General features: G+C 43.8%; 1 protein-coding gene across 1 annotated transcript; it reads left to right on the forward strand.

The window, feature by feature from the left end:
• Window positions 1–6,533: 6,533 nt before the first annotated feature.
• On the forward strand, window positions 6,534–242,802 carry LOC115472463 (P-selectin-like). Its single transcript, XM_030206753.1, has 31 exons — window positions 6,534–6,723; window positions 18,590–18,683; window positions 23,235–23,621; window positions 28,290–28,397; window positions 34,834–35,016; window positions 36,827–37,009; window positions 43,290–43,475; window positions 48,576–48,695; window positions 61,110–61,125; window positions 78,757–78,763; window positions 94,836–94,940; window positions 121,103–121,187; window positions 121,404–121,793; window positions 131,681–131,788; window positions 137,872–138,057; window positions 151,830–152,015; window positions 153,647–153,832; window positions 165,151–165,336; window positions 168,118–168,303; window positions 171,906–172,091; window positions 173,676–173,861; window positions 184,476–184,661; window positions 186,064–186,249; window positions 189,842–190,027; window positions 192,892–193,077; window positions 194,577–194,762; window positions 195,611–195,796; window positions 232,793–232,915; window positions 234,529–234,559; window positions 236,681–236,736; window positions 242,536–242,802. The coding sequence occupies exons 1-30, from the start codon at window positions 6,676–6,678 to the stop codon at window positions 236,733–236,735; spliced, it is 4,647 nt and encodes a 1,548-aa protein (XP_030062613.1). The 5' UTR covers window positions 6,534–6,675; the 3' UTR covers window position 236,736; window positions 242,536–242,802.
• Window positions 242,803–243,793: the final 991 nt, after the last annotated feature.

Consider the following 243,793-nt stretch of genomic DNA (forward strand, 5'->3'; position numbering starts at 1 on the left):
CCAATATATTAAAAATTTATTTTCACTCGGAGCCAAGAGAGGGAATGTAATGGTATCAGTTTATTACTGAAATATGTAGCATATTTGCTGGATATATATACAGCAATATATTTGTGTATCTTTTAAAAATATATATTTGACACAGCAGCAGAGAGAATAGTTTTATTTCAAGCCTCTCTCTCTCCATTCCTTTTTCTGGGAGCTTCTGAGAGCAGGAATAAGTTAACTACAAACACTTAACAAACACAAAAGAGCTTCCTCTGCCCTCCCACCTAACAAAAGATGGACTAAGGTGGACACCTGAATACTCAGAGGAAGCATAAACAGGACATTTGCTTGTCAAAGGTATATCTGCCCCTCCCATCAGCTTCCAGACATGTGCAGAAAGGAAGGACTTGTAATGTGTATCTGCCCCAGAGACTGAACAGGACATCAAAAGACATTTGCCAGACAGCAAGTCTCGTGATGTCATAACACATGAGACCAACTCAGGGGTCGTGTGCAGACATGAGACTACATTAACCATAATGCCTTGCAAAATATCCAAGACATGCACACACCATGCTTCTCTGCTAACATTATAAAAGGCCTGGAAACAGCCCAGCTCGTCCTCTCTTGGGACCTGCTCCTCTTGGAACCTGCTCCTCTTGGAACCTGCCTCTCTTGGGACCTGCCTCCTCTGGAAACCTGCCTCTCTTGGAAACTGCTGCTCTCTTTGGGGTCCGCTCCGCTGATGCCTTGCTCCTAAAACATGTGCTTACCTAATGCTGTTCATATTGTGTAACAAGGACTTGTGAGTAACATAACTTTTGATCTAGACCTGCTACTTTGTTCTATTTTTATGCACAGATTACCTGTAAAGATTCCCTTTTAAAACCTACCTCTCGTGTGCAATTGTATATTAAATCAACCTTTTTGAAGCTAAAAATACGGTCTCTTTGTGTTCTGAGTATACTTAATTTATTTAATTTATTGCAATTATCACCTTTGGTGATTGGTGGAGAAATCAATATAAATACAGCACCTGCTCTTAAATTATAAGCAGTGGCGAGTTGCTCTCGAGCTATTTTCCCCAAAATAAATCATTTCTTCCAACATATTAATTGCTGGAGAAGTGGGTAGAATTTCTTGTAACACAAGAACCCCAGTCCCCTCCCCACCCGTCCCCTTCTCCCATCCGAGAACTCCCTCCCCAGTCCCCTTCTCCCGTCCAAGAACCCCAGTCCCCTCCCCACCTGTCCCCTCCCCACCTGTCCCCTTCAACCATCCAAGAACCCCTTCTCCCATCCGTGAACCCCCTCCCCACCTCAGCTTTAGAAATGTTAAGTAGTAGTAGTAGTCTCCTTCCTATTTGAGAACCCCCTCCCCACCCTTCCCCCACCCTACACACCCTTCTCCCATCTGAGTCCCCCCCCGACCCACCTACCAGCTCCGTTCTCCTGCCGCCCACCACCCTCACTGCCTTTAAAAAAAGAATTTGGAAGCGCCAGAGGGACAGGCAGAGCCTCGCGTCTGCCCTGCTACTAAAAATATCGTTGACATCATTGGGCCTTCTCACATTCAGTCTCACCCGCCCTCGCGGTAATTGGAAGTTACCTCAGAGGAGGGCAAGACTCAATGTGAGAAGGCCCAACGACGTCGAAGAGATTTTTAGTAGCAGGGCAGACGCGAGGCGCTGCCTGTCACTCCGGCGCTTCCAAATTCTTTTTTTAAAGGTAGGACAGGGCGGGAGCAGCGGGAGCAGGGCACCCCCCCCCCCGACATCTGGGGCGGACCGCCCCACCACGCCGCCATCGCGCGCTGTCCGAGGGAGGGAGGGAGGACTGGAGCTCGGGCGGTCGGGGTGGGGCGACCTCAGGCACACCGCACGGGGCCCCCCTGAGCGCGAGGCCCTATGCAGCCGCCTTGGTCGCCTTGCCTTAAGACCGGCCCTGCAGCTAGACAGGAGACTGAACTGAAAGCTGCAAGCAGCCACTGAAGCAGGGAACAAACACAGATAAACCCAGAACTAGACAAAGACATACAAACAAGATACAAGACTGGGAAACAAGCAATACCCTAAACTAAACGTAGACTAACTAGAACAGGCAAGACTTCAGGCAAGAACTAGAGCAAGGAAACAAACTCAGGCTGAAGTGCAAAAGCACCAACATACCAGGACCTTAGACGCAATGCAAAGGCAAAGCAGAAAGGTTTCAAAATGGCTAATAAGCCCAGCAGCAGCTGAGACTCAGCTGCAACAATCACCAGGCAACTAAGGGTGCTGTGCAGGTTCAAACAAAACAAGCAGGTCTGGCAGTCTGGAAGATCCAGACCGAACTGAGCTGAAATCTGGAACGGGTGACAGCACACAGACAATCTAATGCAGCCAGCACACAGAGACAGAGACAGAACTAACTCACAAAGAACAGACAGAAGCCAGCTCAGAAGCTGACCACAGGAAATAAGGTGAGTCTGAGAGGGGGCACAGCCACAGACGTGACAATACCGAAATAAAAGAAGAAAAATAAAGGTCGAAGGCACTCTAAAAATGTTCTAACCCAGACAAGTGAAGAGAGACCAAAGAATCGCAAGCGGAAAAAACGAAACTGAGGGAACCACGTTCTCCTGGCAAGTGGGAAGGCACTCACATATGCGCAATGGAGTGCGGCTCGAGATTCACAAAGCTCTGTTTTTTTACTTGGCCATAAATGCCGGACCGGATGACGCAGATTGGCATCTACTCACACATGAAAATATGAGAGCCTGCTTGTCCTCGGAGAACATTTTTTCTTCAAGTTGCAATACAAGAGGCTCAATGAGACCATAAAAAAACATAAACAATATTCTAAGCCCTGCCTAACAGTGTCCAGAATGGAAAGAAGGAGGGAATCTGTATTATGTGCTCTCTGAAATATAGTATGGTATGGATCCAGTAGAGTAGGGTAGGAGAAGGGTTTGTTCTTATAAACACACTTTTGAAAATTTGAGCTTGTGCATATCGTTTTATCAAGAAAACTTGTATGTACTAAATTATAGTTCTCCTTAACTTTGAAAATCTGTAAAAGTCCACACAGAAAAAGAATGGGTGTAGTTTTTACCTGTGTGTGCAGTTATAAATTGTAAGGCAGCAGTTAATCTAGCAGTAGGGATGTGTGCTTAGATTTTCATTGCCACTGCTTTAGACAATTCAGTTTTACCTTTTTTCTATCCACAATGTCTGAGCTTAGTGTAAATAGGGTAATAAATAAAAAAAATGACCAGTGCCCCTTTAAAGGGGCTTACCTGCGATCCGGGATGGCCACGGTGTTTTTGAGCCATCCTGGGTCTGCTAGGGCTGCCCTGGGGTCTGCTGGCACTTTGGGGTTTTTACATGAAAATGATGTGAAATGGTGCCTGTTTATGGTTTTAAAAAATATAAAACATGGATGGGATTCAGGAAAATGTGACCTAGATGATGGTATAATTTTTATTAAAGTGTAATGTAATTTACCTTGTATTTTTTATGGAAATCCATTTTCTCCATACACTTTAATGGGAAAATCTGATTTCAAAATGGAGTTTGTGAAAAGTTTACAAACTGTAAAAGTTGGTTCACCTGCCACAAGCTAGCGTCCCATTGGTGCTGCTAGGTCAAATGGCCAAGCTGCAGTCCTGTTGCTAGGGGAGACAGGGCTGGTGACACCGTTGCCAGGTGGGCGGTTTTCCCGCCCAATTGGGCTGTTTTCTACAACCCGCTGCGGGAAATTTTTGTCCGCTGCGGGTCGCGGTTTTTGGGCTATTTTTTGGGTTTTTCAGCTGTTTTTTGTGCGTTTTTTCGGGCTATGGGAGCGGGGCTAATGATGTTTTGGGCGGGGTTGATGACGTTGTGGGCGGGGCTGATGACAGAGGAGGCGGGGCTGATGATGGAGGAGGCGGGGTTGATGACGGCGGGGGTGGAGCTGATGGCGGCAGGGGTGGAGCTGATGACGGCGGAGGCGGGGTTGATGATGGCGGGGGCGGGGTTGATGACGGCATGGCCGGGGGTGTGAACTTTTTGGGCGGGTTTGGGGACCGGGTAACTGGCAACACTGGCTGGTGACAAGGTCAGAGGAACTGAAGAAGCTGAAGGAGCCAGACCTGTGTGATGAGTGTCCTGGTCTGAGAGAGAGAAATTGACTGTAATTCATTGAGAGAGTGTGAGGAAAAAATTGTGTTGCATTGCAGGGCAGCTGATGACTGGAAGGGAGAAATGTCTGATTCCATAGGAAGATTGGTGAGTGCATGTGTATGGTGAATTCCAGACAGGACCCCTAAAAGAGTAACCCAGTTTGGAGAACACTATTGTAAATAATAATATTACACTTAGTGGAGGAAGAAATTATTTCCCTTTTAAGGAAATTTTGGGAGAGAGAGGGTGAAGAGAATAGCTGGTAGGCTCAGGCCTGAATTGGTTCTCAGCTGTACACAACCTATACCGATTTGATATACCTGCTAAAGTCAGTGTCTCCAAAAGTTTTGGAGTAAAGGTTGTCTGACTATAAGAGAGGAACTGAAGACACAGGAGAGGACAGACCTGTGTGTGGAAGGTGCTGTGCCTGTGTGTGTGTGTGAGAATTGATTTATACAGGAGAGAGAGCTTAAATAAAGAGTTGTCTGATACAAGCAGAGGAAGTGAAGACACAGGAGAGGACAGACCTGTGTGGAAGGTGCTGCCTGAATGTGTGTGTAAAACTGATTTGTAGAGCGGGGACTTAAGTAAAGGGGTGCTTGATGAAAGTAGATGAACTAAGGACACAGGAGGAGACAGACCAGTGAAAAAGGGGCTCTGCCTGTGTGATAAAGAACCAGAGCTGAACCAGAGCAGCTGGTGACTTGGAGGGGGTGCATATGTGGTGATTTGCTAAGTGGTTATACAGAAAGGCTTGCCTGAGTTTGAAATAGGCTATAAGCTGTATAATAACCTGCTGGTAACAAGTGAAGGTGGCTAGTGGCAGTGAGTGTGCAGGAAAACTGTTGTGTTTCCACTGATCTGTCACAGAGCAAAGTGGTGGCCACAGTGCATTTGACTGACACTTTGAGTTTATATATGTTAATGGGTGGATGTACTGAGGGGTCTGCCTGAGTTTGGAGTGGGCAACAGGTTGTATAGAACCCTGTTGATAACTGGTGAATGTGGCAAGTGGCAGTGAGTATCATGAACTCTGGTGTGTTTCCATTGACCTGCTGTGGAGTGGGGTTGTGACCACAGTGCACCTGACTGTAGTGAGAATCTATGCTGATTAAGAGATTGGATGAGACTGTTGTCCTTGGCGGAACCACTGCTTAATAGGGCATTGGTGTAAAAGGTGTGGAAAGTGAGAAAGTGAGCTTGACATCAGCGAGGTGTAAGAAATAAAAAACTGAATTTCAGTGAGGTGGAAGTCTCTTGCTGAATGAGTTTGTTTCAAAAGTTTAAAAGAAGTGATTGCCTATAAAGGGGTGTTTATACAAACAGAAGAGTGTTCCTCAGGCAGGGAAAAGTAACAAGGCAGGTTCTGCAATAGGGAACATTAATTATCTATTGATTTAATCTAGATAGGTTGGCCACAGTTTTGAAAATAACAAAAAAATCCTTACAAATTTCCTTCAGGATAGGGAGACAGGGTTTCAATTTATTTTAATTAACTAGAGTACAGGTGCTGAGGCTGTTAAGAGGCAATGCAGGAGAACCAACGCAGGAGCGACAAGTGCACCAACTACCAAGAAAGACCAAAGTTACCATCCTACAAGAAAAGTCTACAGAGCAGCTAAGTGTTCCAGCCACCATCCTTTTAAGTAATTTAAGGGATTATGTATAAATATGGGTACTTACCTGATTGCTGAGAGTAGTCCATAAACCGTCTGAGTCACTTTAAGTAGAAATTTGGGTTCTGAAACAAAGACTTGAACACAAAGAATCAATTCTCTTGCTTAAGTGTATGAAAACTGGTGAACTTTTGGGTAAAGAGAGGAAAAATTGATTAATGTACTTATCTGATGTATTAAGTTGTGGTTTGAACAGAAATTGATCGCTTCACAGCATATGTTTTCCTGAAATTATACAAGACTTGAAAGTTATTGTGTGTTACACTTGCTTATTATTTTGAAACATTCATTGCATTTTAAAACCATCTTGTGCAATAAATTTAAATCCAAAAGTTAGTATGCAATATTGTCATCATTAAAATTTTGTAACATCTAGGGAAATTAGCTTAACATCTTGAATTGCACACTGTATAATATACAGAATACAGAAATTCCCCATCTTTCTTTGTACCTTCCCTAAGTGGTGAGTGTTTAGCGTGGGACCCTACACCGTGATTTTATTATTGTACCACCCTCTTTATAAACCTCACCCATAGGGGATATACATTAGGTCTTAAAATCAACTGTTTTCAGATATCACCTATCCTGGGTGTCACAGTACATCACAGAGCTTCCAAACTCATTTGATTGCAAAAAAACAGAATTAAATAATTGTGTAAAGGCAGGCTGTGGAAATTCTAGGGGAGGAGCTGCTGCTAAGCACTACAGTACTGAATGGAAATATTTAGCAGCATCTTGAGGGACAGACCTCTTTCAGAGTCAAGGTAATTCTGTGACTAGGCACATGGAGACAGGAATCTGAAAAGAGCAAAGAATTTCAAAGCTGTGACAGCAGAACACTCAAAGCAAGCAGGCACTGGAGAAAGAGAGATGGAGCAGTCAAAGAGCATGAGCCACAAAACTGGAGCAACAAAGCAGGTCAGAAAGGCAAAGACTTATGACCAAATTGAGTCAGTCAGAGACAGGGGGAGATGGTGACTCACAGGTAGGCTAAAACTGATTCCATCATAGATCAGAAAGATGGAGAGATTTACAGCCAGGCTGAGATTAAGCTTAGCACAAATTAGGGAGATGGAGGGACTCCCAGCTAGTTTAAGAATGACCCTATTTTAGGTCAGAGAGGTGGACGGACTGCCAGTCTATCTGAAAATGATGCTATAGGCATCTGGGAGAAGGAGGGACTCCAAACCAGGCAAAGATTGAGCTTCTTGTACTGCAACTTGAAGAAAAAATATTCACTTTCTGTATAAATATTTCATTTTCTCTTGACTGTCATAAAGGTATCAAAATATGGAGCTTCATTCTGACAATGTTTTAATTTATTTTTGTACAATCTCCATGATTCTAAATCTATACGTTGTTGTGTTAGAGGGGGTGATATTCAGCTTGCAGTGGTATTTTAAATACTAACCACTGTGGACTTTAGATACTTATTACCCAAATATTCAGGCTATACCCAGATACCAGCACTGAATATTGGGGGTATAAAGCAGCTGGTAGCACTTGTCTAGGTACCGGCAGTATTCAGACCAGTATGCATATAACTTAGAGACTTGCACAGGAACGGGGTTCATGAGAATCTCGCGGAACTTACGGGATTCCTGCGGGGATAGAAGCAGTTCTGCGGGATTCCTGTGGGGACAGAAGCAGTTCTGTGGGGTTCCCATGGGGATGGAAGCAGTTCTGCAGGGTTCCTGTGGGGATGGAAGCAGTTCCTGCAGGGTTCCCATGGGGCCAGAAACAATTTCTGCAGGGTTCCCATGGAAGTGTAAGCAGCACCTGCGCCAGCCTCTCATCTACAGTTCTTTGACTGCTGTCTTCTCCTCCTTGCATTAACAGCACAGATGCGGAAAATCTTCCATTAAGGAGGTGGTAGAGACACATATGATGACGGAATTCAAAAAGGCATGGGATGAACACAGAGGATCTCTAATTAGAAAATGGAAGTTATAAAAACCTAAACTTAAATGGCTGAATGTGTGTGGATGTGTTGAATGATGCTTAGATGGTGACTCCGGCTGTGATAAACTTGGGCCGATACTGGGCAGACTTGTATAGTCTGTGTCTCATATATGGCAATCTGGTTAAGGATGGGCTGGAAAGGGCTTAGACAGCTACTTCAGTGGCTGGAACATGAGGACAGTTCTGGACAGACTTTTATGGTCTGTGTCCCACAAATGAGAAGATGAATAGGCTGGAGTGGGCTTCAACTCCAGCAGCTGGAACATAAGGATAGGGCTGGGGGACTTCTATAGTTTATGTCCCAGAAATGCCAAGGAAAGACCATAATCAAATATATAATATCATGTTCATTGTTTATTTAATCATGAAATGATAATGAGTGTGACTATTGGGCCAGGGGCGTAGCCAAACAACAGATTTTGGGTGGGCCTAGGCAAGAAGTAGGTGGGCACCAAGTGTTCCCCACCTCCCCCCAACCACCACCCCAAAAATATCTCAGCTGGTGAGAAAACACTTCTTTCCATCTTGGCAGTCTGCAGCAGGCATGCATTGAAAACTGAGCATACGCAGGTGCCGTTATCGGGGAGAGTAGCGTTTTCGTTACCATCAGGGGGAAATCTTGAGCTGGCCGAGCTTGAGATTCCCACCAGCTACCACTAAACGTGTGCTACTGTTGGGTGGGCCTGGGCCCTAAGTGGATGGGCCTGGCCCACCCAGGTCCACCTGTGGCTACGCCACTGTATTGGGCAGACTGGATGAACCGTTCAAGTCCTTATCTGTCGTCATTTACTATGTTACTACTAATCCTCTCTGCTCCCAGGCTGATGCGCAGACTCAGCTCTGACACAGGCACGAGCATCAGATGTCACCTGACCTACTGGTGTGTGCATGGGGCGACCTCTCAGCACACAGTGCCAATGAGTTAGAGATGTCTTACATTTACATGTGTGCACCAGAGTGTTCCAAGTTCCAACTTCTGTTCCTTCCTTCCTTGCATGCAGTGCTGCAGCTCAAACCCAGAGAGAGACCGAGAGAGCCGACCAGAATTTTTTTTTATGTATCATTAAATTCTTGCGGGACTGGGTGGGAACAGGTTAAATTCTTGCGGGGATGGGTGGGGACAGGTTAAATTCTTGCGGGGATGGGTTAAACTCTTATGGGGATGGGTAAGATTCCAGCAGAGACAGGCAGGGATGGGTAAGATTTCTGTCCCCGTGCAACTCTCTACATATAACTACCTGGTTAAAGTCAGGACAGCCTTTTTTGCTGTGTATAACTTTATCTGGATAGTACCCAATTAGTGGACAGAATATTGCCACTAACCTGGCAACTTCCAGCTCTGCTTTACCTTCACCCTGAGACAACTCCAGCACTACCCAGATTGTGATTTGGGTATGAACCTGGTGAGTGGGAATTACTTGGGTAGGAGTCATTCCTACCTCAATAAATTTGACTGCATATCAATCCCAAAGTGTTTCACAATGCAGTGGGTGATGCATAAGAGCAAATCCAGGGCTGGCGGGGTCAGTCTAACATTAATAAGCTTCAGATAGTAACACTAGCTAAAAGAAGTTGTAGACTATTATTTCTAACCTCTAATTAAACTTTCCGCCGCAAATCCCAGAAGACTAGGTCAGAGAAAAAAAACTTTGCTGAACAGGGAACAATCTGTCAAACAGATCACTTTATAGTACAACGTGGCTTCCTGTGTGGGATATGTCTGCTGGAAGGCCTGACATGAAGTTACTGCAGGAGAGGTGAAGCTAGATATTAATGATACCTGCAACACATTCTCTCAGAAGACAGGAAGGAGGGTGTTACTGTAGCTGGAAAGTGATGCAGTGCAAGAGGAGGTTGGGAAATAGCTGTAATCAAAAGGGCTTGTATACCACCTGACAGGAAAAACTGAAGCAAGACGTCCTAATGCTATAACTTCTTTTCTGTACAACAGAAAAGGAGGTGTCAACGTTGAGTACAATGTTTTAGTTGTATCTGGGGACCTTATAAGGAAAATTAAGACTGATACAACATAATAATACTACAATTGCAATCCTCTTTGGAGTCAATATTCAGGGGAGGAGCCATTGCTCAAACATAATCAGATCAGTTATTTGGCTTTCTTTGAAGGGATTTTCAGCCAGCCTATCCATTTGTTGGCTCACTGAATATGTGGTCCTAAACTTAAATGCATAAGCCATTTGTTTAAAGATAGGCTTGCTGTTTGAGAGAATTTTATAATAAGTCACCTAAGTTGAGAGGCCAAGTAAGTGCCTATTTTAAGCTATCCCCCAGCTCTCTAAAGTTGCACCCAACTTTACACTTATCCCCAGATTCTATATAGGTTGGCCAAATTTGGGTTGGGATCCTATATCCACATGTAAGCTAATTAGTTAATTAGCCGTGAACACTCAATGTTTGGTGTTAATTGTCACTCATTTGGATTTATGCACAAATCTGCCCTGTGCCCTATTCTATAACATGCGTGCCTGAATTTTATAGCGCACAATTCGAAAGGGAGCATAGCCATGGGCAGGTCAGGGGCATTACACAAAATTAGAGTCTAAAGTAGACTAATAGTGAGCCAATTCACAAAAAGGTTCCAATATAAATGGGGAAAATGACTTCAGCAAACACACAAAGGAGCAGATAATTTAACTTTTAATCTGCATTCAAACAATGGTTCCTTTTTCTTTCTTTGGTCCTAAAAAAAAAACAATTCAACTTTTTACTTTTTTCAGATTTGTTTTTTTTTTGATGCAAACATCTTCAAGTGCAAAACTTAATAGTTCATAAAATATTATATTGTGAAATGAACCACTTATCTTCACTAATTCATAACCCAATGGGGCCCATTTCACCATTCAAATGGCGTCCTCAGGAGTTGCTACTGTAAGTTCAGCTGCTGTTGTAAATTCAGCAAAATTCAGCGGTTCTCCACATTCTCCTAACATTTCCAAACATATATTATATTATAATGGAGCTAACAAATTACAATATACTGCAAAAGCACTGACTTGTATGTCTTTCGGAGCTGCATCTTACTGCAAGCCCACTATTCCCCAAAATGGCATCTGTCTTGAAAGAAAACGCCCATGCATGCGCATTGAACATCAGTGAAATTTTAACATATCACCCGAAGTTTTTCAATGTCCACATTTTGAAAACAATTAGTAAAAGGCATTGCAGTCAATCATATTATTAAGACCTGAAGGTTCTAAGGAGTTTAATTTAAAAATCTATTTTGCCTCCCACTGTTGTAGTTGTAATTGCTTGAGTCTATTTCCAACACGGGTCAGGGGCATTCCCTGAAATTAGGTGGGATATTATAGAATAGGGTCATTTACAAGCTCAACTGCCAGAAGCAATGCAGGCTGCAATAAGTTAAGCTGGTGCTTGCTATAAATGAGGGGACAATCCTTGAAACAACTTCAGTGAAATGTGATCATGTTGAATTAATGGTCCCCAACCCGACTGACACTTTAGATGTCTAAGATGAGAATTTACTTGTTTATAAAATATGTTGTTTATATGAAAAGATTATTTAAACCACAGTTACAATTGTGTTGAGGATCTGTTGAGCTGATAAGAAGGTGGGTGTATAATTCTCACAGAGTGGAGGAGTAGCCTAGTGGCTAGTACAATAGCCTGAGAACCTGGGGAACCAGGTTCAATTTCCACTGCAGATCCTTGTGACTCTAGGCAAGTCACTTAACCCTCCATTGCTCCAGCTACCAAAATAAAATAATAAGTACCTCTATATAATATGTAAACCACTTTGACTGTAACCCACAGGCAGTATAACAAGTCCCTTCCCTTAAAAACGTATTGGCTGATGAGTGACACTGCTGAGGCTTTACAGATTTAAATCTGTGAATTGATGTTTTGTGGAGACATTATTCAGTGACTGATAATTGTATTTAGCTCCATGATAATATTTGCCATTAGAAATTAGAAGAGTGTTTATAGAATACAGTAATACCTCAGTTTTCGTTGACTTCGGTTATCATCAGTTTCAGTTTTCGTAGATTTTTTTCCGTGAGAAATTTGTCTCGGATTTCGTCGGTGTGCCCACGTGACCTCACTGCTAATTTTGCGAAAACTCGTTCTCCTGCTCAGTGTGGCATTGTTTCTTGTTGTGTGAGCATCACCTCACACGTCTAGCCAAACAATTCCATTGCTTTCCACTGTTTTTGTGCTTTTTTTATTCATATGGAAATAATTGCCTCGGTTTTCATTGGTTTCGGATTTCGCCGATTGTTTTCCGATGGATTATCGACGAAAACTGAGGTATTACTGGTACTAACATTTATGTGCCTAATTGTCTGCGGTTAGGCAGAAGCATTTATACGAGCCTTTGACATGGCATAAATGGTCATGCTTAAAATTAGGCACATAAATGTGGATTTACACTAATACTCTGTAACGGCAATTGTGCGTGCTGTATGCCAGCACCTAACTTTAGGTACCCTTTTAAAAATGTAATCCCATGGACTAGATTCTATAAATGGCGCCAAAAACACTGAGCGCTATTCTGTAAGTGTCATCTAATGTTAGGCCCACAAGGATCCCCTCCAGGTCCATGGGATTCCTGCAGGGATGGACACAGGTCCTGTGGGAATCCCATGCAAGTGTAGTGCCAGGTCAGCCTACCTATCCTTTCTTTGTGCCATGGCAAGTATAATAGCATTAAAAAAAAATTAATGGACGTGGTTGATAGTATTGAAACCCCCATAAGCAATGAGAGGGGAAGTTATCAACATGGGGTACTGTTGAGTTATCGGACCATAAGTTGGGTTGTTTTAGCACAGGGGACAGGCGGTAATGGATTCGATTCCAGCAGGGATGGGCGAGGATGGGTGAAATTTCTGTCCCAGTGCATCTCTCTAAAACAGACAGCAGGCTAAAATGTGGCCACATGAATTTACACCAGCTCAGGAACAAGTGCACATGTGACTGAAGTATGCACAAAGGTGTGTATATTATAACCTACACATGTGCTTCATGACTCCACCCATGTTCTGCCCAAACTTTTCCCCCAAACATGACAACACCCAGGTTATATACAAATATACACCTACTTGTCATAGTGCCTACTTCTACATGGGGGAGGGGGGTAATTTACAAGAGGCATTTTACACATGTATACCATTGATATAGTTTGCTACCCTCTGATTTCTAAGGTTTTTCTTCAGTTATTCATCTTATTATCTTGGTATTTCCTTTAGAATTTCCATCCTGTTGTCATCTTTTTTTTGCTTCTGTTATAGGTTCAATTTCTTTTGTTTTCACTTTTTTCTTTGTTTTTCCCTTTATCCTACCTATACTCTAACGTTCTTCTCTCCCCCTCCTGCTGTCACACCCCCTTCACTCCTTGCTTCCCCCACATTCATTCTTCCTCCTCACCTCTCTATAAGTCCTTCACCCCTCCCTCCACTTCCTCCACCCCTCCAGCCTTGCTTTTCTCCTCTACACCACCCTCTTCCTTCTCTCTACTTCTGTCCCTCTTCACCCTTCTCTCAGCTTTTCTTCCTCTCCTCTTTTTCTTTTCCCCCTTCGCTTGATTTAGTCTATCTCTTGCCTCCACCACCCCATCCCTCCTCTCTTATCTCTCTCCAATCTTTCATACTTCCCCTCTCCAGCATATCCACACTTGCTCTCTCCTTTCCCTTTACCTCCTCGCACACTCCCCTCCACCCTTCCCAGCACTCATTCTGTCTTAAATTGCAACCCCTCCTGGCACATTTTCTCTCCTCCCCACTTTTCTTCCTCCTCTTTTTTTCTAGCACTCTTTCAATGTCTCTCTTTTCCTTCCCCCTTTCCCTTCTCCACCCTATATAGTCTCTTTTTGTCTCCACTGCCAGACATTGTGTGAAGTAACACAAAAATCCTAGAAATGGATGCTCAGAAACTTACCATACCATAGCAGCATCGTCTAGGAACTCAAACTGAACCAACCCTACTTATAAAAACACAGCACTGTAAATATTCTAGAACATCAATACAGCTCCAGTTGGGAACAAGCTCAGCTATTACAGATTCCTATACAGAACCTACATGTTAACAGAATCCCTCAGCTTGGTTCAGGGCCATTTTTACCAATGGGCAAAAGGGTTCTTGCAAAAAAGAGAGGCCCAGTCACACAGTTGCCCATTGGTAAATTTAACCCTGTCTCTTTTTCTTCCCCCACTTCCTGGCGAGTCCTGCATCTGTCCGTCTCTCTTCCTACCGCTCCTCTCTTCCCCACGTTCGTCCATATATTTTTTTTTTTTACTGCTGTCAGGGACTCGGCAGCGGTAGCGATTAAGATAGGCTGCCGGCTTTGGGGCCTTCCCTCTGTGTGTCCCGCCTACTCTGGATTCAATTTCTTGTTTCCACATAGATGGGACACACAGAGGGAAGGCTCCAGTGCTGGCAGCCTGTCTTAATTGCAGTAGCTGCCAAGTCACCGATGACAGTAAAAAAAAAAAAAAAATAAAAAATGCAGAGGACTGAGGGAAGGGTTGAGCGGGACGAAGGAAGAGGGGCAGATGCAGGACTCACCAGGGAGTAGGGAAAGAAAGAAAGAAAGAAAGAAAGAAAGAAGAGTGAGAGACCAGAGAGGGGGAAAAATGCCACACCATAGGGGGTGTAGTAGAAAGATGCTGGCTACATGGTGCGGGAATAAAGGAAAATAGAGGGGAGAAACTGAGCATGGGGATAAACAGGGACATAGAAAAGAGAAGGGGCAGGTAGGAACTCTAAGGACAGGGATGCAGAGGAGCAATGCTTAAAGGGGGGGGGGAGAGATAGAGACATAGAGGGGGACAATGTTAAAAGGGAGTTAGATACAAAGGGGGCAAAGCTAAAAGGGGGATAGATAGGGGCACAGAAGGGGTCAGTGCTGAAAGGGGGTAGATAGGGACATGAGGAAGAAATGCTGAAAGAGGACAGGAGAGATTCAGTGGGGGACAATGCTGAAAGGAGAGGTAGATAGGGACACAGAGGGGGGCAATGCTGAAAAAGGGGAGGGGAGATTGGGACATGGAGGGCAATTCTGAAAAAGGGGAGTGGAGATAGGGACATAGAGGAGTAATGCTGAAAAAGGGGGAGATAGGGACAGAGAGGGCAGATGGTGAACATGGGGGGAGGACAGGGGCAGGGACACAAATGAAGATGCTGAAAAAAGGGTGAGATAAGGATATAGAGGGATATATTGAAAAAGGAGTAAAATAAAGACCCAGAGGGTCAATGCTTGAAAATGGGGGGGACGGGACCTAGATGGATGATTCTAGAAAAGAGGTGGAATGGGAACACTGAGAGGGTAGATGCTGAACATGGGGTGAGGATATGCACAAGGACACAGAAGGGAAATGCTGGATAGGATGAATAGGGATGCAGAGGGAAAATGGAAGGTAGATATGGAGAGAGAAGAAATGTCAAACAGAGACTCTTCTGCTTTTCTCAGGTTTTTTCTGTCTTTGCAAAGAGACACTGGAACCACAGTAAGTAGAAAAAAATAAAACGCTCAGACAACAAAGAAAAAAAGTATTCAATTTTGAATTTATTAATTGGAATATGTCATATTTTGGAAATGCACATCTTTGATATCTTGCATTTCAGTTTCTATTTCTCTGTGTTTGCTGTATGCAGAATCTGACTTCTTGAGGTTCTAGTTCAGTCTTTTGCCTTCAACTTTCTATTACTGATCTGCGGTCCCTTGTTTTATATTTGTTGAGGGTCTGTTTGTGCTTGTTCGTGTTAAGAAGGTATGGTATTCTGCTAGTATGTAGTTTTTGTATAGAGATTCACAGCAGTCCCATTTGTTCTATTTTCTCACTAGGTGGTATATTGGTGTTTTAAAGCCCATTGTAATATGTACAGTGCTGTCTTTTCACGGGTAAGGTTTTTGATCTTTGAGTCCTGGGAGTTAGTGCTGTTATTTCTTAGTAAGGTTCTAAATGTGGTTTTTGCACAAGTTTGTGCATAGTGTTTTGCAGTGGAGTGATTGTATGTTGGTCTTACTGAGGGAACATCAAAACTTTAATATAGTTTTAGTTTGTTAAAATATCAGATGGGGTTTTAGAAGATTTTGCAGGATCTGATGTGTGTTGAGATGGTTGTCATCATTGTAGAATTGTGACTGATCAGGTTTCTGCCTCTTGAGGATTCTTTAAATACAGTTGAATTGTTTTCATAGATGTCTGTGTGTGGTTTAGTGTTGGTTAAGTGCTTGAAAAATGAGTTTAAAGTGCCTAACATGTCACCCATAACACAGAAATCCACTTTTAGATTCACATCAAATCATTGCTTGTCAATAAAAGTAGTCAGCAGACCTTCCTCAGGCCTCAGTCCTATCACCTTAGTGCCAAATTTATACCCCAAATGCACCACAAGGAAAACTTCACTCATTGGCCTTCATTCTCACTCTTTGGGATGGACCACTCTAAGTATTTCTGCACTCTGGTAAAGTGGCTTCCTTACCCCCCCCCCCCCCCCCCCCCCCCCTCCCACAAAAATGTGATAAAAGGTGTGGATCTGATGTCTAGATCACACAGCTAATGGCTTTGTTGGTCCTGACTCCTTCTGACATGGACTTCCTGTTTCTGAGGGACAGAACCAGCAGAGCCATGGCCTAGACAATGGCTCTGCGCATTCATGCCATATTTTTTTCCCCACAATTTTAACTGAAGAGAGTAACAAACCACTGTTTGCAAATACAATAACCATAAAAGTGAAGGAAATAATGGATACAGGAACCTGTGTTTCAACAAACTACCCAAGGTAGAGCATAACTAATCACTTCACTTTTAATTTAAATTCCAATGAGAAGAATATCAGAAGCAATAGGCCCGGACTTTATTTTGGGTTATTAGGTCTCTTATGAACTGTCCCATTTCAGGCCTCAACCTCGTCACCACTTCTTCAATCATATATTCTTCTTATGAGGTCAATTAGTTTAAAAATTAAATGAAATACATCCTTCACTGAATATACCAGTCTGGATAACTTATCCGAATAGGAGGTGTTGTTATCCGGATAGCTGTTTTTGAATATTGAGTCATCAAATTGCACTCCTCTTTCTTACCATCTAGTACTTGAGCTCTCTCTTTTTAATGCATCTACCTTCAGGTTTTCATCTCTTTTCCTTACCCCAGCCCACCATTTCCCATCTCTCTTTCCTTCTCCGGCTTTTTATTCCACATTCTTTCAGTAACATTGTCCCTTCTCTCTCCCCCCCCCCCCCATGTGCAGCATCTCTCCCCCTTCTCCTTTATTTATTTGGATTTAGGTCACACTTATTTATTTATTTATTTATTTATTTATTGCATTTGTATCCCACATTTTCCCACCTCTTTGCAGGCTCAATGTGGCTTACAATACATCATGAGTGATGGAAATATATTAGAAAATAGACATTTAGTGTTACAGAAAGATCTTGGGCAACAAGATAATGATAAAAAATAATATTTGAATAAACAAGCAGATATTGTTAGATAGTTCTGAATATTGGGGGGGGGGGAGGTTGTGTATATTCACATTGGTTGGTCTTTGTAGTATGTCTTGTTAAAAAGATGGGTCTTCAGTAGTTTGCGAAAGTTCGTTAGTTCGTAGATCATTTTGAAGTTGCGCGGCAGTGTGTTCCATAACTGTGTGCTTTTCAGTAGTAGCTCTCCTCCTCATCCAGTGTCTCCCCTCCTTACTCTCTTTCTTCCCATTCAGTATCTGTCCCCTCTCATCCCACTTTGCAGCATCTTTCCTTTCTTGCTTTCTCTCTCCCCATATCCAGCATCTCTCTCCTCCTTCCCTGTCCCTATCTCCAGCATCTCCTCTCTCTCTCTCTCTCTTATCTCCTGTCCAGTATCTGCCCTTCATCTCCTTATATTCCTCCCATTCCCAGAATCTTTCCTCCATCTTCCTATTTCCACCCCCCATGTCCCCAGCATCTCCATTTTTTCTCTCTCAATCTCTTCCTGTGCTCAGTATCTCTTTTCAATTTCCCTAAGCTATCCTGTGCCCAGCATCCCTCCCTTCATCTTCTTATGACCTCCCATCTCTCTATGCTTTCTGTGTCCAACATCTCCCATTCATTTTTCTATGCTCCCTTCATGTCTAACAACTCCCTTCTCCGTATGCCACCCTATATACAACATTTTCTTTCCATCTCCCTATATCCTTGCATTATCCCTTCAACCCCCACATCTTGTCCATCATTTCCCCTCCAAATGCTCCTCTTCCTGCTCCCCAGCCGTTACTACTGCTTCATCTCTTCAAATCTGTAGACAGAATGACAATAAAAGAAACAATAAGCATGGAGCCGTTGAGACTCTGGCGTACTTCCAAGGCCTGCCAGTCTCACCCCTTCTGAAGTGAAAAGTGCACGTCAGCGGGAGCAGTGCCTCGGAAGTGCCGAAATTTCAAAAGCCCCATGCTGATTGTTTCTTTTATTGCTGCCATAGCTGCATACTTGGAGCAATATAATTTTGGGCATGAAGGCTGAGGTGAAGGTGGGGGCAGGGGCAGGGAGAAGCTGTCGAGGTGACACTGCCTTTTCTGTTGATAGCCAGAAGCTAAGTGAGGTGGCCACTGCAGTAGTGTTTTGGAGACACTTGCTACTGCCCCCCAAAATTTGCCACCTGAGGCACCTGCCTCACTTTGCCTTATAATAGGGTCACCCTTTCTTCCAAGGCAACCTCATCAATGAGCCACTGGACCAAACTAAACCATTCTAAAGCACTGCTTTTTTTACTTAATTTTTAAATGAGTTAAGAGGGGATAAGGTGCTTTCCTATAAAATGAATTTACAGTCAAATCTCAGACCATGACAGGACCTTTTTCTTTGTAGATTTGCAGGTACAGGGAACATTCTAAAGAATATCGAAACTGCCAGAACCTAGGGCCCAGCATGAAATTTTATTCATCAGCTATCAGCTTTTTGGGTGAGTTAATCTGTTGCACTGAAGACCATTTTACATAGAGATGGAGACTGTGATGGCCAATAAAGATTGCAAGGTTTGTCTAATCTACCCAATTTCCTTACTGTAGCAGAAAACACAGAGTGCACTTGATTTAAGACTATGTCAATAGTGACAATTACAGGTTTGCAATGTAGGTGTGGGTCAGTGGCTGAACCAAGACAACCACTATCCAGGCAGGTTGATTTTGATTTACAAATTTTCCAAAGGTGGGCCTTTATTGAATCATAAAACACTGCTAGACTTTAATCATGATCTGTGAAAAACTAAGTTAAATAAAACTCGATAGCAACTAAAAATATACAGGTCAATTTTCAGTAAAACATTTTAGAAATAACTGGAAACGTCTAATCTACACGTTTCAAATTATTTCTATATTCAATGGCACTAGATGTATAGCTAGTACTACTGAATATGTAATTATAAATAATTGGTCCACCATTCAGCCTGCAGCACTAAGTGGTTTGTAAGCTACTCACAGCTGCGGGGTGACTTAACCACGGATATTAATGGCGCATGATGAGCTTCTGGCATTGAATATCCGCCAGTCAGAACCAAGAAGTTAACTCGGTGGATACATTCAGGACAGCCTTTTTGCTGTCCTAATCTTATCTGCATACTTAACCAGTTAGCGGACTGAATATTGATGCTTACTGCCTAAATCTCAGCTCCTCTCATACTCCGCTCCTGGACAGCCCCTAACCAAGGGGCCCTTTCATAAAGGTGCAGGAGGGCTAACATGCGGGTAGCAAGCACCCAATCGGCACTATCACCAGGATAGCGCGTGCGCCCGGTGGTATTTCAGAGTTTGGCGTGCACTGAATCCCATGAGGGTGTTCCTAGCGGTAGCTGGCAGCGCGCCCACGTTGGTTACATGGTTACTGCACTTGAGCCCTTACTGCTAGGTCGATGGGTGGCAGTATGGGCTCAGGCCATAAATAGGTGTGGGCTAGTTTTAATATTAGTGCAGGCCCATTAAAAAATAGCCTATGTCCCAGCGCAAGCCTAAGAGATGCACTCACACTACTGCAGGCTACGTTTTACCGCAGCTTTCTAAAAGGACCCCCTAGTTTTTTAAGGAATGACTGGTTAGATCCGATATTCAGCGGCACTACCTAGTAAAGTGTTGCTCAATATCAGTGGCTGGCCAGCTCAGTGGGGGTTGACCAGGATTACACTCTGTCCAGACTCTGCCCACGTTTGCCCATGCTAAAAATCAGCTAGCACTAAACGCTGAGATGCTTTAGCACCAGCTGATTTTTAGCACGAGCTAAAAACACTAGTGCAACTTAGTAAAAGACCCCCTAAATAGGTAAAATATTAGGTGAAAAATAGACCAATTAAAAATGAGGTGCCTTTTTATATAATTTTATCCTCTTTGTGCCCAACTTGTAGACCTAAATTTAAGATTTATTTATTTATGTGTTAAAAAAATTTATATTCTATACCATCCTACTATTCTAGGATAAAACATAGACACATTAATACCAATAAATATAACATAAATCAACTCAAAAACAGCACATTAAAACATCTGTAAAACCAAAACATAACTAAGATAATAAAAACACAAATTATAACTGAAAAGCAATTTTGAATACCAAATAAGATTTCAATTGCTTTCTAAATTGAATCGCAGAGCTGATCATATGAATCTGAAAAGGCAGAGTATTTCACAATGTAGTGCCTTCTATTTAAAATACTGAGGAGCAATATTCTCCAAGTTTTAATGGAAAAAAAGGCACTTGAAGTAGCAACAATGGTACCAGGTCAGGCCAGCAGAAAGTTTCCTCTTCTACTCATAAGAACAACAGGGAAAAAGGAAGCAAGTTCAAACTGATTCTGGATTAATGGAAAATGATTTGTCAGTGACCTGGTAGGAAATCACCACGGAGGCTACTCCTCTAAAGTTAGACATGGATTTTCAGCCCACAACTTATATTTCTAAGTTTGACTGATAATTTTCCAAATTTTAGGGTGCTAAAACTGAGATGCCTTTATAAACTGGTCATACTCTTTCAATATCTGCCTTATAGTAACTCCTAATCCAATTGCAGATCATATGACCCCAAAAGACCCACCTGTTACCTGAGACCCCTCTAAAAAAGCATATGTCCTGCAGTTTGTGATCTTAGAGATCAATGTATTAATCCACACAAATAATGCAGATTAGTATTTGTTTTTCATGACGGCTTGCTGTAAATGTAAACTTCCATGAAAAATGTTATGTGTGCTGCCACATTCAGGAATTTCATGTATTCCTGGTGATAGGAATGCACATAAAATTGGTAACTTTCCCTTCACATGGCAGCATGTGATACCCTGCCTCTAGAGCATGAAGTACCATCTTTGCCACCAGACCCTTATATAGCAACTTGACTCCTAGCAGTAGTACCATGAGTCTACCACTAGGGATTGCCAGTGCTATTTAGAACATAGCACAGACAAGGGCTGGAACTAGAGTATGACACGGGGATGGGGAACCGTAGTAACCGCGGGGATGGGGACGGGGACAGAGCTCACGGGGTGGAGATGGGGACAGATCCCACAGGGATGCGGTGGGGACAGGGACAGATCCTACGGGGATGGGGCGGGGATGGGGACAGAGCCCACGGGGACGGGGACAAACTTTGTCCCCGTGTCATTTTCTAGTTGGAAGGGTAGAGGGTGGTGGTGAGAAGGAGGGTTATTATAGCCGCTCATTGTTATTATTATTTTCTATTTGTAATTTATACACAACAGTTGCACAGCATATTGTTCCTTTTTATACTTTATTAAAAAGATTTAAATATAAAATCAGTGTTCAAGGCTTCTGTAGATGAGAACAGAGCCCACGGGGACGGGGCGGGGACAGGAACAGAACCTGTAGGGACGGGGCGGGGATGGAGACAGGGCCTGCTGGGATGGGGCGGGGATGGAGACAGAACCTGCAGGGACGGGGTGGGGACAGAGACAGGACCCAAGGGGATGGGGCGGGGACGGGGACAAACTTTGTCCCCGTCATTCTCTAACTGGAACAACTGGAGATCCCTCCTGCCTAGATACCACTAGACCCCATGGATTTACAAGGAAGGTAGGCCTGGAGGCCCTCTGGGAAGGTGGGAGTATCCTTGACTATTTGAGAGGGGCTTCTAGAGGGGAGGCCTTCCATTGGAGGGTGCTAACTGGCCAGGGGGCTTGATTGGGGGGGGGGACATGGGGACAGCTCAATTTGACTTTGCCTAGCCTCTCAAGATGCTCCTGCAATGGTAACATAACTCCAGCTTTTTCCTGTTGTTATTTTTCTATCTATAATACAACTTATAGTGTTCATTGCAAGCTACGTTATAGAATTCACATAGTTCTGAGGTACTTTGCATACATTTGCATGTTTCCATCTTATTACTATATAACCCACGGCAACTTAAAATACTGTGCATTACAGTAATATAACTTACTCTCATGCCCTTTAAAGGGCAAATAATATGTGTTATAGTTGCACCCCAGCTTGATAACTACCTCCTTAAATCTTATGTGCTTGTGTCTTTTATCACATGAATACCTTTTGAAAAAAAAATGTTGCAGCTTGGTACATCAGCCTCATAATCAGAATGGTCTAAAAGAGACAACTTGGAGCATTTATAAAGCCATACATGTAAACATTTTAGTTGCGTGCAAAAATACAAAATGTTGACAAGAGACTTAGAACTAGACCTGCAATTCTATTGGTTGGACTGAATGAAGTAAGAAAATATTCCTCAAAGGAGTTCCATATACAATGGGCCTTTAAAATCACTTTGGTGGGGCCCTGGAATAGTTTGAAACAGGGGAGAAAGATTTTGTTTAAACAAATATTTGCTTCTTTATACCATGAATGGCAATTTTATTTGAAGTTTTGTGAACATTTATCCAAATTCACTGTGCTTCAACTGGTCTACCAATTGAAAACTTATTTTTTTCAGGAAGCTTTTGAGTTGGTTGGCTTGGATAATAGAGCAGCATGACGGTGGCCTGATACGACTTGAGTGACTGCGCATTCTCTGCGTGTGGTTACTGTCCTATATATTATGGAGTTCTTTTCTTATTTCCTTGCTTGCATTGTAAACCATTCTGATCTTTTTTTTTTTTTTTTGAAAGAGCGGTATATCAAATATCAAGTTTTTAATAAATTATAAAATATAAACTATAACCTGCCTATGGTTGGAAGGACTCTACAATTCCTTTCTGCTCATCGCATCTTCCTACTTTGCATGAAGTCTTTAGACAACATTAGCTAGCTATTTCTCTACTATCCAAGGATGGCAGACATTGAGCACTCAACCTAAGTTTTCTTCCTGCAATATATTTGTGAAGTAAGGCTTTAAATCCTTAAACAGAGATATGAGTTGAAAGTCATAGAACAGAGCAGCCATGTAGAGACAACTTGGCAAGTTATGCATTCAATTCGAGAGGGCCATTTCAGTAAGAATCCACCCAATGTTGTTAGACCAAATGAAAACTTACTAGCCCTATCATATTTTTTCTTTTTTTTTTCAGTTATTCTGACATCAACTGGTGTTGATTGCTGGACATATCACTTCTCTACAAAAGCCATGCCATGGGAGGAGGCAAGAGCCTTCTGCCAGAACAATTACACAGATCTTGTTGCCATACAGAACAAACAAGAAATTAGACATCTTGAGAGCACCCTTCCATTTAATCCTGTTTACTACTGGATTGGAATCCGGAAAATCCAAGGCAACTGGACCTGGGTGGGGACAAAGAAGATGTTGACATCGGAAGCAGAAAACTGGGCCAAGAATGAGCCAAACAACAAGAAAAACAAGGAGGATTGTGTAGAGATCTACATCAAAAGGGAGAGAGATGCAGGCAAATGGAATGATGATTCTTGCATGAAAAATAAAATTGCTTTGTGCTATACAGGTAAGAAGGAACTCTGTGAGTTCATAGGCAAAGGTAGTAGACATTCTCCCACTCCTATCCTATTTTTGCAGCTGCAATCAGTAAAGAGTGACTGTTAAAAGGTAACAGCCTTTTCCTTACATTGTGCATCTTGGTAGGGTCTCCAAACATGCTAGTACTGAAAGGTAGGATTTTGGGTCTGAGTGGAGATCCAGCATGCTGGAGCTGGAACAATAAATGGGAATTTGGAGTTGTAACCAAAACACAGAGCAAGAACTAGCAATATTAATGCTAGAACTCTCGGTGGCCATTTTGTCAGCATCAGGGACATGAGGTGGGAGTGAGTGGGTATCACTTCTGCCCCAGTCCTCACCAAGGATCCTTAATTAGTACAGGGACTGGGTTAGAAGGTGGGGGGTGGGGAGTGAAGGGCCTGCTGGGGGTTGAAATTTAAGGGGTTTTCTCCAGTTGGGGGAAACTGCCACTGCCACATATTGGGCTCTTAAACATAGAAATATAGAAAAACATAGGCAGATAAAGACCATATGGCCTATCCAGTCTGCAGGGATAACAAGGGTAGTCGCACAGGGCTCCACATATAACTGAGTCAGCTTTGCAACTGGCAGTTGACCAAAAGTTAAAGCTTCTTTCCCTTTACAACTCCATCTGCCTTTCTGTCTCTTTCTCTATCACTCTTCTTTCCCTTTGGTAATCGTGCTTCTCAACACTGATCCTCTATACTCCTCCCACCTCACTGCTGGCCAGCCCTTATATATCCTTCCTCTCCCTCTGGTTTCATGCTTCTCAGAGGGATAATGCCATATTGCCTTTTTGGCTTCACCTCTTCACATTATATGGGCAGGCCCTGTAGTAGCACCAACCTTTCCAAGCACAAGCCAGCCAGGACCCCAGGAGACACTCACCTTCACCTTCCCAGCCAGGCGTCATTCAACCTCTGTCACAGTCATATCAGCAGAGCAGAGGTCATAGGAGCCAACTTTTCAAAATTATGGGGGGTGCTAAGCCCAATGAAAATAACCCCTCCCTGGACACATACAAGGAATTTTCTCAATATTAGGGGTGCTCAAGCACCCACAGCACCCACAGAGTTGGCTCCAATGGCAGAGGTGACTGGAAGGATCATTCATTTGAAATCTTAAGTCCCAGATTTGCAGCAGCAAACTGGTTCACACAGGGCCCCACAATTGCTAAGGCTGGTCTTGAAGCTGCTCCCACATCTATATGGTGAAGGAAAGTATGTTTTTTTTTTCTCCTAAGTGCAGGTTTCTAAAATCTCTGCTTCCTCTGGACTTGGAGGGACTGGAACATTCAGCCCTCCTATTTTACAAGAGGATTCACATTTGCAGGGCATCTTCCAAAATAGTGTAGAAATTCTTGGACATTTGAATTCCCCTCCACGTGTCCTTTCTAAAATCTGCCTCTAGATGCGGTAAATATTATAGTGAGTTTAGAAAATATAGCTCCAGATGAAAACAGCAGAATACTAGGCCTGTTTTTCAGTGAAACTGCAGTTGCCAGAGGTACAAAAGATGTCTGTTCTCTGTGAAGTAAATGTCTAAAGCTCATTTTCTGGTTAAACTGAGGTTCTCATTTGGAAGCAGTTTTACTGCAGGCTTGGTACAAGGGTATTAGGAGCTGTAGACAAATCTTCAGCCTTGAAACCCTCTCATTAACTTTCAGTTGCCTAGTCCCTTCCTTCCCCCATACTCCATCCTGAGATTTTGATAATTAAACTTCACCATGATTACCAAATAGCAGCTCTTCCTTCACACTCCTATAAAAGTGGTCCCAAAAACAACAAGGCAGACAATCCGCAAAATCCAATGTGGAGACAAAAAAAGCAGATCAGTCAGTAATATAAATCAATCTTTATTATAGGGTAAACACCCCAATAGAAAATGCCCGACACAGGCTGTGTTTCGCCCAAAGGGGCTCCTATAAAACTGCATAACAAGACATATAAGACCCAATTTACCTAGAACATAGAGCCTTGTAGCGCTATAGAAATGCTAAATAGTAGTAGTAGTAGTAGTAGGATGTGCATTTCAATAGTATTTTAGAGAAAAAGCTCTGCTGACACAGAAACTTTTCTAAAATACCTGCAAGTAGTGTACATGTATTTGCTGGCATGTATGTTGGGAGCAGCTGTTTTAGAAATATATGTGTGGATAAAATAAACAGCACAAACTCAGCAGTTTCCACATGGAAGTGGCGATTTTGCAACTTCCAAGTGTAAATGCTAGCAATTAAGTAATGAGTGAGGTGACAATTTTAATTTGGTTTTATTTTGGAAGCAGAAATAAACAATGGGGGATTAAGGAGAATGACTCCCTTAATCCCTTCTGTAAGGCCCCGGGAGAAACATGCACTTTTTAAAAATATTTTCTTGGCTGTAAGCTGGTGTAAAAACTGACAAGGGTATTTTTGCTTATAGACTTATACTCCTTTTGTGTAATGGAGAATATATGTGTAGATTCACCCAAGCCCTGTCACAGACTGTCACAGAGTCCAGAGTAGTGAGCCCTTGGGCCACTGCCAGTGACCGGCAGCAGCAGGTGAACCACCCAAACAGGAAGCAAGGCTGAACACAGACAGGCTGGTACAAGCAGGACCGGAACTAGCAGGATGGGAACTGAAGATGAGCATAAGCAGGACTGGAACTACCGGACTGGAGCTGAAGCTGTAGATAGGATTCTGGAACGGGCTTAGCTTGGCTTGACTGGAACTGGATTCTGGAATGGGCTTGGCTTGGCTGGAAGCAAGACAATAAACAAGGCAGGAACAGGATTCAGGATTCTCAAACAGGATTCAGGATTCTCAAACAGGCTTGGCTGGAACAGGATTCAGGCAGAGCTGGAATGGAAGCTGAAAGCAGACAGGGCTGGAACAAAGAGTGGAGGAACTGAAGTTGAAGACAAATAGGGCAAACACAAGCAGGATTAGAACTGAAGCTGAAGGTTTGCAGGGCTGGAACAAGCAGGGTTGGAGTAGAAGTTGAAGACTGGCAAGACAAGAACTAGCAGGGCTGGAACTGCAACAAACACACACAGACGACAACTCATCTGAAGACCTCTGTTGCAAAGGCAAACCTGAAAGTTCCCAGGTGCTTAATAAAGGCAATTACAGATGAGGTCACAAGTAAGTCTGGAATGCTGGAACATCAGAATAGGATTGGAATGGGCTTGGCTTGGCTGGAACCGGATGCTGGAATTGGCTTGGCTGGAACTGGATTCTGGAACACGTTTGGGAAACAGGGAGAAGACAGTCCACAGCAGCCATAGGGCCTGGTCACCAGGAGGTGAGGTGAGTGTAGGCATGGGATACAGTCACAACCGTGACAAGCCCTGTCCAAACAATGTCTCCACCACACCCCCTTGGAAATCTCTCCATGGTGTGGACCTCCAAGCGAAAATAGCAGCTTTTTAAAATCAATATTAACACATGTATGCAATCCACATGTGTAAATGCTGCAGTTCAGACAAGAAAATTAAAAAGGGGTCCTGTATAATACAAACTTTGTTGTATAATCTCTCTCTCTCTCTCTCTCTCTATCTATCTATCCATACGTTATGGTAGGTTAGGTTTTTATAAACTGCTTTATCCCCACAAAGAGTTCAGAGCGGTATAACAATTAAAAAAAACTGATTCAATAACTAATCAGGAAGATACAAACAAAAACATAAAAAATATGTTAGGTTAGGTTTTTATAAACTGCTTTATCCTTACAGAGTTCAGAGTGGGATAACAATTAAAAAAACTAATTCAGTAACTAATCAGGAGGCTACAAACAAAAGCATAAAAAATAAAACAATTCCTTAACAAATATTGATAAAAATTTGTAAGAAAAAGTAAGACTTCAACAATTTACGAAGTTGAAGAAAAGAATAAAATGTAAACTTATCTCTAGCAGTAAAGAGTTCCCAGTCTTTGCAGACTGATAGAGAAACGAATGCTCATGAATGAAAACATAGAAGAAAGTGGTCCGTGTTATGACAAAGACCACAGAAACTCAATAATTGGATAAAATAACATATTATCAGGCGAAGGTGCCTCTATGAATTTAAAATTAAGCAACAAATTTTAAAAAGGATACGAACTCTCAAGGGCAATCAATGATGATGTATCAACAATGGAGACACATTATCATATTTTGACTTCCTAAATACTAATCGAGCTGCTGTATTTTGTATTAACTGGATTCAATTCATTAATTTGATCAAGATGCTAGCATAAAGGGCATTACAATAGTTCAGCTGCGAGAGAACCAGCAGTTGGACAACTATAGTGAAATGCTCCCTAATGAAATATTTATTTATTTGTTACATTTGTATCCCACATTTTCCCACCTATTTGCAGGCTCAAGTCCAGTAGAGAAGCAAATACATGGTGATGTTGTGGTCGATTAAGGTTCAGGCACAATGGGGATCGAAGAGAGGAGAGGGTATATAGTGTCCTGAAATATGAATGAATCAAGCAGGTTTTTTTCATCAGGTTATTAATTTGAGATTCCGTACTCAAAGGGGAGTCTAACATCATCTCTAAGATGATGCAGATGATCTGAAAATTATCCACACTGTCATGCAGTATGTTATTGCCTATATAATCTGTCTAGAATTTTATGGTTTGCACATCCTTTTAACAATACATGTTATATGTTCTTTTTGATAGCTTCATGTGCACCTTCATCATGCAGTGACCACGGGGAATGTGTGGAAACAATTAACAACTACACCTGTAAATGTGACGAAGGATTCTATGGGTCAGAGTGCCAGTATGGTAAGATATCAATTATGGTAAGAAACAAATTCTATGCTTGGAGTATTATTATGAGTAAAAGGGATAACACTGCTCTGAAAAGGATTTAATATATTGTTAACTTAAAACAGTGGAAAGAGACAGACTTGTCTGTGACAAGGAGATTCATTGCTTTAGCTCTTACTTTGCTTATATTTTGTGCTTTGAATGTTGCTATCGAATAGAGAATTCTATGGCTCTTATTTAGCTACTACATAGGTGGCCTGTGACTCACTTGATTTGGGGAGGCTGAAGCATTGGGGGGGGGGGGGGGGGGGAGGGAGGGAGGGAGAGGGGAAGGAGACTTAGGCTGCACAGATTTTATCTTTTCTTTCACCATCACCCCCTTCCAAGGGAACTCTCAGATACACATTTACCAATCTTCTTCTCTCTATACCCTTATTTTCATTCACTTATCTTCCCGCCTGCACACAGCACTCTCTTGTACTCTGCACTTTGTGCTCCTCCTCCCTTGTCACTGCATGAGCTGGAGAAAGTGTTCCGTCCACCTGCTTTTGACTGCTGATTGGCTCATTTGGTTAGCCAAGGCAAATCAGTAGCAGAAGGTGGGGGAATTAGCATTAGGAGCTGTAGCAAGTAGAAAGCTTAATTAAATGGAAGTAAAATTAAACTCTCCTTTCATTGGGGCACATGGAATCACATCTTTACTTCATCTCTTTTGTAGAGGTTTACATTTTTGATACACAAATGAATTTTTTTTCTGTTTTGAGCATGTTTTAGGGACAAGTGGTTGTATGTCAAAATAATAAAAATAAATATTTGGTTTCATACAGATCTCTCATTTGTTGAAACATAACTTAAGAGCCCCGTTTACTAAGGCTAGCTAGTGTTTTTAGCGCAAGCTAATGCTAGAGACACCCATATATTCTTAAGGGTGTCTCTAGTGTTAGCATGGGCTACAAAACATTAGCGTGCCTACAGTGCGGCTTAGTAAACAGGGCTCTAAATGGGCTATAATGCAGTCCATTGGTTTTCTGATATTTTGTTTTTGTGATGACTTATACTGTGCCCAAACTAAAAACTCTTATCTCTTCTTTATGGATGATAATAACATCATGGGAGCAAGTTGATGGATATGTCTGAAACATTTAACAATATTGAGATTAGCATATATACCCAACCGTTCAGAAATCATAGCCATAAGTATAGACAGTTATTCAAACATTATCACTTGCCCACACCAGAACAAGCATCCATACATATATTGCAAAAGTAAACATAAATTTCAACAGAGTACAACCAAAGTGTATTTTTTATTTCCTCTTTTCCATCTTCCAAAATTCCACACAACAGATGTACAGATAATTAGGACCCACAGCAGTCCAAAACAAATAAAAAGCCCTGTTTACTAAGCCATGTTGTAGGCATGCTAAAAATTAGCTCACGCTAATGCTAGAGACACCCATATATTCCTATGGGTGTCTCTAGCGTTAGAATGCGCTAATTTTTAGCGCATTCTAAAAACACTAGTGCACCTTAGTAATCAGGGCCCAAAGTCAGAATCAACACAGTTTATACTTAATTGTTCAACCACCCTTAGGTTTTGCCTTTGGGTTTAAAAAGCAATATCATGTTCATTAATGAAACAGTGATGGAATATTCACATAGCAGGCAGCCAACAGATTTATTTTCCATTGAAAATAACCAAGGGCTTCTTTTAATAAACTGTGCTAACGATTCCCATGTGGCTAATGAGATGAAACTCATTCAATTCCTATGGGCTTCTTCTCGATAGTGCAGTTTAGTAAAAGAGGCCCTAACTTTGTATGAACTTGTTGGCTAATAGCATGCTGCTTTCATTTATATCCAAACTGACTAAGTAGAAATAAATATATACAACAGAACTGGCACATTTAGACTGACTCTGGACTTCTGTGTGAAGGTAGCCTTTCCCTCTTTACTCAATACCTCTCTTTTAAATAGTAGCAATAAAAAATATCAAGTGAATTTTTATACTATGCCACTGCAATCCACAAAACAAAAGGAGCAAGTTCCCACATACCATCTTTCTCTTTTGATCTAGCCACAGGGAAAAAAAGATTTTAAATGCTCCCAGGTTTCAACCTAGTTAAGGTTTAAAACAACCTTTGCATTTATAATTAAAAACTCTGAATATTGAGCACCTGATTCTCAGAGCAAGAGGTCTGTTTTGTGGCCCTTTACTAGGTGAAAAAATCTTAGCATCAATACAATGTTTGCTAGGGTGTCCATAAAACCAGCCCCTCGAAATGACACACAGATTACAATTTAGAACAAATTACTACTCTAATTGATGGAAGGTTATTCCGTTCTGATACTACCTCTGTGTGTATGATGCACAAGCTAGAATATTTCTAACTATAAACTGAGATAAAATATCAATGATCAATGATAACGTGGATATAACGGTTGACAGTTTATTTTGATCTGACCAATATGTTGCTGTGAAGAGCCAGAAGAGGCAGAAAGGTGCTATAAGGAGAAGAGAGGCTGTGTAATGGGGACAGAGGCTAGGAATGGAGCTATGGGAGGGGAAAAGAGGGGTCTAGAAGGGGGTTAAGGGAACTGAGAGGGGTTACCAGTTAGAAGACACAATGCTGCTGTAAAGGATTGGAAGGGACAGAAAGAAGCTCTAAAATGAAGAGAGGCTGGATATTAGAGACAGGGACTGAGAGTAGAGCTGTGTGAGAGCAGGAGAAAAAGGCTATGAGGGTGAAAGGAACTGAGAGGAGGGAGAGTAGCTATGTAGGAGTGGGAAAAGAGGGGCTGAGAGAAAGATGAGAGGAAAGATCATAATGGAAAGAAGAGACATGAAAAAGGTGAGAAGTGGCACAAGGGGTGAGACAAGAAGGAAGTGAGATGAGAGAAGGTAGAGAGACCTGCTATAGAGAGACAAACATATGGATAAAAAAGAAATGAAATACATGAGAGGAAAACTGGAAATTTAAGAGAAGACCAATCATCAGCCCAAAGAAATAGCAAGGCAGCAGCATGAAAAGTTGACCGGGGAGATGGGTAGAGTTTGGAAGGGAGCAAGCACAGGCGCCCGGTATAAGAGGCTTGGGGAGGCTAAGCCTCCCCAGCCCAACCGCTGCCCCCACCCTGTGAGCTGCAGACTTCCCCGTCTGCCCTCAGCTGCCATTTCCTGCCTTCTTCCAGCCCCACCGATCCCCTGACCCCCGCTCCCCCCATCGCCGTCGTCAATCATCTGACGTCTGCCCGATGGCCCTCGTTCCCGTCCTGCCCTCGCCCTACCTTAAAATAGTGTAATTCTCCTCGAGCGGGCGGCACCGGCATTGCAAGCAGCAGCAGGCTCCAGCGTTCCCTCGCATGGCTCCGTCCTCTTCTGACGTGTTTCCGCAAGGGAGGGGAGGGGGCTGGAAGAAGGCAGGTAATGGCTGGCAGAAGAGAGATGGTTTACATGGGCTGCTGGATGGAGGGGAGGGCAGGGGGGGAGGAGGGTTGCTGGACATGGGAGGATGGAGGGGAGAGGAGGGTTGCTGGTGCTGGACATGGGTGAATGGAGGGGAGGGGAGAGGAGGGTTGATGGACATGGGTGGATGGAGGGGAGAGGAGGGTTGCTGGTGCTGGACATGGGTGAATGGAGGGGAGGGGAGAGGAGAGTTGATGGACATGGGTGGAGGAGGGGAGAGGAGGGTTGCTGGACATGGTGGATGGAGGGGAGGGCAGGGGGAGAGGAGGGTTACTGGACATGGGTGGATGGAGGGGAGAGGAGGGTTGCTGGACATGGGTGGATGGAGGGGAGGGAAGAGTGAGGAAGAAGATGAGATGAGGGAAAAGGAAGAGAGAAAAACTGCACATGGAGGAAGAAAATAGGCAGAAGCTGAGGACCAGAAATGAAGAAGAAAGGAGGAAAGGAAAGAAATAAATGGAAAGGAAGCCCTGGAAACAGAGTTAAGAGGACAGATAGCAGCAGAATCGGATACTGGGCCAGCATGATCAGAAAAACAAAGTCACCAGACAACAAAGGTAGAAAAGATCATTTTATTTTCATTATAGTGTTTGGAATATGTCCACTTTGAGAATCAGGTGCTCAACATTAAATGTTTATATTTATTTACTTATGTATGGCATTTTATCCCACATTAAACATGAATTAGGATGTTTTGTGGCTCTACATGAGAATTGTGATATTATGATCCTTGTTTCATATTGTTGACGGTCTGCATTTTCCGTATGGGTGGTATATTGGTGTATTAGGTTCTGCCCAGTGTAATATGTATGGTACAGTAAGGTTCTGAGTGTGTTTTTGCACAAAGTTGTGCATAGTGTTTTGTAGTTACGATTGTGGTTAGTATATGCTTTGAGCAACCACTTTATTCTTTGACATATGATACATATCTAATATCTAAATTTAATAAAAGCTATTCATTGTGACTTTTTATGTATTTATTTTTTCTGTGTGTTATCAGACAATTATGGATTTAAGCTCCACCCCTAACCCCACCCTATTTAGCTTTCCCAAACAGTTGGGCCACCGACCGCCTATGGGGGCAAGGGATACACTGCCTCCAAACTATATGTGTTTTTTTGTTTGGTTTCTCTCTTGATGAGCTACTGAGCCCTGGCACTTTATCTTGCTTCTAGCACTACTCTGTTATCAATTCGTGACTCAGCTCAATCAATGTGTGATCAATGTGGCTGCACAGGGCACCATGAATAAGGGCATATTGCTATAGTGGTGCCTGAACTCCATAACCTTATAAATAATGAGGGTAATTCTATAGTAGGGTGTCTAACATAAGAGGGTGAGCAGGCACCTATTTCAAGCCTATTCTATAAAACGGGCACCTATTTTTCTTTACAGAGTATTTATTTATTTATTTATTTTAAAACCTTATAACTCTTGTTAAACCTAAGTGGCTACCATAAAAACATACAGGTGGCAATTATCTCCACAGCGCGGCTTGTGTTGGGCCTTTCACGGTCAGAACATCTGACTGTACTCCTGAGGCATCTGAAATGGTTGCCGATGCATAGTAGAATTTTGTATAAGTTATTAGTAATGCTCCATCAAGCACTTTATCAGGATTCTACATATTATTTGCATCATACTGTAAAATGATATTTACCATCTCGGTCTTTAAGATCTCAGCATAAATGTGAACGTCTTGTTCCTGCACTTCAACAAATTTGATTGGAGGTTACACGGTCTGGTACTTTTTCCATGTGTGGACCTACTGAATGGAACAGACTGCCCTTGCGACTTAAGCATGAAACATCTCTGTCCAGCTTCAAGAAAGGCTTGAGTCACTTTTTGGTATATCAGACTTATCATGACCCTGTTTGAGAGGTAAAATATTGGACAGGTGTTGCTGAAACTGTGTAGTGTTATTATTTTTGTATTTTATATGTATGTTTTGTTTTTATTAATTATGCATGTTTCTTTTGTACCCTGTCCTGGACAAAGGCAGGTTAGAAATAATAAATTTCAATTTCAAAATGTAAAACAATTAAGACAAATGTGCTGCTACAGTTATTTTCTTATGTACCTCCATTAAGCATTAAAAAATGGCTGAACAAAAAGCTGTGTCTTTAGCAGTTTCTTAAATTGCAAAACATTTGAACATAAATGCAGTTGACCAGGAAGAGCATTCCACATCGTGGACCCTGCTATTGAAAACACTGAAGCCCTCATCACAGCATAATGTGAAGTTGTTACCAAATTCAAAACTAATCGCGTTGTAGAGTCAGATCTTAAACCCCTACCAGAAGAAAAGATCCTAATAACAGATAGAACATATCATGGCATAGATTGATGAATAACAGACAAAATGTTGTACTGTATTCTAGATCTTACAAGCACTCAATGAAACTGTTTCAGTACCAGTGTAATATGTTCAAACTTAGAGACTCCTGCAACCACCTTACGGCAAAGTTCTTCACAACTCACTCAATGTGTAATTAAACTCTGGAATTCATTACCAGAAAATGGGGTAAAAGCAAGAACTTTAAACCTTTTACAGTAAAGCTGAAAAAACAAAAGAAAAGGAACATATTATTTTCATAGGGAAAAAAGAAAACAAAAATTAAATTAGTCAGCCCCAGTCCACAAAATTAGAGAAATTCAATACCATAAGGAGGGAAAGGGAAAAACAAAGGACCCCAAGTGATATTACAACAAAACTACTGTTAGGAGTTAACATCATCAATTGACATCTGGATCCAGATGGGGCAGGAGTGGAGAAGACTGCTCCAACTCCATTCCAATATGATGCCAGGAATGGACCCTGGATGAGTCTTGGGGTCGAGGTTTACCCCTAGTGTCCTTTCTAAATGCTGCTTTAGACTACCCTGGCATGAGTTTTATACATGACAGTACATTCATGCTCTTATAATAATACACCAGTGATATTGACATTCTGATAGAGATAACAATACTCATTTTCTCTTTCAGTTATAAAGTGTGACACTCTGTCTGCTCCAGCTCAAGGTTACATGAACTGCTCTCACCCATGGGAAAGCTTCAGTTTTGGCTCCATCTGTGAATCTGGCTGCTTGGAAGGATGGGTGTTGGATGGGCCTCCTCAGATTGACTGCAGAGCTTCAGGGCAGTGGACTGGTATCCCAAAATGTGAAGGTATACTCCTCCACTGAAAACAATGATCTCAGCCTTAAATATTTCACAGTATCTTGACATTTTGGTCATTCTTCCTCTTGACATTATTTTTCCACTCAGATGTTGGGTGATATGGAGAAGGAAGGGAGATATCCATAATACTATTTTAGGGACGTTTTACAAAGTTATTTTTGCACGTATGACCTATTATAAATTTCCAAACAATGTGAAAGCACACACATTGACATGACGGTGAGTACTTTGCTGGTAGTCATGTACAGATGTACAGCGGCAGAGTTTGGGCAGTGTTCGCAAAAATACACATATAAATTATAAAATAGGCAAATATATGTACATATTTAAATGATCTAGGCACAGGTGAAAATGATCAACAAGATCAAAAGTGGAGGATAAATCTAAGGTTACATCTAACCAATCTTACCGTCTTCAAAGGCAGTGTGTAATTTGGTCAGTAGGGACGTGAATATGGTTTAGGTGCTATGACCAAGGGCAAAAACAGATTTTCTAATAAAACACTGGAGCATTCTCTGTGTTGAAAAAGTTGATGGAAGATAGCCTTCTCATTAAGCTTGGAAATGAAAGGGAGATTAGAGACAGGCTAGTAACTAGAAAGGACTGAAGAATCTAAAGAAGACTTCTTAAGGAGAGGATGGACTAGAGTGTATTTCCAGAGGTTAAGAACGAAGCCCATGGCCAAGTTATTGTTGATTATTGAAAGTACTAGATGGAGAAGGCTGTGGTGAGTTAGCGATAACAAGTGAGATGGGATGAGGTCCATTGAACAAGTCATGATCCTCATTGAGGAAAACAATTTTTATAATGAAGACAGGGAGATGTTGTTGATCTAGGCTGACCACTAACCACTAGGGTGAGGAGTAGCCTAGTGGTTAGTGCAATGGACTTTGATCCTGGGGACTGAGTTTGATTCCCACTGCAGCTCCTTGTGACTCTGGGCTAGTCACTTAACCCTCCATTGCCCCTGGTACAAAATAAGTACCTGAATATATGTAAACCGCTTTGAATGTAGTTGCAAAAACCTCAGAAAGGTGGTATATCAAGTCCCATTTCCCTTTCCCCTTATTCCAAGTGTGACTTAGAGAAGGATCAGCAATGATAGTAAGTACCTGAGTAGAAGTAGGTGTTGAAGGGGAAGTCTTAAGGGGAGAGAACTTTATTGAATAAGTAGGTGGCCAACACAGTGGCTAGTGGTGCAGTCAAGGTATGGCCTGGGGGATTAATGGTGATTAGTTCCCTAGAAACAGAGAAGAGTTCCTTGGACATATTAGCAGCTTTATTAAGTCTAGTGGCATAATATTGCTTTGACGTTGGCCTGATGGAAATGAAATGTTTCTCTTGCTGCACGTGAGAGAAAGGTAAATTAAATTTCCTCCAAAACCTTTTGGCACATTGAGCTTGTTATTTCAGGATCCAAAAGCAGGGATGATACCAAATCTCATGAATGAAGGCATGTGGCTGAACAGGTATGAACTTAGATTGTAAACCCTCTGGGGACAAGGAAATAAGAACTGTTCCTGGATGTTACTCATCTTGAGCTACCAATAAAAAGGTGTGAGCTTAGTTTTTGTTTAACGCTTTAGGATAGCTATTCCTGTGGTCCAACTTAACCAGATAGTGCTGAATACTAATACCAGAAGTTTAATCATGCTTCCCTGCACACCCCTCTCCTCTCTCATATCTATTGTCCAGGCAAAATTTGAGCAGTCTGTGGGCAGCAAATTTCAAATGCAAAGATCTGATTGGGTTATACAGACATTCTGATAGAGATAATATTGTTCATTTTATCTTTCAGTTATAAAGTGTGAAACTTTGTCTGCTCCAGCTGAAGGTTACATGAACTGCTTCCACCCATGGGGAAACTTCTGTTTTGGCTCAGTCTGTGAATTTGGCTGCTTGGAAGGATGGGTGTTGGATGGGCCTTCTCATGCTGACTGCAGAGCTCCAGGGGAGTGGACTGAAATCCCAAAATGTGAAGGTACACTCCTCCACTGAAAACAATGGTCTCAATGCTAATTATAAGAACACAACTGAATACTTTTTAGATGCCCAAACTCCTAGTTTCAGAAGATCCTTTTGCAATTCCTCACAATCCCCTGCTATTTTATAGACTTTGAATCACTTGTGTCACCTGCAGATTTGATCAGCTCATTTATTTCTTCTTTCTCCAGATTATTTATGAATATGTTAAACAGCAGAGGCCCCAATACAGACCTTTGGAACTTTCCACCACTGACCTTTTTACATGTGAATAACTGATCATTTAGTCCTATCTTTGTCATGTCTTCTAGCCAGTTTCCAATCCACAGTAAAGCACTGCTTCCTATCCCATGACTTTTTAATTTTCTAAGGAGTCTTTCAAAAGGGACTTTATCACATGACTTCTGAAAATCCAAATATGCTATATCAGCATTGTCCACGTGTCACAGCTTCAAAAAAATCTAATAAATTGGTAAGGCAAGACTTAACTTTGTTGAATCCATGCTAACTCATTCCCAGAAAACCATGTTTGGGATGGTTCTCATCAGTAGAGCAGACCCAGAAGTAGTGAGCAGGCTAGATCTAAGGCCAGGTTCCCCACAGGGTATGGCCCTTGGGTCCAGGGGAAGATAAGGCAGAGTCTTCTGTCTATAGCAACTGCTTTCCCAGGTCTTAGATGCTTGAAACCAAAATGCAGGGAGAGAACCAGAAAACAGGATCCTCAAATGAAACACAAGTACAGGGTATTCACCAATGAGGAGCAAGCCAAGAGTAAGGTGTGGATTGGCGGGAAATGGAACAAAGTCAAGTAACATCCAACAAGATGAATAGGATCCAGCAAGAAGTAGGCAGTCAAAGCATAAGAGAACACCAACAAGTGCAAACCATGCTCTGACAAGGAAACTAAACAGTGACTGGGTTTATAGAAGAGTCCGGACAGAACAAGATGGCTTTTGACAGGAAATAGCAGCCATGGTGTGAACAGACATGGCTACCCTCCCTGGTGAAGCACATTGACACCAAATATTAGGAGGTCAGAAGTTCATCACAGCAAAACTTTCACAGGAGCCGAGCCCCTTGCAGGCTGGTGGTAGAACTTCACACTGTCTACCTATACAGTCAATAATTTCCTAGAATAGTTTCTACTCTTTTGCCTGGCACCGACATTGGACTCACTAGTCTATCATTTCTTGGATCACTCCTGGAGCCCTTTGAATTCAAAATGTTTTAAAATTTAATATAATATGAGCGCATTAAACACTTTCATCCTCTTATCCCAATACAACACGAACAAACCCACCAACATAATCACCCCAGATCACAACCTCCCTATCTCAGACAGCCTGAAAATTCTCGGAGTTACAATTGACCGAAATCTCACACTGGAGAGCCAAGTGAAAGCTACAACAAAGAAAATGTTCCACTCAATGTGGAAGCTCAAACGAGTAAAACCTTTTTTCCCGAGGGAAATATTTCGCAACTTGGTACAATCCGTGGTACTGAGTCATCTAGACTACTGTAATGGAATCTGCGTGGGATGCAAAGAACAAATTCTAAAGAAACTCCAAACTGCTCAAAACACAGCAACCAGGCTTATATTTGAAAAAACGAGATTTGAAAGAGTCAAACCCCTACGAGAAAAACTGCACTGGCTGCCAATCAAAGAACGCATTGCATGCAAAATCTGCACCATGGTTCATAAAATCATCTACGGAGATGCCCCGGGATACACAACAGACCTCATAGACCTACCAACCAGAAACACATCAAGATCAACACGAACATACCTAAATCTCCACCACCCAAGCTGCAAAGGACTCAAATACAAATCAACCTATTCATCCAGCTTTTCCTATATAAGCACACAACTATGGAACGCATTACCAAGCACCGTGAAAACAACAAACAACCACCTAAAATTCCGGAAATTACTAAAAACTAACCTGTTCAAAAAGGCATACCCTAACGATCCAACTTAAAATCTCGTACTGGACATAACTTAACTCTTCGCTTTTACGATTCCCTAATGTGTCTGTAGCACATAAACTGTACTTTACTACAACATCACTCTGTATTTGTTCACAACGATATTGGTGATTGCCAGTTTGGTCTAGTGGCATAATATGTAAGCCACATTGAGCCTGCAAATAGGTGGAAAAATGTGGGATACAAATGTAACAAATAAAAAAAAATAATCTAGCAATAAAGATAAGCAAAAATATAAATAAATAAAACAATTTTTAAAAATCAGAAGAAAACATACTCCATCCTTAGTCCACAAACTGAGGAGATCCAAGAAGAAAGCTATGGAGGAAAGCAAAACACTGGAAATAATTTCCACATGCAAACTCACACAAGGTAACCCTATTAATTTTCGCTTTCAGTTATAAAGTGTGAAACTCTGTTTGCACCAGCTCAAGGTTATATGAACTGCTCCCATCTATGGGGGAACTTCAGCTTTGGCTCTGTCTGTGAATTTGACTGCTTGGAAGGATGGATATTGGGCCTCCTTATGCTGACTGCAGAATTTCAAGGCAGTGGACTAATATCCCAAAATGTGAAGGTACATTCCTCTAATGAAAAAAATTGTCTTAGCTGTAATTATTTCATAAAGGCTTTCTGTCTTGCAGGTATTTTCCCACCACATTTAGGGGGTAAGTTATCAAGGTGCAATAAAAGGCCGGCTTTTATCTTACCTTGATTTACCACAGAAGTCACCAAGCTGCATCTCAGTAGCGCAGGTTGCTGACTTCCTTGGTAAATGAATAATGCTGTTATTCATTCAGCCTAGGAACCAGGCCGTGCCTTAAATGGGCTAGCATCCTTAAATGAAATAAGCTGGCTAAAGCACCCCCCTCCCAAAGCTGTTAGCAACTTTAGGTCCCCTGTCCATATAAAGGTCCTCCCATAGTGGCATACCAACATGACCCTCCACCCAAAGTATTCCCTCTACTAAAACCCCCACCCAGAAGTGCTCCTCCCACAAACACAACCCTCTCCCAGCCCTACCCCCCCAGGCCTACCTGACAAGAAATATTCCTTGCTTCTAGGGTCAGGGAAGGAGCAATCCTGTCACTCCTGCCTTCACCAGAACCATCATCCAAAATGGTGCCAGTGACACCCTAACATTAATTTTGCAGTACTATCGCTAGGGTCAAGTTGCTGATGCTCCCAGGCAGTAAATTTAACTGGGATTATTTTACCAGCAATACTATGGCTTACAGTATGGTACTTACATAGTAATGAGCTGCTTTACAGGCATTTGCATGTTTCACATCTTATTACCATGTATCCTATATTGACTTAAACAATGCAGTGTTAAGACAAGACAACCTGCATTAGTGCCCTTTAAGTTGCACTAAGGCGCAAATAACATAGGTTATTGCCCTAATGCAGCTTGATAATTTCCCCTGCCCCCCAACTGTTACCTCTGAGTCCTTGACTAAGGGGGAGAACTAGCCATTTGTTGATGATAACCTTTCTCTTAAGCCTCTCTCTTAATGCACCTTCTTCCTAGATATATAAGATAACCTTCCTCTTGAGCTTTTGCTGAGTGTTGGCTACCACCCTTTCCTCCAAGTAGGACACTTTGGGATTGATTCATTAAGGGGCCCTTTTACTAAAGCACGAGAGGGCTAACATGCGGGTAGTGTGTGCCAAAGTGGCGCTAGCCCGGCGGTAATTCTGAGTTTGGCATGCGCTGAATCCCACAGTAGAAAATAATTTTCTATTTTCTACCATGGGGAAGTTCCTGGCGGTAATCAGCAGTTGGTGAGTGCTGCATGGTTACCATGTGGGTAGCACGTGATCCCTTACCGCTAGGTTAATGGGTAGTGGTAAGGGCCCAGGCCGTAAATAGGCGCGTGCTAGGTTTAATTTCAGCACATGGCCATTTCCTGGCCCATTAAAAAAGCCCCTTTTCCCAGCCGCTATAAAAAATGGACTATTATGTAACCAAAATACACACCCACAATACCTCAGGCCACTTTTTACCGCGGCTTAGTAAAAGGATCCCTAAGTTCTTTCCACATAGGCACAAAATAGGAGAAAAGCCCCCCCCCCCCCCAAAGGCTCCCACCCCCTCTGGGCCTACCTTTCCTTGTTTCTACTATCTGGGCAGGAGCAATCCTATCACTGCTGTCTTCACTGGAACGATCATCGAAAATGGTGCCAGGACACCCTAGCAATAATCTCACAGTACTGCTGCTAGGGTCAGGTTGCTGATGCTCCCAGGCCATAAAATTTAATTGGAGTTATTTTATCAGCTATACCATGGCTTCTGCTTGCTCTGAGGAAAGGGGTGTTATCAATTGTGTGCCACAGGGATCGGTCCTCAGGCCTGCCTTTTTTAACATCTTTGTGAGTGATATCGCGGAAGGGCTGTCTGGTAAGGTTTATCTCTTTACGGGTGATACCAAACTCTGTAGTAGAGTGGACACCCTGCAGGGTGTGAATGGCATGCAGAAGGATCTAGCGAAGCTTGAAAACCGCTCTGATTATTAGCAACTAAGATTTAGTGCTAAGAAATGTAGGGTCATGCACTTGGGTTACAATAATCCAAGAGAGTGGTACAGTATAGGGGGTGAAGTGCTTCTGTCTATGGAAGAAGAGCGGGACTTGGGGGTGATTGTGGCCAAGCAGGTAGAAAAGGCAACAATCAAAGCCAGAAGGATGCTTGGGTGCATAAGGAGAGAGATGATGAGTAGGAAAAAAGAGGTGATAGTGCACTTGTATAAGCCTCTGGTGAGGCCCCATTTGCAGTACTGCATGCAAATCTGGAGACTGCAGCTATGGAAAAATATAAACAGGATGGAGTTGGTCCAGGGGGCGGCTACCAAGTTGGTAAGTGGTCTCTGTCATAAAACATATGGGGACAGGCTCATGGACCTCAACATGTATATGCTGGAAGAGAGGCGGGAGAGAGGGATATGATAGAGATGTTTAAATACCTCAGTGGCATTAATACACAGGAAGTGAGCCTTTTTCAAATGAAGGAAAACTCTGGAATAAGAGGGCATAGGATGAAGTTAAGAGGAAATAGGCTTAGGAAGAATCTAAGAAAATACTATTTCACAAAAAGGGTGGTGGATGCATGGAATGGCCTCCTGGTGGAGGTCGAGGAGACAAAGACTGTATTGGAATTTAAGAAAGCGTGGGACAGGCACGTGGGATCCCATAGGAAAAGGAGGAGTTACTGGGTATTGAGGAAGGGCAGATTCTATGTTTCTTTAGTAGAGAGATGTGGTAGCCGTGTTAGTCCACTTTTAAAGGTAATCAATAGAAATGAAACAAAATAAAACATGGAAAAGAAAATAAGACGATACCTTTTTTATTGGACATAACTCAATAAATTTTTTGATTAGCTTTCGAAGGTAGCCCTTCTTCGTCAAATCGGATTTTGTACTAAGTTTCTTTAGACTGAGACTGATTCAATAAGTCTTTCTTTTTATTTTACAGTGGTACTTTCATTGATCCTGGCGCTTTTTGTGTAACCAGGAACTGTTACAGGTTTTATTAAAGAGGATGGGAAAGGGAAGGTGATTTCACCTATGAACCTGCTTCAATTGCTTTAGTTAAAATGTAGAAAGTATATAAAAACTTGTATAAATAAAATAAAAACAAGTACAGTGTTACTATACATTGGGAGCGTTTCCTAGCAAATATGATTTTCCTGTTGAAGGCAAACAAGATTTGGGCTCTGCTGTCTTCAGTGACCTTCCTGGGTGGGCATCAGGGGTGGAGAATGTTTTTTGAGACACTTCTCTTTCTTTTGAACATTCACTTTTGCAAAGAAAGCCCAGTCTGCCACTTAATAGATTGAATAAGGCAAATATTTCATTTTGTGGTAGACTGATCCCCAGTGGTGTGTTGCAATGCCTATTTTATAAGTAAAACAAGAGAGGGAGATATGATGGAGATATTTAAATACCTCCATGATATAAATGCAAAGGAGACGGGCCTCTTTCAGTAGGAATGAGGGGATCTTAGGATAAGAGTGAAAGGTGTAGACTCAGGAGTAATCTAAGGAAATATTTCTTTATGGAAAGGGTGATGGGTGCATGGAACAGCCTCGCACTGGAGGTGGTAGAGATAAGGATGGTATCTAAATTCAAGAAATCCTGGAACATGTACAGGGGATCTTTTAGGGAGATGAAGGGGCTTTAGAGTTTAGTAGTTAGTATGGATGGGCAGACTGGATAGGGTGTATAGTCTTTAACTGCTATTATTTTCTCTGTTTCTGTACTTATAGTGGCACTGTGCTTCAATTTCTCTTGTAGTTATACGGTGTGAAACTCTGTCTGCTCCAGCTCATGAATTTATGAACTGCTCCCACCCATGGGGAAACTTCAGCTTTGGCTCTGTCTGTGAGTTCAGCAAATGGGAAGGATCTGGGTTGACTGTGGTCAATAAAATGGAATGTGAAATGAATGGCAAATGGACGACTGGAATGCTTAACTATGAAGGTGTGTTCCAGAACATGTGTTCAGCTGCTTGGATTATCCATTTTTTTCCTTATGTGCCACACTGTCCCACTTTAATTTGTCTCATTACTTCTGTCTCTTGTGCAGTTTTCTCCATATAATTCCTTTTCTCCCTTTGACAACATCCACTATAAAATGTTCCTCTCTTTTACAACACCTTACCACTCTTATAATGTGTCAACCTCCCCCCCCCCCACATACCACTCCTGTTTTATATATATTTGGGGGGGGGGGGGATATATAGCATAAACATACTGGATCAGACCAATGGTCCATCTAGCACAGTATTCTGCTTCCAGCAGTGGCCAATCTAGGTCACAAGTACCTGGCAGAAACCCAATTAGTAGCAACATTCCATACTACTAATCTCAGGGAAGCAGTGACATCCCCCATGTCCATCTCAATAATAGACTATGGGCTTTTCCTCCAGGAACATGTCCAAACCTTTTTTAAACCCAGTATGCCAATTGCCATTACCACATCCTTTAGCAACAAGTTCCAGAGCTTAACTATTCTTTGAGTGAAAAAAAAATTTCCTCCTATTTGTTTTAAAAGTATTTCCACGTAGTTTCATTGACAGTCCCCTGGTCTTTGTACTATTTCAAAGAGTGAAAAATTGATTCACTTTTACCTGTTCTACACCACTCAGGATTTTGCAGACCTCAATCATATCCTTCATCAGCCTTCTCTTTTCCAAGCTGAAGGTCCCTAACCTCTTTAGCATTTCCTCATATGGGAGGTATAGGAGCCAAATTTTCTAAATGATCGTGGGTGCTTAACTTGGCACAAATTACTAAGTCCATATAAAGGAAATTAAAGCATGGTGGGTTGTGAACACAACTGGTCAGGCTGTGTTTAAATGAAGAGCACAGCAGGTGGTGCACACACAGGGAGGACTTGTGGGTAAAAGAAATGCTAGGGGTAGTACTGCAAGTCTCACCATTTTCTCTTCCTCCCCAACCTCAACTCATTGCCACAGTTTACCATCCTATTCCCAACCCATCTACATCACACTATGCATTCTACAACCTATATTATCCCCCTCCCAGCCAGTCCTCAATGGTCCCTCTTCTCTACCTAACCTGTGCACAGAATACACTTCCTTTTCTCTCAGACCATCCCCGTTTTTCAGTTCCTCCTCGCATCTTCTTATTCTGTTTTCCCCTCATTTCTTTCTCCCAGTGTAGTTTGACTTTTGTTTTGGGGTAGGATGCTTAATACCCCCCCCCCCCCTCCCTCCATACCTATACCACTCCCCCATTCTATACTTCTCTGTTCTCTACTTCTCCTGACCTGACCTGCCTTACCCTCTACTAATTCCTCCTCCCATTAGGTTCCCTCTCACTCTACCTTGGTCAATGCTTCTCCCCTGCAGGCTAGGTTCACCCATCACTCACACCTCCTAAGCTGGTTCATTGCACATTTCAAATTTTTTATTCCCATCCTTTCTGGGAAGGATCATATTTATTCCTACTCCCCCTTCTCAAAGCCCCAGACACCATTCATATCTAGAACTCACAGACTGAAATACAATAGCAGTTCCACATCCATAAAGGCCCTTTGAGTGCTCCACTACCTGCAAGCACAAACCTTGGAAACTCAGAAATCAGTTGCTCCATAGCTCTAGGGCCACATTTGCATGTGATGCTTCCTGCCCTCAGACTGAAAATCCCAAAGATCACATGCTGAACAAGAGGAGTAACCTAATGGTTATTGCAGCTAGCTTTGATCCTGGTGACCTGGGTTTAATTCCCACTGCAGCTCCTTGTGATCTTGAGCAAGTCACTTAACCCCCTATTGCCCCAGGTACAAAAGTTAGATTGTGAGCCCTCCAGGGACAGAGAAAGTACCTGTATATAACTTATACAGCGCTGACTATGTCTAGTAGCGCTACAGAAATGATTAGTAGTAGTAGAAATCAGTTAACCTAAAGGCATGCATTAATGTCAACCTACTGTGTGCCAGCCCACTTGCTAAAGCTCTAGTGATCACAGAGTAAGTGTTTGACTTGGGGAGCCGAGTTAGCACTGATTGCAGTGCATTCTTCAAAAATGGAAATTGGTACCTCATTTGGTGGTAATAGCTTTGGCACAATGCCCCCTGCTTTATTAGTCATGACTCCAGCACAACATCCCTATTACTCTCTTACATCTTAGTATTATTGAGTTGTTTAATAAAAACTTCTTAGGGCAGGTGTTCCCAAACGTTTTTGGTTTGTGGCACCCTCGCCGGCTACATGGGTCTCTGCGGCACCCCCCCCAACCACATGGGTCTCCACGGCACCTCCCCAGTCACATGGGTCTCCCTTTCCCTGCAGCCCCCTTCTCTCACACCAGCACACCTCTGCAGCCCCCTCCTCTCATACCAGCACACCTCTGCCTCCCTGCAGTCCTCTCCTCTCATACCAGCACACCTCTGCCTCCCTGCAGCCCTCTCCTCTCATACCAGCACACCTCTGCCTCCCTGCTGCCCCCTCCTCTCATACCAGCACACCTCTGCCTCCCTGAAGCCCACTTCTCTCACACCAGCACACCTCTGCCTCCCTGCAGCCCCCTCTTCTCACACCAGCACACCTCTGCCTTCCCTAAATCTGGCAACGCTTGCTACCTTCCTTCCTACAGGTCCAAGATCACAGCCGCTTTCTTCTCCTTCCCCCGCCACCACTGCAGTTCTTGCAGCTTACATTTTTCGGTCGTCCATGATTCACACAGGTACTCTGGGGCCTTCCCAGTCTGCCGCGACTGGCCCTCTCTGATGCAACTTCCTGGAGCGAGGGCCGGATGCAGCACAGAGAAGTCCACGCAGTGCCTGTGTGAATTGCGGATGGCCCGAAAATGTAAGTTGCAAGCACTGCAGCAGCAGCGGGGGGAGAAGCAGGAAGTGGCAGATGCCAGACCTGTGGGAAGGGGAAGTAGGGAGCGATGTGCCCCGGCACTTCTGAGAGTTCATTGTGGTGCACCAGGGTGCCATGGTGCACAGTTGGGAACCGCTATCTTAGGGTACTAGGGATATTAGATTAATATAAACAGCATTAAGATGATATGGAGGGGCATAATTGAATGAAAACGTCTATCTCCATGGGCGTTTATCTCCGAGAACGGGTCCGTGAAGGGGCGGACCGAACCGTATTTTCGAAAAAAATAGACGTCCATGTTTTATTCGACAATTTGTGAGCTGGGCGTTTTTGTTTTTCAGTGATAATGGAAAATGAAAGCACCCAGCTCAAAAACGAATAAATCCAAGGCATTTGTTCGTGGGAGGGGCCAGGATTCGTAGTGCACTGGTCCCCCTCACATGCCAGGACACCAACCGGGCACCCTAGGGGGCACTTTTACAAAAATAAAAAAAAGGTAAAAGAGCTCCCAGGTGCATAGCACCCTTCCCTTGTGTGTTGAGCCCCCCAAATCCCCCTCAAAACCCACTGCCCACAAGTCTACACCATTACTATAGCCCTAAGGGGTGAAGGGGGGCACCTACATGTGGGTACAGTGGGTTTGGGGGGGTTGGACGACTAAGCATTAAGCAGCATAATTGTAACAGGTAGGGGGGGATGGGCCTGGGTCCACCTGCCTGAAGTCCACTGCACCCCCTAACAACTGCTCCAGGGACCTGCATACTGCTGCCAGGGAGGTGGGTATGACATTTGAGGGTAAAAATAAAAAGTTGTGAAACATCATGTTTTGTGGTGGGAGGGGGTTAGTGACCACTGGGGGAGTCAGGGGAGGTCATCCCCGATTCCCTCTGGTGGTAATCTGGTCATTTAGGGCAATTTTTGGGGCCTTATTCGTGAAAAAACAGGGTCCAGGAAAAGTGCCCTAAATTCTAGCTACAAACGCTTACGTTTTTTCCATTATCGGCGAAAGGCGCCCATCTCTCCTCGGCCGATAACCACGCCCCAGTTCCACCTTCGCCACGCCTCCGACACGCCCCCGTCAACTTTGTACGCTTCCGCGATGGAGTGCAGTTGAAAACGTCCAAAATCGGCTTTCCATTATACCGATTTATTCGTTTTTGTGAAATAAATGTCTATCTCCTGATTTGGGTCGAAATCTAGGCGTTTTTCTCTTTCAATTATAAGGTGGAAGGTATACTGTGTGATTCAGTGTTTGCTTATAAGAAATTAATTAAACGTAATTAAACTCTGCAATGAAAACTCCCCTCTTGTTGTCCTAATTAGAATAATTGACTATCAGATACAATACTATAAAATGAAGAGATGTGCTGGGGTAGGTGGGAATTGGGGAGGGTGGGCGGGAATGAAGACTGAACTAGGCCCTAGTAAAAAGGGCCCTAAGTTTTGTACCTAGGGCAATAGAGGGTTAGGTGACTTGCCCAAGGTCACAGAACTGCAGTGGGAACTGAACCCAGTTCCCCAGGTTCTCAATCTATTACATTAACCATTAGGGTATTCCTCCACTCTTTCTCCCTCCTCCTTTATGTCATTATAGTGTCATTATTAAAGCTGCCCAGGAGATGTTAACTTCCAGCTGCCAGGAGAGTCAGGCTGATTTTTTGGGGTAATTTTATAAAGAATGTTTCATGTTTAAAAACCATCTATTCCCCTGATTCTATAAATGTCACCAAAAATTGTGCACACAAAGTTAGGTGTGTTTCTGATTTGCACATGCAATTTAACAGAATAATGAGCCAATTAGTGCCAATAATTAGCTTTTTTACAAACAATTCTTGGCATTAATTAGGACTAATGCACGTAAATTTAGGTGTGGGTTCCATTGAGCCCAGAATTCTGACTCCAACAGTGACCAGTCCAGATCATAAGTGCCTGACAGGTCCCAAATAATTGACCTTTTTCTGAAAGTTCAATTCAAGGGATAGGCAATGGCTATCCCAAGACTACCTGGATAATATATTAAAGGACTTTTCCTCAAGGAACTTGCCCAAACCTCTTTTGAACCCTTCTGTGTTAGTCACCTTTACTCAGTATGGTTATAACAATCCAAAGTGGGTCTCTGGGGGGGGGGGGTTTCTAGTCTTATCTATCATGGTAATTAAGAAATGTGCTCAGTGGTTTTGGATGAACAGATCTTCTTAGAGTAAATGGTTCTCCTTCATGCTTTTCAGCTTCCACACAGTCTGCACATCCTCGCTATATCTCAGTGGCAACTCTTGTTGTGACATCAACTGCTGCCTTTATGGGTTTTGTGTTGGTAATCTTACTTGTGAGACAGCTACAAAGAAAAGGTACAGTGATTCTCTTTCTTCTGGTGACAGAGGAGCTGGTTGTAACCTACTTTGGTTCTTGAACTGACAAACCCATATCTCTACAGATTTATTGTGTTTTTGACTCAATATTGATTCTGATCTCAACCAGATTGCATGTCAAAGAACATAAGAATGTAGGTCTATCAAACCCATTATCCTGTTTCAGTAGTGGCCAATCCAGGTCACAGAGTACCTGACAGGATTTCAAAAAGTAGCAAGATTCTATACTGCCTACCCTCCAGTTTGTGTCCACTTTCTCTAGGAACTTATCCAAACCTTTTTTGAAACCCAGCTACACAAACTGCTTTTACCACATCCTCCAGCAACAAAAGCATAGCTCCCATGCTGCTCTTATAAAATGCTCATCCTAGCTTTGGAATGACCATCAACAGCTCCCTAAGCTGCTATTTATCCATCAGCACCTTGATGGATAAGTCATGGATTCTGCTTCTGAATTTCACTGCTGAATATATAACATAGGCATCTATTTCTCTATAAATGCCACAACAGAGCATGGGTGAGGAATTTCCACACAAGTTTTCACCCAAGTAAATCTGTACTCACTTGGGTAACTGGCTTTTGAAAGCTACTTCCCCCAAGTATTACCTGACTAATGTGAAACTAATAAAGTTTCTTGAATCTGGATGAGTATTTTCTTGATGTGCATTTTAAGCATTTTAAATGCTCCATACAGTACACAAAGATTGCAGCCTTCTCTTAAATTATAAGCATTCCTTGCTGCATGGAATAACATTTAGAGTTTTGACTGAACTGATCAAGTGAATTTGTGGCAGACCTGGGTTTGAGATTCAGGTCTAGTTTCTGCTGTCTTGGCTGGCTAAGGCCCAGGATAACAGGGAGGAAGCACTCAGACCATTGTTTGGAGGGAATCTCAGCCATTGCTCACTGTCGATACCTATTGGTGAGAACTGCCACTGGGTTTCAAAGAGAGCCATGGTGACTCCTAAGTCTGACTAAAGTTTGTCACAGTAATAACTGGGACAGGGAAGATTATAAGAGGAAATACCTTGGGTAGTTGCAAATGAATGCTCAAAGTGTTGTTGCCCAACAAAAGCCAGTTCCATTTGAGCAGGAAAACCAAAAGGAGCATGAGAAAACTGTAATACCCACAATAAAAGTGGAGAAAGCATGTGAGACATGGCTTATGGAGTTCTTGCTAACCCACCCACACAAGTGTGTTTAAATATAGATCTGTTGTCTGCATGTGTCTTTGACTTAGATAAAAGAGAAGAGGGGCAGGGATAATACTGGGAGTTTAGTTGCGGGGTAGTTATTGGGTATATAGAATAATTGTAGGGGATAGTATTTTGGGGAGCGGGAGTAATTGGAGTGAAGGGGTAGTCATAGGCAGTTTTAGGGGTGGGGATATTTGGGTGGTTTTGAGGACTAGGGTTGTTGGAGGTGATGGGGTAGTTGTATGAGGTACCTTTTTGGAGGTGGAGTTAGTTGTGGGGTGATGGATTAGTTGTAGGGGTAGTTTAGGGGGTAGTTTAGGGGGCTGATGGTTGTTAGGTGGTGAGAGGATAGTTGTGAAGGGATTTAGTTCAGCTATACATTTGCTTTACTGCCTTTAGTCAAAGGACTTCAGAATGGCCTACAAATACAATTATTAGAAGTCAAAAAAGAAAAATTACATTATAAATCCAAAAAGGGGGAAGGGAAGGAAAAGATTATATGTTTGCTAGAAAAGGAAAAGTGAGGAAGAAAGGTAGTTTTGGGGGGGTAGGTGTAGTTGTTGGATGATAAGTTAGTTGCAGGGGGAGGATAATTTAGGGAGAAGGGGTAGATGGGGGGAGGTAGTAGGCTGTTTGAAAGGAACAATTCCCTAACTTCTATGTTTTACTGTAATTACATTTTTATGAGTTGTGATGGAAAGAACAATATAAAAAAGAAATGTGCTTATATTGTGGACGAGTAGCTGATTGAGGGCAGCACAAACAGATGACCCTTAGAATGTGCTTAGGTTACAGTTCAAGGGCCATTCTGACCCCCCCCCAGCATACTTGCAGGCTGGCTGGTACTTCATACTTTTCATATATAAGTACACAACTCTGGAATGCACTCCCAAAGGCTGTGAAAACTATGTATGACCACCTCAACTTCCGGAAATCACTAAAGACTTTCCTGTTCGAAAAAGCATATCCTAATGATCCAACTTAAATACCTGAATCCAACAACTCAAATAGACCCAAATGTGATACGAACTTAATGAACTTTACATAACCTTACTCTATGTTTCCTAATTTGTCTGTACATATCTATTTCATTTAATAACAGCACTCTATATTTGTTCATAACTGGAGGAGGCTTTCGCCCCACGGCGCTGTTTTAAGCCACATTGAGCCTGCAAATAGGTGGGAAAATGTGGGATACAAATGTACACAAATAAATAAATAAATACTTCTGTAACTATATTTTGAAAATGAAGTGGCTGGTTACAGACCTTGCACCCACTTTGCAGGGGAGGAAAAGGCAGCAGCTTTCAAAATAAAATCCCCACTGGTAGTTGTCCATCTGTACCCATCTAAACCCCACATTATCCACAAGAAGGAGACAATTTAAAGGTAATTATATGAAAGACTGCCTGATAAAGGCACTGATTATGGCACTTATGTTAAGCCTGCTTTTGTTAGCACAAGTGGCTGAAAACATGCTTGCATTTAAGATGTGATTGCTTACACCAACCCTACAACTGATGTATATGTCCATGCCTGGATGTTAGCATGAATGACAGACTTCTATAATTTACATGTGTTCTGCCTATGCTCTGCCCAAATTCTACCCATGCGTACACCTACCAGCAATGTGTACACTGCAGTGGCGTAGCCAGACCTGACTTTTTGGGTGAGCCTAGAGCTAATATGGGTGGGCACTATGGGACTGATATTCATTCAGTGGTGGGCAGAATGGTTAAAGCCCGCTGCCAGTGTTGAACTTGTAAACTCAAAGCTACACCATACCCATAAGTACATAAGCATTGCCATACTGGAACAGACTGAAGGTCCATCAAACCCAGTATCCTGTTTCCAACAGTAGCCAATCCCGGTCACAAGTACCTGGCAAGATCCCAAAACAGTACAATATATTTTATGCTGCTTATCCCAGAAATAAGCAGTGGATTTTCCTAAGTCCATTTTAATAATGGCTTATGGACTTTTCTTTTAGGAAGCTATCCAAACCTTTTTTAAACCCCGCTAAGATAACTGTTTTACCACATTCTCTGGCAACGAATTCCAGAGTTTAATTACACGTTGACTGAAGAAATATTTTCTCCGAGTCGTTTTAAATTTACTACTTTGTAGCTTCATTGCATGCCCCCTAGGCCTAGTATTTTTGGAAAGAGTAAACAAGCGACTCACGTCTATCCGTTCCACTCTACTCAGTATTTTATATACCTCTATCATATCCCCCCTCAGCCGTCTTTTCTCCAAGCTGAAGAGCCCAAGCCGTTTCAGCCTTTCCTCATAGTGAAGTCATTCCATCCCCTTTATCATTTTTGTCGCCCTTCTCTGTACCTTTTCTAATTCCACTATATCTTTTTTGAGATGAGGTGACCCGAATTGCACACAGTATTTGAGGTGCAATCACACCATGGAGCGATACAAAGGCATTATAACATCCTCGCTTTTATTTTCCATTCCTTTCCTAATAATACCTAACATTCTATTTCCTTTCTTTGCCGCCACAGCACACTGAGCAGAGGGTTTCAAAGTATCGTCAACGATGACTCCTAGATCATTTTCCTCGTCGGTGACTCCTAACGCGGAACCCATTAATCAGCATTGAATTTCCGGTGTCAGTTTTGACTACCGGAACTTAACCAGTTAAGTCAATATTCAGTGTTAACCGGTTAAGTTCCTAGCAGTTAAAGATATACGTAGTACCGCATAAATAGCAGTACTATTTAAATGCTAAACCCAGTGCTGAATATCAGCACTAACCAGCTATACCGCGTGATATAGCCGGTTAGCTGCTATGAGCTAACTGTGAATATTCAGCAGAGATAACCAGTTATCTTCCGCTGAATATTTGCAGTTAGCCAGTTCAATGATATTTAAGCATTCAGTGGTCGTTGCTGATTGGTTAAATAGTGCTGAATATCAGGGAGTATGCATATAGGTATGAGTAAAGTTTCTTGGGATACTACTAAATAATGCCTTAAAGTACACTTGATGATGGATTTCTAAGGAAACAGTCTGCCCAACAGCTGTACTGCATCAACATAAACCACATACTGTCACACTGTCAACATCAAGATTTTTTTCCCACCTACTGTGGAATCTGTAACAAACAGAACACAACTTTCCACAGAAAAAATGTATTCAAATTCTGGTAGGACCTCAATAATAGCAACTCAGAATCCCTTCACTGCCAGATACGTTGGAGGTCTTTTACTAACAATTAGCTTGTGTTATTTGCCATAGGACCAGGGCTTTTTTTGAGAGGGTAATTGGGGGTACTAAATACTGGCACCCAGTGGCGTAGCAAGGGTGGGGCGGTGGGGGCGGTCCGCCCCGGGTGTCAACGGGTGGGGGGTGCTCCGCTCCGTCCATCCACACCCCCCCTTGGCATGGAACCGCCTCCCCCCCTGATGCAGTCCCCACCTGCCAACCAGGTTCCAGCTCCGTCCACCCCAGCGTGGCGCCTCGCATCTGCAGCGCTGCTGTAAAAAGAAAAAAAATCACTTCGTCGTCGGCCTTTCCCTCACTGTGTCCCGCCCTCTGACATAACTTCCTATTTCCTCGAGAGCGGGACACAGTGAGGGAAGGGCCGACGACGAGGCGATTTTCTTCTTTTTACAGCAGCGCTGCAGATGCGAGGCGCCACGCTGGGATGGTCGGAGCTGGAACTTGGAAGGCAGGTGGAGACTGTGTCATGGGGGGGGGGGGGGGTGCCGTGTTGCCCTGCACCCGGGGGGGGGGGGGTGAGCAGTGGCGATCCGCCCTGGGTGTCAGGCAACCACGGAACGCCACTGCCAGCACCTTTTCCATTGTCTGCTAAAATTGACCCATGGACCCCAAGTTTTAATGAAAAAGCTCAGGCTTTACTCACCAATTCTGCCTTGACATAGGTCCTGTGACTGCTTGCAGGGGGCCTGGCTATTGTGGGGTGGGTCCCTCAGTGATCACCCCACCCTTGAAGGGTGGCCTAGCATTTGCGTACCGGCACCTTTTTATGCTAGAAAAGGTTATCAATAGAAATCAAACAAAATAAAACATGGAAAAGAAAATAAGATGATACCTTTTTTATTGGACATAACTTAATACATTTCTTGATTATCTTTCGAAGGTCGCCCTTCTTCCTCAGATCGGAAATAAGCAAATGTGCTAGCTGACAGTGTATATAAGTGAAAACATTCAAGTATTACTATGATAGAAAAAAAATCACTGCATAGGACTCATTTTATTCCTATGGGCCCTGCAGCAGAAAACATGTGCTATTCATTAGTAAAACACCCGCTTTGTGGAGTAACACTAAATCCCATGAAGAAGTTTCTCAGAGCCTATGCTGCAAACTTTAACACACAAATACCAATAGCAATACTTTTAAAAAGGAAGCAGTGAATATACACAACTGCAATACGTGTCCCTTGGAAAAGGCAGACAATTTAGACTCATATAGATCCCCACACTAACCATGTGACAGAAATCTCTCACCTTGGTAACATGAGGAACACAGACAAATCCTCACCAATTAGAGAATAAAGGACCAAAAATGTATCTTTCCTTGTAGGCCGGCATCAGCCCTGCCCTACTCGCTCCCCATTAGGCTGGCATCAGCCCTGCCCTTCCCAATCCCCATCCTCTACCCAGAAGCACACCAGCATTAAACAAAACTTTTTCTTTTTCTTTTCTGGGCACTGCAGAGCCCATCCCCCACAAAGAAGTCCAATAACATGAATTATAAAACATTTTTTTTAATTTGAGCAGTGCAAGAGCCCACAAGCATGACATTAAAAAAAACAAAAACAAAAAAACCCCCAAAATATTTTTGTGTCATGCTGGCGGTCTCTGCACTGCCCAGATATAAGAAAAAACAAAACAGTTTTTTTTAACCTGATCAGTTAAGAGTCCCTCAGAAACCCACCAGCAAAATTATACAGAAAACATTTTTTTTTTTTAACCTGAGTAGCGTTTCCCTGCAGAAGTCTATAGCAGTGCCTCCCCTGAACAGTGCGGAGGAGAGGAGGCCACGGGAAGAGTAGTAGACTTGACTGGGGGGGGGGGGGGGGGGGGGGGGGGAATGATGCTGCAGTGTCTGGCAGCTGACCCCTGGTTTCTCCAGCAGCATGGGACGTGGAGGGGGGGGGGCAGCCGGCTAAATTTTAAAAAGCAGCACAAGCTGCCACATACCAACTCCCCAGGCTGAGTTTGCCACAGAGCCATGTGTGCCATGCAGTATCTGGTGCATGTGGACTGTGGGGGCAGGCTGAGGAGCAGAGGCTAGAAGAGCTGCAACTATAGAGCAGCAGCCACCTTAGGGAAGTTGAGACAAACTACAGTGCAGAGCAGACTCCGCAAAGCAGTAAACTTGTAGCGAAGGCCCCTGAAGCCTGACTCCAGACCCAAACAGCAGCACACAAGGCAGGCAGGAGGGCGCCTGCTGCTTGCTTGTTGCTTTAGCGCTAAAGCATAGAGGCGCTTTTGTCACATAGCTGAATGTGAGACAAGTAGTACGCCCACCCAGTCTCAGTCTGAGCGCCAATCAGTTGCCTTGTCGTCTTATCCGTCGGCTGTGCAGGGTTACTGATGCATAAGAAGACAAGACACCTGATTGGCGCTCAGACTGAGACTGGGTGGGCCTGAACCAAGACTCGGTGGGGCTGGGGGCCCACCTGTAGCTACGCCCCTGGTACTACACCATCAAATCATGGCACGTACTTGTCCGCTAATCAGCATTCTAGAAGAAATCATTTACATGCATAAGTAGCCATTACCCCCTTAATTCCAGGGCTGTGCCAACACAGTAAGCGAGGTAAGCATGGCAGGAGGACGCCATCCTCTGGGGGGCGCCCCACCGCACCATGCTTACCTCGCCCTCTTCTCCCCAGATCCTTTTCCTTTTTTTTTGTTTAAATTTACCTCTGTCCGGCAGCAGCGTAGCGTTAGTGAGAAGGAGGCAGCGCTCCCCCGCCCCGACGTGTCAGTCTTCCCTTCACTCAGTTCCGCCTTCTTCTGACATCAGAAATGACATCAGAAGAAGGCGGGACACCCCCTCCAAAATCCAGTACTAGGCATATCGAGAATATAAAACACTCAGGACCTATAGAGCAATTCTAGCATACCATAAGCAGTAATTTCTACGAGTCACAGAAGGAAAAGGAAAGCATCTTAAACACTACAGTGAGCACTAGAACATCAATTCACCTATTGTAAAACAAAACCAGACAGAATAGTACAGAACGTTGATCCTGCACAGTCAATGCCAACTGAAAGCCATGTCTTTTTCACAAACACAGATACACCCTAATCCACTATAGAATAAGTAATAATAAACTTTCTATTTAGACAAAAATTAAACTGAAACCCCAAGATGCCAGACTCTGCATACAATGCAACACCACAGAAACAGAAAATGTAAATTTGAAAAAACTAACAAATACCAATCACCACTTTACAAATTAACAAATAGAAATAAAATCAATATAGAAAATAAAATAATACCATTTTATTGGACTAATACATTTAGCTTTCAGAGGCCAAAACCTCCTTCCTCAGGTCAATACAGTATAGTGCTGTTACAGTATCCTATCCTGACCTGAGGAAGGGGGTTTTGTTTCCCGAAAGTTAGTCAAAATGTATTAAAATTAGTCCAATAAAAAGATTACCTTATTTACATGTTCTATTTATAAACATTTATTAACACATCTACAATACTACTTTATCCTAAAGCAAAAAAATAAATATATATATTTTATTTACAGTTTGTTGTCTCTGGTTTCTGCTTTTCTCATCTTCTTTTCACCATCTTCCTTCCATCCAGCATATCTTCGCTCTGTTTCTCTGTCATCCAGTGTCTGCCCTCTCTGACATCCCTTCCATCTAATGTCTGCCCTTTTTCTCTGCCCCTTCAATCCACCATTTGCCCTCCCTCTTGCTGCCCCTTTTTTCGGCCCCCAGTTCCAGCCCATTATCCCACCTGCCCCTAGTTCCAGCCCCAGCCCACATCTCCCACCTGCCCCTCCTTTTCAGCCCCCAGTTTCAGCCCCACTATCCCACCAGTCCCCAGTTTCAGCCCCAGCCCTTTTCTCCCACCAGTCCCGAGCTTCAGCCCCCAGCCACTTCTCCCTTTCCCCTTTTCAGCCCCCATTCCCCAGTTTCAACCCCAGCACTTTTCTCCCACCAGTCCCAAGCTTCAGCCCCCCCCCCACTTCTCCCTGTCCCCTTTTCAGCCCCCAGTTCCAGTACTAGCCCCCTTATCCCACCTACCCTCCTTTTCAGCCTCCAGTTCAAGTCCCCTTTATCCACATGCCTTGCATTAGGGCCCCCCTTTTCAGCCCCAGACCCATTCTCCCACCTGCCCCCTTCTCAGATCCCAGTTTCAACCCCCTTCTCCCATCTGAGCCCACCCCACCCAGACCCAGTCCCCTTCTCCCATCTGAGCTCCCCCAGTCCCAGTCCCTTTCTCCCATCTGAGCCCCCCCACCCAGTCCCCATCCCCTTCTCCCATCTGAGCCCCCCCACCCAGTTCCAGTCCCCTTCTCCCGAGCCCCCCCAGACCCAGTCCCCTTCTCCCATCTGAGCCCCCCTCCACGAAACAGTCCCCACCTGCCCTCCAGCTACTTCGATGGACAGACGACCCTCTTCTCCTGCCACCCAGCCTTAAAAAAAAAATCTGTGAAGCGCCTTGCGTCCGCTCTGCTCTGCTGTAAAGGAGGCAAATCGCTTTGTCGCGTCGGCCCTTCCCTCACTGTGTCCCGCCCTCTGATGTAACTTCCTATTTCCGCGAGGGCAAGACACAGTGAGGGAAGGGCCGTCGTGACGAGGCGATTTGCTTCCTTTACAGCAGACCAGAGCAAACGTGAGGCGCTTCACAGGTTTTTTTTTTTTTAAGGCTGGGTGCCGGGTGGTAGGAGAAGAGGGTCATCTGTTCATTGACAGAGCTAGTAGGCAGGTGGGGACTGCGGCGCCAGTGGAGCACCCCTCCCACCTGCTGACACCCGGGGCGGACCACCCCCACCGCCCCACCCTTGGTACACTACTGTGTGGTGGTGATCCCACATTGTGCTGGAGAGTTTTTGTTCCAGTTTTTTTAACAACGACTGTGAGGTGCCTTACACTGACCTTAACTGTACTGTAACCCTGAAACAGCCCATGTGTGTTTGAAACGTGGACCACGTTTTTTTAATAAAGAAGTTTATTTTGAACAACTTTTAGACCCGCTTTGTTTTTGCATCTTTAAACTTTAGCTACAGTATGTGAATGTGGAGACATCAGGAAACATAACATTTCTACGGCCAAGGACCACACTGGGCCATACTCAAAAGCTGACTACTTAACTGGTTTGCTTTCAACCTTATGACTTATACAGCACATACTACACACTATGTGAATCTCTTATGCACACTTACAACCATTGCGTTTATGCACATGTGCTGAGAGTGAGAGGAAAAAAACTCATACTACTGTGGCTCCACTCGGTTGCTTTTCACCGGAAAATACTGTTGGCTCACAGTGAAAAATAATCATGGGCAAAAAAAAAAAAAACTCTCATTAATCTCTTCTAACAATGTGGTACAATAATCAAAACCACTTATCTTCATTCTGTCTGTGCTCCACCGCTCCGTGAATATTCTCAAAGAGTGAGGTCCTGATGGGCCCGTTTTGCTAATGCTTTTTCAAGGGTCCTCACTATCTGACCCTGGGAGCGGCAGAGCACAAACAGAACGAGGATAAGTGGTTTTGATTATTGTACCACATTGTTAGAAGAGAATAATGAGAGATTAATGAGAGGTTTTTTTGCCCATGATTACTTTTTCCACTGTGAGCCAACAGTATTTTCCGGTTAAAGGCAACCGAGTGAAGCCACAGTAGTATGAGGTTTTTTCCTCTCACTCTCAGCACATGTGCATAAACGCAATGGTTGTAAGTGTGCATAAGAGATTCACATAGTGTGTAGTTTTAGAACGAAGGTGTTGTGAATCAGATCTAACTTTGAAGCGCATTATACAGCACATAACCTTTTGCTGTATGTGATTTCAAGTGGGCAGGGTTTGGAATGGGGCAAGGGTGAAGCAAAAGCATACATGAATACTGGCAATATTCATACATATAACATTATACAGATAAAATTTATGTATACAAGTTATATATTTATATTCAGCGGTGGCACTTGTATATATATTGCTATTGTATAACTTTATCCAGATAGTTGCATAAATGTATATGGCTATCCTTCCATCGAAAATTTGTCTCCTTATTTTCAACACACAAGAACATACTCATAACCTAGGAACCAAATGGTGGAACTCCTTACCACCCAAAATAAGAAATATACAGGAATATACTAGATTCCGCAAAATCCTCAAATTGTTTCTATTCAAACAAACCCTCACAAAGAACAATCATATCTCAACTAAATATTACCTGAATTGTTTATTACTTTATTTACCATTAACCTTCTCTCTGCTTCATGTACAATTTCTCATTCATAATAGATTTTCTAAATGTTAAACATCCATAGCTATCCCAGTATGTTTATGATACTGTATTGTAAAATTGGATTCTTACAACAAATTACTTTCTTATGCATTATTCTTTGTTATATATCCTATACTGTTTATTCTGTTCATTGTAAGCCACATTGAACTCAAACTTGTTTGGGATAATATGGGATATAAATGTCACAAATAAATAAATAAATATTCAGTTTTTATCTGGATGCAGAGCAAATTTCTTTTTTTAAATTTAAGTAGCACCCAAAGTGGTTTACCTAAGCCCACCAGGATAGTAGACCAAGAAACAATGCCGCATTATTTTTAATTAAAGCTAAAAAGCCTCGGTATAGCCATTAAATTTAATTGCAGAAGCCCTTTAAAATGTGTTTAAGTTCCAAAATCTACTGTGCTTTGCAGCCAAGGGTGTTGACTTGTTTTTAACCTATTCTGCATTTCAACAGATTTGTGCTGGTGATAGAAGGCTTGCAGATCCCAGCTGTGTGCAGAAATGTGCATATGGTTAAAGGAAGGAAACAGATAGCACAGATGTTAAAACAGAGATTACAGAAACCTGAACTTTCATTTCCAGCTTGCCACTTCTGGTTAGAAAGTAGTGGTGATAGTCAGATCGATCTCCTGATAGGTTGATACCAGCCATGCCCAATTTATGTGTACAAAAAAAGCAAAAGCAATCAGTCTGCTAGATCTTTGAATGTTTGTGTCATAGCCCCCCTTTCCATTCCTTCTTCTAAAGAGCATAGGACTGACTGATTTTCAGCAGCTGTATAAATTGTCTTCGTGGAGCCTTTCCTGACTGTTTAAATCATTTTGAATATTAACCGATTGTAAACAGCATTCCTCCTCTCTGTGTGATTGTCTATCAGAATTCCCCCAGATTTCTCAAGCACCTTTTCACTCTCAGAGCTCTTGATTTGTCAATGGATTAAACCATCTTTATGTTGAATCACCTTGGGCTCTGCTGTGTCCGCTCCTCTGGCCTTACCTGGAATGAAAAGTAGTTAAACATGAGTCCTGCAATCCTCTGATGTTTTGGTTAGGTCATATGCCTACAGCTAGCCTGGCACCTGCTCCTGGCACACCGCCTCTCCTGTTAGGGTATCAGTAGGACTGAAAGCAAATCCTGATCGTTGGAGTATGAGCGGTTTCCATCTACAATTTGTTAGCACTGAGTAATTGCCTCTCAGTGTGGCTGACTCCCATGACCACAACTGTACACTGAGTTAGCACTGTGCCTGTTACAGCTAGATCCTCTTAAAAGGAAACCTACCTAACATTTGGGATGTTTTTTTCCAAATGGTGTAAGCATCGTGGTAATGGGTGAGGCACAGCACTAATCACAGAGTGGAGAGATGGGATACAGTGTACCTCTCTTTTTTGTTAATAGGAATAATGAATGTTATGTATTAGTTATGTGCTTTCATTTTTTTATCAATAAAAAGAGGAAATCTACCTATGTTGATAAAGTCAAAGAGGGTTACATATGCTCATCTACTTATGATGGTAGAGAATCAATACGGAAGACAATGAAAACTGACTATGATGGCTTGTTCAAGTTTGTACTATAGGCGATGGGAGTATAGGCCAATTGATCTTTATCTACCATTGTCTAATGTGTTACAATATTTTCCATAGACTTTTCTGCTCAGGCTATTTATTGTATGATTTCATAGAGTGTTTCTCTTTTTCTTTTTTAGCCAAGAAGTCTTCTAGGTAAGTCCAGAAGTTAACTGTAAACATTCAGCTGTATAATACCACCCCCTTCAAGATAAGGTAATTAAATGGACTGAGCAAGAGAAGGGAAGGGATCTATTAGACTGGAAGTTCAATAAATGAGCCTTTATTAGCTCTTCATTGAGGCTGTCATCACCTTTAAGAAGGAACTTACCAGTGTGGGCTACCGTTAAGATGTGTTATTTTACTGTTAACCCCAGTTATTAGTAACTGGGTCTCATTACATAACATGGGACCTGTAGTAAAAAAGCATGAGTTACAGGCTTATTTTCAAAAGAGAAGGATGCCTATCTTTCGACACAAATCGCAAGATGGGCGTCTTTCTCACAGGGTCGCCCAAATCAGCATAATCGAAAGCCGAATTTGGGCGTCCCTAACTGCTTTCTGTTGCGGGGATGACCAAAGTTCCTGGGGGCATGTCGGAGGCATAGCGAAGGCGGGAGTTGGCCATGCCTAACACATGGGCATCCTCGACCCATAATTGAAAAAAGAAGGGCGTCCCTGGCGAGCACTTGGACAATGTTACTTGGCCCTTTTTTTTGTTACGACCAAGCCACGAAAAGGTGCCTGAACCGACCAGATGACCACCAGAGCTAGACTTGTCATTGACATCTCCCCCAGCTGCATGACATCCTCTTCCTCGTTGCACTCTCCAGATGCGTGGCTCCTGTTCCATGTTGGGGCAGTCTGGGAGAGTATTAGCCAGCCCAGGGAATCTGAATGCAGGTCTGGAGATGAGGCAGTTTATAAAAAGAACCAGTAGTGTGTGGCTTCTCCCACTTTCACTCTTCAGCTTAGCACCCATCTTGCCTGCTTGTGGCAGCAGTTCTCCTCAGAGTCCCTCTTTTGTGTACCCCCTTCCCCCAGGAGTTGCTTAACCAGGTCACATATCTGTCACCAAGAGTGCATTTTGTTCTGGGTTCAGGAAATACAGCTGCATTTAGAGTAATCAGGGAAAGGCTGAGACCACTGTTCCCTCTAAGCTGAGTGGGTATCCTCCAACTGCATTGCTACCAGTAGTGGTCAATGTTCCCTCTAAGTGGAGTGCATGAACAATTGCTCATACATTTTAGGAGTGTCAGTCACAGATTTTACAAGGTTGCCCACAAAAATGTGGTTTTTTTTGGTGATATACAGTGTATACTGAAATGCATTGCTAATATTGGCACTCAAAAATTGTTGTTTTTTAAAAATCTTGTTGCTCACACAAAATAAAATTAGCACACACCAGGTCCTCCTTAGAAGAAACATTGGTAGTAGGTGGTGTGTTTTCAATTGCTATGGACAGGCAGGTTCCCTGGAATTCTGCAGTACTTGATGGTCCCTCACTACTGAAAATGTGATAATGAAACAGCACCTCCCACTGGCAGAACTGTAGGTGGAGGACTCCCACTCAGCTTAGAGGGAACAGTGACTGAGACCATCCTTGTTTTGTCTTATGGCACCTATAGACTGATAGTAATGCTTTTCTCACAGAACTTTAAACTATAATTGTATCCGTGTAGAGGGTCAAAGTCTGGACTGACTTGGTTTGTCTTTTCATCCTGTAGCCATCTGGAAAATGTATCCAGGGTTTGTGACTTCGCACTGAAGGTCTACCCCTTTGCTATAAGGAGCTGAGACTGGATTAGCAACTGTTGGAAACAGGATACTGGGCTTGATGGGTCTTTGACCTGTCCCAGTATGATAGCGCTTATGTTCTTATGCTCTTATGGACTGTGCCTTCTTACTCATGCTATCCACACAGTATGTGATGCATTGTGTAGCACATATACCCACCTATCTGGATGTATATGTCTGAATCTTGGGTTATTTACCAGCTATACAAGAAGTAGCCCCTACTTGTATAGCTGGTAAATAACCCAAGATTCAGACATATACTTCCAGATAGGTGGGTATATGTGCTATACAATGCATCACATACTGTGTGGATAGCATGGGCTTAGTTTGGGAGGGCGAGGGGGCATGGGCTTAGTTTGGGAGGGCGAGGGGGGCATTGCTCCCCCAAACACAGGGCCGGTGCAACGCTGCAGGCAGCTCTCCCTCCATCCTGCCCTCAGCTCTCTGACCGACAGCCTTCCTCTCCATTCCTCCCCCCCCTGGCGCGTTTAACCTTTTATTTTCAGTGGCAGCGATGGCAGTGAAGAAGAAAGCACTGCAGGCTCGCCTCCAGCTTCTCCCTTCCCTTGCACATTGTCCTGCCTTCTGCGATGATGCATTTCCTGTTTCCATGAGGGCGGGACACTGTGTGAGGGAAGGGAGAAGCTGGAGGCGAGCCCGCAGTGCTTTCTTCTTCACTGCCATCGCTGCCACTGAAAATAAAAAGGTTAAACGTGCCGGGGGTGGGGGGAAGGAACGGAGAGGAGGGGCTGTCGGGGAGCTGAGGGAGGGCAGGGAAAATCACTGGACATGGATGGGAGGGCAGGGGGCGAGAAGAGATTGCTAGACATGGAGAGGAGAGGAGGGCAGGGGAAGAGAAGAGATCGCTGGACATGGAGAGGAGAGGAGGGCAGGGGAAGAGAAGAGATCGCTGGACATGGAGAGGAGAGGAGGGGAGAAGGAAAGAAGAGATCGCTGGATAAGGAGAGGAGGGCAGGGGGAGAGAAGAGATCGCTGGACATGGAGAGGAGGGCAGGGGAGGGCAGGGGGAGAGAAAAGGTCACTGGACATGGAGAGGAGGGCAGGGGAGGGCAGGGGGAGAGAAGAGGTCACTGGACATGGAGAGGAGGGGAGAGGAGGGGAGGGCAGGGGTAAAGAAGAGATCGCTGGACAGGAGAGCAGGGGAGAGAGGAGAATTGCTGGACATGGATGGATGAATGGGGGCAGGGGAGAGAGGAATTTTGCTGGATATGGGTGGATGGAGGAGAGGGCAGGGGAGAATGGAGAGTTGCTGGACATGGATGGATGGAGGGGAGGGAAGTCAGGAAGGAGATGCACATGGATTGAGGGGAGGGAAGAGAGGAGAAATGCTGGACATGGATGGAGGGGAGGGAAGACAAAGAAAGGAGATGCACACGGATGGATGGGAAGGGAGAGAGGAGAAATGCTGGATATGGATGGAGAGGAGGGAAGACAGAGGAAGTAGATGCACATGGATGGATGGAGGGGAGGGGAGTGAGGATAAATGCTAGATATGGATGGAGGGAAAACTGCTGAATTTAAGGGCTGGTTCGGAACACTTTGAGGGCAGATACTGAAACTCGAGGAAGGATAGGGACAGGGCTACAGATGGTAGACAGGACGCATAAGGACACAGGAGGATGGTGGATATGGTGAGTGAAAAAATATCAAATGGAAAGAAGACACTGCATAAAACAGAAGACACTGGGACCAAAGCAAATAGAAAAACTAAATGCTCAGACAACAAAGGTAGAAAAAAGTATTTTATTCAGAATGTATTAATTGAAATATGTCAGCTTTTGGAAATTTACATCTGTGATATTTTGCATGTAAGTTTCAATTTTTCTAGTATTGCTGCATGTCGAGTCTAACTTCTTGAGGTAACTTTCCAGTTCAGTATTTTGCCTTCAGATTTTTTTTATTTCTAGTTCCTTGTGTCATATCTGTTGTCATGTGTTTTTCATGTGTGATCAAGGTGCAGTATTCTGCTAGTGTGTAGTATTTGCAGCCCTTTTTGTTTTGTTTTTCACTAGGTAGTGTACTGGTGTTTTAGAGCCCTGTGTAATTACAGTGCTGCCTTTCCACGCTTAAGGTTATAGCTCGTCCTGTCCTTGGAATTAGTGCTGTTATGGTTTGGCAAGGTTATGGGTGTGCTTTTGTACAAGTTTGTGTACAGTGTTTTGCAGTGAAGAGATTGTGTGTTGGCCTTACTGAGGTGGCACCAAAACATCAGAAAGGGTTTTAGAGCCTAAATCATGACACACTAACTCTTGAAGGATCTACTTATAGAGCTTATCCATTTCTAAGGTCTACACTGGCATGGTATGGGAAAGGGGGTGGGGAAATACTACTGGAGAGGAAGAGGGAGTGCTGGGTAAGGAGGAAAGAAGGAAGGAAGGAAGGAAGGAAGGAAGGGAGAAAGAGCTGGCTTTTTTGGGAATAGCCATAATGTATATGTATGAGATATCTCATACATATTCATTATGGTTATTCCCAAAAAAGCCAGCTCTTTCTCCCTTCCTTCTTTCCTCCATATTAGCATATTCATTTGCATATATATGCAAATGATATGCTAATATGTCCCACCCAATCCTTTGCCCCCCCAAATGAAACAGTCAAACTACGCCCATGAGTAGGGGTGTAAATATTCAGCCAGCGATGGTCAGCAGTTTTTCATTGCTTCTGCCTTTATGCTCAGGTATTCAATGCAGGACCATGTTTGGGAATTGGTATTGAATATCTGGGTATGTGGACCGCCAGCACTTAATCAGTTAGGTGCCAATATTCAGCCTTAACCGGTTACATTAAACTGACCAAAGATAGGACCTGTTTGGCTGGCTAACATAATTGGTTAAGTGTTGAATAATGGCACTTAACCAGTTAAATGCCAACTCTGCCTGAACCCCCCCCCCCCCAAGACTGCTGATTTGAGCTTAGGTAGTTAGTGCTAATATTCAGTGGCATTATCTGATTATGTGCTGCTGAAGATCCATGGATGGCCCCACACAGGCGATTTAACCCTTTAGGAGCCTCTCCTGCCCAGTTAAATAACTTTGAATATTGACCTCAGAATTCTGTATTCTCCGAGGACAAGCAGGCTGCTTGTTCTCACTGATGGGTTGACGTCCTCGGCAGCCCCCTCCATCGGAAAAGTTTACTAGCAAAGGCCTTTGCTAGTCCTCGCGCGCCCATGCGCACTGCGCATGCGCGGCCGTCTTCCCGCCCGAAACCGGCTCGAGCCGGCCAGTCTTCTTTCGTCCGCACTCGGTACGGTCGTGTTACGCCGTTCGTGCCCCAGAGAGTCGACCTCGCGCGTCCTTTTCGACGTGTTTTTGTCCTATTTTCCTTAAAAAAGTTCGGGAAGCGCTCCGGAAGTGTTCCGGAAGACCCTTTTGGGTTTTTTGCCCTTCCCGTATTTCTCAAGTTTTTGCCCCGTAAGTTTTCTTTCGTTGTCGGGGTAGGCCTCTTTTGGCCTCGGTCGAGATTTTCTCCCTCTAAATTTTGGTGCTTCAATTTTCGCCATTTCGGCTTTTGATTTCGCCGGCGTGATTTTTCCGCCCATGACATCGAAGCCTTCCCGCGGCTTCAAGAAGTGCACCCAGTGCGCCCGGGTAATCTCGCTCACTGATAGGCACTCTGTGTGTCTTCAGTGTCTAGGGGCCCAGCACCGCCCTCAGAACTGCAGTCTGTGTTCCCTGTTACAAAGGCGGACTCAGGTAGCGAGATTAGCCCAGTGGAACGTTTTGTTCTCGGGCTCTTCGTCGGCATCGGCACCGGAGGCATCGAGTGCATCGACGTCGTCAGCGTCCGGACCATCTTCCTTGGCTGCCGCTCCATCGACTGCATCGAGGCATCGGACCTCTGCATCGGCGCCGAGGCATCGGGCGACTGTATCGACGTCGGTGGTACCGAGACTTCGTCTGCTGATGTCGTCGGACGGAGGTGCATCGTCAGGAGTGCAGGTGAGGGCTGTCCATTCCCCTGCTGGTGGCGGTGAGCCTTCGGGTGGGTCTCCTCCTACCCTGAGGGCTCCTGCGGTACAGCCCCCCCGGGATCGACCTTCTTCGGTCTCGGCCCCGAGGAAGCGACGGATGGATTCTACGTCCTCCTCGTCGGTGCCGGGGAGCTCCGGTGACATGCTTCGGAAGAAGTCGAAGAAGCATCGACACCGGTCTCCTCCCCATGTCGGCACCGAGAGCTCTGGGTCGCCGAGGGATTCGGCACCCAGCAGGCATCGGCACCGAGAGGACCGCTCACCCTCTGTTCAGGAGGTGTCGATGCGCTCCACTCTGGACAGCCCGGAACAGCCTCCTCGCCCGGAACAGGTTCTGACGTCAATGCCTGCATCGGCCTCTCAGCCCTTTCTCTGCAGCCGCTCTAAACGAGAGCCTCCGGGCCGTTCTCCCAGAGATTCTGGGAGAGCTGTTGCGCCCTACCCCTCCGGTACCGGCGGTGCTTGCGCCTCCGGTACCGTCGAGCGTGGCGCCGGCTGGCCCATCGCCCAGGTTGAGGTCCCCGACGTCGGTACCGCGTGCGGTGCCGACCGCGGCCACCTCCCAGGAAGGCTCCCCGACTACTTCGGCGGAGGGAGCTTCGCCGATGCGGGCAAGGGAGTCTACCTCTCGACGCCCCCACCGTGGACGGGGTTCCACCGAGTCGAGCAGGGCGAGGTTGCAGACACAGGTTCGTGAACTTGTGTCTGACAGCGAGGGTGAGGCCTCGTGGGAGGAAGAGGAGGACCCCAGATATTTCTCTGACGAGGAGTCTGAGGGTCTTCCTTCTGATCCCACTCCCTCTCCTGAGAGACAGCTTTCTCCTCCTGAGAGTCTGTCTTTTGCTTCCTTTGTCCGGGAGATGTCTATGGCCATCCCCTTCCCGGTGGTTGTGGAGGACGAGCCCAGGGCTGAAATGTTTGAGCTCCTGGACTATCCTTCTCCACCTAAGGAAGCGTCCACTGTTCCCTTGCACCATGTCCTGAAAAAGACATTGCTTGCGAACTGGACCAAGCCACTAAGTAATCCCCACATTCCCAAGAAGATTGAGTCCCAGTACCGGATCCATGGGGACCCAGAGCTGATGCGCACTCAGTTGCCTCATGACTCTGGAGTTGTGGATTTGGCCCTAAAGAAGGCTAAGAGTTCTAGGGAGCATGCTTCGGCGCCCCCGGGCAAAGACCCTAGAACCTTAGACTCCTTTGGGAGGAAGGCCTACCATTCTTCTATGCTCGTGGCCAAGATCCAGTCTTACCAGCTCTACACGAGCATACACATGCGGAACAATGTGCGGCAGTTGGCGGGCTTGGTTGATGCTCTTCCCCCTGAGCAAGCCAAACCTTTTCAGGAGGTGGTCAGGCAGCTGAAGGCGTGCAGAAAATTCCTGGCCAGAGGAGTTTATGACACTTTTGATGTTGCGTCCAGGGCCGCTGCTCAAGGTGTGGTGATGCGCAGGCTCTCATTGCTGCGTGCCGCCGACCTGGAGAATAGACTCCAGCAGCAGATTGCGGACTCGCCTTGCCGTGCGGACAACATTTTTGGAGAAAAAGTCGAGCAGGTGGTAGAGTCTCTCCACCAGCGGGACACCGCATTCGACAAGTTCTCCCGCCGGCAGCCTTCAGCCTCTACCTCTACAGGTAGAAGATTTTTCGGGGGAAGGAAGACTGGTCCCTATGCTTCTGGTAAGCGTAGGTACAATCCTCCTTCCCGACAGCCTGCGGCCCAGGCTAAGCCCCAGCGCGCTCGCTCTCGTCAGCAGCGTGCGCCTCAGCAAGGCCCCGCGGCTCCCCAGCAAAAGCAAGGGGCGAGCTTTTGACTGGCTCCAGCAGAGCATAGCCGACATCCAAGTGTCAGTGCCGGGCGACCTGCCGGTCGGGGGGAGGTTGAAAGCTTTTCACCAAAGGTGGCCTCTCATAACCTCCGATCAGTGGGTTCTGCAAATAGTCCGGCAGGGATACACCCTCAATTTGGCATCAAAACCTCCAAATTGTCCGCCGGGGGCTCAGTCTTACAGCTTCCAACACAAGCAGGTACTTGCAGAGGAACTCTCCGCCCTTCTCAGCGCCAATGCGGTCGAGCCCGTGCCATCCGGGCAAGAAGGGCTGGGATTCTATTCCAGGTACTTCCTTGTGGAAAAGAAAACAGGGGGGATGCGTCCCATCCTAGACCTAAGGGCCCTGAACAAATATCTCGTAAAAGAAAAGTTCAGGATGCTTTCCCTGGGCACCCTTCTCCCCATGATTCAGCAAAACGATTGGCTATGCTCTCTGGACTTGAAGGATGCCTACACACACATCCCGATACTGCCAGCTCACAGACAGTATCTGCGATTTCAGTTGGGCACACGCCACTTCCAGTACTGTGTGCTACCCTTTGGGCTCGCCTCTGCGCCCAGGGTGTTCACAAAGTGCCTAGCTGTGGTAGCAGCGGCACTCCGCAGGCTGGGGGTGCACGTGTTCCCATATCTCAACGATTGGCTGGTGAAGAACACATCCGAGGCAGGAGCCCTGCAGTCCATGCAGATGACTATTCGCCTCCTGGAGCTACTGGGGTTTGTGATAAATTACCCAAAGTCCCATCTTCTCCCAGTGCAGAAACTCGAATTCATAGGAGCCCTGCTGGATTCTCGGACGGCTCGCGCCTATCTCCCAGAGGCGAGAGCCAACAACTTGTTGTCCCTCGTCTCGCGGGTGCGAGCGTCCCAGCAGATCACAGCTCGGCAGATGTTGAGATTGCTGGGCCACATGGCCTCCACAGTTCATGTGACTCCCATGGCCCGCCTTCACATGAGATCTGCTCAATGGACCCTAGCCTCCCAGTGGTATCAGGCCGCTGGGGGTCTAGAGGACGTGATCCACCTGTCCACGAGTTTTCTCGAATCCCTGTATTGGTGGACGATTTGGTCCAATTTGACTCTGGGACGTCCCTTCCAAATTCCTCAGCCACAAAAAGTGCTGACCACGGATGCGTCTCTCCTGGGATGGGGAGCTCATGTCGATGGGCTTCACACCCAAGGAAGTTGGTCCCTCCAAGAACGCGATCTACAGATCAATCTTCTGGAGTTGCGAGCGATCTGGAACGCTCTGAAGGCTTTCAGAGATCGGCTGTCCCACCAAATTATCCAAATTCAGACAGACAACCAGGTTGCCATGTACTATGTCAACAAGCAGGGGGGCACCGGATCTCGCCCCCTGTGTCAGGAAGCCGTCAGCATGTGGCTCTGGGCTCGCCGTCAAGGCATGGTGCTCCAAGCCACATATCTGGCAGGCGTAAACAACAGTCTGGCCGACAGGTTGAGCAGGATTATGCAACCTCACGAGTGGTCGCTCAATTCCCGTGTGGTACGACAGATCTTCCAGGCGTGGGGCACCCCCCTGGTGGATCTCTTCGCATCTCGAGTGAACCACAAAGTCCCTCAGTTCTGTTCCAGGCTTCAGGCCCACGGCAGACTGGCATCGGATGCCTTCCTCCTGGATTGGGGGGAGGGCCTCCTGTATGCTTATCCTCCCATCCCTCTGGTGGGGAAGACTTTGTTGAAACTCAAGCAAGACCGAGGCACCATGATTCTGATTGCTCCTTTTTGGCCGCGTCAGATCTGGTTCCCCCTTCTTCTGGAGTTATCCTCCGAAGAACCGTGGAGATTGGAGTGTTTTCCGACCCTCATCACACAGGACGAGGGGGCGCTTCTGCATCCCAACCTCCAGTCTCTGGCTCTCACGGCCTGGATGTTGAGGGCGTAGACTTTGCCTCTTTGGGCCTGTCAGAGGGTGTCTCCCGCATCTTGCTTGCTTCCAGGAAAGATTCTACTAAGAGGAGTTACTTCTTCCATTGGAGGAGGTTTGCCGTCTGGTGTGACAGCAAGGCCCTAGATCCTCGCTCTTGTCCTACACAGACCCTGCTTGAATACCTTCTGCACTTGTCTGAGTCTGGTCTCAAGACCAACTCTGTAAGGGTTCACCTTAGTGCAATCAGTGCATATCATTACCGTGTGGAAGGTAAGCCGATCTCAGGACAGCCTTTAGTTGTTCACTTCATGAGAGGTTTGCTTTTGTCAAAGCCCCCTGTCAAGCCTCCTACTGTGTCATGGGATCTCAATGTCGTTCTCACCCAGCTGATGAAACCTCCTTTCGAGCCACTGAATTCCTGCCATCTGAAGTACTTGACCTGGAAGGTCATTTTCTTGGTGGCAGTTACTTCAGCTCGTAGAGTCAGTGAGCTTCAGGCCCTGGTAGCCCAGGCCCCTTACACCAAATTTCATCATAACAGAGTAGTCCTCCGCACTCACCCTAAGTTCTTGCCAAAGGTTGTGTCGGAGTTCCATCTGAACCAGTCAATTGTCTTGCCAACATTTTTTCCCCGTCCTCATTCCTGCCCTGCTGAACGTCAGCTGCACACATTGGACTGCAAGAGAGCATTGGCCTTCTACCTGGAGCGGACACAGCCCAACAGACAGTCCGCCCAATTGTTTGTTTCTTTTGATCCCAGGAGGGGAGTGGCTGTAGGGAAACGCACCATATCCAATTGGCTAGCAGATTGCATTTCCTTCACTTATGCCCAGGCGGGGCTGGCTCTTGAGGGTCATGTCACGGCTCATAATGTTAGAGCCATGGCTGCGTCGGTAGCCCACTTGAAGTCAGCCTCCATTGAAGAAATTTGCAAAGCTGCGACGTGGTCATCTGTCCACACATTCACATCTCATTACTGCCTGCAGCAGGACACCCGACGCGACAGTCGGTTCGGGCAGTCAGTTCTTCAGAACCTGTTTGGGCTTTAGGATCCAACTCCACCCCCCGAGGGCCCTGTTTGTTCTGTTCCAGGCTACACTCTCAGTTAGTTGGTAAATTTTTTAGGTCAATCTCAGTTATGTCCTCGCCGTTGCGAGGCCCAATTGACCATGGTTGTTGTTTTGAGTGAGCCTGGGGGCTAGGGATACCCCATCAGTGAGAACAAGCAGCCTGCTTGTCCTCGGAGAAAGCGAATGCTACATACCTGTAGAAGGTATTCTCCGAGGACAGCAGGCTGATTGTTCTCACAAACCCGCCCGCCTCCCCTTTGGAGTTGAGTCTTCCCTTGAAGTGTATTGTCTTGCTACATACTGGACTGGCCGGCTCGAGCCGGTTTCGGGCGGGAAGACGGCCGCGCATGCGTGGTGCGCATGGGCGCGCGAGGACTAGCAAAGGCCTTTGCTAGTAAACTTTTCCGATGGAGGGGGCTGCCGAGGACGTCAACCCATCAGTGAGAACAATCAGCCTGCTGTCCTCGGAGAATACCTTCTACAGGTATGTAGCATTCGCTTAATAGTTGTATTACTGTAGAATGTAATAGAACTAATTACAGTTTAGAATCAAATTTCTAATTATGCTGAGTGCTTTAATTTGGAGCTTTATCAAAGAGCCAAATTGAGGCTCTCATTTTCAGTTGAATCAATGCAGGTTTCTTAAGGCCTCTTTTACAAAGCGCTAGCGATTCCTGCACAGTAAATAAGAGGAAGCCCATTCATTTCCTATGGGCTTCCTCTCATTTGCCACATGGGAATCGCTAGCGCAGCTTTGTAAAAGAAGCCATTAATCTTTTGGCTGAAAATAGGCTCCTGAATTCATATTTTGAAGTGCTTAAAACTAGGGGCCCTGTTTACAAAGCTGTGTTAAAGGAGTGGCCTAATGGTTAATGTACCAGGTTGCAGACCTGGGGAGCTGGGTTCAATTCCTGCTTCGGCCTGATAGTTAGCAGTGGGTTGAGATCCTAGCAAACCAGATTCAATTCCCTCTGCAGCTCCATGTGACCCTGGGCAATTCACATAACTGTACATTACCACAGTAGTACAATGTACAGTACTATTTAGATTGTGAGCCCACTAGGAACAGACCCAGCACATGTAAAATGAAAATGCTTAGGTCTAAGTGGTATACTAAATGAATGAATGAATAATTTTAACATCAAGGTAATAATACGTAAATTAAGCATTGAATAGACCTGCCTTGCAAAATAAGAAGGTTTTTTAGGAGTTTTCTAAATTGAAGATATTGGGTGCATGATCTCAAGGATAATGGTAGTTGTTTCCATAGATTGGCTAGCTGGTATTGGATGGATAGAGTAAGATGCTTGATTGCCTTTAGGTTCTTGTGCATTGGAAATTTAAGCTGGATGGAGTTGCGGGTGTTGTGCCTAGAAGAAGGATCACATAACAAGGATACTAAATGTATTCATGAACACCCCCTGCAAGACTTTTAAAGGTAGTAGTACCTAGTTTGAATTGTATTCTCTCAATTGCTAGCCAGTGGGGTTTGGAGTGATAGGTTTGCAGTGGTTCAAACTGCAGTAGTCCAAAGATCAAATGAACTGCGGAATTCTGCGCATGCTGCAATTGACGAATCACTGATTTAAAACAGACTGCTAGTGCTAGGTTGCAGTAATCTAGTCTGGGGAGAAATAAGGATTAGACCAAGAGTCTGAAAGCTTCTAGGTTGAAGTATTTTCTGAATATCCTCAGTTTTCTGAGTGTAGTGAAGGATTGTTTAATAATTGACTGGGTATGGTTCTGCATAGACAGCAGGTGATCTATCTCTACTGCTAAGATTTTTGAGTGAAGATCCAGAGAAAATTGGTTTCCTTCCAATAGTGACTCGGCATATGTAGGGTCTGGTTCAGTGCCCAGACATAAGAACTTGATTTTGCTCTTGTTAAGTTTAAGCCTATGGAAAGCAGTTCAATTTTCTATTGCACAGACACAGGAGCCGGTAAGGGATGCTATGTCAGACCATAGTTGAGAGACAGGGATAATTATGGTGATATCATCCACATAGATAAAATGTTTTATCTTAGCTTTATCAAGAATGATGTCCAGAGATTGCATTAATAAGTTGAAGAGGAAGGGGGTGAGTAGGGAGCCCTGTGGGACCCCACTGGAAGGGCTCCATCTATTAGAAAGAATATCATCTTTCCTCACAATATAGCGGCAAGAGGTTAGAAAACCTTGGAACCAGGGTAACACTGAACCTTGAAAGCCGAAGTGATTCAGAACGTGGGTCATCAGTTCAAAGTCAACTAAATCGAATGCACTGCTTAAGTCAAACTGAATAACAATTGCACAGTGACCTTTACAAAATAGCTCTTTAGCATAAGCTATCAAAGCTGACACCATGGTTTCAGTGTTGTGATTCTTCCTGAACCCAGACTAAGAGGAATGCAAGATGTCAAATTTTTGCAAATAACAGTCCAATTGTTCAGCCATATAGCCCTCCATGATCTTGACAAATAGAGGGGTAGACACAATTGGCTGATAATTGCTCACATCAGACATAGAGGGGCATTTTTGATATAACGTCTAAATCTGAATTTGGATGTTTTACACAAAATGTCCAAATTCTGAACAGGAAAGAAGGTAATTTTCAACAACAAAAAAAGTCTATCTTTTTCTTTTGAAAATACTGTTTTGAAAAATGTTTTGTGATTTGGACATTTTGTTTTTCGGGCCATTTCCAAACACAAAACGTCCAAATGCAAAGCGCACAAAATCAAGCCATTAGGATACAGACTATAAGAAAAGTTTCAGTCACAGGAAAGCATTCATAGAGGATAACAAAGTTCAAACTGCTGTAGAATCAGTCAGTTCTATTAAATCTGAAAAATTATTTTGTAGGAAGACTAATATTTCAAAATATCAAATACATTCAGAAAAATGAGAGACTAGTGCTTGTTCTGACTGTGGTGCTAGCCACACAGGAGTAAAATTATTTACATGTCCTCAGTGTGGTAAAAGATTCACAGGCAAGACATCCCTCATAGTTCACCAGAGAATCCACGCAGGTGTAAAACCATTTGTGTGTTCTGAGTGTGGTAAAAGCTTCAGAAACAAGGCATTGCTTGCAGTGCACCAGAGAATCCACACAGGAGTGAAACCATATATATGTGCAGAGTGTGGTAGAAGCTTCCGCTGGAAGGGAAACCTTACAGTGCACCAGAAAATGCACACAGGAGTGAAACCATTTACATGTTCTGAGTGTGGTAAAAGCTTTGGTTGGAAAGAAAGCCTCATATGGCATCAGACAATCCACACAGGGATGAAACCATTTACATGCACTGAGGAGGTAAAAAGCTTCAATTGCATTGGGACAGGTAATTAGGGAATGTACACTCTTGCTATGAAGTATGGAAAAATAGCACTCTGGTATTTAGATATATGTAATGAGGCCTCCTTTTTTTATCTATAGATCTGAATTCAAAGCCCAAATCTACTGATAAACAATAGAGAAAGGGCTCAGATGTTATACAAAATAGAAAGCTTGGCATCAGGTAGAATAATGGAAAAGTGACATCCCAGGAAAGCAATAGGGTACCCTAGGGGGCACTGCAGTGGACTTCATAAAATGCTCCCAGATACACATCTCACCATTGCTCCCTTTCCTTGTCTTCTAAGCACCCCCAAAACCCACTACCCCCAACTGTGCACCACTTACATAGCCCTTATGGGTGAAGGGAGCATCTATATGTGGGTACAGTGGGTTTCTGGTGAGTTTGGGAGGGTTCACAGTTTCCTCAACAAGTGTAACACGTAGGGGGAGGTAGGAGCCTGGGTCCACCTATCTGCAGTGCACTGCACCACTACTAAACTACTCCTGGTACCTGCATGCTATTCTGATGGACCTGAGTATAACATCTGAGGGTGGCACAGAGGCTGGCAAGTAATGTTTTGCATCACATTTTTGGGGGGGGTGGGAAGGGGTTAGTGACCACTGGTGGAATAAGGGGAGATCATTCCTGATTCCCTCCAGTAGTCATCTGGTTATTTTGGGCACCTTTTTGTGCCTTATTCGTTATAAAAACAGGTCTAACTCACAACGTCTAAGTTTTAGTTGTAGACGGTTTTGTTTTGTTCCATTATGGCTGAAAAACGTCTAGGTATTAGGACACCCAAGTTCCACCCTGAACACACCCCTGGCACTCCCCCTTGAGATTTGGGCTCACTTCTGGTGTACTTCAGAGAAAAACATCTAAAAATAGGCTTTGAAAATGCTGATTTAGACGTTGTTGTGAGAAAAACATCTAAAAATAGGTTTTGAAAATGCCGATTTAGATGTTTTTGCGAGAAAAACGTCCAAATGCAGACATGCCACATTTTGGACGTTTTTCTCTTTTGAAAATGAGCCCAATAGTCAATTTGGGGTTTTTAGGTATGGATATAAGTACAATGTAATTTCCAACAGCGGGAAATTTTTCAAAAAGCAAATAGAAATGTAGCCATTGGTGAGGGCTACAAATAAAGTTGGAGAAGTTGACCTAATTAAATATGGAGGACAGGTATCTATACAGCAGAATGATTTGGCATATTTTGTGAGTAGTCATCTTAGACTTTTATCTCGTCAAACTGCAACCAGATTCCGTCAGCTGGAGTATAAATGGGAATATAGAATGGTGCACTACAGCAGAAATCTGATAGATTAAGCTGGCTTCTGATTCATCGAATCTTGGTTTGAAAGTGGATGGTGAGATCTGCGGCAAGTGGGGAGTGTTGTCCAGTGTATTTACTAGGTGGTTAACATTAGTTAGTTGATCAGGGAGGGAGAGTAGTTTTCTGGCATCGGGTTTGTCATTCTTGACTGTCTTGGAGTAAAAATCTTGTTTCGCCATGCATTCTTAGTTTCTTAGGTACGGGAAACTACTCTAATCTTCTGCAGGAGCATTTTAGAAGTTCCTGGTCAAACCATTTGTCTGAGTTTCTGCGGATTTTCAATTTGCATTTAGTCGGGGCTAAAGTATCAAGAGTTTCACTGCATATAGAATTCCAGTTTTCTAGAAAGCTATCTTCATTAAAGGGAATTGAAAGAATCTGGTTATCAGCTTCTGTTCAAAATTCAACTGGATCAACCTTGTCTCTGTAGTGAGAAAGGTGCTGAGGGATAAATCTTTTTTTACTGCTTCTCTTCAAGATAATGTAAAGTCTAATAGGGAGTGGTTGCACCATGGAGCCAGTGTAGCAGTATTAAAGGATAAAAAGGCACTTCCCTTAAAAGTTGTGGTACATGCTAGCAGATCCAATTGGTGGTCTTTATTGTGAGTAGGAGTATAAAACAGTCGCTGTAATCCAATTGCTTCTAGGGAATAAAAAAATGTCATAATCTGAGGATCAGAGGCCATTTTCAAATAAAGGTTGAGGTGTCCCAATAGGAAAGTAAAGTCATAAAGAACAGAGTATTTGGCAAGAACCTCGAGGAAATTTTCTTCTGCTTCGAGTCGTTTTCCAGGAGGGACATAACACGATACACAGCACAATGAGTCATCAAATTAATTATCCTTAATTTCACAAACTAGAAATTTGAGGGAAGGAGAGCTAATGGACTCTAGGAGATTCACCTTAAAAAAGGATCTGTGTATAATGAGACCTCTATCGCTTTGATTTGACACAGATAAATGCATAAGTTGATATCCTGAGGGACATAGTTGTAGTCATGGATTGTCCTGAAGAGGAAACCAAGTCTCAGTCAGGAATAGAAAACCAAGCTGGTTAATTTCCAGCAAATCTTTAAGGGTTTCGGTCTTGCTGGCAGTTGAGTGGCAGTTAATGTAGCTACAAGGAATGGGGGTAAAAGTTCTGGTGGGTTCTTGGGCACAGGAAATATTGACCAAGTTGGGACGGTTCCTGGGCTTGTGGGTAGAGCTTGCCTTATAAAAATGCTTTTTTTCTACACTGTCTTTAGCCAACTACAATTGGGATTTCCTGTTGCATATGATCAGCACAGTTAAGCAGATAATTATTACTACTTAAAGAGAAGGAAGCAGTTTGAATGTGAGTTCCTGAAGAGGAATGACTAAGGAAAGGTGGATAAATCACTTCTTCTCCACCAAGTATAAGAAAAATAATTTAGAGGTATGGAGTCCACAATCTAATTGTGACTCTACTGAGAGGTGGAAAGTAGATGGAGTTCAAGTTAGCCATAGTTTTAGTGGACAGTATTGGATAATAGTCTATTGCATTACAGGATCACGTTGCCCCTAAGTTGCCCGCAAAGGTGCACATTAAGGTGAGTGACATGCCCCTTAGGTATGCCCCTTTGGTGATGTGCCTGAGGTGGCGCGCGCCTCAGACTAGGCATGCTGTTGTAGCCTGTGAGGAGGGCACGCTGGGATGCAGATGACATCACTGGTGGGCAGGGCTTAGAGCCACTCCACCAGGGCAGAAGGTTGAAAAACAAGAACTCTGGATGGGAGAGATCTTGTAGTGCTGGCGTCTTCCTTTGGATGTTTGAGGCGGCAGTGTAGACGTGCCATCCCAGAACTTATCCAGATAGTGGCATTATTCAGCAAAATGGCTGTCCTAAGTCACATGGATAGGTTAGCTGGATAGCGAAATGAATATTGCGCTATCTGGATAAATTCCAGCAATGACCACATTATTCAGATATTCAGTGCCAGCCATTATGCTGAATATATGGATATTTTTAACTGTTGTGGCCAGTGTTTAAAAAACACTGCATGCACTGCTAAATATTGACCCCTTTAAATTCTACTTAGAAATTCCTACTGATCATATTTCTGGTAACAGAACTGATGTGATCCTGCACCCCAGCACACTGTTCTGCTCTTTGCCATCTTTCCAATTACTCGGATGACACTGGGTGAAGAAACTTCCTTTAAAGTGAAGAGTATAGAAGGTATTCCCCTCACTAGGAATGTCACACAGATTCCTGCCTAGAGCCCCTCATGGTTGCTAGAGGCACCCTGGTGCATAAAAGAGAACCAAGAACTTGCTGCACTTGAATTTCAGGCACTACCCATTGGGACATTTCTCTTGTGCATATTTATTGTGGATATCCTGAAAACCCAACTGGCTAAGGGTCCCACAGAACAGATTGAGAACCACTAAAATACAGAATAAATCAGATATTCTTCACTCAAGGAATTTCTAAGTTTATTATTTGCAGAATAATCTGAGTGTTTCACGTGGTATCTTCATATGTACTGAATCCTAATTCCTTATTCTTTCTTTATTTTTGTTTTATAGGAATGACGTATATTAGGAAATTCCTATGGAGAAGAAACCTGCTTGGCTTAAAAAATGTGCATGGACTTTTCATAATGCCACTTTAAATGTCTATGGTATATAATTTCAGTGCTAATAGAGCCCCTTTTACTCTGTTTTGTAAAGTGTATTTTATAAATGTTTGTATTTCCTGGTTATGACCAGTTATTTTATATTGTGAACCACATTGAACTGTAAGGCTTTTGTGGAATATAGGAATAAACTGTTATGTTATGTTTCAGGGGTTCTTAACCAGTAAAACCCATAACCCAAATGCTACCTTATGCCAAGTTTTAGATTTTTTCTCTTGAAAATGAGCCCCATAGAAAAAGAGGATAGTGTCAGCATGCAGTAGGGTAAAGATGCATTAGAAAACAAAATATGAATGGTGACCAAAACTGGTGGCCAAATAGAAATACAACAAAAAAAAGTGTAACAAAAGAAAGGGAATAATCACGTTTATAGAAAATGCCAATCTGCAAACTGAAATTAGAAAATTGAGCATTTTGAAACATGAAAATTTCATAAAACCAAACATACAGCTCGTGTGGTGAAAACAGTGAACATTTTGAAGCTGGAAGAATACGTGAAACCATCCGCGTAAAACTCATTTGAAAATAGTGACCTCATATGCATCATATACAGGCAGTGACATAACATTATAGATACTAGTCCAACTTCCTTCCAATTAGAACTGACTGCTCTATAAAAATATCAATTATAAATAATACTACAAACATAGGGCCCTGATCATTAAGCCACGCTCGAGGTGCATTAGCATTTTTAGCATGCGCCAAGCATTAGCCTGCGTGTAGATGCCCATAATATTCATATGGGCGTCTACACGGTTAGCGCATGCTAAAAACGCTAGCGCACCTTAGTAAACAGGGCCCATAGTGCATAAGTGCAGATGAACAGTATAGAGGAATGGTCCGTTGCACATTCTTATAGTGATGTAGAACGGAAAAGCAATTATCAATAAAGAGACTCAGAGAGGGGCATTTTCAAAAGAGACATCCACGTTTCGATTTGGACTTCTTTGCAAAACATCCCGATCCAGGGGCAGGGAAAACCGTATTTTTGAAACAAGATGGACGTCCATCTTTCGTTTCGAAAATACCGTCAGGGATGTCCAAATCCTTAAATTTGGTCGTCCTTACAGATGGTCATTTCTGATTTTCAGAGATTTTTGAAACCAAGGACGTCCATGTCAGAAACGACCAAATGCAAGTCATTTGGTCATGGGAGGAGCCAGCATTTGTAGTGCACTGGTCCCCCTGACATGCCAAGACACCAACCGGGCACCCTAGGGGGCACTGCACTGGACTTCATAAATTGCTTCCAGGTACATAGCTCCCTTACTTTCTGCACTGCCCACAGAACTGAAAGAAATGGATTTGTCCTTTCTAAAAAAAAAAAAAAAAGTTAAGGAAGAGTCTTTTGCTAGAATCATATAGCCATTATCTCCATAATTCTATAAACGTCGCTAAAAATTCCATGTGCATATTTGAACAAAAAAAAATCAAAAAGGCAACAGACTACTTGCTAAAGTAGATACAGACTAAAAAAAGCAGACAGATAAAAATATAAAATATACACAAAAAAACTTTATTGAAACAAAACCCAGAGGTAAAAGTAAAAACTTTTACCTCTGGGTTTTGTTTCAATAAAGTTTTTTAAAATATATTTTATATTTTTATCAGTCTGCTTTTTTTTAGTCTGCATGTGCATATTTGGACATGCACCCAATTTGCACGTGCAATTTAATTGAAAAATGAGCTAATTAGCACTAATTGGCCTGTTTACTGATTATTGGCACTAATTAAATTTAATAGGCATTAACGTGCAAGTTGAAAAAGGGGGTGTGGAAATGAGAGGGCCATGGGCGGATTGGGGGTGTTCCTAACATTTACATGTACTGTTATAGAATGAGGGGGATATGCACATATATGTTTAATAGAAGGGTGGTTGTGGTCTTATGCCTAAAAAAGTTAATCAAAGAAATGTTAACTGCTTCTCCATGGCCAGTCGAAACAGTAGGCAAAGTAGGCTTTTACCTAGAGCAGCAGCTTCTGGGGAGGATGGCAAAGAGCAGAAGCAGTCAAAACATAGTAACATAGTAGATGACGGCAGAAAAAGACCTGCACGGTCCATCCAGTCTGCCCAACAAGATAAATTCATATGTGCTACTTTTTATTTGTATCTGTCCTCTTCAGGGCACAGACCGTATAAGTCTGGCCAGCACTATCCCCACCTCCCAACCACCAGCCCCGCCTCCCACCACCAGCTCTGGCACAGACCGTATAAGTCTGCCCAGCACTATCCCTGCCTCCCAACCACTAGCCCCGCCTCCCACCACCGGCTCTGGCACAGACCGTATAAGTCTGCCCAGCACTATCCCCACCTCCCAACTACCAGTCTCGCCTCCCACCACCAGCTCTGGCACAGACCGTATAAGTCTGCCCAGCACTATCCCTGCCTCCCAACTACCAGTCCCACCTCCCACCACCAGCTCTGGCACAGACCGTAAAAAATCTGCCCAGCACTATCTCCGCCTCCCAACCACCAGCCCCGCCTTCAACTACCAGCTCTGGCACAGATCGTATAAGTCTGCCCAGCACTATCCCCGCCTCCCAACCACTAGCCCCGCCTCCCACCACCGGCTCTGCCACCTAAACAAAATAATAGATTCTGACAGACAACTCAAAGAACCATTGGAAAATACCTTTACCCACAGGGTGGTGGATAATTTCCAAAAAGCCCATTAGCTGCATAACCATTTACCTGGGTAAATAACTTGTGGAAATTGCCCTAATTATGTAATTTAATACAGTATATAAAATTGTGATGTCTATCTCTGTTTTTTTTATAAGATTGTTTTGTGATGGATGACTAATATTAGGATAATCATGATTGTTGAGTTCAATAATAAAAATCAGTGTGGGGGGAGCTCTAGGGGGAAAAAGATGATGTGTGTGGGAGGGGTGAGGGGATTAATAAAGCTGAAAGTTTGCCTAGAGGGGGTCTTTTACGTAGTCATGCTGGCGTTTTTAGCACGCGTTAAAAATAGGCTCGCACTAAACGCTAAAGACGCCTATGTATTCCTATGGGCATCTTTAGCATTTAGTGCATGCCTATTTTTAACGCGCGCTAAAAATGCAAGCGCACCTTAGTAAAAGACCCCCTCGTGTCTAACACTCTTTGCACTGGCCCTGTGTTCCACGTGCTGTTTTATTATTTTTGGGTTTGCCTGTGGTCTGCTGTCTTGTTGTTTTGTGCCATGTAGGTACTCAGAGTTATTTTATGTTTTTTTTACTGCTGTAATCGGCCTGCAGAATATGCTCATACATATAACCAGGGATCAATAATTACAAAACTCAAACACTAAATAAAAAAATAGATAAAAATATATATATGTGAATGTGGTGTGCTCAGAATTCAAACGTGACTACCATGTGAAAAATCACAGTCACTGGCATCTATCATTGCACATCCAAGTTCTTCCCTAAATGCAGCCAGTCAATATAAATCACATCTTGTCCATGATTGCATCCTTTCAAAAAATTATATGGGAATACTTATCTGTTAATTTGCTCTTATCTCAAAGTTCAATCTCCATGTTAAACTGTAGTTCTCTTTACCGCCTGCTGATGCCGATTGAAAGACCCGGGACTGTGTTCCTCTTAAACAAAAACCAAATAAAATAAATGTAGACAGAGACAGAAATACATTTATAGAAAAGCCAAAATATTCCTATCTTAATTCTGGAAAGGCATTTTAGTGAGTTGTGTTAGTAATAGCAGGTACACAGTAATTTTGCTGTTCCAGATTTTTACTTGGGAACAGGCATGTACAGAATTTGTTCCTACTGGAGAAGTGAGGAAGTCAGAATATTTCCTTTAATTGCTGGTTTTATAATAGGAATTTCATTGTGGTGAACAGTGAGTGACCAAAGAACACTTTGGCCCTGATTAAAAAGGTCACTGACTACGTCCTGACCTTCCCTGTTAATTTGAACTGTCACCGTGACTCACTTTTGGTGAAGTAAGTTTACTATGTCCATTACACAACACAGGAGGAATGGTTAACCACAGTGATTCTGCAAAAGAAAGATACTCAGAAAGAAAATAGTAAAAAAAAAAAACCTCTTTGCTTTTTTAATTGCACTTACTGGAAGTTGTAATATCATGTATCAAGGATTTGCTGTGAATTGTGATCATTTTATTAAGGAAGAAAAAGTGTCTTACCTGGACCAAAGAGGAGCACAAAGAGAAAATGAGAAGAAACAAAACTAATCAAATAAAATATTCTAAGAAAATTATATGTATAAAATATTTAAAAATAACTAAAAATTATCCAAAATGATGTTCATGAGTTTTTGGGGGAGTATGTGGTCTTGAAAGCTTGTCTTAGGGATCTGCATGAACAAAAGGTTCTTCTATGCTGTTATTTTGTTTACATTCTTGTATTGTGTTCTTTCATTAGTGTTTCTGTCTTTTCCATACACCCCAATGGAGGGATGAATGCAGGTGCTATTTTTGTGTATTACATTGTGGTCCTTCACTCAGTTTTTCAAACTTGCAAGCCTTGATGCCCCTTCTCACAGATCACCCTAGGCATGATTTGAGGGACAGAGCAAAGAGCAAAGGTTGAATGGAAGAAGCTGCCAGAGCAAAACAGCAGCAAGAAAGTAAACTTAATAGCAACATCAGGAAATATTTTTATCACAAAAAGGGTGATGGATGCCTAGAATGCCTTCCCAGTGGAGGTGGTGCAGACAAACTCAGTGATGGAACTGAAAAACGGGCAGGATAAACACAGAGGATCCCTATATAGCAAGAGGATGGAATCCAAGTGTAGAGCATTTTCACTCAAGGCAAATGTTAAATTACTTTTCTGTACTTTATAGAAGACACGGTGGAGTGAGGGGAGGGAGGTAGCCTACACAGAGTGACAGTTACAGTCTTAATCACTTTGGCCCCGATGCTCAGAAGCAAATGTGGATGCTAGAGGCCATTAGTGCTGGACTAGCCCCTGCATTTATTTATTTGTAACATTTATACCCCGCGTTTCCCCACTTATTAGCACTTATTAGAAAGAATATGGCTGTAATATAGTAGATAAAGAGGTGATTGTTTAGATGAGGGTAGGTAAGGTGGGTAAGGGAGGAGGATGGTAGAGGTAGGGGAGTGAGAGGAGGGTGTGTATTGGGATTAGCGCAGGAAATAATGAGCTTGCCCACGTTCAGTGCAAATAGCATACTAATGTAGTCCGAATGATGTAAATGAGGTCATTTCCCCTTCCTCCCGATGCTCAGAGAACAACATAGTAACATAGTAGGTAACGGCAGAAAAAGACCTGCACGGTCCATCCAGTCTGCCCAACAAGATATATTCCTATGTGCTACTTTTTGTGTATACCCTACCTTGATTTGTACCTGTCCTCTTCAGTGAACAGACCGTTTAAGTCTGCCCAGCACTATCCCCGCCTCCCAACCACCAGCCCCGCCTCCCACCACCGGCTCTGGCACAGACCGTATAAGTCTGCCCAGCACTACCCCCGCTTCCCAACCACCAGCCCCGCCTCCCACCACCGGCTTTGCCACCCAATCTCGGCTAAGCTCCTGAGGATCCATTCCTTCTGAACAGGATATGTTTATCCCACGCATGTTTGAATTCCGTTACCATTTTCATTTCCACCACCTCCTGTGGGAGGGCATTCCAACAAGGGTGTTCATACCGCTGCAAACTTATACCAGCTCAAGGGCTGGCGTTAGGGTGTCTGTGTCATGATCTACTAGCATCTGACAACAGCAAACCAGCAGCTGTCTCACGTTGATCTCAATTGGTAATGAAGGACAAAGAGGGAAGAATATGAAACAGCGGTAGGAACACTAATGTAATGAGGGCCCCCCCCCCCATTTCATTACCGTAGCCAGTCCCATTGTAGCAATTATGAAAAATGACATGGAGGGGCATTTTTGATATGACGTCTAAGTCTGACTTTGGACATTTTGTAAAAAACGTCAAAAATCCAAATAGGAAAGAAAGTCATTTTCAAAACAAGAAAAACGTCTATCTTTTGTTTTCGAAAATACTGTTCCGAACAACGTTTTGTGATCTGGACATTTTGTTTTTTTGGTCCATTTTCGAAAAAAAAAAAAAAAAAAAAAAAAAAGTCCAAGTGCAAAACGCACAAAATCAAGCCATTGGGATGTAGGACGAGCCAACATTTTTAGTAGACTGGTCCCCCTGACATCCCAGGACAGCAAGAGGGCACCCTTGGGGGCACTGCAGTGGAATTCATAAAATGTTCCCAGGTACACATCTGACCATTGCTCCCTTACCTTGTGTGCTGAGCCCCCCCCCAAAATATACCCACTACCTCCAACTGTACACCACAACCATAGCCCTTACAGGTGAAGGGGGCACCTACATGTGGATACAGTGGGTTTCTGGTGAGTTTTGGAGGGCTCACAGTTTCCTCCACAAGTGTAACAGGTAGGGGGAGGTAGGAGCCTGGGTCCACCTGTCTGCAGTGCACTGCACCAAACACTAGACTACTCCAGGGATCTGCATGCTGTTCTAGGCTGGTATAGAGGTTGGTAAGGAGGTTAGTGACCACTGGGAGAATAAGGGGAGGTCATTCCTGATTCCCTCCAGTGGTCATCTGGTTATTTAGGGCACCTTTTTGTGGCTTATTTATAATAAAAACAGGTCTAGCTCAAAACATCTAAGTTTTATTCCTGGACGGTTTTGTTTTGTTCCATTATGGCTGAAAAACATCTAAGTCTTAGGAACGCCCAAGTTCCGCCCTGAACATGCCCCTGGCATTCCCCCTTGAGATTTGGATGCACTTCTGGCGGACGTCAGAGAAAAACGTCTAAAAATAGGTTTTGAAAATGCTGATTTGGACGTTTTTGTGAGAAAAACATCCAAATGCAGACTTATGCCACTTTTTGGATGTTTTTCTCTTTTGAAAATGAGCCCAGTGGTCACACATCCCTCTATCATATATTGTTTAACTATGAGCACAATCTCTGTTTTCTAAAAGATTGTACTTTATGCACACACGCAGTGCACACATCCCTAATCTGATAGTCACTACATGCCATATGTAAAAGCCATCAGTTCCCTCACCAGAGGCAGCCCTAGCCATTCTTGCTCCCTTCCACAATATGAAGTCTTTGCCAATTGCAAAGCCCTATCTCTGCTAGCAGCCAATCCTCTGCACTGTACGGAGGAAGAGGGTGTATATGAAAAGAGCTTGCTCCAGTCTTGTGCGCATGCCTGGCAGAGAGAGGTTTTGTGCTCATGCGGCATGCACAATCCTCCCCTTACCTTCTTAATGCCCATTGCTAACAGTGCACCTATATTTGCATACGTTTAATGTTGAGAATTAGGAACTTGTTTTGCTGTACTGTTCCGGTGCTATTTTTCCAGCGCTGTTCTGTATGGCGTTGGAGTTTTGAGCATCGGGGTCTTTACTGGGCAGACTGGATGGACTATGCTGCTATTTATCTTCCATCATTTACTATGTTACTGTAGTGCTAATTTTTGAAGCATATGGATGTCTCAAAAGACCAAAATAGACATCCATGTGCTCAGGGGCAGCCCAACCATTAGGCTACCTGAGGCGGGGGCCTCAAGTGGCACTGTTCAGGAGTGGCATCTCAGGGGCAGTTTCACGGCATTTTACCTCATCACGGTGACTTTCCAAACCCGGCAGTGACAGCGATTCCCATACGCTGCCCTGCCGCCAGTGGCACCCACCTCTTTCCTTTACTGAGGTTGCCTGAAGTAACTTTCTGTTTCGCTCAGGCAGAAGCAGTAAAGGGAAGTGGCAAGTGCCAGCAGCAGCAGGGCAGTATATGGGAATCGCTGCTGCTGCCGGGTTTGGAATGTCTCCATGATGAGGTAAAATGCCCTGGGGGGGGGGGGGGGGGGGGGGGGATGGCATCTTGGCTTGGGGGGGAGGGCGGCAAGTAAGCTCCGCCTCAGACGGCATCTTGCCTTGGGCCAGCCCTGCATGTGCTTGAAACATCCAAATCCCAATTTTGAAAAGGCAGAATAGGGATGTCCAACACTGCAGCAGGTCCAAATAGCAAGGGGGTGGGGGGTGGGGGGGTTGTGAGCGGGACAAGGAGGGCCTGAAATCTGGAGGTCCGACTATCAAAGGAGAAGAAAAGTCCATGTCTAAAAAGAAGGATGTCCATATTTAGATCCGTTTCAGAAACGTCCAGGTTACAGAAAGGTGCTCTAATTGAGTAGCCATCTACTGGAGGGATTAAGGCATGACACCTCCTTAATCTCCCAGTGGCTGCTGTCCCCCTTCCTCTCCCCTGAAAGTGAAACCAGAAGGGGATACCAGGCTCTTTAACAACTTCAGGTATTATGGGGATTCTCAACAGAGCAGGAGGAAGGTCTGAAGAATAGCCTAGTGGTTAATGCAGTGGACTATACATCAAGGGACCCAGCTTCATGTTCCAGTTCAACTTTTCTTTTTTTTTTTTTTTAGATTGTGAGCCTTCCAGAAACAAATGGGGCCTTAGTGCACCCTTAGGTGGGTCTTTCTCATGCACTAAGGCCATTTTTACTGCTAGGCTACAATGGCCGATTCTCCTATTTTTTATTTATTTATTTTATTTATTTGTTACATTTGTATCCCACATTTTCCCACCTATTTGCAGGCTCAATGTGGCTTACATTGTACCATAGAGGTGTTCGCCATCTCCGGTAGAGAAACAAATACAAGGAGTTGATGTGGTCGGATAAGGTTCATGTGTTAGAGACACACTGGGGAATCATAGAGAGGAAGAGTTAAGCATAGTCTATTACAAGCCCTGGTTTCGTTGTGTTGCAGGGTTTAGTCACTTAAGTTGGGTCAATGGGGTATGCCTTTTTGGTTGGTTTTTAATGATTTCTGGACATTTAGGTGGTCGTACATTGTTTTCACGACTTTTGGTAGTGCGTTCCACAGTTGATATTAATGGACTAATTTTGCCATTAGCGCGAGGCCATTAAAACAGATTTGCACGCCCTTATTGCCACTTGTTTTGTAAGAGCTCAAGTGCTAATCCTGCGCTAATCGGTTAGCACAATTAGCACAGAACATACCTACTCTCTGCCCCCAGATATGCCCCACCACAAAATAATAAATATTTTTTAGCACATGGGTAGCAGGCACATCCTGAAATTACCATAGGATGCCTCAGCTCGCCCCATGGTACTCCATTTTTTGCTGCGGTAAGCATGCATTAGTGCTTGCTGCAGCTTTGTAAAAGGGCCCCCGTGTGCGTACTGTGTGTATTTGACCACACAATTTTATAAAAGCCCTCTTCTGCACATATACAATTCCGCTCATAATACTTAGCCTGCTTATTTTCGAAGGAGATCGCCGGCCATCTTCCGACACAAATCGGGAGATGGCCAGCCATCTCCTAAACCCGGCCAAATCGGTATAATCGAAAGCCGATTTTGGCCGTCTCCAACTGCTTTCTGTCGCAGAGCTGGCCAAAGTTCAAGGGGGCGTGTCGGCAGGGTATGGAAGGCGGGACGGGAGGCGTGGTTAAGACATGGCTGGTTTCGACCAATAATGGAAAAAAGAAGGCCGGCTCAGATGAGCACTTGGCCGGCTTCACTTGGTCCATTTATTTTTAGGGCCAAGTCTCCAAAAAGTGCCCCAACTGACCAGAGGACCACCGGAGGGAATCGGGGATCACCTCCCCTTACTCCCCCAGTCGTCATCAACCCCTTCCCACCAGCTGGCTACCTTATTTCGATAATACGGTCGCGACGCCGCTTTACGGGGCTGGCCTTGAACATGGCCGGCCCCGTTCGATTATGCCCCTCTATGTCATTTAGGGGCCCCTTTTCCTAAAGGGCAGTGGAATCTGAGACTTTCCCGCATGCTAAGCCCAGATTTAACACGCCACAACTGAATAAATTTTTCAAACTTTTTTTTCAGGTTGTGCACTAATGTTTACATTAGCACGTATTAATCTGTAAAAAAGTTAATGTGGAAGCACTTGCCGCCTCCTATTTAGGAGGCACTATGTGCTCCCACGTTAATGCAGTGTTAGCTAATTAGCATGCACTAATGCAAACACGCTAGCTAGTTAACACTTTCACGTCCATTCTCCTCACACACGAGATAGTGCAAGCTAACAGGCACAATACCACAAAATGCTTTATTTTATTTATTTATGTTACATTTGTACCCCGTGCTTTCCCACTCATGGCAGGCTCAATGCAGCTTACATATTGTATACAGGTACTTATACCTGGGACAAAGGAGGGTTAAGTAACTTGCCCAGAGTCACAAGGAGCTGCCTGTGCCTGAGAATTGAACTCAGTTCCCCAGGACCAAAGTCCACCACCCTAACCACTAGGCCACTCCTCCAATGTGCTTTGTAGTAGCCTGCTTTTCTTGTGCTAAAGAGTGCATTAAGGCTTAACACTCTTTAGATAAAGGGCCCCTTAAAAAGTAAAATGTAAGTTCATACAAAATTAGTTCAGCTCTCTTTAAAACTATTATGGATTTGCAGCACTATCACTGGGGGGGGGAGGGGGGAAACCTAATATTTACCTTAAAAGACTCAATAAAAGATGTATTTTTTTTTTTTTGTTACATTTGTATCCCGTGCTTTCCCACTCATGGCAGGCTCAATGTGGCAGGCAATGGAGGGTTAAGTGACTTGCCCAGAGTCACAGGGAGCTGCCTGTGCCAGGAATTGAACTCAGTTCCTCAATTCTCCAGGACCAAAGTCCACCACCCTAACCACTAGGCCACTCTGTATGAAACCCATTCCTCAATTTTGAAGGAAAAAATAGATTTTTTCCAGAATTAATATGTGCTGTACTGTAACATTCCCATATTGTTCTGATATGTATTGATGTTTTTATTTATTGTCTAATTTGTGCAAATAAAATTTTGAAATACAGAAAAAAATATCAGTTCTATATGCACACTTTGATGTTGGTCCTGAGTTCTTAAATGAACATAATCTACAATTACTGTCCATAATTTGTAAAGATTAATATTACCTTATTATGTGTAAGCTATTCTCAGAACATTGTAATATTATAAATATAAAAACTAGTGTCTCTGTCACATACACACATTCTGTTTTCACAAATGTCAAGTGTGTTATGTTGCCACCTAGTGTTTGTATTGCAAGTTTGCATTTACGAAGATAACAGAAAATGAGGGTAAATCAGGAGCACATGGCAGTGGTTCTCAAACCTGGTCCTGATTCTGTATTGCTCCATTGTATGACCTCACCTTCAATATTGTGTGAAATTCTGGTTGCCATATCTAAAAAAAAAAGTATTGTGAAATTAGAAAAGATTCAAAGGAGGGCAAAATTTTTAAGGGGATGGAACTTCTCTCGTATGAGGAAAGGCTTAAGAGGTCAGGGCTCTTCAGCTTGGAAAAGAGATGGCTGAGGGGGATATGATAGAGATCTACAAAATTCTGAGAGGAGTAGAATAGGTAAATGCAAATCAAATTGTTTACTCATTCAAAAGTACTACTAATAGGAAGTTACATGGTAATACTTTTAAAATTAATAGTAGAAAAATGTAAAACATGTTTTGGTTTTTTTTTTTACTCAATAAATAGTTAAGCTCTCGAACTTGTTGCTGGAAGAAAAGTCTATAATCTGCTGTTGACATGGGAAAGGCCACTACTTATCCCCAGGATTGATAGAATGAAATCTTCCTACTCTTTGGGATTCTGCCAGGTACTTGTGACTTGAATTGGCCACTGTTGGAAACAGAATACTGGGCTAGCTGGAACATCGGCCTGACCCAGTATGGCAATTCTTATGTTAAATATGTAGCAGAATGGTAAGGCAAGACTTCCCTCTGCTAAATCCATATTGGCTTTATCCCATTAAATCCTGTTTAACTACGTGGCCAGTACTTTTGTTCTTAGAATAATTTGTTCCGTTTTGTCTGGCACTGATGTTAGGCTGACTGGTCTATAGTTTTCTGGATTGCCTCTGGAGCCCTTCTTGCTCTCTCAACTATTTGTCCCTTCCACACTTAAACACGGCACACAACACAGATACACACACAAACACACTTGCTTTCTGTGTCCCCACCCTCATTCACTCTCTTGCTTTTTGCTTTCTCTGCCCCTTTTGCTCACACTCTTGCTATCCCCCAGTAATCTCCCCTTACACATGTATAACTATAACCTCATTATATGGGTATTATTAGAACAGTGGTGATAGATTTTTCCAGAGGACCTGGTGGGAGAGAGAGGTCCATGCTAGTTTGGGAGGCCTGCCCAGGAAAAGGGTTGGCAGAACAGTACCGAGATAAAGTGGTTCCCTGTATAGAGTAATCAAATATCGAGATATCTACAAATGTCGATGTTTAATGTTGTTAGTATCGGAGGAAAAGCCTCAAATAAATGCTGGGACACTCCTTTGTCAATTTTTAAATCAAAGATTGACAAAGGAGTGTCCCAGCATTTATTTGAGGCTTTTCCTCTGATACTAACAACATTAAACATCGACATTTGTAGATATCTCGATATTTGAATAGTTGATGAACAGAGCTACAAGCTTCAGTTTGTTATTTAGAATAATCCCTGTATAGAGTGACAGCAAGGGTGGAGTTTGAAAATAATAAAAGGGATTGTAGTAGGGAACAAGAGGTCTTTGGTTGCCTATACCCCCACCAGGACCTTTGGGAGTATTGGGGGGGATTCTGGAGTGCAGAATAAACTTGGGCTGGAAGTTGCTGCCCCTATAAGCAGTAACTGAGAAGATGTAAGAATTTCAGGTGGACAAGGGGAGTCCAGCCTGAATGCAGGTTCTAGGATAGGAGGCTGTTCAAGGCTGGGGTGCAGCCTGCGAGGTGCATTTGCCAGAAGGGGGACAGCCAAAAAGGGTCTGTGCCTGAGGGAGTTGGAGTGATATCAGAAGTAATGGGAGAAACCTTTGATTATTCTTGACCCAACAGGATAGGTAGATGGACTGGATCAGATCCAGAGCAGAATACGCTTGGTCTTCTCTGACCAATACCCTGGACTATACAATTTACTTATCAGATTTATATCTTGCCTATCCAGGCAATCTAAGGGGGTCTTTTACTAAATCAGGAGCATAGCCAGCTGGCAAATTTAGGGTGGGTCTGAGCCCAAAGAAGGTGGGCCCGAAAACTCATTTCTTCCCTGCCCTCCTCAGCCCCTCTCCAGTGCTCTCCCTGCCCTCCTTCTCCCCCTCCGGTGCTCTCCTGCTCTCCTGAGCCTCCCTCTGGTTCTCTCCTCCCCCCCCAATAAAACCAAAAGAAATACCTGAGCTGGCAGGGGATCCACAAGCCCTGTCAGCAGAAGATCTCCTCCTAGCAGAAAGAACACTTACACCGGGGCCAGCTTCGGCTTTAAATCTTTTTTACCTCCGTCGAAGTGGCTGCGTCATTGAAAGCCCTGCCCATCAAGCCTTCCCTTTGGGATTTCGTTCCCTCAGAGTCCCGCCCTCGCAGGAAGAGGAAATGACGTCAGAAGGCGGGACTCACGAAGGGAAGGCTTGACGGGCAGGGCTTTCAATGATGCAGTCGCTTCGACGGAGGTAAAAAAAAGATTTAAACCCCGGGCCAGGGGCCTGGAGGGAAAGTGGCTGCGCCCCTGCACAGCTTAGCTCGAGTAATCTGCAACAGGGCCCATAGAAATAAAATGGACCCTGCTGCAGATAACTCGAGCTAAGCTTTAGTAAAAGACCCCCTAAGTGGGTTACAACTGATAAAACCAAACACATAACATACAATAAAACATACTACATAAAAACAGCAAAAAAAAAATCAAACTGTGGTTTGATTAAAATCTATAACAAAAACTTTAACCAAAAGCCTCATGAAACAAATATGTTTTCAAACATTACTTAAACATCGGCAACAAACAATTTGGCACATTTCTAAAGGGACAGCATTCCACAAAGTAGGCCCAGCCACAATGAACATATACACAAAATCTTTTTTAAGATGAACCTGACAAAACGAAGAAACATCCAAAAGACACCCACTCTGTGATCTGAAATCCTTCAAAGGATGATAAGCCTTCAGTCCCCTCACAATGGCCACAGGAGCATCATCATGCAGGGCCTTGAAGACCAACAACAAAATTTTAAACTTAATGTGCCAAACTACTGGAAGCCAATGCAACTTAATCCATTGTGGACACTGCTTAATGGGCATGTCATAGCAAACAGTTCTGTCCACCAGTTACACTGGCAACCACAATTCTATAAGGAGCCCCCTAGATTTAGGTAGCAAGAAAGCACATAAATTCTGATATTCTAGTCATTTGCACATTTATATGGACACATGCATATAAATGGCAATATTCTGGCTAGACACTATTCTGTAATCATGTGACAATCTTTGATGGAACATAATTTGGAGGTGGATGTTCTCATGGGTGGAGTTCAAGTGGAGAATGTGCAGGGTGCACAATTACTACGCTCCTTCACAATCTAGGTACAAACATTTACCCTAGAGCTCTATGGCTGGTATAAGTGGACATGCCTAAAATATAGGCACATATTTTACTTATTACAATAGCACTGTATAAAGAGAAGTAGATGCCTACTTTTCTTGATAGCATATTGGCTCCCAATAGGCCTTCTTGACACCTAAAAAGGTGCCTCTTTATAGAATTGCCCTCAATATATCCTCTGCTGGGAGGAGTACAGAGCTTAGTAAAAGGGTCCATAGATTTATTTACAATAACATGGGACATGCACATGGACTATCTTGGTTGAACAGAAAGGAGGGAAACATCAGAGATCGACTATGGCATATTGCATTGGAAAAGGAAGCAAATTATGCAGATTAGATGGCTGTTATGGGCCTTTCCCCCTGGATTCTATAAAGGTTACTCAAATTTGCATGCCAAAATTTGGGCATGATTCTGAGATGCACATTCACCTTAATTAATTAAAGAGTCAATGAATGGCAATAATTGTGCATTATCAATTATTGGTGTTAATTTGCACAAATTAGGATTTGCCCACACATTTGACTGCATGGTATTCTATACCACTGGGTGACCAAATCCCATAGCATGCAACCCAAAATGGGGCATGGTTATAGGAGGGGCATGGGTGGGTCAGGCGCATTCTGAAAGTTTGCACGCAGTGTTATAGAATACCAGGGATGTGCACCCAAATTGTGGGCCAGGAATTACACCTGGTTTCAGCAAGCGTAATTTCTTGGGCATGGGAATTGGCACTACCTGCTATTCTCTAAAGGGTGCTTAACCCGGCGCAACCTTTATAGACTAGCGTTGAGCACCAACTTTTTTCCGGCACCAAGTTTTGAGCACCATTGACTGAATCCAGTCCTTTCTGTATTCATTTTCTATGTTAGATGCTCTTAAACATGCCCTCTCTGTATTACACACACACACACATGTAGAGTGCCTCCCCCCCACACACATACACAGAGTCAGAGTGTGTCACGGTGCCAGACTTTTCCAAAGCTCACAGCAAAGTCACAGACTGCTCTAGAAATTACTGGTAGATTGACTGCTGTGGGATATTCCATTTATGCTCTTATTTCAGATGACAATATGAAAATCCAGAAGTGTCACTCCAGAGAACAGATGAGTGGCTTAGTGGTTAGTGCAGTGAACTTTAAATCAAGGGACACAAGCTTAAATCCCACTGTAACTTTTTTTTTTTTACCTGGATTGGCCACTGTTGGAAACAGGATACTGGGCTAGATGGACCATTGGTCTGACCCAGTATGTTTATTCTTAAGTTATGTTAGTAATGGTTCGTATTGCACAATCTGCCTTTCTGCAGAGAAGTGAGTTTAATACATGTGTGACAAGGAAAGGAGACAGTGTCACAAGCTTCCTCCTAATTTAATTCTGCCTTTTGTTTGCCGTGGCTTTAATTTGGTATTTTAGAACAAATCTTATTCAATGCATTAAGGGGTGTTCTCACAAATTCTCACTCTTCAGTTGCTTAAAAGCCAAACCAGAGACATTGTAAATGGTTAATGGAGGCTTAACAGAATCCTGATCAACAGGAAAAAGTCTGAAATTAGTATGAAGTGTTGAAAGGAAGTGCCACAGAGTACAGCAGAGACGGGAAAACCTACAACTCGCAATCTGGGGACAGAACAGCGTCTGCAGACATTGACAGAGAAATGGTGAGTCCAGTTTTTCTCCTCTTATGACTGAACAGGGCTCATAGATAGTAGCAAGAACTGAAGCTGATTGCCAAGGGTCACAAATTAGAGCTAGATGATGCTCTAATTCTTGAGAAGCCCTGAATCCTGCATTTCCCCTGAAGTGTTACAGTGCCTGTCTAGAACTCTTATCTTCCAACACCAAGGTATCTTGTATCTTACAGATATGTTTTGCTTGCTTTATTGAAAGACAGTAGAAATTACATAAAATTGCTCTATTGCTAATGAAACGTCTAATGAGGGATCTTTTTTAAAATGTAAAATGTCTTATATACTGCCTGCAAACCATTGAAGCAGTGTACATTCGGGGTACAGCAAGTATTTTTCTGTCTCTGGTGGGTTCACAATTTGAGTTTGTACCTAAGGTAATGGAGGGTTAACGGGTCCTTTTACTAAGGTGCGCCAAAAAATGACCTGTGGTAGTGTAGGTGCGTGTTTTGGGCACACGCAGATCCATTTTCAACGCACCTGCAAAAAATGCTTTTTTTAAATTTTTGCCAAAAATGGACATGTGGCAAAATCAAAATTGGTGCACGTCCATTTTGGGTCTAAGACCTTACTGCCAGCTACTGACCTAGCGGTAAAGTTTCACGCAGTAACAGGGCGGTAATAACCTACACGAGTCAAATGCCACTTAGCGCGCGTCCGATACGTGCATCCGAAAATAAAAATTATTTTTCAGACGTGCATATCAGACGTATGCCAAAAATAAAATTACCACAAGAGCCATGTGGTAACTCCATTTTGAGACACGTTGGGCGCGTGTAGACACTTATGCAGCTTAGTAAAAGGGCCCCTAAGTGACTTATCCAAGATTACAGGGAGTTGCAGTGGGATTTGAACTGGACTCTGCTGGTTCTCAGCCCACTGGTCTAGCTATTAGATTACTCCTCCATGCATCCACAAAAAAAGGAAACAGAATGGGACATTATTGCATCATCAATGTGCGACTTGTGTACATAGCACAGTATGGAGTGTAGGAAGAATGTAAGTAGAGCTCCCAATTTTTTGGTCAGATTTTGAACACATTTCTCTATGTGACTGCATTTGTTTAATTCCTTTTTTTAATCTTCCACCTCCATTTCCCCAGGTACAAAATAAGTATCTGCATACATAGGAGCCAGCCTTGTGGGTGCTCGACCACCCCCGATATTGACAAAAGTCCTTGACAGTGTCCAGGGAAGGATAATTTCCTTCAGGTTTAGCATTCCAAAATATTTTGAAAAGTTGGCTCCTATGCCTCTATATAATATGTAAACCACTTTGATTGTAACCACAGTAAGGCGGTATATCAAATCCCATTACCTTTACTATGACTGTTATTTTTGCATATGTAATACGTATATTAAAACTTTAAAAGTAACATATTCCAATCAAACTGAAAATAAGATTGTTTGGTTTACTGTTTATTATCTGAGGGATTTTTTTTCTACATATTGTCTTCCATTTACTTTCTGCTGATGCTTGTTTCTGTTTCTCTATATTGCCCAATTTTGTTATCTATCCCTTATGTTTTACATCTCTGTGGGACCGGCATTAGGTATTATTATTGTGCACCTAATGCATCAAAAATGGCCTTTAAAGCATTCCACATTAGTTTTGTCATCTGTGTGCAGGCTAACTGTGTGGACATTTTTTGTTACACTTTATGGAGTGCGTGTGTCAGGGCAGAGATTGGATGTGGATGTGCTATTCAGCTAGCGTACTGACATTAGCATGTGCTAACTGAATAATGCAGACCTACTACTACTACTACTATTTAGCATTTCTATAGCGCTGCACAAACATAGAAGAAAGACAGTCCCTGCTCAAAGAGCTTACAATCTAATAGACAAAAAAAACAAAAAAACAAAAAAGTAAGCAAATCAAATCAATTAATGTGTACAGGAAGGAGGAGAGGAGGGTAGGTGGAGGCGAGTGGTTACGAGTCAAAAGCAATGTTAAATAGGTGGGCTTTCAGTCTAGATTTAAAGGTGGCCAAGGATGGGGCAAGACGTAGGGGCTCAGGAAGTTTATTCCAGGCGTAGGGTGCAGCGAGACAGAAGGCGCGAAGTCTGGAGTTGGCAGTAGTGGAGAAGGGAACAGATAAGAAGGATTTATCCATGGAGCAGAGTGCACGGGAAGGGGTGTAGGGAAGGACGAGAGATACTGGGGAGCAGCAGAGTGAGTACATTTATAGGTTAGTAGAAGAAGTTTGAACAGGATGCGAAAATGGATAGGGAGCCAGTGAAGTGACTTGAGGAGAGGGGTAGTACGAGTAAAGCGACCCTGGCGGAAGACGAGACGGGCAGCAGAGTTTTGAACCGATTGGAGAGGAGAGAGGTGACTAAGTGGGAGGCCAGCAAGAAGCAGATTGCAGTAGTCTAAACGAGAGGTGACAAGGGTGTGGATGAGGGTTTTGGTAGAGTGCTCAGAAAGAAAGGGGCGGATTTTACGGATGTTGTAAAGAAAGAAACGACAGGTCTTGGCGGTCTGCTGGATATGAGCAGAGAAGGAGAGAGAAGAGTCAAAGATAACCCCAAGGTTTTGAGCTGAGGAGACAGGGAGAATGAGAGAGCCATCAACAGAAATAGAAAACGGGGGGAGTGGGGAGGTGGATTTGGGGGGAAAAATGAGAAGCTCGGTTTTGGTCATGTTTAATTTCAGGTAGCATTGAGACATCCAGACAACAATGTCAGACAAACATGCTGAAACTTTGGTTTGGATGCAAGGTGAGATATCAGGGGTAGAAAGGTAGATTTGGGAGTCATCAGCATAGAGATGGTAGGAAAAGCCATGGGATGAGATTAATGAACCAAGTGAAGAAGTGTAGATAGAAAAGAGGAGGGGACCAAGAATAGAACCCTGAGGTACGCTGACAGGCAGAGGGATAGAAGTAGAAGAGGATCCACCAAAGTGAACACTGAAGGTGTGGAGGGAGAGGTAGGAAGAGAACCAGGAAAGGACAGAGCCCTGGAATCCAAGTGAGGACAGGGTATCAAGGAGTATGCTGTGATCGACAGTGTCAAAAGCAGCGGAAAGATCAAGAAGAATGAGGATGGAATAGAGACCTCTGGATTTAGCCAGTAATAGGTCATTGGAGACTTTAGTAAGCGCAGGAGCTCTTACCTTCAAAAATAGGAGACGCTAAGGGCCAGATTCAATATATCGCAGCTAGCGTTCAGCATTGAAATCTAAGCATATTCCATAACAACATGCATAACTTAATTGGTTTAACAAGCTAATCAATGTTAACAGCACCTAACAAGGAATAATGAGCACTAATTGGCAATAACTAGAATTTACGCGCACAACTCGTTAAGCGTATTCTGTAATAGACTGCACCTAAATTCTAATGCACGCAGTTCAAAAGGAGCGTGATTATAGTCGGAGAAATGGGCATTTTGTGGGCGTTCCAAAATTTATGTATGTTGTTACAGAATATGGCCCAGTCTGCGAAAATCTGCAAGCAAGGACTTATGCCATGCTTTTGTTGGTACAAATGGAGGCACATAGTTTTAGGCACTGGGATATCAATTGAGTGTGTTAATATACCACGCCTAAATCTTACAGAATACGCTTAGGGAGAAATATTTCACGTGCAGATTTTTTAAGCGCCATATACAGTGGGGGAAATAAGTATTTGATCCCTTGCTGATTTTGTAAGTGTGCCCACTGACAAAGATATGAGCAGCCCATAATTGAAGGGTAGGTTATTGGTAACAGTGAGAGATAGCACATCACAAATTAAATCCGGAAAATCACATTGTGGAAAGTATATGAATTTATTTGCATTCTGCAGAGGGAAATAAGTATTTGATCCCCCACCAACCAGTAAGAGATCTGGCCCCTACAGACCAGGTAGATGCTCCAAATCAACTCGTTACCTGCATGACAGACAGCTGTCGGCAATGGTCACCTGTATGAAAGACACCTGTCCACAGACTCAGTGAATCAGTCAGACTCTAACCTCTACAAAATGGCCAAGAGCAAGGAGCTGTCTAAGGATGTCAGGGACAAGATCATACACCTGCACAAGGCTGGAATGGGCTACAAAACCATCAGTAAGACGCTGGGCGAGAAGGAGACAACTGTTGGTGCCATAGTAAGAAAATGGAAGAAGTACAAAATGACTGTCAATCGACAAAGATCTGGGGCTCCACGCAAAATCTCACCTCGTGGGGTATCCTTGATCATGAGGAAGGTTAGAAATCAGCCTACAACTACAAGGGGGGAACTTGTCAATGATCTCAAGGCAGCTGGGACCACTGTCACCACGAAAACCATTGGTAACACATTACGACATAACGGATTGCAATCCTGCAGTGCCCGCAAGGTCCCCCTGCTCCGGAAGGCACATGTGACGGCCCGTCTGAAGTTTGCCAGTGAACACCTGGATGATGCCGAGAGTGATTGGGAGAAGGTGCTGTGGTCAGATGAGACAAAAATTGAGCTCTTTGGCATGAACTCAACTCGCCGTGTTTGGAGGAAGAGAAATGCTGCCTATGACCCAAAGAACACCGTCCCCACTGTCAAGCATGGAGGTGGAAATGTTATGTTTTGGGGGTGTTTCTCTGCTAAGGGCACAGGACTACTTCACCGCATCAATGGGAGAATGGATGGGGCCATGTACCGTACAATTCTGAGTGACAACCTCCTTCCCTCCGCCAGGGCCTTAAAAATGGGTCGTGGCTGGGTCTTCCAGCACGACAATGACCCAAAACATACAGCCAAGGCAACAAAGGAGTGGCTCAGGAAGAAGCACATTAGGGTCATGGAGTGGCCTAGCCAGTCACCAGACCTTAATCCCATTGAAAACTTATGGAGGGAGCTGAAGCTGCGAGTTGCCAAGCGACAGCCCAGAACTCTTAATGATTTAGAGATGATCTGCAAAGAGGAGTGGACCAAAATTCCTCCTGACATGTGTGCAAACCTCATCATCAACTACAGAAGACGTCTGACCGCTGTGCTTGCCAACAAGGGTTTTGCCACCAAGTATTAGGTCTTGTTTGCCAGAGGGATCAAATACTTATTTCCCTCTGCAGAATGCAAATAAATTCATATACTTTCCACAATGTGATTTTCCGGATTTAATTTGTGATGTGCTATCTCTCACTGTTACCAATAACCTACCCTTCAATTATGGGCTGCTCATGTCTTTGTCAGTGGGCACACTTACAAAATCAGCAAGGGATCAAATACTTATTTCCCCCACTGTATAGAATCTGGCCCTAATGATCATGTGCTAATGCTAACATTAATACACAGCCAAAATATTATATATATATTTTTTTTTCTGTTTTTTTTGGCTGTGTGTTAATGTTAGCATTAGCACATTGCCATTAAGGCCAGATTCTATATACGGCACTTAAAAAATCTGCACATAAAACATTTCTGGCCAATTTTACGGCCACACTAATAGTAACATAGTAAATGACGGCAGATAAAGACCTGAACGGTCCATCCAGTCTGCCCAACAAGGTAACTCATTTTACATGGTATGTAATACTTTATATGTATATCCGAGTTTGATATATCTCTGCCTTTCTCATGGCACAGACCGTAGAAGTGTGCCCTGCACCGGTTTTATTCTCCAAATGCTGGTGTTGCCATCCATGTCCGCTAAGATTCCATAGATCCATTCCTTCTAAATAGGATTCCTTTGTGTTTATCCCACGCATGTTTGAATTTCATTACCGTTTTCATCTCCACCACCTCCCACGGAAGGGCATTTCACGTATCCACCACCCTCTCTGCGAAAAAATACTTCCTGACATTACTCCTGAGTCTGCCCCCCTGCAACCTTAATTCATGTTCTCTAGTTCTACCACCTTCCCGTCTCTGGAAAAGGTTTTAATGCGGATTAATACCTTTCAAATATTTGAACGTCTGTATCATGTCACCCCTGTTTCTCCTTTCCTCTAAGGTATACATGTTCAGGTTAGCAAGTCTCTCCTCATACGGTTTGCAACGCAAATCCCATACCATTTTCATAGCTTTTCTTTGCACCGCTTCCAGTCTTTAGCCAGATACGGCCTCCAAAACTGAACACAATACTCCAAGTGGGGCCTCACCAACGACTTGTAGAGGGGCATCAACACCTCCTTTCTTCTGCTGGTTATACCCCTCTCTCTATGCAGCCTAACATCCTTCTAGCCACGGCCGTCGCCTTGTCACATTGTTTCTTCACCTTCATATCCTCTGATACCAACATCCCAAGGTCTCTCTCCTGAGTCGAGCTTGCTAATCTCTCCCCTCCTATTCGGTATCTCTCTTTTGGGTTTCTACACCCCAAATGCATCACTCTGCACTTCTTGGTATTACATTTTAACTGCAACAATTAGGGATCCCTTCTATATAAGCTGGCGCTAGTAAATCAAAAATTGCAATAATCCCACCAGTATAGGCTCCTGTATCTTATATAATATATTCTATATATTTTTTTTATTTTTAATATGCAGTGCTCAGAATTTGCTGTTGTGCCATATAAGCATATGTTATGGAGTTAGCCAGCAGCATCCAACCATCACAGCACTGACCCTGCCTGCCAACCTGTCACATTAAACCACAATAGTGTTCTGTGGTCAGTTATAATGTTAGTAATAGGTAGATGGATTCACTTATCTTGGCTGGTTTGTTAACTTTCTGTGATGAGTCTTGTACCGTTGCTGCTGAACTCCTTCACCCTCATGCAATAGTGATTCTGCTGTGATTAAAATCAATGCTCCATCGTTATTCCCGACATGGGGCCATGTTTCTCCATCATGACGTTTTCAAGGGAATGTATTCATAAACTGTAGGCAAAGCTGAAAACACATGGTCTTTAAACCTTCTAAATAAAATACTATTATTTTTATTTCTTGTTATTTTCTTTTTTGTTGGATATCTTTTTCTGTACAAGATTGTTGCTTGATTTTGATGTGTAAATTAAAAAAAAAGAACAAAGCATGTGTCAAACCGCTTATTCACTCTCATAATTTCCAATTTCCAGCACTCTTGTTTTGCAAATGCACTGAACCTAGAGTGGCATTCCTGATGGTATGTTAAATAGCCTCTGACTGATCCTTCTTCCATAAATCGGACTAGTTCCTTTTTAAACTTTGTTACACTATTAGCGTTAACAATGCTCTGCAGCAATAGCTCTCATTGCACTTCTAAATGCTACCATTTTTGCTCTTACCGTCTCCCAGTTTTCATCCTGTCCTAATCTTTCACCTCCCTCTCACCCTCCCAGTTTCAATTTCCCTCTGTCTCCCTCTCATTCCCTATATCTCTCCTTCTCCTTTTTACCACTGTCCTGTCTTCTAGCACAGTGTTTCCCAAATCGGTCCTGGAGTACCCCCTTGCCAGTCAGGTTTTCAGGATATCTATAAAGAATATGCATGACATTGATTTGCATACACTAACTCCATTATATACAAACAGATCTCATGCATATTCATTGTGGATATCCTGAAAACCTGACGGGCAAGGAGACACTCCAGGGCTGACTTGGGAAACACTGCTCTAAAATGTTTCTTTTTCTGTCGTCCGCTGGAGTATAGACAATGATCACCCTTTAGTCAGAACTGGCAGTATAAGCTTCTTGGATTATAGCTATTGCTACTAGTGTTCCTCATCCTGTTCTCCTACTAGCTATGGGGATTAAAGTACACTCCCCTGCTAAGGATCTGTAAGGGATAGTGTCCAGGGTCCAGTGATTTGTCTCATGATAAGGTAATTGACACTGGTTGTGTCTGTAGGTGAAGAAGGGCGACCAAAGTAGGAAGAGCCTATAGATGATCACAGACTTCAATGACAGTATTACAGAAATTAGGAGTGCCACTGGAGTGCAACCATCTACCTCAGTGGCGAACAACTGAGAGAATTGTGCCTGTTGAAATTTCCTTGATTGTCTTTTTGCCTTACTCATTCTGCAAACTGTCTAATAAGCTGATGCATTTCTAATAAACTTTTATGATTCAGAACAGAACTCTGGACCAGACTGTATAATTTTTCAGGAAAATACAAGGCGTAAGGAGTGAGTGATCCCTTTAGCCAAAGGTTTCCAGGTATCTGCTGGTCCCACCCCAAAGAACTATAAGAGCTATAGCTTCTGTCTGGGTGAACCCCACCAAGATATCCTATATAATAAAAAGCACCTCCAACGTTCTGAAGCTGACTCTGAGAAAGCCTTGAAGCATTCGTGCTCCTGCTGTATCCATCTCCTGAAATGACGTCATGTACTTCCGTGTTTGTAAAGACCAATCACTGGAAGGGAACGCTGCAGAGTTGCCAGGCAATGGAACGCGATGTCACACGCATGATGAGGGTGTCGTCTTCCCTCCCTTCCTCCCTCCCTCCCTCCCTTCCAGTTCCAGGCCCCCTACATCCAAATTTTAAAAGTCAACTTCACTTACGAAGTCAGGTTTACAGCGGCCGACAGCAGCAGCAGTAACAGGCATGCAGGCTCGACCCTTCTGTCTCTCTCAGCTCTGGTCCTGCCCTTGCGGAAACAGGAAGTGAGGGTGGGACCAGAGCTGAGAGAGAGAAGGGCCGAGACTGCACGCCTTTTACCGCTGCTGCTGGCCGCCGCAAACCCGACTTCGTAAGTGAAGATGACTTTTAAAATTTGGAGGTAGGGGGCCTGGAACTGGAAGGGAGGGACAACGACACCCTCATGCGTGTGACGTCACGTTCCGAGGGGGGATCCTGAAACTGGGAGGGAGGAGACCCTGAAACTCGGAGGGAGGGGGGAACCTGAAACTCGGTGAGAGGGAGAGAGGGAGGGAGAGAGGGGGGGAACCTGAAACTCGGAAGGAGGGAGGTAGAGGGGAACCTGAAACTCGGTCCCCTGGAACTCGGAGGGAGGGGACGACCCTGGAACTCAGAGGAAAGGAGGGAGGGGGCGACCCTGGAACTTGGAGAGAGGGGGGACAACCCTGGAATTCGAAGGAAGGGAGGGAGGGGACGGACAACCCTGGAACTCGGAGGGAGGGAGGGGACGATGACCCTGGAACTCGGAGGGAAGGAGGGAGGGAGGGGGACGACGACCCTGGAACTCAGAGGAAGGGAGGGGGCCCATGGCACACACTCTCATTCTCACACACACACTGTCTCTCACAGACACACTCGCACCCAGTCTCACTCTCTGTCACACACACACACTCGCACATTCACTCTCTCTCTCACACAGTCACTCTCACACACACTCTCTCAAACATACACACTCTAAAACCTTGCTAGTGCCCATTTCATTTGTGCCAGAAACGGGCCTTTTTTACTAGTAATTAATATTTATTGTGAATATTCTGACAATTACACCATTATTGGCTCTTATCCAGAACTGATCTAGACATAATTCAAATAAAACATGAAAAGGTGATGCCTGGAAAGCAGGGCTGCATTTTGATTAGAATTTTTAATTGATTAATCACATGATTAAAAAATATTAATTGTGATTGATCACTGCAGCTCTTTGTGAGTATAGGTAAGTCACATAACCCTCCATTACCCTAGGTTCAAAAGAATTACCTGTGTATAATATGTAAATTGCTTTGACCGTAACCACAGAAGGGCAATATATCAAATCCCATCCCCATTCCCTTCCCTAAAGGACTTATAATCTCCCTCTCTCCCACCCTCCCAGCTCCAGATCCAAATCTCTTCCTTCTCTCCCTTTCCTCTTCTCCAAAGTCCATTCTCTCTCTCTCTCTCTCTCTCTCTCTATCTATCTCTATCTCTCCTTCCTTCCTCCCATTGTCCAGCACCTCTCATTCCCTCCCCTCCAACCCCATTGAAAAATCACGACTAACAATTAATGCATTAATCGCACAGTTAACTACGATTAACTTGCAGCCCTATTGAGAGGTGATCAATCTTTGCAGTGATCATCTGTGTGTGATACCACTTGTGAACTGTAGAGCAAGGCTTCCCAAACCTGGCCTGGGGACCCTACAGTCATTCAGAATTTAAAATATCCTTACATAATATACTTTAATATAAATCAAGCAACTGCGTTTCCAAATTTGCATCAATTTATTCTTCTTATAAATCCCACTTTATAGTTTTATCATATCAAACAGTGTGCTCTTATCTGCATTCACTCACTTTCAAACCACATACATACTTCTCACGACAAAACTCATTATCTCTGGTTTAAACCGAAGGAGATCACATGATACTAGGATATCACTCCCCGTAAGCAAGTTGACAACTTATAGTTGGTTCCTTACTAATATGCTAAGGTATTTAGCAACACAGTTGTATTATCACTTTTCTTTTCAAATTCGCAATTTATACTTAACATAAAAGTCACTTATCACTTTCAGGAAGCCTCAGTTCATAATAATGGTGTTTTTTCATCCGATCAAGCGACTTTTCTTCTGGCTTCACAGCTGATATCAAGTGATAGTTCTTACAGTTCCATCATCATTTCCAGTTACTAGTGTCACAGTTCTTCCCTGGGTATTCTCCTATAGGCTCACTACTACACCTTCCGTGATGTGCTGTCTCTGCTTTTATTTTATTTTTATTGTAGTTAAAACCCTGAAGACGCCAGGTAGCGAAACGCAGTGCAAGCATTGGGTTTAATCATTATGGTTACATCTGGTGCTGATTGATAAAATTTGGCCATTACGGAAGGTGTAGTAGTGAGCCTATAGGAGAATACCCAAGGAAGAACCTTGACTCTAGTAACTGGAAATGATGATGGAACTGTAAGAAGTAAATTAGGTGTCAGAGTTTCTATTTAAAAAACAACCATGAAATCTTATAATATAAAAGAATATTACTACTAAGTGTGCTCAGAACCAAGTGCTAACCAGAAAGGCAGCAACCCCCATTCCCATCAAGACACCCTAAAGGTGTAAAGTAATTTAAATGTCCAGGGCAAAACACCCATAAGTTGATATAGCTGTCCAATTTGCTGATGTAAAAACTAAAGATAATGCTGACAATAACTAAAACTTAAGGTTCTCAGAAAATGTTAGTCTCATTAATATTGTAACACACAGAGGGGCATTTTCAAAACGGACGTCCAAGTTTCGATTTGGACATCCTTGCAAAACGTCCCAATCCAGGGGCGGGGAAACCCGTATTTTCGAAACAAGATGGACGTCCATCTTTCATTTCGAAAATACCATCAGGGAGGTCCAAATCCTTAAACTTCGCCATCCATAGATTTGGATATCCCTATACATGGACGTTTCTGATTTTCTGCGATTTTCAAAACCAAAGACATCCATGTCAGAAATGACCAAATGCAAGCCATTTGGTCATGGGAGGAGCCAGCATTTCTAGTGCACTGGTCCCCCTGACATGCCAGGACACCAACCGGGCACCCTATGGGGCACTGCAGTGGACTTCAAAAATGCTCCCAGGGACATAGCTCCCTTACCTTGTGTGCTGAGCCCCCCAAAACCCACTACCCCCAACTGTACACCACTACCATAGCCCTTACGGGTGAAGGGGGGCACCTATATGTGGGTACAGTGGGTTTCTGGTGGGTTTTGGAGGGCTCACTGTTTCCTCCACAAACGTAACAGGTAGGGAGGGGGATGGGGCTGGGTCCGCCTGTCTGAATTGCACTCACCCACTAAAACTGATCCAGAGACCTGCATACTGCTGTCATGGACCTGAGTATGACATCTGAAGCTGGCATAGAGGCTGACAAGACATATTTTTACAGATGTTTTTTGAGGGTGGGAGGGGGTTAGTGACCACTGGGGGAATAACGGGAGGTCATCCCCGATTCTCTCCGGTGGTCATCTGGTCATTTTGGGTACCGATTTGTAACTTAGTCGTAAGAAAAACAGGTCCAGGTGATAACGTCCAAGTGCTCGTCAGGGACGTCCTTGTTTTTTTTGACTATGGGTCAAGGACGTTCAAGTGATAGGCACACCCAAGTCCCGTCTTTGCTATGGCTCCGACACGCCCCCTTGAATTTTGGCCATCCCTGCGACAGAGTGCAGTTGGGGACATCCAAAATCGGCTTTCAATTATACCGATTTGGACATTTCTGGGAGAAGGACGTCCATCTTCCGATTTATGTTGAAAGATAGGCGTCCTTCTCTTTCAAAAATGAGCCCAACAGTCTACCACTTGGAAAAAGAATCTTGTTACCCAAAAGATCCTGTATTGATGGGACCAAACAGTGGATGATTGCTCCTTCTGCCTCAAAAACTAAGAGTGATCTCCAACGTGCAATACTTCAAATTCCACAACATAAGCTGTGTTTCACTGCAACTCTTATTCAGGAGGAAATTTTAAAAAATCCATACAAATAAAAAGCATTGTTTTAGGACTAAGCTAAAGCAAAACAAACATACTGTATCTAAATAATCATTATACAAAAATTATGCTATTAACTTGCACACTTATTGTACAGCAAACCCCAGGATGAACCCTCCCCCAGGGCTGAAGGACCAACGGTTCAAAAACACCAACTTAATATAGGCGGGTCAACCCATCCTATAATATAATCTTATAAACACAATCTCATTGGTGACTATATACAAACAGTCCATCAAACTTTTATTCCAGATTCAACCCCTTCATTTTTGTATTAAGACCGTGAGGTTGCACGGTATCTCATTCATAAATAAAGCACTGTTCTTTAACTTGTAAAATGCAAGCCACATTACCACTGCGAGGCAAATAAACTCACATCAATACAGTGAAGCGTAAATCCTCAATGGTGTGCTAAGCTTGTAGCTAGTGTTATACTAAAGGTGCCTCCAATCGCAGGAGTCTTATATTACTGAAATGTTGTCCACACCTCAACTTAATTTTCCTAATTGTATGGGCAATGTACAGCAGGCCACATGGGCATACAATCAAATAAATGATTTGAGTTGTATCACAGTCAGTCACTGACTGCATCTGGAATACAAACCCCTTAACAGGGTGTTGAAATTGAGATATCTGCAAAGCAAATTTGAGTATGTGCAATGACCACACTTATGATGACCTCCATAAGTGGAAGGCGGCAAACCAGCCTCTCGATGATGATTGGCCAACATCTTGCCCAAATTCCTGGATCTCCTAAACGCTACTATGGACTTCTGGGAAAACACTGGGTGATAGCTCAATACATGCTCTGGACATTTAAATGACTTTACACCTTGCCCAAATTCCTGGATCTCCTAAACGCTACCACGGGCTTCTGGGAAAACACTGGGTGATAGCTCAATACATACTCTGGAAAGGGAGGAGTGGTCTAGTGGTTAGGGTGGTGGACTTTGGTCCCGGGGAACTGAGGAACTGAGTCCGATTCCCACTTCAGGCACAGGCAGCTCCTTGTGACTCTGGGCAAGTCACTTAACCCTCCATTGCCCCATGTAAGCCGCATTGAGCCTGCTATGAGTGGGAACGCGCGGGGTACAAATGTAACACAAATAAATAAAATAAATGACTTTATACCTTTAGTGTGTGATGATGGGAATGGTGGTTGCTGTCTTTCTGGTTAGCACTTGGTTCTGAGCACACTTGAATTATTTAGTATTAATATTCTTTTGTATTATAAGACTATGTTTTTTTAAATAGACATTGACTCTTTAATTTATTGTAAGGATTGTTGTTCAAGTGAGGGGTGGGTGTAGATACATCAGATTTAGCCCTAGTTTTGTATTTTTTTATGCATATTCATTAAGAATATCCTGAAAACCCCTATTGGCTGGGAAGCTCTATTTTAGAGCCTTATATTTCTGTATTTCTGTATCTCTTTGCTTTATAAAAGTGGTTCCAAAAGGGATTTTCATTCCTTCTACAGCTGACTTCAGAATGTCCACAGCACAAAAAAACAAATGCTCAAAACAATGAAAATATGAATATTCTTTCACCTCTTCTAGTTTAGCAAGCACCTAGCCCAGACATCGGAGAGTCATGGGATAGGAGGTAGTGTCCTATTGTGGATTAAAAACTAGTTAAAAGATAGAAAACAGAGAGTAGGGTTCAATGGTCACTATTCTCAATGGAGAAGGGTAGATAGTGGGATTCCCCAGGGGTCTGTGCTGGGACCGCTTCTTTTTAATATCTATAAATGATCTAGAGATGGGAGCAACTAGTGAGGTAATTAAATTTGCTGACAACACTAGCAGGTGAATTTTCGAAAGAGAAGGGCGCCCATCTTCTGACACAAATCAGGAGATGGGCGTCCTTGTCGCAAGGTCGCCCAAATCGGCACAATCGAAAGCCGATTTTGGGAGCCCTCAACTGCTTTCTTTTTTTTTTTTTACTTTGAATTTTTATTGAAATAACATCTCAAACATAACAACGAGCCATTGGCTCCAGCACATGACAATGCAACAATTTAATTTTTATTTTAATATTATGCTTATAACCCTTTTATCCCCCCTATTCCCCCCACCCTTCCTCCCCTCCCCCTCCCCCCCACACTAACCCCTCAACAACTGATTCCCCCAACAGCCCAAACCCCCCTAAACCCCTTCCGTATCTGTTAGATGAATCCATTCAGGTGCCTCTGGATTATATCTCCCCTTACGCTTATCAGTCAATTTTTCCAACTCTATAATGGTTTTAAATTTCTCAACCCAATTACCTACAGTTGGCCCAGCGGACTTTTTCCAATGCACTGTAATAGTGGTTTTTGCGGCGGCTAACCCCATTCTCTTGAATCTCTGTTGCCATCTCTTTCCCCTCTGGTTCCTCCACCCCAGGAGGCATCATTTAGGATCACATGGAAAAGTACCTTCTAGAACTTTAGACAACCTATCTGTTATATCTTTCCAATAAGGTTGAATCAAACTGCACCCCCACCAAATATGAAAAAAAGTTCTCGTCTCCCTTCCACATCTCCAACAGCTATCAGAAGCCTCAGGGAACATTCTTTTAATTCTATCAGGTGTATAATACCATCTGCTCAGCACTTTATACGCATTTTCTTTAATAAGCACACACACTGAGGCTTTCTTGACTTCCAAGCATACCCTCCTCCATTCTGCCTCCGAAACATCCTGATTCAAGTCCTTTTCCCATGCCTCCATATAGGTCATTTTCATAAAACTCTGCCCCCTGAGGTGTCCATATATCCGTGAAATTCCTTTCCCCCACTTATCCATATCCCTCCATACTTTTTCAAATCCCTCTTGGTCTTTGAATTCCTCCCTGGACCATTTCTCTGTACTAATAAAGTGTTTGACCTGCATGTACGCATATAAATCGGACTCTACTAACCCATACATTTCCTCCCTCAACTGCTTTCTTTCGCGGGGACGACCAAAGTTCACGGAGGCATGTCAGCCGATAATGGAAAAAAGAAGGGCGTCCCTGACAAACACTTGGGCGACTTTACTTGGTCCATTTTTTTTTCATGACCAAGCATCAAAAAGGTGCCCGAACTGACCAGATGACCACCAGAGCGAATCGGGGATCACCTCCCCTTACTCCCCCAGTGGTCACTAACCCCCTCCCACTCTCAAAATGCCATACTCAGGTCCATCGCAGCAGTATGCAGGTACCTGGAGCAGTTGTAGTGGGTGCAGTGTACTTCAGGCAGGCAGACCCAGGCTCATCCCCCCCTATCTGTTACACTTGTGGTGGTAAATGTGAGCCCTCCAAAACCCACCACAAACCCACTGTACCCACATGTAGGTGCCCCCCTTCATCCCTAAGGGCTATGGTAGTGATGTACAGTTGTGGGGAGTGGGTTTGGGGGGCTCAGCACCCAAGGTAAGGGAGCTATGCACCTGGGAGCTTTTTCTGAAGTCCACTGCAGTGCCCCCTTGGGTGCCCGGTTGGTGTCCTGGCATGTAAGGGGAACCAGTGCACTACGAATGCTGGCTCCTCTCACAACCAAATGGCTTGGATTTGGTCATTTTTGAGATGGGCGTCCTCGGTTTCCATTATCGCCGAAAATCGGGGACGGCCATCTCAAAAATGACCTAAGGACAACCATCTCTAAGGTCAACCTAAATTTCATGATTTGGGCGTCTCATCTTGTTTCAATAATGCGTGTTGCCCCGCCCCTTTACAGGGCCGTCCTGTGAGGACGCCCTCATGAAAACTTGGGTGCCCCATTCGATTTTGCCCCTCCACGTTATTCAAAGTTGTTAAATCGCAAGAGGATTGTGAAAAATTACAAGAGGACCTTTCGAGACTGGGTGTCTAAATGGCAAGTGCAAAATGATGCATGTGGGAAAGAGGAACCTGAATTATACATATGTAATGCAAGGTTCCACATTAGGAGTCACCGACCAAGAAAGGAATCTAGGCGTTGTTGTTGAAACCCTCTGCCCAGTACGTCCCTGGATTTGGACATCTTTGATTTTCGCGATTTTCGAAAACAAAGACGTCCAAGTCTAAAACGTCCAAATGCAAGCCATTTGGATGTGGGAGGAGCTAGCATTTGCAGTACACTGGTCCCCATGACATGCTAGAACAACAATCAGGCACCCTAGGGGGTACTCCAGTGGACTTCATAAAATGTCCCAGGTACACAGCTCCCTTACCTTGTGTGCTGAGCTCCCCAAACCCCACTACCAACTACCATAGCCCTTACCGGTGACGGGGGCACCTATATGTGGGTACAGAGGGTTTCTGGTGGGTTTTGGAGGGCTCGCTGTTTCCTCCACAAATGTAACAGGTGGGGGGGGGGGGGTATGGGCCTGGGTCCACCTGTCTGAACTGCACTGTACCTACTACGAAACTACTCCAGGGATCTGCATGCGCTGTCAAGGACCTGAGTATGACATCTGAGCTGGCATAGAGGCTGGCAAGTAATATTATTAATGATGTACTTTGAGGGTGGGAGGGGGTTAGTGACCACTGGGGGAGTAACGGGAGGTCATCCCCAATTCCCACCAGTGGTCATTTGGTCATTTCGGGCACCTTTTTGTGTCGTATTCGTAATAAAAACAGGTCCGGGTGCAGTGAAAATGTCCACATTTTAGTCATGGACGTCTTTGCTTTTTTCCATTATGGCTCAAAGACGCCCAAGTCTTAGGAATGCCCAAGTCCCGCCTCCAACACGCCTCCAATACGCCCCCTTGAGATTTGGACGTCCTTGTGACGGATTTTCGCTAGAGACGTCCAAAATCGGGTTTTTATTATACTGATTTGGACATCTCTGAGAGATGGACGTCCAAGTGCCAATTTATGTCAGTTTTTGGACGTCCATCTCTTTCGAAAATAAGCCTGATAGTGGAATTAGAAAAGGTACAGAGAAGGGCGACAAAAATGAAAAAAGGGGATGGGACGACTTCCCTATGAGGAAAGGATGAAGTGGCTAGGGATCTTCAGCTTGGAGAAAAGACGACTGAGGGGAGATATGATACAGGTCTACAAAATAATGAGTGGAGTGGAATGGGTAAACGTGAATCATTTGTTTGCTCTTTCCAAAAATACTAGGAATAGGGGGCTTTTGATGAAGCTACAAAGCAGTAAATTTAAAACGAATAAGAGAAAATTTTTCTTCACTCAACGTGTAATTAAACTCTGGAATTCGTTGCCAGCAAATGTGGTAAAGCCAGGTGATTAGCTTAGCGGGGTTTAAAAAATGTTTGGATGGCTGCATAAAGAAAAAGTCCATAGACCATTGTTAAAATGACTTGGGGAAAATCCACTGCTTATTTCTGGGACAAGCAGCATAAAATGTATTGAACATTTTGGGATCTTGCCAGGTATTTGTGACTTGGATTGGCCACTGTTGGAAACAGGATGCTGGGCTTGATGGACCTTTGACAATACTTACGTACTTATGTATGTAAATCATAACATGTTTCCTTTAGAAGTACTCATGGTTGAATTCTTCCTCATCTGACTTATTGATTTTATTTCTGTTTCTTCTGTCACTTATATTTTGAATTTATTTAACTGTAAAAATACTATCATGTTTCCTTTCAATTACTTGCTATTTTCATTTGTGACGAAGTTGGATTGAAGCCAAAACCTTGTTAATGTTTGATAATTAATAATATCTTACTTGCCAAAACACGAAGTGAAGACAACGACAAGAATAGGTCCTCTGACTGTATTTTGCCAACAAACACATGTTGCCCTGCCTAGCATTTCCTAATCATGCTTGTAGCAATGTATGCAAATCAATTCAATAAGACATTTGCTTGGTAAGAAAAATATGTGAACTAGCGTCAAACTGAGGAAACACATCTTTTCAACAATAGAACAAAACTGTCTGATACCCGAGGGACATGAAGGATTGGAAAATCTCCAGGTGGTTGGTGAAAAAAAACAATAAGCAGTTTCTCAAGAAAATGAAAATGAAGAGTATTCACAAAGCTGTTAAAACAGCAGAAACTGGGGGCGATTTTACTGCTACGTTAAAGGAGTATTCAGGCCAGAATTCTTCATTTTGTTTAGTTTTCCATGTCGTTTATGATCTGCCCAACTCTTGCAGCATCTGTTATTTCATCAAATTGTATCGACATATTTTTCCAGTGCCTCAACTGCCACCCAGATAGAATCTATGGAGCACAAATTCAGAATAATTTAAGCAGGCAGGAGAGGTCCCTGCCTGGTTAAATTGTAGTGAGCTGGCAATCCCACAACTTTTAGTGGCACTAAAAGGATTTTGCTACTGAAAATGCAGAATGCCAGGGCGGTTCAGGGCTGGAGTCAAGGTGGCACCAAGATTTATCCGGTTAGTGGAGATATTTATTTATTTTATTGAAAAGATTTCTAGATCACCTGTAAAATAGGTGGTTTCCAACTAAGAACATACACAATCAAAAATACAAAATTGGCATACAAAACTATAAAATAACAAATCTCTTCATAGCATCACATGACTACTACAGCTGCTTCAAAAAAATGCTTTCATAAATAGGTGAGTCTTTAAAGGTTTTCTTAAACTGGGCTTCTAGACAGACAAAGATTCCTTCAAATAACATGGGGCAGCATAAACAAGTGTTATCATCTTAAATTGAATACTATGTAACAAAGGTAACCAGTGTAGTTGTTTCAATACTAAAGATACATGAGAAAAATTTGAAATTCTTGTAACATGGGCCGCTGCTATTATCCAATATTCAGTCTGCTAACCAGATAAGAGCCCAGATAAAGTTAGGACAGCAAAAAAAAATTTATCTGCATTATTATTTTGTCACCAGTCTGAATATTGACTGGTAGCCAGATAACTTAGAGCAGCCACACAGGACCTGGTTATTCAATGCTGGAGTCTTATCTGGATTAGGCCCAGCATTAAATATCTGGGTCAAATTAAGCCTATGGCAGTTAGTGCCTTTAAACCTGCTAACCACCGTGGGATGAATATTGGGGTTAACGTTACAATAGAAGGCCTGTCCAAACCACTTTCTTCTTTTGTCAGAGACAATGATATAACCAACATGCTTCTTCAGAGGGTTCCTGCCCAGCATTGTGAGTTGTAGCCTTCATGGATAATCTAACCTCTCCCAACTAAGGATTAAAGGCCCGTTTTACCATGCTACAGTAAAAGGGGCCCTGCGGTAGCATCAGCTCATGGATTTGCTGCATGCTGAGACCCCACAGTGGGTAAAAGGCAAAAAAAGGAAATGGCTGTGTGGTTAGTGCACACTTACCGTGCGGCCATTTCCGGATGAACCCTTATAGCCACCTATTTAGGAGGCTGTAAGGGATCCCGTGCTAACCCGGCGGTAACTGGGTAGCACATGGCGCTGCTCAATTACCGCCAGGTAAGACCCCAGCACAAAAAAAAAGCCATCGCAACGGAAATGGTGCATGTGTGTGTGTGTGTGTGTGGGGGGGGGGGGGGGCAGCACTACCGCTGCCTCCTGTGGTGGGTTGGCAGTAGTGCCGAAATGACGCAAGGCAAAGCAGCAGTAGGGGTACAGTCGCTTTGTAAAAGGGGCCCTAAGTTAGGAGTCAATACAATACGCAGAAGGAGATTCAAATGAAGAAAATCTTTCACCAAATACAAGCCTGATGACACAGAATCCCTGGCTTCATAGGATGTCTTCATCATTCTCTCACTACTTGTGGCAAGTCATCACCTCAGTGATGATTTTTACCCCATTGCACGTTAGAACTAATATGGTGGAAGTATGAGCGGCCATGCTGCTGTGTTTTGAATAATCTGCAGCGCCTTGACACTGGAAGGCCCAGATACAGTGCATTGCAGTAATCCACCCTGCTAATAACCAAACTTTGCACAATCAATTTAAAATCTTCAAAAGGAAAACAGCCCTTGAATCTACTCAGCATTCTTAATTTTAAAAATTAACTGTAAACAACCTTCTGATATGTGGTTTGAAAAACTGAAAGTAGACTCTAGCTTTGGTGAACAAATCCCTGTTGATGCCAAGTAGATGCTTGAAGATATTGCTCCCTGGGCCACAAAACTATCAATCAAGCTAGTGAAAGAGATAATAATGGCTCAGCTGGAAAAGCATGCACATTTGCCTTCCTCTTCACCATAGGGAGCAACTGCTATGGGCAAAGCTTCGGTGATCGAGCTGATGCCATCATTTTGCACTATATAAGCACACCGACTTCTGAGGCCACTTTCAGGACCATTACCCACGGACGTTTGCTGTGCATGCTGAGCTGTACTATGATTACACCATTGACTTGCCAACATCTTCAATTTACCATCTACAGCCCAATTTGGGAACAAGTACTGTAGGAGAAGCTTTGGCGAGCGAGCTGACTTCATTATTTCACACTATATAAGAATTATGATTTAACCAACACTACTAGAAAGGGATATTGTAACACTCTAGTACTTCTAGGTCTTCAAGATTACAAGAGAGAGCACTCAAACCAGTCCACAAATAGTTTAGTCACAGCCAGATTACAGGTGGACACAGAAGCAGCTAAAACAAATGCCATTTATAGTGAACAAGAAGCAGTTGCACAGGCGATCAGCAAGTTCTCCAACACTCACTGTAAACTAGATACCTGTCCCAACTACCTAATGAAATCCGCCCCTGACCGCTTCATAGCAGACCTCACATCCCGCCTAAACTACATGCTTCAGCAAGGTCTCTTCCCTAAGGAAAATGGCAATATCCTACTCACTCCGATACCAAAAGACACCAAGAAAAAACAAATGAAATCACTAACTACTGTCCAGTAGCATTCATTGCATTGTCAGTAAAACTGATGGAAAGCATGGTAGCCAAACAACTTACAGATTATCCAGCTTATAATCGAAAGTGATCGCTGGCCATCTTCCGACACAAATCGGGAGATGGCCGGCGATTTCTTAAAAGCGGCGAAATCGGTATAATCGAAAGCGGCATTTTTGACAGCATCGCCACTTTCCCGTCGCTTTGCCGGCGAAAGTTCAAGGGGGCATGTCGGTAGATTAACGAAGATGTGGCTACCAGATGGCCGACTTTCGCCGGTAATGAAAAAAAAAAAGCGGCGTTAAGCAGTATTTCGCCGGCTTTACTTGGTCCTTTTATTTTCATGACCAAGCCTCAAAAAGGTGCCCCAACTGACCAGATGACCACTGGAGGGAATGGGGGATGACCTCCCCATACTCTCCCAGTGGTCACCAACCCCCTTCCATACTAAAAAAATAAAACTAAAAACCTTTTTTGCCAGCCTGTATGCCAGCCTCAAATGCCGTACCCACCTCCATGACAGCAGAATGTGTTGTATCCTCCGACAGCCTTTCCCTGGTTGCGATGTGGCTCTTGGGTGAGTATGACACCTTTTCTGTTAGGTGCCCTGCAGAGTCACATTAGCAATGTATTGTGGTGGGTGTAGGGTACTGGGCTCTACTCCCATGGTGCTTTTCCCCTCTGCTAACTGGGTCAGAGTGTGCCCTGTTTTGTTTCCTGTTGTAGTCCATGCGGTAGTGGCCATTTTTGTAAGCCAGTTTTAGTTCCCTTTCCTGTGTTACCCACGTTAGAGAACGTAGTTCTTACCGTGAATGGTGCTGAAAGAGGGCATTGTACACCATTGTGCCAGCTCTGTCCTACTGCTAATCTTAGTACTAGGGGACTCTTTGCCAGTGGGGCACAACCTCTGATCTGCAGTTAACTGTGAGTAAACGTGCTTATTTCAAGAAAGGACTTTTTCAGAGAGATTAGTCTTCAGGTGTGAACTGGTGTGCCAAAGTTATACAGCAGCAATAAGTCCTAGAGGCTGTATGCAGGTCCCTGGAGCAATTTTAGTGGGTGCAGTACATTTGTGGGTAGTGGGTTTGGGGGGGCTCAGCTCCCAAAGTAAGGGAGCTATGCACGTGGGAGCTTTTCTGAAGTCCACCGCAGTGACCCCTAAGGTGGCTGGTTGGTGTCCTGGCATGTCAGGGGAGCCAGTGCACTAAAAATGCTGGCTCCTCCCACGGCCAAATGCCTTGAATTTGGCCGGGGTTTGAGATGGCCGACATAACTTTCCATTATCGCTGAAAAACAAACCCGGCCATCTCAAACCCGGTGAACTCCACGGCATTTGGCCGGGCTAAACCATAATATCGAAAAAAAAGATGGCCGGCCATCTTTTTCGATAATACAGTTCCGGCCAGCTGTAGTGCCGCCGCCAACATAGATCGCCGGTGATCTATTTGGCCGGCGACGTTCGATTATGCCCCTCTATATAAACGAATTCTCAATATTACATGAATCACAGTCAGGTTTTTGCCCCCTCCGCAGCACAGAAACAGTGATACTCACTCTCCTAACCAAATTCAAGCAGGAAATAGAAATAGGGAAAAACATCCTCCTCCTCAAATTCGACATGTCTAGTGCATTCGACATGGTAAACTTTAATATATTAATAAGAGTACTAGATAAGTTTGTGATTGGTGGAAACATACTTAGCTGGATCAAGGGTTTCCTAACCACAAGAACATATCAAGTAAAATCAAACTCAAACATATCATCACCGTGAAAAGCAGACTGCGGAGTACCACAAGGATCACCGCTATCACCGATTCTCTTCAACCTAATTATGACCCCACTAGCCAAGTCCTTATCCAACCAAGGCCTTAACCCTTTCATCTATGCAGATGTTGTCACAATATTCATTCCTTACAAATCTAAACTGACAGAAATCGCCAAAGAAATCAAGATCAGCTTGAACATCATGGACTCTTGGGCAAATGCATTTCAACTAAAACTAAACAAAGAAAAAACACACTGTCTCATCCTCTCATCCCTACACAGCATGGATAACCCCACAATTATCAGCACCCCAGATTACACCATCCCTATCTCAGACAGCCTGAAAATCCTTGTCGTTACAATGGACCTCAACTTAACACTAGAGAGCCAAGTGACATCCACAACAAAGAAAATGTTCCACTCAATGTGGAAACTCAAACGCGTGAAACAATTCTTCCCGAGGGGAACATTTCGCAACCTGATACAATCAATGGTACTAAGCCATGTAGACTACTGCAATGGAATTTATGCGGGATGCAAAGAACAAACCTTATAGAAACTTCAGACCGCTCAAAACATGGCAGCTAGGCTTATCTTCAGAAAAACGCGATTTGAAAGTGCAAAACCCCTTCGCGAAAAACTACACTGGCTCCCAATTAAAGAACGCATTGCTTTCAAAATCTGCACTCTGGTTCACAAAATTATCTATGGTGAAGCTCCGGGATACATGACAGACTTGATCGACCTACCAAATAGAAACACATCCGAATCAACACGAACTTACCTAAATCTGCACTACCCAAGCTGCAAAGGACTCAAATACAAATCAACTTACGCGTCCAGTTTTTCCTACTGTACATAAGCACACAACTGTGGAACGCATTACCAAAAGCCTTGAAAACTACAAACGACCACCTAAACTTCTGGAAAACACTTAAAACTAACCTGTTTAAAAAGGCATAGCCTACCGATCCATCATAAATGCCTGATCTCTGCAACACAACAAAACTAAAGAATGTAATGGACATAACACAACTCTTCCGTTGTACGATTACCTAGTGTGGCTGTGCCACATGAACTTTATCTTACCACAACATCACTTTGTATTTGTTTACACAGGAGTCTGTAACGCCTCTTCGGTACTATGTAAGCCACACTGAGCTATAAATAGGTGGGAAAATGTGGGATATAAATGTAAAAAATAAATAAATAAATAAATGTTATGAGAGAGGATAGGGTGCATCTCAAGGGAGAGGGGAATACATCTTAATGTTGAGATTATCAAGTTAAATACTGTTAACAATACCTTTTATCATAAGTTATTGTACCAAACAAGGAAAATATCTCTACAAAACACCAATAAACCAACTTAACTCTGTGTAGCGGCAAATGGAGGAAAAGGAAACCTCCCACAGACATACAATTGAAAGCTTGTTTAGCCTGTGTTTAATGGTTCCAAGTATCATTCAGCAATCCCAAAAAGCCTCCACAAAATTTACAAATTTACACACATACAGTAGAAACACATGGCTACTTAGCCTTCAAATGCCCAAACCTGATAGGACCCATTTCTCCGGCAAAATCGGCTTCATCAATGGTTGCTTATTCAGGGATAATCACAAACACAAACTGTAAAGAATGAGAAATAAATCATTAACATTGGATGTTGTGTAACAGTTTATATTCAAAGATACATCTCAAACAAAGCTTACTTGGTGTCAACTGGATACAGCTTACTGCAAAACAAACATGGTATTGCTACAGTACAAACTCCAGCGCATGCGCTTAAACACACATTTACTGCTGTAACGCCCCTCCCACTGGATGATATTTCAAGCGGGAGAACAAATCACATCAACTAAATAGCAAATGGTAAATCTGGAAAGTTTCAAAAACATTCCAAAACAATTCAAAACAGTTATTCAACACGCAATCTACCAAAATATCTTACAAAAAACCATTCTATTCCATAATATTGTTCAGTCCTACTGGCGCTAAGGTTTTGCAGTGAAACAGGTACCGTCGGGTTTGGGCATCTATTGCCTCTTCCTCTATCATTCCTTCTACTCGTCAGAACATCGGTCCAATGGAAATCAATTCTGGCAGTCCACTTTCTTGTTTCAGTATTTTTTTAAAACATCTTTATTAAGTCAAAGTATCATAAACAATCATACAACTCAAATAACCATCACACTTTGCCCAGTACAGTTAGTTCCCCAACTACACACGGCCCCGAACTGACATCGTCTACAAAGCAAGAATAGGGAAAAGTGACATATGTTCACCTTTGACTCAATTTTTTTTCCCTTTTTTGTAACCCACATTCATTGAACTATAAACTCTCCTCCCCTCAAGCCACCTCCCCCCCCCCCCCCCCCCGTGTATGTATAATCTAGCTCTATATGGCCCCTATCATTTTCAGCTCTTGAAATGTAAGATCTCTGCATACACTGGTTTGTTTGTTTGTTTTACAATAAATATATATTGAAGTTTTACAGACAGAAATTCCCAACTGTAACAGCTGCTTAAATCATACTTCTAAAAGAAGCAGAAACAGATTCACATCCTGAAAACTTTTTTGGAGTTTCCATAATGTGGTTCTTATTTATTGACCTGATAGGCATGGAGAAATGTTCTTGTCCTTATGTCCAACTGTTCAAGATCTTTACAAAAAAGTGAATCCCGTCTTTGAGGTACCTTATTACATGCATGAACAAGTTGTTCCATTCTTGGGTTTTGAGGGTTTATGCAGTTACCTGTACACTCTGCTCCCAGTAACAATGACATTTTCTGGACTAGCTACTTTTTTGGAGTTTTCATAATATGGTTCTTATTTATTTATTTACCTGATAGGCACAGAATAATTTTCTTGTTCTTATGTCCAACTGCTCAAGATCTTTACAAAAAGTTAATTCTGTCTTTGAGGTACCCTATTACACGCATGAACTAGTTTTTCCATTCATGAGTTTATACTCTGCTCCCAGTAACAATGACATTTTCTTGATTAGCAAATGCTGTGGTTTGCTATTGACTTCTGTAGTCAATAGTGTCTGGCCTTCCTTCAGGATCCCCCCCATACAAGTTTTAGCCAGATCTGAGCCAACATAGCTTCTATGATCTATTAGAATTAGGCTCTTCCAGGCTGCTATTGCTTAGGGGAGTTAAAAGTCACTGCTTGCAGTGGTGTAATAAATTAACTGCTCTGTCTCTTCTGAAAATAATGGAGCCAGTTGGTAATCCTAAACATTCCCAAGTTGAAGGACTGCTATAGACCATGATATATAATGCGAATAATTTCACACCTTCATAGGCTATAGTTGAAGGAAATGATGGTCAAATTCTTCCTGTTACCTGTAGATTATCTCTCAGAAGCTTCATGTGGACAGAAGGAATCAGTGGAGAGTATCCAGACTTGTCTTAAACTTTGCTGCTCTTTGCTGTGGTAAGAAACTCTTGAACTTTATTGACCCTGCAATGTTCATATTTTTAGTGCTGTTATAAGGACTACATAAGATTAAACTCTATGAGCCTCTGATCACTAGACTAGCTAACTAATATCAACTAGAGCTGATTTATAAAACTACCTACAAAGTTTACTCGGAAAACGTTGTACCATTTCTAAAAGAATGTGTTTCTTTCTGATTTGCTCCTGAGTTAGGTTTTCTGGCAGCTGCTGAGGTGAATGCCTGGACATACCACTATGACAAAACCAGTACCTCAAACTGGGAGGAGGCCAGAAAGTGGTGCAAAACCCATTATACTGACATGGTGGCCATCCAAAACCAAGAAGAAATAGCTTACCTCAATGAAATCCTACCCTACCAACAGGCATATTATTGGATTGGGATTCGCAAAATAAAAGGCATCTGGACTTGGGTAGGAACCAACAAATCATTGACCACAGCTGCAGAGAACTGGGCCAAAGGAGAGCCAAATAATGCAGGAAAAGATCAGGACTGTGTAGAGATTTACATAAAAAGGAGCCATGATAGTAGCAAATGGAATGATGAGCGTTGCAACAGGAAGAAGACAGCACTGTGTTTTCTAGGTAAATAAGGTATCTCTCATTGAGAATTGCACCTTACTAAATGCATTTCCTGGAATTAATTCTTTACCATGCTCATTATGCTTATCAGATACTGCCTGCATTTTTTTTTTAAATAACATGGGGGATTATTAAGCCAGTTACAGGACAGAAGGTGGATGATGGGCATTTTCCCCTCAGTATAAGTCAATTTCAATTTACATATTTCATTAATACAAAGATCACAGTACATATACCTTAAGCAAATACATTCCGCCAGATTTTGTATAGGAACCAAGAGACAGACAGATCTCCAGAGTTCAATGCTTGGATGAGACAATGGTGCAGGGAAGAGGGTTTTAGATTTGTTTGGAACAGGGCAACATTCTGGGGAAGGAGGAGCCTATTCTGGAAAGATGTGCTCCACCTTAACTAGGGTGGAACCAGGCTGCTGGCATCAACATTTACAAAGGAAATAGAGCAGCTTTTAAACTAGAAATGGAGAGAAGGATGACAGTCACTGAAAAATGCAAGGTTCAGAACAAATCTTTAAATGATATCACCAAAACAGAGAAGACAGAGCATCCTGATAACAAGGTTGCAATAGAGACCATAGTAGATCAGGAGATGCATTTTTGATATGACATCTTAAGTAGAGGAGTGTGGTAGCCGTGTTAGTCCACTCTTAAGGTTATCAATAGAAATCAAACAAAATAAAACATGGAAAAGAAAATAAGATGATACCTTTTTTATTGGACATAACTTAATACATTTCTTGATTAGCTTTCTTTTAGCTGAGGAAGAAGGGCAACCTTCGAAAGCTAATCAAGAAATGTATTAAGTTATGTCCAATAAAAAAGGTATCATCTTATTTTCTTTTCCATGTTTTATTTTGTTTGATTTCTATTGATATGACATCTAAATCTGACTTTGGAGGTTTTGTGGAAAACATCCAAATATCCAGTAGTGAACATGGCCAATTTCAAAACAGAAAAAAAAATGTCTCTCTCTTTGTTTCAAAAATGGCCATTTGCTATTAAAAAATGGCCATTTATTGTTGTGCTCAGTGGACCATTAAAAAAAAAAAAAGATCCAAGTGAAAGTACTCAAGTATACACCACTACAAAAGCCCTTATGCCTGTAGGTGTCACCTATATGTGCGTACAGTGGGGTTTTGGTAGGTTTTGGAGGGCTCACACTTTCCACCACAAGTGTAGCAGTTAGAGTGGGATATGGGCCTTGTCCCCTTCTCTACAGTGCACTGCACCGACCACTAGGCCACTCCAGGGACCTGCTTGCTGCTCTAATAGGACTGGCCATAACATCTGATGCTGTCATAGAGCCTGGTATGTACTGTTTCTTTCACATCTTTGGGGGATGAGAGAGGGTCAGTGACCACTGGGGGAGTACGGGGGGGGGGGGGGGGGGGGTCGTGCCTTAATCCCTCTAGTGGTCATTTAGGTAACCTTTTTCTGATTTAGCCATGATAAAAACAGGTCTAGACCAAAACATCTAAATTGTAGCCCTGGATGTTTTTGTTTAGTTCCATTATAATAGAAAAACATCCAAGTTTTGGGAATGCCCAAATCCAAAATCATCACACCCTCTTGTGATTTGGATGCACTGCAGACAAACTACATAGAAAAACATCTTAAAAATGAATTTCAAAAATAGCAATTTGGACGTTTTGGCAAATAAAATGTGCTGCTTTTTGGATGTTTCTCTTTCTTGAAAATGAGCCCCCAGGTGTCTTTAAGTATAGAGCAGACAGATTTTAAACATTGCAAATTATCACTGTCCACTGCTGAGCAAGTTGTAAATTGGAATAACAAACATTGTTTGAAATGTCTATATGGAAATGCCAGAAGCCTAAGAAATAAGATGGGAGAGTTAGAATATATTGCACTAAATGAAAAGATAGATATAAAAGTAATCTCTGAGACCTGGTGGAAGGAAGATAACCAATGGAACACTGTCATACCAGGGTACAAATTATATCACAGTGACAGAGTGGATCGAATTGGTGAAGGGGTAGCATTATATGTTAAGGAGGGCCTTGAATCAAATAGACTAAAACTTCTGCAGGACACAAAACACATCTTGGAATCCCTGTGGATAGAAATTCCAGGTGTAAAGGGGGAAAAGGATAGTGATAAGTGTTTACTATCATCCATCTGGCCGGGATGAACAGACAGATGTAGAACTTTTATCAGAAATTAGGGAGGCTAACAAACTGGGTAACATAATAATGGGTGATTTCAATTACCTTTTATAAGAAACAAATCACAGGGCAACAGATGGACAAAAATCAATAAATAATGACAATTACCTCTCTTCTACTATAGGGAAAAAATCTCTGCTGATGTAAAAAACACTGGTGAAAAAAGACCTCAGAATATGTAAGAGCTTAAAACACACAGCCACAGCTGATAAAAGTAATAAGCTCACATTCAATCATCGATCATAAAAAATTCCATATAAAGTCTTTAAAGTTCAAAACATTAAACAAAGCAGTAGTTTATCTACAAATAATAGGCAATTATAGTTCCAGTCATAAGTACATAAGTAATGCCACACTGGGAAAAGACCAAGGGTCCATCGAGTCCAGCCTCCTGTCCACGACAGCGGTCAATCCAGGCCAAGGGCACCTGGCAAGCTTCCCAAACGTACAAATATTCTATACATGTTATTCCTGGAATTGTGGATTTTTCCCAAGTCCATTTAGTAGTGGTTTATGGACTTGTCCTTTAGGAAACCGTCTACCTCCTTTTTAAACTCTGCCAAGCTAACTGCCTGTACCACATTCTCTGGCAACGAATTCCAGAGTTTAATTATGCGTTGGGTGAAGAAATATTTTCTCCGATTTGTTTTAAATTTACTACACTGTAGTTTCATCACATGCCCCCTAGTCCTAGTATTTTTGTAAAGCATGAACAGACGCTTCACATCCACCTGTTCCACTCCACTCATTATTTTATATACCTCTATCATGTCTCCCCTCAGCTGTCTCTTCTCCAAGCTGAAAAGCCCTAGCCTCCTTAGTCTTTCTTCATAGGGAAGTCGTCCCATCCCCGCTATGATTTTCGTCACCCTTCGCTGCACCTTTTCCAGTTTTACTATATCTTTCTTGAGATGCGGCAACCAGCATTGAACATAATACTCAAGGTGTGGTCGCACCATGGAGCGATACAACGGCATTATAACATCCTACCACTACTACTACTATTTAGCATTTCTATAGCGCTACAAGGCATACGCAACGCTGCACAAACATCCTCACATCTGTTCTCCATACCTTTCCTAATAATACCCAACATTCTATTTGCTTTCCTAGCCGCAGCAGCACACCGAGCAGAAGGTTTCAGTGTATTATTGACAACGACACCCAGATCCCTTTCTTGGTCCGTAACTCCTAACATGGAACCTTGCATGACATAGCTATAATTCGGGTTCTTTTTCCCCACATGCATCACCTTGCACTTGCTCACATTAAACGTCATCTGCCATTTAGCTGCCCAGTCTCGTAAGGTCCTTCTGTAATTTTTCACAATCCTTTCGCGAGTTAACAACTTTGAATAACTTTGTGTCATCAGCAAATTTAATTACCTTGCTAGTTACTCCCATCTCTAAATCATTTATAAATATATTAAAAAGCAGCGGTCCTAGCACAGACCCCTGAGGAACCCCACTAACTACCCTTCTCCATTGTGAATACTGCCCATTTAACCCCACTCTCTGTTTCCTATCCTTCAACCAATTTTTAATCCACAATAGGACATTTCCTCCTATCCCATGACCCTCCAATTTCCTCTGTAGCCTTTCATGAGGTACCTTGTCAAACGCCTTTTGAAAATCCAGATACACAATATCAACCAGTTCCCCTTTGTCCACATGTTTGTTTACTCCTTCAAAGAATTGAAGTAAATTGGTCAGGCAATCAATCAGCTTCTCAGCAAAATTGTCCACATAACAGAAGCAAAAGTACATATAGCAGCAGAAAGAAAGTACTTATCTGAATGCTGACATCATATAATCCCATCAAGAGATCCTTGTTTCACCAAACAGCATCATCAAGAGAAGACAGGCAACAGGATTCCTCAAAATGGCTGCAAGTAGCTCAAGACGCTAACCTGTTATATCCTGTCAAATAAAGGTTAATGACATTTAACATCAGGATCAAACCACTGGACTCACAATCAGAAAAAAAGTTATTCTTTTTCTTTTTATTTAAAACAAGTTTATAGTACATCTCAAGTAGAACACTTGATAATAGAAAATGCCATATATTCTAAGAAACTAACATCAATCAAAAACAAAAAGGACAATCAAATACGGACAATGAAAAAATAAAAGGGAAAAGAAAAAAAGAGAGGGGGCAAAGGAAAATGGAAAAGAGGAGAACCTATTCCAAAATACTGGAAAATGAACAGAAAATTTCTTCCAGAGGCTACAGTTACATTTATATACAGAAGACTAACTATTTGTATAGAGCTGTTTGGGTTTTTTTTGATCAGTCAGCTTTGTATATATAACATTCCCTTATTTTTGATCTACTAGGGCAATTAGCTAGCTTGTGTCTTGGTTTTCTCACAGACCATTGACAGACTTGCTTAGCACTAGTAATGGACCATAAACTTTAACAAGTGTCTGTTTGTTTGTTTCAAACAGGTTCTGAACACAGTGGTGTACCAAGGGGGGGGCGGTGGGGGCGGTCCGCCCCGGGTGCACACCGCTGGGGGGGTGCCGCGTGCGCCTGTCCTTCATTCGTTCCATGCTCCCTCTGCCCCGGAACAGGTTACTTCCTGTTCCGGGGCAAAGGGAGCATGGAACGAATGAAGGACAGGCGCGCGTGGCACCCCCCCCCCCAGCAGCTTGCACCCGGGGGGGTTCCTTCGTGGGGGGTGTCCTTTTGCCGGGGGTGGGGGTTGCGCTGCATCTGGGGGGGCGCTGTACTCGGGGGCGTGGCGCATCGGCGATCTGCCCCGGGTGTCAGCCCCCCTAGGAACGCCACTGTCTGAACATAACACAGAGACATTTTCAATGAAGGACAAGTATGAGTGATAGGTATTCAGGGGAAGGAGGTTACAAAGGGCAAGTGTCTGTTTGTTTGTTTCAAACAGGTTCTGAACACAGTGGTGTACCAAGAGGGGGGCGGTGGGGGCGGTCCGCCCCGGGTGCACACCGCTGGGGGGGTGCCGCGTGCGCCTGTCCTTCATTCGTTCCATGCTCCCTCTGCCCCGGAACAGGTTACTTCCTGTTCCGGGGCAAAGGGAGCATGGAACGAATGAAGGACAGGCGCGCGTGGCACCCCCCCCCCAGCAGCTTGCACCCGGAGGGGTTCCTTCGTGGGGGGTGTCCTTTTGCCGGGGGGAGGGGTTGCACTGCATCCGGGGGGCGCTGTACTCGGGGGCGTGGCGCATCGGCGATCTGCCCCGGGTGTCAGCCCCCCTAGGAACGCCACTGTCTGAACATAACACAGAGACATTTTCAATGAAGGACAAGTATGAGTGATAGGTATTCAGGGGAAGGAGGTTACAAAGGGCAAGTGTCTGTTTGTTTGTTTCAAACAGGTTCTGAACACAGTGGTGTACCAAGAGGGGGGCGGTGGGGGCGGTCCGCCCCGGGTGCACACCGCTGGGGGGGTGCCGCGTGCGCCTGTCCTTCATTCGTTCCATGCTCCCTCTGCCCCGGAACAGGTTACTTCCTGTTCCGGGGCAAAGGGAGCATGGAACGAATGAAGGACAGGCGCGCGTGGCACCCCCCCCCCCAGCAGCTTGCACCCGGAGGGGTTCCTTCGTGGGGGGTGTCCTTTTGCCGGGGGGAGGGGTTGCACTGCATCCGGGGGGCGCTGTACTCGGGGGCGTGGCGCATCGGCGATCTGCCCCGGGTGTCAGCCCCCCTAGGAACGCCACTGTCTGAACATAACACAGAGACATTTTCAATGAAGGACAAGTATGAGTGATAGGTATTCAGAGGAAGGAGGTTACAAAGGGCAAATGATGAATATTTGAGAAAAATACCAAAGAAACAGAATTATGTGAAGGTGACCTTAGAGGTCAGAGTTGAAGAATACCAGATAAGTAAGAGAGAAAATATAAGGCATTAAGTGATTGGACAAAATTAAGCTTCAGTATTCTGCCTGAGCATATTTTGTTCTAGAACAGAATCTAACAGCTTCCAAAGGAAATACAGAGAGAGAGAGAGAGAGAGATTTTATTTTCCTTATACTGAAATTTGGACTGATATAAATAGTAATTAAATTTTCTATAATACTGGGATAAAAATGTTTTTATTGTAACCATTTATTTACTCTAAATTTTAGCTTTATTATAAAAGAGGAAAACTGAACTCTAAAGTGTTTTTCCTTTGCCAGAAGGGCTTGCTTTTTTTGTCTCTTTTGTTCAGCTCCCCCTCCCTTTTAGAAGGAAGAAGGGAGTGCCTGGAATTTGTTGCCAGAGAATGTGGTAAAGGCAGTTAGCTTAACAGAGTTATAAAAAGGTTTGGATGGCTTCCTAAGAGAAAAATCCACAGACCATTATTAAATGGACTTGGAGAAAACCCACTATTTCTGAGATAAGCAGTATAAAATGTTTTGTACTTTTTTGGGATCTTGCCAGGTATTTGTGACCTGGATTGGCCACTGTTGGAAGCAGGATGCTGGGCTTGATGGACCTTTGGTCTGTCCTATTATGGCAATACTTATGTACTTATGTAATTCACTGTGGAACAGGATGCTACAATTGGAACTGACAGTTTCCTAGCCTCCACAAAATTACTTAAATGTCCTGGGTCAACAAAGAAATAAACCTTATTCCCCAATTTTACAACACATTTACAAGGAAATTGTAGGAAATAAGTAGCTCTCAAGGCCAAAACTTGAGGTTTAAGATCCATAAAGGCCTTTCTTCTCATTTGTGTTGCCCTGGATAAATCAGGAAATACATTAATTTTTTGACCAATAAACATTTGATCCTTAAAGTGGAATGTTCAAAATGAAGAACCCAGAAATGATCTGGTTCCAAGGCAAAAGTGGCAATTAAGGTGGCTTTGGTGACAATATCTCCAGAACTCTCCAATAATTCTGCTAAGTTAAAACTCTGACAAGTCCCAACTTTATTGCTATCTTCCACTCTCAGAGCCTGAACAGGATCTCCAACATAATACACTCTAATAATAAGTGGCATAGATCCACAGTTATTTTCAGGACTTCGTCAAATATTTCTTTAACATGTCCAAAGGTGAGAGTATAGGTGCCGTTGGAAAGTTTAAAAATCTCAGATTTAGGCATCTTTCATAGTTCTCCAACACCTCCAGTTTTTTATGAGACACAAGATTGTCTTTCACTAAACCTGCCTGAACAGTTCTTGTGTAGACCGCTCTAAGGGGGTCTTTTACTAAAGCTTAGCTCAAGTTATCTGCAACAAGGCCCATTTTATTGCTGTGGGCCCTGCTGCAGATAACTCAAGCTAAGCTTTAGTAAAAGACCCCCTAAATTTGAAATCCTCTTCTCTTGTTTCTTAACAGCCTCTCCCTGGATATGTATCTGTGTTTGGAGAGAGTCAGGGCCTTCCAATATTCTATCAAACTTACGCAACATAGTACTTTCCAAAGATCCGATAGCAGCCAGTACCTCTCTCAAGTCTGTGGGTCCACTCACAGCAACCTGTCCCAAGCATGCAAGTTGTCCAAACTCCTTCTCTCCCAGCTGAGCTTCCAGATCACCTCAGTCAACAGCCACTGCTACCTCCAGAGGAATCGTCTGAGGAGAGGACACGCCCACTCCTGCTGCAGCATCGAGTGAGTTCACCGTGATTGCACTTCTGGCTTAGATGGCAATCTCTTGCAACACCGAGCTGCCCGCAGTACCGGGTCTGGGAGGAGTTTTTGACGATCCTGGACTCAGTGTAGTGTCTAATGCTACAGAAAAGGGCTCTCCACTGTCCAGCTCCTGTTCTCAGGTCACTTCAGTAACTGAAGTCACAAAGTCCATCAGCATCTGTTGTACCAGGTTTGGCACAGGTGAGTCTGCAGAAGGAAACATCCGCACCTTGCCCTTGCATTTCACCATCACTATTCCTGCAGAAAACCGTTCCAAAATCCAGATGCTACTCACAATCTGAGAAGTGTCCTTTAAATTTATTCTGAAAAGTATGTAGTATACTAATTTCAAGGTGCAAGGAATGAAAGATTACTTAACTAGAGCAGTAGGAAGTCACTCTGCAGCTCACTCACAATTGACAGAGCAAGTATGTTAATATTGCTTTAATTAAACAGATAAAGGTTTACAGACAACCAGGGATCCACCTGAATCTTTTGTACTAAAGTTTATGATAGGATTAGGGATTAATTTTCAGATGCCAAGGGAGGCCCATCCCAGAGGAAAATGTACTACCACAATGAGTGAGATCAAAGGCCAATAAGTGAGGTTTGTTGTCTCTGGTTTCTATTTTCCTATGTCTTCTTTTAACTCTTTTACCAGGGTCTCCTTGTCCATTTGGCATTTCTCCTCTCTCCATGTCCACCATCCATCTTCCATCTGTATCCCTATCTGTCCTGTCCAGCATCTCCCCTCTGTGTTCCTGTTCATGTCCCTATCATCCTGCAATGTTGAGCATTTCACTATTCTATGTCCTTATTCTTGCCCTTTTCATAACCCTTCTCTGTGTCCATATTCTTCTCCCTCTGTCCAGCATTGCCCTTTTGTGTTCCAATCCATCTTCTCACATCCAGCATCACCCCTATGAGTCTCTTCTCCCTCATATACCTAGCATTGCCTCTCTTGGTCTGTATCCTACCCTATGTCCAGCTTCTCTCCTCAAACTTCTCTTCCTCCTGCACTGCACCACCCCACACTGCATTTGACCCCCCCTCCCCAGGCTAGCATCTCTTCAGCTCTTTTCCTTCCCTCCGGTCACCCCTACCCCCAGGGCCAGGATTTCTCCTTTTCTCTTCTCTCTTCCCTTATCCTACCTTCCCCCGTCCCCAGGGGGTCTAGCAAGTTTTTCTCTCTTTCTTCCCCTGTGGGTCTAGTATTTCTCCTTCCTTGCCTCACAAGTCCCAGAATATCCTCCTCTCCTTCTCCTCCCCCCAGATCCAACATGGCACCTTCCCCCTAGATCAAAAGACATCCCTTCCTCACCTCTTCAGGGGGGGGCCTCCAAACTTGCCTTTGTGATTGGAAGTGGCAGTGCTGAAGACAGGCTGTCTCCTGCCAGTTAACCTATGACCTTCTCTCTGGCACATCCTGCCCTCTGGAAACAAGAAAGTTACATTAGAAGAGCCAGGATGTAGCAGAGGGAAGGCCCTGGGGAGGCTGGCTAGAAGATGCCTGTCTCAGTTCTACTGCCAATGGCGAGTTTGGAGGGCCAGAAGTGGTGATGGGGGGGAGAACAATGAGAGATGCTAAACTGCAGAAGGGGGGAGAAGGAAAGGGGGGGAAGAGAGAGAGATGCTGGACTGTGGGGGGTGGGTAGCAAGGAGCTGGGAACCAACGTGCAAGTGGGTGACATGGATGTGAGCTAGAAAAGGGGCCAAATGCATATGTCATGCATTTAATGCGTGTGACTTGGCACATATGAATTTCTGGGGGCACTAGCCTAGAACAACATTCCACCACTTCTTTTCAGACTCCAGAGCAGCAGGGTGTCCTGCTTCAGTTCAGTTCCTCCCTTTCTGGAAGCCTTCAGGGAAGAGGAAGGGAGAGGGTGAACCTGGAGAAGAGCAGAGAACAGTCACTCTAATCCCTAATCCAGCCCCCTTTCTATTGCACCTGCCTGGGCCCACATGACTCATTGCACAGCTCCACAGTTTCACTAACTTTTTATCTACTAATTTAATGACTCCATCATCTTTATTTTAGGAAATGGAAGAATAAATACTTATCTTTACAAAATATTCCCTCCTCTGTTTAGCAAACTGTCAGCGAACATCCTGCAGCCAGCAGGGTGAGTGCATAGAGACCATTGGCAATTACACCTGTGACTGTTACCTGGGCTTCTATGGACCAGAGTGTGAACATGGTTAGTATCAGAACATTTACAAGTCATACAGTACTGATAGTCAATATGCATTGCTATGAGGCAACTGCTAAAGAGGTAATTTTACAAGTGGGAGCCTCTGTTTTGGTGCCCTTGATACTACAAGGTGAGTCTATTCTATTAGAGTATCTGGGCATCAAGATGCCATTATAGAATACTAGCGTAAACCGGTATCAGCGTGTCTTAAATGTAGGTGCCTGTAGTTACCTCAGCTATAGACCTGGCATATCTGCAGGTACCAAAATTTGACAAGGGTGCATGTAACCTACAGTATTCTGTGGGGCCGATATTCAGACTGCGAGAGGCAGCCCAGCTAACTCCCGCAGTCGGTGCTGACACCAGATATTCAATGCCGGTTCATTTCCAGTGACCAGCATTGAATATCCAGTTTATTTTTGACTGGTTTAAAGTTAACTGGACAAGCCAATATTCAGTGCTGGCCGGTTAAGTTTAAAATGGTCAAATATAGGCCTGCTATTTTGGTGGCCCGATTTGGCCGCCAAACTTAGCTGATGATGCGCTGAATATTAGCTGATAGCCAGCACTGACCAGCTGAATATTCGCGGGTAGCTGGTTCAGCGCTATTTAACTAGCCAGGAGCTGTTCCTAGCTGGTAAATATTGTGTGTAAGTGGCAGGCCCCACCAATGCCCCTCTCGTGCTCCACCCACGTGAACACCTCCTGGCATTTATGCACTATGCCACTTATATGCCCCCTTACAGAATAGCGCTTAGGTATTATGTTGCCCGCAAAAGTGACAATATTCTGCACACATACACGCTCAAGTGGCATGCAAATGTGGGTGCCTTGTTATAGAATTTCTCTTCCCACATATAAATCCCCTATACATGAATTTTCAACAGCATTAACTGGATAGTTCCACTAAACATTCCCTCTAACTGCTCTGGCACTATCCATACAGTGCTGGGATAGAGTCAGGAGGGTCGATATTCAATGCGATTTAACCAGCCAGATATGGCTCCTTGCCAGTTAAATCATCTGTTTGGGGCTAACTGGTCATTTTCAGTGGCACTGAACTGGTTAGCACCACTGAAAATAACCTGTTGTTTCTGAACTCAAATCCAGGCTATTTTGAGGGTGTTCCAGGGGTGGAGTCTTGGCCAGTGAAGTGCCTATATTCAGAACTTAACTAGCCAGGTTAACTGCATACTGTACATAGGACTGCATAAAAGTCAATCCTATCTTTATGCGGTAGCCCATAGCTGGTTAAGGTTTTTTTTTACTAAGCTGTGGTAGTGTTTTTAGCTCACGGTAGAAATCAGCTGGCCATAAACGCTGAGACGCCCATGGGTATCTCAGCATTTACGGCCAGCTGATTTTCGCCCATGGGCATCTCAGCATTTACGGCCAGCTGATTTTTACCATGAGCTAATAACGCTACCGCAGCATAGTAAAAGACCCCCTAAGTGCTGCATACAGCACTTTACCGGCTATGTATTAGCTGGCTCCACAAACCCAGAAATTAATTGCTGGTGCCTGGACATAGCCCAGCATTGAATTTCCGGGTTTAACGCTGGCAGAGGTCAGCATAATGCTGATCACCACCAGCTGAATATCGGGCCTAGGATGTTTAGCCCAACTTAGTGGGCAGTGGTGATATTCAGCAGCTATCTCTATAGCTAAGCGGATTAAGTTGGGACAGAACTTTTGGTTTATTTATATGTATGGCGGCCGTATATCATCTTTATAAGTGTAGTGGCCCCGGCAAGCACTGTCCAGATAGTGGCACTGATTATATGAGATTATTTACACACTGTGACTGAAGTTTTAAACAAGTACTCACCAAAGTGTTTAAATACTGACCAGTACAGGGGCTATTCAATAACTGAGCATCTCCAGATAGGTGTGTCGGTGCCACGCCTGAGTGCCAATTCTATAATGGCGTCTATGCACCAAAATGTAATTCTAGAATACTAATGTCAGTCAGCGTCAACATTCCTACATTTAGTCACACCCACTTACATCAGGTTTATGGCTGGCATAAATGCACACACCTAAATGTGCCACTTTAGCAGATATATGACAGACTTGATCGACCTACCAACAAGAAACACAACCGCATTAGCTCGTAAATACCTAAATCTCAACTTTCCAAGCTGCAAAGGACTAAAGTACAAATCAACTTATGCATCTAGTTTTTCCTACATCAACACACAATTATGGAACGCTCTACCAAAAGCCGTGGAAACCACGTACGATCACCTCCAATTCAGGAAAAAACTAAAAACTCACCTGTTTCAAAAGGCATACCCTCCTGACCCAACATAAATGCATGAACCTAGCAACAACATAACACTACAGTTCGTAATGATCACTAAGCAACTCCACCTGCTCTTGATTTCCTTCACGTGGTCCCACCACATGAACCTTTTCCTACCACAACCTAACCTTGTAACTGTAATCATTTACTCTGAAGTCAACCAACACCTCTCCGGCATCATGTAAGCCACATTGAGCCTGCAAATAGGTGGGAAAATGCGGGGTACAAATGTAATAAATAATAATAATAAATAATAACTTACAGTATTTTGTAAATTACGTGTGTAAGTGGGAGCCCTGCCTATGCCTTGCCCCAGTGAATGCTCCCCCCACACTTGCATTTATATACTAAGGTAGTGGTTCCCAAACCAGATCCTAGAGGCACCCCAGCCAGTCAGGTTTTTGGGACATCCACAATGAATATTCATGAGAGAAATCTGCATGCAGTGGAGGCCAGGTTTCATAATCTTCTTCAGGGTAGAGTTCCAAAATAGTGAAACCTGGCCATGTTAGCAGAGGCTCCATTCCTTTTTTAAGCTAAGTAGCTTTTGAATTTTTCATATAACAAATTAAAGATAAAATGAGGGACCAATGAGGAGTATGCAGTGCTATTTCAAGAAAGTGATCGTTGATAGCACTTGCATTGTGATATCTGAGGATCCCCTTACTAAAAAAATGCTCTGGTGTGAACATGAATACACTTGCAAGTTTGATGGTGTTTAAAAATTGATACTTTAAGAATATTTGCTGGGAAAATTGATTTTGTTATGTATTAAATATCCCTGCATCTATATTTGGTCCTTTTTATTGGACGCACCTAAAGTTAGGCACGATTCCTGGGTATAAGCGCTATTCTATAAACCTCACCTAACTTTAAGTGTGGTTTATTGAATAGTGCTTTTTTTCCACACTGATTGTTTTGGTGCCATATGTAGAATCTAGCCCTAAGTGTACATTCACCTGGGTAAGTACTAGTATTCTGTAAATTTAAGTGTGCATATGGGAGATAATTCTATAAATTGGCAACTTTAATAACGCACTACAATGGGGCATGTTGAGGGCCAGTTCTATAATGGCACTTAGGCTTACTTAAGACATAACAGCGTAAACCCTTTTGGTGTACCAAAAGGTAGGGGTGATCACTTATTCCAGGTCAATGGCTGGTGTAAGTGGGCATTCCTAAGTGTATTCTATAAGTTGTGTGCATTGCTTGGCGCTATACAATGGCCTGACTATTCTCTGCCCTTGTGAACACCCCTTGCAGTTGCATGCCATAGCACTTATGAGCTACTTCATACAATAGCACGTAGTGCATTTTGGAAAATATCTGTCAATTAGGGCAACACTTATGTGCGCATGGCGTGTGTAACTGCTTGCGCTCATTTATAGAACTGCTTCCATGGTGCTTAAATTTAGGTGCCCTGCTATAGAATGATGGGGTATGTGTTTCTGTGTCTAGCTTATTCTGGAATATACAGTACATTGTCAAAGCCCTTTGCGTCTCATAATCCCCAAGGAAGAAGGTCACTAGAGACAAGAGAAGCACAGCACTCTCTAAATATATTTTGAAGAATTGTTATTGCTAAAAGAAAAGAAAAGTAACAATTCATTTAAACTAAAAATACAAAAATTTGAAAAGTTGAACTATAAGCTGGAGTAACTTTTGATATACAAATTCAAATTACTCTGTCCTACCTTATCTTTGTGATGTGGGCAAGTCACTTTTTCTCCCAGTGCTTCATTTCTTATCTTGGCCCTGTCAATGACCATCTATGCTGGCTGGGAAATGACTTTGTTTATACTTCCTCTGTGATGTCATTACCTGCATGTGACATCATTCCAGATGGTAAAAGGGCTCCTGCTATCACAGCTAAGGACACATATAAGTCATTTTGCTAATCTGTCTCTAGTGGGCTCAGGCAGTCTGCTGTCATGGCATATACACCCCCGTCTGTGGAATTCTACATAACTGTGATTAAAATGCAGGTTAAAACTATAATTTTCCTTCGTATGACACACCACAAAAATGGTCTGTTTGCTCTGAAATTTGATGGTGAGTATTAAATGGTCAATTAATCTTAAATATCTAAATGCTAAAGAAATTCTTTGAATAGTTTTTATAATGGGGTTGCTATTCAGACTATTTGTCTGGTTAACGTTGAGACTGAATTGGACAATTCATGAATTTTAAAATTTTGGGGCCATCAATTCAACTAATTTTTGTCTAGACAATGAGTTGAATATCACAAGGATCAGAGGTGTACCAGGTGCATGGTTTAACTTTCACCAGATAGCACCAATATTCTGCATTATCTGATTAAAGGTAACTGATCGTGTCTGATCGGGACAAATACTGGTCCCAAATTTAGCTGTATGTATTCAAAACTAGTGACTTAACCAGTAATTCTTTTAATTTCCTGGTTACATTAGTCTGTCAATTAAAAAAAAATCTGGAAACTATTAAAGTGCTTTAAATTTATGCAAATTCACATGTACAACAGGTGAAAACAAAATCAAAACCAGTTATATGGAGATGAACAATAAGTCTCAAATGGTCAGGGCAAGCTGAAGAATGATTCAGATTTAATTGAATTGAATTCATGGCCTGCCCTAGTCCAACTTTGATTTTCAGAACCTACCCAGCTTAGTTAGGGTTCAGACTTTATCAAAAACTGGCAGTTCCTCCTGCTCTGTTGGGCTCCCAGTTCAATCTAAATCACCCTCCGTTGGTCTATTGCACCAGCAATTTCTTGGACCTTTGCTCTGTTTTATAATCTCCCTTCCTTCAATAAAGCTCAGTTCTCAAAATGACAGTCCTTAGGGGATCATTGATCTTGAATCCTTCCAGGAACTATTAAACATACAAGGTAACTCTGGCCACCAGGTGCTACTCTGCAGTGGTTGAGACTTCTTCCCCACAGAAGCTGTGAACTGCCTCTACAGCATGAGGAACAGAAATTGAGCTCAGGAATTGATTTAGGTTTTCTGTATGGCAGTGTGCAGCACTTCCGCTGAACCAATGGGTCAGTTTGGAAAACTGAAGCAGTAGATAAAGTGACTTCCTAAGATCACAAGAGCATGAAAACTGACTGGGATAAGTAAGTGAAATGGGCAGAGATGGGATTATAATTTAGACATCTATACTTTGTATTTCTTAGCTGTCAGGAGTTGCTGAAGTCCAGCATAGCACTTGAAGAGATTTATTTTCCAGACTTTGTCCTGCCCTTCGGACCCCAAGGCAAGCTAGTTGGGTTTTTAGCATATCCATAGAGAATATGCATAAATCAATTTGCGTATACAAAGTCTCAAATGCACCAGCTGATTTCTACTGTGAGCTAAAAACACTACCCCCTAAGTGCTGCATATAGCACTTTACCGGTTATTATTTTTTTGTTTGTTTGTTTTTGTTACATTTGTACCCCGCGCCTTCCCACTCATGGCAGGCTCAATGCAGCTTACATGGGACAATGGAGGGTTAAGTGACTTGCCCAGAATCACATGAATTATTATGAGAAAGTAAAGGCCAGTAAATTTGGAGTAAACAATCACTATCATAGATGAGAAAGACAAGAAAGAGGACACAGGGTGCATAAATACTGCAAGTATCCTAACTATGTTTGCTGGTCCTGAAGGCTCCATTCCAATAACAATTTTTTCTATTTATGTATTAGCTGGCTCCACAAACCCAGGACAGGTTTACAGGTACAGGAAATAGTCTTTATAACTCACAGTAACACTCTCTAAAATATGTATGTTAACTTGTTTTTTCTTAAATTGTTCCTCAGTTGTAAAATGTGAGTCCCTCGCGGTCCCCACCCATGGAGGGATGAGCTGCTCGCACATGTTTGGAGATTTTCATTACAACTCCAGTTGCAGCTTTAGTTGTGATGAGGGGTTTCTGTTAATTGGAGCAGAGACCGTCCTGTGTACAGCATCAGCAGACTGGACAGCACCAGCACCAACTTGTAAAGGTACTACATACATATTCCTCTACCTGTTAGTATAGCTCCCAAATGCTGGTCACTCAGCTTAAAATGTGCACAAGTTTAAAATACAGTAGAGCTTGTTTATCATGTACCGTTCATTGGGGGAAAACCTTATTTGAAGTACTGTGTGAAATTCTGGAAACCTTATCTGGGGAAGGATGTAGAAAGAGTGGAAATGGTCTTGGGCTACCAAAACATTACGGAATCTACACCAAGATCCTATGAAATTAGATTTAAGGATTAAAAATGTATTCCAGAGGATAAGATGTTCTGGGCTAGACTGAAGAGTAACACCAGAAAACATTACTGCCCTGAGAGCGTGGTACATACGTAGAACAGCGTTTCAGTGGATGTAGAGGAGGTCCAAAGAGTAAGAAAGCCTTAGATAGGCACAGACAAGAGGATCACTCAACAAAAAGAAATGAAGGAAAGCTTGCTATGACCTGGGATGTACGACCTCAGAAAATCAAGTAATTTGGATACACTAGGAGGACAATTCTATAACTTGGTGCCTCCATTTAGGCACCCCGGGGGCCAGGAAGTAGGAGCCTATTCTATAATTGAACCTAGGCAACTTGGTTCTGTTACAGAATACTAGTGTACCCTGGTATTGGCATGCCTAACATTTAGGTACTTGTACTTACATCAGACATAGAACGTGGCATAAGTGCAGGCACCTCAATGCAGCAGTAACACATGTTTGAAACTCCTCCTCTCTTAAAGGGGAAGGTTTAATGAGAAATTGGGGAGAGAAGAGACCTTTGGTCACAGTGAGTTTCAAAAGCAAGTTTTCTCTGTCTATATTGCATTGAGAAAATAAGTCAGTTTTCTATCATTTTGCCTGAACAGCAGCACTGTAGTAGAAATATATCAATTTCGTAAAATGGTACATGGCTGAGCTAAAACAGAGAGGGAGGTGGGCAGCACCTTATGTTAATTATGCATCTAGGAAAGACAGGCAGGCTGTTTGGGGAATATTGTCCACTAAAGGGATAAAAGAAGAACAAGAGGAGGAAGGATAGCTGAAGCTCATGAGGATGGGGGCGGGGGTCAGAGAATTTACTCACCAATATAAAAGAGGAACATATTGACAGTGACCTGGTGACTGGGAAGAGGGATCTGGGTTTTCAGGTGTCTGATACTCAGAGATTCTGTGCTGGGCTATTTGGCTATATTGGGGAATCCCTGTTACTGCTAGTACAGAGCTTTGTTATGAGCTGGTATTTTGGGCTATAGCAGGGAAAAGTACCCTATAAGCTCCTCCTGAAGAATGATAGCGGGGAAGTTGTCTTCTGTTGGGGAAACCCTGCTACTGCTGGTCACAGAGCCTTGTTAAGGGCTGGTATTCTGGGTCACAACAGGGAACAGTATTCTATGGGCTCCTCAGCTCTCTTAAGAGGTGGTATTCTGGACCACAGCAGAACCCCTAAGAGTCACCTTGAGAAGATGGGAAGATCAGTGTCCCTTTGGAGGCACTTAGGGTAATCGGTGCTTGGGAGTGGCTCAGAGTGAGGCGAAGGCCTGGGGATCCATTCAGGCCCTGGACCCAGAGACGCCCACAAGGGGGTGCTATATAAAATTTTGGAGGCACTTCTAGATTCCAAATTTGGGGTTAAGATTTTTATTTAACTGCGAACAACACTGGCATATTGTGGTGAAATGAATACAAAGGAAATGGTACTATTGGAAAATTGATGCGAAGGTGCGGGGTGAGTCCATTTCATATACTCTTGCTCTATGGCATGCCTGAGGATGTTGGCACACCCACCACTGAACAGGCTATGGAATATTTTAAAATGCTGGGTTGTGTAAAGGTTAGAGGTCATCTGTATGATGATGTCTCTGGACAGTTGATTGTTTTCTGCACCTGCTTAGGAGAGATAGATCCTGTAGAACTACCCCCTACTGTATTCTTAGGGGAGGGCTATTATGTCCCCATAATTACAGTGGTAAGAGTGAGGTACACCCCAAACTCACCCTAATTGGGACAAGAAATTGCAGGTTGTCATAAAAAGTGAGAGGAAGGCTTTACAGAATGTATCAGATGTTCTTCTGCAAAGGGGACCGGTTGCTTATTCTCCTGAAGTGCTAATTGGTGCTATGGGTAAGGCACTAGAGATATGTTTGCGGCCTCACTATGACACCAGTCCATATAAGAGGCTGAGAGTGTTTTCAGGGAATGAACCTTCCCTTCCCCCCCCCCCCCCCCCCACCAACCCAGAGGGGAAATATTTTATCACTGGATGATTCCTGCACTCCAGATGGTGCAAGAATGGCAAAGTACAGAGGAAGAGAAAAAGAAGAGAGTGATGGAAAGCTTGTGAGCCCCTGCCCTTAATGTAGTAATGTCCCTGACCCTCTCAAAACCTGAAGCTACTGCTAAGGATTGCTTAGAACTGTTAGAAGGCATGTATGATAGTATTGTGGGACTAAAAGTCCTCTCACAAGTGGTGTCTCCTTAAACAAGGTCTTTATTTCAAATCAATAAAACAACGACCCGACACGAATCGTGTTTCGGCCGTAAAGGCCTGCGTCAGGGGTCTATTCCAATATAGAAAATAATCATGTGTGATGCTGTAGATGGCGTGTTCGCCATTTTTTATTTTTTTAAAGTTTTGTTTTGTTCGCTATTCCGGCACAGTGCTATGCTTTAGTTGGCGAGCCCGTTTCCTTTCGCGACTACGATTTTTAAGGTCCATTTGGCGCGTCCATAGGCACCAGCCCCATTTCCAGTAATTTGTGGTGGTCACCACGTCTTCGCGTTTCTGTAAGTTATCACAGCTTACGTGCATGTCAGTCTTGGTGAGTGTGCATCAATTTTTATACTGCATGCAGGTGCAGTTCCATCTTTTCATTGGGTTTTTACAGCTCATTTACTATTATAAGGGCCGTTTTTGATTTGATATTCTTGTGTTTTCTTTTTTCTTTTTTCTTCTTTTTTTTCTTTCTTTTTTCCTTGTTTCTTTTGTTTTTCTTTTTTTGTTTTTTCTTTTCTCTTTTTCTTTTTCATGGCTATGGTATTAGCTGGATTATTTATTTATTCATACATCGGTGGCATTCAGCAACAGTTATTTTGCATATTATTTACATATATATGTTTGATCCTTTTCTATGCTTTGATGAAAATTTATTTGGAGATCCCTGTTCATTGTTTGTGTCCTGTTTCTGTTTCTAGTTTTATACATATGAATGTATGGGCAGCATGTATTTATTCATTTTATTGATTTATATATTGATTTCAGATACCTTTTTTAGCAGTTTTAGTGTTGGTTTATCACCTGACCCACAAGGCATTTTGTCTTCAGATAATAATAGGTATGTTCCCTATTTTGGCATTATATATTTCAATGTACCCTATTTCATGTCTTGTCCTCATTTATCTCTATGTGGAAAACTTTCGATATTGATTCATATTTATACCATTCATGTCCATAATAGTTTTATTTATCATCATTCAAGATGTATATATTTGCATTTTTATTCATTAACATTTTTATTTATTATCATTTGATATATATATTTGTATTTTTATTTTATTTATTTTATTAAGTTGTCTTAATGGTTTAAACATGTATAAAATGTCATTTGGAGTTTTATGGTTTGATTATGTTTTTAACTACATTTATGTGTTTTTATGTATATTATTTCATAGACCCCTGACGCAGGCCTCACGGCCGAAACACGTCAGGTGTCGGGTCAACTGTGCTATTGTGAATAAAGACCTTGTTCAGGAAGACACTCATTGTGAGAGGACTTTTATTGGATCCACTGTTTGTTTTACCCTGTTGGTTTTCCTGTGGAGAGCTCACCTTCTGTGGGTCTTTGTGGTATGCCTTGTCAAAGAGATGGGTCTTCAATAGTTTGCGGAAGTTAGTTGGTTCATAGATCGATTTTAAGTTGCGCGGCAGCGCATTCCAGAATTGTGTGCTCAAATAGGAAAAGGTTGACGCGTGCATTAGTTTGTATTTTAGCCCTTTGCAGTTGGGGAAAAGAAGGTTGAGAAATGTGCGGGATGATGTCTTAGCATTCCTAGGCGGTAAGTCTATCAGGTCTGACATGTAGGCTGGAGCATCTCCATGAATGATTTTGTGGACTAAGGTACATATTTTGAACATGATGCGTTCTTTAAGAGGGAGCCAATGCAGAATATTGGCAGAAAGCCAGTTAAGCACTATTTAACTGGTCAGGAGCCGTTCTGGCCGGTTAAATAATACTGAATATCGGGCCCCACTTGGAGTACTGTGTTCAGTTTTGGAGGCCGTATCTTGCTAAAGATGTAAAAAGACTGGAAGCGGTGCAAAGAAAAGCTATGAAAATGGTATGGGATTTGCGTTGCAAACCGTACGAGGAGAGACTTGCTGACCTGGACATATATACCTTGGCGGAAAGGAGAAACAGGGGTGATACGATACAGACGTTCAAATATGTGAAAGGTATTAATCCGCAAATCCGCAAATAAACCTTTTCTGGAGACGGGAAAGTGATAGAACTAGAGGACATGAATTGAGGTTGAAGGGGGGCAGACTCAGGACTAATGTCAGGAAGTATTTTTTCATGGAGAGGGTGGTGGATATGTGGAATGCTCTCCCGCGGGTGGTGGTGGAGATGAAAACGGTAATGGAATTCAAACATGTGTGGGATAAACACAAAGGAATCCTGTTTAGAAGGAATGGTTCCGTGGAATCTTAGCAGAGATTGGTTGGCGATGCTGGTAATTGGAAACAAAACGGGAGCTGGACAGCCTTCTACGATCTGCACCCTGATCGTGACTGAATAGATAGGGATGGGCTGGAGTGTAAATTTTAAGGGGCTTCGATGTTAGCTTCAGAACTTAGTACAAGAACAGTACTGGGCAGACTTCTACGGTCTGTGCCCTGAGAAAGCAAGGACAAATCAAACTCGGGTATACATATAAAGTATCACATTCACATACCTTGTAAAATGATTTTATCTTGTTGGGCAGACTGGATGGACCATACAGGTCTTTATCTGCTGTAATTTACTATGTTACCTTGAACTACTACTGAATAAATAAATCTGAATAAATCTGAATAAATAAAATATATAGACAAGAATATATCAGTAATTATTCTTGTTCTCTTATCAGGTTGAAAAAAAACATTACCTAAGATATGTTTTCTATCCTGAAACTCATCTATTTTGTCTAATGGTCAAAGTCTCTTTTCTTTCTTATTTTGCTGATTTATTGAACTAAATTTTAGCTGACCTTATGATGTAAGCCTATTATATGTATATAAGCTGTACTCTCTGTGTCTAGCAAGAAGCTCATGGGAGAAACCTGACTTCTAATTGTCAGTGATTTAATGTACCTTCTTCACTGCAGCAAATTTCCCTCTGAATAAAGGAAACTAATTGGCCAACCTGTTTTAAGGTATTAATATGGCAGTGAGAATCGGCAATGTGGTGATCCCTGATGTCATCACTGTCTTTCCTGTGGGGAGATGGCTTTGAATTGAAATTACTCCTGGAGAGCTGCAGAATGTAAGGCTTTTTGCTCAGGAGTTCTCTCTTTGTAAATGCTGGCTCCCTTCTGTGAAATCTATGATCAATGAACAGTTAGGTTGGTTTGGAGTTTCCTTTGTCCAGTGGTGTATGTTTTGTGTCTGCATGTGATTAGATCGGTTTTTGTGTGTACCAGTACCCTACTCTTACATTTTGAACTGTAAGTTTTACAAGAGACAGTTGTTGCTCAAATACATTTTTTTGTGCTGAAAGTCTGTGAGAATTTGTAATATTGATCAACACTGCCATCTCGTGGGTGAAGTGAATATTGCATAAAGAAAAAAAAATTCATTATGCAATATTCACTTCATAGTAACATAGTAGATGACGGCAGAAAAAAAGACCTGCACGGTCCATCCAGTCTGCCCAACAAGACAACTCATGTGTGCTACTTTTTGTGTATACCCTACTTTGATTTGTACCTGTGCTCTTCAGGGCACAGACCGTATAAGTCTGCCCAGCACTATCCCCGCCTCCCAACCACCAGCCCCGCCTCCCAACCACCGACTCTGGCACAGACCGTATAAGTCTGCCCAGCACTATCCCTGCCTCCCAACCTCCAGTCCCGCCTCCCACCACCGGCTCTGGCACAGACCGTATAAGTCTGCCCAGCACTATCCCTGCCTCCCAACCTCCAGTCCCGCCTCCCACCACCGGCTCTGGCACAGACCGTATAAGTCTGCCCAGCACTATCCCTGCCTCCCAACCTCCAGTCCCGCCTCCCACCACCGGCTCTGGCACAGACCGTACAAGTCTGCCCAGCACTATCCCCGCCTCCCAACTTCCAGCCCCGCCTCCCACTACCGGCTCTGCTATCCAATCTCGGTTAAGCTCCTGAGGATCCATTCCTTCTGAACAGGATTCCTTTATGTTTATCCCACGCATGTTTGAATTCTGTTACCCAATTAATGTTACAAATTCTTAGACCTTTTTCAGCACAAAAAGACAGGGAAACAAACAAAAAAAATGATCTGAGCAACAACTGTCACTAGTAAAATTTACAACTCAGAGTGGCTAATTGAGAATATATAATTGCTTTTTGGGGTATTTCCTTTATTTGTTCAAATTGTGTAGGGTTTATATCTAATTTTAAGGAAGAAAATAGTGCATCTATATGTATAACATTCAGAGCTATTTATATTTGTTGGATTAAAGGATATTCTTGGGATACACAAATTATTCCCCCTGTTTATTTGCGCTAGCGGCTGCCGTGTGCTAATGCCCACACAGCCCACTCAATTTGAATAGGCTGTGTTGGCATTGCCATGCGGCAGCCACTAGTGTGGCTTGGTAAACAGGGGGTTATGTAAGGGAACAAAAATCTTTTTTGTTAATAGATTGGGCATATAGTTATATTTGCAGAGTGGCTAATTGAGAATGCTTACTTAGGACATGAACTGTCAGGTGCAGGGCACTCAAGGAGCCTAGGGGGTAGGCCAATTTGGCTGGGAGCCAGATTTACAGATCTTAATGGAGATAAGATCTGACAGACAGAAGAGTGAAGGTTTTGTCTGACCAAATCTTAACAGGAGATTCGGTACAGCACCCCAAAGATTTGAGGGGCAGGGAGGTTTCCTAGATGCCCATTATTCTTGAGGCTACACTCAGCAGAGTATAATCATACTTTATGTTTCCTATATGAAAGATCCTTTAGCACTGAAATGCTTGCACATTCCAGAGCAGTTTTAGAAATAACAAAAGGGGTTTCACGTGATTCATTGGAAACCATAATGTTAAATATATGGCCATGTGGTATTATTTTACTATACATTCCCTTGCACTAACATGCTGAAGGGATATATTTGTATTAGTATCCTAGATGCAGGCAGTTTTTGTGTAAATTAGAATGTGTGTTATATATTGAGATCAAAGAATGAGTACAATTTGGCAAATAACCTCATTACATAGCTATTAATAATAGAGGAAAATGCTTACAAAAATGTTGTGGTTGTTCAAGAATCTAAGTAAAGCCTATTGCAAGTGAAAACAAGAGAGAACCCTTTTGTGTACTAAAAGTTTATTTTTACATTGATCTGGGCTGGGGAGGGAAAAGGCCATTTCTTTTTAAACATTTTGGTTTGAGTATCCTAATAGTCTCATAAAGAGAAAACTGACACATGGTTTTATGTTACGTTTTACTGGTCCTAATCAGTGCCCTGAATACCAAAAGGGCTTAAGGGCATTTTTACAGGGGTTCCTGCTTATTTTCACAGCAGGGTTTGTGTGAACAGAGAGCAAGAGAAAAGCTTTTTTTTTTTCCTTTGTTGCCTTTTCCAAACATACACACACAACATGCAGTTAGCACAAATTAATTAGAACTTGTGATGTTTTGAAGATGGGCGGTAAGCTGAACTTTCAACAGAATGTGTATGTAAGCTAACAGAGACATCAGATAAGATTATTCTTGCTAACTGCCACTGTGCCAGACCGCTTATAGCCCATTAGTTTATGAGTTCACTTGCTAACCCTTGCTTTAAGATTTTTTTTGAGCAAGATCACTGAAGATGCAGGCTGAAGGGAATTCAGACTCACAGCCATGAATAGAACCCCCACCCCCCAAGACAAACAGCTAAGTTTAGATTGCACCATAACTGTCAGACTGGCTGTGGGGAGATCTGAATATTTTTATGGCGTACCTCTGAGGACCTGTATACTTTCAGTCAGCTCTGACACTACAGAAGATACCCCCCCCCCCAAAAAAAAACCCCTGAGACAGAATAACCCAGAGAAGGAGGAAGGAATCGGTAAATGAGCCTGTTTACTTTTCATCCCCCATCACCTCTAATTACAAAGTGAAATCAGATGTGCTGCAGAAATGTGAACACAACTAAGAAACATTCTGTTGTGAATTGCTTTTTTTGTTTTTACTGACAGTCTAAAGATAAATGGCAGAAACTTCACCTGTTTGAGAACTAGTGGCGTAGCGACAGGGGGCCATGGGGGCCTGGGCCACCCCAAATTGGCTCTGGGGTCCCCGGTTTGGCTGGTGGGGGTCCCTAACCCCAGCCAGCTGAAGCGTTTGTTCCGTGTTGGTCTCGCTGCATTGCCTACCCTGCTCTTCTCAGTTGCACCGTGCACACTCGTTTTAGTGAAACCAGGGGCGTAGCCAGATGGCCAATTTTGGGTGGGCCTGAGCCCAAGCTGGGTGGGCATGAAATTCACCCCCCCCCCGGTCCCCTTCTAGTTTGCTCCTCTCGCCACCTGTCCCTACCCACAAATCCCAAATATTAAATACTTCATCCCCAAACCCTTCCAGCTGAAGATTTCCTCCTCCTCGTCCAGCAGCCAGCACTCTTCCAAATGGCAGCTGGTAGCACTTGCCTCAAAGTGAGGCTGCTGCCATCAGGCTGTGCATGCTCAGTGGTTTTGCATGTACAGAAGGGCTGGTCTCAGCGTCAGCTTAAGGCAAGTGCTGCTGGCTGACATTTGGAAGAGCGCTGGCTGTCCAAGGAAAGAAAAATCTTCAGCTAGCAAGGTTTGGGGATCCCCACCAGCCACAGCAAGAGTATCAATTTTGGGTGGGCCTGAGTCATAGGCGTAGTTTGACTGTTTCATTTGGGGGGGGGGGGGCAAAGGATGGGTGGAGCATATCAGCACATGGGCGGAGCTTATTAGCATATTCATTTGCATATATGCATATGCAAATGAATATGCTAATGTGGAGGAAGGAATTGAAATTTACAGGCAAAATATCACAGATGCACATTTCAAAAAGCTGACATATTTCAATTAATAAATTCTGAATAAAATACTTGTATCTACCTTTGTTGTCTGATCATTTAGTTTTTCTATTCGCTTTGGTCCCAGTGTCTTCTGTTTTATGCACTGTCTTCTTTCCAGTAGGCTTCCCTCTGCTCCCCACCCTCCGAGTCCCATCCATCTCTTGCTCCTTCCCTCTGCTCCCCACCCCTCCCAGTCCCATCCATCTTCTATTCCTTCCCTCTGCTCACCATCCCACCATCCCATCCATCTTCTGCTCCTTTCCTCTGCTGTGCCTGACCTGTCCCAATTCCATCCATCTCCTGGTCCTTCCCTCTGCTCCCCACCCCTCCCAGTCCAATCCATCTCCTGGTCCTTCCCTCTGCTCCCAGTCCCATCCATCTCTTGCTCCTTCCCTCTGCTCCCCACCCCTCCCAGTCCAATCTATCTCCTGGTCCTTCCCTCTGCTCCCAACGCTCCCAGTCCCACCTATGCGGGAACAGGAACTTGAAGAGAAGGCTTCGGGGCAGAGCCAAAGGCAGCGTGTACAACGCTACTGCTGCCAGGAACGCTGGAAAAGACTGCTGCCTGCGCAGGAGGGAGGGAGGAAGAGAGGAGGGTAGACGGACATGCTCCTCTCCGTCCGCTTGGCTTCCCTGCCCTCTCTGTCTGCGTCCCGCCTTCCTCTGACGTCATTTCCTTTCGGGCTGGACGCAGACAGAGAGGGCAGGGAAGCCAAGCGGACCGAGAGGAGCGCATGCCTGCTTGTTTTTTTTTTTTTAAACTACTGGCGCGGCGGCACCTCATCATCGTTTGCCCCCCCCTCGCCCCCCCCAGTCTACGCCCATGGCCTGAGTCCAAATTGGACGGGCCATGGCCCACCCAGGCCCACCTGTGGCTATGCCACTGAGTGAAACTGAGCATATGACACTTCACGCATGCACAGTTTCATTAAAACGAGTGTGCACGGTACAACTGAGAACAGGACAGGCAATGCAAGATGAGTGCAGGACAAACGATTCAGCTGGCAGGGGTTGAGGATCTCCGTCAGCCAAGGTACCTTTGTGCAGTGGCAGTGAGGGGTGCAGCAGTAGGGTGGGTGGCAGCGGTGGCTGGGGGCGGTGGGGGGAAGGCAGGCCAAAATTTGCCCTCTCACTTTGGGCTCTGGCCCCCCCCTACCGTCAAAGTCTGGCTACACCCCTGTTGAGAACAATAAACCTTTAGAGCCCTAAAAGGATCCTGGGCTCTAGGAACTATTACATTAAATGAAAAGAACATATACTATATCTTGTCTTTCCCCTTCACTAAACTGCTGCCAAGAGAATGACTGTCCATGATCGAGACTATTTTGTTGAAGAGACCGCTTTCATTGCACTGCATTTTTGCTATAGCAGCTGAAGATACTGTAGCTTCACTTTGGTTATACAATGCCCTTTCCTTTGTGCTGTGAAAATCCATTTGACTCTCAAGCAGAGAACTTCCTATGAGACAGTGCCCTTGTACATGCCAAGAAATTTCCTACATTTTCTAGTGTTATGGGATTATCATGACTGCTGCTGTGGCAGCTCAGTTTTAAACCCTAGCCTGATTTTTAGTGTTGTTCCTATTTATTAATGATGATTGAAATAAAATTTAAAATAATGAATATATTTTAAAGAATGGTTCATTGGCTCTGCCAGAGGAGGAGAGGTACATTGGAAGGGGCACATTTGTTGTGTAGTGCAACATAATGTAATTATGTTAATAAGTTTATTTGCACTGTTTCGGTATATTTATAGGTTTTTGACCAGTTACCCCCCATGTTTACTAAGCTGCGCTAGTGGCTGCCACTCAGCAATGCTGACATAGGGGGGTTTATTTTTATTGGCCTAGGAGAGTATTTAATTTGTGAGTAGTCCATATTAATGATCTTGTGCATATTAATTCTGATTTGTGCGTAATGTTATTAATGTTTTATTAGCAGGTATCCTTGGGTTTTTATTGTGTTGCTGGAAGCAGGGAGGAGAAAACATGATACCTTCCTGTATTAGATTACTACTGAGTAAAGTTTTGTTTGCCTTTACTCTGTTGCCAATTGTACTGATATACGAATTTGTATTATTTGAAACAATGGGCAAGCGTGGTAAATTTAAATGAAACAAACAAACAACTGTTTTCTGAGCATAACACCATTGCAAAGGTTGAATGTAAATGAGTTACATACACCTTTTATTCCTCTATTGTTATATAGCAAGAATTCCTTTATGTTGTTTATGAAATAAATATTAAACCTCACCCCCACTTGCTAGACTCTTTTGCATAATCAAGACTGCGTTCCTTGTGGATGTCTCAGAGACAGCCAGGGGTAACTAAGGGTGGGATATGCTATTTGTCCCCTTTCAGACTTAGTTGTCAGTGATCCATTACCAGATGTTCATAGTGCCCAAATTGCCGAATTTGTGTTTGTAAAATTGCTACTGACAGGTATTATGAATATGGAGTTACTCAGGGCTTTGGGAAAATAAGGATTCTTAACATCTTTAGTGAAACCAATTCATATTTCTGCCTTGTTGAAATATATTATGTATTCAAAGGAAATTGCTATTGTTAAATGTGAGAGCCGCTCATCATACTATGCTTTCCCTGTACCTAGCATTGCCATCTCCTTTGCCTCCCTTACAGACTGTCATTCAAGCTCAAGCAGAGGTGTCACAACTGGACCTTGATTCTTAGAGACAGGCTGGATGCACTTTGCATTCTAAGGGGCTTTGGATGACCCACACTAGCCATGTGATTCTATCTGATGCCCTGCTCCCGCATGTTGCCTTCGTGTACCATGGCTAGGTACATGATGGCAGAGAAGGGATGATTCATAATTTTTCTCATGATTGGAACAATCCCAAATTTGGCCAAAGATTGCAGAGGAATATGTGCTATTTCTTGCCTGGTCTTGTTAAGCCTGTAAAGACCAGCCAAGGATACAAGCCTGCCTGCCCCATTAGGATCTTTTTATTTTTTTTTTGACTTTGTAATTGAATTTTTGCCAGCTGTCCATGTGTCAGGGTAGAATATAGAATTTTATTTTTAGTTTAAGATACAGTAGTGTAGTAGTTGAGTTAATTTTTTGTTTTATTTGTAGTCAATTTGTCATGTAGTGAATGGAATATGTCAGTTTTTGAAGTTTACATCTGCTGCCTTAATAGCAGTACAAGGGGAAAATATTTTTGCTTTTCTGGTGTTGTCCTGCATGCCAGAGTCTGGTTTTTGGGGGTTTCAGCTGAAGTTTTGTCTACATATTTTATTAGTTTATGGACACTCTTAGGGGTTCTTTTTGTTGGACCTAGGGACTGGTGTACTATTTTCAATTATGCCTTTTTTTTGCTCCATGGCTGGTAAAATAGGTATGGCTATGATAGGAGTGGAGCCATAGATAATGACCCCACCCTTAAGATTGGCCTTACATAAGTACGTAAGCATTGCCACACTGGGATAGACCAAAGATCCATCAAGCACAACAGCATCCTGTTTCCAAAAGTGGTCAATCCAGGGCACAAATACCTGGCAAGAACCCAAAAAAGTTAAATACATTTTATGCTGCTTATCCCAGAAATAAGCAGTGGATTTTCCCCAAGTCATTTTAATAATGGTCTATGGATTTTTCCTTTAGGAAGCCGTTCAAATCTTTTTTTAAACCCTGCTAAGCTAAACACCTTTACCTTGTATGAGTACCGGTACCTTTTTTCCTACAAAAGAAACACTGCCAGAAGTAGCATACTTGGCACATGTATTATTGTAGTGATTTGTTGATGTCTTCATGACTAATATATTCCAAACCTTGTTGCCTTTATTTACCTCTATTGCTTTTTCTTTTAGACTTTACCTTTGTGGTCCTAAATACCTTTGGGGCTTAAGCCTTTGGTTTGCAAACCTGTTCTGGGGACTCTCAGCAAGGTGGGTTTTCAAAATATCCACTATGAATACGCATTGAGAGAAATCTGCATGCAGTGAAGGCAGTGCATAGGAAGATATCTCATTAATATTCATTTTGGATATCCTGAAACTCTGACTGGCTGAGGGTTCACCCAAGAACTACTGTATTGCTCCAAGCTATTTTTTCCCACCCACATAGAATGAAAGAGCTTCAGTAAGAATAAGATAGATGATTGTACTCATGAAATAATAGGTTATGATGATAGTCATATTTTTAAAAAGTCTACTGCCATGACAGGAAGGGCACAGCTTACTGGTCTCACCCTTCAATGTTTATTATCGATTGTATTTACTATTGCTTGAGTGAACTTTTTCTTAAAGGTTAGCCTACAGAACAGAACCTGATTTGTTAATAGCTTTTCCTATACAGATAGAAGGGAATGCAGGCAGATTATAACATTCACTGCATTTGAGTCTGGGATGGTACAGAAATAGACAGCTACATGTGAAACTGCATGCACTCCAGTCAGGGGGTGGGGGGGGGGGGCATATTTGTTCAGCCTTGTCAAAAGACAGGTTATTGGTTACTGTGCTAAAGATCGTGTTCTCTTTTTTTTATTTTTAAGTAAAACAGTGCAAGCCTTTGACACTGCCAGACCAAGCGCTGCGGAGCTGCAGGGATCCCATCGGTGCTTTCAGTTACCTCTCCGTCTGTGAGTTTAGCTGCGAATTGGGGTTCATTCTGAATGGGTCTGCAAGACTTCAGTGCACAGCTTCTGGTCAATGGACAACAGAGTTACCAATCTGCCAAGGTGCTTTTCCAGTTATTTAATGTCATTCAAAGTAGTACTTCCTTAATTATTTTAACCAGTGTACCATTGTCAAATATGAATAAAGGAGTTAATCAAGAGTTGCAGGGGTATGGATGGATGCTTTGGATTGGTTAGAAAAATAAAGCCTTCTGCTGACTGGTTTTATCTCCTTGCCCCTTTATGCCCCCCTCACTTTATTACAAATTCCTCTACCTAAGAATAAAGTACACTGATAGCGTTCCTAAAAATCAACAAGGATCACTAGCATATGAGCATTAAAGGATAAAAATATAAGGTTTGTTTTCATGTCACGTGATGTCCACCAGATGAACCTTTTGCAGTGATGTGGTAGACCATGGAGAGGCAGCTGTAGAGGCAGAAGCGGTAGCAAGGCAAACTTGATGATAGCAAAAGGGTAATTTTATGTAGCCAGTCCCTCCAATTTTTGGGGCCAAGGTGTGACCCCAGAGGCAGGAACACATTATAAGATTGGAGTCTGTGGCAAAACCAATACCTTCCCCTCCCTGTGGCCACTTGCTCTCCTGGAAAGGCAACAATAAATCACAACCTTCCCTTCCATACATCCCACCTGCTCCCTCACTTGCTCACTCTGCCTGCCAGCCGCCAACTTTCCAACTTCATAGTTGCAAACAATAAGAAACCACTGGACCACAGCTCTATTATAAGTGCCAGTAGCAGCTCTGTTGATCCCGCCCTCCAAAACAGGAAGTTGTATAATGGAGGGGTGCAACCTGCAGAGCTGCTAGTGGTGCACAGAGAGCTATGGTCCTGCAGTTTCTCATTGTTTGGAGCTATGAAGTCGGAGAGTCAGGGGCCTGGCAGGCAGAATAAGCAAGTGAGGGAACAGGTGGGATGCACAGAAGGGAAGGTATTTCTTGTTGAGTAGCAGCCCAGCAGAGGCGCAGGTGAAGGAGTGAATATCGCTGGTGGGGGTAGAGAAGATGGGTAATGGTAATGGTGCTGGTTGATGTTGAGGGGAGTGAAGATGGGTAATTGTACTGGTGGTAGGAGATGGGTAATGGTGCTGTTGTTGGTTAATGTTGTGGGGGGGGGGGGGGGACACAGAAATGAGTTAGTACTCAATAGCAGAGGATTGGAGGAAAGAGACCGGATGATGGTAGGAGGGGAGAGAGAGGGGTGATGCTGGATTCTGAGGGGAGGAGAGAGACGGGGCAATATTTTTTTGGCAGATAATTCTCTTGAGTCTGTTTAGCTTGCATGTTATAGTTATTAACAGAGATATGGGGGGGGGGGGGGGAGGGCAAGAGCAAAGGGGCATAGTGAAGGGGTCCTTCCTTGCTATATTCAGAAATACTGACACAGGTTTTGCCACCCCAAGGATTGAATCTTGTCATGCCACGCTCTATCTCTCTCCTGCCCTACCCCAAACACCTGAGTCACCGACTGCCTATGTGGATTGGTCACTGTTAGAAACAAGATACTGGACTAGAAACAAGATACTGGACTAGATGGACCTTTAATCTGACCACTATGGCAATTTTTATGTTTGTATGTCTGTATGCTAAAGCTAGCTAACAAATTTCTAATAACTGGACACAGATGTGCACACACCACTATAGAATAAAGGTTTTTCTCTCATTTTCAACTAGGTGTACAATGTGAGCCTCTTGTGGCCCCTGCTCATGGAGGGATAAGTTGCTCACACATACTTGGAGTTTTCCAGTACAACTCCAGTTGTAGCTTTGGCTGTGCTGAGGGTTTTTTCATAAATGGACCAGACTCTGTCCTGTGCATGGTATCAGGAGACTGGACAGCACCAGCACCACCTTGTAAAGGTAGTATATATCCGTCATGATCTTTCTATAGCATTTTACTACCATAGCTCTGGACATTACTATAATGCATGTGGACCCAGAATTTGCCTATAAACTCGTACAAGTGTGGATATCATGGCTGCCTATACTGCACATTCATTAGATTTTTTGCAGCTGAAAACTGACCAAAAGTCAAATATATTTTAAAAATAAATATGGTGCATTTTGTTGGAATGTACAGCCAGAGGTTTGAAACACTGGAGGACAGAGTAGAAGAGTCAATAGCCTGAAGATTCCTAAATTTATTGGTGGAGACTGGATGGGACTGGGGAGGAGTGTGAAAGCTATCAGATGATGGTCAGAGAGGGAAGAACTGAGACATAGAAACTGGAGAATGAGCAGTTGGAGAAGAAGATAAGATCAAGATAGTGGCCATTCTGGTGAGCAGGGGTTAGTGGTGCACAGCTGAAGATTGAAAGAGGATGTTAAAGTAAGAAACTGAGAAGTATAAGAGTCAGAGGGATCATTAGCATGAATGTTAAAATCCCAAGAATGAGGGAAGGGGATGAAGGTTCAAGAAAGAAGGAAAGCCAGGAGTCAAAGTCAGTGAGAAAGGAAGAAAGAGTCTTATCAGGGGGTTGATAAATGACTGCTACTTGGAGAGGTAGAGGAGTAAATAGATGGATGGAGTAGACTTTGAAGGAAGAAAAGCAGAGAGACTGAGGTGGAAGAAGAGGTTGGAATCTACAAGAGGGTGAGAGTAGTAGCCCGACAGCATCTCAGCGGCCAACCGGGCGAGGAGTATGGGAGAAAAGGTAACCTCCATGACACAGGGCTGCAGCTGAAGCAGAGTCTTCAGGGCAAAGCCCAGTTTCACTTAGGGCAAGCAGATGGAGAGTACAAGAGATAAAGAGGTCATGGATGTAGGAAAGTTTGTTGCAGATAGAGCGGGCATTCTACAGAGCACACGAGAAAGGCAGAGAAGAAGGGGAGAGGAGAGGAACAGAAATTAGATTGGAGACATCATGGTGTGACCTGCACGAATAGGATGAGAACTGATGTAGAGGACCAGGATTGGGATTGATATCCCCTGCAGAGAGCAGAAGAAGGAGCAAGAGAGTACGGAGAAGAGTAGGAGAGGCACGATGACTATGATGAAGGCGAGATGTACTCAGACAGAATGGAGATGCTTGAATGAAAGAAAGGAAATGTTGAAGATTGAGAGCTGAGAAGGGAGAAGACAAAAAGGATGGTAAGATGAAGAAAGCAGAAGATGGGCAATGTGTTCCGGCGGTATACAGTGGTTTCAGATGGAGAAAGATATTGGGAAGGGACAATACCAAGAAGAGAAACTGTACTGGAGCCATAAGAAATAGCAGAGATAAAATACAAAAGTGTAGAGAAAATATTTCGCATGCTGGCACCTGGAGCAAAGGCCCTGAGTGGATCAGGGTGGACCTGGGCGCAGTGGTGTGCTGGAGCCAGCTCGCACTGGCTCACAAGAGCCGCTTGTTAAATTTTGACAGCTCTTGTGAGCCGGTTGTTGTAGGGGGCGAGCCGGCTCCACTGCATGAGGTAAGCATGGCAGGAGGGCGCCATGCTTACCTCCCCTCCCGCTTCCATCCATGTGTAGCGATGTCCTTCGCCCCCCCATCCTCCCCTGCCGCTCCCATCCGTCCGTTAATTACCTGCCTCGAAGCGCCGCTTTATCTAAAGCCCGCCTGCTGTCCGTCTCCAGCTGCCTTCCCTGCTTGCTTCTCAGGAGTTGGTTCGCGCTGTAGTCCCACCTTCTGATGTCATTCTGACATCATTTCCTTTTCCCGCAGCAGGACTAAGGGCGCGAACCAACTCCTGAGAAGCAAGCAGGGAAGGCAGCTGGAGACGGGCAGCAGGCAGGCTTTAGATAATGCGGCGCTTCGAGGCAGGTAATTAACGGATGGATGGGAGCGGCAGGGGAGGATGGGGGGGGAAGGACATCGCTAGACCTGGATGGGAGCGGGAGGGCAGGGGAGGGAGGAGAACTGCTGGGCATGGATGGGCAGAGGGAGGCAGGGGAGAGAATTGCTGGGCATGGGTGGGCAGAGGGCGGCAGGGGAGAGAACTGCTGGGCATGGATGGGCAGAGGGGGGCAGGGGAGAGAACTGCTGGGCATGGATGGGCAGAGGGGGGCAGGGGAGAGAACTGCTGGGCATGGATGGGCAGAGGGAGGCAGGGGAGAGAACTGCTGGGCAAGGATGGGCAGAGGGAGGCAGGGGAGAGAATTGCTGAGCATGGATGGGCAGAGGGAAGCAGGGGAGAGAATTGCTGGGCATGGATGGGCAGAGGAGAGAATTGCTGGGCATGGATGGGCAGAGGGGGCAGGGGAGAGAAGAGAATTGCTAGGTATGGATGGATAGAGAGGGGCAGGGGAGAGAGGAGAGTTTTAGGACATGGATGGCGGGGAGAGCAAGAAAAATTCTGGACATGGAGGGAAGATAGAGGAAGGAGATTAGATGAGGGAAAAGGAAGTGAGGAGAGAAACTGCACATGGATGGAGAAAATAGGCAGAAGCTGGATCCACTCTACAGTCAAGTATGCGGAGGACCAGAAATGAAGAAGAAAGGAGGAAAGAAAAGAAATAAATGGAAAGGAAGCCCTGGAAACGGAGTCAAGGGAACTGTCGCGTCCCGCCGCGCTCCTACCTGCTCTCCCGCCGTGAGGGGCGGGAGTCAGCGGCCTCCGCGGGGCGGAGTGGCGTTCCGGGGGCTCCGGGGTGGAGGTGGGCGTTGTGGCGGGGGTGGCGGGTCGGCCCGAGACCAGCGGTCGGCGATGGCGACCGCCGGCCCCGCTATCGCCGGGTGTGGAGGCAAGCTTTGCGCCGCTCAAGATGGCGGCGCTGGTATGCGGGCACCGGGGTCTTCCGCGCTCCCGAGCCGGAGCTCCGCCCACCAGGCACCGGGTTGGAGGGCCGAGGCAGTGGCTCCACCTGGGAGGTTGGGCAGCACCAATCCAGGGGGCTCTGCCGACTCCCGGGGCCGGATTGGTGGTCTGCTTCCACGAGGGCGGGGCGGCTAATAAGGCTCAATATTTAAAGAAGGAAGCTAAGCTGACACTTCGCTTCCGGTTCTGTTTCCGTAGCCGCTATCCAAAGACTGTGCTGAGATTCTCCAGGATTGCTAGCCGCCTTGCTAGCCGCTATCCAAAGACTGTGCTGAGAATCTCCAGGATTGCTAGCCGCCTTGCTAGCCGCTATCCAAAGACTGTGCTGAGATTCTCCAGGATTGCTAGCCGCCTTGCTAGCCGCTATCCAAAGACTGTGCTGAGATTCTCCAGGATTGCTAGCCGCCTTGCTAGCCGCTATCCAAAGACTGTGCTGAGATTCTCCAGGATTGCTAGCCGCCTTGCTAGCCGCTATCCAAAGACTGTGCTGAGAATCTCCAGGATTGCTAGCCGCCTTGCTAGCCGCTATCCGAGACTGTGCTGATATTATCTACAGGATTGCTAGCCGCCTTGCTAGCCGCTATCCTAAGACTGAACTTGTTGATTGCTAGCCAGGTCAGTCCGACAACCCCGTGGTTCCGGCAGTCCTGCTGGCCGCCTGCAGCTGGGGGCTCAACCCTTGGTGAACGGCGGCCGCCGTGGGTGAAGAGTCGGGGTTGCACGGCTGTCCTCTGAGGTCCTTCGGGGCCTTGCGGGGCCTAAGGGCTCACCAACAAAAGACAAGACAGGAACCGGAAGCCATGAGCTCGCCTACGCAGCCCGATCTACGGGACCTGGCTAAGGTACTTCAGCAGCAGCAGGAACAGCTGAACGCCCTGTTGGGGGCACTCCAGAACGTGTGCTCTCAGCTGTCGTCGCTTCAGGTACAGAACCAGGCCGCTGCGGTCCAGGGGGCCGCAGCGGCTCCTCGTCCGGGAGGGTTCCGCGCAGGACCTCGGTTCCCTGAACCTGCACGATATGATGGGGCCCCCGGAGGCTGCCGGGGTTTTCCTCAATCAGTGCAACTTAGCCTTCCGGATGCAACTGGAGGCATTTTCATCAGACCAGATTAAGGTGGGATATGTGCTTGGCCTATGCGAGGTGAAGGCCCTGGCATGGGCGTCCCCGCTAAGCGAACAGCAGGACCCCATCCTGGACGATTATGTCGAATTTCAGCGCCGTTTCCGCATGGTGTTCGACCTCCCTGGCAGGCAGTCCTCCGTGGCGTCGGAATTGCTGCGAATTCAACAGGGGGAGGGGACGGTGGCTGATTATGCCATTCGGTTTCGGACCCTCGCCACTGAACTACGTTGGAACCAGGAGTCCCTCACGGCAATCTTTTTGGAAGGATTGCAAGAGCGAATCAAGGACGAATTGGCAGGGCGGGAGGTCCCGGGACAATTGGACGCCCTGATTTCGCTCTGTATTTGAGTGGATACCCGGTTCCAAGAGAGAGCGAGAGCCCAGGCAGAACGGCAGAAGTGGGGATGGGGTGCGTCCCGGACAGGCAAGGGACCGTCCCTCCGCCGTAGTACCCGGGACCCTAAGGAGACTGGTGAAGAGCCGATGGTGATCGGCCGTCAACGATTGGCCCCTTCGGACAGGAGGAAGCGCTTGTGGGGCGGACTGTGCCTGTATTGTGGTGAGGCCGGGCATTTTGTCCGTTCTTGCCCCGCACGAGCGGGAAACGCTTCCCCCAAGGCACCCTGAGGGGAGGGGTCTTGGGGCATTCCGCTCCCCTACCGGATCCTCTGATAACACTGCCAGTAACTCTGCGATGGCACGAGACTATGATCCGGACCCGGGCCCTGGTGGACTCCGGGTCGGGGGGGAACTTTATTTGCCACGAACTTCTGCAACAGATGGGGTGGCCCATGCTTCCCCATCGACCAGCGCTGCAAGTAACATCCATTCAAGGGACTACCTTACCGCAGCCGATCACGGAGATCACACCTTTTTTGGAACTTCAGGTAGGGGAGGATCACCGGGAGGAGGGTCGATTTCTGGTACTCTCTCGGGCCATTCATCTGGTGGTGCTGGGGTTGCCTTGGCTACGGCGCCATACCCCCGTTATTGACTGGACCGAGGGGAAGATCCGGTCTTGGGGTAGCGCCTGTCTGGGAACCTGTTTGAAGGGCCGGAACTTCAGTTGTCCCGCGATGGCAGTTGTCCCCGGGCCGGCGCTGGCGGGTCCGGCCACACTGCTGGTGGACTATCGGGACTTTGCGGATGTATTTAGTCCCGTGGAGGCGGAGGTCCTACCGCCTCATCGGTCCTTTGATTGTGCTATTAGGTTAATGGCGGATACCATGCCACCCCGGGGCCGGCTTTATGCCTTGTCCCGGGAAGAATCCAAGGTGATGCAAGGCTATATCCGGGAGAATCTTCAGAAAGGGTTCATCCGCCCTTCTACGTCCCCTGCCGGGGCCGGGTTCTTTTTTGTGACCAAGAAGGATGGCTCCCTGAGGCCCTGTATTGATTATCTGGGGTTAAATGCCATCACGGTGAAGGATCGATTCCCCTTACCGCTCATCCCTGAACTCTTTGACCGGTTGCAAGGAGCCCAGATCTTTACCAAGTTGGACTTGCGGGGGGCCTACAACTTGGTCCGTATCCGGCAGGGGGACGAATGGAAAACTGCATTTAACACTCATGAGGGGCATTTTGAATATCGAGTGATGCCGTTTGGCCTATGCAACGCCCCGGCAGTGTTCCAAAGATTCATCAATTTTGTGCTCGAGGATTTGTTGAACTCCACGGTGATTGTCTACTTGGATGACATCTTAATTTTTTCCCGGAATCCCGCAGAGCATGTGAGTCATGTTCGTGCCTTGCTACAGCGTTTACGGCAATACCAATTGTTTGCCAAACTCAGTAAGTGCTCATTTCATCAGCGGTCTCTGCCCTTCTTGGGACACATTCTGTTACCCGGAGGCTTGCGGATGGATCCTGACAAGCTCCGCGCCATTCGGGAGTGGCCTCAACCGCTGGGATTGAAAGCGCTACAACAGTTCTTGGGATTCGCGAACTACTATCGGCAGTATTCGCAACTGACAGTGCCGTTGACAGCGCTCACTAAGAAACATGCGAATGTACGGGACTGGCCACCGGAGGCGCAAGCCGCATTCCGGCAGGTAAAGGAGGCTTTCGACTCGGCCTCCATCCTGTTGGCCCCGGATCCAGAGAAACCGTTTATTGTGGAGGTGGACGCGTCCGCCTTGGGCGCAGGGGCGGTCCTCTCCCAAGTCAATACCAAAGGCCGGCGCCAACCTTGCTCCTTCTTCTCTCGTAAATTCTCCCCAGCGGAACGTAATTATATGGTGGGGGATAGAGAACTCTTGGCCTTACAAGAGTGGAGACATTTGTTGGAGGGAGCCGAGCATCGGTTTACGGTAATCACTGACCACAAGAATCTGTTGTATCTCCAAGAGGCCAAGCGGCTGAACCCTCGACAGGCTCATTGGTCCTTATTTTTTGCCAGGTTTCACTTTCAACTGGTTTTTCGGGCTGCCGCCCAGAATACCCCTGCGGACTCCCTCTCCAGAGCATTTGAGGTTCCGGAGGAGACGGAGGAAATTCATCCCATGTTGGATCCTAACTGTCTCAGTGCTGCCGTAGGGGGGGGTCGCTCCCGCGAAAGAACTGGTACCGCCCTCCGACCGAAGAAGTGTCATGCAGTGGGGACATGCCTCTGTATGGGCCGGACATTTTGAGTACCAAAAGACCCTCCGCTTAATTGCTCGACATTAACGGTGGCCTCAGATGAGGCGAGATATCCTTCAGTTTGTCACGACTTGCCCTGTCTGCGCCCGGACGAAGTCTGTAATCGGGCATCCCGTGGGAGACCTGCAACCGCTGCCTGTGCCGACAGCTCCTTGGAGGGAGTTGTCGATGGACTTCATCACCGATCTTCCCAGCTCCCAAGGACACACCGTGATCTGGGTCGTGGTTGACCGTTTCTCCCGGATGGCCCATTTCGTTCCCCTGCCGGGGCTTCCATCGGCGGCATCCTTAGCCCAACAGTTCATTCAACACATTTTCCGGCTTCATGGGCTGCCCACCAGAATCATCAGTGATCGTGGACCCCAATTTACCTCACGATTCTGGAGAGCCTTGTGTGCGGCTCTGGGGGTTGCGACCCACTTCTCGTCAGCCTACCATCCCCAGACCAACGGGATGGTCGAACGGATTAACCAAACATTGAAAGGGTTCTTGCGGGCTTTTGTCAATAAGCGTCAAGATAACTGGGCATCCCTGCTTCCATGGGCTGAGTTTGCCTACAACCACAGTGACCATTCGGACTCTGGGCACTCTCCTTTCTTCTTGGTGTATGGACAACATCCCCGGCTTCCAGCACCTTTTCCCGCAGGCACTGCTACACCCATGGTTTCTCAAACCTTAGCCGATCTGCAGAAGGTCTGGGAGATAGCCCGGGTACAACTACAACGAGTGGCCGCCAAGTATAAGGCCTTCGCGGATCGCCACCGACGCCCTGCACCGGTGCTACAGCCAGGACAAAAGGTGTGGTTAAGTACGAAACACCTAAGATTGCGGGTCCCCTCTCGGAGACTAGGGCCACGGTACATTGGACTGTTTACAATCCAATCTCGGATTGGAGCAGTGACTTACCGGTTGTGGCTCCCAAGGACTTTACGAGTGCATAACGCCTTCCATGTGTCGCTGTTGAAAAGTTTCCGGGGGTCCAAGTGGCATCTACAGAATCAAGAGACAGTTGTTCCGGAGGCGGACCCCGATCCGGAGTATGAAGTTGAGGACATTCTGGACTCCAAGAGGCGGCGGGGCAAGCTGTACTACCTGCTATCTTGGAAGCATTTCGGTTCCGAAGACAACTCCTGGGAACCAGCTACCAACGTTCATGCCCCGGACTTGGTAAGAACCTTCCATGCACGTTTTCCTCTCAAACCGGGTCCCAGGAGAAAGGGGGCATCCGGGGGGGATACTGTCGCGTCCCGCCACGCTCCTACCTGCTCTCCCGCCGTGAGGGGCGGGAGTCAGCGGCCTCCGCGGGGTGGAGTGGCATTCCGGGGGCTCCGGGGTGGAGGTGGGCGTTGTGGCGGGGGTGGCGGGTCGGCCCGAGACCGGCGGTCGGCGATGGCGACCGCTGGCCCCGCTATCGCTGGGTGTGGAGGCAAGCTTCGCGCCGCTCAAGATGGCGGCGCTGGTATGCTGGCACCGGGGTCTTCCGCGCTCCTGAGCCGGAGCTCCGCCCACCAGGCACCGGGTTGGAGGGCCGAGGCAGTGGCTCCACCTGGGAGGTTGGGCAGCACCAATCCAGGGGGCTCTGCCGACTCCCGGGGCCGGATTGGTGGTCTGCTTCCACGAGGGCGGGGCGGCTAATAAGGCTCAATATTTAAAGAAGGAAGCTAAGCTGACACTTCGCTTCCGGTTCTGTTTCCGTAGCCGCTATCCAAAGACTGTGCTGAGATTCTCCAGGATTGCTAGCCGCCTTGCTAGCCGCTATCCAAAGACTGTGCTGAGAATCTCCAGGATTGCTAGCCGCCTTGCTAGCCGCTATCCGAGACTGTGCTGATATTATCTACAGGATTGCTAGCCGCCCTTGCTAGCCGCTATCCTAAGACTGAGCTTGTTGATTGCTAGCCAGGTCAGTCCGACAACCCCGTGGTTCCAGCAGTCCTGCTGGCCGCCTGCAGCTGGGGGCTCAACCCTTGATGAACGGCGGCCGCCGCGGGTGAAGAGTCGGGGTTGCACGGCTGTCCTCTGAGGTCCTTCGGGGCCTTGCGGGGCCTAAGGGCTCACCAACAAAAGACAAGACAGGAACAGATAGAGAGCAGCAGAATCAGAGAAACGAAGTCACCAGACAACAAAGGTAGAAAAAAAATAATTTTATTTTCATTATAGTGTTTGGAATATGTCCACTTTGAGAATCAGGTGCTGAACGTTAAAAGTTTATGTTTATTTACTTATTTATGACATTTTATCCCATATTAAACATGAATTAGATTGGAACCTGGGATCATTTAATTTTTTTTTCCTGGAGAGAGTAATGTGTTGGCCGCCCCCCCCCCCCCCCCCCCCCCCTGGGTATAGCCAGCTCTGCAATTTTTTGGGGGGGCGCAGAGGTGGGTGAGGGGCGCAGTGGTGGATGGGGGGGGGGGGCGCAGAGGTGGATGTGGGGGTGCCAAGGTGGGGGGGGGGGGGGGCGCCGAGGTGGACTGGGGAGAGAGCCTGTTGTTAAAAATTTACCAGCACACCACTGCCTGGGCGTCACCCCGAAGGCAGCTGTGAAGATATGCAGATGGGCTGCAAGTCCTCCACAGGACCTGGAAGGCAGCTGGTGGAAGTTCTAGGCACCTGGAGTGAAGGGCCTGAGTGGATCGGGGTGGAACTGGGAGTCACCCTGGAGAAGGCTATGAGGATATGCACCCTCTCAAAAAAGGAAATGAATGTAGTATATTACTTCTTCGTTATTCTCATTAGTTCCTAAGATTATTATCCTAATGAGGATGATAGCCATGGCCAGTGCGAAATGATAAGGGTGGTTAGCATAGCAGAGGGTGCCAGGTTTTGGAGAAAGGGGGCACCAAAAGCTGCTATGAGGAAAGCTCGACCACTCTACTACTTCTTCACATGTAGCTAAGCTCTTATTGGCTTTAAGCTGTGCACTGAATAAAGGAACTGTTCTGCAAGTCTTACAAGAATGGAGACTGTGAGATTTGCAGCAGAGTTCCTTCTTGCATCATGTGTGCAGAGGAAGTACAGCGGTGCTTATGGCAGCAGAGGTAGGGTTGTGGAGCAGCAGGCTCTGCAGGGAAGAGAAGATAAGATGCTGTATGGAGAACAGGGGGCGTGATGTCAATTCATAGGTTGAAGGGAGCACCAGAAATTCTAGCTCTGTCCCCAGTGACAGTCCTGGGCATGTGCTGAAATGTGGCCAATTGGTACACAATAAAATCCTACACTATTTACTGTTTTGGGTGCTAAATGTTTCTTAATTTTGTAAGATAAAAGCTTAGGTCTAACATTAGCCCCTGCAATATTTAATTGGTTCAAATACTATTTCCATAGAATTCTAATGTTAGATTTATAATTTTATCTACTGTATGAGCAGTACAGTTTACATTTTATTTTATCTCATTAGGGACAGACTGATCTTCACCTGGCTTTGCTCCATTGCATCTTGAATGTGCAGATTGGCCTTTCTTATATCAATGTTACTCAAACCTGTCCTAGAGAACTCCCAGTTAGTTGGATTTTCAGGGTATCTGCAATGAAAATACATATAGTTGAATACACTGCCTCCGCTGAAAACCCAAACAGATGAGTTTCCCAGGACAGGTTTGGTAACCAATGTCTTGAAGAAACTGGAACTGCAAGTCCATACAATCAGGATATGTCCCTAGTGAATCAATATTAGAGATTCTGAGGAGCACCTGGACCTAGTCGGAAGCTATGGAAGCAAAGCTCTCAGCACTATTTTTGGGAAAAAGACTTTATAAGCCCTTATTCATTAAGGAGTCCTTTTACTATGGCATGCTCAAAGGTGGCCTATGCTACTTTTAGTGCATGGATTTCCCACATGCTGGGGCTACCTTTAGCCAGTAAAATGGCTGCGTTTGTGGGGTGGGGGTGGGGGGTTGTAATGGCCACGCACTAATTTCCCCATTAATACATGGCCATTAGCGTAGGAACCCTTACTGCCACCTATTTAGGAGGCGGTAAAGGGTGCCATGCTATTCCCGCGCTAATTGGGTAATGCACAATAATGTGCCTGCACTACCTGATTAGCACAAGCATGCGCCAACTCTCTGCCCATGGGCATGCCTCACATGCTGGAAAATAAAAAATATTTTTCAGTGCTGGATTAGCACACGCTAAGCAGAACACTACCTTGGGATGCCTCAGTGCATCTTGCAGTAGGCCTATGTTAGGCCTACCATGCCTAAGTAAAAGGACCCCTAAGACATTTTCCTCATTCTAGGGGTAATTTTATAAATAGATGCATATTTTTGAGCTTGAAGTATGAGCTTAACTAGGAAACGGCCTCTTACTGTGACCAGCATAAAAATATGCATGTTGCTTGATGGCACGTACTTAGAGGGTGAGCATGTGTACGGGTGAAGTTCGGCGGAGCATAGGTAGAGCCACAATTACATGCATAAGTGATAACATACTCTAAATTTATGCGCATCCTTGTTAACATTTAGGTTCCGGCATTTACGAGAGCTTTAGAGCTGGTGTAAGTGAACATGCTTTAAATTATGGCATGCTTTCAACCACTTGCGTTAAACGTAGATGCTTATTTTCTATATAGTTGGCACCTTGAATAGTGTCTTGGCGTCTTGAATATTTTGAAAGCATGAGACGATACATGTTCGTAAAATGATCTAATATTTTCTCAGCTGTATCATGCGAAGCTCTGCAGCCTGCGGTAAGAGGAAAAATGCACTGTTCACATCCTTTGGGAAACTTCTCTTATCTGTCAACCTGTGAATTCAGCTGTGAGGAGGGCTTTCTTCTAACTGAACCAGGGACTTTGCAGTGCTCCACTGCTGGGAACTGGACCTCACTGCCACCAGAATGCGAGGGTAAGACCTTCCTTTGACTTTTGTCATCCTAAAAAATCAGCCTATCCTGACTTAAGGAGAGGATATAATTCTTGGAAACTAGTTAAAAATCTAGTAATTTTTCAAATGTATCATCTGCAGTTCATTGTCTTTTAATTCTTCTGCAAATCAGAGTATCAGATTACAAATCAAAGTATCAACCTGGTCATATAGGGGTAGATTCAAGAAATTGTGCCAAAATTTAGGTGTGAAATATATGGGCACTAAATGCCAAATCTATAATGGCAAGTGCGTACAAAATTGCTGATATAAAATACAGCGAAAGTCAGCTTGAGCATGGCTAACTTTAGGCACAAGCACTTACTGTCATATCAAAGTCTGGTGTACATGGTCGCGCCTAAAGTTGGCAGTTGCGAGTGTAAATGATAGCGTTTTATAACTTACGTACGCAACTGCAAGACATTCGCCTGACCTGCCTATGTTCACGCTCACTGTTCCCTCTAAGCTGAGTGGGAGTCCTCCAACTGTATTGCTGCCAGTGGGGGGCGGTGTTTCAATATTGTGTTTTCAATGGCTAGAGACAGGCAGGTTCCTTGGAGTCCTGCAGAGCTTGCCTGTTCCTATTGAAAATGTGAGTGAAACAGCACCACCCACTTATCAGGTCACCTCAACACTGTAGCAGATACTTTAAGCCGCAAATTGCATCCCCACGAATGGTCACTAAAAACACGATTATACAATCCCTCTTCAGGTGGGATACAGAGGCATTATAGTATTTTCAGTCTTATTCACCATCCCTTTCCTAATAATTCTTAGGATCCTGTTTGCTTTTTTGGCCACTGCCACTCACTGAGCAGAAGATCTTTTTCTTGGTTGCTGACCCCCAAGTGGACCCTAGCATCAGGTTTTAGATAGGTCTGTTACTGTTTCACTCTAGTCCCTGCTGTCCACTGTGATGGCTTTGCTGGCAGGACCTAAATGGGGAGAGGTTGCCAGTGCCACGCCTGCTTGTTTCACGGCAATGGAGAATTAATTGGCTTGCCTAAGACTACAAGGGGCTGCAGTGGCATTTGAACTTGGGCCCTCTGATTTCTAGTCTGATGCTCCAGCCATTAGGCTGCTCCTATGCCTTGCCCTGGACATTACTGCTGCTTTATTATGACAGGTTTTCTACAATATGTAAGTCTGCAATGTGTTTGTTTTTTGTTTTTTACTGGAGCTCTGTTTGTGTAAAGTTTGTGACAGTTATAGAATGTATGTACATGGGATAGTTTTTTCTTCTGAGATGGCAACTCTAATGCTAACAGTTGGCTGTAGAGGGCCAAGTGAAGGGTCAGGCATGAGGGCGGAAACAAGGGAGGTGTAGGGGTGGGGCATGGAGGAAGGCAGGTGTTGAGTTTTTCTTTGCCAAAAAGTCGGCAACTCTAAGAGGCTAAGAATGCAAAAGCCAAATGGCAAGTAATTACACCACAGCACAATTGATTTTCACAATCTTCTGAAAGAATGGCCACTAGAATCAACCATATCAAAAATACTAGCTTCGTCGAAAGCAGCTTTATCTGTCAACAAATTACTCCAATTGGATACCCATAGCTCTTGTATAGGCGTACAAAAAGATATGGAAACAGGAACTGAATGATTCATTATCTGATCAACAATGGTCATAATTCTGGCTCCAGACCAAAATGGGACAAAAACTCTCACTCCTGGACCTGTGTAACTTAGCAGCTCTGAGTGAGACCTCTTAAAGTTCTGCATAAGAAACAGCCAGTGGTTAAGTTGAGAAGTTAAGAGATAGAGGTTAGTTCAAGAAGCAGAGGTTAGTTGAAGACAGGGAACAAACCTTAATTAGTGGATCAGTAAGAAAGGCCACTTTTACCACAGTTTGATAAAAGGGACCCTAAATTTTTAAAGGCACATAATAAACAAAAGCACATCTCCAGGTATGCTGACTAGAACCAGAGGGATGTTAGGATATATAGGAGAAGGCATAGCCAACAGAAAAAAAAGGTAGTCATGCCTCTGTACAAGTCATTGGCAAGATCCAGGGCCCCTGGTTTCCTGTGACTCTGGAGCCATGGGAAAAACTGCAAAATCCAATCCTTCTAGTGAATTCCTTGTTCTCCCACTAGACAAGTGTTTCTCAGTCCTCTCCTGGAGGAACACCTAACCAGTCAGGTTTTCAGGATTACCACAATGAATATGCATGAGGTAGACATACTTGCATATATTGGAGTGCCACATTTTGCATATTCATGTCTGGCAATCCTGAAAACCCCAGTGGCTAGATGTGCCTCCAGGAAAGGACTGAGTACTGTACTAAGTCAGTGCCTTTGTGCCAGGAATGAAACTGAGCAGACTAGATGGGCCAGATGATACGGGTGTGCAGTCAGTAATTTTTTGTTTCATTGTCATTTCTCATGTTGTTTACGGGATTATTCATTTTGTTTGAGGGTTTTGGCCTTTTTTTTTAATGTTAGGGGAGCAACATTATCAAGACTGCATCCACTTTTGGAAAAGGTTTGTACATGTGTGCACTATGGGCATGCATTGTGGTTTCCACATGCACGCATTATCGAGAAAGAGGGCATACTCTGTACGAAAGAGGGTGTCCTCTTTGCAAACAGCGTGCACTCTTTTGAAAGAGTACACACAGTTGACAAACGTGTACACTACTGCTTGTTTTCATAGGAGAATGACATAAAATGACATATCCCATGTTTTTTCAAATGAATGCAGATCCCTACCAAATGATCCTTTTCTGATATCATGTTCTACTTTTCTGTGTGTTTAATATTACAGCTGTGAAATGCTCAAGGTTGGAAGCCCCAGACAGAGGAATCATGGATTGCTCCAATTTCTTTGGAGATTTCACTTATAACTCTAGCTGTGACTTTTCCTGCGAGGATGGGTTTGTGATAGAGGGGTCAAAGGTACTCATGTGTACAGCATTTGGAAACTGGACTGGATTTGCACCGTCATGCCACGGTATGAGTTGGGGTTAAAAGGTATATTACAGAATGTTATTTTTGAGAATCTTGTACAATTTTATTAGATTGAAAAGCTAATTAAATCATTTCCAAAGGTGCAAAGCAAACAGTGAGGACTGCCTATCATAGTAACATAGTAAATATTGGCAAATAAAGACCTGCACGGTCCATCCAGGATGCCCAACAAGGTGGCCAGTGTTGAATATGGCACTCTGCACAGGTTCCACTTCTTTATGATTTTAACATTGGTATACTTAAGTCTCTGTTTCTCTCTGCTGATTTTGGGGCACAAACTGTAGAAGTCTGCTCAGTACAGGTCCTACTTCCCAGCTACTGGAGTTGCTGTTGAAGCCCACTCTATTCTTGACCCCGATCTGTTTTTGCCATTTAAGGGGCCCAGACCATATGATATAATAGAGGTCTATAAAATAATGAACGGAACGGGTACACATGAATCTCTCGTTTACTCTTTCCAAAAACACTAAGATTAGGGATCACTTTCGAAAATGAGCTGGATAACCAGTTAGGGATGGATATTTAGCGCTAAACCAGCTATGTTCAGCGATTAAAATAGATCGCATAAATAGCAGGCCGATCTTTAACCTCTAAAAAGTTAAACTGTTAGTGGTGAATATCGACTTAACAGGTAAACCTTTTAGCAGTTAACTCCCCCCCCCCCCCCCCGGATATTCAATGCTAATTGCAGGAAATGGCCTGACACTGAATATCCAGGTTTCACGCAGGCAGAGGACAGCAAAAGCATTACCTGCCACTGGCTGAGTATTGGGCCCTATGTGTATAGTAGCATTGTCTTCACTGGCTTCCCATGGAATACCGTATAAATTTAAAATCCTTACACATAAAGCATTACATGGCACTCCTTCTTATCTGGCATCGTTAACAATATCCTACACACCAGCGTATACTATTCACTTATTGATAACAGACTTGTTCTAACCCCCCACCCCCAACCAAAGCACAGTGGAAGTCCACAAGAGCATCTGCTTTTTACTTTCTTGCCCCTGCCCTTTGGAACTCTCTCCCCAAAAATGTGAGATTAGAAGGTTCTTTACCAATGTTCCGCAAAACATTGAAAACATACTTTTTGAATTGGCCTTTATGCAGTAGTATGGATATTCAGTTTAGGTGCTCTGCAGCGAGGGCAGTGATATTTGAGTGCAGCAATATGTATTGTATAGATTGTATGGGTTTTTATTTTGTGGTTTTTATTATGTTACTGCATATATGACGTTGTGTCTTTCCTGTGGTTTGATTGTATGTTTGAGGTTTGAGTGACTGAGTTCTTCTCTATCAGTACATTGTACATTTGAGTGACTGCGTTCTATCCTATTGGCGTTCCTTTCCTTATTTTTATTTTGTATTTTATCTTTGTACACCGTTTCGATTTGTTTTTCAACGAGGAACGGTATATCAAATTCTGATAAACGATAAATGATAATATTCAGTTGCTATATTATAGAGATGGGCTGTCGTTTGCAATGACATGGTAAATATCAATCTGAATTATATGCCTCACGGTCTCTTCCCATTCCTCCAAGGTATGAAGAGCAGAAAGTGTTTATAGTTTTGAAAAGATGGTAAGGACAGACAATCGTCCCCTGGTACCTATACAATCTTTTCAAATAATGTAACTCAGCAAGAACAATTTATTTGTATAACTGTCCCAACAAGAAGACCTTTAAACTGAATCTATGAGAAGAAGGGAGATTTCTTATCCTCAAAGGTTTACAAGGTTTATTTTTTATAATAATACCAATATATACAATAGCATTAGCACTATACACAGTACAGTGGAAGATAGTTTTTAGTTTATTAAAACTTACTATACTGCCTAATCTAACTTGCAGATCTGGGCAGTTACAGACTGAAAACATAAATAAGCAAAGTTAGAAAAGAACTACAATTTATTAAAAGGAAATAAATTGTATCAGTCATAGCAATTCAATCATACTTAGACTGGAGGGAAACATAAGGCAAGGCAAGGCCAGGACAGAAAAAGAAAGAGGAACAAAAAAGAGGAGGAACAGTGATATTGACACAAAGTGAGATAACCTACCTAGCTCTATTGTGTAGCCTGCTGTAAAAGGGATAATTCTATAAGAAACCACCTGGATTTAGGCAGCAAGACAAATATGTGCATAAATGACCATTTTCTGGCTCTGTGCTATTGTCGATGGCAGGTGGGCATTCAAATGGATATAGTTTTTGGCAAAGCATGGGCAGGACGAAAATTTATGCACATGCAATATAATGTAAACACATTCTTTAAGCTTAGCAGAGATTGGATGGCAGCGCCGGTGGTTAGTTGGTGGGGCTAGTGCTGGGTAGACTTCTATGGTCAGGTATACATATAAAGTAGCACATATGAGTTTATCTTGTTGGGCAGACTGGATGGGACCGTACAGGTCTTTTTCTGCCGTCACCTACTATGTTACTATGTATGTATGTTACTATACATGCCCAGCACTTACACCAACTCTGTGGCTGGAGTAAGTGACTGTGCCTAAAATATAGGCTTGATTCTGACCTATGATGCCAGGATTCTATAAAGAAAAGTATGCGCCTACATTTTCATGCAGAATAGGCTGCAAATAGGTAAGTGCTTGGTACCTAATAACAGATACCATTTTATAGACTTACCTTCAAAATAACCAGAAGTAGAGAAATAGCCTAATGGTTAGTGCAGTGGGCTGAGAAACAGGGGAACCAAGCTTGACTCCCACTGTAGTTTCTTGTGACCATGGGTAAGTCACTAAGGGCCCCTTTTACAAAGTGGCGGTAAGCCCAATGCGGGCTTATTGCTCGCTAAAAAGGAAGTACCGCCAGACTACCACAGCAGCCCAGCAGTAGTTCCCATCCCTAGCGCACTGTCATATCTGGCGATACAAATTTTTTTTAATTTTTGCAGCACCAGTGTGTACCCGGTGATAATTGGGCAGTTCCATGTGCTGCTGGTTATTGTCAGGTTAGCGCAGGAGCCCTTACCGCCAGCTCAATGGGTAGTGGTAGGGGCTCCCCCCCCCCCCCCGAAATGGCCATGCGACAAGTGCTTCACTTGCTGCATGACCATTTCCTGAAAAAAAAGGAAGACATACCTTTTACCCACTGAAGGGGCCCTGAGTGGAGGAGTGGCCTAGTGGTTAGGGTGGTGGACTTTGGCCCTGGGGAACTGAGGAACTGAGTTCGATTCCCGGCACAGGCGGCTCCTTGTGACTCTGGGCAAGTCACTTAACCCTCCATTGCCCCATATAAGCCGCATTGAGCCTGCCATGAGTGAGAAAGCGCGGGGTACAAATGTAACAAAAAAAAAAAAAGTAAAAGGGAGCCTTGGCGCACATCAAAAACACGTGTCGATCCCAGTGCAGGCCACCTTTTGCTGCAACTTGGTAAAGGGGGCCCTTAACCCTCCATTGCCTCAGGTACAAAACCTAGATTGTGAGCCCACCAGGGACAGAGAAAGTACCTGTATATAATACGTAACCTGATTTGATTCGTCTGAATGCATGATCAGTAAATAAGTACCAATGTGTATATTAATTTATCCATCTGTTTTTCTTTTATAAACATTTCATATTACAGCTGTGAGATGTCCAGTACTGAAGGCCACAGAACGGGGAATCATGAATTGCTCCAGTTTCTTTGGAGATTTTACTTACAACTCCAGCTGTGACTTTTCCTGCGAGGATGGTTTTGTGAGAGATGGGCCAGGAACATTCAAGTGTACAGCACTTGGAAATTGGAACTCACCTCCTCCCTCATGCTACGGTGCAGAAAGGGGTTAAAAAGGGTATCTGTGGGATGGGAGTAATGGCATTTAATCACAATGGATTAAAAATGTATTAGAATTAATTTGCAGAATGAATATCAAATAGAACTGTATGATTTGTACATCGAGACGAAAGACTAGGAAAAGGCATCTGGCACAATCAAAGACAGTCACGACACTACAAGCTATTTTTACAAGAAAAAGAAAAGAAAAGAACATGTATGTGAAAATCATAGCGAGGGACAGGCAAGTTCTGCAGGACTCCAGAGGACCTGCTTGTTCCTAGTGATTGAGAACACAATATTGAAGCATCTCCCTCTACTGGCAGCAACGTGGATGGAAGACTCCCATATAGTTTAGAGGGAACAGTGCACAAACTTATATGTGTAAATTATAGAATACTATAATTTACCTGCATTTTTTAAAACAATCTAGAACAAGCACTTCCACTGGCTCTATGGCTGGTATAAGTGGTCACACTTAAATTATACGCTTATATTTGTGCTGCTATGCCAGTATTCTATAGAGAAAAGTAGGCACCTACTTTCCTTTATAGAATAGACTCCAAATAGGCACCTTCTTGGAACCTAAATATAATTAACTTTTATATTATGTAAAATTGTCCTCCACATGTACATTGTAAATAGTTTCCAATTCAATACAAATTTTTAGCAAAGGCAAAAAGCTTCACTAAACATGTATGTTAAAAGGTTGTGTTTATGCACATGTAAAATATAAAACGGGGTGATAAGTTCAATAGTTCAATAACCTCATTCTCCAGCAAGCACTAAATTTACTGAGAATGAGTAATAGCCATTGGGCTCTCCTGATTCCTCCCTCCTTCCTAATAATACATGGCCTCTAGGTCTGTCCTGTACTTTCTCAAAGATCACAACTGGAATCTGAACTTCCCAATAAAGCTATCAAGTTACCCAGAGGGATATTTTAGACCAGTCCTGGACTTCTAACATCCCCATCCTGATGCATTATGGGACCATCAGCATTCATTTTCAATGGGTAGCATCAGAGACTAAAAATGCCACACTGTTTTGAGATGTAAATTCAAAACCAAGGCCAGCCAAAAAGTCTTCCTTCTGGAACTGGGCAACTTTGGCAGCTCTGTTGCAAGCAAGACTTTGCTGGCAGAATGGAGTTCATTTTTCTGTCGACAAAAATACTGCAGAAATCAAAAATGGCACTTCCAAGCTGCATGTACTGTAAATGCTCCAGGGCAACATGGGAATTTAAATTTGGGCTTCAGAGGAAGACAAAAAGCCATTGTTTTATATTGAGTGGGAACCATCAAGGGTAGGCTCCCGCATACGATACTGACCTCACGCTTTTGGCCAGCGCAAGTGATTTAAAGATACAGAGAAGACGCCAGTTGAAAGGCCTTTAATCTAGTCCTGAATTGTAAATCAGGTTAATTTTTGTGCCTTCCTTTTGATTACTGCAAAGAGAATATGATAAGAGAATCAGAAGACAGCTGAATTTAAAGGTCCTGATTGTTAAACTTTAACCTGCTATATAATAATTAATTTAAATTTCTATGTTATTCTCCCATTTTATGTTTATTTTTACAGCTGTGAGATGCCTTTATTTGGAGGACCCAGAAAATGGAATCATGGATTGCTCCAATTTCTTTGGAGATTTTACCTATAACTCCAGCTGTGACTTTTCCTGTGAGGATGGCTTTGTGAGAGATGGGCCAGGAACTCTCAAGTGCACAGCACTTGGAAATTGGACCTCACCTCCACCCTTATGCCACGGTACAGAAAGGGGTTTAAAAGGGGTATCCGTGGGACAGAAGAAATGGTGATTAATCTCCATAGATCTAAAAGCTATTAGACGTATCTTTCAGCATGAGTAGCAAAGAAAACTGTATGGTTTGTACATTGGAGGGAGTGACCAGGACAAGTACCTGGATGGCATAATCAAAGACAGTCATAATATTACAAGATGTTTTTACAAGAAAAGAGAAAATATATATAACTGAAAATCATTCATGCTATGTGACTGTAGAATGCAGCACCAAGAATTACTGATTGTAAAATATAACCAGAACATTGAACCAAATAGATGCATGGTTAGGAATCCATGGGATAAATATTCATAGGGTTACAATTGGGGAGAGAAAAAAGAGGACACAAAAGTAAAAATGGTTGCTACCTTTGCTGTAGAAATATTTAATTGTAGCGAATGTGTAAATGACTTTTAGTTAATGAACACACATTAAACAGTGACTTACAGTACAGTAGACATTAATCTACTAATCAAAAACTTCCAGATATGAGTTTCACTGAGTCAGAGCCCAAGCATAAGTATCAGAAAAGCAGATATACCTCAACAACTTTGGCTGGCTTCTGAGTTATGTGTGAAAGTTTTTGCATGATATATGCTTATAGTTGTGCTCCAGAAATAAAATTCATTTGGCAGATTCAACCAGCAGGGCAACAAAGAAGAGATCAGCAATGCCTTTCTCTCTCTTTAGCACCCTTATGTGATCAGACTGAGTAATAGGCCAGAGATGGTTTCTCTCATTATGTGGGCATGTGTGTTGGTCATAGATATATAAAAGAAAAAGAGGAGAGCGATCACATGATGCATTGAGAGCAGCAGACGTGACTCTGCACCTCTCCCAGGACCCCGAGCCCCTCTCTTTAAATAAGTGACTCCCCAAACGCAATAAACAGACATCTGATATTGCACGCAGTATCTCTTAGCTACACGGACAAATATTTGGCAGTGAAGGGGAACCCTATGCTGGTGAAGACATTAAAGGGAGAGAAAATTAAGACCCGCACCAGTGAGGACAAGACAGCGACTGCAGATCCTACGCGGCCCCTACCTTCACAGCACAACAATTACAACAACTCACTGAAGCAGTTAGTAAAGCTTTTGAACTTCGCTGGGAACTGTTATCGGACCAGTTATCTAGTTTTGAATCCCTGCTAGCAGATACAACTCACTGTAAAATGGAGGTGGAGGAGAGAATTTTGGCCCTGGAAGACACGAGATCCATAACGGAAGCTAGGGTACAGGTCCTTGAGCAACAATTAACAAAACAAGCCTTACATCTCGATGACATTGAAAACTGAGCCAGACGGGTCAATTTATGGATCGTCAATATCCCTGATCCACTTCCAGACCACTCTTTGAAATCCATGCTGGAGAGCTAGATCAAAAAAGAATTTGCATTATCGGACAGCTTTGGGCCATTGTGCCTAGAGAGGGCCCACAGCATGGGACACAAGCAGAATGGAGGCAACCACTTGAGGACTGTGATTGTAAAAATTCATAACTACTTACATAAACTTGAAATTTTGTAAGGCTTCAGGCTTAAACGTACTATACTAATATATGAGGGACCTCCAGTTCAAATATATCAGGATTACACTGAAGCTCACAGCCATAAGTACATAAGTACATAAGTAGTGCCATACTGGGAAAGACCAAAGGTCCATCTAGCCCAGCATCCTGTCACCGACAGTGGCCAATCCAGGTCAAGGGCACCTGGCACGCTCCCCAAACGTAAAAACATTCCAGACAAGTTATACCTAAAAATGAGGAATTTTTCCAGTCCATTTAATAGCGGTCTATGGACTTGTCCTTTAGGAATCTATCTAACCCCTTTTTAAACTCCGTCAAGCTAACCGCCCGTACCACGTTCTCCGGCAATGAATTCCAGAGTCTAATTACACGTTGGGTGAAGAAAAATTTTCTCCGATTCGTTTTAAATTTACCACACTGTAGCTTCAACTCATGCCCTCTAGTCCTAGTATTTTTGGATAGCGTGAACAGTCGCTTCACATCCACCCGATCCATTCCACTCATTATTTTATACACTTCTATCATATCTCCCCTCAGCCGTCTCTTCTCCAAGCTGAAAAGCCCTAGCCTTCTCAGCCTCTCTTCATAGGAAAGTCGTCCCATCCCCACTATCATTTTCGTCGCCCTTCGCTGTACCTTTTCCAATTCTACTATATCTTTTTTGAGATACGGAGACCAGTACTGAACACAATACTCCAGGTGCGGTCGCACCATGGAGCGATACAACGGCATTATAACATCCGCACACCTGGACTCCATACCCTTCTTAATAACACCCAACATTCTATTCGCTTTCCTAGCCGCAGCAGCACACTGAGCAGAAGGTTTCAGCGTATCATCGACGACGACACCCAGATCCCTTTCTTGATCCGTAACTCCTAACGCGGAACCTTGCAAGACGTAGCTATAATTCGGGTTCCTCTTACCCACATGCATCACTTTGCACTTGTCAACATTGAACTTCATCTGCCACTTGCACGCCCATTCTCCCAGTCTCGCAAGGTCCTCCTGTAATCGTTCACATTCCTCCTGCGACTTGACGACCCTGAATAATTTTGTGTCATCGGCGAATTTAATTACCTCACTAGTTATTCCCATCTCTAGGTCATTTATAAATACATTAAAAAGCAACGGACCCAGCACAGACCCCTGCGGGACCCCACTAACTACCCTCCTCCACTGAGAATACTGGCCAAGCAATCCTACTCTCTGCTTCCTATCTTTCAACCAGTTCTTAATCCATAATAATACCCTACCTCCGATTCCATGACTCTGCAATTTCTTCAGGAGTCTTTCGTGCGGCACTTTGTCAAACGCCTTCTGAAAATCCAGATATACAATATCAACCGGCTCCCCATTGTCCACATGTTTGCTTACCCCCTCAAAAAAATGCATTAGATTGGTGAGGCAAGACTTCCCTTCACTAAATCCGTGCTGACTTTGTCTCATCAGTCCATGTTTTTGTATATGCTCTGCAATTTTATTCTTAATAATAGCCTCCACCATCTTGCCCGGCACCGACGTCAGACTCACCGGTCTATAATTTCCCGGATCTCCTCTGGAACCTTTCTTAAAAATCGGAGTAACATTGGCTACCCTCCAGTCTTCCGGTATTACACTCGATTTTAGGGACAGATTGCATATTTCTAACAGTAGCTCCGCAAGTTCATTTTTTAGTTCTATTAATACTCTGGGATGAATACCATCAGGTCCCGGTGATTTACTACTCTTCAGCTTGCTGAACTGACCCATTACATCCTCCAAGGTTACAGAGAATTTGTTTAGTTTCTCCGACTCCCCCGCTTCAAATATTCTTTCCATCTGAATGAACTTGAAAGCAGCACCAACATAAACAAGTAACTGTTTGGTATTGATAATTTAAGATGTTGTTTAGGGAGCCATATATATATGGAAGGGTCACAGTATAGTCAGTTGGTATAACATGGGGAATATATAAATGTTTGTTTGATAAATGTAGAGTGGGGTTTGGGGACCTCAGCATCTTAAGTGAATTCTTATATTTCACCACAATACCGGTGGGGAATATACTGGGGAAAATGGAGGGATTGGGGATCGTTGGAGGGGGGAGGTGTTATGGCCTGCAGGAAAGGCTGTGTTCCACAGGGCCATTATAGCATATTTAAGCGCGCGGAAGAAGCATTTGGCACAGGGGATTATTGTTCTCGAGCGTAAACTGAAAGCAGCAAAAAACCCATACAGCGCTAGACCCACTCCAATCACCTACGATACCCTTCAGGCAACACATTTAGCTTTAAATGCCCATATCCATGAGTGAACATTAAAATTACTGCAATACAGACAACATAAATTTTTCAAATTTGGCAACAAGGCGGGAAAATTACTGGCTAGGGTAACAAAATCATGGGCCAGGCATCGGTTTATATCCTCAACAAAAGTACCTGAGGGGTGGGAGGTTGACTCACCATGAATATGGGAGAAATAGCAAAGGTGCTGGTGGAGCACTTTAGAACAGCATACCAACCCAGAGCTGAAACACAGGACTTGACAGAGGCCATAAAAAGATTATCTGAGACTGTCAGGTCTGCAACAGTTTTCCCCTACAGTAAGAAAACAACTTAAGAAGGCCTATTCGGGCGAAAGAGGGTACAAGAAGTTATGAAGACCCTAAAAAGAGGCAAAGCCCTGGGTCCAGATGGGTATACCGGGGAGTTTTATCAAATGCTACAGCATCAATTAGTGTGGTCCTTAGTGCATTATTATGAGGAGGTAGTGGAGGCAAAGACATTCCCTTGCAACAAAAATATGGCACTAATTAGTCTGATACCAAAACCATCATGACCATGTAATGAGCTGGGTAGCTACCGGCCAAATATTTTCCTGAGTGCTAGCTGGGAGACTCGCAGAAGTCCATAGTGATCAGGCAGGCTTTATTAAAGGCAGACAGCCAGTCTTAAACATTCACAAACTGTTACTCTCCCTGTCCTACTGTCAACAACAGGAAACGCCTTTATTGGTGACGAGCTTAGATGCAGAACGGGCATTTGGCTGTGTGACCCGGAAGTTTCTGTTTGAGATGTTGAGTTTTGTGGGCGTGGAGGGGTGGTTTGTTCAGGCGATACATTATACGCAAATGCTAATGCAGCACTTTTGGTAAATGGTGTTCACACAGAATCCGTCCTGGTGAGCTGTGGCATGAGACAAGGATGCCCGCTGTCCCCCCTTCTTTTCATTCTCACACTGGAACTCCTATGTACTATAGGGAGTGTGGACAGACTTTTAAAGTACTACCATTTAGAGACAATTTACTATAGCTGCTTACAGACCCCCACATCCTTGGTAGTTGTGTTGCAGGAACTTCTGGAGGAGTATAGGAAGCTTTCTGGGCTTCAAACTTAAAAATATGAAGTTGAGAGCTTTACCCTCCATACCCCAAGTTCAAGAGGCTTTGCCAGGGAAGTTTTCTTTCAGTTGGGTGGATGGGTGCCTGAAATATCTGGGGGTGCAGAACCAGACGGTTCTTTCAGAATTATATACCAGAAATATACGTCCCTTATTGTCCAACACTAGGAAGATGTTAGAGCTGTGGCGCTTGCTACCATTGTCATTAATGGAGCATATAGCTCTATATAACATGCTTGTAACATCCAAATGGCTCTACACAATTCAAATGTTACCGATATATGCAGTGCATTTTTTCTAGTGAAAAAGGTGCTGGTACTCAAATGCCATACCACCCTTCAGGTGTGGGGTGATCACGGAGAGACCCACCCCTCAATAGCCAGGCCCCCTGCAACCAGTCACAGAGTCTATGGCAAGGCAGAATTAGTGTGTAGAGCCTGAAACCTTTCATTAAAACTTGGGGACCATGGGTCAATTTTAGCAGACAATGGAAAAGGTGCCAGTACTCAGTACCCTCTCAAAAAAAGCCCTGGATATATGTAAGGATGAAAGAGGAACGTGCATTGAAATAGGAACATGTGTTGCAGGGATTTCTGTGGCAGGGGAAACATGCTCATATAGCCATGACTGTGCTGCATAAGCTGAAATCACAAGGGGTGCTGGGGACTGCTACATATGTGATATCTTAACATAGCTTGTATAAGAACATAAGAGTAGCCATATTGGGTCAGACCAATGGTCCACCTAGCCTGGTATTCTGTTTTCCAAACAGTGGCCAAGCCAGGTCACAAATACCTGGCAGAAACCCAATTAGCAGCAACATTCCATGTTACCAATCCCGGGGCAAGCAGTTGCTTCCCCATGTCTGTCTCAATAGCAGACTATGTACTTTTCTTCCAGGAATTTGAACAAACCTTTTTTAGACCCAGAAATACTAACCACTGTTACTGCATCCTCTGGCAAAAAGTTCCAGAGCTTAACTATTCTTTGAGTGAAAAAATATTTCCTCCTATTTGTTTTAAAAGTATTTCCAAGTAACTTCCTTGAGTGTCCCCTAGTCTTTGTACTTTCAGAATGAGTAAAAAATCTATTTACTTCTACTCATTCTACACTGCTCAGGATTTTGTAGACCTCAGTCATATCTCCCCTCATCCATCTCTTTTCCAAGCTGAACCTCTTTAGCCTTTCCTCATACGAGATGAGTTCCATCCCCTTTATCATTTTGGCCGCTCTTCTTTGAACCTGTTTTCTCATAGACAGAAGCTTTGAGAGCCTGTGGGGGTCTGTCTGTTAGTGCTCAGTTTGAGCTGAAAAAAAAGGATATCATGGATGTAATATAGATATAATGGATGTCCCTGGATGCCCCCATTAGGCTTGGCTGGGCTATGGTGCATCTGTATTTCATCCCTGAGCAGGATAGGGAATCTTTGCATCCTCCGGTCATAGATGCAGTGATCTCAGCAGTTACCAAGAAAAATACTGTCCCGGTTGATGGTGATACTGCCCTTAAGGGTCCTCAACCATAAGATAGAGATGCTTCTGAAGCAGAGTTTTCATGTCGTGGCATTGAAGGTTTAGGCGGCGGTTTGTGGTGGTGTTGTGGCTATGGCCTGCTTCTGCTGGATGGAGTGTGTGTTGGACAGGGAAGCAGACTACTGGCCTCTGGTGGACCAGGAGCTGGCTAAAATAGAGATAGAGTCTCCTTTTCCTTCTGACACTATGTATGACATTTTGCGCTCTTCAGCTAAGTCCATGGTGCTCAGCATGGTGGCTCAGTGTCCTTGTGGCTTCAAGGTTGGTCAGCTAATGCTGCTTCCAAGGCTAAGCTCAGTCATTTTCCTTTTAAGAGTTCCCTTGTTGTTTGGTGAGAAGCTGGATAAGTTTTTTATGTTATGGATGATAATGCTGAGCATCCCAGAACTGTTCTATGGCCAACAAGCCCAAGTCCGCAGGTAGAGGTTTGTTGGCCAGAGGGCAGTTCCGGGATACTCAGCATTTATCAGCTGGGTAGATCTAGCCCTGTTTCCTGAGGTCATTATTTACAGCAGACTCAGTCCTTTCATGGGGGCTGGAGGTGGGGTCGTGAACAAGAGAATAAGGGTTAGGAGTTAAAAGCAGCATCAAAAAGGTGGGCTTTTAGCTTAGATTTGAAGACGGCCAGAGATGGAGCTTGACGTACTGGCTCAGGAAGTCTATTCCAGGCATATGGTGCAGCAAGATAAAAGAAACAGAGTCTGGAGTTAGCAGTGGAGGAGAAGGGTGCAGATAAGAGAGCTTTACCCAGTAAACGGAGTTCCCGGGGAGGAATGTAGGGAGAGATGAGAGTGGAGAGGTACTGAGGAGCTGCAGAATGAATGCACTTATAGGTCAATAAGAGGAGTTTGAACTGAATGTGGAAACGGATAGGAAGCCAGTGAAGTGACTTGAGGAGAGGGCTAATATGAGCATAACGACACTGGCGGAATATTAGTCGTGTAGCAGAATTTTTAACAGATTGAAGAGGAGAGAGATGGCTAAGTGGGAGACCTGTGAGAAGCAAGTTGCAATAGTCTAAGCGAGAGGTGATAAGAGTGTAGATGAAGGTTCTGGTAGTGTGCTCAGAAAGGAAAGGGCGAATTTTGGTGATAGAGAAAGAAACGACAGGTTTTAGCAGTCTCCTGAATATGTGCAGAGAAGGAGAGGGAGGAGTCGAAGATGACCCCAAGGTTACGAGCTGATGAGACAGGAAGGATGACAGTGTTATTCACAGAAATAGAGAATGGGGGGGGGGGGGAGGAGGAGAGTTTGGTTTAGGGGGAAAGATAAGACGCTCGGTCAAGTTTAGTTTCAGATGGCGCTGAAACATCCAGGCAGAAATGTCAGACAGCAGGCTGATACTTTGGCCTAGATTTCGGCTGAGATTTCTGGTGTGGAGAGGTAGATCTGGGAGTCATCAGCGTAAAGATGATACTGAAAACCATGGAATGAGATCAGAGTACCAAGGGAAGAAGTATAGATGGAGAAAAGAAGAGGTCCCAGGACAGATCCCTGAGGTACACCAACTGACAGTGGGATAGAAGTAGAGGAGGATCCACTAGAGTATGCACTAAAGGTATGCTGGGAGAGATAAGAAGAAAATCAGTATCAGTTGCGGATGCGTTTTGTTACATTTGTGATTTGGTAGCCATTAGGCTATGAGATTTGTATTGTATAATTCTTGAAATGTTGAATAAAACTTACAATTGAAAAAAAAAAAGAAGAAAATCAGGAAAGAACAGAGCCCTGAAATCCAAGTGAGTAGGCTTTGATCAACAGTGTCAAAAGCAGCAGATGGATCGAGAAGAATGAGGATAGAATAGAGACCTTTGGATCTGGCCAGGAACAGATCATTGGAGACTTTAGTAAGCGCTGTTTCAGTTGAATGAAGGGGTGAAAGCCAGATTGAAGTGGATCAAGAATAGCTTGAGTTGAAAGAAAGTCAAGGCAATGGTGGTGAACAGCACGCAAAGTATCTTGGATAGGAAAGAGAGGAGGGAGATGGAGCGATAGTTGGAAGGACAGGTAGGGTCCAATGAAAGTTTTTTAAGGAGTGGTGTGACTACAGCATGTTTGAAGGCATCAGGAACAGTCACAGTGGACAGTGAAAGACTGAGGATATGACAGATAAAAGGGATGATAGTAGGAGAGATAGTGTTAAGTAGATGGGTGGGAATAGGATCACCTCTGGGCCATGTTTTCCTGAAAAAGACCAGGATTTAGAAGCTTCAGGATCAGGCTTGGTTGCTTTTAATGTCTCCGAGTCCTTGGGTGAAAGATTACCTTCAGGTGTTCGGTTCCATGGTGGCAGCCTTGGTTGTGGTTCAGTGGGCCAGAGCTCATATAAGGTCACTGCAGTATGTTGTTCTGGACAGGTGGTCTCACCAGAAGTATACAATAGAACAGGGAAGAATCAAACTCCACAGCACACAGTGGAGATGACCAATAGAACTACACAGTCCTCAGTGGTGTTCAACTGATTTTGGGGCCCTTTTACAAAGGCACAGTAGGGCTACTGCATGGGTAGCATGCAGCAAATCAGTACTACCACAAAGGGTAGCACAGGAGCCTGGAGGTTGTTCAGAGGCTATTCCAGACAGTAATTGGCAGCACCGCCATATTGCCGCAGGATTAGTGCATAAGCTCTTACTACCAAGTAAATAGGAGGCAGTAAGGGCTCATGAGGTAAATGGTCAGGAGTTAATTTTGGACTTAGCGCCTGGCCATTATTGCCGTAAATAGAAATGTGGCTTTTTGGCAGACGCTAAAAGTAGCGGCCACATTTTAGCATATCTTTGTAAAAGGACCCCTTTTTAAGTTATCTTCAACAATGACTTGAGTGGGCAAAACTTGGACCACATCAGATGATATTTTAATAAAGATATTTACACTGAGACCACTTTTGTACCTGCTGTTAGGTGAATTTTCGAAAGAGAAGGACGCCCATCTTCCGACACAAATCGGGAGATGGGCGTCCTTCTCTCAGGGTCACCCAAATCGGCATAATTGAAAGCTGATTTTGGGCGTCCTCAACTGCTTTCTGTCGTGGGGACGACCAAAATTCACGGGGGCGTGTTGGCACCGTACCGAAGGCGGGACTGGAGTGTGATATAGAGATGGGCGTCCTCGGCCAATAATGGAAAAAAGAAGGGCATCCCTGGTGAGCATTTGGCCGACTTTACTTGGTCCATTTTTTTTCACGACGAAGTCTCAAAAAGGTGCCCAAACTGATCGGATGACTTCCCCTTACTCCCACCCAAAAAAAAAAATTTAAAAACATTTTTTCCAGCCTCTATGCCAGCCTCAAACGTCATACCTATCTCCATCACAGCACTATGCAGGTCCCTGGAGCAGTTTTTAGTGGGTACAGTGCACTTCAGGCAGGCAGACCCAGGCCCATCCCCCCTATCTGTTACATTTGTGGTGGTAAATATTGAGCCCCCAAAACCAACTGTACCCACATGTAGGTGCCCCCCTTCACCTCTTAGGGCTATGATAGTGGTGTACAGTTGTGGGGAGTGGGTTTTTTTTTGGGGGGGGGGGTTGGAGGGCTCAGCACCAAAGGTAAGGGAGCTATGCAGCTGGGAGCAATTTGTGAAGTCCACTGCAGTGCCCCCTAGGGTGTCCGGTTGGTGTCCTGGCATGTGAGGGGGACCAATGCACTACGAATGCTGGCTCCTCCTACGACCAAATAGCTTGGATTTGGTCATTTTTGAGATGGGCGTCCTCGGTTTCCATTATCGCCAAAAACCGGGGACGACCATCTCTAAGGTCGACCTAAATTTCATGATTTGGGTGTCCCCGACCGTAGTATCGAAACGAAAGATGGACGCCCATCTTGTTTTGATAATATGGGTTGCCCCGCCCCTTTACGGGGCCGTCCTGCGAGGACGCCCTAATGACAACTTGGGCACCCCGTTCGATTATGCCCCTCGTGCACGTGTTGCTTCTATTTTTGGTGCGGACCTGAAGAACCTCTCTGTTTTGAGTTGTAAATGTAGATTCGTCATGTTTGTGTCTTCTTTTCTGTTACCACATAAAGACTGCATAAAAGAATCGGAAGACAACTGTAATGAAGGACCTGATTATTGATAAATTTAAATGTGTGTGCTGTACTCTCATTTTCTCACATAAACATTTCATATTTATTATTACAGCTGTGAGATGCCCCCATTTAGAAGATCCAGAAAGGGGAATCATGAATTGCTCCAGTTTCTTTGGAGATTTTACTTACAACTCCAGCTGTGACTTTTCCTGTGAGGATGGCTTTGTGAGAGATGGGCCAGGAACTCTCAAGTGCACAGCACTTGGAAATTGGACCTCACCTCCACCCTTATGCCACGGTACAGAAAGGGGTTAGAAAGGGTATCTTTGGAAGGGAAGGGTTGCTTTTTAATCTCAACAGATTGTGACATAGAAATCAATTAAAATTGTAAGGCTTGTGTATCACAGGTAATGAATGATGATAAAGTGTTCATCATACTCAGAGACAAGCACTGCATTGACTGCACTTGGCCACACAGGTCTCTGTGTCCCCCCCGCCCCGGCCACACAGGTCACTTTTTCTCTGCATAAATATAACAGTGCAAGGGTGTCCCTATAACCAGCCTCTCCAAATGAGACAGTGATCACAATTTATAACAAATTACTACTCTAACTATGAAAAGTTATTCTGTTATTATACTTCCTCTGTGTATATCAGTATGCTGCATAAGCCAGCATGTTTGAAAATATGTGAGATTAAATAAAAAATGCTACCAACAATAAAGAATGACAACATGGATGCAAATTCCACCGCAGTAATGCCCCCCCCCCAAAGAAGACCCAATTCGATCCTTCTTGGCTGCCCTAGTGGTGTAGTGGCTGCTGCGGGGGCAGGAAAGAATCCTACTCTTTCCTGCTCTCTGCTGCTCCTCTGTCTCCCTTTCCTCTTCTGTGCTGCACTGCTTGCTGCCGGGCAGGTTTTCAAAATGGCTGCCGAGGCTTCCGGTGGCAGTCTCATGCTGCCGAAGTCTTGGCAGCCAGTTTGAAAACCTGGCAGCAGCAGTGCAGCACAGAAGAGGAAAGGGAGCTAAAAATAGACAAATGACACAGGAATGGGGACCCATGGTAATCTGTGGTAAAAAAAAATTACCGCATTTACCGCAGGAGCAAAACTTTTTACCACCCCACAGGTTTAGTAAAAACCCTTGCTCCCACAGTAAAAAAACCCCTCAAAAAACGGATCTCCAGCCTCCCTTGAACCTGTGTTGTGGGGGGGGGGGGGGGGGGGGGGGTCCGCCGGACCTCCAGCCCCCGTTTTGCCTGGCTCGGGGCGGGGTTAATTAGGGTCTGGTGGTCCCATGGACCTCCAGCCCCTTTGTTTGAGAGGCATGGGCTTTTGACAGCCTAGACCTGTCAAACAAGCGTGGGAGGATTGTGCCTGAGTGCATGCTCAAGCACAATCCTCTCGCACTTCTACCCCATGATCAGAGACAATTATGTGCTTAAATTTACATGCAATTATCTCTGATCATAGGTCCGGTAAAGCCCCGCACTGTTCCAGTGCTAGTTTTAGAGCGCTGTTTGAAACAGCGTGGGGCTTTTTATCATCTGCCCATGAATACTCTATGAATGGGATAATTTTCAAGCAAACATAACATGCATACTTTCATTTAAAAATTTGCCAGTACTTGCAAAGGGGAAAGTGTGCGAGTGCTATTTTCATGGACATTCAATTATAAAATTACACCCTTAATATTGCAGCTGTGAGATGCTCAGTGTTGAAGACCCCAGACTATGGATTTATGGATTGTTCCCATTTCTTTGGAAATTTCACGTATAACACCAGCTGTGACTTCTCCTGTGAGAAAGGGTTTATGAGAGATGGATCAAGAACACTCAAGTGTACATCACTTGGAAGCTGGACAACATCCCCACCATCATGCCATGGTATGTGGAGGGTTTAAACAATTAGATTAATGCCATTTATCAGACTGCTACTGTTACAGTCTATTACTAGTTATCATTTCAACAGGGCTACTAGACACATGCAGTGCTATAATCATACACATAAAAGACCATCTCTGTTCACACAAAGATCAAGAAATGGTTAGTCCACAATCGGAAAATTAGGGAAACGTCACTGCTTACAGTTAAACAAAGATCATTAGAGAGTGCCCAATCCAAAGTATGACTAGTGAGCTGTGAGGGCTCTACTGCAAGTTGTGATAGGCCAAGAACTTCCAAATAAAAGGAGGAGTACAACTCATAGTTTTAAAGGTTAATTCCAATGAATGTTAAAATCATTGAGCACTATGAAATTTAAAAAAATGGGTGACTGAGGTAGTTATTGATAAGGGCTACTGTTAAGGCATGTTATTTTACCACTAACTCATGTTATTTTAGTACAGATCCCATTTTATGCAACGAGACCTAGTTACTAATAATTGAGGCTAAATGACACATCTTTAAAGTAGTCCATGTTTATAACTTCTCCCTGTGTCAGGTATAAGGTAAGTGAGTTCCTCAGTTGATAGCTCATTACAGAGTAATACTGGCACATTTGGTAAGTTCCAAGTTCAAGTTCCATCTTATTTGATACTAGTAAAAGAGGCCCGTTTCAGAGCAAATGAAACGGGCGCTAGCAAGGTGTTCGTCGCCAACACCCCTCCCTCCCTCCCTGGCCAACCCCTTCATTATTCTTCCATTGCTCCGCCCCCAATGTCATGACGTTTGACGTGAGGGCGGGGTCCGGAGCGATTTCCCACCCCCCCCGCCTCCCTGCCTCCCTCCCTGCCAACCACTTTGTTGTTCTGCCATTGCTCTGCCCTCGAGGGCGGGGCCCGGAGCGATTTCCCCCCCCCACGCCTCCCTGCCTCCCTCCCTGCCAACCCATTCGTTGTTCTGCCATTGCTTCACCCTCGAGGGCGGGGCCCGGAGCGATTTTGGTGGCTTCACCACCACGAACCTTTGAACCGTTTTGAAGGAAGTCAGGGCTTGGCTTCACTGACGTCAGTGTCCTCAGAACATTGAGGGTGAGTTTTATTATAGTAGATTCTGCTATAGGGTCATGACAAAGGGCACAGCAAAACAAGGAAACCTTTACAGAAGTGCACAACAAATCAAGAGAGTATAGAGGTTGACCAAATGGCGAGCCAACACAGAGATGGTGCTTGAAAATTCCTTGAATCAAAACACCAAGAGAAGGACCAAACAGGGGCCGTGTTTTGGCAGAAGGAGCCGTCTGCCTCAGGGGTCACAATAATGCTCTCTATCAGCTAGGGCGACTAGTTATGTTGACTGATGCAACAATGCTAATAGAATTAGCAATATCAGCAGGTTATATAGTGCTTAAAAAGCACAAATGTCAAAGAAGCCACTATCAAGGCGGTTTACAATTCATAACTTATGCAGTTGGCATAATAAGACTTTAGAGAATGTTAATGAGGCCTGTAGGAAATTGAGGAACAACAAGATCCTGAGAGAACAACAGTGTACCACCTCTGCCCTTTGAATCAGTATAATTGAATTAAGAAAAGAGATCTATGGGGGGCAAGCTTTGCCTTAGTGATGAGGCCCGGCGGAACGCAGTAAGCGGGGTATGCATGGCAGAGGGGCACCAGAAATTGCTATGCTTACCCATGTGCTACGCTCCACTGGCTACTGCTGCCGTACACAAGACCTACCTTGATCTTTGAAGGCTGCCCTGGTGGCATGGTGGCCTCTGAGGCTATGGGGGCAGGAAGGAACCCCACTCTTTCCTGACCTCTGCTGCTACTCTGTCTCCACTTTGATCTTCTGTGCCGCGGACGGCCCCGCCATATTTTAAAAATGGCTGCCGAGACTGCAACCAAAGTTGCAGCAGCCATTTTGGGAAAACATTGTGGCGCCACCCGCAGCAGAGAACAGCAAAGTGGAGAGCACTGGAAGTAGCAGCAGTAGGCAGGAAAGAGTGGGATTATTTCCTGCCCCTGCAGCTGCAGAGGCCATTACAACACCAGGGTGGGTGGCAAGGTAGGACTGTAGTAGGTGGGAGGGGGATGGCGGCATTACTGCGGCAGTGGTGGGGGCAGGTTTTGGCACAGTATAAGTCATCACAAGGACAATGTATAATTAAACCAATGGAGTGCATTAGGGGCTTATAGCCCATTTACAAGTGGTGAAGATTTATTCAAAGGTGAGGGTCCTAGAGTTCAGAAATGAATTAAAATGGTCTTAAACAGTTTCTTTGTCCTTCTGTTAATTATTTGTTCAAATTTTAATTATTTACTTGCTGATATTCAGCTGGCGGCGGTCAGTGTTCTTTTAAACGCTGATTGCCACCGGCTAAAGTATCCCCCGATATTCAGTGCTGGCCCATGTCTGGGCATTGGCACTGAATATCAGGGATAATTTTGGGCGGCCTGGCCACCCGGAGCTTATGCGTGTCCGTCTGATATTCAGCTGGGGATGCGTAAGAGTTATGTGTCCATAGCAGAATATTGGAACGGGGCCATATAACCCTTTTCTGTTTTAAAAAAAAACAACACCCAGCCCCATCTGGCCCCCCCCCCCCACCGCGACAATGTCTCCTCTTCCCTCCTCCAGCCCATATCAAGACCCCTGCCCCTTGACCCTCTCGTCCCGCAACCCTGAAGCTTACCTACATCCCTGGTGGTCCAATGGGGTCATTGGGGGCAGGAGCGCAGCCCCCTCGCTCCTGCCCATTGTGGTTCCTCTGTAAAACAGCTGCCACGAGAGAACCACCAAGGATATTCAGAGCTGGCATCTGCATAGCTAAGCAGCCTTATTTAGGCCAGCTCTTGAGCAGCCCTAAATGAAGCCGCTTAGCTATGCAGCTGCTGGCACCGAATATTGCCAGCACCCACATAATTTGGGGCTCCTCCCTAGTGCCACCCCTGACCTGCCCATTTTTTGCTTGAATGGTCTCAGGGGATATTCAGCTGCACTGTCCAGTTAAGTGCCACTGAATATCCCTGGTTAGGCGTCGGGAAGCTATTTAAGAGGGAAGAAGAGGCTCCTGTCTGCTTAAATTGCTATGAGTATTGTCCTCTTATTGTTTTATGCATTCTGTTCCCCATCTTGACTTCTATTTCAAGGAGAGGATAAATAAGCATTTCAAGTAAACAAAGGAGTCATTAACTGAATGGAATAATCTAGGGGACGTAGAAGGGCAGTGGGCAAACCTGAAAGGAGATAGTGTAAGGGTACCAAACTTTATGAAAGTGAATAAAATTAAAAGGAAAAGAGACTGCAAATGGTTTTATATAGAAGTAGAAGAAAAAGTAAGGAAAAAAAGGTTTTTGTTCCTAAACTGTAAGAGAGGAAGACAAGTAACAATATCTTGAAAAGCTAAGAGAAGATGGGAAAGAAGTCAGAAGAATGAAGATGCAACTTAGGCAAGTTCTGGTGGTCCTGTTCTCTGATCTCATCAACACTTTACAGAGTTTTTTTAATCTCACCAGCTTTGAAATTTTAAAACTGTATAACATATTTTAGATTGTTATTCTTTGATATCCTTACATAATTTTTAATATTGTAGTTGTAAAATGCCCAGAGTTGGTGGCTCCAAACCAGGGAATCATGAATTGCTCCCATTTCCTTGGAAACTTCACTTATAACTCCAGCTGTGACTTTTCCTGTCAGGATGGGTTTGTAAGAAATGGGCCTAGAACACTCAACTGCACATTGCTTGGAAACTGGACTACTCCCACACCATCATGCCACGGTATGAAAAAGCATTTACAAGGTTTATTAGTGGGACTGAAATAATACCTTCAATTGTGCAACGCCCCTGCCACCATTCCATAAAAATATAACACATGCTTTCATTAAAGTCATGCTCCCAGCCTCCAAACACCCCCATTTCCAAATTGTTCCACCATGGTTTTTCTTCCCACCCCAATACTCCTCCCTCCATTGGTTTGGCATCTCTTCCTCCCTTGGGTTGGTATCTTTCCTCTCCCTGTCTCTCTTTCCCCCTCCTCTATTCTCCTCCCCCTTTGGCAGCACTGTTCCCTCACCTCTCTCACTCCCCCGAGAGGGGGTGCAGGGGGGAAAAATTGGCAGTGCAGGGGTCTCTCTCTCCTCTCCTGATGGGACCTGGGTGATCACATTCCAACTGGAGCAGGAGAGAGAAAACTCCAACACTGGGCCCCCTTGCATTGCCTGCCTAGCAGCTGCTGGGACCTCAGGCCAGCAATGCTCAGTTTTGAGACAGAGTGTGTGCGACCTGAGGAAAACAGTCGCATGGGCAGGTAATGCTGGGCAGAGGAAGGATCCATGCTGCCTGCAGCTGGTGGGACCAGCCAAGGTACCTCGGGCGGCGGGGGGGGGGGGCGATGACGATTTGGGGGGATGGCGGCGATGACGATTCTGCCCCGGGCCCGGCGACCCTGTCCCGGCTCAGTCTCTCAGCGGCCCTATCCCTGCAACCCTGTAAAGTTTGTGTCAGTCACTGGCAGCAGCCCCTGGGTCTTCCATCTGGCATGTCTCGCCCACAGGAAATTTGCATCAGAGGAAGCAAGATGGGGGGGGGGGTGGGAGGGGGAGAGAAAGAAGGGGAGAGAACAATTTGGGGAGGAGGGAGAGGAAAAATGGCTTTGAGATCAGAAGCTGGGTATTATGGTGCCTTTATTCACCTGTGTCCTAGGGCAGAGCCTTACCTGGTCCAGTGGTTAAGCTGGCCCTGATGGTTTAGCTGGGTGGGAGCCTTTTCTGCTTGGTTAGATCTTGCTAGAAATTGATTTCTAAATCTTTAATCTGGATTTAAATATGACCAGAGAGGGAGCATGATACACTGACTTGGGAAGTCTGTTCTAGTCAAATGGTGCAGAAAGGTACATAGGCACCTTTAAACGCTGTCACTCCTTTGTGTTTGATCTCATGTGTTCCCTGAAGCAAGGCTAGGTTTGTTCTCACCATTTGCACTGATGGGAAATCTTGAGAACTCTGATTTCCCCCTAATTTAGTAATAAACAAGGGATGTAGCCAGACATTTTATAGCATGTATCAAAGTTCTAAAACTGTTTGAAAAAGTGAAATATATCCAGGACAAAAAGGAAAAGGACTTCAGTATCAAGAGCTTTGAACTGATGCCCTCAGGTGCTCAATAGCACCACCAAAACAATAGTCTGGTAGGATCAAAGAAAGTCATAAATTTTCATGGGCCATGTTCAGAGAAATATAATTTGAGGCTGGAGCCTAAAAGTGACCTCTCTATATTATGTAACAGATCAGTGGCTGGGCCCTCAGCCAAGGATGACCACTGCAGCAACTGAGCTAAGTGAGATGGGGTGGGGAGGTAGAGGATAGGAAAGAGAAAGAAAAAGAAAAAGAAGGGAAATATCCCCAAGTGGTTGCACAAAGTATCACATACCATATAAAATGAGTTTATCTTGTTGGGAAGACTGCATGGGACCGTTCAGGTCTTTACCTGCTGTCATTTACTATGTTACTATCAGGCTAATTTTTGAAAGAGATGGATGTCCATCTTCCGACATAAATCGGTACTTGGACGTCCATCTCTCAGAGACGTCCAAATCGGTATAATCGAAACTCGATTTTGGACGTCTCTAACTGAAGTCCGTCGCAAGGATGTCCACAAATTTCAAGGGGGCATATCGGAGGCGTGGTGAAGGTGGGACTTGGGCGTTCCTAAGACTTGGACGTCTTTGACTCATAATCGAAAAAAGCAGAGACGTCCATGACTACAACTTGGACATTTTCACCCAGATGTGTTTTTATTACGAATAAGGCACAAAAAGGTGCCCAAAATGACCAGATGAACATTGGAGGGAATCGGAGATGACCTCCCCTTACTCCCCCAGTGGTCACTAACCCCCTCCCACCCTGAAGAAACATCATTAAAAATATTACGTGCCAGCCTCTATGCCAGTCTCAGATGTCATACTCAGGTCCATGACAGCGCATGCAGGTCCCAGGAGCAGTTTTAGTGGGTACTGCAGTGCACTTCAGACAGGTAGACCCAGGCCCATACCCCCCCTACCTGTTACATTTGTGGAGGAAACAGCGAGCCCTCCAAAACCCACAAGAAACCCTCTGCGCCTACATATAGGTGTCCCCCTTCACCCGTAAGGGCTATGGTTGTAGTGTACTGTTGGGGGTAGTGGGATTTTGGGGGGTTTGGGGGGCTCAGCACACAAGGTAAGAGAGCTATGTACCTTGCAGCATTTTATAAAGTCCACTGCAGTGTCCCCTAGGGTGCCCAATTGCTGTCCTGGCATGTCAGGGGGACCAGTGTACTAGAAATGCTGGCTCCTCCCACGTCCAAATAGCTTGCATTTGGACGTTTTTGACTTGGACGTCTTTGGTTTCGAAAATCGCCGAAAGTCAAAGATGTCCAAATCTAAGGACGTCCTTGGTATTTTCGAAACAAAAGATGGACGTCCATCTTTTTTTCAAAAATACGCTTTTCCCCGCCTCCGGATTTGGATGTTTTACAAAGACGTCCAAATCCCAACTTAGACGTTTCTTTGAAAATGCCCCTCTAAGTATGTTACATGAAGGCTCAAGGTGCAATAGCCCAACAGAGGCCAGTGGTGATGGGATGTTTATATATTAATATTACAGCTGTGAAATGCCTGGCGTTAGAGGCCCCAACCCAGGGACTCATGGACTGCACTCATTTCTTTGGAGATTTCACTTATAACTCTACCTGCAACTTTTCTTGTGAAGAGGGCTTTGTGAGAGATGGAATGGGAGCAGCTGAATGCACAGTGTTTGGAAACTGGACAGCACTTCCTCCATTATGCCATGGTATGTGCCACACTGTTATCTGACAGGACATCTCGTTGTGCTAAATATCAGTGCCAGACAGTGGGTTTTCACCAATGTGAAAGAATAAAATAGATTTTTTTTTCAATATGTTCAGAATACAGCTTGTGAAAGATAGAAATTTACAGGTCAATATTTTAAAAAATGCTTATTCAGATAACACCTACTATCCGGATATGTGCCACTGACCAGGTTATTCAGGGTACTGCCTATAAATATCCTTACAGACCACTTCAGCACTAATGGGAAAGCATCTGGGCTCTGCCCCAACAATCTCAAAACTTATCTGCATAGTGGCAATATTCTGTCCATTATGGGGTAGATTCAAGAAAGAGCACTGAAATTTAGGTGCCGGGATGATGTGTGCTAAGCATGAATTCTATAACAGCAGTTGTGTGCAAAGCTGCCATTATAGAATACTAGCGTAAGTCTGCAGTTTTGTGCCTAACTTTAGGTGTGAGCACTTATGTGATGCCAAAGGCTGGTTTAAGTGCTTCCGCTTAACTGTTCACATAATAATGCTTAACAAACCTTCCTAAGCACAACTGACATGGGTGGAGGTTCTCTGGAAATTCAACTAGCATGCCGGTTGAGGTTCCTGGTCTACATTTCATTGCTACTAGTTAAGTGATTGAATATATTTTGAAAAGCTGAAGTTAGCTTTATTAGATTTTTTTTATTTTTTAAGAAAAGGACACTTAAAAAAATTCTATTTGAAAATGTTGCTGCACTGAGAATATATCACTTAAAAAATACCATACTGGATCAATGACAATTTGCACTTGACTGCCTGAAAATTGTTTACTAAGCAGTACGGTTGCATTAACTCTGAAGATCCTTCACAACATATAAAAAATATGTAGTAGCTTTATAGAAGTGAATCTGTGCTTGGGAAGGTTTGTTAAGCATTATTATTTGATGGTCCCCACACAGATATAAATTGAATTTGTCCAGTCTATGCACTTAACTGTTGGCAGTTAGGTGTGTAACTCCAAGGGTTCTATAACCTGCACACTTAACTCCTAGACACACCCTTGATCTGCCCATGCCCCTCCCATATCCACGTCCCATTAGAAGTTGGGTGCCATAGAATTTGCACGTGCAAATTCTAGAACAGTTACTAAGAACAGTTGGGCATATAACTGCTACTTGGTGCACCAACATAAGTCAATAAGTGGCTGTTAACACCAATTAGCAGTCAATTATCAAATAAAGTTGCATGTGCGTCTTTGGTTTCGAAAATCGCCGAAAGTCAAAGACATCCAAATCTAAGGACGTCCTTGGTATTTTCGAAACAAAAGATTTTTTTCAAAAATACGCTTTTCCCCGCCTCCGGATTTGGATGTTTTACAAAGACGTCCAAATCCCAACTTAGACGTTTCTTTGAAAATGCCCCTCTAAGTATGTTACAATGAAGGCTCAAGGTGCAATAGCCCAACAGAGGCCAGTGGTGATGGGATGTTTATATATTAATATTACAGCTGTGAAATGCCTGGCGTTAGAGGCCCCAACCCAGGGACTCATGGACTGCACTCATTTCTTCGGAGATTTCACTTATAACTCTACCTGCAACTTTTCTTGTGAAGAGGGCTTTGTGAGAGATGGAATGGGAGCAGCTGAATGCACAGTGTTTGGAAACTGGACAGCACTTCCTTCATCATGCCATGGTATGTGCCACACTGTTATCTGACAGGACATCTCGTTGTGCTAAATATCAGTGCCAGACAGTGGGTTTTCACCAATGTGAAAGAATAAAATAGATTTTTTTTTCAATATGTTCAGAATACAGCTTGTGAAAGATAGAAATTTACAGGTCAATATTTTAAAAAATGCTTATCCAGATAGCACCTACTATCCGGATATGTGCCACTGACCAGGTTATTTAGGGTACTGCCTATAAATATCCTTACAGACCACTTCAGCACTAATGGGAAAGCATGTATATGCATTTTCTTCATATCAATATTAAAAATAAGATAAAGTGGAATGCGCTAATCAATACCTAGGTACTTGACTTGCAGTTTGAATTGATTGTTACAACTCTCTTTTTATGCTCTGTAAAGCCTCATGTTTTGTTATGGACTTGCCTCAGTCTAAAGATAACTCTAATAATAAAGGGAGTGTGAGATAAATGTAAGCTTAGCCGAGATTGGGTGGCGGAGCCGGTGGTGGGAGGCAGGGCTGGTGGTTGGGAAACAGGGCTAGTGCTGGGCAGACTTCTATGGCATGTGCCCTGAAAATGACAGATACAAATCAAGGTAAGGTATACACAAAAAGTAGCACATATGAGTTTATCTTGTTGGGCACACTGGATGGACCGTGCAGGTCTTTTTCTGCCATCATCTACTATGTTACTATTTACTATGTTACTATATCTTTCTGACTGTTACTTTGGGAAAACTTGCTAATGCTCACACTGCCTTGGATCATCATCATAGGCAATCATTCAGCCAGTGTGCTGTGTGCATCCTTATAAATTATTGACTCGGCATCTGTTTTCTAAATTTACTTCCAGTGATGGCCTGCAGTAAGCTGTCAAGTTCTGCACCAAGAGTGATGAATTGTTCACACCCCATCAGGAGCTTCAGTTATCGATCAACCTGCAACTTTCATTGCACTGAAGGCTACGTGTTGAATGGGACAGAAAGCATTGAATGCCAACCATCAGGGCACTGGTCAAACAAGATGCCAGTCTGTACAGGTAGAATGCTTTCAAATGTAAAACTGCCATCAGACAGCAGTCAGGTGATTCCCTGAGGGGGCAACAGAAATCATGGGTCCCAGTACGGTAGCGGACAGGCTTTGGGGATAATGAGCCTTTTGGTAGGTGGCCACCAGAGCTTAGTTACCACATGAATTTGTTGTGACTCATAAGCCACATTTCCACAACATACTACAGTAAAGTCTTGATCAGCCAACATAAATGGGATCGAACCATTGACGGAAAAGTGAAAAGTCAGACAGTATGGAAAACAATGGTAAAAGCAGGGTCTCAAGTCACAATGATGCTGTTTTGCTGTAAAAGCAGGGTCCCGGGTCTGAAACAAATTGTCTCAGGTGCAAAACTTCCCTCTGTGCTATGCTAGAAAAATGGAAAGAGAATCAATGACATCACCAGAGGGAGTGTGTGTGTGTGTGTGTGTGGGGGGGGGGGGGGGGGGGGGGGGGGGGGGGTCTGTCGGATATGCTGGATTAGAAAAGGTCAGATAATCGAGACTGTATTGTAATTAAAAATTACTTTATTCTATACACTAACGGGTCAATACTGAAAAAGATTTAACCGGGCAGGAGAAGTTCCTGCTAGGTTCATTTGCAGTAACCTGGGCAAACCCGAATATTCAGCAGCATATACCTGGATAGTGAAGCTGATTATCTGGGCAATCCTCTGCAGCATTATCTGTGAGTGCCAGGGAGGTCCAGAAGCAGCAAAAAGGTATCCTTAGTTAATGGGGTACCTATTTGGGTATTACCTCTGAATATTGATCATACCTGGGTAACTCACTCTAGCCACCCTAGACCAGATAATCAGTGTCAGTACCCGGATAGAGGCCAGCAATGAATATTGGCATACAATTTATCCAGCAGGTGCCAGCCTATAAAGAAACACTAATGGCAACTGGATGAATATTGACCAGTCAGTTACTAGAATTTGCTTTACAATGAGATTAGAGGACTAAGGGGCAAATAAAAATTGAATAAAGTATAGTTTTCTTGCTGAATACGTTCAAGTGGTGACCTCACTGTATAATATCTCGGCCAGTTCTCAGCAAGATGATCACTGCTCCTCTAATATTTATTTATTTATTTATTTATTTATTACATTTATACCCCACATTTTCCCACCTATTTGCAGACTCAATGTGGCTTACAAAGTACCGTAAAGGCGTTTGCCATTTCGGTTGATAACAAATACAAGATTGCGTTAAGGTCAAATGTGGTAGAAGTGAATCGGGCGTCCTGGGGTTGAGGGGAAAGGGAAAGTAAATTGTCCAGTATGAACATTGATTATGTTGTGTTGCTGGGTGTGAGGATTTATGTTGGATCGGTGGGATAAGCTTTTTTTGAAGAGGTGGGTTTTTAATGATTTCCTGAAGTTTAGGTGGCCATGTATTGTTTTCACTGCGTATGGGAGTCCATTCCATAGTTGTGCGCTTATGTAGAAGAAGCTAGATGCATAAGTTATTTTGTATTTTAGCCCTTTACAGTTTGGGTAATGTAGGTTTAGGTATGATCGTGCTGATCCGAGTCTGTTTCTAGTTGGTAGATCTATGAGGTCAGTCATATATCCTGGGACTATGCCGTAGATGATTTTGTGGACCAATGTGCAGATTTTGAAGATGATCCGTTCTTTGACTGGCAGCCAGTGCAGCTTTTCTCGAAGGGGTTTTGCACTTTCGAATTGTGTTTTACCATATATCAGTCTAGCTGTTGTGTTTTGCGCAGTCTAGAGTTTTTTATGAGTTGTTCTTTACATCCTGCATAGATTCCGTTGCAGTAATCTGCATGGCTTAGGACCATTGATTGTATTAGTTTACGAAAGGTATCCCTCGGGAAGAAAGGTTTTATTCGTTTGAGTTTCCACATTGAGTAGAACATTTTCTTTATTACGGTTTTTACTTGGCTCTCGAGAGTGAGGTTGCGGTCGATTGTGACTCCGAGTATTTTTAGGTTGTCTGAAATAGGGAGTGTGTGTCCTGGGGTGTTTATGGTTACGGGTTTGTAGCTGTTATGTTGATATGAGAGGATAAGGCAGTGTGCTTTTTCAGTGTTCAGTTTCAGTTGGAATGAGTTTGTCCAAGAGTCCATGATGTTCAGGCCATCATTGATTTCATTGGTTTTTTTCAGTCAAGGCATGTCTGAAGGGAATGTAGATTGTAACGTCATCTGCATAGATGAATGGGTTAAGGCCTCGATTGGATAAGGACTTTGCTAGTGGGATCATCATCATGTTGACGAGTATTGGTGATATTGGTGATCCTTGAGGTACTCCACAGGCTGCTTTCCACGGTGGTGATATGTTTGAATTTGATTTTACTTGGTATGTTCTGGTGGTTAGAAAGCCTTTGATCCAATTGAGTACGTTTCCAACAATCCCGAAGTGGCAAAGGAGTCTTAGTAGTATATTATGGTTTATCATGTCGAATTGAAGGAGAAGTATGCTTTTACCTTGTTTAAACCTCCTCGTTTAAACTGTTTACTGAGTATTTTCACCAAAAAAGAATAAAAAATGAAAGCAGAAAAGTTGTATAATTTTTTCTTTTTATTCAACTGTCAATTCCATGACAGAGCTATGCAAGAATATTACATAGGAAGCAAGTACGGAGAAACAATCTCATCAGTTACAGAGATGAAGTTGCTTACTAATACAAATATCTCCTTTCTTATATACACATAATTCTGGCATCATCACACATCCCTTACATGTTATTTAGCTCTTTACTAATTTATCTCAAGCCATCTGGCGTCTAACTTTCTCTCCCCTTTTTTTCCCTTCTGCAGTACTATCAGACACAAGTTTCACATGTCTTGCCAACCTTTGTTCTTACTTTCAACTCATGGTCATGCTGTAGACATCCTGTTCCTCTACCCCCTTCTTCCTCAGGACTCTCAGTACATTCTTGATAAAGGTTATTATAATGTCAGATTTTCAGTGTCAGCTATTCCAGCTGCACTTCTGGAGTCCATTTTATATTTGTGACTCCATTTTGTCAGTTTTTTTTTTTTAAATTTTTAACAAGAATCTTTATTGAGTGAAACCACAAAGTACAACTCAAAACTTTACAGACATTTATCATACAGGTTCCTCTCATAATAATTTGCATAGTACATAAAGACTCCTAATGCAATTTTCATAAAAAGCAATAACATTTCTTGTAACATTTAAACCTTTTATATATCCCCATTGCCCCCAAAGAACTCCACCTCCCTCCCCCCTCTTCTCTATGTCTCATCCCTAAAGAAGATTCCAAGATCCATGTCTACGATAACGATTTGGTCACTGGTGCCCAAATCTGTTCCCATTTTGCTAGGGTTTTATTCTCCTTAGCCATTAATTTTTCCATACTACTTATGTACCACACCAAATTGCACCATCTCCGTATTGAAGGACATCCATTCTGTTTCCACATCCGTGCTATCAGCAAACGAGCTGCATTGAAGCAGTGTTTTGCCAGCTGGCTTCCTTGATTAGTGAGCCCCCTGATCGGTTTATTAAATAAAAACACTGCCGGATCCCATGGTATGGTACCCTCCACCCATCCATGCAACCTGCCTCGTACTGATTTCCAAAAGGCTTGTACTTTTCTACAGGACCACCAAATGTGTCCCATTGTGCCAATCTGCCCACATCCTCTCCAGCATAATTTCGATGTCCCAGGATACATATGATGTAACCTCGCCGGAGTGAGGTACCACCGATATATTACTTTTGTACAATTTTCTTGGATATTGACTGCTCGAGAGCTGTGGACTGAGGCTCGCTCCATCTGTTGCCATACTTCAGGGGTATATGTCACTCCCAATTCGCTTTCCCACTTATCCCGGTGTCTACAACTAACCCCCAGGGAGTCCCTCAAATGTCTGTATAACTTGGAGATCAGTCCCTTGGACTCTTCAGTTTCTACACATAGTTGCTCTAAAAATGTAACTTCCCCACTTAGCTTGCGCTTCAAACCTGCTGTCTGAAGGAAATGAATGATCTGATTATATGCATATTGATCTTGCTGAGGTAAGTCATATTCACTAGCCAACTCCCCAAATGTAATGAAGCGCTCATCTTTCATTAACTGCCCCCACCATATCAATCTATTTTTCCGCCATTTAATAAAAGGAGACAATGTGCATCCAGGAGGGAATGCTGCATTATAGGCTATGGGTGTTAGGCGTGATTCATAGAATCCTTTCATTCTCTCTAATTTGTCCCAACAAGAGAAGGTGTACTGAATGATCGGATTTAAGGGTTGAGGTAAACACCGATATCTAGGCGCCAGCCACAATATTTGTCCCAACCTTAGTGGGTTCTGTATCATATACTGCTCTATCCTAATCCAAAGCTTATGGTCTGACTCATGGAACCACTCAATCGCAGCTTTCGCTTGGGCAGCTCTGTAATATAACCCCAAGTGTGGTACCCCTAATCCACCCTTACTTTTCCTAGCTGCATATAAAAGGGACCTAGGGAGACGAGCCCTACGACCCTGCCATATAAAGTGCTCTATTCTGGTTTGAAGCAAGTGAAGCATATGGTTATTAATTGGAAGTGGTATAGACTGAAATAGATAAAGCAGACGTGGGAGAATATTCATCTTCACAGTTGCCACTCTCCCAAACCACGAGAGATGTAATGGGTCCCATCTATCTAAATCTCTCCTAATTTCCTTAATTAAGGGCAAATAATTGGCTGCACTCATGTCATTCAATTTACAGGTAAGTACCACCCCCAAATACCGCAATCCCTGCTTGACCCAGGTCAGCGGGTAAGTCTGACAGCAGGTCTGATAGTCTCTTTCCTCCATTTCCACTGCCATGGCCTCAGTCTTTGCATAGTTAATTTTAAAGCCTGATACTTGGCTATATGACTCAATCTCAGCAAACACTGCTGGTAGAGATGTTAAGGGAGAGGTTAAGGTCAACAGAATGTCATCTGCAAAGAGAGCAATTTTTGACTCCCACCTCCCCACCTTCAATCCTTGGACTGCAGGATTGGATCTTATATTATGAGCTAAAGGTTCCAGTACAAGAGCAAATAATAAGGGGGAAAGAGGGCAACCCTGACGAGTTCCTCGAGATAACTCAAAAAAGGGGGAAGAGTTACCATTAATCTTGACGCATGCCCTAGGTGCAGTGTATAATTCTTGTATTAACCCTCTAAACATAGGTCCAAACCCAAACTTTTGTAAGACCGAATGCAAAAAAGACCAATGCACCCGGTCAAAGGCCTTCTCCGCGTCTATACTTAGCAAACAGCATGAGGACTTTTGTTGTTGCGCCAAGTATATGACATCCATCGTCCTCCTAATATTATCAGAGGCTTGTCTACCCATTATAAAGCCTACCTGATCAGAGTGTATTAGAGTTGGTAAAATATCTACTAACCTAGTGGCCATTACTTTAGCTAGGATTCGTACATCCACATTTAATATAGAAATCGGACGGTATGAAGCACATTCAGTTACCTCCTTATTGGGTTTGGGAATAACTGCTATCCATGCATCCTTCATGGTTGGAGGCAAATTCCCTCCTTCCCTAACAAAATTCAAAACCTCTGTCAATATAGGTGCGAGATATGGAGCAAATGTTTTGTAATATTCTCCAGTATATCCATCCACCCCCGGAGATTTGCCTGTCTTCAGAGTCTTGATAGCTTTAAGTACCTCCTTAACCTCTATCGGAGCCTCCAATTTGCTCCAATGCTCCGGGAGCAGAGCTGGAAGATTTATTTCCTCTAGGTATGCCTGGATAGCAGTAGTTTGTATAGATGGATCTTTAGTATATAATTCAGCATAAAATTCCCTAAATCGCTCCCCGATAGCCTGAGATGTGGAAAGAGTCGTGCCCCTTTTATCTTTAACCCGGAATATGTTTCTATCCATCCTAAGTTTACGTAAACGAAGTGCCAGTTGACGATTAATTTTATTTCTTCCATTGTATGCATGGAGACGGAGTTTCTCATTAATAAAATCAAGGTCTCTAAGAAGCAGCTCGTCTAATTGGAGCCTCGCTTCCTGAAGAGATCTATATATCCTAGATGAGCCTGTTTGCTTATGGATAAGCTCAAACTCCTCAATCTTGCCCCTCCAGTACCGCTTCAGCGATTCCCGATGTCGCTTAAGGTGACCCGCCACTGTCATAAAGTGGCCACGTGATACCGCTTTCAAAGCATCCCAGACAACAGCAATAGAAGGGCCTGAATCCAGATTAAAGTTTAAATATTCTTTAAGCATTTTCACATAATCTGCACAGATGTGTTCATTTTTTAGCATAGTGTTATTAAAGGTCCACCTTTTCTGTCCATCTACTATCCCAGAGAAGGACAGTAGTACCTCACAAGGAGCATGATCTGAAATAGTGATATTTCCAATTTGTGTGTCTTTCACTTGTCCCCCCAGTAGTTTATCTAGGAAGAGAAAATCTATACGGGAGTATGTGGCATGTACTGAGGAGTAGAATGAGTAATCCCTGTCCAGGGGGTGTCCATCCCTCCATGTATCAAAGAGACCCATCTCTTCCACCCATGTAGCCATCTGACCCGCCAGTGTTCTATCCACTCGGGAGACAGATCCCGATCGATCTAAGTTCGGGTCCATGGTAACATTAAAATCACCTCCCAATATGAGTTGGCCTCCTACTATAGGTCTAATATTTCTCTTTAACGTTTTTAAAAAGGAGGTTTGGCTTGCATTTGGCCCATATATGGATCCCCAAGTATATTCCTTAGATTCCAACGTTCCCCGAATGAGAAGATATCTCCCTGCTGGGTCTCTCTTAATTTGCTGAACTTGTATGGGTATACTATCATGAAAGAGTAAAGCCACTCCTCGCTTCTTACTATTTGCAATATCAGAGGCAAAGTAAATTTTTGAATATGAGGCAGGGTGAAACAAATGTTCATGCGCTCGTTTCAAATGTGTTTCTTGTAACATTACCACCTGTGGATGCAATCTGGCTAACTCTTGGTATATCAACTGTCTCTTTCTCGGAGAATTCAAACCCTTAACATTCCAGGTAATTATTTTTAAATCTGATAACATTTAACTCCTTCAAGTAAAGACAGCATATACCAGCATATACCAGCACCTATAATAGAATCTTTCCCTCTTATCGACATAGAAGAAGAATAACTCCCCCCACCCACCTTCCCCTTCCCCTACCCCAACAGTGTATTCCATGTGGGAAATGCAGAAAACAGAAAAAAGAAAACTTCCCACACTTACCCACATTAAACTCCCAACAAGGTCAACAGCCTCTCTCCCGGCCCGATTCCCTGACTTCCCTTCATCCCTGAAATACGACCCTCCAATTCAATACAAGTGCATCTTCCCTTTCACTTCTCTGGGTGCACTCTTATCATGAATAACAAAACCTTAGTATTGTCCCAGATCATGTCACAGATCGTGTTGTCGTCTTTCGCGGTTTCTTTGCTTTATTGAAGACTTGTTTCCATTGATGAACTTTATCCCGTGCCTTATTAGCCGCTGTTGTCTCCTCAGCTTCCATCTCCATTAGGCCTGCCAGTTGAAGAAGTTGTTTCGCATCTGCTACAGTGCGTGCTCGGTGTGATTTGCCTGCTATAACAAAGCAAAGGGCAAATGGGAATGCCCATCGATATTTAATGTTATGTTTGTTCAAAGTGCCCAGTATTGGTTTCATCTCTCTACGCCATTGCAACGTATTTGCTGATAGATCTTGATATACTGTTATCAACGTATCATTATACATCAGTTCTTTCTGCTGGCGTGCCAAGGCAAGTAACTGCTCTTTTTCAGAGAATTTCCAAAACCGAACAATAATGTCTCTTGGTCTGTTAGTTTGCGGTTTACCCAGTGCTCTGTGGGCCCTCTCAACCTCTGGTAAAGGCGTCTCTGGCTGTGCCGCTAGGAGTTGTCCACAGACCTCTTGTACAATTTTCAGGACCTCTTCCTGGGTCTCTCCTTCTGGTATCCCGCGAAATCGCAAATTTTTACGTCTACTGCGATTTTCAATGTCGTCTAGCTTATATTGCAATTCAGACATCTGCGTTGTAATTCCTTCCTCACGCTGATGCATTTGCTGTACTACTTCCACGTGTTCATCCATCCGCACTTCTAAATCTTCAATACGGGTACCTACTTCTTTAAGTTCACCTCTTAAATTATCAATGCGCTCTACTATGTCCGCTTTCATATGAGCTAAGTCCTTTCTTAAATCCATTAACAAACGAGCAGAATGCGATTTCCTCACACTGCCTGTGTCTTCTTCCGATCTTTCCGACTCAAAATCTGAGGCCTCCTCGAGGTGTGGTGAGACATGGCGCGAGGGTGTTTTAGATGTACGCTGGCTACTGCGCATCGCGCTTTTCGCCTCTAAATTCTTTAATTTTTGCGTCATGCTCCCTTCCTACCTTTCGGCCGAGGTTCTATCAGCGGGAAAGATTCAAAATACGTCGTATTTATTGCTAAAGTTCGCTATTTTAGCTGGATTGTTCGGGAGCTACAAAATCAGGCTTCCATCGAGGACAGTGACGTCACCGGAAGTTCCCATTTTGTCAGTTTTAATATATACAATCCTCCCTTGAACACTGTGTACAGTGTTCACATATTTAGGCAAACACTATAGTATGTCTAGCATGTTTGAGCTCGATAGGGATGTAGTATTTCTCATTACTCCCTTTCTAGAGGCCGTCATAGCTAGCATACAGTTTCTGTCAAGTGTTATTCACTGTTAATCTTTGAATAGATTTTATTACATGCCATTCTTTCCTTTGTTTGTCCATGTACTGGATATATGTTAATATGTTCCCCCTGTGTTATCATAGTGGTAGTTGTTATCCTTGTCATCATTTTCCCACATAATTTCATACAGCATGGGATAAGGCAAAGTAACAACAATATTACAATTATGAAGACTGTGACAAATGACACCAGACCCTTCAACCAGGGGCTCAAGGATCCAAACCATCCAGTTATTGAATCCCACCAAGATGTGTCTAAAATTCCCTTATAATCACTCACTTCAATTCTTGCCAGTGAAAGGATGCGCTGCATTGCATTTTTCACAATTATTGATTGATTTCTAATAACTGAACAACATGATGTATCATTCACTATGCCGCATACTCCTCCGGATTGGGCTAACATAAAATCAACCGCCATGCGTGTATGCATTGCATATCTCGCTGTGTCATCAATCTCCTCTTGAAGTGCTGTTATAGCTATATCTAATTCATGTGTTACAACATGTAATAGTGATTGTAAGCGTCTGATTGACATACCCATTTCAGCTGCAATGGCAGATCCTGCAAATGGAAGCCATCCAGTGGCTGACAAGGCATCTAAACGTGTCTTGGTCATTGGATATGTACTATTAATATAATCTAATGCTAATTGTAAAGCTTGATCATCTCCTGTCAAAGCACTAAAGGAGGTACTGGAAACATCTCTTTTACGTCGTCTCTGACTATTAGAACTATGTGATGTGTCATTTAATGGAATGATCAAATCAAATAAATTTAGTTGAACAAGAGTGCAGAACTTATAACATGATGGAAGATAAGTGTACAGGATATTATCACATAACAAATAATCCCCTAACCGTAAAGACTGTAGAGAAGTTAGGTTATGATATAAAGCATAGGTTTGAGAAAAGAGAAAAATAGGATTATTTGGTTCTTTAACTGAAGAACAAGCAGTAGGTACAGCAGTAATGGCTTGTATAGAAGAGGCATTAAATTGACATAATGAAAAAAAGAAAGTCAAATTTGTGAGAGTAAGGTTAGTAGAGGTCACATAAGAGGTTGTCAGTGTCCGATTACAAGTTGTTTTGTTAGCACAGGCTATGGACGTTGCAGTCTGATTTATGACATAGGATCCTTGTAACACAGTCCAATTTCGGGATTGTATGTCATAAGTATAATTACATAAAACATTAGGCATCTTACCCTGAAGTAAACTAGAATTTATCAGACACCAATAGTTTAGTGTAGGAATAGTATGAGCAAACAAAGAAGGCAGGCGTTGAGCAGTAACATTGGTCCAATATTGCCTATGCTCATGATCCCGACCCAAATAGCAGGTACCATTACTGAAACAGTCATGAATACCTTGCAACTTAATCATAGAATAAGGATGAACATGTGCTGGAATGGTAGTCACAGAAGTGACAAGTGGAGTGCAAACAATACAGTTAGTCAGATTAAGAGTCTTTGAGGCATGTTGAATTCTCTCAACATATGTATTGAGTCCATAAGTAAGTCCTACCAGCAAACAGATTACAAAAGCCTTCATAATCCTTTTACACTGATAATGTTGTTAATCAGTGCCCTTTGGAGGTACAATGGTGGTTTCTATTTCCTCAGGTAGTCCTAGATCATGAGCCTTACGTATATCAGATAAATGTACCCAGGTAGTATGGTCTGATAATCTTGCTGATGTATGAGTTAATTCCTTGATCTCAAATGGTCCTACGTAGATAGGATCTTTCCAGGTTTTGTGTGTGAAATTCTTCCGAAGTACTTTCTGACCTATTTCAAAATGAGAACAAAAAGTCATTTTAGGCACTTCTTTTGATTTGGCTATTGCCATATCTCTTGTCAAATTAATTATTGGATTAACTTGTTTCCAATAAGCTGTCACTCCTTCATTAGTCATCTCTATTGGATTTACAGGGATCCCTCTTGGATCTCTTCCTGTATGCAATTGAAAAGGTGAAATCTGTAATTTCGTACTGGGATGGGATCTCAATTGAAATATTGCCAATGGTAACACATCCATCCAAGTATATCTTTTCTCTTTATTACTTAATGCTTGTAATAGCACTCTAAGTCTGGTTTTTAAGAGACCATTGTATCGTTCCACAAGGCCATTAGAAGTAGGTCTATACACTGCCACCCTTCGGTGCAGTATCCCACACAATTCAGTCATATCTTTGACCAAAGCGTTGACAAAATGACTACCATTATCTGTAACAAGTTTCTGAGGACAGCCATGTGCTGGCAATATTCTCTGCAAAAAAGTTTCAATTACTACTTGTGCATTTTCCTTTTTACAAGGGAATGCTTCTACCCATTTTGTAAAAGCGTCCACCCAGACCAAGAGATACCTTTTACCTTTTACCGGTATTACCATATCTGTGAAATCCACATGCCATTCTACTCCAGGTCCCGTCGGTATTGGGATTGATCCAGGAGAAATAACTGGTCCCCTGTGCACTATATTTTTGGAACAAACTACACAATTTAGTACAACTCTTGTGGCATAAGAAAGCATATTAGGATGCCAAAATGAGACTTCCATTGCTTTACTCATGTCAAAAGCTGGTAAATGTAATGTAACATGCCAATTATAGAAGTTATTAATTAATTCTGAAGTAGACATACATATTTTCCCACTAGGATGTATCCATTTACTTCTATCAAGATTCATTTTACAATCTAAATTTTGCCATTTCAATTTTTCAGTCTCGGTTGGTTTTTCTCGGGGTTGTGAGACATCTGGTGGATATGGTGTATCAGTGCACTGTATATGAGCACGGGTAACTATCATGGTAGAAAGTACCTCTTTAGCTGCCTTATCAGCTAGATCATTCCCTTTTGCTTCAAATGTCTGTTCTCCTGTATGAGCTGGTACCCAAACAATGGCAGTATGTAGTCCCTTTCCTTCTCTATCACTCAAACAATTTAACAATTGTTCCCACAAACTTTCATGTTTCAGGGGCTTTCCATCTGCTGTCAAAAATCCCCTTCTTTTCCATTTTAACAAATGATATTGCAATGAACTAACTACATATGAACTATCAGTATATATAGTCCCTTTCTTTTCTGTCCCTAATTGTCTCACAGCTTCTAATACTGCTGTTAGTTCTGCTTCTTGAGCTGTTGTGCCTGCTGGTAATCGTTTTTGAATCTTTTTACAGATTTCAGTGTTTCCTTGATTTAACTGAACCTTAAGTGCTGAAAATGAAGCATGCTCGCCTGTTTGTGCTCCATCAGTAAACCAAATGTCTCCCTTTCCACTAAGAGGCTCAAAGATGAGTAATCGAAAGACTGGGATGTCTTTTAACCCATCTAGGTGTTCCTGAGTCTCTTGTTCTAATTGGAACAATGCATCCATTCGTTTAATATTTTCCTTATTCAATGGCTGAGTACGAACATCTTGTCCTATTAATATAGCCTGATACTTACCGAATCTCGTACTAGTTAATGCCACTTGGCTAGTAGACAGCAAGTTGTGGATGGTATGGTCAGAATGAATAATAATAGGGCCAAAAGGCATAACCGCTCTCCATTTCTCAACAGCCGCAACTGCGGCTACCAGGAAACGGGGAATGGTCTCCATCCCTCTTTCTACTGGACTAAAGGTTCCTGATAAAAATGATACAGGTGACACAAAAGTGTCTTGTTGATTTACCATTGCTGCCCAAGTAGTGCCCATATCTTTAATCCATAAATGTATCTCTTCTTTGGGGTCTACCGTGGTTAACGGATTATATGATACTAGATGCTTCACCAACAATTGTATAATGACAATATCACTCTGAGTAAGCTGTATATGAGTCTTGTGCGGCGTACCAGCCGGTACACGCAAATGGCGATACAATGGGCTAATTAATTGAGAATAATTAGGAATCCATTGCCTACAGTAATTAAGAGAACCCAACAATCCTCTTAATTGTGTAAGTGTTTTTGGTAAAGGAGACTTTAAGATCTCTCTCAAGGCTTCTCGTGTTATAACCTTAGCTGCACTTGAAACTGTTTGTCCTAAGAAGGTAACCTCCTTCTTGCACACAAAGCACTTATTTCGATTACACTTATATCCCTTTAAAAGCAACTGTTCAAACAATGCCACTGTCCATGACAAACAATCCTCCCTTGTGGATGCAGATAATAATATGTCATCGACATATACAAAGAGAGACACAGTGTCAGGCAATAACTGTTTGAATGATTTCAAATCTTCCATTATTTGCTTAAAGAAAACTGACGGACTTTCAGTATACCCCTGTGGCATTCTTGTCCAGCGATATGCTTTATTTTCTAAAGTAAATGAAGTTAAATCTCGTGATTCCTCTGCGAGGGGGATAGCGAAGAAAGCATTTGACAAATCTATAACTGAGTTAAATGCATGTATAGGCTGTGATTGTAATAGCGTCATTGGATTTGGACAGACTGGGAACTGAGCTTTTACTAGGTCATTTAAACCTCGTAAATCATGAACAATTCTTACATCACCATTTGGTTTAGGGACTGGAAAAAGAGGTGTATTATACGGTGAAGTTGATGGTTCTATGATATTATGTTTCAACAACTTCTCAATATGTAACAAGGTCTGAGGTAATAATTGTGGTTTGATAGGGTATGGCGGCCACACTGGGCCATCAACCTCATGTTTAAGGCGAATCACATGGGGCTCCATTTTAGCTAATCCATAGGGATCATCAGGTGTGCTCCATAAATCTGCTGGTAATCTTTGCATCACCTGTATACCCTCATCATCCTCATCAATATAGAAAGTGTCTTGTAAGACCGAAATCAACAAACTCTGTTTACATTTTGGAAACTTTAAGGTGAGTCCTAATTGTGAGAGCAGATCTCGGCCACATAAATTTACGGGACAATTTTCTGCCATCACAAAATCAATGACTCCTCTCCTGCTCATTTCTACCTTATTAGGCCCAAATGCTTTTAAAGTTACTTCAGTGGGTACAGTAACACGCTTATCCTGCTTTTTTCCTTCAAATCCTACTAATGTATCTATCTTTTTGCTTAAGGGTACACCCCTAACTCTAGTACTCAGTACTGATCTAGTGGCTCCGGTATCAATTAAAAAGGACATAGGCACTTTCTCAGGACCTATGAAAAGGGTGATAAAAGGTTCTTGATTAGTTAAAGAAAAGGTAAAATCGCTATTCCCCTCTTCGGTTAGTCAATAGGCATCCTCCTCATTTTTCTCCTGTTCCCACAAAGGGAATTGTTGGAGTGGTATGTTTTGCTGATTCTGAGGCTCTGGTATCATACTCTGCCTCTGCACAAATGGATTGTGAGACCCCATCATTTGTCCTAAATTCTGGGGCATCTGTGGTGACTGCTGAACCTGACTATTAGAATTGGACACTAATGGAAATGCTGGCTGTCTGGCTGGACATTCATTCGCATAATGTCCCAAATTTTGACAAACCCAGCATTGAACATTTGCTCGTCTGTTGGGAGAGGGCTGACTAAAACCCCTTCCTCTTCCTCCTCGACCTCTGCCCATACCTCTACCCCGATTAAATTGATTATAAGGTTGTTGATATCCCTGTTGGTATGGTGCCGGAGGATAAGCTTGACTTTGATTTTGGCCTGGAGGTATCATATAGTAAATAGGTTGCTGCACCTTAGTGGGTAGTTGTGTTTTCTTATCCTCTATCTCTTTTATCTGCATAGCCACCAACTTATCTGATAATTTTTGTTGTTCCTTTGCTGGTGTTTCTAACATTTTTATATGTATGGTACTGAAATGTAACAATGTAGCTCGAATTTCAGGCCATGGCTTTGTTGCTAAAGCTACCACATTATCTAGATTCTTTCTCATATTCGTGGGCAATGTCACTAAAAACAAATGCAGAAAAATAGCGGAGGCAGGAGCAACGTCAGGGTCGTCTCCGGTCTGAGCTTTATAAATCTGCATGCATCTCATCAAGTGAGTAGTAAAGTCTTCCTTTCCGTTCCATTTGGTAGTAGTAATAGCGGAAAAGTCTATCTCAGTGGGGTACATAATTTGTAATGCAGCTGTCAACTCTCGCCTAGCATTTCCTACTAAGGCTGCACCATCTTGGGTGTGGTTCAATATTGCAGGGTTCTGTGCCTGCACGGCAAGTTGTGCCAAACTAACGCCTGCAGCAGAACAAAATGCTTTAAAATCACCAACTGCTAATTGTGTCCCCGCTGTTAATGTATCCATCTGTTCTAACCAAATTCGTGCCCCTTTCTGAATATTGGGTAATTTATTAATCATGGTACTGATATCAACTGGGTTATATGGCTTATAGACTTCGAGTCTCTGTCCTAAGGGATCGGTGCGTGTGAATATAGGATACGCACTCTTAGCCATAGATTGTTCTTTGTTTACTTCAGTTTTATCCTGCTCTGATATTTCAGCCTGCAATAAACCTCTCCATAAATTAAGTCCTTCTAATATTTCTGTCTGATTTGACCATTCGGTTCCTTTGGTCTGGACTTTATTAATTAGCCTATCGACGTCAGCTAAACTAGTTGGTCCTTTAGCATCGATTGGCAATCGGGTATTTTCTTCTGAAAAAGTTTGAACTACATTATCCCAGAATGCATATCCAAAGCGATTTTTATACGTCGTGGGTATGCGAAACATTAATCCTTTAAAAAGACAATCCTTATCTGCTGACCACCGTTCAATTGTATCTTCCCCTGGAATCTTTCCCTTCTCCTTATCCTCTGTTTTCTTATTAGTTTTGGGTCTTGTAACCGGGTCTCGTAGTTCCTCCCTTTCTTTGCCTTGTTCCTTTAATATTTCCACATTCCCTTTCATTGTAAACGTGCCCTGCATTTCAACATCCGCTCTCTTCCTATTTTTACTTTTCTTATCCTGTTTCCTTGTCTTGGGAATGGATGTTCGGGCTTTATCGTCGCTATCAGTGTCATGGTCTGAATCAGTGTCATTATCAGAACAATCTGTTTCTATGACAATCTGCTTTGGGTGTTTAGGCTTGGGTTTTGGTTTAGACCCCCAAGGTTCATAACCCGCAGCTGTCCTATCGGCAACCGTGGCTTCAGCTTGTATTTGAGATAAACCTTTTAAATTTGGATATATACCTGGTGTGTCCAAATGATCAGCACCCTCATATGGAGGTGGTGCGGATGGAGTAACAGATTGAAGAGGGGAGATCCCCTGCCTTTCTCTTTCTCGCTCTGCCACAAAAGCTTTGTCTTGGCATTGCCGTTTATCATAGCGCCACATGTCAGCAGTTAGTGTAAATAGATTCCAAACATGCAAATGCTTTTTTAAGGAATCCTTAGTCTTATTATCGCGGATATGATTAAGTAACTGTAATAATATAGGTTTTTCAAAGGAGCCATGCTCTGGCCAACCTAGAAATGGATGTTTCTTGCTATATGTTAACCATTTTTTGTGCAAATCTTTAATGCGCTTTTCATCAAAAGGAAAAGCGGCTATAACATGTTGCAAAGGAGTAAAAGTACTAGAACTATCTACAAATAAAGTGTATTTGGATTCAGAATCCGGTGGAGGCACCTCTATATCAATGTTAATATTAGCCATTTTACAGCAAGTACAATAATATTGTAAATAATATCCAATAATAAACAACAAAAGAAAATATAAACAAAAAAGCGGGAAGAAAGAAAGCAGCGTTAAAACGTGAAGAAATGAGTTAAGAATGACGTCACTATTTTATACTCACCGTCCGTTGGTATCAGAAGATTGCAGAGCACCTCTCACGAGCTGATCAGTATCGTAAGACCGATGCACCGTTGATCAATCAACATCCGTAGGTATCGGAAAATTGCAGTGGACCTCTCACGAGCTGGCCAGTATCGTAAGATCGGGACACCTTAAAGCAAAAACCGAACCAAAAAAAAAAATAATGGCTGTGCGTGCACGGTCCTGCCGCGCAGGTCGCCAATTGTTTAAACCTCCTCGTTTAAACTGTTTACTGAGTATTTTCACCAAAAAAGAATAAAAAATGAAAGCAGAAAAGTTGTATAATTTTTTCTTTTTATTCAACTGTCAATTCCATGACAGAGCTATGCAAGAATATTACATAGGAAGCAAGTACGGAGAAACAATCTCATCAGTTACAGAGATGAAGTTGCTTACTAATACAAATATCTCCTTTCTTATATACACATAATTCTGGCATCATCACACATCCCTTACATGTTATTTAGCTCTTTACTAATTTATCTCAAGCCATCTGGCGTCTAACTTTCTCTCCCCTTTTTTTCCCTTCTGCAGTACTATCAGACACAAGTTTCACATGTCTTGCCAACCTTTGTTCTTACTTTCAACTCATGGTCATGCTGTAGACATACTGTTCCTCTACCCCCTTCTTCCTCAGGACTCTCAGTACATTCTTGATAAAGGTTATTATAATGTCAGATTTTCAGTGTCAGCTATTCCAGCTGCACTTCTGGAGTCCATTTTATATTTGTGACTCCATTTTGTCAGTTTTAATATATACAACCTATGGCTATTTCCTGTTTGAATTTGGCCAGGAGAGTGACTAGGACAGTTTTGGTACTATGGTGGGAGTGGAATCCTGATTATGAGTCGTGTAGTATTGAGTGATTGTCCAGGTATTCCGTAAGCTATTTGGTCACAAAGCTCTCCATCAATTTTACTACTAGAGGGATGGACGCAACTGGGCGGTAGTTGGTGAGGTCGTTTGTTTTTTTTTCTTAGTGTCTTTTGGTATTGGGGTAAGTAGGATGTTACCATATTCCTCGGGGAAGAAACCTTGTTGTAGCATGAAGTTTAGGTGGGATGTGGGGTCTTCTATGAATTGGCTGGGGGCAGATTTAAGTAGATGACTGGGATATATGTCCAGTTTGCAGTGGGTGTTAGCGAATCTATGAGTCACTTGTGTAACTGATTCAGTGGTGAGTAGATTGAATGTAGACCAGATACGGTCAGCTGGGTATCCACCCGGGATTAGGTCTAGGTCGTCGAAGAAGTTTTCGATGTCGGTGTTGTGATGAGGAAGAGTGCTGCGTAATTTTGTTATTTTGTCCTTGGAGTAGGTAGCCAGTTTGTCTGCGGATGGGATGTCTGTGTTGGATGTAGGAACAGCAATTAGATGCAATATGAAAAAAAAGAGAAAAGTTCTAACTCGCTACATGATGCCCAGGATAAAAAAAGATGCCCATCCTTAGCCTCAGCAATTGTGCTAACGATGGTGGTACCAATTAGTCTCTATCTTCAAGAGAAATTCACAAGTCTGCTTCAGTTATGGGCCTCGGTGAGCTTGTTCATGGACCCACTATTGCAGGAGATGGACCACAGAAACTAATGAAACAATTAGATGGATCTCTGAAGATAAAAAGAAAATAATGTACTGCTATTATTATGCTTCAAACCCTGTATTTAAATCTGGAAGGTATACAAAGAGAGTTTCCCAAAAATGAGAAGAAAATTGCAAAGTTATCAAAGAAAAAGCTGGAAAAGCAACTTTTGCAAATTTAAGATCGCCAAGTAGAGAACATAATATGAAACTATCATATTACAACTGAAAAATGATGCAGAAGGAGAAATAATAAGAGGAAAAGGAGATGATGGCCAGAAGAAAGGTGCCAGAACAGCCAAAACAAATGGAAGATACACCAGTGAATGAGGGTAGTGCTACACAGGAAGAAAATGAAACTTAAGACGAGCTAAGAACCAGACACTATGAGATAGAAGAGCTGGTCACTGAGAGGTCTTTTTACAAAGGTGTGCTGAAAAGTGGCTTGCGGTAGTGCAGGCTCGGGTTTTGGGCGTGCGCAGAATCATTTTTCAGCATGCCTGTAAAAAAGGCCTCTTTTTAATTTTTTCCCAAAAATGGATGTGTGGCAAAATCAAAATTGCTGTGCGTCCATTTTGGGTCTCTGACCTTACTGCCAGCCATAGACCTAGCGGTAAAGAATTTGAGTGGTAAGGACCTGCGCGTGTCCGCTACGCGCGTCCGAAAATAAAAAATATTTTTCAGATGCGCGCCAAAAATGAAATTACCATAAGAGCCACACGGTAGTCGGGTAGTAAGTCCATTTTGGCGCGTGTAGGTGCCTACGCGGCTTAGTAAAAGGGGGCCCTGAGCTCCTTGCCTATGTAGAGTTGGACATGCATGCTGAAGAAAGACTAGTTATATTCAACCTGACAACAAAGTGAAATACATGATAAGTAAGAACAACAAGGCTAAAACCTTTATAAAGTACAGTTCAAATTGCTGATGCCAACATTCCAAGCTCTTCGTATGGATATGGGCATTCCCCAATATTTAGGGTCACTTACTATTCCATGCTGTCCTCTACTGGTGCTGTGCTCATTAAATGATTATAGATTGGTGCTTCCATGCTCAAGATTAGCTAGTGGCGTAGCCACAGGTGGGCCTGGGTGGGCCAGGGCCCACCCACTTAGGGTTCAGGCCCACCCAACAGTAGCATATGCTTAGTGGTAGCTGGTGGAGATCTCGAGCTCTATCAGCTGAAGACTTCCCTTTCATGGTAAGCCAAGGTGGAAAGAAGCATTTTCTCGCCAGCTGAGATATTTTTTTGGTGGTGGTGAAGAACACTTGGTGCCCACCCACTTCTTGCCTAGGCCCACCCAGAATCTGTTGTCTGGCCACGCCCCTGGGCCACATTTGAATCAAATATACATTATGCATTTTTTTTGCACCTGCTACCTGGAACAGTCTTCATTTGTACATCTGGACTGAGCTGTCTTATTCTAAGTTTAAATCCTTAGTTAAAACTTGTTTGTTTAAAAAGGCTTTTGAGGGGATGTGTGCAGCTCAAGGGGGATAAGGTTCCCTGGAATTATGTTTATGATTTAATTGATTTGCCTGTAAATTAAATGTTCTTGATTGCCGAGTTGTTGTTTGTCTTATTGATGTGTATTTTTCAGCTTTCCTATCAAGCATAGGAGTTGTTTTCATTTTTAACCTTAGACTGTATACTACTTTGTCCTGTTCAGTTAAAGTGGTATGCACCTCTGGCATTAGCTTATTCCCTTGGAGTCCAGGGGCAACCCGAGCTCCGACCCAGGCCACAAACCAAAATTTTCTCTCTCCAGATTCACCACTCAGTCTCTCCATTTCAATCAGTCACAGATACCACCTTTTGAGCTGGGCCAGGAGCCAGAATAGAGATCTGGAGCAATGGGGTATACCGTTGGGCTTTTCAAAGGTACTCTGTCAGTCCAGGGGAGCAAGCGTCCTCACTTCTGCTCCAGAGAACCACACTGTACTCCAAGGATTTGGGTTTTTTAATGCAAGCTCAACTTTACTGAATTTTCTGCAACCAGCAGGGAAACCATATTATAACTCCATCTGTACAGTCCTGTATTTATCTCAGAAAACTCACCTGTTTATTGAGATCATGTATTATAATCCCAACTCACTTTCCAACTGGATTCATGTAGCAGTTTATTTATATAAGTAAAGTTCCACCTGTCCTCTACCCATCCCTTTGGGCAAATAGTAATCCAAGGCTGCTCCTATTGCTTCCGATCACTATCCAAGTCTCCTTCAGGCACAAACCCTCCAGGCTGTCTTTCTTCCAGTGATGCGCTTCGCAGAGTTATACCCTGGCCTTGAACAAGCTTTCCCTGTTCTAGTCCTTGCTTCCAGGATGCATTCCCCTTATCTACCCAGAGCTCCACACTTCTTCTCAGCTGTCACTGCAAGTACAACAACTACTCCAGGCTTAGTTTATTCTGCTTGTCCAGAACCCCCTCTATTCCTAGGGTCCCAGTGGGGGAACAGATACCCAAAGACCCCACAAACAATTCAACACTCATATTTATCATATTCCTTGATACCTCCCCCAATCTAATAACAATTTCCTTCGCCCACTTATTCATTAAACACACCCCTGGGCTGGATCTCCATACACCCACAAACACATCTCCCTCTCCCCTCCCCCAGAGACTCTGGAGAGTTCTTGCAGATTCCAGTTTCAATAATACCCATTTTAATAGAGTATTACATAAACTATAATAAGAAGAACATTCCTCCTTCCAAAGAAAGACCCAAGTAATGCCCTCAAAATCTACTAAGCAATAGCTTGCCTATCCACACTCTGTAAGCTGTTCACTGTAATAGAAGGCAATAGATTAGCCAAAGTTTTGCCCCCCAAAAGCCCTTAAATTGGGGTCTCGGCGCCTTCTCTCATTCTCCTCCTCCCCCCCCCCCCCGGCATACTGTTCTCTCCTGGCTTCTGCTGCCATCGTTGACACAGTAAGGTCGAGCACCTGTGCATGCTGAAGAGGTTCCTGCAATGCTGATCTTGCGGGGGAGGGGGTGAGAGAGGGAGAGAACTGGCAGTCACTGGCAGGAGGGAACGGTAAGAGGACAAAAATGCTGCACACCAAAGGGGAAAGGGAAAGGGAGAAATGCAGGACACTACAGGGGAGGAAAGATTACTGGTATATGTGAATATAAACCCCTTGGCTTATACCCGAGTTAACAGTTTCCCCCCCTTTTTCGGGGAAAATTATTAACTTGGCTTATACTTGGATAGGCTTATATTTGAGTATATATGGTAGTCAATCATCTGGACTCTAACATCGTGGTGATAGAACAGAAAGGCAATAAGAGGGCACACATGGAAACAAAGACTAGAGACCATAATATAAAGAGTAAGTTTCATAGAACTCCAGGCATATTTAACAGCCCCAACAGACTCAAATACTAAGAGTTCTGAATTATGAAAGGCCAGAATAGGTTTCTGTTCATAAACTTGGACAAGCATTCTGATAGAATGAATCACTGAGAATCTACCTACACATGTGAAAAAGGAAGCAACAGAATTTGCAAAACAAGAGAAAAAAATTCTTTAGAGAATAAACTACCAAATAAGGAAAAGCAATTGCCTAAAGCACAAATACAGTGAAAAATACTTTAGCGATCCCACACGACTAAATGACACAGGAATGTTTAAGGAGAAATGAACGGGACAGTGGACTATGGACAAAATGGTTCACACTGATCATAGGAAAAACTTGACAAAACTGGGAATGGTTATACATCTCATTGCTATCTGTGATATGCTAATGTTAAGAGGCATGTTTCATCCACTAGAAACTGAACACTGTAGTGTAGCATCTCTATATCAGAAAAATACTGGAAATGTGAGCCTGCCAAACTGTACAGAATTAAGAAGCTGTGATTACTTGGGACATTCCAATTCCTACTGGGGGAAAAAACAGATGCAAGAAAAGCAGATATAGGTGTAAAGAATAAAAACACAAAAACAGTATTGCGAGACAGAAGATTCTTAAATACTTAGAGATGCAATCGGAGATCAAGAAAATGTGGCAGAAAGATACAGAAATAGTCCTATCTGAATTAGTTAAAAAAGAACTTCCAGGTGCACCTAGATATATTGCCGGTACATAATACACATTATAAATTTCAGAAGAAGGCTCTCTTTGACACAATACAAGTATTAAGAAGATCCCCAAGTACCTAGGGAAGAAAACGTGGCAAGAGATAAGGAAATACTCCCAATTGTATTGTGCACCACAGACTTAATTAAAAAGAACTTACAAGCACACCCTGATAAACTGTTCATACATATTATACCTTATGAGCTCCAGAAGAAGGCGCTCTTTGGCAGAATGTAAGCACAAAGAGGTGTACTAGCAGTAATTTTGGACAACTGAGGTCATACCCAGCACATCTTGACTTTACCCATCTAGTTTATTCCTGTCACAATATGCACAAAACAAACTCATTTGGAAATACAGTCCTGAGACTGTTCTGTTGACACACAGTTTAAGTAATGATCAAAACACAAGGAACACAGTGGGATCTGCTGATGTAATAATATCATTGATGTCACATAGCACTTTTGTGACATCTCAGCTTTCTGGTATACTACAGTTAAGGGCATGTCTAGCTGATCTTCATTTAGCAGTGTTGCTACTTGTAGAAAAAATGTCAATGTACTTATTGAAGAAAGAGAAGAGGCTAGGACTGGAATCTGAGAGGTAGTGAACTTTTAATCTATTTGTTGTAATTTATTTTAGGAGAGAATTACAGCAGGTGTTTTTATCCTTATGGGATATAGTGTTTGTTTATAATGTATGGAGAATGGGCATGATTACCTGTGGCATGGGATATTCAGATGAGTACACAGACCTGTATATACTGCAGAAATGGATGTGGGCTAACATATGGCTAATCAAAAGGAAAAAAGTCCAAAAAATGGTCTAAGTGGCAAATGGACGTGTTTCTCACCCAAAAATATTTAAACCATATAATCAAACATACAAAAAAAATGTTTAGGTCCGATAGTCACCAAAAACAAAATGTTGTCACAAAGGGTGTTTTGGGCGTGGGCGTGACATGGGTGGCATTATGTGATGGACATTTTTTTGCGATAACGGATAGCAAAACGACATCCTGTAGTTGGAAAGAAAAACATTGTGATTTAGACCTGCTTTAAAAACATCCAGGTCAAGGCCAAACCTGTCTTTGGACCCATTTGTGAATTTGCTGAGTTGAAGAATAATCAGTTGTGAGAAATAGTGGAGAGCTGCTGAGTGGTTCTTACCTTTGTTTGTTTGCCCCAGTCTGAACCTTTTGATCCTCCCATTTCCTGTCTTGTTTCCTCTGAGTCTCACCTCCTCAAATCCTTACCCATACCTCCCCAGCCACATCCATTCTGGCCCCCTTCCCCCACCAAACCCTCACTGTCCCCAAACCACCACACCTTCCATTCTACTTCCCTACCTGCTTGTCTTTTGTCCAATCCCAGTTTGCCACTGTGCAGTGTGCTGCTGTTGCTGGGAGACAGAGTGCTTTGTGCTGCTGCTGTGTGTGTGAGGACTGTTTGCTGGTGCTGGGAGAGTGAATGCGTGGTGCACAGCACCTGCAGGCAGTCCTTATGGGCTCAGAGTCTCTGCTCCTGAAGTTGCACACCCTCACACATCAGCTGTAGCTTCTGGCGCCAGTAGTCAGCCAGCTGAAACATTTGACCCAGGAGTTTGGGGGCCAGCAGCACAACTTGGTGCCTGTGATGGGAGAGTCCCCTACAGGCCAGCTGTGGCTCCTCAGTCTCTACAGAGATATCTGGCAAATGTGGCAGGGGGTGTGGGTCCCACCAGTAACTGTTCCTGCCCTTCCTCCCCTTCAGGCGCCTCATGGCTGGTGTCCTTGGCATGGTGTTCATCTGCCATGGTGCCCTCCTGTGACTCCTCTGCTGCTCCTTCTCGCCCTCCTCCTGATGAGGTGCCTGTGCTGGCTGCTGGTACTGGCCTTTCCCTTGGAGTCTGAGGGCCAGATGCACTAAACTTTACGAGCCATTAACAAGCAAGTAGTAAACCCTGGCATGCACTAAATTCTTTTTTCCGACGACGGTAGCAGCTAACGCAAACGGAATACAGATGAGCAAATTGTGTAGAAACCCTATTGAAATGAGATGCACTAAGCTTTTCCGCTTGCCCTAACACTGGAAAATGCTGGGAAATCTAACGAGAGGTCTGTACCTCTCGTTGGGGCTACGAGGGCTTGGAAAACTTATAAAATGTTTAAAAAAATATCGGGAGGAGGCAAAAACGACCAAGTGCTCATCAGGAGCGTCCTTTATGGACGGCCTTGCCCCCCGCCTAAGGTCGCCGCTGCCGCTCTCCGCTCCCCCATGCATTGAAACCAGAACTTTACACAGCCACGGCCCCCCTCCCTTCCTTCCTTCCTTCCTTGAAATGACAGCTTCCCCGCCATCCTCCGCCCCCCTGTGGCCCTGCCTCTGCCGCCCCCCCTGAGGTCGTCGTCGCCGCCACCGCCGCTCCCCCCTCCACCCGCCCCCCTCTGTCTGCCACCAGGCCCTCACAGCGCCTCTCACCTTCTGACGAGGGCGGGCCAAGGAGGAAAGGAGGGAAGTCCGGAGAGGCGATCAGCTGTTGTTGCCAGTGCAGCGCCTTCACACGGAGGTGAGAGGCGCTGTGAGGGCTCGGTGGCAGATGGAGGGGGGAGCGGCGGCGGCGACAACTTCAGAGAGGGGCGGCGGGGGCGGGGCCATGGTGGGGCAGAGGATGGCGGGGAAGCTGTCATTTCAAGGAAGGAAGGGAGGGGACCGGGGCTGCATAAAGTTCTGATTTCAATGCAGGGGGGAGGGGGGAGCAGCGGCAGTGACCTCGGGTGGGGGGACAAGTCTGTCCATAAAGGATGTCCATAAAAGACGTGGGGTTTTTTTGACGTCCTTGGCATGCGCAGAGCAGCCAGCATAACGCTTGGCTGCTCTGCGCATGCTCTACCGGCCAATTATCCGACGGTTTTACGAAGGATTAGAGAATGCAAGTGAGCTGCAATGAGCAGCTCATTTGTATTCCCTTTCCTTCATGCATAGCCGTTCCCTACCGATTCGCTATGGAATTCGGTACGGAACAGCTCTAACGACGACTTTAGTGCATCCCCCCCCCCCCCCCCCCTCAGTCCTCACCTGCATTCAGAAAGTGAAAGAAATGTGTCTTTTGCACCAGCTAACCTATCAGTCTGTTGCAGCCTTCTGGAACATATCCCTCCATGTGCACTCGTATACCACAGGAGATGAGGACTGCCATGCCACTCATAAAATGTATGCCTCCACATCCCACAGTGGGCACTATGTACCTCAGAAGCCAGAAAGCCACACAGCCAGGTGGGTAAAGAAAGGATAGTGGGAGTGGGTTGGAGGACAGAGTGAAAAGGCCACAGGTGCCTTGAATACAGGAATAGTGACTGGTTGGTGATAGCCCCAGGCAGAAGGGAGAGAAAAGGCACTGAAAAATGATAGACACAGCAGGCCTCAAACTGGTGAACTGAGTGCTGCCAGATCTAGGCACTAACCACTACTCTATGCTGAATTGTTATGACATGACCCCTGATAACCAGCCTTTCAGTCTGTAGTGTGCCTTCTTACCCCTTCTCCCACCCATCTGATAACCTGTAGTACAGTTGGGTTTCCTATCAACCCCAAAGCACTGTCCAAGTTTGATGGAGAAAAGATTAAATAGAGAGAGCAGCCACCGCATCTTTATTCCCCACACCCAGGGCCGGTCTTAGCAAGTGCGGGGCCCTATGCAGACCAATTTGGTGGGGCCCCACCATAGCCCCTCCCCATTTCCCCATTGATAAGATTATTCCATTTTTAGAAAATTTCAAATAAAGACAAATGAAGCTAAACTTGTACAAAAAAACTAATTGAAATAATCAGCACAATGCTATCATGAAACCTCCCCTCCCGAGAAATTATTCAGTTCAAGTCCACTACAATTTGTAGTTCCAATTCTCATAACAAAGGAGAATACAGGAAATCAGGATGAAGGGAGAACACAGCTCAGGCGAGAATCATGACTGTAGCCCGCCTGCGGCCTTGCTGCCTGAGACAGACTAGTTCTCTTGGAGCTGGCTTCTCCTTTGCTGCAACACTGCACTGCACTGCACGAGCTGATGTGCTTTTTAAGTGTCATGGTTACCCTACCTGAACTTGTGCCACCCTAGGCAACTGCCTAGTTCACTTAGTGGTTGGGCTAGCCCTGCTCAGGTGCAGGTATATATATATTTTTCCTAAACAGGCGTAATTGTTTCAACACTGGTGAAACATGTTCAGATATTATCTTACAATTCCACAAATCATACGAGCAGATGCATTTTGGATAACCTGTAAAGCATGAATTCTAGACTGAGGCATTCCTAAATAAAGAATATTACAAAAGCCTAATCTTACCAGGACCAAATACTGAACCACCATCATCACAAGCTATGTGCTGAAATAACATTCGATTCTAATGGGGAGACTGAAGTCTATATATATATGTAATGGAACACAGAGGACTATAGTGATTTAAACGCACAGTGAAATATGAAAAATAAAAAAATAATAATAAATAATAAAAAGTTATCTTATTGAACACAATAATTAGAAAAAAACTCTGATAGTAAAAATATATTAAAACGCTACACGTAAAGAGGGAAATACTCCTAAAAGACTATAATTTATATGACACTCACTGTAATAAAAAGGTTTAAAAAACCAAAAGAAAAAAATACTCTGCTTATTTAACGCTATCCATCAGAATAAACTGTCTCAACTTCTGACTCCACGTGCGGAAAGTGAATAAACAAAATAAAAAAACTGGACAGGATATTTGGAAATAAAAACCTGTGATAGCTCAGTCCAAGAAAATGAACACTGACAATAATATTAATAAAAAAAATAATAATAAAAATAATCAATTATTCACCTTGCCTTTTGCACTGCCACTGGCTGGCACAACAATTAAAACTTGCTCCCAGGCCAGGCTGAGGCAGGCGGGCGGCAGTAGCAGGCGCACACGACCACCTCTTTATCTTTATTTTGATGGCTGCCTGCCCCCCGCCTGCTGCTGCTAGTGCTCACCTGCTCCGATGACCACGACGCTCCAGCTCCTTCCCGATGGCTGTCTCCGTCCTCCTCCTGCTCACCTCCGACCACGCTCTCTCCAGGCAGCTCCTTTTCCCTTCCCGCTCAGACTCCCGCCTGCCCTCGCGGAAACAGGAAGTACTCATCATTAGAAGGCGGGCAGGAAGGCGGAAGGGAAAAGCTGGGCTGAGCGAAGCCGACAGCCGTCGTGCCTGTGGCTGGCCTGCTGCACTGTCTGTCTTTCGGGTCGGGGCGTGCCGTTGCTGTCATTGTCATCCTGGCCTCTGAGAGTGGGACTGGGAGGCGGGAGCTGTCATCGGCAGGCTCAGCGGGGGGGGGGGGGGGGGGGGGGCGGGAGGCGGGATCGAGCGTCGGACTCGGAGCGATTCGCGGTCTGGTCCGGAGTGAGCAGCGGGCAGGATCGGATTGTTGATTGATCATGTGAGCAGCAGCCGGGTCGACTTGGAGAGGCAGAGACTTGAGGCGTGCCGCGCGGGGCCCCCTTAAGTGCGGGGCCCTATGCGGCCGCCTCGGTCGCCTCTGCCTAAGACCGGCCCTGCCCACACCTTATCTAACTTACCAGTCTGTGCGGAGGTGTCCTGGGTTCCCAGGTCATGGATGCTCTCCTTGGGAAGGAGCCTGTGTGGGTCCACATCCTGCAGGGACCTGGCTGCTGGAGCAGGATAGAGCACAGACACTGGTCAGCAGGAACACAAGGGACAGCAGTGGACTTTGGAATACACAGTTTTATGTAATTGATGTATTTGTGGCTCTCTGCCTGAGAAGCTGAGGGGGGGGGGGGGGGGGGGGGAGGATGGAGTCCCTGGGTATGGGCCTGTGCAACTTGTGCTCCTCAAGGTTCATAGGGTCCACATCTGGTGGGGTATCTTCAGCTTTGTGCTTCACATCCCTGTTCAGCTGGCTCCATTTGTTTTTGCAGTCCTCAATATATCAATTTGTGGTGTACACCACATGTAGCTTGGGGCTTATGGCCACCCATTCCCAGGACCCCTGTCCTAGTTGTTGAATTCCCTACAGCTGCTGCTGGGGCCACATAGGACCAGCTTGTTTGCCACCTATTATCAGTGGTGGAACTTGCCTCTGGGGCCTCACCAATTCCAGTGGGAGTGTCATGCACCTGATGGGTGGGTAGTGTGCTGGACAAGGCCTCAGTGTGCCCACCCTGCTTTTACTATTCCCGTGCCCTCTGTCTGGCTGAACACAGAGTAAACTCTAGTCCGTGCAATGGTAAAGCACACTTTCTGGTTTGTACCTGAGTGTTTGCTATTGTGAGACATGTAAATTGTGCCTTCCCCTCCTCATGTATATATCTCCCATCTTTGTATATATTTTTTTCACCTTAAATTTTATATGTTGGTTTAAATATGTAAATATGTAGATAGGAAGTAGCTGTTTGCATCTTCCTAAGCCCTCGGCCATGCGTGCAAGGCAGCGTGCTGAATTGAGCATAAACTCTAGTCTTGACACTGCCTAGGCACACCTGCTGGTTGGTACCAGTACCAGACTAGTGGCTAGTGTGAGACAATACACCTTTACTTTGATTAGCTGTATGCAGACTGCCACTTGGGTATGGGTCTGCAGGGTGAAGGGGGGTATATGGGGCTGGGCTTCTGCAGCAAGCTGTTAGTCACAGATAGGGAAATGCTTAGAGTAGGCCAAATGTGCCCTATATCAGTAGCTGTTGCTTTCAGTGGAGGAGGGGGGATGCAGTGCAAATGTCTATCTATCATCTTTGTCAGGGGACACCTTTAATGGGAGCTGTGGGTGCACTGTAATGAGGGTAGCTGCATACTCAAGCCTTGATCCAGGGCAGAGCTGTTATAGGGGTGCAATGTCAGTAGTACTTACGCATCGGATGAAGCCGGGGTCCTCATGCTATATCCACCTGTACTGATGCCCGAGTGCCTCAAGACCCCAGTTTATGTCAAATTGTCCGTAAATCACAAGTTGGTGGAGACAGGGTTCAGGTGACAGGGCTTCTTTGGTTTCACATACACACTTTTTACGGTATGTTCTGCAATGCTCTTCACATAGCCTGGGGAGGGGGGAGCTGAGGGGGTGGGTATGCAGTGAGCTAAGGTGGCCTTTCTGTGGAGCATGTGCACAGTTGCTGGGAAGTAGGGATGGGCAGTGGGTTAAAGCAAGTTTGCCTTTGGGTGGCTGAATGTACATTTGTGAGTTGCTGACAACATTCTCATCAGTATATAGGCATGGGGCTGGGGGGGGGGGGGGGGGGGGGGTTAGAGGGTCCAGATATATGCAGCTTCTCATTTCAGCATTTTGTTAGTGGAGGGGGCCCAATAATGACTTATCATTCAATATTCTGGACATTCTGATTTTATCAATGTTTTGTTATTCTTTCTTATGAAAAATCAATAAAATTTATTGCAACAACAACAACAACAACAAAAAGAACTCACTGTATCTGACCCTACTTACGTATGGTGCTTGTGCATGAGTGGTGATGTGATACTGGGAGGGGGGGAGGGTTGCTTCACACTCACCTTTCCATGCTGCTCCTAATGGATCTCTGTGCCCTCATGGAGAGATTATGGGATGGCAGGTGGTTTTGGTACATAAATATCTCTCTCCTGTACATGAAGCACAGAAAGACCTGGAGCTCAGACTTCTGCTTAAGAAATTTGGCTCCCTGTGCATAGATATTGCTGTCCACAATGAGGAACATTCTTCCATGTGCAGAGGTATATATATGTACGTTTTACACGTGGAGGGAATATCCAGCCATTTCACCGGATGTTTTCGATGCAGAGGCCACTACTACTGTTACACGTTTTGCTATTATTCGTGCAATTAAATTTTTAATAATTGCCCACCCCTAACTTCTTTTAGTAGGGGTGGGCAATGATTAAAATTTTTATTTAATCGCAATTAATTGAGCTTAATCATGGCATGCATCCAACCTTCATCCAGATTCTCTCATGCCCCCAGCCTCTCATGCCCTCCTCCCCAGCCTTCACCCAGTTTCTCTCATGCCCCCTATACCCATCTTCTTTGCCAGTTTCTCTCATGCCACCCTTCTCAGCCTTCATCCAGATTCTCCCCTCCTCCCATTTTAACCTCTACAGCAGAGCTCCTGTGCTCCTTCTGTGGCATTCCTTTAACGCTGACCAACTCCCCACTTTTACCTCTACAGCAGGGCTCATTTTCACCTTCCTTGGCACTCATTGCCTCCCCCTGCATTTTCTACCATGTGGTGCTTACCCAGCGATAATCAGCAGTGGAAATGGACCAGTGCATGTCCAAAACACATGCCTACACCAGCGCAGGCCACTTCCCCTGTTGCTTCCCTTCTCCCACAGTCCAGCATCTTTCATTCCCTCCACTACCCTGAATCTCGCATCATTTCCTCCGCACTGTCCTCCCTCCTTGCCCAGTCCAATCATCTCTCACTGCCTGCTGTGAGCCCCCCCCCCCCCCCAACCCTCCAGACCTGCCTAAGATTGCTAGCAAACTGTGTCAAGGAAAGCCAGTCAGCATCTAGAGCCAGTGGTGGCAACACTTCTTGTCTGCCAGATCCCGCATGCTGAAAACAAGAAGTTGCATCAGAAGAGTGAGATCTGGAAGAAGAAAGGCCCTGCAGGTTGGCTAAAGACTGCCTGACTGGAAAGCTGCCACCGTTGACTCCAGATACTATGCTGCTGGAAAGCTCTGGCATTTGAAAGCCCTGAAGTGTAGTCTGCTGAAGCCCAAGGGTTGAAACGACAGCAGGGGAACATATTTGAAATTTCCCCATTCCCTTCTTGCCCATAATAACGTTGGACAAGATCACTACAGACAGAAAATAAATGCCAAGGACTGAACAGCTGCTGCGAGTGCATCATAGCTCAGTACCATCTTGGATCCACCATCCTTATTTACTCAAATAGTTTTTATGGAGGAACAGACTAGATTGAGAGGTTCTGTGGACTACTTTTGGTCCTGCTGTGGTTTGCCTTCCCTTTCTTTTTATTATATATGCATGCTTTATGTTTACTGGGCTAGTACCCTTTACCACATATACTGATACCCTTGTTATTCTATGCATAGTTTACATGCATTGGTCTAGTATTGGATCATACACATGATCCAGACATGAACACCTGTCTGCATGCTGATAGTGGCATAGCCACAGGGGAGGCCCGAGGGAGCCTGCCTTCCCTCACTGTGGACTCAGGCCCTCCCAAAATTGTGGCAACATTGCTATGGCTGGGGGGGGGATCCCCAAGTCCCATCAGCAGAAGAGGTCCTCCTTTGGTGGCCATAAATTCCTCAATGATCATAGTCAGTGGCACTTTCCATGGGCTGCTGCCACACTGGCCCTACTCCCCCATACATGCTCAGTGTTTGTGCATGTGAAAAACTGAGCATGCATGGGGGGGGGGGGAGGTGTGCTGGAGAACCCAGGAAAGTTCTGCCATCTGCCACTTTCTGGCTGCTGGAGAAGGACCTCTTCTGACAACATTATCCTGAGATGAGCAGATACAAGTAGAAACATAGCACAGATAAGGGGTTCTCCTCAGGATTTGAAGGACGGCACTACCATACACATACACACACACATATACTACTTACTGATTTATATCTCTTCTTGGCCTTTTGACTAAGAGCAAAGTATAGACAATCACCTTATGATTGTCTCTTATTATGTACCCCCATATACTCTCGTATCCATGTTTATTTCAAAAGCTGTTAAACTATGTTCATGTTGTGGTAAAAAATAAAGGAAAAGTAATAATTACTCTAAACTGGTAACTGTAATCAGTAACTAATTACTTTCTCAGATGGGTAATTTAATTATCATAACTAATTATGGTACTTTAAGTTGAGAAGTAAAAGTAGCTGTAATTAATTTCTTTCAATAAGTAATTGGCACAACACTGATAGTAAGTATGTTTAGCAGAAGTAAGGGCCAATTTGTACTGCTTAATCTCCGATTTCCATTGACTCTTTAACTTTTGATCATGAGTACGTCTCCAAATATGTTGTAATTGCCGACATGATCTTTTTAAAGTCATTAAATCTTTATCTAACTTATTTTTGGACTCCAAAGGGGCTAATGAATTTGTTGTTGATGATAAGTTATACCATTGATTCAGTGATGTTAAAGCTTCAGAACAACTGCAATCTAAACGTAGAATAAGAGTGTTCCAAAAAGTATCAGGGTCATTTAAAAAAAAAAAAAAATCTTATAGGAGGTTTTGGTTGAAGGTTGATCTTTGAAAGAGAAAATGTAAATTAATGATCAGACCAAGGGACTTGTTTCCAAGAAACAACATTAATATTTAATTGAGAAAAAGAACCAGAATAAAAAGCTAAAAAAAGCAAGGGTATGGCCCTTATGAAGAGTTGAGGATGAGGAGCATATATATAAAACACAGTATCTAGTATTATCCTAAAATCTGATACATCAGTATTATGACTATCCTCTAAATGAAGGATCAAAATATATGGATTGCTGAGATAAAAGTTTTATAAATGCCTCTTGTACCTGGTTGAAGTCACCTGGTGGCTGGTACACCAGAACAAAACCAGCTGAGCCTTGAAAAGATGAGTCCACTAACTTAAATTAGATCATTTCTAATAAAGGGATTAAAAGATTACCCATGGGAGTAACATTGAAAAAAATCTTTATAAATTAGATCTAAGCCCCCCCTTCCCATTCTTGAATTATATAAAATTTTATAACCAGGGGACGTATCTCCATTGTAATAAAATATTCTTATCTTGAAGCCATGTCTCAGTAATAAAAGAGAACCCTAACTGTGAGTCACCTATCAGGTCCTTTATGACCATGTGCTTATTGCAAACTGATCTAACATTAAAATAAGAAAAAGGGACAAGAAGATAAGAAATGTTATCTACCTGAGACACTATAGGGATGTAAGAAAGCGTTCTAGTACCAATCTTATACTTACTTTGTTTTTTTGATTTATAGAAGGAAGAGTTTCCTACAATAACTTCTATCAGTCAAGGGTTAAGAATAGTAAACTGAAAATTCTTATCTATAAAATTATAATGTAACAACTCTATAAATGGTTTGAGCCAGACTAAAAATGCCTCCCCACCCCAGTAAATAAAATACAAATAAAACTAACCAATGCATGTTGACCAGAACAAAATAAATGGAATCAATTGGCACTAAGGAAATTAACCAAACCAAATTATTCTCAGGGTTACCCCCAAAGTTGCCCATGAAGGGGCATTACATGCCCCCTAGTCATGCCCATTCGAATGTGCACCTAAGTACTGCACAGAAAGCAGGCTGGTACTAATGATGTAATGAAAAGAGGCGGGGCAACTTCTATGCCACCGAAATTCCCAGCACGTTAATACTAGTGTAAGTTCACAGTAACACACCCAACTTTAGGCGTGACCACTTACGCTGTGTCTAAGGCTGGTGTAAATGGTGGCACCTAAATGCAGCAGTTGCGCATGTAAAACAAGTATTCTATAAAGTGCATGCAAAGTTACTCAGAATGCCCCTGACATATTCATTCCCCTCCCATCTTAATGCTCCCTTAGCAGTTACATGTGAGAGAAGTTAGGCGCTCGGTTTACAGAATAGGGGGTTAAATCAGTTTTGGTATAACTGCTAAGTAGTGGCAGTTGGTGCTTGTTAACACCAATTATTGGTGCTTATCTCCAATTAAGTGCCAATTTATTGCCAATTAGTTAATTATGTTATACGCATAACTGACCTTATTCTATTGTAACTAACTTTAGGTACCATTTATAGAATCTGGGGGATTGTGTTGGGTAAAATAATAATAATTAGCTGTCCCCGCTGGTATTGCTCAGTGATAGGTTAGTACTTTGCATCTGACAAAAGCTATTCTGTGGTGTGTGAGTGGGGATGTACTGCTGAGAGGTGTGTGTGGAGGTGTGCTACTCTGGGGTATATGGTACTGAGGGGTGAGTGTGAGTGGGTGTGTGCTATTCTGGGGTGTGTGATTGGAGTTGTTTTGCTGAGGGGTGTTTGAGAATGGGTGAATGTGAGTGGGGTGTTTTGCTGAGTGCTGTATTAGAATGGGTATGAGAATGGCTGAGTGTGACTGGGGTGTTTTGCTGAGGGGAGTGTGAGAAAGGGTGACACTGACATTGAGTTTAATACTCCCGTAAATGATAAAATGTGGAGACTGGATCCCTACCTAGCACTAACTTTCCTTTGCCGATCAATTTGTTTAGGTTGATTTTCTTGATTAGTTGTTCCTTTCAATCTAGCAAGTGCCTGCCGTTTGGCTTTCACCGTTTTCCTGTCAAAATGCAATCTTCTTTTCAAGGGCATATTGAAATTCAGTTTCCCGCCCTTTTCGAGGAGCATTTCCCTAGCAGGGTAGTGAATTCATGCACAGACACACACTTCCCAGACTGACCCCAATACTTTCTCCCTACCCTGTTCCCACCAGTCTCTGAACCTCCCTTGTATTGAAATTGTTAGGGAAGAGTGTATTAGAGAATGAGAGAGGGACAACTGCACAGCTGCTGTCCTTGGTTTTCCTCACCATTCTCTGAGCCCTTCCCTGTCTTGTCCCAAGCAGTTTGTCGCTTAGCAACAGCAAGAAAGAACTTTCCAACCCACAGACTATTCATTTAATGAGTGCTCCTGAGAACCAAATCGCTTCAAACTATAACCTGCATGCCGGGTTTGATGGTCGTAGCTCTTCAGGGGGCAGAGGAGTTTGGACACAGACAAACAAACACATACAGTATGCCTGCTTTATATATATACAGTGCTTTTTTTGTGCTGGTATGCGCCGGTACGGCGTACCGGCACCTTTTTTGTAGGTCCGACATTGTGCTGGAGCTAGCTCTCCTCCCTCCCTCCCCCGATCTAGCCTACAGGGTCCCTCCGCGTACTCCGTGCCGCCAGTCAACCATTCTGCCACCCGACCTGGCTGGCACCTGACCCAGCATTTAAAAAAAATCTACGAAGCGGCAGCGCGGTGCCTCGTGTCTGAGAGTAAAAGAAGAAAAATTGCTTCATCGGCCGGCCTTCCCTCACTGTGTCCTGCCCTCTGATGTAACTTCCGGAAGGGCAGGACACAGTGAGGGAAGGCCAGCTGACGAAGCGATTTTCCTTCTTTTACTCTCAGACGCGAGGCACCGTGCAGCCGCTTCGTAGATTTTTTAAAATGCTTGGTCAGGTGCCGGCTGGGTTGGGTGGCAGAAGAGGGTCGTCTTTCGGCATGGAGCTGGTAGGCAGGTAGGGACTGGGTCGGGAAGGGGGGGGCTCAGATGGGATGGGGGCTCAGATTGATATGGGTGGCTGGAGGGAGGGGGAGCAGGGGAACGAGGAGAGTCGCTGGACATGGGTGGAGGGCAGGGGGACAGGGGGGGGTTGCTGGACATAGGTGGATGGCAGGGGAGGGCAGGGGGGACAGGAGGGTTGTTGGACATGGGTGGATGGTGGGGAGGGGGTTTCTTGACATAGATGGATAGCAGGGGAGGGCAGAGGGGACAAGAGGGTCACTGGACATGGGTGGATGGAGGAGAGGGGGGTTGCTGGACATGGGTGGATGGAGGGGAGGGCAGAGGAGGGTTGCTGGATATGGGTGGATGGAGGAGAGGGCAGGGGGCAGAGGAGGGTTGCTGGACATGGGTGGATGGAGGGGAGGGCAGAGGAGTGTTGCTGGACATGGGTGGATGGAGGAGAGAGAAGAAATGGTGGACATGGGTGGATGGAGGGGAGGGCAGGGGAGAGAGGAGGGTTGCTGGACATGGGTGGATGGAAGGGAGGGCAGGGGAGAGGAGGGCTGCTAGACATGGGTGGATGGAGGAGAGAGAAGAAATGCTGGACATGGATGGAGGCGAGGGAAGAGTGAGGAAGGAGATGAGGTGAGGGAAAAGGAAGAGAGGAGAAAAACTGCACATGGATGTAGAAAATAGGCAGAAGCTGGATCCACTGGACAGTCAAGTCTGCGGAGGACCCAGCTTTTACTTACGGATGTAGGGCAAGAAATGAAGAAGAAAGGCGGAAAGTAAAGAAATAAATGGAAAGGAAGCCCTGGAAACGGAGTTAAGAGGAAGATAGCAGCATAATCGGATACTGAGCCAGCATGATCAGAAAAACAGTCACCAGACAACAAAGGTAGAAAAAATCCTTTTATTTTCATTTTAGTGTCTGGAATCTGGCCAATTTGAGAATTTACATCTGTTGTCTTATTTTGCACTGGGTATACTGGAGCTGTAACAGCTTACAGAAATTATTTATAATGAAAAAAAAATCACATTATTTTTTCTCCTATACTAGTATAATATTTTCAATGATGTCTGTTTATATGCGCTATGGCTGGTATAAGGGGTGTGGCTATAATAGGGGCAGAGTCATATGTGGTGACTCCGCCCACAATGAGTACCGGCACCTTTTTTTCTACAGAAAAGCTCTCTCTCTCTCTCTCTCTCTCTCTCTCTCTCTCTATATATATATATAGAAAGAGAGAGAGAGAGCGTGTGCTAATAATAAACAATTAAAATATTTAAAATGTTTTGCATATATACGATTATATCCAGTGTTATTAAATTGACTTGGGGAAAATCCACTGCTATTTATGGGATAAGCAGCATAAAATGTATTGAACTTTTTCGGGATCTTGCCAGGTATTTGTGACCTGGATTGGCCACTGTGGTAAACAGGATGGTCTGTCCTAGTGTGGGAATACTTATGTACTTATGTTTGATTTTTAAAAAAGTCCTGGGCATCTTTACAATTGACTATGTACACAAAGTTGTGATATCCACACTACTTTAATATGTCCTTGGAATGTTACCTCCCCCCCCCCCCCCACCACCACCACACACACTTATATTTAATAAGGGATTTTAAAGAATGCTATAGATGTCTCTTAATTTCTTATTTTGCATTTCTATCAGTTGTAGGTTCATCTTTCATCAAGCAAGCACTGCATTACACTGGAGGTGTGGCACTCGCACTGGTTGCAGCCATCATGAGCAGCACACTGATAGCTTTCATTGTAAGGCGCTTTAGACAGAAAGGTAAAACACTTTGTTCCAACCTGAGTCCACATAAGTAGAGGTCTAATTCTGGTGGGTGGGCTCAGTTAGTTGGAGCCTTTGTGGGTTTTTGGATGGGGTTGGTCTTTGCAGTGCAGTGCCTTGGTTAACATTAAAAAAAAAGTTTTAAATTTAATGTAGGTGGGTTTCTGGGTGGAGGTGAGCTCTGCAGTGCCCAGGACAATAAAATAAAAAGGTCTTATATATAATGCTTGTGTCCTTCAGGGTGGGGGTGGGGAGATGCCAGACCGTGGGGGGGGGGGGGGGGGATGGATGAGGGTAGGACAGGGCTGATGCTAGGCTACAGGGAGGGGTGGGGTAGGGTAGGGCTGATGCCTAGCTATGGGATGGATGCTGGGCTACTGGGATAGATGGGGGGGAGTAGGGAAGGAAACGAAGGGCAGATTCTGGGCTACGGAGATGGATGGGGGAGGGATAGGGAGGTGAAAGCTGATGCCGGGTTAAAGAACAATTTCTAATTTTTGGTCCATTATTCTGTAATTGATGAGGGTTGGTCTGTGTATGTCCTGCATGTGTCTGAGTAGGTGAGAGATTCTGCTGGCATGTGGTTTATGTGGGGGATCTATGAGTATGACTTGTCTGGCTTTTCCAATGGGATGTGTAGTGCTGTTGTGTATATTCACTGCTGCCTTTGTAAAGGTACTGTTATTGGAACTGGTGTTAAGGTTTGCAACATAGGATCTGAGAAGCCTCTTTGCAGGATTTAGTGTTATTTTACAAAGTACCTGGCAGTGAAGGGATTTTGTTGCTATTACTGAGGTGCTACCAGAATTTGAATACATTGCTATACGTCATTGCTGTAATTATATTGCAGGATCCTGTCATGTGCATTGAGATGTTTGCCATTATAGTAGATCTATGTGTGGTCAAATTTGAAATGGCATAATGTAATATATTTAAAATATCAGGTTTTCCATTAAGTATGTCTGTGGTTTATGTCGATGTTGGGCAGACTACTTAGAAATTCATCATCAAGTGCATTCTAAGGCATTATTTTGTAGTATCCCAAGAAACACTATTCATACCTATATGCACAGTGCCCACCCATATTAGCTCTGGGCCCACCCAAAATGTCAGGTCTGGCTACGCCACTGGCTCATGACCACGCTCCCTTTTGAGTTCCATGCTAATAGTTAGGTGCCGTGCTTTATAGAGTAGCATGCAGCCGGATGCATGCACAAATACTAATGAGTGCCAATTAACATCAATAATTTGTTGTTAGCATCTAATTATTGGTAGTTAAGGGCTCGTTGTGCAATGAAATTGCATGTGCATCTTGGGTGCGCAAATCTGGGCACCATATATAGAATCAGGGGAATAGCATATAACTGTCGTGTATATATGGGTTAACCATGGGGAGGATATGGGCACATTCCCCATTTACATCACAACTTAGGCAATATTATCATTCACGGACTAATGGCAATTAATCCTGCTATACTTTTTAAATGAAAACTCCAAATGTTGCATTTTGATTAGGCTTTTAATTTTCCACAATTCATGTTTTGCTTTTTAAATTTCTGCTTTCCTTTCCTGTTTCCATTTTTGGTACAATACACTATCTGAATGTGAAGAAGGAACCAAGAAGCTCCTGAATTCAGCAAGGTATAGTAAGGATGAGGATTCTTCAGGGAGTTCATCAACATTAAAAGTAAAAGATTTAGATTAGGCTTGTCTAACCTATTGCTCATGTTCCAGAACACTGCTCAACAAGTGCCTTCTCTTGGTCTGCAGAAATTTGGCAATTTTTTTTGAGGGGGGGGATGCAGATTCTAACTGCAGGATCCCAGCTTCTCCACCTTGACTCGTTCATCCGCAAGCTTGAGCCACTTGATGCCAAAAATTCGGGTTTCTCTCGCAGTTTCAAATCTCATTGTCTTACGGTTTCAAGTCTCATGAGATAAGGATCTTTATTACTGATCCCCCAAAACAAATAGGTATAGGAGATACGTTTTTAGTAAAATAACAAGAAAAGTCCAAAAAGAAGTCAATTAATGTTCCATAAACTCCTTATTTTCAGTCCTGAGACATAAGAGAGGGCAGTTCTAAAACTGTGCTTCTATAGTTAGGCACCTAGAGGGCACGATATAACTGAGTATCCGCTGATTTTCATCATGAAGATGGCTAAATTTGGAGGCCATATTTGGCCGCAACAATAGGTGTAATATCTTTGGCCGGTTCCAACTTAACCAGCCAGTGCTGAATATCAGCTTGGCTGGTTAAGTTGAAACTGGACAAAATTAAACTGGATATTCAATGCCTGTCACCGGAAATGGCCCAGCATTGAATATCTGGGCTCAGCACCAACTGCAGGAGGCAGCCCAGCTACCACCTGTGGTCTGAATATCGGCCCCTTAGAATCATTACAGCATAGTGCTTTCTTTTCCATTGCCCCCTCCTTATGGAATACTAGTAAAAAAGGCCCGTTTCGAAACGCAATGAAATGGGCGCTAGCAAGGGAAATTCCCACCCATCTTCCCTCCCTGCCGAGTTCCATACGCCCCCTCTCTCCCAACTCCCCTCTGTCCCTCGGTTTCTCCCTCCCTCCCGAGTTGCAGACCCCCTCCCTCCCAGTTCAAGGCCCCCTTCATGCCGCTCCCACCGAGTTGAACCCCCCCCCTTGGCGTTACTGCCTGCCCCCCCCCCCCCGTGGCACGACCCTCTGGATACCACCCTTTCGTTCGGAAAACTCCCCCGAAGCCTGTGCGTACCTGTGCTGACGGAGGCAAACTTCTCTTCTCGGCTGTGGGGCGTTCCTTGTTGAATGAGCATCTGTTGAAGTTTCTGTTTGTGTGCCTGATGTCAGACGCACGCACAGAGACTTGGACAGATACTCCTTCATAAAGGCATGCCCCACAGGCGAGAAGAGAAGTTCGTCTGCATCAGCAGAGGTAGGCGAAGGCTTCGGGGGAGGGTTTTCGGAGGAAAGAGTGATGTCCAGAGGGTCGCGGCAGGGGGGTCCAGGGGACAGTAATGCGGAGGGGGTGTGTTGCAATCAGAGGGAGGGGGGAGTGTGTAAGTCATTGGTAGGGGAGCGTGTTTCCCTACTCCTGCCTTTCCTTTGCATTCCTTTAGTTCACCGAAATTGTTCCGCCCTCGATGTCATCATGTTCGACGCAAGGGCGTGACACAGAGACATGGTCAGTGGAGAGGCTTCACCACCATGAAGTTACGAACCCTTCATGGAAGTGGGTTGAGCTTGGGGGCTTCATTAGAACGTTGGGGCTGCGAATTATGTCCGGATGGGGCATAGCTGAGGGCGGGTGTATGAGTGACAGTGAGAGTGAGTGGTGCTGACAGGCTACAACAGTACAGGGCTTCAGTGTTTCCCTGCCACACAGTGAGCTTCAGAATTGGCGGTGAGAATTATTCATATAGATGTTGCCTCTTTTTCTTCATCTAGAACTAACATAGAAATGTCAAGGTAGCCCTTAAAATGGACTTATTTTTGCAAACTTTTGATGGGTGAGGTTGCCTCTGAGGATGGGGTAGATAGTATGCTTGTAGATTTCTCTCAGGAGATGTTCTGCCCTTCTAATTACCCCTCTATTTTTCTTAATTTTTCATATCACTTAATGAAGTTCTGTTTCCTTTCTGTCTAAATTTAGTTTGTAAAACACCTTAACTCAATAATTGTCACAAAAGGCAGTATAGTAATCACCATCAATCATATATTATATTATATGCATTATGAAGTGATATGTCATCATATTCTTTGTCATCTAGGGATCCAGTTGCACCAGAACGTTACATAAATCGAGCTTATCAGGAAACATTGTAAGGTATGTTTGTAATAATAGCTGTTGTATTCATGGCTATAAAGTACAGGTCACTAAGACGGTGTATTTTAAGTTCAGATTTTTTTGTTGGTTGCAGCATTTATTTAGATTTGACAACATTTGGACAGTGATCCAGAGTTTACTAATTCCACATTTTCATTATTACAATGCTTTATTCTTGGGTTTCCCATTGTGTTGCTTTTGGGCATTGTAGGTTGCCCAAAGTTCAGCAGCTCATTTGTAAGTGGGCGCTAGTCCTTTGCTTATAAAATTGCTCTGCTTATCTGTTTTTAGGCGTACTAAGTTCAAGGTGTTGTCCCTTGTACATCATGCCTTGAATGACAGTACTCCTTTACTAGTTTGTTCTACTTTAAAATGTATTGCCTTTCTAGGTCACTGTGTTCAATGGATAAGTTCCATTTGATGATTCCTACCTTCTGACAAATTAGGTTAGATGAATATCGGACATCAATTTTTAATGTTGCAGAACCAATTCTGCGGAATACTTTAGTTTATGAACTTAGGGCTATATTTACTAAGCGGCACTATGGGCGCATTTAACGTTTTTAACGTGCATAAATGGGGTACGCTCATTAAACACTAACATGCCCATAGAAATCTATAGGCGGTTAGTGTTTAACACACATGAAATTTACAGGCACATTAAAAACGCTAACACACCTTAGTAAACATACCCCTTAGGCAGGTTATGCATTTTTGTGGCAATGCTACAAGCTGGTGCCTAGAGTTAGGTAAAAATAATAAATAGAGCCACACCCAGAATGCCTATCTCCTCAAAATACCATAAAATAAAATGAAGGAAAGTAAAAAAAAGTGGTAACTTAAATTATTCAAACAATGGAGATCTCTTATGGCATACACCATTACAGGTAAATACCTCCAAAGCTGAATTCAATCATTTGTATCTCCTTTGTATTTGTTGAATCAAAGTATTCATGCGTGCCTTAAATCTCCAAGTGAATTTTATGAAAAACATTTTACTGAATTACTCTCCGCTGGAATAAAATAAAATCTCATAAGAACAATAGTTTAATTAATCAAATTAAAAATCATTATTATAAAGCAGCACCATAAAAAACAACTTACACGTGTAAATTTGGGAAAAAAAACCCCTAATGACCGACCTCATTGGCTCACATTCAATAGTATTCAAGGTGCAGTCTCACCATGGTATAACACATGGAGGGGCATTTTCGAATGAAATACCGAGTTGCGATTTGGATGTCTTTACAAAACATCCAACTCCAGGGGCGGGGAAAACCGTATTTTCGAAAAAATATGGACGTCCATCTTTCGTTTCGAAAATACCATCAGAGACGTCCAAATCCTTAAATTTGGACATCCCTGGATTTGGACGTCCCTAGACATGGATGTTTCTGACTTTTGGTGATTTTCAAAACCAAAAACATCCATATCAAAAATATCCTAATGCAAACCATTTGGATGTGGGAGGAGCCAGCATTTGTAGTGCACTGGTCCCCCTGACATGCCAGGACACCAACCGGGCACCCTAGGGGGTACTGCAGTGGACTTCATAAAATGCTCCCAGGAACATAGCTCCGTAACATTGTGTCCTGAGCCCCCCAAACTCCCCACAAAACAAGCTGCATGTATAATAGCTGTTTACATCCTTAAATAAATAATTGCTGTCTACAAGCTTAGAAAAATACAAGTCCAGGTGAAAACATCCAAGTGCTTTTCAGGGACGTCTTTTTTGTCCGTCCAAAATGTGGATGGATGTTAATGTGAGAAGGCCATTCATGCCTTTGCTATACCCCTTATTTATTTGGCTTTTGGATGACAAGTAGCAGCGGTGGGATTTGAACTGGCCACCTCTGGATTGCAAGACCAGTGCTCTAACCACTAGGTCACTCCTCCACTCCCTTGAAATTTGGCCGTCCCTGTGGGGTAGGGGGGCAGTTCAGGACATCCACGCCTTCGCTATGCTTCCACTGACACACACATACCTCCCCCCCCCCCCCCCCCCCAGGGACCTGCATACTACTGCAATGGACCTGAGTATGTCATTTCAGGCTGGCAAAAAAGTTTTTAAAGTTGTTTTTTTCAGGGTGGGAGGGGGTTAGTGACCACTGGGGGAGTCAGGGGAGGTCATCCCCGATTCCCTCTGGTGGTCATCTGGTCAGTTTGGGCACCTTTTTGAGGCTTGGTAATAAGAAAAAATGGACCAAGTAAAGTCACCCAAGTGCTCCTCAGGGACGCCCTTCTTTTTTCCATTATCGCTCGAGGATACCCATCTGTTAGGCAAGCCCCAGTCCCATCTTCGCTGCGGCTCCGACACGCTCCCAGGAACTTTGGTCATCCCTGCGACGGGAAGCAGTTGGGGACGCACAAAATCGGCTTTTGATTATGCCAATTTGGGCGACCCTGAGAGAAGAACACCCATCTCCTGATTTGTGTGGAAAGATGGGCGCCCTTCTCTTTCGAAAATAAGCCTGAATGTATCAGAGAACATGATCTTGATGTGATATGCTTAAAGGACACAGTTCCACCAGAAAGTGGAAAGACTTGTGGAAGACTCAAGTCTCCTAATATGGTTCTCAGAAAGTATTAAATGTATATATGTCATGGCCTTTTTAATCAAAAGTAGGACAGAGATCCATAGCCGTAGAAATGAGTAAAAAAACACTGACAAAAACCCGCACATATTTGAGAAGAAACATAATACTTTTAAATGTGCCATACCAATACAGAACGGGATGCACCAAATATTAAAAAACATAACTGTGGGGCCATGACAGGGGGTATAAAACACTGTATTCACCAAAATTTATGAAGACGCTTGCAATAAATGTCAACGTAAGCCGAATGGAATGTCAAAAAACAAGTGCACTGTAGTGTTGGTTATTTAAATGGCTGTATATTAGATCAAAAACATACTGTCTTTCTATATTGAAGACAGTCTGTCAAAAAACTGTAGCTGTATTAAAGTGGGCTTACTTGAATACATACAAGATAAGCTTATGATATGTGTGGTTGAAATATAAAGAGATCTGTGTATATGTAGTGAGATGGGTATAAACTGAAACACAACAAAAAAACATAATCATAAAATGTCAAGTGCGGTACCAAAGTATAAGAAAAATATGAATAGATAAGAAAAGTGGTTACTAAAAATTGGATGCCGGAGTGTGAACTTGATGCAATATGTTTTAATGGCGCAGTTCCAACTGGGGGAAGAAAAACTCATGTATTGTAAAAGACGTTATAATGCTCTTAACAAACATACTCATATTGAATGTACGTTGTAGCCATTATGGAGTAAAAAAAAGACAAAATTCCATTGCCATTGAAAAAAGACAAGGACAGGAAACAACAAATGTTTGTAGGCAAACTATATATTTTTCAATGTGCGGTACACATACAAGACAGCATGAGCTCATGTCAAGGGGTATATCACACTGTACTCAACAAAGTATAAAGACGACACTTTCAACAATGGTCAGCATGAGCCAAATAAAATGTCAAAAACCTGACGTGCTATAGCATCGGTTATTTAAATGGCCGAATTGCACCAAAATACACACAAAATCTGCGCAATCATATCATAGTGTGCCACATGGTCAAGTATAAAATGTGTAGAAAAAGTTGTAAGCTCTAGCAATTTTACAAGGATTATAATACCTCATAATGGAGACAGTCTGTCAGAATGTTGTAAACTATATTGAAGTGGACATGCTAAATAAACTTATGAGAAATACATGTATATATATATATATATATATATATATATATATATATATATATATATATATATATATATATATATATATATATATATATATATATATATATATATATATATACATAGTTGAAGTATATATATAGTTGAAGTATGTAAAACAGGAATGTTAGTATTTATGGTGACATGAAATGCCTCAGAGAATCGTAATCTGTCATAGATCTAAAAATATATATATATAAAATCTCAAATAGAAGTCAAAATACAAAGAAAATGAGAAAAATGGTAAAAAGGAAATTACTATAAGTTGATTGGAGGAGCATTATACGAATATAAGTAAGCATACAACATGAGAACACTCTCGTTCTATATATATGGTGACAAATCCATATTATATAAATTAAAAGAACATATATTTGAAAACCAGTTATATCTATAAACTTGCTTGTAATCATGCCTTTGTGTAAAAAGGAAAATATAATGTGATGAGTAGGAGTAAACAATTATACATTTCATTGTGGAACATATACTCAAAAATTCTATATGAAGCTGGGGTATAAGTGATTGTAGATGCTGACTGATTGATACATCATATACATTCAAAGGAAAGGTCTAAAATCAATGTCAGCATTTAAGCCATGAGACTCAAGTGTTTGCAATTGAAAAATTAGTCTCTGCTCCTCAAGTATCAGCATATTATCTGTTGTATTTCTATGCCAGTTATTCTTGAAGATTTTGAAGACAAAAAAATTAAGATCGTGTATGGAGTGTCCAGCTGACTTCCAATGGGAGCCCAGGGGGTAGGGGTGGGGGGCGGATTCTTTGCCTCTTTTTAGACAACTTCGATGTTTGCTGATCTGAACATTAGGAACTACTTCTCACTGAATTTTCAGTGCATAAAAGTGTTCTAACGACTGCAAGGCACCAAAATGAGGCAGAAACAGCAGATCCACACAAAAACATACTTACGCGCCCATGTATAGAATAGCACATGCATGTTTCTGTGTGGATCTGCAAAGGGGGCATGGCCATGAGAGGGCATAGGCGGGCCAGGGGCGTTCCTTTAAAATCTGTGCACTGTTATAGAATTCGGAGGATGCACATCCAACTTGCGTACCAGGATTTATACCTGGTTTCAGTTGGTGTAACTCCTCGTTCCCACAGTTGAGTGCAAATCCCAGCGCTACATGCTATTCTATAAAGGGTGCTGATCCAGGAACTCTCATCGTAGAATACCAATCATTTATAGAATTTCCCCAAAGAGGTGCCTAACCACAGATGCTCAGGTATAGAAGTTCCCTTTATTTGATTAGTACCTCACCTCTGTATATCCCAATCAGCAGCACTTAACTCTATAACAGGTACTGCTATCCAAATAAGTGTTTTTGAATATTGAATACTTGTAGGGTTGATCATCTTCTGGAACATGTCAGCAAATTATCTGAATCTTCTAGTCCTTGACACTCTTGCTATTTACAGGACTCATGATTAAGCTTAAGGGGAGCTGCACTCGTTTAAAGGTTAAAAAAAAAAGCCTAGGGAGAATAGTTTCTTTTGAAATTTTGCTGAGTATGGGTTTACTCCCTTACCCTTAATTGTTCTGTCTGTCTACCTGTCTTATCTAGATTGTAAGCTCTTTGAGCAGGGACTGTCTTTTTTGTGTATGATGTACAGCGCTGCGTAGGCCTTGTAGCACTATAGAAATGATAAATAGTAGTAGTAGTAGTAGTAGTTTAGTGTTACGTTAGAAAGAAATGTGCTACCTACTGTTATGCTGGAACACTGAGAGAAGAGTGCTCAAACATCATGTTAGTTAGTTATTTTTTATTTATAGTATATCTCACACTGATCCCATTGACTTGTTCGCAGTGAGCCACTAACCCCATTTACTGACTCCCTCAGGATGTCGTTAGACTCCTGTATGATTAATGACTAGGCCCAGCCCTGCTTGTTTTGTGAGCAATCAGAACAGAATGTGGCATTGCCTGGATATTATGATCAAACATAACTTGTACTATTTCAAAATGCATAAATACTGTTTTATGTAAAACAGTGTTTTGTTGCTTTATCTATGTAAACAGGAAGAAAGTCAGCCATAAAGCTCAGCTGTATCTCATCATGGAGTGCTGGCCCACTGAGCTCTGCAATCCTAGAATCTCACTGTCCGCAGCTGTCACAGACATTGATGTTGCCTCTCTACAAGACACACAAAGAGGAGATATCCAGAGAAGTCTGAAAAAGCTCCCATCTAACTTTCTCTATCCAAGGAACACTTATAAGATGTGACCAGTGGCGTAGCCAGACAGCCAATTTTGGGTGAGCCTGAGCACAAAGTGGGTGGGCACAAAATTTTCTCTCTCCCCCCTCTCCCCAAAATTGGCAGTCTGGCTACCCACTGCCCCGAACCCCCCCCCCCCAAGCCACCACTGCAGGTTTCTCCGGCACCCCCTACCGGCACCCAATGGGCCTTCTTTCCCCTCCCTCCGTCGGGCAGCGCGCGCCAGCCTAACTGTACAACAAAGCTGCATGGCACCGGGTCCGTCAGCATGCTGCCGCTAGCTCCTACCTTGTCATCTTTCGGCAGAGGTGTTAGTTCTGCTGCTGAATCTGCAGCGGATCCACGCGGTGCCAGGGCTGTCTCTCTGTACGCTGCTGCGACTGCTTCCTCTGCCCTAGCCCTGCCTCACCTCCGATACTCTTTCTGAAGAGGTGGGGCTAGCGCAGAGGAAGCAGTTGTAGCAGCGTACAGAGAGACAGCCCTGGCACCGCGTGGATCCGCTGCAGATTTAGCAGCAGAACTAACACCTCTGCCGAAAGATGACAAGGTAGGAGCTAGCAGCAGCATGCTGACGGACCCGGTGCCGTGCAGCTTTGTTGTACAGTTAGGCTGGCGCGCGCTGCCCGACGGAGGGAGGGGAAAGAAGGCCCATTGGGTGCTCCGTTGCTGGGTGGGCCTGAGCCCAAATTGGGTGGGCCCAGGCCCGCCCAGGCCCACCCGTGGCTACGCCCCTGGATGTGACACAAACTTTCCCTACTGGCTTATTATTTTAGTTTGTAATATATTATTACTATTCTTCACCAGGAGAATTTGGGTATTTTTAGTGTTCACAAAGGTAAAAAAGTTATGGGTGTCCTCATCTCTTTACCATCCCTCCATCACTCTTCTCTGTCATTCTTCCTTCTCAATCTTTGCCTCCCTCCTCCTCCTATCCATCTGTGTAATAGTTTCTGCTTCTCAATAGTATGAGGTCTGTGCAATAAAAAGAAGAAGTGCTTTTAATCGCAGCATTTTGGTGGGATTTTATTTAACTGTGACTGTTGGGAGGAGTATCCAGTAGA

The sequence above is a fragment of the Microcaecilia unicolor genome, chromosome 6 (genome assembly GCF_901765095.1).
Source record: "Microcaecilia unicolor chromosome 6, aMicUni1.1, whole genome shotgun sequence".
NCBI lineage: Eukaryota > Metazoa > Chordata > Amphibia > Gymnophiona > Siphonopidae > Microcaecilia > Microcaecilia unicolor.

Coding starts and splice junctions, on each gene's coding strand:
- LOC115472463 (XM_030206753.1), top strand. CDS start 6,676: ATGGAGCAGTCAAAGAGCATGAGCCACAAAACTGGAGCAACAAAGCAG. Junction 172,092..173,675: donor ACCTCCTCCCTCATGCTACG/GTGCAGAAAGGG, acceptor TTATTTTTACAG/CTGTGAGATGCCTTTATTTG. Junction 193,078..194,576: donor ACTTCCTCCATTATGCCATG/GTATGTGCCACA, acceptor TTAATATTACAG/CTGTGAAATGCCTGGCGTTA.